The sequence below is a fragment of the Thunnus maccoyii genome, chromosome 2 (genome assembly GCF_910596095.1).
Source record: "Thunnus maccoyii chromosome 2, fThuMac1.1, whole genome shotgun sequence".
In the NCBI taxonomy this organism is placed as follows: domain Eukaryota; kingdom Metazoa; phylum Chordata; class Actinopteri; order Scombriformes; family Scombridae; genus Thunnus; species Thunnus maccoyii.
Window position 1 is genome coordinate 21,246,963 of NC_056534.1, and position 285,523 is coordinate 21,532,485.

General features: G+C 38.9%; 7 protein-coding genes and 4 long non-coding RNA genes across 25 annotated transcripts in view; 6 read left to right on the plus strand and 5 right to left on the minus strand.

Moving 5' to 3' along the window:
* Positions 1-60,522: 60,522 nt before the first annotated feature.
* LOC121884031 (glutamate receptor 2-like) lies at positions 60,523-161,603 on the plus strand. Of its 3 annotated transcripts, XM_042392553.1 has the most exons (20): positions 60,523-60,984; positions 80,791-80,931; positions 96,266-96,505; positions 97,864-97,985; positions 99,144-99,218; positions 99,988-100,041; positions 105,155-105,313; positions 105,858-106,025; positions 106,577-106,681; positions 106,772-106,879; positions 108,110-108,173; positions 109,481-109,623; positions 117,826-118,041; positions 120,275-120,429; positions 123,444-123,642; positions 126,474-126,721; positions 138,647-138,761; positions 145,544-145,678; positions 152,569-152,744; positions 157,814-157,892. In XM_042392553.1, the coding sequence occupies exons 1-19, from the start codon at positions 60,915-60,917 to the stop codon at positions 152,737-152,739; spliced, it is 2,688 nt and encodes an 895-aa protein (XP_042248487.1). In that variant the 5' UTR covers positions 60,523-60,914; the 3' UTR covers positions 152,740-152,744; positions 157,814-157,892. The 3 variants fall into 3 exon arrangements, with proteins under 3 accessions (XP_042248487.1, XP_042248494.1, XP_042248504.1); XM_042392560.1 differs by lacking the exon at positions 152,569-152,744 and having other exon boundaries at positions 157,814-161,603; XM_042392570.1 differs by lacking the exons at positions 138,647-138,761; positions 152,569-152,744 and adding an exon at positions 139,631-139,745 and having other exon boundaries at positions 60,872-60,984; positions 157,814-161,603.
* LOC121884213 lies at positions 145,492-147,159 on the minus strand. The gene is made up of 2 exons (XR_006092315.1): positions 147,090-147,159; positions 145,492-145,658 (listed from the first exon to the last, which is right to left on the minus strand). It is a non-coding gene; the product is annotated as an uncharacterized LOC121884213 (long non-coding RNA).
* Positions 161,604-168,721: 7,118 nt separating the features above from the next.
* LOC121884082 (zinc finger protein 239-like) lies at positions 168,722-180,715 on the minus strand. Of its 3 annotated transcripts, XM_042392659.1 has the most exons (4): positions 180,630-180,715; positions 176,802-176,936; positions 173,312-173,397; positions 168,722-169,880 (listed from the first exon to the last, which is right to left on the minus strand). In XM_042392659.1, the coding sequence occupies exons 3-4, from the start codon at positions 173,327-173,329 to the stop codon at positions 168,783-168,785; spliced, it is 1,116 nt and encodes a 371-aa protein (XP_042248593.1). In that variant the 5' UTR covers positions 173,330-173,397; positions 176,802-176,936; positions 180,630-180,715; the 3' UTR covers positions 168,722-168,782. The 3 variants fall into 3 exon arrangements, 2 of the variants coding, with proteins under 2 accessions (XP_042248593.1, XP_042248601.1); XM_042392667.1 differs by lacking the exons at positions 176,802-176,936; positions 180,630-180,715 and adding an exon at positions 173,571-173,942; XR_006092294.1 differs by lacking the exons at positions 168,722-169,880; positions 173,312-173,397 and adding an exon at positions 174,391-174,428.
* A 17,351-nt stretch (positions 180,716-198,066) lies between these two features.
* On the plus strand, positions 198,067-202,371 carry LOC121884162 (ladderlectin-like). 4 transcript variants are annotated; one of them, XM_042392835.1, is made up of 8 exons: positions 198,067-198,262; positions 198,375-198,450; positions 198,677-198,721; positions 199,516-199,581; positions 200,433-200,524; positions 200,919-201,044; positions 201,181-201,280; positions 202,143-202,371. In XM_042392835.1, exons 2-8 carry the CDS (start codon positions 198,402-198,404, stop codon positions 202,211-202,213), a joined length of 549 nt encoding a protein of 182 aa, XP_042248769.1. In that variant the 5' UTR covers positions 198,067-198,262; positions 198,375-198,401; the 3' UTR covers positions 202,214-202,371. The 4 variants fall into 4 exon arrangements, with proteins under 4 accessions (XP_042248769.1, XP_042248786.1, XP_042248795.1 ...); XM_042392852.1 differs by lacking the exons at positions 198,067-198,262; positions 198,375-198,450; positions 198,677-198,721 and adding an exon at positions 198,908-198,993; XM_042392861.1 differs by lacking the exons at positions 198,067-198,262; positions 198,375-198,450; positions 198,677-198,721 and adding an exon at positions 199,302-199,340.
* Positions 202,372-207,712: 5,341 nt separating this feature from the next.
* LOC121884126 (gastrula zinc finger protein XlCGF7.1-like) lies at positions 207,713-213,979 on the plus strand. Of its 3 annotated transcripts, none has more exons than XM_042392750.1 (4): positions 207,713-207,985; positions 208,450-208,633; positions 210,604-210,688; positions 211,577-213,979. In XM_042392750.1, exons 3-4 carry the CDS (start codon positions 210,671-210,673, stop codon positions 212,456-212,458), a joined length of 900 nt encoding a protein of 299 aa, XP_042248684.1. In that variant the 5' UTR covers positions 207,713-207,985; positions 208,450-208,633; positions 210,604-210,670; the 3' UTR covers positions 212,459-213,979. The 3 variants fall into 3 exon arrangements, with proteins under 3 accessions (XP_042248684.1, XP_042248693.1, XP_042248704.1); XM_042392759.1 differs by having other exon boundaries at positions 208,450-208,503; XM_042392770.1 differs by lacking the exon at positions 208,450-208,633.
* A 2,150-nt stretch (positions 213,980-216,129) lies between these two features.
* LOC121884197 lies at positions 216,130-218,865 on the minus strand. The gene is made up of 2 exons (XR_006092312.1): positions 218,558-218,865; positions 216,130-216,678 (listed from the first exon to the last, which is right to left on the minus strand). It is a non-coding gene; the product is annotated as an uncharacterized LOC121884197 (long non-coding RNA).
* A 2,974-nt stretch (positions 218,866-221,839) lies between these two features.
* Positions 221,840-235,633, plus strand: LOC121910902 (glutathione S-transferase theta-3-like). The gene is made up of 5 exons (XM_042432290.1): positions 221,840-222,047; positions 227,864-227,951; positions 230,654-230,804; positions 232,258-232,434; positions 234,979-235,633. Exons 1-5 carry the CDS (start codon positions 221,942-221,944, stop codon positions 235,174-235,176), a joined length of 720 nt encoding a protein of 239 aa, XP_042288224.1. The 5' UTR covers positions 221,840-221,941; the 3' UTR covers positions 235,177-235,633.
* LOC121910945 lies at positions 235,251-243,048 on the minus strand. 2 transcript variants are annotated; one of them, XR_006099767.1, is made up of 2 exons: positions 242,935-243,048; positions 235,251-237,253 (listed from the first exon to the last, which is right to left on the minus strand). It is a non-coding gene; the product is annotated as an uncharacterized LOC121910945 (long non-coding RNA). The 2 variants fall into 2 exon arrangements; XR_006099766.1 differs by lacking the exon at positions 242,935-243,048 and adding an exon at positions 237,816-238,055.
* On the plus strand, positions 241,342-247,819 carry LOC121910913 (ladderlectin-like). 4 transcript variants are annotated; one of them, XM_042432310.1, is made up of 12 exons: positions 241,342-241,729; positions 241,842-241,917; positions 242,144-242,188; positions 243,042-243,107; positions 243,210-243,254; positions 244,108-244,173; positions 244,276-244,320; positions 244,982-245,047; positions 245,879-245,970; positions 246,365-246,490; positions 246,627-246,726; positions 247,589-247,819. In XM_042432310.1, the coding sequence occupies exons 2-12, from the start codon at positions 241,869-241,871 to the stop codon at positions 247,657-247,659; spliced, it is 771 nt and encodes a 256-aa protein (XP_042288244.1). In that variant the 5' UTR covers positions 241,342-241,729; positions 241,842-241,868; the 3' UTR covers positions 247,660-247,819. The 4 variants fall into 4 exon arrangements, with proteins under 4 accessions (XP_042288244.1, XP_042288235.1, XP_042288259.1 ...); XM_042432301.1 differs by having other exon boundaries at positions 241,342-241,917; XM_042432317.1 differs by lacking the exons at positions 241,342-241,729; positions 241,842-241,917; positions 242,144-242,188 and adding an exon at positions 242,369-242,418.
* A 4,165-nt stretch (positions 247,820-251,984) lies between these two features.
* LOC121910935 lies at positions 251,985-254,502 on the plus strand. 2 transcript variants are annotated; one of them, XR_006099764.1, is made up of 3 exons: positions 251,985-252,333; positions 252,473-252,817; positions 253,061-254,502. It is a non-coding gene; the product is annotated as an uncharacterized LOC121910935 (long non-coding RNA). The 2 variants fall into 2 exon arrangements; XR_006099762.1 differs by having other exon boundaries at positions 251,985-252,303.
* Positions 254,503-279,792: 25,290 nt separating this feature from the next.
* The window catches only part of hand2 (heart and neural crest derivatives expressed 2), a 9,342-nt gene continuing 3,611 nt past the window's right edge, over positions 279,793-285,523 (minus strand). The window contains exon 2 of the mRNA XM_042390805.1: positions 279,793-281,335. Coding sequence (XP_042246739.1) covers positions 281,198-281,335 — 138 coding nt within the window. The 3' untranslated portion in view covers positions 279,793-281,197. The remainder of the gene's footprint in view (positions 281,336-285,523) is intronic.

A 285,523-nucleotide genomic window follows, 5' to 3' on the forward strand; every position in this document is an offset into this window, starting at 1 on the left:
TCCTGTCTTACCAGTTCAAATAACTGGCACAAATTCTTCATAGGTTACACCTGAGCACGATCAATCTTAATAGCTGATCTGATAGCTGTAATGCTAAACCTAGCTGTAATGTTGAGTAATTTACTCAAGGTCTCTTTTTGTTCCATATAAACCTAGAAATATGCTTGACCCATTTCTAAACTGTTTAAGAGAGACCTCTACTGGGAGTGCAGTAAATAGATAATTTAGGAAGAATGTTCGTTTTGAGTGACCTACTATGCTGCCGAGATCAAGAGGGAGCAAGTCCCACCAGCCCATATCATTACATACTTTTTTGTTAATCTGATGATAATTAATATACAAGGAGGGCATATTTTTTGGGTATGTAAACTCTAAAGTACTTAAAGGTTCACACATTTTCAAGTCTGTCTTAAACAGACTTAAAACAGTCAGGTGGGGTAAGGTAAGGTAAGTTTTTCCTGCTGTAATCATTCCTCCTGTCCTATTCTTCCATTAGAATATCCCTTCATAATGCACTTACAATGTCAGTGATGCGGGACAAAATCCACAGTGCACCTTCAATGTATTTAAAGCCTGTGTAAAGCAATAATAAATGTGTTTTGAGTTTTTCACACCACAGAAAAATGTGTAATTAACCAAAAAGCCAAATTTGAATGATTAAAAAAGTCACCAAGTATATAAAATTAGGTTTCAAAATTGTGGAAAAATAAGTACTGTATGTCTTCTGGAGGCACTGAAAGCATGGCCCAACTGAATAGTCTGAGTTAACAGCACTCGTACCAAACTCCTGTATAAAAGTACACAATTTGAAATAAGCCTTGTTTGTAGGTGTAAGGCAAGCAACATGGATGATAATTAAAAAATAAAGTAACATTAAAAGCCATTGTTTAATTCGGCACATATTTTGTAGGTAAATGTGGACTTGTTTCAGTAAAATTGTAACTTAAATGACTAGTTAAAGGACCAGTGTGTAGGATTAAGTGGCATCTAGAGGTGAGGTTGCAGATTACAAACAACTGAATATCCCTCCCCCTCCCTTTCCAAATATGTAGAACAACCTATAGTGGCCGCGAAACTTGCAAAAATCGTTCAAGGCCCTCTCTAGAGCCAGTGTTTGTTCGTCTGTTCTGGGCTACTGTAAAAACATGTGGCGGTGCAACATGGTGGGCTCCATGGAAGAGGACCCATTCCCTATGTAAATATAAAGGGCTCATTCTAAGGTAAGCACAACAATTCTCATTTTCAGGTGATTATACACTAATTAAAACATACTTATGAATATTATCTTCCGTTTCTGCCAAGTCCGTTCCACGAGATGCCACTAAATTCTACACACTGGACCTTTAACAAGCGAACAACCATCAATCATTGGTATTTTAAAATGTTTTTTTTTTTTCCAGTTCAGTGTACTTAGTGACTGTTCGTTATTTATCAGAGGTAGGGGGTGACTCAGGTGTGACTTCAGTTTTTCTTTTTATTTTAACCCCTCCTGAAGCTACAAATATTTTTCCTTGAACCTCCCTGAGTGACTGGGGGAAAATGTGTGACCCTCCCTCCACCATAAATAACCATATTTTATTATATTCACTTCAGTGTTAGGTCGTATTGGTGAAAATGAAACTTATGTTTAATAGCGACCTGTGACTCTTAAACCTTGGCCCTGTGACCCCCCTTCCCTCATAAGGAAAAAAAACCCAAACTGCCAGCCCAACTTACTGTGACTTACTGTACCTCTCATCGGGAGCAAGTTGAGCTTACCCGCGACAATAGTTGACAGTGACACTGTAAGGGAGTTTATGTCTAACACTGGACACTTATGAAGAAAGTTAGTGGTTAATGCTGAGGAGCAGGGGCGTCGCTAGGCCTATTTTAGGGGGGCTTTAGCCCCCCATAAATTTTCTTTAGCGCCCCCAAAATAGATGGACATTATTAGTTTAAATCATCAATCGGTTTTTCTTATTCATTTTTCATTAAAATCGACCGAATAATGCCATCGCGTCTCCAAATTCACAATGTACCTAAAGCACCGGGCGCTAGGACCTTGTAGAGGCTGCTGCTGCTCTAATCCAGTGTTTCTATTGGCTGTGCTGCCTACTCTGCAATTCCCGTACCATCTTTGGTAGAGACTGCAACAGTAGTCGGAAACCACTGAAGTTGTGACAAGATGTTGATTAAAACTTAAGCAAGATAAACATAATATACAGAGTGAAATATTAAGTAGTTACAGAGTGAAGATACCAAGCTCCAATATGAATTTGTGGCAAATGATGGTCAATGTAGCAAGCTATCAAGTTGTTACTTGTTTGTTACTTAGTTAACGTTAGCTAATTTTAAGTATAAGTGAAGAAAAGACAAGAGGATAGGCTATATAACACTAGCATTATACAGTGGAAACCGCTTATATAATCACACTTACAGTGATCAGCCACTTATATGGATCAAAAAGCTCAGGACAGGATCATTCCTATACAAATGCTGTTTAAATAATTTGCTTATAGTAATCAAATAGTCTGCTTACAGCTCTCCTCATCCACTCTCTAGCTCACTTGGCCACTGCATCTCTCTTTCTCTCTCTTTCTCTCATCTTAAAACGAGTCAGGAAGGCATCAGCAGCAAAACAAGCGTTTGAAACAGCTGTACTGTATTTTGAAACAGCTACAGTAAATAGCGAAACCGGCCATTTTTACTTTATATTCATGTAATAAATATACAAATTTCAATTAGATGATAATCTGCATGAAAAAAAAAAAAAATCAGTTATAATAATCATCAGCTTATAATGATTAATTTGACCCAGACGGACGTGATCACAATAAGCAGTTTCCACTGTACTAACTAGTTGACGAGCCATCCAGCCAAAGTGTGAACAAGCAAAAGAGATAGAAATAATGTTATTGACAGCTCTTTATGTACTGTGCTTTTATATGCCTCTTAAGTATTTCGAAACGATCATATTAGTAGGCATAGATTATTGTTTATAATCAGTTAATGTCCGTGAAAAGGTCACATTGTGTTGATCATAACACAATTTTATATCCCTCAATACCTCAACCTGTAGATGGATATATGAAATCTCTTCATCCTCCGCCGAAGGCCAGTCAGGTGAGAAGAATTTGCCAGTTCAAACAAATACAAATTTAAACTGGTTGATCACTTATTAAGCCTTGAGTTCTTGTAAATCTGAGTTTCATAAAATAACGTGTTACTAAAGACAGGCAAGGAGAGGGAGAGGAGGAAGATGGAGGAAACTGACAGGGCTGAAGGAACAGGTCTAATGGAGGTTAGTGATCAAGAAGAAAGCGAGTGGGAGTTGTTTAAGCTTTCAGTTAATATTAATACCGAATTTTATGACATAGGCCTATTACTCATACTAGGCATAAACTAAATGATTTTATGACATTTTTAGTTTTAGAGGTTCACAAGTCATATTATATCTGTGCTTAATACAAACTATATGAAGTTGTGATGATTTTACTATTGCTACTGAATTCATGACAGACATTTTGGGGCCATTTAAAAAAAAATATCCTCTCCCCAGACCCCCTTGGTAAAATCCATAAATCGATTTATCCACTGTATTTTACAAAATAAGGTGTTGCAGATGTACTATTAAAAAGGTGAACCGAGAACAACTTCATCATTTTTATGGTCTGTAGGATAAGAAGGATGACAAACATGCTTCAATACAGCAGTGTGAAGGTGTAAGTTTCTTGAAATAACATGAAATATGCTTTTAAGATGAAGTGAAATTACAAACACATTTGAAACACAATTGACAAGAACATACTAACAATCGATCTTTGATTGTGGGCAGCATTTTCAAAGTGTGTAACATTTCCAACTGGTGAAGCAAAACTAAACTGCAACATTTTTTGTTTTCATACAAAGAAGCGTGAGATTACAGTTTACAAACTAAAGATGTATGTTTTTACATTTATTTAATAGTAAGTACCTCCATCACACCAAATAAAATCTACATTTTTTAGTTAAAATAAGTCAAATGAAAACACAAAAAACATGAAAGTTTAGGATAATACTGCACTGTTCAGTTCAATTCAATTCAATTCAAGTTTATTGTCATTATATAGTGTATAATTCTTCTGACTTCTGTGCAGTTATTATGCTTTTATTGTTTTTATATTGATATTATGTGTTGTTACTTACTTTTATTCTACTTTATTTTTCTCTTGTTTTTATTTGCATTGTAAAGCACCTTGTAACTCTGGTTTTGAAAGGTGCTTTATCAATAAAGTTTACTTACTTAGTTACTTAGAGAACACATACAATGAAAAGCGTCCAGTGGCTTCTAGGAGACATTGCAAGAGGAGGATAAAAAGGATTAAAAAAAAGGCACTTGGGGTTTGTGTTTGTGAAACAGGTCCTCGACCTGCGAGTTGTATGCCTGTTTGGCTTTAGTAATATCCCTTTACAGTAGGTTGTGGTGTCCAGATTCGTAAAAATCAGGGTGCAGCAGTTGTATGTTCTTTTGGGTGCGTAGTTGGAGTTTTATCTCATCCATTTTGTTAACCAGAGATCTTACATTGACCAGGAAGATGCTTGGGAGAGGAGCTTAGTTCAGTAATAGATGTGATACATACGTACAAAGTTTATATAAAGAAGTTGTGCAACTATCTAAAAAAAAGTAAATAAAAGAACCCACCCCCACCAAAAGCATGTCAAAGGGATTACCTTTCGTGCAGTTTTCAGGTCACACTTGCCTTAAGATCTCTGCTGGTACACCCTCAGCACAGGCTCTCCACACTCCTATGTGTAACTGCAGTACAATTCAAGAGACTTTTTCTTAATCATATAGTGTGAGCGTCAGTGCACAAGTACATAGTTGCAACTGCAGTATAAGTGTCTACTGTGGTGTGAATGAGTCTCTGTGTGTATGTGTGTGTGTACGAGAAGTGGAGGACATCTGGTTGTAGCTTGAAGCTTCACAGAGCAAATCAACCACGCATACTCCTCATGTTCTCTCTGCTCTCATGCTGTTTCCTCCTCTGCCTTAAATCTTCTCTCCCTCTCTCTTACTTTATCTCAACATCTCCCCTTTTTCCTTCTTCTAAAACAATGTCCACTGTTTAATTATTTCCTTTCTTCATAAAAACAACTGGCAGGAGCCTTAACATGAGTCATAACAAGGTCTTGACACAATGACACATATTACCAAGTTGATTATTTTACAGTAAATGCAGTGGATCTGCTGCCACATTAATGAGTCACTGCTACTCTACAGATGCCCTGTTTATTTTAAATGTATTAGTTTTTAGATGTTTTTTAGATGCTTTTGATTGGATATATTTTTCACTTGAAATGTATTATTTTACTTTGCTGAAGATCATAGTAGTTTCCCCCTACTATGGGCATAGATTTAGATATGGACAGTAAGGACATTTCCCTACCAATGTGAAGGTGTTGCTGGATTGTTCCTACCAGTATTTTTACAGATCTCAAATGATCTCTCAGTTTTAACTCCACGTAATGTTAACAGTAAGATCTATGTTATTATGATAAAGAGTGAAAGAGCAGGATATGGGGGATACCCGACCTGATGATCTAGCAACTCTCAACTTCAAGCTGTTTGACGCTGTTTTCTGACAATTGTAGCAGCAGCCCGACAGCAGCAGTGAAGTCAGTGATGAATGAATGGTGGTCAATCTGAAGTGATCACTAGGCTATTTAGAGTTTCAATGTTTCAGATATCACAGAATTGACAACGACAAAACTAACATCAGTCAGTTGATATTATATTTTAATTTCAGGTGTGACGTGTTTGCTAATTTGTGATTGTTGCTCAGATATGTTGTTTAATTAAACAACTATTACTGTTGGTGATACCACCTCCCAAAGTGAAGTAAGACATCTGATCCTTTTTAAAGAAGAACCTAAGAGTCAGAAACAGCTGAGCTTAGCTAATAAGAGTGATCCGTAATCAATCTAAACATTCATCTTTGAAATTAATTAGTGGGAAAAATATTTATTCTAATACCATCTCTCTCCTTTTAGTGGATCATGACATGGACATTATTTAAAATAAATAAAATAATAATACTAGTAGAAGCTTTTGAGATGATTCAAAGGTAGGTTTGAGCATTGCTGTGGCTCTGTCATGAAACTCTTCATTTGTGTTGCCCAAACCAACAACTGAAAGAAGCACAGAGCTACAGAATGCCAGATGAGATTTGAAAACCTTATAACAGATAGTTGGTTAAAACAGAGTAACACATTACCTACAGGCTTTTATACATTTGTGTTTGTAACTTTTATTGTGACACTCTATGAAATGTAAATTTTAAATAGTAACTTTGGTCTCAGATTTATAGTTAAGTAGGTAAGTAAAATAAAATGTAAAAATTAGAGAAAAGTTCATGATAAAAGTTTGGTTTCAGGCAAGTCAGCAAATACGTATTCAATAAAGTAAACATTTGGCAGCCACTTTATGTGTGTGCACACGTGTGTGCATATGAAAGAGAAAAGAGGGATGGATACCAAGTGCACATACACAATGTCGGAGCTGGAAGGAGCATGGCTGGTTATTAGCAATAATTAATAATTATCAAAGATAATTATACATTATTAAAGTTAATAAAATTATTAATGTGAATTAAATAATAACAGGACACCTTCCGCAAACAGGAACCAATAACCAGACAGTGAGGTAGTCTCATAAAAGAGTTCACTTAGAATGCTAATAATCTGATGGATATCAACATTCACAGGTGAACAAAGCAGGTTTGAGTTTGAGCTCTGACTCTCTCAATCAGCCTCTTATCACAGTAAGTAAACACAATAATCACAGAAGACTTCTCTTTAAATGTATAACAGAATTTATTATCCTCAGCAAGAATTAAAAAAGTAACAAACACTTAAGTCACCAAATCACTGTACTACAACTGCAACTACCTAAGCAAAGAGACATAGAACAACTGTACACGGTTAAACGGACATGCAGGTGTGTGTATGTGTGTGTGTATGTGTGTGGGTGGGTGACAAGATGGCGGACATCTTCTGGGATGATGACATCACGCGAGAGTCAACATGGCGGACATGACTATAGCAGGAAGTGGCAAGACAATGGCAATGGCGCCAGCCGGAAGTCGCCACCTATTATACAAGATAGAGTTCCTCTGTGGTACCAAAAAACCCAGCACCCCATTTTGCAGCAATTTATACACCTTAGACGATGAACCCGACCCAGAAGTACGGACATTTCTCAACAACCTGGAATAACCTAAACTATCTAAAAAGAAACTGACCCTCTGGATGCACCGCTATGATCAAATGAACTCTCTAAAGCCCTCATCCAAATGGCAAAAACCAAATCACCTGGATCCGACGGCTTCCCTGCTCAATTCTATAAGCACCTCTGGAACATATCATTCCCTCTCTTTTATAGACTGACTTTAGAAAAAAAAAGCAAATCCCAAATCCTTCCCAACATGAATACAGTTGGCATATCAGTTCTACTGAAACCTCATAAAGACCCATCTTTACCATCCTGTTACTGTCCTCTTTAACTTAGGAATGCTGACTTGAAAATCGTCAATGCTGGCCACCACATTAGAGACAGTCACTCCTATCTTAATTCATCTGGATCAAACAGGTTTTATTAAGATAGACATGCTTCAAATTATATTTGCAGACATTTTAACATAATTCACTTTACACAACAAACTAAAAAAATCATTACATCACTGGATGCAGAGAAAGCATTCAATAAAGTTAATTGGACCTTCTTACAACATATTACACAAATTTGGTTTTGGAAACTCATTCATCCACTGGATAAGAGTACTTTACACTTCACCTAAAGCCACTGTCACCACAAATGGCTTCACAGACTTTAACACTTCCAGGGAACCAGACAAGGATACCCACTTTCTCTCCTCCTCACCATTTGCTATTTGAATTGAGCCACTCACTGCAGCAATTAGACAAAATGATCAAATCTAAGGAATTCAGACCTCAAACTCACAATATAAAATTCAACATCTTACTCTACCTACAGGATTCTGTCATCTCACTCAAATTCTGAAATAGTGTTTACACAGTCCAACGTGAGCATTTACACTTTCTATTACTTACAGCTGTTGTCAGACTGGCTTCATTCCACAGTTTCTGTTGTAGATTCTAGGAACACTTGTTTTCTGTTTGAACATTGTATCCTCATATGAGACACTGAGACAGCTGTTACTCTAGACATGGAGCGACCAACAAACTACGAGCAATGTCCTTGGCAGCCATCTTGGTAGGCGGACGTGACTCCCAGGCTAGCCAACTCTTTAGCGTCTTTTAAACCACTTCTTAAGACTCGCTTTTATCGGATAGCCTTTTCTTAAATATTAACTACTTTTTCTTATTTTGCTATGCCCTCATTGTTTTACTGTTTAATACTGTGTTGTTGAGCACTCTGTTTAGAAAAGTGGTATAATGATTCATTGAAAAAATGATGATGACTTAGTATTACTAGAGGGAAGTTGACGCTTTTTGAATGGGAATCAGTTGGAGCCAACATCCAGTAGCAGTCAGTGGCATTGCATTTGTAAGTACTCCCACATCAGATGCAGCCTCAAACTGTGGTAGTTGCTGCTTAGTCTGAACGCAGCCTAACTCTGGAAGCCTAAACTTAACTTCAGGCAAACTTAGGAACATATTTTTGCACAGAACGAGAACTTTGGCTTTTGCCCCCATCGTTTACACTGAAAGTACATTAGGAAATTATCTTTTAATGGACAGTATGAACAGGAGGAATGATTACAGCAAGATAAACTACACAATGTGCATATGGGCCTCTGACTATTAAGACAGGCTTGAAATATTGTGAACCTATCCTTTTGATGGATACAAAAGAATACATTCTGACTTGTTCCTGTGTGGCAATCTTTGTGCTAAAAAGAAAATGTTTGTCACCACTTACCTGTGTAGTTTGTGGTATTACCTTGAAAGTTAGGCCTTATTCTTGGGTCATAACTGACCATTAGACGGTTCAAGATGTTAGAAGTGGAGTTAGCAGGAACCTGGGCCAAATCCTCTGGGGACAGCTGGCTGTTAAATAGGATATTAATAAAAATTGATGAACATAATTAACATCCAAATCTAAAACACTGTAAATATAGCTAAGTTTTTTTGAATACATGTGAGATTACTGCAAAATGCAAACAAGGAAAGGTAATAAGAACATCAAGTGGGTCAAGTGCATTTCATTAAGCACCTAATGACATAACAAATCACTTACTGTACTTTTTTTTTTTTTTTTTTTTTTTTTACTGAGCTTTAAAGACTGTAGGGACAAAAACTCTGTGGCTTTCAAAAAAAGGGTTACCTCAGGACATCATCAAGACTATAGTTTAAAAATAATGTAAGTATACGTTTTAATTTCTGAGTGGTCAAAATAGAGATTTATGCCTTTGATAAGTAAAGGGAATATTTTAGTTTGCTTTCAATTATCAATATGAACTTGGATAGGTACAGAAATGCAGTATTTTAACCAGTTTTGATGTTGCTACTGCTGTGTGCACAAAAGTACTCTGCTTTGATACTTAAAGGAAAATTCCAGTTTATTTTAACTGGATGTCTTTCCCATAATGTGGCCATTGTTGCTCTGTGTGTCATACTAATATTGCTCTCTCCAACTCTGTTACAAAGATTCAGGGAATTCACAAAAACACATTTATCACATAATACTATACGATTGTGCGACAAGGTGGCTGCCTCCCTTTTTCCCAGTTTGTCTTCACTCTGAGTTTTAATTGTTTTTATTGTGAGCTTTAATTTTTATCTATTTTTTTTAAGCTTTGTGTGAACTTTATTTTTATTTAATGAGGCAGTCTCATTGAGACTCTTAAGATCTCTTTTCCAAGAGACACCTGAGAACAAGAAACATTCATAAGACAAGAACACAATTAGCAGACAGAAACAACACAACTACACAATAAAAGAAACCAAAGGAATAAATAAAAGCAGATACAAGAATTATAAAAAAAAAACATCAGACAATAAAGCTTTAAAATCTCAAAGAAGAATGTAAGACTAAGTTTAAGAGCATTTTGCAGTTCATTCCATTTAAAAGGTGCATAGTACATGAAACTAGTGCTGCCAACATTAGTGCGAACATGATGGATATCTGAGGTTAAGTAGTTACTGGATGGTGTACTGCAGTTACTAGATTTAAATGAGAGAGGAGATGTGAGGTAGTTTTGAAGCTTCAACAGTAGAGCTTGATAGATGAATAACATGAGATGGTTATTTCTTCTTGATTGTAAGGAAGTCCAACCAATCTTGTGATACAGAGACCGAATGATGTGATAATGTGATAACGATGTGAACAACTATGATACACAGGGTTTAATTGCTGAAGTGTAGATGGGGCAGTATGACAATACAGACGGTACTTACGGTTGGAAGAAGACAGACAACCTTTAACTCTATACAAGAAGCTTAGTTTGATTTTTAATTTCTGAGTCAAATGTTGAATATGAATCTTGAATTATAGTCTGCTGTCAAGCCAAATTCCTAAGTATTTGTATGACTCAGCAAGAGTAATATGGGTGCAATTTAATGTTTTAATGGTAGAATAGTCAGAGTCACTTTTGGTGGAGAATACCATGTACTTGGTCTTTTCTGCATTTAAAACTAGTCTGTGATTAAGGATTTATATTTGGAAAGTGTCAAAAGCAGACTGAAGACAAGTCAAGGCCTGGGCTGGGTGGGGGGGAGCTTGGGGCATAGAAAATTGTATCATCTGAAAAAAAAAAGGACATTGAAGTGTTGATTAGGAAGAATAATGTTATTTATGTATAATGTAAACAGCAGTGGACCAAGGATAGACCCCTGTGGCAACCCATTTCTGATGGTAAGAGGGCTCGATTGAGAAACATCAGCAACATCAGTCTGGGTTCTCTCTGTAAGGTAAGAGTGAAACCAATTAAGTGTGGCTTCATCTAAACTATAAGTTTAGATGAAGCCACAGTCCTACTTCATAGTTTATGAAGTAGGATTTTATGGTCAACGGTATCAAATGCTTTTGACAGGTCAATGAAGAGAACAGCACAAAATTGTTTTTTATCCAGGGAGGAGACAGTGCTATCAATGACTGAAACTGCAGCTGTAATTGTGCTGTGACCCGGGTGAAAACCAGACTGTTGTGGCTGTAGTAAGTTTAGTCAATCAATAAAGGTGTGTGATCAATAACGTCAAGGGCAAAAACTCCACAGGCAGGGTATTTGTGCACATGCGGTCTTAATGAACAAAGTGGACCTAAGTTTTGTGCACTTTTTAGCCACTATACAATGGAAATTCTGAAAATTCCCCACCTTAATGACCTAGTTGCTTGAATTATTTATGCTCATCAACTTTGGATAGCATTGCTCCCCTTAAAAACAGAGATAAAGCAAATTGTAAGTTGCAACCTTGATTAACTGAAAGTATTCATAGCTGTAAAAGAGTGCAGGAATGCTGAACGGAGGTGGAAGAAAAGCAGTCTTCAGTTCCACTATGTGGCAATGAAAAAGCTTCTACTTCATTACAACATAATGCTAAGTTTATCAATCAACAGGTTAATCCAGACCCTCCAAACGTTCCTGCTGAATGTGATGCTGACTGTGAGAAATTTTGAAATTACTTTACAGAGAAAGTGGAGTCTATCAGGGTCAATATCACCAGTATTAATTTTGACAGCAAATTTAGTTTTAGTTTTAGTCATAGTCTTCTGACTAAAATTCCATTTAGTTTTAGTCATATTTTAGTCATCTAAATAGTTTTAGTCAACTCAATCTACAGTACATTGAGTTGACTAAAATCAACTCAATAGCTAAAGTGTAATGCATTATGTAAGGGTTTCTCTAAAATTTCCAAACTCATTATATACCCCTGGTGGAAACATCTATTAACCTGTTATTATAGAATGGTATTAAGGTGGGACATGCAATACAGACTGAAATTTAACTGTTGTGATATGATACATGTCTTTATTATGTTTTATTTATTTATCTTAAAATCAAATACATATAAAACCAAGTCTCATAAAAGAAACAAGAATATGGCCTTGCTTTTTCACAAAAGACAACAAACCAAATGACCAATAATTAGATATGGACTGTTTATAACAACTTACATATGACATTCTTCATTCTCTCAAGCAGAAGTGCAACTTTCAAATATAAAGAAGAGAAACTATATTGGCTGTAAAGCCATTGCACATAGTACTTGGATATAGAAAATTCAACAGTTCTCTGTTAATAATGAAAACAAGTATCAAGTAACTCAAGACAAATGAAATAGATTTGGGTTGTGCTCTTTTCTACAGCCTGCACAGGCAATGGAAGTGAATGTAACAATTCTACTTCTCAGACTGATGAAATGAAATATTGTAAAGGCAGCAATGCCATTAGCCCAGCTGGAATTTTTTTTGTTCCAAATACGTTCTGAGAATGTTACATGCAATGTTCTAATAATGTCATCAACGGAAAGTTTTTTTTGTTCCCAGAATATTCTAGGATAACGTTCTCTATAAATGTTTGGTGATAACCTTCTTAAAATGTTTAGTGATAATAATGTTAGAACATTATACCCTAACATTCCTAAAAATGTTTTCAGTGGCAAGTTGTTTTTTTTTTAATGTACCCAGAATGTTATTATTTTAGAGTAGGATAATATGCTTTAAAAACATTATTCAAAACATTATTCAAATGTTTTGTGGTAACATTTCATTAACATGTTTTAACATTAATCAACATTATAATAATAACATTATGACACAACATTCCTGCAACTCTTCCACTCAAAATTCCTGGGTAACTGGACCACTGTGGTCACTAGGATGACTTTGATCATTTACTTCACTATTGGAATTGACTAAAACATGGTAACGTTTGATAATACATCAGTATTCAAAAGTCTTAACAGAATTACTTTTTTCATTCATTCATTCATTTATTTGTTTTGTGAGTGTGTGTGTGTGTGTGTGTGTGTGTGTGTGTGTGTGTGAAAACATACTAAACCTGTGTCCGCTTAAAAAAAGTCATGACTAGGTTTCAAATCTAATAACAAAAATTATACACTTAAATGTCGTACAGTCAACTTCTGCACCATAAACTAAACATATATTATTGGGGTATGAGATAAACAGATAAAAAGATGTTAAAAAAAAAAAAAAAAGTACTCTGATCTGATGGTGTGTGTGTGTCATGGTGTATTTGTGTAGGTGAGAGGTGATTGTGTTCCATGTTGTTTATTTGTTGATTTAGTCAGAGTCCGTAGACTGACAACAGTGAGGGGCCTCTGCTCCCCTCAGGTGCTGCTGCATTTTTGTTACTCTGAAGCATTGATGGACTTTCATTGTCCGCAGTCACGAGTGGTCCACCTGCATTGTGACAAAAACAATTACAATCAGAATAATTTCTAATGTATCAGAAGTCTTTTTTTTTTTAAACTGCAAACAGCAGCTAGTACAAGTCACTGTTGGTCAGTTCTTCTGTCTGTCTATCAGTCTCAAATCTGAAACGTGCAATAACGATTTGTACCACTATGCATAAATTGTGGACACTGTTGCTTTTCATGTATGCTGCAACCTCACACAAACCTACAGTAGCAATTGTGATTGTTAAAACAACAGGATAGCGTCTAGACTAAGGCAGTAAATAATTCCTCACAAATTCTTCATTATAATATTATACAAATGATTTATTTATTTTTTACAACTAAAAAAAGCAAGACAGCTTTGAGGGCATTTTTTCTGACAAAGGAATGGTTTCTTTGGTTTTAACAAATGAAAAACTTAATTTGAAAACATACATTATCATCCCCAGAGTGGACAAAATGCAAGTTACACTTTGTTGTGATTGTCCACCAAAAAGGCATCTACCAAAGAGTATACACATACAAGATAAAACGTCGGTGTTGTGGTTGTCCGTCACAATGACGTCTACCAAAGAGTATACACATACAAGATAATACGTTGGCATCGTGGTTGCCCACCAGAACTGTCACAAATTGACTTTTATTCAGTTAGCCACATTTTCATGATATACTTTTTAGATCTTGGTCGTTTTTAACTGTATCTTTTAACTGGATGAGGCATTTTAGTCATCAGACATCGGGATCTTAAGTTATCAGAGAAACAAGCTGAGCAAACGCTAGCAGCAGCTCAGCTAACAGCAGCTCAGCTAACAGCAGCTCGGCTAACAGCCCCTCCCGGACGCCCTCTTTCCACCAAACAGCGTCGGAGAAACACCAATTTTTTAAGGGAAACTGCTTTATTTACAGTTTTTAGTCCCCATGTACATTTGTTTTGGAGAGGAGTAGACATCTGCAGATAATTCAGCTCCCAGTAAAAAATGTTTAACGTCTGTATCTAAAATTTTCAGAGAAGTAAGCTGAGCAAATGTTAGCAGCAGCTCAGCTAAGAGCCCCTCCTTATGTCTTGTGTCTTCTGAACAGCGCCAGGGAAATACTGATTTTTTACATGAAACTGCTTTATTCAGTGTTTTTACCAGTTTTAATCCCCATGTACGTTTTTTTTGGAGAGGAGGAGACCTCTGCGGATAATTCAGATCGTGATAAAGACCTGCTGAATGCCTGTATCTTAAGTTGTCAGAGAAACAAGCTGAGCCAGTGTTAACAGCAGTTCGGCTCGCAGCTTCTACTGGACGTCCTGTGTTTTGTTATTGTTTTGATTGAGAGACCATAAGTGGCAGAAATTACATATTGTGCGTTTAAGCAGTAAAACTCATTATGATGTTCCAGGCGTTTGGTTGAGGAATTTTTCTCTAACTGGACCCCTTTGAGAAAAGAAAAGACAACAGTACTGATCAGTAGTGTTGTATTTAAAGGCATGCAGTGCATGGTTATCTAATTTCGGTTCCCGTTTGCAAAACTAAAGTTGACAGTGACAGAGTCTAATTCGGATGAATGAGAATATTGTCTTACAGAAATAAATGTCTTGAATACAAAATACGATTGATCACACTTTGCAAACACTACCTCTAGCTTGCTCCCTACTGGGTTTGAGCTGAGTATGACATAAATGTAATATTATGTTTCACTTGTACACTGTATTAAACAGTTCTCAACTTGACATCAGATTAATCACGACATACAATACTAACAACAAGAATGATTTACTGACGTTTGCATTGTTTTGAACAGGCATCAATAGTCATGTACTTTTTCATTCCCTAGTTCTTCCTAGCATACTGAGATCTCCATCGAAACCACAGCCAACAAAACCATAGCTGTGAGAGAGTCTCTCCGGTAAACCAAGGCTGAATAAGGAGCCGACGCCTTGACTCGTAAACAAACCGGATCGGACAGTGCAGGCTCACTGGTACCTTTTACGAACGGGGCCATAAACAACATGCACCACCTGCCTGACTGACTGACTGTCTGTGTTCCATTCAAACAGACAGAAATCCAGTTTAACTCCCGTGCTCAGTACAATGTGCTAGCTAGGCTAACACTGACAAACTTACATTGGTGCTAGCATTAGCTTCTTCAGTTTAACATTACCTTGAAGCTAATTAGTTCAACTAAACTTAAGTCAAAGAGGCGTTTCTGTACTATCCTAATAAATTATAATTACTTAATACGTACCCAGTTCAACGTGTATCTGTGTCTCCGTCGCTCTTGGTTTTGATCTAAATGTAGGTTAGAGTCTTGTTGTCTGCCTTTTTTCACAACCCCGGCCCTTCTCCTCCTCCACACCCAATCACCTCCAACTATTTTGACTTTTGAATTTCAATCACCAGTTTTTACTGGTGATTGTCACTCCACACGGTTTACAAAGGGTCTTGTTTTCCTTGACATCAAATGTGAAATTTATCCATATTTCTGTTCTTCTCTTTCTCCCAAACATTGATATTTCTGTGCAGTTTATGACACAGGCAGCAAGTGTGCATGCTAGTTGACTTCCCACTAGGTAGATTAGTACTATCAGTAATCTCCCACTCCCTACCACGCAAAGACATTAGTTGATTCATCATGCCAATAAAGCTTACTTGAATTTGATTTTAATTAGTTCTGATTGGATCACCCCTCCCTAACATTCCATCTCGTTTTTATTCACTCACGAAACTGTCCATAGATTAAGTCATAATTTTTGTCATCATAAATTAGTTTTTATTCACTTATTGTCTCGTTTTCATCAGTGAAAAAATATCATTGACGAATCATTTTCGTCATAGGTTACATCAACAAAATTAACACTGGTTGACATCATATACCATATCTGTCCAGGACAACTCAGTCACCCACAAAGGCCCTCTGTGGGTGCCATTCTCAATAAACGCTGGCTGTCATTTATTTACCTTAGAGTGACAAACAAACTGAATATTACTTTCAAAATTTAGAGTTTACTACAGATTGTGCAATGTATACCACATCTATACAGTACTGTCACATCAGCTTTTCCTTCCAACATGGTGTGTGTTCTGAGAAGGGGCCTGTACCACAAAGCTGTGTTAGCAGCTATCTTTGAGCTTAACTCAAAGATAGATAGCTAACATTTTCCAGTATCACAAAGCTGGCTCACTTTTAACGGGAATAAATCACCATCTGGAGCAGGTTAACTTCAGAGGCTTAGATCACAACCTGTCAACACCCCAACCACATGATTTTTCACATGTGGATACAGTCTTTTTCTTCTTCTAGACTAATTATACAGTATTTTGTGTTGTACCTCTTCCTTTGTCCACTAGGCATGGCTTCAGATGAAGATACATGGTGGTCATATATATACAACAGAATACATTTTTCATTTACTTGTGTTAACTGGTTCTGATGAAATGTATCGCAAGAACCTAACGTAAGTGTGAATGAGGGCACTGCTTAGGAGCCTAGGCCATGGTCCAATGATGTCCTGTTCGGACTGCTATTGCTACTTAACTGCTATTTAACCATTCACAAGTCCTGCCTTGTGAGAGTGAAAGTGAGAAAATGTGGCGAAAAATTTGGTCATCAATCCAAAACACATGAGACACGTCCACTGATGGCCAAATTGGAGCTTTGGCGATCAAAGACAACCTGCGGCAAAATTTTTTTGGTGTTAGAAATTTAGGACCAAATCTTCAACGTGACTGCCACTACAACCCACATCTAAGAAGTTAAGAGGAAAAAACAGTGTGACATTCAATAAGCTTACACGATTGCTGTTGTTGCACAGTCTAAAGGCACCTTTACTCCCACCCTCACCCAGTAGAAAGGAAGGTGTGCATGCATCATGTCTGGCATCAGATTAACGCTTCATAGTGTCTTGTTGTCTACAGACTGTAGTCATCACAGCAGACAGGAGGATGTCCAGTTCAAGACAGCTTTATCTAGTGTTAAATCTGGCTCCAATGGGAACCTTTCTCTGATGGTATGGTTAATCATAAATAAGTATTTTTATGTCTTTATTAGGTAGTCAAGAGTAAATGAATGAGTAAATAATAATTATATCAATTTTAATTTGAATTTTCTCTTGTTTGGCCAGCAAGAAGGGCTACTTCCTATTATGATACTCTCATAGGAATGATCTTGATGGACAAATAATTCCATATGTGATTTATTTACAATATTTATTCATACTTCCCCTCTTGAAACCATTATCCATGCAAGGAGCAACAAGCAATGAAAAGCCCAATGCTGGATTTTTCAAGCCAAAACAAATATTGATATTTGAGAGTTTGAAAAGTCTGATAAATGGATTTTTTGCTAAAACTGTGCGTCACCAATGACAAAATCATCTTAATGTGTCACTTTATTTTTCATTTACCAGTACTGTATTGTTTCTGTCTCTATGATGCTTTTGTATTTAGACACGGAAGCTTCAATGAGAGCAATGGTCTCCATTTCAGGAAGGTACTGATCATACACACATTCACCCCTGGAAGCTGCCCAGTACAGCAGTCTGATCTGCTGGTCAATGAGCAGCTCCATTGGAGCAGTTGGGGGCTCAGGGCCTTGCCCATGACCACCTCAGTGGTGGACATGAGGGAGGGGCAAGTGCTGCTTGCTCACTTTCTCCACTCAGATTCATCCTGGAGATCCAGGAATCATGTGTCCAACATCTTTTGTAACTTTCTGACAAGTGTGCACACCTCATGCAGCGATTGGCCAGGTTTGAGGAGGTAAGAATGTAGGCGGAGTTTGAACTACTCTCTAAAGCTCTTGTTTCATTCTATACACAACTACTTATGTACCTTTTCCAATGTACAAATGAGGGCAACACCATGAATGCCTTATAGGAAAGACTGTTCAAAAGTGTGCACCTTTATCCCAAAATTTGAACCATTGCTGTGTCTCTCTGCTGTCTCTATAACAGGCTATTGAGGTGAAAGCCTGCTGTGTGGCTGTTCAGAACAGCTATAACAGAATTTTCTCAGCTGTTTTCTCTAATTAGATTTCACTAATCTTAGTCTGACTCTACTAAATCTGATCCTTTTAGTTTTATACAGTCAGATAAAGAACCTACACATTCCGCAGCACACACATTGGACCTTGTTCTTTCTTTTGGTATCTGTCTGGATTCTGTTGCAGCGATAGCTAACTATGTGGCTGCACCACTAACTGTGAAAAAAATCATAGTGCACAAAAGGACCAAAGATGTTGTCAAACACCAGTCAGAAGTACAGAAACAAGACTTTACTGATCTGTTGAACATACTCAGCTACTTGAATGCTGAGATGCTAATCAATGGCCTTCTACCACCAGTCAGAGAAGGAGTTGAGAGATTCAGCAGATTGTTGGCACTGAACACATAGCTTTCAACTACATGTGCCCTTGATTCAGTGCACCTTATTGACAATTTCATCTTTTTTTGTGTCTGCAGACACCTTTTTAAGGCAGATGGAGCCTTAACAAGTCAGGTGTAAAATTATTCACCTCTACCCTATTTTACTCGCTGCGTCACCTTTCTGTTCCCTCTGCCAAGAATGAGACGAATCAAAACAAGAAGATATACCACATACCAGAAACCTTGAAAGAAGCCACCTAGGCCCCTCCTGACAAGAGCTTACAACATGAGTGGTATCAGAGCTAAGAGGCAGATTCTCCATTCCACATACCAACCACCACCTGTAAGGATTCCCCCTAGTCTCTCCTCCTGGAGTTTACTGACCTTATCTCTTATCTCTTCCCCCTTGTTTAACCTTCCTCTACAAGCAGATGTCTTATGGAAATATTGCTTCTTTTGAATGAGTTGCTCTTCAGCTGAATTCAGTGGCGTAGGCAGAAACTATATTTTGGGGGCCAATTCTAAAGTTGAGTGGGCCATCTTTTCCCAGAAACATAGACCTATGAAAACTGAAGTAGAAAAAAGGAAAAACATAGAACAACTGAAAAAACAGTGACAACATTCTGCAATACAAAGGTAATAACAGCAAAAACCTCCCTACAAGACATCGTCAACCCTGAGAGCCTCAGTCTATAAAGGAATCACAGTGCACAGAATAGACAAAAACCTGTTTTTTAGAACTGTCAGAGCATGGGCTCTACAGCAAACAGTACTGCTAATTAACCATTTTATTGCACAAAGTTGCAACTCAACTTTAACACTGAAAGCAGAGATAGTGTAAAAATACTGCATGACATAGTATACATTGGACAGAAACCGAACATGTAACATATCCCTTGTGTATTCATTATAGCCTACAGCCACTGTTGCTCAGTACCATGTTGAGCGCACAAATAACACAGCAAATGTAACAGCAGCTGTTTACATGAATCAGCAGCAAAAGGAAATCATAGAAACATCCAGCCCAGCACTGTTTGAATTATGAAAGAACAACACACTTTCTATTCAGGCACACACTTTCTATTAAATCAACAAGTAACTTGTGTTTGAAAAAATAAGCAACTCATAAACTAAACTATGAATCCTATTAACAGTAAACAGCTAATACACACCGTACCATTACTTAATGTGAAGGCTTTAGTGAAAACAGGCCTACCTTTGTTGTTTTCATGGCCTACAAAACAAGGCACAAATGCAAACATTGAATTCAGAGATTATCTCATCATGGTCCAAAGAGTCACAGAGTGCCTTTTCAGGTTGTTGAGATAGGTTGTTGTCATGGATGCTTTGAGGTCCATTTTAATCCGACCTGCAGTGGAGAACAGTGTCTCAACACTACAAGAAGTCATAGAATTCAATACTATAATTTCCCGTCTGACTAATCACCAAGCTCAGGGACATGAGGTTGAGCTCATCACTCTACTCCTGGGTCCTGGAGACCACAAGTGGTGAAGGTTGGAACCTGCACCTTCAGCACCCAAACCCTCAACACCGGTGCCCCCCAAGGTTGCATCCTGAATCCTCTGCTCTACTCCCTTTACACCTGTGATTGCATTGCCACACACAGCTCCAACATCATTGTGAAATTCGTGGATGACATGGTGGTGGTAGGCCTGATCTCTAACAACAACGAGACAGCCTATCTGGATGAGGTGGAGGTGCTGTCATCATGGCGTAAGGACAACAACTTGGACCTGAATGTCTCCAAGCTCAAGGAGACGGTGGACATCTATACATCTAGGCTTGGCATTTATAATTTAGAACTGTGAAATGCAAGGCACTCCTTACCTGACATCATTGCCAAAAAAAAAAAAAAATGTGCGTGTCTTATTTGCCCCTATTGACAGGCTGACAACCCCCCCTGTGTCAGTAGCCCCTGAAGTCTATTATTATTATTATTATTATTATTATTATTATTATTATTATTATTATTAGTAGTAGTAGTAGTAGTAGTAGTGGTAGTGGTAGTAGTAGTAGTAGTAGTAGTAGTTGTTGCTGTATTAAATAAATAACAGGAACTGTATCTATTATACTGCTGACTGTATACCTAATGACCATTGCCCTGTTTGATTGATCAGTTGTGGCAGCTCTTCACCATTTTTTCTCTAATTATTATAATAACTTACAATAGACTTTAAACTGAAAGTGCAGAGTGTTATAGATAGAGAAGATGCTACACAGACATTATGTATTTACAGGAATAATTGACATTCATATTATAAGGCAGCAGAATACATCATGATAGAATAAAGAAATAAAAAGCAAAGCAATCAAAAAGCAAGAAAATATGGGCAGGACAGTGTCTGAAATCATATTTGAATGATGTGGCGTAGTAGCGTAATGAATGATGACAAATTCTGAGGATAATGTTGATAGTAATGGAAGTGTACTGAGAGAGGATATATTTTGAGAATATAGCATATTTACTCACGAAGGACAGACGACTTGCTTGCCTTTCTTTCCCTTCTTTGTGGATTTTCCTTCCTTGGCTGTGGTCAAATGCCAACAACTCAGCAGCAACAGCAGCACAATCACTGGCCTCAATCCAGCAGCCATGGTGCCTAAAACAGAGTGAAATGCTAGCCTTATCACATGTTACTTGTAACAGAAAGTTTAACCCTTAAAAAGGGTTAACCACTTAAAGAGGTCATATTATGCTCCTTTCCCAGTTTAATATTTTAATTGGCATGGTCTATGTACAAACATTTGCATGTTTTTATGGTTAAAAAAGCATGTAGTTACATCTGTACAGGTCATGGATGCAGCCCCTCTGTCACTCAGCCTGAAACAAGCTGTTTTGTGTCTGCTCAATGCCCCTGTCTTCCGATTGGCTGACTGATTTCTGTGTGACGCACGCCTTGGCCAACCACAGGTAACAGATTGTAGCACACAGAGAGCAGAGGAGAGGAGAGAAACTAGTGGGACCATAAATGACAGCAAAACGCAGTAGAGACTCTCACACTGAGCTAAAATGAAACAAATGCACATAAATTAGGTAAATTACATAAATAAACATATTTTGTTTCTTTCCAAGACAATGGTAGGGAAGACACTGTGAATATAGTTGTGACATCACAAAGTTACGGAAGTCCAAACAGCTTGTTTAAAGGAACATTTTCTGAATGGTGTGGACTTCTCCATGGACTGAACATTTTGGGGCACAGTACTGCAAGTGACCACTGGGAAAAATTGGCTGCAACCCTATCCAGCTGTTATTATACATCCATGGTGTGAAGTCAAACTCTTGGCTCTCGGCAGGGATTTCCCGTTTCCAGCTGTGATGTCACTGAGGGTATAAACACCAGAGTTGCTTTTTGAACAGCACTTTCCAGCTGCTCGACATCTAATGTAAGGAAGTAACTCCCATATGTACAACTGTAACTAGGCCACACAATCTCAACCTGGCTGGACAAGTAGAGATTTTCTACTGGACTGAAACACATCCTACTTGCTTCCTTAAGTGACACAAGAGGCTTAAGTTTGGGCAGAGATAGGCTATTAAAGTGTGTTATTTTCAATTTTATTGCTGTTGTTTTGTTGTGAACTTAATGGAATGAGAGTCCGCTTGCTGCTGAGGATACTGTGAAGTGTTGGTGTTGTTTCACGCTAAACTGATTTGTGTTTGTCCAACTGCTTGGACTGCTTTGTGTTAGCTCACCATCGTGTGTGAGACTGTGGGTTGCATTTTATTTGTTGAAATCAGACTGCGCCCGGTGAATAAGGATGTTCACTCTCTGTGAAAATAAAAGCAAGCGCCACTTCTCTTCATGATCGCCGAGATCTTTCATTCTTTAGTACTTCCACCTCCTTTCTCCTACTAACCATGCACATACATGCTCCTACATGCACACACACACTCGTGGTGAGCAGATAAATCAATAACTGAGCTCAGCATATAGACACGTGAGACAAGTGTTAAACCAGCAGGTGCCATTAGCCATTGTCTTTGTTATATTCTCGCGGTCAGTTCCTCTGACCCGAACTTTCACATGACATACCCCCCCCCATGTGGGTCACATCCGCCATCTTGCTCCTCCTCTTCATCTCTTACACACACACACACACACACACACATCTGGATGTGCCATATGCTTGCTTGTTGTTCATTGTTGCTTGCTGTTTGTAGTTACTTGTGCTTATACTTGTTTGTTTGATAGTTTGTATTTGGATGTTTTTTGACCTGAAATGATATTGATTGTTAATTGATATCACTAATGTTAATAAACTCTGTTATACCTTAAAGAAAAGTTGTTTTGATATAATTTACATACATATTGTGGTAAAGGCAGGTTGTGAGGGTCAGTGCTTTGACTCAACCCTTCATTGTTAACCTTATAAATAAAAATGTCTCTCAGATGTTGACATTTTTAAAGTGAACACCCCTTTTTGTTTTCACTGTTTTGGTTAATAACATTATTAATTTACATTAATTTTTGTATTGATTTTTAATAAAGACATTAATATTTCTAATAACCAAAACTGCTCTTACTAAGTCCCAACACAGTACTATGTAATACTTTCATACTCTCTGGAGACCAAAAGAGTTTTAATATTAAATAAGTAAACAGATATGATGAACATTACCATGAAATCATTACATACCTCAATAAATGTTTAAACCTCAGATCATTATTGTATTGTAGTCATCTCTACATTATTCCAGCAGTTATTTATCTCAAAATGTCATTTGTGTCAAATGTTTTTATTTCACAAGTCAACAACATTTTTTTCCTGTGTTTCCATGCCATTTTTCATTTTGTAATTCTACTTTTAAGGATGAAATCGTTGTCAATCAAGACAAACTGGGCAGATCTCTGACAGTTCTGTGATTACTGTCTGCTCAGCCACACACACAGGCTCTGCCCTGTTTGTTTTGACAGATTGACAGATATTATCTGTCTGTATTCATAAGATTATTTAATTTCATAATGTCTTTCATTTATCATTTAACTCTTTGGATCTTCATATTAGTCAAGCGGTAGTCTTGATGACTACTTATACTTCTACTTGAGCACAGTGTTTGGCTGTTCTACCCACCTCTGAAGAGGATATATGAACAGTTATGGCATGTGTACAATTCTTCCACCGTTGGCTTCTCTTATCATACGCATGATTTAAATAGCACTGGAGAGCTTATGTAACTTCATAATTACACCAATCCAGTCAGTGAGAACTAACTGACAGGCTTAACAATTGGATGCTTTTAGTTGAACTAGTGTTACTGGCTGACAAAGTCCAATATAGCATTATACCAATAGTCATCAAGCAGTGTTCTTAAACCTTTATAGCCATGCTTGCAGCACAGATCGAGGGATGGTCATACTTGGTCCCTTGGTTCGAAACTTTGGTTCAGAGTGAAAAATCTCAACAACTTTTGGATGAATTGCTGTTAAATGTTGTATGGATGTTCATATTACCAATATTAATTTCAATATGTATAATACTTCATTATTTATGAGAGGCAGGGGATGGTGGTGAAAAACGGGGGAGGCATGTCAAATAATTTTTTGAACACTGGGGAGGGACTTAAATGGTAAATGGACTGTACTTGTATAGCGCTTTTCTAGTCTTCCGGCCACTCAAAGCGCTTTTTACACTACAAATCACACTCACCCATTCACACACATTCATACGCTGAATGGGTACGGGGGCTACCATGCAAGGTCCCAACCTGCCCATCAGAGGAAGCTAACCATTCCCACACATTCATACACTGATGGCACAGCCATCAGGAGCAATTTGGGGTTAAGTGTCTTGCCCAAGGACACATCGGCATGTGGACTGGAGGAGCCGGGAATCGAACCGCCGATCATCCAATTAGTGGACGACCCGCTCTACCTCCTGAGCCACAGCCACTTATGTTTGTTTTAATTTGTAAGGAGGATTTGCATTTTGCTTAAGAATTTAGCTGTGTGTTTTAGTGATAACTCTCACTCTCTCCGTGATGTTTGCTCATTACATTGGCTAGATTAAGTTAGCGTCTTATTTTTGTTTCAGAGCTGGAACTGTCACAGGTAACTTTTGCAGTGCTATAGGAGAGGACACAGTGAATTGGGCTGGTAGTTTGCTTTTCTCTCTAACGAGGGAAGGGGGGTTCAGAAGGCTAAGGTTTAATAGTCACGGTTCGCTATTAAAAGTTATGGTTGGAGGAGGTCAGCCTTTGCTTTTTATTTTCTCCAATAATACCTACCTTTGATGTGAATATAGTAAAATATGGTTATTTACGGTGGAGAGAGGGCCATACATTTTCCTCCAATCACTCAGGGAGGTTCAAGGAAAAATATCTGTAGCTCCAAGGAGGGTCAAGATAAAGAACAAGAACAAAGTCACATCCCAGCCACCCCCCTCCCTCTGATAGATAATGAACAGTCCCTTACGAGCAAATACTTGAAAAAAATTCCCAATTCCCATCAAACACTTTGTGTTTAATGGTATTTGCATAAAATTTTCATAAAATAACATTTTCATGAGTATTGGACATTGCATGTAGGAGTTAATTATCACTTCCTCTGTCCACTGTGGCACTAGAGAACATCCACTAATTATACATCTTTTTGCAGTATATGATGTATACACCACACCATGTAAATTTAATGTAAATCTAATGATGTTTGTCACATAAGGCTGACTTCATGTTGTCAGTAGGTAGTGCTATGACTATGACTTAATACTGACATGTAGCTGTGTTCACGTCTGGACTCTTATCAAGCATGAGAAATTTAGGAGCAGATTGGACAGTGTAAAGTGGCATTACAACAACTTCATGTTTCATGTTTTGGGTAAAATTGACTGGCATGCCATTTCACAGATATTTTTTTCAAAAACACAAATGCTTCACAATTAAGCATTGCAAAGATCTTTAGATGTCACCTACAAATTTGAAGTCACTCGGGTTAATTCTCTAGGAGGGGTTTGTAAATGGCTTTGATTTTCGGAAAAAAATGCACAGTAAATTCAAAATGGCTGACTTCCTGTTGGACTTAGGGTATGGCTCTAAGAAGCTAGAGATGTTGCATCTGCCTACCAAATTTTGTACATCTATGTGAAATTTAGAGGTGGGGGCTTTGAAATTTTCTAGGGGGTGAACTTGAGCCATTTTTCCACACCCAAGAGCAAGCCTCATGTCAGATATCTAGTTTCGCCACTTCTGATGCATGTGCAAAGCTTTGTGAGTTTTCAAGCATACCTAGCGCCTCAAAAATGCTAAAAGTGCCACGCCTAAGCCCAATTATGATATCAAATTGAAATACTTCCTAGTTTGAACTGTGTTCATAAAATAAAAATTGACGCATAAAATCCAAAATGGCAGACGTCCTGTTTGGAGAAAACTTTTCAAAAATATGTATCATGTCCAGAATGATGAGAGCAATGATCCCACTGAATTTCATGAACATCCAAGTAACTTTATCCCAACATAGACAGACCTGATGGAAGAGGAGGAGGGTGCTTTTTTATGTGAAAGACAACATCAAATGTGAATGTGTGGTTTACAATGTGGGTAACACGTTAGAATATGTTGGAATAAAAATAATGTTATGTTACAAATGTCTTTTTACATCATAGGTGTCTATAGGCCCCCTTCTGCAGATGACATTTCTATGATCAACTCACCGAAGTCTTGAAAGAGTGCAATCTCAACAAAGAATTATTACTTATGGGTGATTTTAATGTGAACTGAGAGGATAAATCTAAGAGGAAAAAACTAAAAATGATAACAGAGAAATTCCAACTAGAACAACTAGTAAAAGCCCCAACTAGGACTAGGAAAATGCTCCAGTACACAAACTGATCTGATATTTACTAACAAACCAGAAAGAGTAACTAAAAGTTATAATTTAATCACTGGTTTATCAGATCATAACCTAACCCTATGTGTGAGAAAACTGACTAAAAATAGAATAAGGACCACAGCAACTAAGACAATGATCCTTCAATGCATATCCAAAGCTAAGCAAGGAGAATTTGTCAGTGAAATTAACAGCTTGAACTGGGATGATATACTGTCCTCTGATGATCAGGACTATGGCTGTGATACTATTACTCACAGAATCAACTCTGTGAGGAAAGATTTAATGTGAGGATACTGATAAAATCAAAAAATAAAAACAATTTACCGTGATTTAATGAAAACTTGTGGAAACTAATGAAATCTAGAGATGCAAGCACTAAGGAAGGCAATTAAAACTAGAAGAGACACTGACATGCTGATTTATAAAGGTTTAAAAAACACAGCTATCCAAGACCTAAGAGAAGCTAAATCTCGTTTTTATCTCAGTATATTGACTGAGGCAAAAGGAAACAGTAAATTGATCTGGAAAAACATTGATAAGCTCACAAGGAGGAACCCAAAATGTAAAAAAGTACAGGGAAAGTTAATTGAAGATCATCTTACTGTTGCTTCTGTCTTTAATAATTTTTTCTTGAGTCTGTATATGAGTTAGGAAAAAAAATTACAAAAAGGAAACTGTATATTGTTCCTATACATGTTACAGGCCAGGTTTTTGAGCTGGTAGAGGCTAATGAGTTACAAGTAAACAAAATCATCAGCTCCTTAAAAAGCTCCAAAAGTAGAGATGCTTTTCAATTTGACACCATGTTTGTTAAATCACACAACGATATTTTAACTCCCCCCATTGCTCATTTAATTAACTTGTCTTTTCAACACAGCTTCTTTCCTGATGACTGGAAATGTGCCATTGTCACACCTATTTTTAAATCTGGAGACCACCTTCAAGCCATTAACTACAGACCAATAAGTATACTGCTGGTACTCTCAAAGGTTGCTGAGAAAGTTGTCATTGAACAACTGATAGCATTTCCTAATACAAGCAATTTTGGTCTACATTGTATGCAATTTGGCATAAGAGCAAATCATTCCACCGAGACTGCAACCTTGCACTTAATAGAGAAAATTGAATCAAGACTTAATAAATTAGGAGTAGTTGGTGCTGTATTTTTAGATCTGCATAAAGCATTCAACATAGTCAATCATAATGTTTTAATATCGAAACTCTCTAAATTTAACTTCTCATCTAGAGCACTGGCATGGATGTCTTCATATTTATCCAATAGGTTACAATGTGTTAAAGTTTGTGAAGCACTGTCCAATAACATGAAGTGCACAATGGGTGTTCCAAAAGGGTCAGTGTTAGGTCCCCTATTATTTAGCCCATATATTAATGATCTCTCTCAACAGTGTCATGATGTAGAACTGCAAATGTATGCAGATGACACTGTTGTGTACACACATGCAAAAACAACAGAATACAACTTAGCAAATTTTAGACATATTAGAAACTGCCTCTCTTAGGATGCAGCCAAGATATTTATGCATGCTATGATTCTTCCCCATATGTCTTATTGCATCACATGTTGGGGGCAGACTGGAGAAACAGCCATAAGACCTCTTGAGTCTTAATACACACAAACTCTAAAAACTGGACAAAAAGCCAATGCATTTCCATCACTGTAGGGTACTGGAGAAATACAATTTACTGAGCTTGAGAATTTTAGATTACTCTCAAATTTGTGCCTAGTTTATAAAATGTCAAATGGTTTGGCCCCTCAACTACGTGACTTTGTGTACACTCGCTCAGTAAGTTCTCTTATGCCTGGGACACACTGGATGCGTGAGCAGCGTGTGTGTGTGTGTGTCGCTGAACTGCTGCGTCTCTCACGCTTGCAGCGTCCACACTGGAAGCGTGTCTGCTGCGGCACTTCTGCCACCGGCAGCCCTATCTTTCTCCATCTTTCCTTTCTGCTGAGAACTGCGCGCGTCACGCAGAGAAAATAGGCGAGACCTCGAATCTCTAGATGAAGCGACACAGCAGCCTTGCGTGAGACGCGGGCAGCTTTCTCTGTGAAAGCAACAACTCAGTGGAATGCCCTAATTGATGATATGAAGTGCTGCAGTTCCATCAGTACGTTCAAAACCAAATTAAAAAATCTACTAAAAACTACTCAGCTCTGTAACCACTGACTCTAAATTTCTTCTCATGGTCTTCTCATGAATGCAAGTAATCTTGCTTTTAATTTGACAAGCTTACATTAGTCATTTCTAGTTGATATTGTGAGTGTATGTGATATGCTAATGTGTGTAGCTTTGTATTTTGTATTATGTCCCCTGTGTGTCTTTTGCTTTGTACTGTTTGTTATTGTGCTGTTATGTTTTAATTGTGACCTGCCTAAGGGACTGCAGATGAAAATTAAATAAACTATAAACCATAAACTAACTCTGGTACAGGGCATCAAATGTTAACATTTATGTTTAACACTGTACATGGTCCCAATAAATACATAAATAAATAAATAATTCTGCACTGTAATTCTGTTAATGTATTTTGGCGTGAATGTGCAACATTTTGCAAGAGTAAATTGGAAAGCCTACAAGTAAAAAACAAGAAAATTAGTTTAGCCAACTTTATAAAGTATAAATTACATCATACTTGGCATGAAATTTGAGTGGCATCCACTGCGCTAGTAAATTTACTTGTCGTAAAGCTTCTTTTTGTGTGTATTGTGTCAAATCTAGTTTGAATAATTTGTCAACATGAAAAAAATTCACATGAAAAAATTAAATGAAAATACAAATTTCACAATGTTCAAAAAAATTTAATTATTTATTTTACTTCATTTATATATATATATATATATATATATATATATATTTCTGTTGAGTTTTCAATTATCAGGTTTCCCATACAATGCCATAAAAACTAATGGACCAGAGTAATAAACTACACATTGATACTGAATGTTCAGCAGATATATAATGTTGCAGTGAAACCCTGATCCTCTGTATTCAATGTTGGCATTCCAAATATAAGTTGCAAATAGTACAGCCAATAAATATTTACATGGAGGTTATTTGGAAGCATTACCAAGAAGATGAAGATTGAGTTCCCCTATTCATCACCATCATCACTACCTATATCACACTTTGATTATGTTAATAAGAGTTTAACTGTAGATACTGTTGGTCAATACCACTATAAAACATCCAAGCAGGTTGACTATGGGGCCTATGGCATTCTGGGTAGGCATATTTCCCTCATGTGCAGTATTTGCCATTGGAAGACTGTTTCCAGATGAAGGAGGAAGTTACAAAGGATTTGAATGGCCTCAGTTTGGTAACAGTCAATAAAAGACAATTATTGTATAAAAAGTTTTATGCAGTTAAAATCAGATATATTAATATCAAACAAGTGCTATATTAATGTCTGTAAATGTGTGTGGTGATCTGCTGGCAGGATGTGGAGAGGGGCTGCGGTCCAGTGGGATATAGGGCAGCACTGCTCTCTTGTAGAGGATTTGGTGACGTGGAATAGCCCTCCCTCAGAGACTCCATCAGGGCTGATGCATATGCTGGGGGAGATACAGGGCCCTATTTTGCGCCCGGCGCAAAGTGGCGCCAAGCACAACGCAAGTGTCTTTGCTAGTTCAAGACCGATGCAGTTGTCATTTACCCTTCCAGCGCCCATGTTGTTCAAATAGCAAATACACTTGTGCCCGTCTGAGCGCCCATGGGCATGTTGGTCTTAAAGTGAGGTGTGGTCAGGCACATTGTTGCAATTTAGCAACTGACCAACAAAAACCTGGTCTGAAGTCAATGGTGCATTGTTTCACTGTTATTTGAAGGGTGCATTATCGAGACAGTAATATGCACCTACACTGTTACAGTTACTGTTACACACACACGGACCTGCAGCAGTGCACAGACATTCACACGAATAAAAGGATTATAATTTGAAAGATTATCATTGTGTACATTAACATATTTTAAAAAATACATGTCAATGGTTAATCATAATATTTACCAGAATTAATGATGAATGAAATTGTCTAATTATTTGACCAAATCATGGCAATACACGTAAATATTTAAGACGGACAACAACGGATCAGACACAGATCGACTTTCCTGCTACATCAATACATGAGGACATGAGGAACACATGAGGAAATAAATGAGGTGAAAACAATGATTAAACTAAAGAATGAAATAAATCTGGACAGCTCCTAGCTGCTGCCAGCAGCAGGATCAGCACCTTGGAGAGCTGGTTAAATCCTGACAACTGTGTTGATGATTCTTTACATGATTAAAATTAATGATTTAATTTTTTAACAATATTTAACAAATATTCTTCAACATTTTTGAGATCACAGTGATCAGGTTTCCATACTTTCAGCAATTAAAGCCCTGCTGATTTTACCTGTCACTCCATGACTGAACAAAACGATTTTAAAGAAACCAAAGCTGTAATAAAAAAAAAAAACCTTTTCAAAAAACAAACGAAAATAAATTTGCAACAAATTAATGAACATGATCTTAAACTGGTGGTCTGGGGCCACGGGAGGATCCAAGAGCAGCAGGGGCCAGTGTGCTCATTATGGATCCTGCGCTTTCACTTTGCGCACAAGCAGATGTGTTTTCTCTACAGAGAAGCGTTCCTTCTTACTACTTGGCAAATGCGCCATTATAATAGCAATCCGTCAAGGTGCAAGTGCACTTGGATTTTAAAGGGAATGGGAGATGACACTCTGATTGGTTTATTGCATGTTATGCCCAAAACACACCCATGATTAATTAGGAAACTATGGACAAGCCCTTTGAACCATGTGCCTGGCGCTGCAGCCATTTTTTCCGCTGTTAAACCAGCAAAAGTGGATTTGGACACACCCTAACTGCACTTGCACCATGCGCTTCAGAATGTGCGTTTAGATTGTTAAAATAGGACTCAAAATGTTAATATCACATTCAGTGATATAATATTTGATACATACACTGACTTAAATAATAAATCATGTTTAGAAATTGACTGAAATCGGTAACCATATGGATTTTTTTAATTATTATTTTCTAGTGTGGTCTTTCAATTTAAGAGCATAATTTATTGATTTCAGATTTTGTAATGCTTTCCCTCCAAGCCTTTGCGCTTAAATAGCCCTTGCTTGCACTTAGATTTGCCCTGCTTCTGCTCAAACTTCAAACTGCTTCAGCCCTTCTCCTCGCACTCAGGCTGCTTCTGTGCGCTCTTCAAATGTCTGCTCTCAGATTTCTGCTCTGCTCTCAGATTTTTTGTGCAACAACCCTGTCAAAATTCGTCAACCAATAGAATTCCAAGTGTAGTGATGACCAAAGAAATGATCCCTGCCCCACTCAGTAAGGAGTTTCAGACAGACATGTTTCTGTGCAGCAATGGCTGGTTCTACTAATAACACTCATGCCCACATGTTGCACAGACCTAAGAGATATATTTCAAAAGCAGACATTTACCAGTACAACTCATAACAAGTCATATCTAAAAGAAAGAATAAAGTTTAAAACCAATACATTAATACAAAAATACATACAACGTACGATAAAAAACTCATAGTCTCTTACTTGCTTTACTTTTATATATGTTCCATCCTGCTGCTCCACACTGCCCTGGGCTTTCCCACAACAAGCATGACAAATAATGTAAAAGGACATCAGCTGACTTTGGCAGACAATTAACTTGTTAGGGCACTGAATAAAAAGAAATCCTAATTAGTGTTCTGATGATGAAAAAAGTTGATGATACACATAGTCCACAATTTTTTCAAGTCTAATTTGATGTCAGGGAGAGATCCCTGCAATAGTTTTTGTGACAGTGTCTCATCAGATGACTCAATAATCCTTTCCTCCTCTGGGCTCCATCAGAGATCTCCACGTCCATGAAAATAGGAGGACTTATCATCGTCGTGTGTAGGACTGGGCAGTGGAGTTCCCCAAATTAATACAAAGGATTCCGGTGGGGCTGGGTCACCAAGAGTCTCCAAAAATGTGTATAAACTATAAATGTATGTGTAATGTGTATACACTAGATACCTCCATAGAATGTAACAAATCATGTGACTGTACATGCTCAAAAACTTACTGTGTTTTTTTCAAAAAAATGTCATCTAGTACCCATCAAAAAGTACCCACTGGATCAGTCTGTAGGATTAATAAAAGCAGTGTCATCAAGCTGGCAAGGAATCTAAGCTTGATAAGCTTCCTTATCTTGAATGATGATCCTTATCAGCTGGTTTGATCACAGTGTTTACAATTACTCATCAGTTCTTTAAGGGCAAGAATAAATGCCCAACAGTTTTCACCACATCATACACCTGGAGTCACTGGTATCAAATGAATTTTGAAATTCATTATTAGAAATAATGAATCACCAACGTGAAGTGAAGTGTGGGCTGTTTAACTAACAGGCCCACACTCTCGCTCCCTCACACACACACACACACACACACACACACACACACACACACTGCAACTGTGACAAAACAATTTCCTTAAACCAAGATTAAACATTGCAGCCTGAGTCATGCTTTCAGGGTGCGTTGACATCCACTTCACATGCCAATGCAAGTTTTCATAATAAAGTGCATATACAATATTAGTTTGTTTATGCTCACAGGTTTATGGGATGTTGCCTAAAGCATTGGTAAGAGAAAGAAAATGGGCGAGTAATAGTAGGGGAAGGCTGAGAGTAGATAAGGAGACATTTACTCCTCACTAGGACAAAGGAGTACTTCCTTGTCCTCTCTGTGTCTAATGAGAAATCAGAATCTCAGAACATTAGCATGCTACATGCAGAACTTCTGCAAACTGTATTGAATTGGTATTAATCCCAAAATAATAAAATGTTAGCAGATCAGGCTATTCAAGCTTGTACTTGTACTTCTAAGTCTTGGCTATCAGTGATAATAATGACAGCATTTATTCTGTAACATCCTCATATTACATGAATTATTTACATAGACACATATGCACTTTGGTGGGCCGACTACAAACTGCCAGTCAGCATGCTTACCTACCAAGAAATTACTAAGTACTAAATTACTAAGTATTTGTAGGCTATCTATAGTATTTGAAGGCTATTGAATGTATTCAGCCTCTCTGGCTGATAAAGGTTGCCATCGACCACACATCTATTCTGTGTAAAACTTCAAAGTACAATATCAGAATAATTAAAAATTAAAATCAATCAATCAATTAAACAGAGTATGAGGAGTTTCTACAAAACAATATGTTGTTGATTTAACATTGGCTCTGTAAATGGGAAAAAAACACACAATGCTATTCCAGCCAGTCAGCAACAGTTCATGCTCATAGACAGGACAGGGGGAAGTCATCAGAGCAGCTGTCTATGTGAGGACATGAAAATAGCCCTATAAATACAAATACTGTGGATCACATGGAGCTGACATGCAAACTATTTTGGTTCAGTAAATTTCTGCTGTCAGTCAGCCTGACCAAGGCAGTTACTCTAGCCTCTGTCCTCTCAGTTCTCCAGGAGCTGCAGCTGACAGACGGCTGCTTCTGTGGACAGAGACGCTGAATGCAGGTCGAGTGAGAAGTGGGGAGGCAGCAGAGAGGCAGAGAGTGTGGATGGACTGTTGTGCTCACATGAGAAGAATTTTTTTCCCACTTGCGATAAAGTGTGAGAAGAACAGAAGTGACTCTACAGCTGATGCATCACTTTGGATTTGACCATGTGTCTCTTTTGGTCATTGCCTTCGCAATGTGCGTTCATGAATTGGGGGGGTGGAACTTCTGAAGAACAAGAAGGGAGGGGTGTATTTGTTTGGGTATCTGTTCAAATATCAACAACCTTTCTCCAGAATGACTGACTCTACCTTTAAGACATGAACATTATTTATAAGCTAAATTAACCACAGCTTGTCCAGCTGATTTGTTTGTGACTGTCAGGCATTATTTTATTATAAAAATCCTTATAGTAGCAGCCTAAGCAGCACAGAGACACACAGCTAGGTGAGCTGCAACTAGCTGCTGTAAGGTTTGAAAAGTTACAGAGCAGCACATTACCTACAGGCTTCTATACATTTTTTATTGTAACATTTTTTGAGACAGTCTGAATAACATGATATGTTATTTTTAAAATATTAATTTTGGTCTCAGATTTACAGTTACATAGTCTATCAATACAATAAAATGTAAAACTCAGAGAAAAAGTCATGACACAAGTCCAAGTTTCAGGCAAGTCAGCAAATGCATATTCAATAAAGTTAAGATTTTGCAGTCAGGCTCTTTGTGTGTATGTGTGTGCACAAGTGCCTTAGAAAGAGAAAAGAGTGATAGAGAGCAAGTACACATATGCAATTATTTTGGCTGTCTGACAAAAAATGTCCCTGCCAAAGTTAAAACCAAACCTACGCCCTTGCTTGTAAGGTTATGGTTGCTTAAGTTGAAACTTAAGCGGCCTGTATTGTGAAGCAATCGCCAGTTGAAGATTCTGTGCAGGCTTGGCTCATCTCGAGTGAGACTGTTGCCTTTTATGTGCATAGAGTTGTGAATCAAAGTTCAAGGTTCAAGAGGTTTTATTGTCACGTACACAGTAGCACAGCAGATGGCAACATTGAAGGCAGTGAAATTTGGCTTCTTCTTTGTGCTCTAGTTCCAATTAGAGTATATAATAAAATGAGAGAGAAGAGAAAGATAAGAGAGAGATGAATTAAAATATATACATTATATATATATATACACACATACATATACAGCCCTAAAGTGACCAAACTATTGGTCTGTGCCTGAAATCTCTCCCTCGTTCACTCATTCACTACTCTATATATACACTCAATAGCCTAGATGACTCAATAGTGTGCAGTAAATTTAGGTTTTAGAGCTGTACATGTCATCATCATTTTGTGTCATGGCTGCCAGCTGTCTAGCTGCACAAAGGTAATTTTTGTATTCATAAAATGCATTACAGGATTATTTGCAAAAATAGTGTCCATGGACACTACACTACAATTTTTTGTACCATTGTTGAATTTTTGAGGGTGCTATATGATTGATAAATTGACACAGCCTAAAGCACAACAGTAAAAATGTATCTGCCAACAGTTTAATAACCATTTTATAAACTATGAACTCCTAAAACTACAATGAACTGATTAATACATACCATTTAAAAACATAAAGATGTATTCATCCTTGTTTATTGATGTATTTATTTCTGTCTGTAAATTTTGGACATTTTAACATCAGAAGCATTACTGCAAAGAGCAATCAGCTAACTCATCTTGTGTCTGACTCAAATCTGGACTCTCTCTGGCTGACTGAAACATGGTTGAAACAAACAACTCCTGTGAGTGTGTTCATGGTGCCCAGATACCAATGTTTCAGAAGAGACAGACATGATGGAAGAGGAGGAGGGTTGCTTTTTTAGGTGAGAGACAACATCAAATGTGAACATGTGGTTTACAATACGGGTAACACGTTAGAATATGTTGGGATAAAAATAATGTTATCCCAACAAATGTCTTTCAACATCATAGGTGTCTATAGGCCCCCTCCTGCAGATGACACTTTCTATGATCAACTCACAGAAGTCTTGAAAGAGTGCAATCTCAACAAAGAATTATTACTTATGGGTGATTTTAATGTGAACTGGGAGGATAAAAATGAAACTAAAAATTATAACAGAGAAATTCCAACTAGAACAACTAGTAAAAGGCAAGGACTGCAAAATGCTCCAGTACACAATTTAATCTGATATTTACTAACAAACCAGAAAGAATAACTAAAAGGTGTAATTTAATCACTGGCTTATCAGATCATAACCTAACCTTATGTGCGAGAAAACTGACTAAAAATAGATTTAGGACCACAGCAACTAAGACAATGATCCTTCAATGCATACCCAGAGCTAAGCAAGAAGAATTTGTCAGTGAAATTAATAGCTTGAACTGGGATGATGTACTGTCCTCTGATGATCTGGACTATGGCTATCATACTTTTACTCACAGAATCAACTCTGTGAGGGAAAGATTTAATGTGAGGATACTGATAAAATCAAAAAATAAAAACAATTTACCGTGATTTAATGAAAACTTGTGGAAACTAATGAAATCTAGAGATGCTGCACTAAGGAAGACAAATGAAACTAGAAGAGACACTGACATGCTGATTTATAAAGGTTCCAAGAGCTAAGAGAGGCTAAATCTAATTTTTATCTCAATATTTTGACTGAGGCAAAAAGCAACAGTAAATTGATCTGGAAAAAACATTGATAATCTCACAAGGAGGGACCCAAAATTCTTAGGAGATTTTAAATTCAAAGTACGGGGAAAGTTAATTGAAGATCATCTTACTGTTGCTTCTGTCTTTAATATTTTTTTTCTTGAGTCTGTATATGAATAAGGGAAAAAAAATATGAAAAGGAAACTGGATATTGTTCTTATAGATGCTACAGGCCAGGTTTTCAAGCTGGTAGACACTGAGTTACAAGTAAAAAAAATCATCGGCTCCAAAAGTAGAGATGCTTTCCAATTTGACACCATGTTTGTTAAATCACACAAAGATATTTTAACTCCCCCTATTGCTCATTTAATTAACTTGTCTTTTAAACACAGCTCCTTTCCTGATGACTGGAAATGTGCCATTCTCATGCCTATTTTTAAATCTGGAGACCGCCTTGAAGCCAGTAACTACAGACAATAAATATACTGCCAGTACTCTCAAAGGTTGCTGAGAAAGTTGTCATTAAACAACTGACATTTCTTAATACAAGCAATTTTGGTCTACATTGTATGCAATTTGGCTTCGGAGCAAATCATTCCACCGAAACTGCTACCTTGCACTTAATAGAGCAAATTAAATCAAGACTTGATAAAGGAGGAGTAGTTGGTGCTGTATTTTTGGATCTGCGTAAAGCATTCGACACAGTCAATCATGATGTTTTAATATCAAAACTCTTTTAATTTAACTTCTCATCTAGAGCACTGGCATGGATGTCTTCATATTTATCTAATAGGATACAATGTGTTAAAGTTGGTGACACATTGTCCAGTAACAAGAAGTGCACAATGGGTGTTCCACGAGGGTCAGTGTTAAGTCCCCTATTATTTAGCCTATATATTATGATCTCCCTCAACAGTGTCATGATGTAGAACTACAAGTGTATGCAGATGATACCGTTGTGTACACACATGCAAAAACAGCTGAGTTAGCTGCTGGTAAGCTAACAATTGCATTGGAAAGATCATGTCTGAGTCTAAATGTAAACAAGACAAAAGGTATGTTTTTCTCTAAAACCATGGTACAAGCTCCTAACACTGATTTTTTCATCAAAGGTGAAAAGATTGACATAGTTACTGATTCTAAATATCTTGGTGTGACACTGGATCCAAATTTGAACTTTAAGAAACATGTTAAAAAAACGGTTAAAACCATAAAGTACAACTTAGCAAATTTTAGACATTTTAGTCTCTGTTTGGACACAGCCAAGATATTTATGCATGCTATGATTCTTTCCCTTATGTCTTATTGCATTACATGTTGGGGGCAGCCTGGAGAAACAGCCATAAAACCTCTTGAGTCCTTACACAAACAAACTCTAAAAACACTGGACAAAAAGCCAATGCATTTCCATCACTGTAGGGTACTGGAGAAATACAATTTACTGAGCTTTGAGAATTTTAGATTATTCTCAAATTTGTGCCTAGTTTATAAAATTTTAATGGTTTGGCCCCTCCTCCACTATGTGACTTTGTGTACACTCGCTCAGTAAGTTCTATTAGATCCTCCAGAATATCCTCTATACAAGATTGTACCATACCATTTTGTCGCACTGCATTTGGGCAGTCAGCTTTCTCTGTGAAAGCAACAACTCAGTGGAATGCCCTACCTGATTATATGAAGAATTGCAGTTCAATCAATACATTCAAGGCCAAATTAAAAATCTAATAAAGACCAATAAGCTTTGTGACCACTGAGTCTAAACTTCATCTATGGTCTTCTCATTAGCATGGATAGTCTTGCTTTTAATTTGACAAGTTTACATTATTAATTTCTAATTGACATTGTGGGTGTATGTGATGTGCTGTTTTGCGTAGCTTTGTATTTTGTATTTTGTATGGTGTGTTCTGTGTGTTTTTTGCTTTTTACTGCTTGTTGTTGTGCTGTTGTATGTTTTGATTGTGGGGGACTGCAGATGTAAATTAGCTTTGAGTTAACTTTTATGTTAAAAAGTGTACACTGTCCCAGGAGTGTATGAGAAGAAAACATTGGACCAAAAGAGCTGAAACTTGCAGAGGGGAAGTCAAGAGGAAGGTCTTGTGCAAAAGAATTGATATTTTTTTCCCCTGAACACTGAGTCAGTGCTCAGCCTGCCTGGCCAAAGACTGTGAGTGGGGCTTCTGCCCTCTGTGCACCCGGCAGAGAAACAAGCTCAATCAGGGCGCAAAATGTCACGGGGGTGCAGAAAGATAAACATGAAACACCACTTCATTGATGTCAAACAGTAACTTAACATTACACATCTTGCTTTAGTTCATTTAACCTACCTAGGTGTTTAAGTTAAATATCAGCCGAAATGAAAAGTCTCTCCTCAGGAGTCATGCAATCTGCACCTGCCAAATGAATAAAATGTAATCGCAGATTAATCTAATTGCTAATTAGCCAGCATGTTAAGCAACTTGAATCCCCACATTCACATTATTTTATATAGAGCTCTGTATATACTTCTTTTGTTTCTGCTGGCCAGCATTTCATTTCCCACTTAAAGACAATTAAAAAGACAGACAATTAATTAAAAGGGTTTTTTTTTTTGGAGTTCTAGTAAAGAAAAGCTCATTGCTTTTTGGCTGAAGACCATTTCAGTTCTGCTCTTTCATGTACTGCTATTATAAAAATAATAAGTCAATTCATTTTGACAGGTTGTATTTCCTCCTTTTAATTTTATTTTTTATATACTGTATATATACAAGGGAGATATTGATTTAGTTCTGAAACTGTTTTGTCTTTTACCAATAACTATCCCAGTTAAGAATATATTCCTTTTAATTTTTTTTCTTTAATCAATCATTTCTAGAAATCCAACTTCATCTGCACCCTCCTCATTTGACACTCTCGTAAATGCATTTAATAATAGGTTAGATACAACCTTTGATGCTGTTGCTCCAGTAAAAATGAGTAAAACTATTAAAAACAGGAGCATGCCATGGAATAATCATGAGACCATTAAATTAAAGAGGAACTGTTGGACTGCAGAGCGAAAATTGTGCAAAACTAAATTATATGCATATAAAGAGATTGTCTCTGAAAAAAATCTAAAAATCTGCAGCTGGAAGTGTTGATATCTTTAAACGTAAACTTAAATCCTTTTTGGCTTGGCCCTTATTTATGTTATTTAAGTTGTTATATTCATGTTTTTATATGTTTTATTCCCTCTAATTAATTTAATTTGTCATGAACTGTTTTATCTTGTTCTTATTCTATTTTATTTTAATCTATTTCATTGGTTTTATTCTATTTTACGTTTGTTCTGTCATTTTATCAGCTCATCAGTCATCTGTAAAGCACTTTGAGTTGCATTAACCTGTACTAAAGGTGCTTGAACACTTGAAGTGTTATGAGGAAAGGTATGTTCCAGTCAAGCAATTCATAAAGTAACTGTATATACAGTACGTAGTAAACTGCTACCAGACCCTGAATACATTTTAACAAGTTTTTACAGATATATGGTCTCAGTGATCATGCTATAATAAACTGAAATATTGGTTACATTGTGTCACAGCCTCTAGGGAATAAGATCAAGAGTGTGTCCTTTGTTATGAGTGGAACAGGTAGCATGCTGTTTAAACTCAAATAATTGTAACAGACTGATGAACTGATATCAACATAAGTATTAAAGTCGCCATATATGATAATATTATCAAAGTCAGCTGTGATTTGGGGTAGAAAAAAAACCTGTCTGAGTTTAGGAGGGCGATAAATGATAAGCAGGGGAGTGGCAGGAGATGCTTACTTAACAAACAAAATTGGATATCCAAAACTCACCAAAAGAAAGTTCTTTACAGCATAACATGTAGGTTTCAGTTAAAATGTCCACAGTCCACAGTGAGCAGTCTGTGAGCAATAATGAGGTCATTTAGAATAAAAGTCCTTTTAATGTTGTATATAATATTTAGTAGCACCAATTTTACAGTGGAAGAAGGGGTTCTATTATCGGATTAAGAGAATGCCTAAAATGTACATGATAGCGGGCTGAGGAGACTTAAATGTTAGCATGTTAGCTTAGTCCGTTGTTAATTCCTAATTCCAAGGCAGTGTAGTCGTTAAGTGTAGTGTCAGTTAAATGTTCATGAATAGCAGATATGACCCAGCCTGATGGGTTGAAGATAAAAAGAAATTCTCTCCATTTTAGAAAAGTGAAAAATTCGGGGACATTCTCTGCTCCTGCAGTAAACTTTTAGCCAGATGTGAAGTTAACCTACACGGCTGAACTTGGCATTAGCAAAGTGGAGGTAGGAAATGGACCTAAGATTATAAGATACTTACCATGATCCAACAGAATGTCCATGAGGCAGGTAAAGTTGTCTTTCATTTTACCTCATTGTTGTTTGTGCACTCATGCATAACAACAGCACAAGCAGAGGGGCGTTGTTTCAGTAGCTGTGTAACAGAGGCTTCTATAGCCTTAACACCAGGACCAGGATAGTAAAAGGTTAAAGGTTGAAAAGTTAACTGCTAAATCATGCCCCATAGATGATCCAACCACAAAGATGGCAGATGTGCTGGGAGGGCTGCTCAACTAAACATGTCAGCTGGGACTTCTATGGGGCATATACACTCACCAGCCACTTTTTTAGGAACTCTGCCATAATTCTACTTTTATGAAGCTTATACATTTTCAATTTTTGTTGACATTGTCAAAGAGGTGATAATTCTACTTTATGTTTATTATTGAGGTCGTAGTGGGTGGTGGTGGTGTTCCTAATATTTTGCTGCCCTCACATATGTTAATGGAATAGACAAAATATTAGGAACACCATTCAATATAATGCACCCCAGTGCACAGCAAATACTCCTTCAGATATGCCTGTCGGATGGTTGAATAGCTTCAGAAACCCCCTCCTCCCACATCTTTCCGACAGCGGATTGTGGAGAGAGGGTGTTGTGCATGGCCATTTCTGTAATTTCCTGACACCCACATGCCAACATTTACAACCACATTCACACGGAAGTGAGAAGGAAGGAGGTTTGAACTTTTCTTGCTAGCTCTCCTTTTTTAGTCATGAGACAAATATTTATGTCACTTTATGTTAAAAGTCGAGTGCAACACTATGACTGCCTTCCAGAAGAGACTGTCCGAAAAATATGCACCATTATCCCTGTATTTAAACAATATCACATCTCCCCCTTTCCCCTCCCCTCTCTATGGTGTTCAGCTTTTACTCCACTCTTGAGTGAAGCCGTTCAGAACATATAAACATATTTGATTTCCGACATTGTAGGACAACAGAGAATCAGTTTACTACCCATAGTAGTAATGGGCAGACAATGCATTCCCATCAGCGGAAATCTCCTAAGGGGCAGCTTCCAAGAGCTGGCCAATGAGGACAGAGTGGGCTCCTGAGGAGGGGGACCTTAGATTAGCTAAAATGGCTTGTTTCAGACAGGGGCTGAACCGAAGGGCTACATAAAGGGTCAGTATGAGTTAAATAAGTTTTTTATACTCTAAATCATGCAAAGATATTCCAGTAGAGCCCTGCAATATAAATATAGACGTTTGTAAAAAACCCTTTGTTTTCAAAAAAATTAATGTAAAGTTTGCCCAACCTCCACCTCCCATAATTTTTGTACAGCCACTGGCTTTTTGTACAGCCTTGAGAAGGTTAATTAAAATCATGCAGAGGCATAGTGAGAGAAACATAGTTGGACTGGGAGAGGAAAGATGGCAGAGGGAAGTATAGAGTGTGTGGGTTTGGGGGCTGGAGGTGGGGCGACCGAGGGGACTGCGGCGTTAGACTACACTGATAAAATGCGATGACACAGCTCGCTGAAGCTGTTATGGTGACACACACATACAGACAGACAATGTTCTCTATCCCATAGCCAGGAAAACTATAACAACTCACATAATGTAATATATTCCACACACATACATACAAAACAGACTCCGCCAAACACATACACACACACACAAGGACAGGACACACAAACAGCACCAAAACCCTAGGCTTATAACATTGTCCTCCAGTCTGAGGCAAAATAATCTACTATGCTCTCTCTCCTGCTCTGTCTCTTACATGCACACATACACTGTGCCCAACGACCGCAACTGAAGAAAACAGTAAGAAAGACAATGCATATGTGTTTGATTCTTACCTCTGGCTGGATCATCAGTTCTGCTGCATTACAGGGATTCAGTGGTTAGTCACTGAGATGCTGTTCTGGCTAGAGCCTGACTGTATGTCCTCTACCTCTCTCTCTCTCTCTCTCTCTCTCTCTCTCTCTCTCTCTCTCTGTCTCTCTGTCTCTCTCTCTCTCTCTCTCTCTCTCTCTCTCTCTGTCTCTCGCTCTCTGCTGTGCTGTGCTGTCCTGTGTGTGTGTTCCTTTATCTGCACTGCTCTTGCATCCTATTCCAAGTTCCCCTCTGCCTGCCTGCCTACAGGGCAATATAATAATGTCAGAGCAAGAGGGGGAAGTAGTACAGTACATTTCTTCATTAATAAGCTGCTTTTTACACATGACTTTGTCCAGAGGTGCACAAAACACAAAGAATAAAACAAGAAACTTATAATTTTGCCCCCAGTTACAGAGACTAAATAAGGAGAGAGAATTAACATACATTTAAAAAGAGAAATACACAATATAAAAATATACAATACACCATAAAAATATAGATACAACAATAAAAAGATATAAGAATTTGCAGTATGTATGTAGAAAGAACAACATTAATCTGTGCAAGAACTAAGGTGTTTCCATCATCCTCATCAGTTACTGTTTATTAATGAGTAACAATTTAGGATAATGATGCCCTCTTGTTACTATCTAGTGGCTGCTGCATGCTTGTCTGCACACTGTGCAGTGCAGCCATTCACAATGTAGTTTGTGCAACATTTTATCATTGTTTGGCTAGTCTAAGGAAAAATAAGTCAAGATGCTGAGGATACTTCCCCCTTTTTCTTTTAGTCATCATAAACACCGTTACTGTAAATATCCTACAATATCCTCATCAGCTGTGTATGACTACGGGGAGCAGGGAATTCAAGGATGTCTTGGAGTCACTTTCCCTTGGCCAAACTCACACTATGACAGGCTAATCAGTAGGCCACTCTGCCAGTCATATCAAACAAAGCCCTTGTTTACATAACATGGTCTTCCCAGCAGGATATTCCATCAAGGCAGATAAAAGAAAAAAGTCTGGCTTATTTTGATAAGTTGATAAGATATTTTAATTGAGAATTCCATTCCATCACTGTGGCTTACAGCTACCCTGCTCAGTAACCAAGGTAACTTATACCACAGAACTAGGCTGCTCCATAGCAGGCTAACTGTCAAGCTTAATTTAGCTTAATTTAAGAACGTCAGGTGGAAACTGAATCCCAAAAGACTGTTCCGTTAAGTGTCTTTCCACACCTGCATCATTATGTCATGTCATGTCATGTCCGTTTTTGGAAACATAGGATGGAAGAACTGTGAGCGACCCTTAAAAAAGTACCTATTTCAGTTAATCCCCATATTATTCATGTTCACTTTTGTCTTGCAGTGAACCCTTTTGTTTAAAAGCTTAACAGTTATGATTTAAAGGGGATGTATTATGTTTTTCCTTATTTTCAGACATATATATATAATGTCACAATGTTGGATATTCATGTTAAAAGTGGCGAACGTGTCAGCTAACGAGGTAAATGTATGTAGCAGTAATCCCTGTGAGCAAAAAGCACCGGCTTCAGACTGCTCTGAACGCTAAATTTCCAGCGTTTTTTTCTATTTTCAGCCCAAGCTGACGTCAGTTCGTGACGGATTTCTTTATATGGACATCTGCTACATGCACAGTGCGAGTTCACTGAACTGCTCCAGGAGTAGTTATGTCAAGCCACAACTCCATTGCACAGGAGTAGTAGTTTACCTGTTAGAGGTGTGCTGGTTGTCATTATTTCCACCGGTTTTTAGCGCCGCTAACGAAGAAAAATGTTTTTACTTCCTTCTTCACAATAAAAATCTCCTGTTAGTTAGTCATTTAAAAGCTTTTAATTTGAAGCAGTAAAGCAGGAAATGTTTGGTTTGCATTGATGATAATTTACACAAATCTGATACGTAAAGCTGGCCAATCAGAACAGAGTGGGCTGATCAGGAGGGGGGCCTTAAAGAGACAGGAGCTAAAACGGAGTGTAAGAGAAACTGTATATTGAGGGGCTGGATTAAGGGACGGTAAGATAAATAAGGAGTTTTTTGAACTGTGACTCATACCAAGCTATTCTAGTGGAGTCCAGAAATAAAAATTTAGAGCTGAAATGAACATAAAACGTCCTCTTTAAGAAATAAAAGTGTGCCAATGTTGCTCTGAAGTTATTTATTTATTCATTCATTCACTCATTTTGTTCAAGCTGTGAAGACAAAAAGGAAATTAAATAAAGTCCAACCATGACCCTCTGTATTTAAAGGTATACTTATATCCTTCTGCAGTTTCTTCATCTCCAACTGCAACTTCTTAATTTTTAACTTTCGATGATGCTTCTAAATTGAATGGACATCCTTTGAAAAAGAAAATGTGTCAAAGAGTAGCTGATTATGTAGTTGGTAAGTTGGTTCTCATAAGTTAGCCTACACCATAAATTCTAAACATACATCTGATATAATCTAGCCTACTGATAATATAGCCACAGTCAGTGATCTGAATGTTCATTTATTAACAAATGAAGATAATACAATAAGTAGGGGCAAGCTCTGCTTTTCACTCTCCCCACCCAGATTTATCCTGTGAGGCTGATTTAACCAATAAGCTCACTATGCATTTAATCTGTGGGCAGTTTTTAGCCAAACTATCTCCCTCACCTTCTTAAATAAGGCAGTATCGCCCTTTTTGATGTTGACTCCTTTCTTTGTATAGTTTCATCAGCAGGGTTTGTTCCGCTGCTGAGAAGAACACCCCTGTAATTTTCCCTTCTTTCTGCAACATAGTATTGTCTTTTCGACAATCGACTGTTCTGGGCTGCTTATGTACTTCATATGTACAAGATTATTCAAGCCTCGTCATAGTTAACATTGACTAGAGATGGCTGAATTGCGTTAGTGGAACGGCTTGAGTGTTAAGTGAAAGTGGACGTTAATTCAATCAGGGCTTTTTCAAGTAAGAGCAGCTATCATTAGCATTGATGGAATACCCCCCTGGTCTTGCTTTAGGTGACAATACCATTAAGGTAGGTAATGGAATTCTGCAATCCTTTGAAAGATGCATTCTTCATGCCAAAAGGCATAACCTTAAAACAGTACAGACAAAACCGTACACTTCACTTGCACAATCAGTCAGTGAAACTTGGAAATAGCCCTTCAGGAGATCAACTTTGGACACAAACTTTGTCTGGCCAACCTGATCAATACAATCTTATAACCAAGGTACAGGGAAAGCATATTTCTTCATGGCATTCCTAAAATTGTTATCTTCCTAAAGTCCACGCACAACCTAACAGCTTTCTCTTCATGAAGCACATCCTGTCCCTGAGACTGAGTCAGGTGTGTCAACCTCTCCTCTAGGACATCAAGTCTATTTTTAAATATACCTGATGACTTTATTGAGAAATATGAGTTACTGATTGACCATCACGATGGGTTTCGGAGCAAGCAATCGACATCTTTAGTGGTGATGGAATTTGTAGAAAATATAGCAGTAGATAAGAAACAACACACTATAGGTGTATTTATTGATTTACGTAATGCGTTTGAACAATTGATCATTCCTTACTTCTGCAGAAACTGGAACGCTATAGTATAAGAGGTGTCAACATCGGTTAAGAAGTTATTTAAATAATAAGTTTCAATATGTAAAAATGAATAATACTGAATCACAGTTTAGAAGAGTGACCTCTGGTATTCAACAGGGTTTGGTATTGGGACCTAAGTTATTTATACTTTATTTGAATGATATTTGTACAGTATCTAATAAGTTGAAATTTGTTATGTTTGCTGATTATACAAATTTATTTTGTTCAGAATTCAGAATTATTGAAAACAGTAGAAAGGGAATTGATAGTGTTAAAAAAAAGTGGCTTGATATCAATAAGTTATCACTCAGTGAAAATAAAACAAAATTTATGGTGTTCGACGGTGTCAGGGTTAATTGTGAAATAAAATTGAATTTTAATGGAGTTTAAATTGATGGAGTATATGAAACAAAATTCTTGGGACTGATTATAGATCATAAACTCTGATGGAAGCCACATATAGAATATAGCAAATGGAAATCATCTAAATCTATTGCTATTCTTCACAAAACAGGGGATCTGTTGAATAAGAAATGTCTGCATATATTGCATTGTTCACTTTTAATGCCATATATGTTATACTGTGTTGAGGTCTGGGGAAATGTATATAAATCAAATATAGACCCTATAATTAAACTCGAGAAAAGAGCTGTTAGAATAATAAATAAAGCTTGTTACTGCGAATCTACTAATCCATTATTCATAGGGTCCTGCACATTAAAATTTTTAGATATTGTGTATTTAAAAACATTGGAATTACTTTTTCGAGTTAGGAATAAAAGCCTTCCTATTTGTATTCAACAATTTTTAAAATCAAGAGAAGGAAATTACAGTTTAAGAGGGTTGTGTATATTTGAAACATGTTAAGTGAGAATCAATGTAAAATACAGATGTGTTTTAGTTTTGGGAGTCTAACTATGGAATGGTCTTGGTGAAGAGTTGAAATTGTGTAACTCTCTGTTGAGTTTCAAAAAAGCCTTAAAATGTAAAATAAAGGATTAAAATGTAAAATGATTAAACTGTAAAAGACTTAGGATTACAAATTAGATTAAATTTTCTTTCTTTTTTTTCTTTCTTTGGTACTGCTGATATTCTGGGTTATTTTATGGATTGTATAAAATAGGCAAAAATAGGCCTTGGGCTTCAGCCTATTCCTTTTTTGGTCATTGATTGTGTGAATTTCTATTGTGTGAAATGGATTGGTATAAAGATGTATGGTGATGTTTTTGTCAGTTGCATACCCACACAAATTGTTGTTTTGTTCTTTATTATGTATGACCGAAATAAACTATTCATTCATTCATTCATTCAGTGTCATTAGCCTTGCCCTGTTTGTTGTCTGCCACTACCTTGTTGTCTTCATTGTTAACCAATCCTTGTATTCCTTTTCTTTTCCAGTGCCTGCCCCACTCCAGCTGTATCTTGATCTGTGATTAGTTTCTTGTGTATTTACACCGTCTGTTCTTTGAGTTCTTTGTCAGTTCATGGTCAGTGTATCCCAGTGTTTGCAGATGCTATTTTTTGCTCCTCGTGTTTCAAGTCAGCTAGGGGCCTATTTCAGAAAGCAGGTTCAGCAAACTCTGAGTCTAACCCTGAACTCTGAGTTGATGAACCCTGAGATGGGAAAGATGGGAGTTTTCAGTTTCACAACAGCTGATCAGAGTCAGTTCAGTTAAGCGCGTACGTCATGTATAAAAAAAGCCATCATCAATGGAGCTCTGATACTGCAAGTCATTATGGCCGCGTAAATAAAAGGCATAGCCTCCATTTTAATCGAGTGGACATAGAGGTATGAATGCATGTGTGTGTGGACATTGCACATTTATCTTTAAAAAAAGAGCCTATGTCAGAGCGGGAAAAGTGTCAATAAGTTAACACAATAAAGTTTTATTCAGTGTTGTCCATTAATCCATCATTTACCAGACTTACATTTCCCTAATGATGATAAAGTGGAATCTGACTATGCATCAGGCTGCAGCTACATTACATTTTACATATATTTGTTCAGCTTTAATCTGACGGACAAAACACAGGAGGCAGCAACTGAAGATGAAAAATATAGTTAGAGTTTTAAAACATATATAGATCAGAGACATAGAGACATGATTGTAAGCTCTCAGTCTGATCCAGTAATAATGTGTTTGGTGAATTGCACTTGAAAAGGCGTTGAGGTTAAAATACAGAATACTGAACTGAAATAGTAACTGAAATGCTGTTAAAACATGATTATGCTCCCTATTTAAAAATCTCACTTTCAAACTACATTCTGCAGCTGCACCACAATCCTGCTCACTAAGCATGTTAACATGTAATCTCCAATATTATAGGAATAATGTTCCATCAGTGCAACCAATCACATCATGACTGATAGAGATAATTATTCATTGAGCCCATGTGTCTAAAGTTTCATACCGATTGCTCAAATTTAAACTGAGATTACACATTATTTGCAATAAAGATTTCAGTGTAGGAGCTGCTCTAACTAACTGACAGCTATCTTGTGCACAGAATCACAGTGTTATAACAAAAGGACATGCAGAGGTTTTATTCTGAGCTGAAGCTGAATTCACACTGTGTAATATCTGAATGAAAATCGCTGTTCAAAGAAATGACTGATGCATGTAGCAAGTTACCGCATGACTGAAGCAGTAACTTTAGAAAGTCATTGAGTAACTAAACAAATACCCAACCAGGATTTAGATTCTGACAGTAGTAAACCTCCACTAATGAATGCTAATGAATGTTACTGCGGTAACTGACCTCAAGTTTAACTTGACTCTCTTTCTGAATCTGAAAACCCAGAGTTTCCCTCATCTCAGGGTGAACAAACTGAGTTTTCACTAAACCTGCTTTCTGAAACAGGCCCCAGTTTTGTCTGTCTTCGTCTGCCAGTCACCAGAGTCTAGTAAATAAATAATTATTTTCTGTAGTTCCTGTCGCCTGCTTGTTGTTTCTGCATTTGAGTCTTCTTGCCTGCATAACCATGACAGTACAAACTGACCAAGATATGGACCCAGCAGAGCAACTCCTTTTTTCAGAGAAGGTTTCTGAGTTTGATCAGACTGTGGCAAAACTAATTGCCTCTCACTCACATCAGCGTAATCCGCTCCTGGACAGTGTATACTGCAGCAGCAGTAATTTCAAAGAGAGGCTGTGAGTGAGTAATTTTGTTCCCCACCTGGATGTCGTCTGTTAGAAGCCCAATCGTTTCCCACAGACCAGCTCAGTTGACTCTCCTGTAGTCTCCAAGTCTGCACCCTGCCTGTCAATTAGGCTTGGTTTCCTGAGTCTGTAGCCCACCTGTCCTGAGCCGGCTCCAGTCCCAAACTCATTCCGGGAACCCACAGCCAGTCCCGTCAGCTCCTGTCAGCCCACAGTGCCTGTTCAGCAACCATTAGTACCAGCTCCACCAATGCTGGTTCAGGTTCCTGTCCTCACTTTGTTGGTGAGGTTACTGGCAGTTGTTCCTGTTCCCCAGTTTCAGTCAGCAGTCCCCGTTCCATGGTCTCCAGTCCTGAAGTCACTGCACCAACCAGCAACTCCTGCTCAGCCAGTGAAACCTCAGCCTGCAGTTCCTGTTCGGACAGCAACCTCCCGTTCTCCTGTGTTGCAGCAGCCTCTGCTCCCCAGCACCACAGAGTCTTGCCCAGGGATAGAAAGACTCAGCCCTTGGTTTCAAGTTTCCAGCCCAAGCACCAGGCCCAGCAGCCTAGCTACCAGCCTTCTAAATGTGTGCAACAGCAGTCCTAGCCTCCTGTCCCTGCTGACCTGCAGCAAACTCCTGTCCCTGCTGACCTGCAGCAATCTCCTGACCTTGCTGACCTACAGCAACCTTCTGCCCCTGCTGGGCTACAGCAATCTCCTGTTCCTACTGCTCTGCACTCCAGCGGTCTGCCTGTCCTGCACCCTGCCCTTACCTGCAGCCGAATCTTCTGGTGCTGGCTGCCTTTCCTGGCCTCTGTCTTTGTTGCTGACTTCCACAGCGTCCCAGCTTTTGTCACTGACCACCAGAGTGGCCCAGCCTTCATCACCAACCTCCAAAGTGGTCCAGCCTTTGTCACTGCATGTCTGGTCGTCCTCCTGTTCACCCTCCCGAGTGACACTTTTCCAGCCTTCCAGTCGACGTCCTGAATAACTTTGCCCATCTGTCCTGCCCCATGGTCGCCCTCTGGAGTGGTTCTGCACATGTGGTTGTCCTCCTGCTCGTCCTCAATATTTATATCCTTAATATTTCTATGACTTGTGCCACAGTGTTAACTGGGAGTGTGTGAAAGGGAAGCAGCTGTGAGGGCAGGGAGAGCGTAAGCATTGATCAGAACTGGTTGTCTGATGTGTTGTCCGACCTTGTCAGAAATCAAATTCAAGTTCAAGTTCTTTATTGTTATATGTCATTACCCAAGTATAAGTAGTAATTAGTAGTAGTAACTTTGCTTCTTCCCCATAGTTTTTTTTTGTGCTTTCTCATCTCGCAGGAAACCCTGGGTTCTGGGCCGAGCCTTCACGGTCCTTCACAGTCCTGTTGGCATCCTTCCCTGGCTGCTGCTGTATCTCCCCCGACTCCTTTCCCTCTTTCTTTCTGTCTCTCAACTCAACCGGTCAAAGCAGATGGCCGGCCACCAAGAGCCGGGTTCTGCTTGAGGTTTCTACCCATTAAAGGGGAGTCTTTCCTTCGCAGTCGCCAAGTGCTTGCTCACTGGGGGAATTGTTGGGTCTCTGTAAATTAAAGAGTATGGTCTTGACCTGCTCTGTGTGAAAAGTGCCTTGAGATGACTTTTGTTGTGATTCGGCGCTATATAAATAAAAATTGATTGATTGATTGATTGATAGTAGTAAAAATCTCGAAAATGCAGTAAGGAAAAAAATAAATGTTTTACACAGTAAAGCAATAGTAACAGATAAGAGTATTAACAACAAGAGTATATAACATGAGTGTATGTATGTAAAGTGCAGTGTGCATGTGTCCTGCCTATAATATATGACTAAATAATAAAATATGAATAATAATACATTTAATTTGTACCGTACTTTTCATTAGTAGTGAATTTCAAAGTGCTACAGCATTAAAAACATACAACACAACATAAAGAGTTAAGATGAAAAAGCCTTCCTGAATAGACAGGTTTTTGGGTGTTTTTTTTTTAATTTTTTAAATTCTAGGGTCTGTGCTGCCTTCAGATGGTTAGGAAGGCTGTTCCACAAGCATGGTGCACCAGAGCAGAAGGCTTGATCCCCCATGGAACAGAGCTTGGTACTGGGGGCGTGGAGGAACAAGCTGTGGGCAGATCTGAGGGTACACTTGGAGGTTTATGGTGTGATCAGTTCTGTAGGTAGGAAGGCGCATGTCCACTGATGGATTTGTATGTGAGTAGCAGGACTTCGTAGTCAACCCTGAAGGAGACAGGGAGCCAGTGCAATAAAAACAGAATTGGTGTGATGTGTTCATCAAGATCCTGGCAGTACTGTTCTGAATGTACTGGAGCCTGTGGATGCTCCTGCCAGGGATCCCTATGAAGAGTGCATTGCAGTAGTCCAGTGTTGAGGAGACGAAGGCATGGACAAGTTTCTCTGCATGTGGAGTTTAGAGATGTTTTTGAGATGGTAGAAAGATGTTTTGCATAGATGTCTTATATGGTCATCACCTGCCAAGGCAGCACTTTACGTTGAATAATCCAAAATCTGTAAATTCCTGTAGAGAAGATAGGCAGCACTTTTTATTGTTTAATCCAAAAACAAAAAAACAGAAAAACATGACAAACTCGGGCAAAATGCAGGAAGGTCAAATAAATCACAAAAGCAAGAAGTTGAAGTTCACAGTCAATTTAACACAGAGAAGTGGCAGCCAGTATGCGCCAGCATTCCCTAGTAATGCAGAGTAACCTCTCTCCCACAACACACAGGCACCAAAACAAACCTTGTAATTTTGGTTGTATGTAAAGTGTGTGTAAAGGTGTCCTACCTGTAATATATGACTGTATGTATAGTGCAGTGTGGATGTGTCCTACCTATGATATATAAATAAATATCTATATGTGCATAGTTTAAGTGCATGTACAAATATAGTACGTGCTTATGTATGTGTGTGTGACATCACGCAAGCTGCAGGCTGTTGTTCATAACCTTGGTGGCCTGGTGGAAAAAGCTGTCCCAGAGCCTGCTGGTCCAGGCCTTGAGGCTGTGATACTGCTTGCCAGATGGTAGCAGCTGAAACAGTCCATGGTTGGGATGGCTGGGATCTTTAATAATCCTACAGGCCTTCCTGACACATCACCTGTTATATATTGTATATCCTGAATGGAGGGAAGCTCACATCCACTGATGTGCTGGGCTGACCGCACAACCCTCTGCAGTGCTTTGTGGTGGAGTGTGGTGCAGTTACCATACCAGGCAGTGATACATCCAGTGAGGATGCTTTTGGTGGTGCCTCTGTAGAAAGTTAATAGAATCTTGGACCCCATGCCAAACTTCTTCAGCTGCCTCAAGTGAAAGAGCCATTGCTGTGCCTTTTTTACTACATGGCTGGTGTGCTCATCCCAGGTGAGGTCCTCGGTGATGTGGACAACGAGGAACTTGAAGCTGCTGACTGTCTTCACCACAGATCCATTTATGTTGATGTAGTCCGGCTGCCTTCTCTTCTTACTGTGGTACACGATCAGCTCCTCAACATTAAGACAGAGGTTGTTCTGGCACCACTGCATCAGGTTGTTGATCTGTCCCCTGTAGGCTGTCTCATTATCGTCGGTGATCAGGCCAATCACTGCTGTGTCATCAGCGAACTTATTTAAACTAGGCTGGGGCTGTGTGTAGCCATCCAGGATCCAGATGCACAGGCTTGGATTGAGACCCAAGTCCCTAGATTGGAGTCGAGTCTGAAGGGAATTATGTTGTTGAATGCTGAACTGTAATCTAAGAACAACATTCTTACACAGGTGTTTCTGTTCTCCAGGTGAGTGAGGGTGGTGTGGAGTGTCGTGGCTATGGCACCATCAGCAGATCTGTCTTGCTGGAAAGCAAATTGGTGAGGTTCCAGTGCGGGTGGAATCATACTGCAGATGAGGTCTTTAAGATGCTTCTCAAAGCACTTACTAATTATGGAGGTGAGGGCAAGAAGACGCCAGTCATTTAAGCATGTTATCTTGCTATTTTTTGGTACTGGAACAATGGTGGATGTCTGGAAGTTGGAGGGGACTACACACAGGGAGAGGGAGAAATTGAAAATGTCAGGGAACACACTTGCCAGCTGCACCGCACACACTCTGATCACATGGCTTGGAATATTCCATCTGGTCCAGCTGCTTTGCACGTCTTAACTGACTGGATTGTCCTCTGCACATCGGCAATTGCAAGATCTGGAGTGCTAGTCGTGTCGCTAGTGGCTCCCTTCAGGTGGTTGGTGTTAATGATCTCGAAACGTGTATAAAAAGTACTCAGCTCGACTGGGAGGGAGGAAGTGATGTTAGCTGTGCAACTGGGTTTCCCCTTTAAAGTCTGCCGCACACTGCGTGAGTCATTAGCACTTGGCTGTGTTTTGATCTTATCACTGTATTCCCGTTTGGCTGCCATTATCACTCTCCTGAGATCAGCTTGCATGGTACTGTTAATCCATTATTTCTGGTTAGGGTAAACCTGGACTGTGACTGTGGGGACAGCCTGTGATAAAAAAGTGAAGCTTTTGTGTGCCTACACCTTTGTTGTGATTTATTTTTACTGTATAAAATGCTAAAATCTCTTTTAGTTTGCTGTTAGCATGGCGCTAGCATTAGCACATTAGCCCACTACTGTCAACATGTTAGCTAGTTAGCGCTAGCTTGACCTATTCATTTGCACTGATTACATGGACTGATTTGATTATTAAGATTATGCAATTTAAGTGAATATTTATTTTATTGAAGCAGAGGAGCAGAGTTGCTTGTTGACCAGTGCACTTCTGGTATGAACAGCCAGGCTCCTGCTGACGTGAGAATTGACGCTTCACAGCGCTTTCGCTTCTGGTCTGAACCTGGTGTAACTGCATCACTCAGTCACACAGCATTCAGCCGACCAATGGTGTAACTTCATCATTCAGTCAGTTGGTCAGGGAGTCAGGAAGTAAGGGACCAACATGACACGTGTCATCAAGAGTAGCAGCAGCAGGGAGGATGAGGGGAGCCAGGCTGCAGGATCAGGACAGAGATCTCAGGATATTGTTGAGGAGGAACAGGGCCAGGTTATCACAACCCTCCCGGAGGATTGGCAGTGTGGCAACTGGAAAGTCTAGCAAGTTTGGCATGTTGGTGGCCTTTTTAATCTATAGATTTCTTGTAAACTTTTTAGATACTGGTCCTAGCATATGTGTGAAGCCATTACAAAGCAATTCCGTACAGTCTCCCCTTCACAATAAAATAGCCTATACACATTTTGGCTATGGAAAGAAAGCTCTCCTCCGGATTTTCCTGTATCCCCATTGGTACCCGACCAAGTGAAAAATCAAGGCTGGTGGCAAACTTCAAACAAACCAAACCAATCATCTAATTATCCATCTGCCTGCTATTATCAGGGGATACTCATCAGTTCCCCAGGCCAGTGACTTCTCGTCACCAAGGAGGCTAGCGGAGATGGGATTGAACACACTTCCATGCAGGCTCATCAACTGGGAGGAAGGGTGCTTGCTGTGCAAATACTTTCAACTATAAAAGGGCAAGGTGGGAAGAATGTGAGGAAAGATCTCAGTTGGAGGTGGGAAGGGTTTGTAGACAGGGAGGGGTAGATACATGGTATAACTCAATATGAGGTGGTAAGGTCAGTGGCATCTCAATCAATCCCAATGCAAAAAGCAGCAAGTGGAAAGCCATTAGTCCCTTGGTGGAATGATGCCTATAATTCTGTGGTCTGTGCTCAAAATAAGGCATGCAAAAAGCTAAGGTTAACTCCAATTGAACAATATGCTATTGAATACAAAAGAGTACGAGCAAAAGCTAGAAGGGTTATAAGAGGCAAAGAGGAATAGCTGGCAGAGCTTTTGCAGTAAATTAGGGCTGCAGACTAGGGTTAGTCAGGTCTGGGGCTTGATTCATCGCATGGCAGGAGCATTTAAACAGGCAAATATCCCAGTCCTCCAACACCATGAAAATATGGCTGTGTGAAGCAAAGATAAAGCAAATATGCTTGGAAAGTAATTTCAGCAAATACATAGTGAGAGTCAGAGAGTGTAGGGGCAGAAAAATAGGAAAAGGAGAGCAGAGATAATCAATAGAGAGTAAGATAAGCTGCAATATAGTCATGACAATTCAGATGCCATTAATGTATGTTTTACAATACAGTTAAATATGACAGTTAAATTATTATTATTATTATTATTATTATTATTATTATTATTATTATTATTATTATTATTAGCATCAGCATTATCAGTAGAATTTAGTGTTGAAAAAGGCACACCACAGGGCAGTGTCCTGTTTCGTTTAATATGACGATGATGAATGTTCAGCAAGGTTGAGGTAGACTATGGACTGTCCCTATTTGCTGATGATGGGGCCCTATGGAAAAGGGGTAGGAATCTGCCTTTTAACTTCACTCAAATGCAAAAAGCACTGGACAGTGTAATTGTGTGGGTAAATGAATGGGGATTTAAAATATCTGCCAACAAAACTAAATATGTAATATTTGGTTACAAAAGGAAGAAACCAGATCATATTTTGTCACTGTATGGCACTAGTTTTGAGAGAGTTGGGACATCTAAATTCTTAGGTGAATAGTTTGATGAAAAAAGGACCTGGCATACTCGTTGATATTAATAAGTGTGAGAAACTCATAAATGTTTTATGTTGCTTGGCAGGCTCTCACTGGGGGTTGGGAAGACTAACTATGTTCATGATTTACAGGGCTATGATATGCTTGATACTTGACTATGTTTGTTTAGCTTATGGATCTGCAGCGCCATCTGTTATAGCTAGACTGAATGTTTTGCGAGCTAAGGCTCTAGAAGTATGTAGTGGAGCATTCAGTACTTCCCCAGCAGTCAAAATACACTAAACTTCGGTAACTTTCCATTAGCTGCTGTTCGTTTCTTGCTGAGAAGATGCCAGCTCCAAAGGATATCTTTAACACCAGGAACTGTTGCACAAACTGATGTCCATTTATACTATTATATCACAGCAATCTCTTGTCAAACATCTGTTTAGCTCTCTGTAGTTTGAGGATTTTATAGCCTTGCTGATAAAAATGTAATTTATAGACATACATTTTTACTATATACATTCAATTGAAAATTTCACACATTTGAATATAATGTTACTGTTTTTTCATATCTCTTCTGTGGTAAATAATACTATATATTTTTTAATAAATGATTCATAACTTCTGGTTGCATGGAATGCAAGTGGCATGAGAAAAATAAATGAGGCAAGTAATTAACTAAAAGTTCATAACAGATATGATAATATGTGAGTAATTCTTGTGTAAGAATATAAATTTTAACTGAATACTTTGAAAGTAATCTGATAAATCTATATTTTTGTATAGGAATCGTGTTGTGGGGACTGAAACTACATAGTTATGAAAGAGGCCAGAGGTGGTATGGATCCAGCCCTCAGATACAGCCCATATTTGAGGGAAATAGAATGATTTTCATCTGATCTGAGGCCAGCCTAGATCCAGTATGGAACTGATTCAGATTTAGCCTAAGTCTGCTTTATAAACTTACAGAAGCTCTAGGCAAGATCTGGACCAGATGACTTTTGCTATCTGGGTATACATTGATGGTCAGCTCTTCCACAATATCAAGAAAACCGCATGGCTCTAAGACACTATGGAGATGATCATAAGTGATGAACAATAATCATAAGTGATCTGTAAACTAAGTTTTCTAATTTACACACACACTCACCACCACACACAAACAAACGTACACTGTAATCCTCAGATCTCATTTTTTAAAACATCTAATTACACAATAAACTAAAACAAGTCTTCTGCACTCACCCCTCCCACTTTGCACTGCTAACATTAGATACTTGGGTAGATAAATACATGTCCCTCAAGCTATCTGAATTGTTTCATCTTAACTACAGTTCATTGTTAAAAGCAGTAGAAGATGACCGCTGGTGCCGGATGAATTTACTTCTTTCCCTCATAGGATGAATCACAATTGTCAAAATGAAAATACTCCCCTGTATTAACTCTTACTTCTCAATGCTGCCTGTCACACCAACAGATAAATGTTTCAAATTTATTAACTCTTTAATCATAAATTTCTATTGGAAAAATAAAAAAAAAACAAAAATTAAATTATCCACTCTAAACTCTCTCACCTTCCAAGTTGCAGCATAGCCTATTATTTTATGCAGACACGTTTATTCCTTTATTTCATGGCACTGCTTAAAGCCACTTATAATATAAATCTGTCACAGAGCTTACTGTCCCTAATTCATCAGTAGTAGGAGATTATTATAAACCTTATTAACAAATGACTAATTATCTCCATATATATTTGTAAATCCATGCACAGAGACAGTTTTTGGTAAATAACCATTATTGAATAAAATATGACAGAAAACATCAAACAGGTGATAGCGGTGAGTTTACATATTTTGCCTGTTTCATGACATCTTGCCCTGAATCCTTTCATATAAAAGCAATGTCAAAGTTGCTCATTTTGACTGTATCAAATACTTTGAAACAGTGAACCATTTTCATCACAATTGCTTCATATGATTTACTGCTTCAGAAAGCTTTGTTTCTCCCGTCACTACTCTCAACACCTAGCCCAACCTTATTATATACCCTCCCAGTGAGTAATTAGAGTAGACTTAACCATTAGGAAGGGGAGTTTACAATGCACATACACATACTGTATATACAGTAAATTATTTGGCCTAACTGGTATTTACATGATACGATTCGCCTCATAAATCCATAAACAATTCCACTATTCAATATCTGCATGTGGCTTCCAGAAACACATTTTACACACAAGATCCATAATCCCCTCCTCTGTTACTCACACATGGTACAACCAGGAAATAAAAATACCCTTGAGTTTCACAGAACAACCTTTTGCTACAGGAAACAAGTAAGTAACTCAGGTAAGATAATTTACATTGCAAATGTGTTAGCAGTGCTTAGCATACCATCAAACAATAGATAGCCAGCATGCCTGTTTGTGGTACTGGTTCAACTGCTGATTTATGTTACATGCTTTGTTTAGGACCAGCTTCCCTGTCTGCCAAGAACTGCAGACCAACGAATCCTCCTATGTTGTGAAAGGCCAAACATTAATACACACATAGCATGACATTCAACAATATGAGATGGAGGAGTATTTCCATCACAATCCATATTATAAAAATACCTTAATTTCACAACTCTGGTGGGAAGTTATTAAGCTTTTCAGTTCCAACACAGTATAAACACACTCTTATTTGGCACATCCCCGATTTTAAACTTAATGGCATGTTACTTCACTATCACACATGGGCACAACTGCTCCACAATAATCAGTTCATACCTTTCAAAGACCTCATATAGAAGTATGGAGTTGGGAGACACCAGTTTCAGGAAACTCAAATCCATTATCAAAACCAAAATTAACATAACCTATAACCCACTTGAACCCTAATTGACATACTTCAATTTACAGATCTAAATAAACTAATGAGAAACTATACAAACCCTCAATATTGATCCAACTATTTCTCCCTCCACCGATTTCTGGGTAGGAATAAATAAAAAATATCTTTGCTATGATGACCAATACAAACCTACAGCTAATCCAATACAAACCATTTATAGAAAACACACATTACTCAATATATATATACAAAATGGGACTAGCAAACACAGACACTTGTTCACTGTACACAGTGGACATAACAGATAATTATTTTCATGCACTCTGGGTCTGCCAACCAGTTCACACCCTTCAGTAATCAACTTACTAAACAAGAACAAGAACAGCTCACTCATCTCTGTCACCAAGAAAACAATTCTCCTGTACTGGAAATCAAACGCCTCAATTAATATTTATCACTGGACCACCTTATAGAATACATATCCATGGAAAAAAAATGCTACTTCCAATGATGATGATGATGATGATGATGATAATAAGAAAGCTTCAAAGGTTCAGCGGTTCAATTTATTCATCCATAAGAACATGGATATTACAGTGCTCCTGTCCTAATCAACACTGATTACAAAAATTCAGGAAATAAATACTCACAAAGTAAACAAGTAGAATTTAAGAATAACAAGAATCCAAGAACTCTGTAGTACAATAGTTATTGGTAATAATGCTATTCTGGTAATAATGCTATCTTGGCTACGAGGCACATTTTAGCAAGGCAGAAATTAATTACTTAATTGAGCCAAGGCTGAATGAAAGATGGCAGGGACCAGGGCAATGATTTTATGGAATTTAAAGAGTAGGTGAACTGAGATGTACAGAAAGAAGCAGGAGAAAGGAAACAGTATATCAAGGCACAGTACTAAATCCAAAAATGAAAGTAAACACAAACAAAGAAGGCCTCAAACAATATAACAAACAAGTGGGCGGGGGATGATGTATGCCCACTATTCATAAGTTTAGATCCACCTTTGGAAAGACTACAGGGGAGGGAAAAGTGAAGGGACATTCTATACAAGTGAACTGAGCCTGTGCTTGCCGGATAACAAACAAGAATAATAAATATTATAAAAAGTTATCATTTAGACCCTATGGTTCCTCTCAATTTTTTAAAATTTTTTTTTTAGCATTTTAACCAAATGCTCTCCCCTCTTCATAACCATAAACCTAAGAGAGGCAGCTGATCCATGGTTCTTTTCTTTGTAATGTCTGCTTACAGCATAACCCATGTCTCAAGTCATTATAGCGTGTTCAGTCAGACAAGAATAGTAGAATTACACTTAGATAGACTTAAGAATACAAAATAATGAATAAAAAATAAATCATTAAAATTAATTCAGCTTTACAATGTACATGTATTTAACTGGTGCTTATATTTTTTGTCAGATAAAATTAATCGTTAGATATTTTAAAATGAAATTTTATGTGCTTTCCTTACAGTATGCATGTGTTCCGCTTGAGTTTATTTTAACGTGCTGCAGGCCTGCTTATCAGTTTCCTACAGCCTTCTCTTGGTCTCATAAACGCTGTTTCACGTTCGGTTGTCGGCTGCCCTCGGTTCTCTCTCGTGTCTCATCGGTATTCCTAACCTATTCTCGGCGCGCGCCCCCAGTCCAGCAGCAGCAGCAGCGGCAGCACGCGCACCTCAGGAGACAGGACAGGGCATCTGCAGAGCTCGAGCGAACCTGGAATGACGCCATGAGCTCACACCGTGTGTGATGGAGGTGATGTTTTGGTAGGAACCGCTATCTCAGGCTGCTGTGGCGTCGCGTGAGGAACCTGAACACCACCATGAAGCTGCTGTTTGTAGTGACATTGTTCTTGCGCGAGGCGTTGTGCGGATCTCCGAGCGTCCAGATCGGTAGGAATTTAATTTCTGTCATTGTAACTATCATTCTTATCTTCACCTCTCTCGTTCATCTGGCCGTCTTAATTATTCTCCCTTGTTGGCTTTTCTCGTGCTCCCATTCATCGCTCCCCGTGTCCTCATCCTCCTGATGTGGGCCTGTCTTATCTCTGTCCTCCTTATTCCGCTCTTCATAAGGAGAGGCCTTCTGACTACACAGCGGCTGCTGCAGTGTTCCAGTTATGTCAACATTTTCATTTATATTTGTGTGTGAGCTTATAGGCGCGTACATCTGAGTAGCAGTGCAGTGTGGCGTGTGTGTGTGTGTGTGTGTGTGTGTGTGTGTGTGTGCGCGCGCGAGCACATGCGTGTTTGTCTTGAAGGTGTTAACATGGCACACAGCTCAAGGCAGATAAATCCAACACCATTCAAATCCAGCAGTTCAGACATCTTTCCTGAGCCACATTCCTTGTATGACCATACATGCAAGCACAACTACCCCTGAGAGGATGTGCTGGATTTCAAGCTACAGATCACTGTGTTCAAATACATGAAAACGCTATAGTTAGATATACATTAACTAAATATGTTAGAATTATAGTATTGAATTTATTTGGTTATCAAAACAATTTAATCTTACTGATGTGGTGTTTTTTTATGATTTCACATTATCACATTAAGCCTTTCTCTTATTGTCAACAGTTTCATATTAAGAGGCCCAAACCAACAACCAACTGCTGGGAATTGGCTACTCATTATAGAACACAAAGTATATCAATCCACCACTGAAAATAGTCCCCACAAAAATGCACTACAGACTACTACTACTGTTTTAGTAATGTTTGCTGAAAAGCAGTGGCCAACTCATGGGTAGACAGGACTACTGGACACATGGCTAGGGGCCAAAGGAGTCATTCGTCCCTGAAGTCAGAGCTCCAGTGACTGATTTTGTGTTGGAAAGTCATAGGACTCAGTCAAACATATTGGTCATGTTTTTATTCTCCTGATGCTGATCTGAGTTCTTTAATAATGAGTTATCTGCCTTTACCAAGTATAATGTAAGAATTGTAGGCCTGCAGGGGCCCCATTTATAAAATTAAACTGTATATTTGTGCACCTTTTTTTCCCCATTATGAACCAATGGGCTCTGGGCTGAATGCCACAGACAGGGCTGATAAATATTAAGTTGACTAACACATTGTGGATTTTGGTCTCTTTGTGTGGTTTCTGACTTGAGAAAAATATAGACTAACAACAGTCTTATCCTTTTACACCTCTGAAAACCTAAAATTAAACTGTTGGGGTGGTCCCATAAACTAAGCAAATTATTTTATTCATTTTTTTCTTTTATCATATGTCAGAGAGAGCCAACAGTCTGCAGGGTTTCATCCCAACCAAAGCCTCCACCGACTGATTGGCATTCCTAGTAAAGGGGAAGAACTCAGAAGTAACATCACAGTTGGAATGGAAACGTGAAGACTTTTGGCTCTGACACATGGTTGGTTTGACTTCCCCAAACCCACAGCATTGTTGTTCATTCAAATCCTTGCCACTTGGGCAGTGGAGATCGCTGATGCACCCCGTTTACTACTGACAGTCAACATACTTTTCTTTTAAACCATGACATTGACTGTTCTAAAACCTAGATAGTTTTTTTTTGCCTACACCTAACCAAACTTTAACCATGGTGGTAGCGGATAATTAAAACTGTCATAAAAATGTCACATGTAATATTTTTAGAAGACAATGTCAAACAACATATTTTGTCATAAGTTTAGAGGATCTTTTAATTGTGTGGTGTTGTATAGCTGTTTGGATCTAGGGGCTGATGGCTTACCCTTTGTTGGAAGTACACAGAAACCCCTGATGGTCAATATTGTTTCACACACTGGAATCCATATTTCAGGCATCTTACAGGTCTATAGAACCATGTCCACAGCACTCTGTTAAAGAAATGAACATTTTGGAAAATACACTTAACTGCTTCCTTTCTGGGAGTGATATGAGAAGACCGATGTCAGTCACATGTCTGTGTGTTTAATCATGGTTTGGAGTTTATTTTAATACAATACTCACATGCCATATGTACACTGAGAGAATTATGGGTTGCTGTAATCATTCCTCTAAAATGGCTGTGAAGTGATTCCTTCATAGAACGATTACACTGCGAGAAACTGTTATGTATAAAAATGCATTCTTAAATTAAGCCAAAGCTAATATGTAGCTCCAGCAGTCTCAATTAAGCAAATCAAGTCGATGTCTTCATCCTGGTAATTGCGTGTAGGTAAATCGCAACTAACAAGACATATCCTGTTATGTCACACCTCTGTTCATCTCCCTCCACTTGCTCCCAGTGGCGGCTCGCATCAAGTTCAAAGCTTTGATGCTTGCCTTAAAGGCAACAAATGGAATTGCACCTACCTACACTGAGTCACTCATCAGGCTGTTTGTCCCCTCCCGACCACTCCGGTCTGCAAATGAACGATGTCTGGTAATATCTTTGCTGCCTGATATGAAATCACCATCCAGACTGTTCTTGTTTGTGGTTCCAAGATGGTGGAATGAGCTACACAGCTACATACAGTCTGCTGACTCCCTTGGTGCATTGAAGAAATGCCTCAAAACTCAGCTCTTCCATGAACTCCTCAACACTTGAGCCCCCTAACCTTTTAGCACTTTAATTGTCGCTCTTCTTTCATGTTATTTATGGTATTTCTTATGCACTTGTCTACTTCCAGTTGTTTCTTACTTCAATAATTATATATTGAAAATAAACCTGTCTAGCGCTCTTTCTCATTGCACTTGTACCTGGTCAGCTCCTTCAGAATTTCTACCACAGCTCTTTCAAAATAACTGTCCTCTGCTTGATTGTCAAGAAGTGTCTGCCAAATGACAAAATGCAAATGCAAATATCCCAGTAACTTTGGAAGTTACCCTCTAGATTTGCCTCACCCAGACTGCTGAAGCTGTGGCTGAACTTCAGATGCATTTTTACAAAGAAGAGGACTAACAATGATCTTTCATTTCCCTATTGTTTTGATCTGATTTTTAGGTACAATGATGTTGGAACCCTGTTCTATTTTGTACATGCTACACCTTCTAACAGGCTTCACTTTTGGTTTACCCCATTGAGGTTTCACCTCGGCACCCTGAGACAGAGCTTTGCACTCACCACCCAATCAGAAGGTAGCAAACACACTCTATTGACCTTAAAAAGCCCACCCATTTTCTGGCCTGTTCCATTTTAAATTTTGTCTCTTAACTTCCTGTTGCTGGCCATAGCAAAAACAAGTAAAAAGTTGCTGTCCTGATCGGCACAGCCTGATATACATTTCTCAAAGTTGGGAACACACATCCACATATTTGAGAAGGTCATATGGCCTGACATGACCACATCCACCAAAGATATTGGATTAAAAAGACAATCTTCGCCACAAATTTATGTTTAAAGTTACCTAGCTTACAGCTAGCTGAGCTAGCTTACTTTGTGTTCTAGCTTGTGAGCATTGTGTGTCTTTTTCACAAAGTAAGTCTATGGGAAAAAGTCTTTTTGGGCCCAATAGCATCATGTAGCATTGTAATAACAAGGTTTGGCCACTTTGTCAAATTGGCTTCAGAGCCCATCGCTCTTCCTGGGGACTTGGCTCTGATGCTAAGGTATCCGTACAATCATGCAGATTATTTAGTTATTACCATTATCCGCGTTCTTCACAATCACCTAGCCAGATTGTTTTTTAACTTTATTGGTCTGTTATCTAAAATATCAATATAAATTAAATCATCTTTCCACCCAACTATGTAATATTTTATTGATGATCTAAGTTATAATTAGTTTGTTACATAATAAAAAGCCCATGCCACAGAAAAGTGCACTGTGCGTAATAATGCAACTAACCTAATAAGTTAGCACTGTGCACTTGTTTTGGGAAGAAATATGTACTAACACGTTTTGAACGGCCACACTCACACACCTTTTGTTATATCATATTGTTACAAACATGTATTAAAACAAAAATACCAACACATTCTGACTAGTCACCATGACTATTTTAACAGTAAGATGGGCAGCTGATCCCAGTGTTGTGTAGGAGAAATTACCTAATTAGTGGTACTTTTCAAAATAGTAATTGATGATTCTCAGACTGCTGTAGAATAAAGTCTCTTTCAGCTCTGTCAATCTCTCAAGCTGTATGTTATTTTATAAAATAGGTAAGATATTTGCTTAAATGTAGGCACAAGGTGACCACAAGCATCAGATGTCAATGTACGCAAAGCAACATATCTCCACTTCCGGTGCAAACAGGAATTTAACAGGTAAAATTAGAGTCATAGCGCTTCCTTGTTGTAATTTTAAGGTCAATAAAGCCCCAGCGCATCCATTGTTTGTCTCCCTTTTTCACTCAGCTACCTTGAATACAGAATATCCTCTTAAAAGTAGCCCATTTATCGTTACTTATTCAGCCTGCTCGCCCCCTCCACTCTCCCCAGCACTTGGGAAGTGCGGACGGTGGCTAACTAGTGGCGGTACCAGTATGACGACCAAGATGACTGGTGCATCTGTGAGAAGGTTCCCACGTTCCCACTGCCTCTTCCACAAAATATTGTACACTTCTGTTCACTGCTAGGCTACTGCTGCTCTGGACGCATCGTGACTTGCTAGTGCTTGCTATCCGGCTTACCACTAACTAGCAACACTGCTTCCCTGGCCCTCCCTTGGCTGGCTGGCTTGATCTTGGTCAAGGTAGTCACTTTGGTTGATATTTACTGCTTGCAACGTCGCATCTGAAGCAGAGGCCTCATATCGCCCTATATGGGTGGCTTCTCCTCTACTCATCTAATCACAGCCCTATGGCTGAGTTTTTTTTTACCAAGATTGGTTATACCAGCCCCCATAACTCGGGCAGCCCCGCTCTGCCTTGCTCACCAATCACCCTGCATAAAACTGGCGTTTCACATGGATATGAAGCAGCCCTTTCCCTGGTTTGACAAGATGCTGAGAAGGGGGTACGTTCTTCTATTCTAGGAAGGAAATGAGTAAAGGAGCCGTGACTGCACTTCCTCATATGGAGGCGCATAGGGGTTTTTTGTTCCTTAGATTTTTCTGGCTCATATTCATTCTGGGACATACATGGCTGACAGTGGAAAGTGGATCTGCCAAAGCATTTGAACTGCTTTGTCAGGAAACAGGTTTTTGCATTCTGTAACATCTGCTGATGCCCCCACCATACAACTGGATGACTGCCACAGATGTGACAGAAGCATATTTTCATGTCTACTGCTTCATCAAAGGAAAGAATGTTTTCCAAGTGTGTAGAAACTGTGCCTTAACCCTCTGAGAGACAGGAGCATGATGACAGGCTGCCCCATCTCTTCATGAAGCAAAAGCCCACATGTCTCTGGTGGTTTGATGTCAAGTGTCTGGATGCTTTCCAGCCAAGCCAGTGAATTTCTTTTTCTTTCTCATCTTGTTCTCTGCCTGATTCATGCTTTAGGCTGCATTCAGACCGAAAACAGCCCTGTGTTAAAACATTGCAAGGGGCTGCGTTGGTGGGGGCATGTTGTTTAGGTACTGGCGAGACAATGTGCTTGTCATCATCATAGTGGTGGCACCAGAGCGCCCAGGCGCCAGTTAGTCCCCAGACCTGATTCAGATGATGGCAGACAGTGCCTCATGGCTTGGGAGAAGTTGAGTATCTTGTGCCTCCAAGTCACCATAGTTTTCACAGTCCAAAATGCATGGGCCTCCTTGACGTGTGTTCACGGACTGCTGTGGGGGCAGTGCCCTCAACCCGTGTTCATGCCTGCTGCAGGATATACATTCGTTTCTGCAGGGTCTGTAATTTATTTAATTATAAATTACATTTATATTTAGTTTAGTCAGAAAAAGATTAAGAAGCATGTGCTCAATTGTTAAAAATAAATAAATAATATGTGAGGTGAAAGCGGCTTTCTTTCTGAAGGGCATGGTGAGGTCTGGTTGGTGACACTTCATGTCCGTGACATATTCTACAGATATAGACATTGAAACCGTAGTGAAAGGTTGTTGCTGGTATGATGTTAATATGACTACAACAGATCATCTTCTCTATCTATTTTTGCCAAGAATGGCGCGCGTCACGCCGAAAAAATAGCCGAGACCCCCAATCTCTAGTGAGGTGCGCGTCTCACGCGGGCTGTGTGGCTGTTCTAATCTGTTAACATGGGAAATGAAAAGCAAGAGGTTCCATGATGCACATGCGCTGCTCACGCAGGCTGTGTGTCTCAGGTGTTAGTCCTTTCCTCTGCCAAAAAATCAGGGGATCTGTGCCTTGTATGTGCACCCCTCATGCATGTTTACAAGGATAGGGGTGCAGTGGAACTGCAATTTAACTCGAAATCATTCATTCATTTTTTTCCACAATAACAGCAATCATAACAATAACAATAACAATAACAGCAGCAATAGCCAGGGAAGGACACCAACAGGACCACGAAGGACCACAAAGGCTTGTCCTGCATCCCAGGGTTTTCTGTGAGATGAGAAAGCACAAAAAACTCTGGGGAAGAAGCCAAGTTAGTAACATTCATTGATGGTACATGAATGCATAAAGATGGAGAGGAGGAGGAGGAGAGAGGAGCTCGCTGCATCATGGGAAGTCCCCCGGTAGTCTAGATCTATAGCAGCATAACTAAGGGCAGATCCAAGGCGAGCCTGGCTGGCCCTAACTATAAGCTTTATCAAAAATGTAAGTTTTAAGCCTACTCTTAAACGTAGAGAGGGTGTCTGCTCCCCAAACCGAATTTGGATGGTGGTTCCACAGGAGAGGAGTCTGATAGCTGAAGGCTCTGCCTCCCATTCTACTTTTGAAGACTGTAGGAACCACCAGTAAGCCTGCATTCTGGGAGCGCAGTGTTCTAGTGGGGTAATAAGGTACTATGAGCTCTTTAAGATATGATGGTGCCTGACCATTAAGGGCTTTGTAAGTTAGGAGAAGGATTTTAAATTCTATTCTAGATTTTACTGGAAGCCAATGTAGCAAAGCTAAAATGGGAGAAATATGATCTCTCTTTCTAGTTTTTGTTAGTACATGTGCAGCTGCATTCTGGACCAGCTGGAGAGTCTTTAGAGACTTGTTAGGGCAACCTGATCGTAAGGAATTGCATTAATCCAGCCTAGAAGTAACAAATGTGTGAACTAGTTTTTCTGCATCTTTTTGGGACAGGATGTGCCTGATTTTTGCAATATTACGTAAGTGAAAAAAGGCAGTCCTTGACATTTGATTTATGTGGGAGTTAAAGGACATATCCTGGTCAAAGATAACTCCCATATTCCTTAGCTGGAGGCCAGGGTAATGCCATCTAGAGTGGCTATATCATTAAATATTGTGTTTCTAAGGTGTTTAGAGCCAAGCACTATCACTTCAGTTTTATCTGAGTTTAGTAGTAGAAAATTGCAGGTCATCCAGGTCTTAATGTCCTTAAGGCATGCTTAGAGTTTGTTTAACTGATTGGTTTCATCAGGCTTCATTGATAAATATAATTGGGTATCAACTGCATAACAATGAAAATTTATGGAGTGTTTCCTAATAATATCACCTAACGGAAGCATATATAAGGTGAATAGTAGTGGTCCAAGTACAGAACCTTGTGGAAGTCTGTGTCTAACTTTTGCCCTCATGGAGGATTCATCATTAATGTGTACAAACTGAAATCGGTCTGATTTAAACCAGCTTAATGCAGTTCCTTTAATGCCAATTAAATGTTCCAGTCTCTGTTATAGGATGTGATGGTCAATTGTGTCGATTGCGGCACTAAGATCTAACAAGACGCTCTAAATCCTGACTGAAAATCCTCAAATAAACTATTTTTATGTAGGAAGTCACATAACTGATTAGAGACTGCTTTCTCAAGGATCTAGAGAGATAGAGATAAATGGAAGATTAGATATAGGTCTATAGTTGGCTAAAATGCCTGAATCAAGAGAAGGCTTCTTAAGAAGAGGTTTAATTACAGCTACTTTAAAGGATTGTGGTACGTAGCCTGTTACTAAAGACAGATTGATCATATGTAGTAAAGAAATGCTAACTAAGGGTAAAACTTCCTTAAGCAGCCTAGTTGGAATGGGGTCTGAGAGACAGAGTGATGGTTTAGCTGAACAAATCATTGAAGTTAGTTCAGGAAAGTCAACTGGAGAAAAACAGTCTAAATATATGTCAGGTTTTACAGCTGTTTCTCAGGTTCCTGTGTTTGGGGATAGATCTGTGCCTGTTTAGGGAAGGAGGTAGTGAATTTTGTGTCTAATAGTTAGAATGTTATCATTAAAGAAGCTCATAAAGTCGTTACTACTGAGAACTATAGAAGTGTCAGCACATAGCCGTAGCTCTGCTGTTTATTGTGTTTTATGTTACCGTCATCAGCCCTGTATATTCCACTTCTAGTATGTGCTTTTGGTGGCTACGTGAACCGTATTTCCGTATATAGGCTCTACTTGGGTGGCCAACCCAGGTAGATTAAGACCTGCTCAGGTAGATAAAATACAAATTCCAATTTTTTTTCAATCAAGACGCCAATTGTCATTTCACCATGCACACAGGCCAGCACACAAATGCTGCCAAGAATAAATATCACAACACTGCTAACTGTAGCCTCAGTTTGTGCCTCTCACAGAGCTGCTGGTACAGTTAGTAAGTCTGATAAGAGACAACAGAGAGGCGACATTGTGCTAATAACCCAAAGGGCTGACGAGTGACAACAGAAGGCTAAACATTAATATGATAAACAGCAGGGCTCCGGCTATGTCCTGACACTCTTCCACAGACAAAGACACACCGGAGAGCCTCTCGTAGAGCCACTAACTAAGCCACAACCAAGATACCACACAGGAACTTTTACAGTGCGCCATGAATGTGCTTCTACTGACTGTCAAAGCTCTAGCGGACTCTCTGTTTCCAGCAGGGACAAGGAGAGTATGACAGCAGGAGCTGCTCATGGCTGGTTATTTTACTTGCATTTCTACTTTGTCACCTGCAATTTGCTGTCCATCTGACTGTCACCAATCTGTTCAGCGCCTCCATAAGGAGGCAGGGGTAGTGGTGCTCTGGTGGTGGTGAGTCAAAGTAGCTGAATCTGTTCTGAGTGATCCTATATTTTAAAAATATGTATCAATACTTGCAATATTGATTTTTTTTGTCCCACCCCTAATACAGACAGGTGTTAGAAATGTATTTTTCCAAAGCAAGAAAAATTTAATGTTCCAGTAAGCGACACCAACTGTGCAAATAGGCACATGACAAAAGGCTAAGGAGAACAACTCTGGACCAAAAGCAGAGTTAAAGTGTTTTGATCTCTTGAATATATTTTGAAAATGTGAAATGTATTTTATTATTTGAATAGTTATTTATTTTTTAATAGATTATTTTTAATAATTTATGTTGGCGTATAGTTATTTTAACATGTTCATCAAAAAGCAGAGTTAAAGTCTGTTTTGTTCTTTAATATACTTTGAAAATCTAATTTATTTTAATATCTAGTTACTTATTTCTTAATAGTTATTTATGTTGGCATATAGTTGTTTATTTTGAGTAGCTGTTTGTTTGCAATAAACCATTATTTTCCCACTCATTATTCATAAACCTTTGTTTTGACTAGTTTATTACTGAACTTGCCATCACACACCGTGCCACCTACCACAAAGTAAATTCTCAACCTGTGGGAAACACTGGTGTAAAAAAAAATTTCCATTATAATATAATAGATTTGTTCTGCATTTTGGTAAATATGCATATTCACTTCTGGTGATTCTCTGACTTCTTCTAATGTCATCATATGGTCAAATTTTTAATTGTCTTATATTTATGATTCATGACCAAATACCTGCAAAATTAATTACATTCCATTCAGCCTCAGCAGCTTGTGTGTTGTGCTGATTAGCATGTTAGCAGGTTAATAAGTTCAACTAAGATGGTGAATATAAACATACCTGCAAAACATCGGAATGTTAGCATGAGGCTGTATTCAGACCAAATCAGGCATTGCAGCAAAAACGCCAGTCCTCCCACTCATTTGAATGGGGGTAGTGTGTTTAGACTGCAGGGGCTTTGGCCACAACAGTGCTCCACTGGCCTGAGGCGAGAAAGTTGATCCAGAGTCAACTTTTGGAGAATTGCTGTTGGCTTCCCAACTCATTTTAAAAAAGACGAGAAAAAGAGAGAGAGAGAACTGAGACCACCAGCAAGTGAGTTAGGGAGAGTTGCTGTGGTCAAGCGAGCTAGAGAGTGAATGCAGAGAGGGAGTGCTGGTAGTGAGAAAGCTAGTGAATCAGATCAATACAACATTATAATAAAACACAACTTTCCAATTGTTTCACAGCGGTTATGTTCTAGAGCACAAATAAACACGCCCATACCTCCGCTCAACCCTGTGGTGGTGCGCCGCAACATCTGATTTGGTTTGATACATCCTTATCATTGTGAGCATTTTTGCATGCCTACATAAGCATTTAGCTCAAAGCATCACTGTACATATATAGCCTCACAGAGTTGCTAACATGGCTGTAGACTCTTAGTGTTGTTTTTATTGTTAATTGTATATGTTTGGACTGTTGGTTGAACAAAATAATTGAATTTGTTATCTTGAGTTCTGGGGAAAAGATGGGCATTTTTCACTATTTTCTGATATTTTATAGACAAGACAGTTAACTTATTAAATTAAAATTTGGCAGTATTATCTGTTAAGTGTTTTAATATTTTTTTTAAATAAAGGAGCTGAATATATTAAATTTATTTTGACTTTCTATCCACAGAAGCTTTAGAGAGCAGAGGTCCTGCTTCCCTCCAGGGCTTATTTGTGTTGCACTAGCCTCTGCTCCATAATTTATTTTTCCATAGAGTTTCTTCAATCTGCCATTCTGAATAGCTGAAAAATGATACTTGTGTAATTTGTTCATATTCTAAGCTACATGGTATCTACTATTTATTAGAACTTGCTAATACATTTTTTGGCATTCGACAACTGCAAGTGCCATCAAATTTCATAGGATTAATAGTACAGTAGTAGATTTCAATTAATCTAGAATATTTACAGAAACCCTGAATATCATGGTTCAGCATTTCAGAAAAACTGATAAAAGAAATGCAAAAATACATTTTGGAAAAGAGGCTAGCCCTGAAGTGGGGCAGAACTTTTGATCTCCATGGCAACAAGGCAACCCTTCACTAAGTACATGTGCCAGGCCTGGGCCGGCAATATACTTTTGGCTGGTTAGCAACAGTGGAGTCCGTGACTGAGTAGTTGACTTGACTCCCACATCATTATTGCACAACTGTTGGAGGTAGGGGTGCAACTGATCACAAAACTCACGGTTTGGATCATATCACGGATTTGAGTCATGGAGCAGAGCATTTTTCAGATCAGCAAAAAAAAAAAAAAAAGGGGGGGAGACTTTGCTCTCCATATATTCTGTAAAACACTTACAGCAAAGAACTTTTGCCCATGGTCTTAAATTAAAACAACATTCAAGATGTCCAATGTTTAAAAAAATCTTAAGATATATAACATATTTAAGCTCAATTGTTAAATTAAATTGCAATATGAGGCATGATACCTTTCTCCTTTAAACATGGTAGTGAATGAAACTTCATCAAAACTTGATGATAACTTACAAATATGAACACACGTCTTATCCTGCAGCTTAGCTTGTGGAATGAGCCACCAAACAAACATTCACAAAACATGTTTTGGGCAACATTATTCGGCATGTCATGCCAAGAGCGTACATGAAAACTAAAAAGCTTCGCAATTTAGCATGGCAAACATTAGATGTCACCTACCAAATTTGAAGTCGCTCAGGTGAAATCTCTCGGAGGAGTTTCTTAAAATAACACCTGTCAATGGCTTCACTCAAGTTTTAACCATTTTTTTACATGTTTCTTAAAGTTCAAATTTGGATCCAGTGTCACACCAAGATATTTAAAATCAGTGACTATGTTAAGCCTTTCACCTTTGATGAGAATATCAGCCTTGGGAGGTTGTACCATGGTACCCTTACCAACATACCCTTTGTCTTGTTTACATTTAGACTCAGACATGATTGAGCAAGCCAATGCGTGATCCTTTCCAATGCAATTGTTAGCTTATCAGCAGCTAACTCAGCTGTTTCTGCATGTGTATACACAACAGTGTCATCTGCATACATTTGCAGTTCTACATAATGACACTGTTGAGGGAGATCATTAATATATAGGCTAAATAAAAGTCGACCTAACACTGACCTTTGTGGAACACCCATTGTGCACTTCATGTTACTGGATAGTGCATCACAAACTTTAACACATTGTATCCTATTAGACAAATATGAAGACATCCATGTCAGTGCTCTAGATGAGAAGTTAAATTAAGAGAGTTTCGATATTAAAACATCATGATTGACTGTGTCAAATGCTTTACAGAGATCTAAAAATACAGCACCAACTACTCCTCCTTTATAAAGTTTTAATTTGCTCTATTAAGTGCAACTTTGCAGTTTTGGTGGGATGATTTGCTCTAAAGCCAAATTGCATACAATATAGACCAAAAATGCCTGTGTTAAAAAATGTTGTCAGTAGTTTAATGACAAATTTTTCAGTAACCTTTGAGAGTACTGGCAGTATACTTATTGGTCTGTGGTTACTGGCTTCAAGGCGGTCTCCAGATTTTAAAATAGGCGTGGCAATGGAACATTTCCTGTCATGAGGAAAGGAGCTGTGTTTAAAAGACAAGTTAATTAAATGAGCAATGGGGGGAGTTGAAATATCTTTGTGTGATTTAACAAACATGGTGTGAAATTGGAAAGCATCTCTACTTTTGGAGCTTTTTAAGGAGCTGATGATTTTGTTTACTTGTAACTCATTAGTCTCTACGTTCTCCGGCCCTAATAAACTTAACATAAACAATAGGTTCCTCGCACTTTCAGCACCAGGGGCTGCTGAATCCTGGCACTTTCTTGCTCAGGCCCTGATACGTTCTGATAAGTTCTCTTTCAAACATTCCAAGATATGAATGGAGTAATGTTCTTGCAACTGCATTTATAACCTTTTTTTTTCAGCCATATACTAAGTTTTGACCTAGTCTTGTTATTTTATTTATCAGCATACAGAGTCAGCCAAACTAAAAATTTAGAATGTTCCAGTGTGTGGGCCAGAATTGGATCACAGCCTTTCTCTTTTGATTCATACACTACACATAGCACAACACACTGTTAAAAACCATAAAGAATATACAACATACACTAGTGCAAATGGGCAAGTAGCAACAGATAGGTTATATAAATAAAACAATCTTATAAAATGACAAGTGTTCCCTGATGCACTCATTCTGTGTTCAATGCGTGTATGGCATGGGGAATAAAAGACTTCTTGTATATGTTCTGGCTGGTTCTTGGGACCCTGAATCGATGACCAGACAGGAGCAGCTCAAACTCTGAGTGTAGTGGGTGTGAGGTATCTGCAGTTATATGTTTAGCCTTTCTGTGTACAGCACTGTCAAATTTGTTTCAAAGTTGTTTTTGTGACTTGCAAATCACCTTACCTGCAATGTTAACAATTTTGGAGAGCTTGTTTTTGTTCTTTTGTTTTTTGTTCAGGCTCCTGTGTGCCATTTCAAGTATGTGTTGGCTAACGCCAATGCTCCTCAGTTCCCTGATTAAAAACAATCGCTGATTGGCTCTCTTAAAAATGCTCTCTGAGTTCTCATTAAAAGTTAGGGTCTGATCAATGATTGTGCCCAAGTATGTAGAAGTAAGTCATCTACAGGACGGTTGGCCACATTCATTTCCAGTTAACTTGCCTGTCACCAGTCCTGCAGTATAGTGGCCTGGCTGAAATCAGCCTCCTCATGTACAGCATTGTCTTTCAGGAGAAGACGAACAAGGTCCATATTATCAGCATATTTCAACACCTTGACATTACTTCTGTGAACAGTCATTTCATTGGTATAAATGGAAAACAGCAGTGGTGACAGCACACAGCTTTGTGGTGCCCCAGTGTTTAAAACAGGCTTGTCTGAGTACACCCCGTATCATCAGAACTCTCTGTGGACAGTTAGAAAGCTTCTAATCCAGTGAATGAGACCACCATTCACGTTCATCTTAAAAAGTCGTTCTGAGAGAGTGTCAATTTGCATAGTGTTAAAAACAGACCTAAAATCAATGAGAAGAACACGAGCAAATGATTTTGATTGTTGAAGGGGTCTAGCTATTTGGTCCACTATAGAGAGAGTCACGTCCTCTGTCCCCCTGTGTGATCTGTCAGCAAATTGTAGGGGGTCAAGTCGACAGAGGACTTAAGATGGATGCTGACTACTTTCTCCATACACTTAGCTAAAAGTGGAGTGAGTGTGAATGGTCTGAAATCTTTAAAAGATGTTGCTGCAGTAGTACTGCAGCCTGTTCTTGGGTCTGTTACATCACACCTTCCATAATAGATGTTAAGGTCATTAACAAATTCACCACAATCTGCCATATTCACATTTTGCTTTTTCCTGTCCCTGCCCATCATTATATTGAGCCCCTCCCATGCTTGCTTTGCATTACCTGTACAGAATCTTTCCTCAGAATCTGTGTCCTCACAGAAATTAATATAGCATGTCATCAGTTTGCATGGATCAGAGCACGAGTTAAAGAATATATGCCAATCCAGGGTTTCAAAACAGTCCTTAAGCTCTCCTCTCTGTCATCCGACTTTCCGAGGGGAAGCCGGCTCTCTGCCTTACATATTGCTGCAGAGTTGGAAGGTGAGGTGACAGGTCGCATGTGTTAAAATCCCCCAAAGTGAACACTGATTGATCTGCCGATTGGGAGAGCACAGCATTGAAGCTTTCTGTCATGGTTTCTGCTGATTCCGTATTATTCGGCCCTGGACCGTAGACAAAAATTACGGTGATTTGTCCAACTCCTGTGGAAGGTAGAACAGTCTGAGGGATACAGACAGTAGCTCATAGTGTCTGGTGCCCACCCCCACAAGTATTGTCAATTAAGATAGTCCTCCACCAAAAGATTTGTGAGATGACATTCAATTTTGGAGAGCCTGTTTTTGCTCTTTACATTTAAGTTGCCATACCAAGCTGTTATGTTAAATGATAAAATGCTTTCAACCAGGCTCTATAGTGGTCTGCCCTTATGACTGTATAGCCCTCAATGTCAATATTTGTGCTTTCCTCATGGACCCATGTCTCAGTAAAACAGATCATGTTACTCCTTTAAAAATCCTCATCAAGCCTGAGTCACGCTGTGATCTCGTCCAGTTTATTACTCAGTGATCTGACAGTGACGGACAGTGTGATAACAGGATTGCAGTTGTCTGCTTCCCCACCCTCTCAATCTGTTTTGGTATATATGCCAGATTTGGGCTGAGGACCCAGGTGTATATTGGACCAGAAGAAACCAAAGTATGTGGCCCACGTATATGCCAGATTATTTTTGCTATCTGGGTTTCTGGCCAAGAGTAAAATGTTCAGATTGATACCATTCTTTGTTAAATCAGAAGCTACCATCAGCAGTCAATTAGATTAGCATAATGTAGAGACTGTAAATATAGGGAAACAGCTGGCCTGGCTCTTTGCAAACATAACTATACCCACCACCAGCACCTCTAAAGCTCACTGATCAACACTTCATATCTCGTCTGTTTAAAAGTGTAAAAACACAACATTGTGGTCGTTTGTGGGTTATGTGACTTGGCTGGGCAGTAACTTCCTGAAGTCTCCGCTGGCAGCCTGGTGACATCACAGTGACAACAAGAACCCTGGCGGATTTTGTTACGCTTGGACAAAGCTCAGACTGTTTCCAGTCTTTGTGATAAACTAAGTTAACCAAGTGCTAGCAACAGACATGAGAGTGGTATCTATCTTCTCATCCAACTCTTGTCACAAAAGCAAACAGGCAAATTTTCCTAAATGCTGACTACTAAGGTTGAAATAGAAATACAATATCTTGAATTATGTACTTTTAGTTATTGTAATGAAGTAATGGATAGACAAATTGTACCAACTAAATACTGTAATAATGTTTTGGGATATTGGTGTTGTAAAATTACATATTCATAATTATATATATATATATATATTAAATATTCATAATTAGGGGAAGGCTTTTTTATAAAGTGAAATATGAGGTTCAGCCTGCCTCTCCACAGTCCCTAATTCTATAAAAGGATTGACAACAGGCCACGAGATGAGTAGGAGCCAGTGTGATATCCTGACTAAGTCAATGGCCAATTACTAATACTGGCCTTGTTTCTGATGACAGAAGCTCAGCGAACTTGTTAAGACTTGTCAGTCACAGTAATAATTCTGCCTCACTGCAAGCAGCCATACTTGCCTGATACAGCCTCAGTATCCCTGCTTGGGGCCAAAGATCGTGTGTGTGGAAAAATGACCTCATTCTGCCAGCTCCACCACAAGTGGTACAGCTGAGCTGACGTTTAATTTTTTAAAGTGACATTGTTTAAAAGAAAATCCATTTAGCATTCCCTGCACGTTTGATATGTTTGAAAAAAAAGACAAGTAAATATGGTCCACCTGTGAACACATGCTCTCATTTGCACAAAATTCCTAAAAAATATATATCTCAGTCAGTGGTTCTTAAATTAAATAAATATAAAATCAATGTACAGTATAATACATATATATAATAATGGTATAATAGATGACATAAATAAACAAACATTTCTCATCTCCTAGTTTCACTGGCTGATCCAACATGACTGACTGACCTCTGCTACACAGTCTCAAGATGCTGTTACTGGGACGCAGTGGGACTGTGGATGCAGTCAGGCAGGCAGTTTCTTTGGGAAGCTGTTGCAGAGCCAACCCTGGAGGCCAGCTATAGTATGCTCCAACCTGACAGCTTTTAGTTTTTGAAAATATCTCAACAACTATTGGATGGATTGCCATGACATTTGGTATACATATTCATACCCAGCTCAGGATTAATTGTAATGACTTTGGTGATCCTTTAAGTTTTCATCAGGTCAAACTTTAACTTTTGTCCAATATTTCGATTTATGACCAAGTACCTGCTGATAGTGAATCTAGAGCACTGCTGGAACCAAAATGGTATCCAGCCAATTGGACCGCTGCATAGTTGTTGTTTTTTTTGCTCCACTGCATGCATTGTGATACTTTATTTTTCTTTCATTGTTTTATCTTTTTTATTTTCCTGTGTGTTGTATCGCCATCTCTGCCAGATATCTCTCAAATATGGTGTTCATGTTACAGAGTAATCCACCAGGAATGTACACTTGCATGTATGTGATTGGCCAACGCAGTGCCCTGTTGGATGCATTGCAGCAAAAGTTGAGTCTGATTGCCAGACGACTGCTGAGTTTTTTTTGCTGGGCTGTGTGTGGTGGCACCCCTGCTGCGTAAACACAAGGTCCCCATTCAAATTAATGTAAAGGCTACGTTTTTTTATGCAGAGCTGATGTCAGTCTGAAAAAATTGCTGGATTTTACGGGACACTCAGCAGCCACACATTTCTCTGTTCTCTATTTCTCTGTTTAGCGTCTTCAGGTTAGGCTAACCCATTGTTGCTAATTTGGAGCTAACCCCCTTCATTTTTCCCAGCACCTGGGGAAATAACAGACGTGACTTTTCTTGGTCTTGAAGCTGCAGTATTTATTAACTGTTACACTGTAGTCTGTACTGTACATTTACTGCCAGACTGACAACTTACTGCTAACATTTCTTCTGCTCCACTCACATTCACCGTCACTTTTCTGCCGCTCGCTCTTTCCCACCTGCTATGCAAACATATTATGTACTGCCCTATTCCTTAATGGAGTTATGTTACCAATAGTTTCCCAGGCAACGACACAGAGGTTGACCCATGTATTGGAACAGTGCTGCACAGAGGCTCCCAAATACTATTGATTTCCGAATTAATGGATATTTGGCTTTATTTTAGGCATTAAAATTTTTTTAGGAGAAACACTGATTCAGTAAATGTTCAGTACGTTAAGTAAACATTGAGCACAGTTAAACCTAGCAGTCTCCATTAGGTTGGGTGAGTTCAAAGTTGTGAAAACAACGTGGGTGTTTTGATTATGCCGTTTTCACAGGTAATTTATTACTCTGTTCGTCCCACTGCAGGAAATAATGGATTAATCCTGGAAGGCTATTGATGTAACACTTATGAAAGTAACACAGTGATTATTCGACCAATGAGAATTTGGTCAGATGAGAGCATATCGACCAACTAATCTACCAGGAGACTACAGCCTTACAAAAAACACAGATCATTTAGGCTACAAAATGAACACCATACAAAGATAACAACTGGAAATATAAAACTGGCCACTCAGAATATATTTTATTCTTGTCAATGGATATCAAAATAGCCTTTGTCTTTCTCAGGCTCAGCGCCAGGATGAAGTGACTGAGGATTCTGTTAAAAATTCTGAGGCGATAATTTTTTTCATAAAATAAAATTCACTGATTTAATGCAATTGCCTCAGAAGGCTGAATAACAACAGCATAAGGCCACTGTTTCAAAATCAAAGAATACATTTATTAATCAGAGCAATCACAAAAATCACCCAAAATCAGCAGTGTAGAAACAGCTGTTTGCAGCTACCAGCTCTCTCAAATAAAACTACAGTCATGTGTGCTATTATTATTCATGTACAAAAGAAAGAAAAATACATTTGTCTCCAAACTTATTTGGACTGCGGCTTAGAGCTTTAATAAATGCACTACTATTTGAAAACAGGTTTCCAGGTGGACTGGCTGACAGGACACTAAGAGTTACAAGTTACACTATTTAACTTAAAACAATTATTAGATGTGTACACAAAGCGGTCTTTATGGACCCATAATAGCTTTTAAGATGTAACAGGAACATTACCAAACAAAATACATGACAAGGGAGCCTTTAATTAAGACAGGACAAACACACACACACCACAAACATGTGCAGTGAGCTAAACTACATGAAAGATAGCTTTGACCTTCAGGAAGGCCTAGGGGGACGTTTTTTTGGTCCCACCCACTATAAATCAAAATGTGATTGGTTAATTCACCTTCGTCACTTTCTAAACAAACACGTCTATGGGGGCTTCTGTCCCGATTATGAAGTCCTAATCAGTGAGTGACCCAGCTAACCTTTTCTCTGCCTTGAGCCAACAAAAAAATCTCATTGGATAACTCTGTTTTCATGGTTTAAGGACAGTAACACTTTCATTTCTGAAGCAAACTCGATGGAAAATGAGGCTAAAATTAGAATGAGAGGAGAATAATTATTAAATGAAAGAAATATGTTTGGCCTTCTCTGAAGGCCTAGAGGGCCCTAATAGTTCCTCTCCGGCTTCAAGAGGTATAGCTTACATTTCTGTTTACCACAATGACATTCCTGACTATCACCACATGGTGCCAAAGTAAAGAATTTCTAAGCTTTATTTCCAATACTACACACAATGGCCGCAAGATAATCTGCAGATGAGGTTACTGTATTAGCTACAAACCTATGCTGCCTGATTGTTGAATGACATTAGCGAGCAGGTGCTCAAGCTCAACCTTGAGGCTGGCATGATTTTATTGCGCTAAAACAGTGACTGTCCTTACTGCAGTGATAAAAGTCTCAGTAGCAAAAACCTCAAAGCCTCTGAGACTTTACATTATTTGATTATGGTATATAGTGTAGCAGTATTTACAACTGTCTTATTGAAAAACAAAACATTTTGATTTTCAGGTTGTTTGTGAAAACTGTACTCGTGTTTACTGTGTAACCTGCAATTCTTCTGTTTCTCCTCCTATTTTCCTGTTTTCTTCTCTATCTGACCACGGGCCTGTCTGTCTGTCTGCCTGTCTCAGGTGGTTTATTCCCCAGGGGTGCAGATCAGGAGTACAGTGCATTCAGAGTTGGCATGGTTCAGTTTGGGATGGCAGATTTCAGACTGACTCCACACATAGATAACCTGGAGGTGGCCAACAGCTTTGCTGTCACCAACTGCTGTAAGTATTTGTCTTCTCTTATACTGAACACAGTTGGATAAACTACAGGTGTTATTGTTGCAGCTGTTGTAGTTATACATAATTTGTGCATACTTTTGTTTTTGACACTGAAGACATTTTATTACTATTAGTAGTTTGAGGCTGTTGCAAGTATCAATACTTCAGAGTTAAATGGTAAGTCAGGTGTTATTCTACACTTAACTATAGTAAACAAAGCTCATGAAAAGATGCAAAGCAGGAATGCGCTAGTCTGTCTCTTGATACTTTTGGACCCTAAGAAATATATAGTTTCATTTTAAAATGAGGCTCAATAATTACCTAAAACAGCTGGCAAATTTTACTTAGACAGGACATTTTCCCCAAATATTTATTGGGGATCATTTTCAGCAGTGAATTAATACACATTTGGTGCTGTCGGATATTTGGTATATCCAACAGCAGGATGGTGTGTGTGTGGGACACAGACACCAGCAGTTTCTCTGTGATCTGTCTTTAAGGTCCATGGTAAGTTGTTCATTCCCTGAGTGCCAAGCCATACAGCACCAGTAGGTTGTTGAGGCCACTGTATGGTAATTACAGGTGTGGTCAATATTCCACATTGTTTCTAAATAATACTGTTATCACAAAACACATGTCGAAACTAAGAATAGCAGAGTATAAAGGCCATAATATAGTCCACAAGAGATTTGTCGCATGGATCCTCACAGCTACGCAGACATGGAAATCAATTCTGAGCAGGAGCAGTTAATGTTTTTTACAACAATCAAAGAAATATGTAGAAAATGTATAAATGTTGGCCCACACGGAATCTGTGCCTGCGGAATTCTGATGATGCCTCCACAGATTTTAAACGAATAGAGATGTTGCTTGTAAAACTCAGAAAGTTAACACATCTTCACCCCCTTGAGCATGGGTGGGACAGTGGTGTGTTTGTCTTCAGTTAGCATTTAAGACCCTGTGAAATGAAAAATACATTTTCCCAGTTTTAATCCCATGTCCCTGTGTTAATTGATAGATAGATAGATAGATAGATAGATTTATTTGACAAAATTTAAAACATACATGACAGGCTGATCACAAAGACAGAGTCCACATAAGATGTTTAAAATTATTGAGGATTAAAATCCACAACAAGGCCCTGGGGCTTATTTGCATTATGGTCCTCTATTGCAGTACGAGATGGCAGCTTGAATAAGAAAGTGTCAAGCAAGATTGACATTAGACTTAAAAAACCCTAACAGACAATAAAACATCAAGCATTTGTATATCTTCAAATTATTTAACAACCATTTCTTAAGATCTAATTTAAAACTCCTCTCAACTGGGTTTAGCTTGAGCAAGATAGGCAGCTTGTTCCACTGACATGAAGCTGTATATAAAATGTATTTTCCCAAAACATGTTTTAAATCTCACAGGAATAATATTTGTTAGACTGCCTCTAGTGTTGTGGTTGTTCTAGATTAAAATTGTTGGAAAGGTAGGGAGGTGCAGATTTGTAGACAATCTTGTGGGAAATACCCACCTTCATTTGCAACACCCTTTTATCCACAGGGAGAATATTTAATTTTTTGAAATGACCTGCATTGAGATGTGTGCAGAGGGACAGCTTTAAAACAACTCTTATTAACTTATTTTGTGCAGTCTGTAATTTGAAAAAAAAACTCACAGAAAAAGAGAGGAGCTGCTGTACCAAAAGGTGGCAGCATAATCAAAGTGGCAAAACACCAATGTTCCAGCTAGAGTTATTAAGGTTGGCATATCCAACAATTTGGCTTTGCTAGCCAGAAATTTTGTTCTAATGCTAATTTTGTTCAGAGCTTTTAAAGCCATGTCTTCCCCTGATAAAAAAAATATCCATAATACATCTTAGGTAATTTACTGAAGATTTTGAAGAGACTGATGTCTGACCAATCTTTAAAGTTTATTATCTGAGAGCCACCTCACAACCTTTTGAATCTCTGTGCTCAACGTATCTTCCACCACTACTTTTTCTTTGTTTGATACTAGTAATGCAGCATCATCAGCGTATAAAAATATAAATTAAGGTCAATGATATATAATAAAAACAATAACAACTCTAAAACACTGCAGGACACCACAAGTAATGAGTTTTGACTGGATAATGGCCCATTGACATCAACCCTTTGATATCTAGAAGTAAGATAGGATTTAACCCACCTAATAGCCATTTCATTAAAGCCTAGAGCTTTTAATTTGTACATTAAATGCAATGATCTACCGTGTTGAATGCCTGTTACAGGTCTAACATAACCATTCCGCAGAGTTTACCTGAGTCAGCCTCCTTTCTTATTTTGTCTGTCAGAAACAACAGGCGGGATTCGGTAGAGTGAGATTTTCTAAATCCTGACTGAGGCTGAATAAAATATAATTATTTTGTATCTACTTTTTTTTATTTTTTCCATTATTATTGACACACACATAAACAGAAACTGGTCTATAGTTCCCCTCATCTATCTTACTACTCTTTTTATAGAGGGGGAGAACTTGAGCAGTCTTGAGCTCTGTTGGAACCTTACCCTGTTCTATTGACATATTTGTTATATGGGTAACAGATGGAGCAATAATATCTGCAGTGTCTCTAAGAAACCTGGCTTGAATATTATCCAGACCTGCAGCTTTACTAGTATTGAGTTCCTGAAGTCTCTTTGGGACCTTACCGTCACTCACTTTACTAAAAGAAAAGGATCCTGTCTGAATGCCAAATTGCGAGTAGTGCCTCTAGTGTACCTGCTCCTCATTGAATACATCTGAGTGATCAGGGGTCCGTTTCACAAAGCAGGTTTAGTGAAAACTCAGAGTCTGTTAACCCTGAAATGAGGGAAACTCTGAGTTTTCCGTTTCAAAAAGGGAGGTAACTCAAACCAGAGAAAGAGGGATAACTCTAGCCTGTTTCAGAGAGAGAGGTAACTTAAGCTCTTGGTCAGTTACCGTAGTAACAGACTCTATGAACCTAACCTGGTCGGGACCAGGTTTTTCTCACTGAACCTCAAGTTTCTCTCAGTCTCCGCCCTCTTTCAGAGCCACACACTCCATTTGATTTCCTCATTCATTCAGTCAGCAGGCGAGTTTTGGCGTAGCCTAGTTCTGCCGTCTATCATTTAAAAAAATCATTAAAAAAATCAGAGTCAGTATATTAGAAGTCCATTAGGCACAGTAGGTGGCGACTTTTTCACTAACATGGCATGTCCTTTTGATAACGATCCCGTGGATGAAGGTGCAACATTACTGCGCAGAGAATTAAATATTCATTGAGAGATGGTTATCAGACCGCGCATAGATGTTCTAGCATTTCCAGACAATTATCTTTTTGAGACCGTTTCACGTCACAGTCCATCATCTACATACAAAACCTAATCCGTCCTTACATTTGCAACATTACCAATCGTAGTCATGCTCTCACATCCCAGCAGATATTGTGTGTTGCGCTGCGTTTCTTTGCAAACGGAAGTTTTTTGTACAGTGTCGAAGCCAGCCACTGGCCTTCCTAAATTCTGGCTTAGGGCCAGCTCCTCTGCCTCCGTTAGAGGTGGCGGTGCTGGACCACCACCCGTTTTACGGACATCTGCCTTCTTTCTGTTGGCTGAGTAGAAGTCTGTGTTAGTTTAAATAGGATTAATTATTTAACAGAACATGATGTAGATGAGAAGACATTTATGTGTGTGAAACCAGCATTATGTTGGGGATAAAACAACTGCACAGTCAAACAGCCACTTAATATTTACTTTACAATGTAAAAGATGATCAAAGTGAGGTACCCCCATGAGATTATGCCGAGGTCTCACCTGTTTGAACAATGTTTTTATATTTCATCCTAAACTGCGGCCAAGTGCGCTTCTCCCTCGCGGGATTGGACCTAAATGAAATAAATTAATAGGCGACCAATCAAGCAGTTTTCCTCTGTAATATTATTGTGATTGCAAAGGACTACATTTAAACTTACGCACCCGAGCAGCGATGTTCTCCCACGCCGTCTCCCTCTCTTTTGCAGCTGCAGCGGTGTTGCACTTCTTTTTGAAAACATGTTCAAACTCGCCGTATTATCGCATTAAGATTTCTAGTTCTAGTGGGGTGAAAAACGCTGCCCTCCTCTTCCCCGTTGCCATGGCGACTCGTTGAATCGGGGCTCCATTGATGCTGACTTTTTATAGTTGTGGTGCACGCGCTTAACTCCAGGTGAAACTACTCCGAGTTGAATAAACTGACTCAAATCAGCTGTTCTGGAACCAGAAACTCAGAGTTTCCTATCTCAGAGTAGATCAACTCAGAGTTCAGGACTAGACTCAGAGTTTGTTGAACCTGCTTTGTGAAACGGACCCCAGGGAGCGTTGGTACAAGATTTTTAGCTACTGTAGTAAAATAGGTATTTAAATACGCCAATGTTATATGCCAAATATATGTCATAAAATCAGTGTTTTTTTTACATCAAAATCCCCGTCTTTTCTCTTCCTGTAAAACAGTCTCAAATGTTTGATGACTCATCCTGCACTCATGGGTTTTTACAAAAGTTCATCCAATCAAATGTGACTTTGGGCAAGTAGCATAATTCATTCATCTCTCTTTTGTCCTCCTCCTGATCTAACAACAGGTGAGGTAGATGTATGTGGAGCAAGCAGTCTTCTGTAGCTCCATTTCTTTCTGCAGCTCCATATCTCAATTTAATTCAACGGTCATTATTAGCATGAAAGTTTTAAAAACTATGTTGCCAAAGCATCAAAGTATAATTTTTCAAATATTTGGACAGTATAAAATAACAGTAATATGAACATTATCACAACATTAAGATTGATATATATTAATTTTATATATATATAGTAAATCTTATGCATGTTGTTGTTTTGTATTTATTTATCGGGACAGTGTACAGTTTTTAAAAGCAAGATTATTTGTGAAGATCATGAGATCAAATCCAGACTCAGTGACCACAGAACTGAGCAGCCTTCAACAGATTCTTCAACATGGTTGTGACTGCACTGATTGAACTGCAGCTCTTCATATCATCAGGCAGGACATTCCACTGAGTTGTGGCTTTCACAGAGAAAGCTGACTGTCCAAATGCAGTGCGACAAAATGGTATGATACAATCATGTATGGAGGATATTCTGGAGGATCTAATAGAACTTAATGAGCGAGTGTACACAAAGTCACATAGTGGAGGAGGGGCAAAACCATTTAAAATTTTATAAACTAGGCACAAATTTGAGAATAATCTAAAATTCTCAAAGCTCAGTACATTGTATCTCTCCAGTACCCTACAGTGATGGAACTGCATTGGCTTTTTGTTTTTAGAGTTTGTATAAGGACTCAAGAGGTTTTATGGCTGTTTGTCCAGCCTGACCCCAACATGTGATGCAATAAGACATATGGGAAAGAATCATAGCATGCATAAATATCTTGGCTGCGTCCAAAGAGAGACAGTTTTCAATATATCACACCAAGATATTTAAAATCAGTAACTATATCACTCTTTTCACCTTTTCATGAGAATATCAGTGTTATGAGGTTGTACCATGGTTTTAGAGAGAAACATACCTTTTGTCTTGTTTACATTTAGACTCAGACATGATTGATGAAGCCAATGTGTGATCCTTTCCAATGCAATTGTTAGCTTAGCAGCAGCTAACTCGGCTGTTTTTGCATGTGTGTACACAACTATGTCATCTGCATACATTTGTAGCTCTACATCATGACACTGTTTAGGGAGACCATTAATATATAGGCTAAATAATAGGGGACCTAACACTGACCCTTGTGGAACACCCATTGTTCACTTTTTGTTATTGGACAGTGTGTCACCAATTTTAACACATTGTATCCTATTAGATAAATATGAAGACATCCATGCCAGTGCTCTAGATGAGAAGTTAAATTAAGAGAGTTTCGATATTAAAACATCATGATTGATTGTGTCGAATGCTTTACGCAGATCCAAAAATACAGCACCAACTATTCTTCGTTTGTCAAGTCTTGATTTAATTTGCTCAATTAAGTGCAAGGTAGCAGTTTCGGTGGAATGATTTGCCCTAAAGCCATATTGCATACAATGTAGACCAAAATTGCTTATATTAAGAAATGTTGTCAGTTGTTTAATGACAACTTTCTCTTTCTCTTTTTTTTTTTTTTTTTTTTGCCTTCCTTAGTGCAGCATCTCTAGATTTCATTAGTTTCCATATTTGTGTATGTGTGTATGTGTGTGTGTTTGTGTGTGCTTATGAAGGGTATATGTTTAGGGAAGGATGAAGGGGTACAGTAGCTATATTGAAATTAATCCCCAGATAAAAGTTGTTATGGATCATATGTAGGAACAGAGTAATCCACTTAATAACCATCTCCCCAGTGACATTTCAACAGATCATATCACACTGTAATGGAGTATTAAAAAATACTACTACTAATAAATAGTAATGGTAATAATAATAGTAATATCTTAATGTCTTTATTAGTTATGAATCTTGTAATATCCTTTCATAAACATAAAAGATACATTTTAATTGGGGCAGTGTAGAGTCATGTTATGTTCAGAAGTCAGTGGTAGTAGAACACTGAGGAGAAGCAAAAAGAATGAGGACTCCATGCATGCAGTTTACTCTGCCTTCATCACAGCATGATGTAATAATGGCCTGGGGCTCAATGCTCTGCTATTAAAGTGCAGTGTATTGTGATAGCAATGAATGCATGGAGTCCTCTCATTCGACACGCTTGTTTTGCACCTATTAGAAAGATATAAAATGTGCAGATACTGTAACTACCTCATTTACTTCACAAAGACAAAATACCTACCTTAGATATTAAGAAACTGTTTGGAAGAACAGTTATACTCAGAAATTCCTTTATGTTAAAGTCTCAAATTTTTGGTAAAACATGGTATACAACAGTTGCATTATAATAATAAAATGAGCTACAGTTTAAATAAGGAAGAGACTAGAATAAGATTCTACAGGCATGTTTGCAGCCCTTTGAGGCTGAACATCAGCAGAGCGATGCATTGAGCTAAACAATGACTACCATTTACGCTTCTATTCCATGTATGCCACAGGGGCCAGACTGGGACCAGTTCAATTAACTCTGAAACTACAGAGCCACTACAGCTAACAACACCATGCTAACATGCTCACAATAAAAATTAGGGCTGGGAATCTTTGGGAATCTCACGATTCGATTCAATTCTTTGGTGTCTGATTCGATTCAGAATCGATTCTCAATTGAATTAATAGAAAAGAGGGGAGGGGCCTATTTTCAGTCTCTTGCTTCAGTATACGGTGTGCCGAACCATTTTTAGGTGTCCTTAGTCCACTGAAATACAATATGAAACATAACTAGCAGATAAGAAAAATGGTCCGCAGCCTTTTATTTTAAAAAGTTTACTGCGTTAATTAATGAATTTATCTGAAAGCATCCTTCTTGTATGAGAATAACAAAATGAGGTGGAGGCAGAGTGCTCCACTGTGTTATTAACGTCATGTCTCCAGCAGTGGAGAGCAGCCTCTCTGCTGCATCGTTAGCTCTGGGGAAAGACATCACTGTCCAACACGCTGAGCAGCTGTAGGGTTTTTGAGGTGAAACAGACTGAGCACTAGTGTTGGGCAAGTTACTGAAAAATAGTAATTAGTTACAGTTAATAGTGACTTCTCTCAAAAAGTAATAGAATTACTTTACCAATAACTGTAAATAAAAAGTGTAACTCGTCCTACAATCTCAGAGTTCAATCCACTCAGTAAGGGCTCCCTCCGTTTTTTTTCCCCACAACCCAAAATCAGTTCAGTTTAATCCAGTTTCACAAACATAAAGGAAAGACAACTCAAAAGTGTGCTCTGGGTTTTACAGCCGATCCACAACTCAAACCAGGAATAGCAGGGCCAGTTCAGTAACAGGTATTATTTACAATGTATAACATTATAACTCCAGAGACAAGGCTTATGTTTTACCACAAGTTGGCTACAATGATGTGGACTTTACAACGCAGCTCTGAAACACGGTATGGTCAGATGTTGTTGTGTTTGTGTTGTGTGTGTGTCTGTCTGCTGTCTTCTGCAGCTGTCCACTACATTCAAGTACGTAAGACAAAAGTAACGAGTTACGAGCCCATTTAAATTTCAGTAAGTGTTATTGCGTTATTTAATTTGGAGAAATAATTAGTTACATTACTAATTACCACCAAAAGTAGTTACTTTGTAACGTGTTATTCCCAACACTGCTGAGAACAGAGTTATTTTCTTCACCTCAGAGTTGTTTAAGTTGTTTAATGCTGCAGTGTGTGTTTGTCAACTGGTCTCTTTTGTTACTGCTGGAGTTTGCTGCTCCACTAAACGTAAGTCAAAGTCGTCTTGCATAGGTCAATTTTTACTCATTAAATCAAAAAATGCTTTCAACCACTGGCTTTTGTGAAGATGAATTCTATTGTATGCGTGCTGTAGACTGTCAAGGTGCTGCACTGGCCTCACTTGCCTTTTTGTTCGTTAACGTCACATTATTAACTAACATTTAGAAAATGGCTTTGTGAATCAATGCAGAATCGTCCATGTCCGCATTGGGAAGTTTTCCCCCACCCTTTAATAAAAATGTACATATAATGCAGGTATAATGTTTACCATGTTCACCAATTTAGCGTGTTAGCAAGTACAAAGTACAAAGTGTCATTAGCTTTACAGGTATTTGGTCATAAACCAAAGTAGCGGACAAATTAAAATTCTGAGCCAATGAAAGGCGTCATCATCTTGGGACCTTGAATATCTGTCCTGAATCTTATGGTATGTAACTATAGTTACCACAGTGGTTTAACACATTACAAGAGGAAAATGGAAGTCTGAGAGAAACCATGATGGATCTTCAGTACAGATTAATTGTCACTGGTATACCTGAAGTCTTGGCTGAAAATGAGAGCATTTTCCCCAAAAAGTCAACTGATAAAAAGTCTGGGCCGGAGCTAGGCAGTGAACCTTTCGGTGTCTCAGAAAAGTTTCCAGAGACGACAATAGAAAGGCTTAAACTGCTTCTACCAATTTATCACAGAGAAAAAAGAAGAGGCAAAAAAAGAAGTCTGACTGACAATGGGCTGTATGTGAATGATGAACATATTTGTTCCAATAAAGACTTGAAGCTTGAATAAGTGTAGGTTCTCAGTTAGGCAATATCAATTCACTTTGAATAATAAGTTTATTTAATGTAGCACAGAAATAAAATTTACAAAGTGCTTCACAGGAATAAAAGTTGAAATTAAGACCATAGAGACATACAAACAATAAGAACACATGCCACAAGTTAAATTTAACATAAAAACAAAACACAGGCAACAGGGTACCCCAAAAAGAAACAAACAAATGACCAATCACTTCACATCACACACAACTCAAGGTGACACAAAGGCCAATTTAAAAAGATAGGTCTTCAAATGTTTTTTTTTAAAAGCAGCTCTGGAGAATGCAAACCGTATGTGTAAAGGATGAGAGTTCCATAGTGTTGGAGCCACAATTGCAAAAGCACGATCACTGTTCTGATCAGGACCTACTGGACAGCCAGTAGGTCCTGATCAGAAGACCCACTGGCGATATAGGGATGGAGAAGATCACTGATGTACTCAGGTGCCTGTCCATGCAGGGCTCTATAAGTGATAACAAGAGCCTTCAAATGAATCCTAAAACGGATGGGAAGCCAATGTAAAGAACTTAAAATAGGTGTAATGAGAGTCATCCTGCTGGACCTGGTTAACAGCCTTGTAGCAGCATTCTAGACCATTTGTAGACAGTTCAGAGATGACTCGCTGAGACAAGTGAAAATGAAATTACAATAGTCCAGCCATGATATGAAACATGAATAATCATTTCGAGCTCTGGTTGTGAGACGACAGACTTGAGTTTTGTGATATTTTTTAGATGGAAAAAACATGTACAAGTCAATGATTTAATGTGCTGATTGAAATGCATAGCCTGGTCAAATATAACACCAAGATTTCTTAAGTTAGACCGAACAGTAGAGGAAAGGGACCAAATCCACTTAGCAACCTTGGGAGCTATACTGTCAGAAGCAATGATAAGAATCTCTGTCTAGTCAGTATTAAGCTGTAAGAAGTTGTCTGACATCCAGTCCTTAATGGTAGTCAGACAGTTGTGCAACACATATAGTTTGTCAGGTTATCAGGCTTAAAAGAGACATAGAGCTGAAATTGTCAGCGTAACAGTGATAGGAAATATCACCAAATTTGCTGATGACCTGAGCTAAAGGAAGCATATATAAAGCAAACAGAATAGGACCCAAAACAGAACCTTGAGGCACACCACAGGAAAGAGGGGTAGGAGGAGAACCAGTCCAAGGCGCTCCCTCTGTGATCCACAGAAAGTTGCACTAAGATTCAGCAGCACTAAAATGGAGCACTCACCCACATTGGAAGACATCATTATGTCATTTGAAACTCTGAGAGGAGCAGTTTCAGTGGAAAGCTTCTGACGGAAAACTGATTGGAATTTATCTAAAATGCTGTGTGCAGTCAAGACAGCAGTGAGCTGTTTGGCGACAACTTTGTCTAAAATTTTAGAAATAAAATGCAGCTTGGATATAGGCTTGTAATTATCGGGAATGTGTGGATCAAGGTTTGTTTTTTTCAGGAGGGGCTGAACAACTGCATGTTTGAAGTAAGCTGGGACACAACCAGATTGCAGGGAGCTGTTTATAATAGAGACCAGACATGTACCAATACACTCAAGTACATTTTTCAGGACGGAAGTGGGTAAAATGTCAACAGGACAGGAGGGTCTCATACTACCCACCAGATCAGTGACGTCTTGCATGGAAATTGGAGAAAAACAGTCCAGAATTGACGGCCGAACAGCATAAGTAGAGAGGGGAATAAATTAGGGGATAATGCTAGCTCTGACATCTCTAATCTTATCAACAAAGAAGGAGAGAAAATTGCTGCAGTCCTTATTTGACCAAACAGACACATCCGGAGGTGCAGGAGTGACAATGTTGTTAATGATGTCAAACAGGACTTTGGGGTTGCGTGTACTGGTGGAGATGAGATTGGAAAAATAAGAAGCCCTGGGTGAACCTGAGTACATGAATAGCTAACCAGCCAGGGTACTTAGCCTGCTACTTAGCTTATATACAACAAATGCACGTATATAATACTCAAAGGCATATATTCTCAAAATTTCACAGAGAGAAAATGCTGAACTGCACACTAGCTCCAGTTATACAGCAACTAAAATGGAGACTGGTGTAACGGACTTTATGTAACTTAACAATGACCACCAGAGGGAGCTCAACACCATGAAATTATACCTGGAATTGGACAAATGATATGAATTACCAGCACACTCTTTCTTTCTTTTAATCAATTCAGTTTATTCTTTTCACACAAAATTTAAGCTGCGACTTGTAATATCATAATAAATATTCCTGGATTGAAGAAGAAGGCAGAAGAAACAATAATGATAATACCTGCCCCCTTTTCAAAATAATCTGGATAGTCTACCAGGACTTTTAACACTCATCTAAGACACATGTGGATGCTCATATTTGACCCAAGACTTAACATGAATATTACTCATTTAGTTCATATTATCCAATTACTCTCTCTCTATACATTTTCTTAAAGTGAATAATAGTTGGAGAACATTTGAAATGATTCTTAAGAGAATTCCACATTCCATTTTGACTGTACACTGAAATACACATCTGCTTCAATGTACTACGTGCATACATGGTTCTAAAATAATATTTCCTTCTGTGATCCTCATCAGCTGATCCCAACACAAACAACCTTTGCAAATTTCCAGGCAACAATCTCAAAGTTTTTGGCTCTGTACATAACTGAGTATTTAATCCCATTGAATCTTTCAGTTTTATCATAGACAGTCTGTTAGTATGCTCCCTTGAATCCACCTTATTTATAATTCTTGTTGCTCTTTTCTGTGGTGTATAGAATGGTTTTATATTAGTTCCATATGTGTTACCCTATATTTCTATACACTAACTGAAATATGGTAAAATAAAATAAAAAAAATACAACATTTGAAGTGTTTTGTAGTCCAACATGTACTTTACTTTGTTTAGAACTGACATACTCATGTACACTTTTGTCTTTATATAAGCTATGTGAGGTTTCCAAGAGAGTTTGCGATTGAGTCAGATCAAATTACGGGCTTATGTTCTGAGCAGAGGATATAAATATATACATGAATGTAGTTTATAATAGGCCTACATTTTAATGCAATATTATACCCAAAGAGATAAAACTGAACTTTTATTTCTAGAGTATAGAACAAGGTCAGTAAAATAGGACAACTAAATATAGCAGCAGACACAGAGACACAAAGGACTTCTCTGTGTCCATGCATTAAGTAGAAAGAGGCAAATGTCCCAACATTACAGCAAACGTTTGCCCCCTTTTATTATACAGTAATAAGATAAATATTTAAGTTGCAAAATAGCCCTCTTTCTCACCTTTTCTCACCTGAGAAATTGGTGAGAATCAGGCAAGCCTTTGTAAAATGTAAAAAATGTTGGTTGTGGAGAAAGGTTGAAAAAGTGATGTAGTCCATGATGGTGGTAGGGGGAGAGGAAGGGGGATGACAGTGTGAAAGGGAAGCAGCTGTAGGGACAGGGAGGCTGTAAGGTCTGTGTAGCTAGGGGAGGAGGAGGGGACAGCTGAGGAAGTTGTGCTGAGCCTGTTAAAAAACATATTCATCTCAGTCAGTGTATTTACATACATTTCTTAAGTAACCTTGCTTTCTCCAGTAAGCTGAACCTTAAACATTATGTAAATGAGAAACCTACTTACAGCACTCAGTTAGGAGTTTAGAGAAACCTGGTTCCCCACCTAGATCAACGATTGATTCAATTATTAATGGAAATTAATTGATAATTGATCAATAATCAACATTCCTAGTGTATACAAAGCCTCCTAGGGTTCATATGGTAGAAAAAATATTGAATTGGAAATCTGTGCTAAACCATGCAAACAGATTGATAACTTAGACATCTTAACACTATTCAACCTCTCATTACATTTAATAGAAGGCTTATAGTTCCCATGAACACAAACTCACTGAGCGCTCCTCCAAATATTTTTCTTTTTTACAATGTGAAAAAGAAGCTCCATGCAGTGGCTTTATGCTGTAAGTGTTAAATGTGTTGGAGGCTTCTTCTGTTTTGGGTCTTAATAGTGTGTTGGTGTGATTGTCATGTCTTTTCAGTCGTGTCATGTTTCTCCAGACAAACATTAACTTGTCTGTGCTTGTCACTGATCTGTATCCAGTCCAGGACTCCAGTTAGTGTTCATATGTGTTGTTTTAAATTATTATTTTACCTTGTTTCAACCTGGCGCATTTCTCACAAATGTGACTATCGTGACTCTATAGGCCATGCTAACTTTGCACTTGCCACCTCTTTTATAGAGACTCAGGGAAACGAGGGCTCACACATAACATTGGGCCTTGGTTACAGGTTTGGCTATCAGCAATAATTAATGATTATCAAAGAGGATTACTGATTATTAAAATCAATAGAAATTATTAATAAGAACTAATAATTACAGGGAACGACCCTGGGGTCAGGGAAAAGATAGCCAATCGATTGATTCAGTCTCATAAAATTTACTAAGCTATCAGTTTGGAACTCTGATTTATAATTTACTTAACTATAACCAAAATTACCATATCAATAGGTAGTTAAGGTTGAAGGATTTTGGAGTTCTTTGCAGAGCAGAGGTTGGCAAAATTCACTCTTGTGCAACATTAAACAGATATATATATATATATATATATATATATATATATATATATATCTAAAAGCATTAAAAGCATTTATTTAAAAAGATAACAAAAGTAAAAACACACAATATGTAATCTAGCTAGTGCGACTATATACAGGTGTGTGTGTGTGTGTGGTGTGTGTCTGTGTGTGTGTGTATGTGTGTGTGTGTGTGTGTGTGTGTGTGTGTGTGTGTGTAGGAAAACAGGTGCAAAAAATAAAGGCAGAACTCAGACCATGTGCTGGCTGAGACAAAGGAAAACTACAAAGATGACGAAATCAAAGATGGTGAAATCAAAGATGGTGAAATCAAAGATGGCGCTGGAACCACATATTCCATTGTGCTGTGAACAAGGGAGGACAAAAGCAAAAGGGAGTGTGTCTTCTTTGTTCTGCCTCCGTGTGTTGAACACGTGTTAGGTCAGAACAAAAAGTGTGTAAATGTATGTCTATGTTAAAGTCAATTTGTGTAGGATATGATGCCAAGTTAGTAAAGAAGATAGTTAGCTGCATGCAAGGCTTAGTCACTGGATTTAACATGTGTGAAGCATGCTAACATCAATTTAGTGGTGTGACTATACAGTAACCTGACTATAAACAGAAATCACAACAATAGAGCTCAATGAATAACCTTAAATCAAATCAATACATGTATATCGATATTGATTAAATTAAGCGGTTCTGTGCTTTAGCCATGTGCTGGACTATACTGTGCCCAGTATGTTACCAAGTCCATGGAGAAAGAGATACTTTGTTTTGCTGCTTTGATGAGTCCAGCGGGTGAACCAGGCTGGGGAAGAGCTGTGGCTCTGAGGCTGAATGGTAATGGCTTTGCTGGGCTGTCGGTGATCCAACTGTGCAGGGCCAGAGGGCCCAGGTCACTCCTTTGTTCAGTCCTTACAGAGATAGCGGCAAACTAACTCTGCTTCGTGGCTCCTGTGCTTGTAAAATCAGCCAGCAGACCTGTGTAGTAGCCGCTGGCACTAGATAATTTGGTTACTGAGTCTTAGGCAGGCTCTCACATCTTCTGCCACAAAGAGAGAGCTAAGCAGCTGAACTGCTCCCTTAGCAGCAGTGAGGAGAAAGAGGAAGTGGAGAGGGGGAGCTCTGGTTTTGTTAGCCTGGGTCCATGGGTGGAGTTCACATTTGGGTGCGAACAACCAAGGACTCTGGGAAATTGAGTTTCTTAAGGACTCCCTTTGTTTCTTGTTGAAACATGTGGGTGGCCTGTGAGACCCAGCAACAACGTGTTTTCAGGCAAGCTGCATGAGCCTCCTGAAAATGATGTTAACATGAATTTGACATGAATCATTTCAAACGTTTATCTCTGTGTCAGACTGAGTGTAAACACAGAAACCAGCTGCCTTTAATGGCCATTATGGCCATAATGTAATGTTATTACAAAGAGCTAAAATTTTAGAAGGTAAAAATTTTCATAAAGTGATGAACACAAGGACACCCTTCCTTTTTCACTTGTTTAAATCTAGCTTAACAGCATGAGTTTTGTTCTCTCTGCCAGATGTAATTTATCAATGTTTTATTAAAATATTTCTCTCTGTCCCTCTCCCAGTTTGTTCTCAGTTCTCTCGAGGTGTCTACGCCATTTTTGGTTTTTACGACAAGAAGTCAGTAAACACCATCACATCCTTCTGTGAGACGCTTCATGTCTCTTTCATCACACCTTCATTCCCAGCAGAGGGAATGAATCAGTTTGTTCTCCAGATGAGGCCGGACATCAAAGGACCACTAGTTTCATTAGTGGAGTACTACAAATGGGAAAAGTTTGCCTATCTATACGACAGTGATAGAGGTAATGAGGCCATTAATGAATGGACTGTTAAATAGAAATTTGAGTGTTTTTATTGGATTTTCAGAAGATTTCTGCATCAATGTGATGAAGCACCTTGATTTGTTTCTGGTTTAAAATGTACTATATCCCAATATGTATTGTTAGTGTAATAATGAAATTACATACAGTATACTGTAGGTAATTATTTTATAATTGCAATATGATCTGTAAATTACATATAGTATACTGTATGTAATTATTTTAGAAAAGCAATGTCATCTGTAAATTACATACAGTATACTGTATGTAAGAAGTCAGTAAACACAAATTACATACAGTATACTATACACTCACTGGCCACTTTATTACCTTACCTGTGCAATCTAATGCAATCTAATACAACAGCTCTGTCATAAACTCTACATTTACGAGGCCTATACATTTTCAGTTTTTGTTGACATTCTCAGAAAGGTCATAATTCTACTTTATGTTTATTATTGAGGTCATAGTGAGTGGTGGTGGTGTACTGGGGTGCATTATATTGAATGGTGTTCCTAATATTTTGTCCACTCCATTAACATAAATGAGGAATATTGGGAACACCATTCAATATAATGCACCCCAGTACACCACCACCACTCACTATGACCTCAATAATAAACATGAAGTAGAATTATCACCTTTCTGACAATGTCAACAAAAACTGAAAATGTATAAGCTTTGTAAATGTAGAATTTATGGCAGAGCTGTTGTATTGGATTGCATTAGATTGAGACCTAATGAAGTGACTGGTGAGTGTATATAATCATTTTATAATTGTGATGTCATCTGTAAATAACATATAGTGTACTGTATGTAATTATTTTATAATTGCAATGTCATCTGTAAATTCAATACAGTATACTGTGTGTAAGAAGTCAGTAAACACAATTATATACAGTATACTATATGTAATTTACCATGTTTTTAAATCAGGTGATGGAGATTTTCCTTTTGGCATCTTCTTTTGAATTAGTTATAGTCAAATGCATTACTTTTATTCCCAGTGTAGTCACATTCTTATCATATGATTATTATTGTTTTGTCTACTTTTAGTGAGTGAAAACTAAAGACAATTTGGTTTAAGTCAGCAGAGCTTAATAAAATTTAATTTTTTTATGGCTGAGGCCCAAGCATTTAAGTTCTGTTGGGCCATTCATACATGGAAAATGGTATAGGTCACATGTGAGTTGTTGGTCCAACTGGCTGTCATGTTTGAATGGTCCTATTTTACATCCACAATATGCCATCTAATTATTTTTTTAACCTCTGTAGACTACAGTTGAACTTAAGTATTATGATTCACTGATTGTGTCTTATGTCTGTGTTTTTGTGTGTAGGTCTTTCTACTCTTCAGGTCATTCTGGACACTGCAGCAGAGAAAAAATGGGTTGTCACAGCAATAAATGTAGGAAACCTGAAAGATGAGAGGAAGGATGAAGCCTACCGCTCCCTGTTTCAGGTATAGATGCTGTATTCATACATGCAATCCACCCTCAGTCACACACACACACACACACGCACACACGCACGCACGCACGCACACACGCGCGCACACACACACACACACACACACACACACACACACACACACACACATACACACATTTATGTTCCCCTCTGGAGAATGAGTTTCAATCATCACTGAGTTTGTTGTTGTACTCATCTATTAAACACTTTATGCATTGAAGTCCTCTACAGTTGCACTAGGTTCAACTTCCTTGCTCATTTATTCTCAGTGCATAATATAACCAGTCCCCACAAACTCTCTTGTAGACAGTAGTTTTCAAACATTTTGGGCTGAATAAGCACTCAGCAGTCACAGCTGTGACCAGAATTGTGAAAAAACAGTAGAAAGGTGAGGCACACATCACTGAAGGTAGAAGTTCCTCATTGCACCTCTTAATCATGCAACAGTGTGGGTGTGTTCGATTTAGGTCACTTAAGCTCCATTGGGAACATTACAGGGGGAGGTGGGGAATGAAATATTCTCTATGCTCCTTGGTAAATTAACTCATGGTTCTGGACAGTATTTTAATCATGGGGAAATCACAGGATCTGGTCTGTAACAGACATGGACATTCAGCAGGACAAAGCTAAAGGAGAAAGCCAAAAGCCTCCCCAGGGGGGCGCCAGAAAGTCGAAGTTGAGGCAAAGATACTGCTTGAGGTGAAGAAGAGTCATAAATCTTACTCCTCTGAGTCATAGCTCAGTCAAATCTGAACACACAGACATGAAACCCATATTGATATCATTCAGTGTGACTTACACCTCCAGAGGATATTCAGGTTATTTATGTTCCATACAAATATAACGTGATGATGGTAAATACATACGCAAGCACGCCCTCAACTCCAGTCATGTAGTAGCCAGTGAATGAAGAAAGCCTATAGGCAACACCATGAAATTAGAATGAAAGTAAGGATCCTGATCCTGTGGATCAACAGGAGACCAATAAATCCTGGCATTCTGAAATAGTCATTGACTTTAAATCCAGATGTTTGCTGGAAATGGTAGCTGTCAAAAATGCCCCACTGTGCTCTGTTAAAACAGTGTTGTTCTGTTAAATTTGTTGATTGATAAATGTTAAATGTTATCCATTACTCATCTGTGATTTTAGGACCTGGAAATTCGTAAGGAGAGACGCATCATCCTAGACTGTGAACAAGACAAAGTCAAAGACATCATGGAACAGGTTGATACCAGTCTTACTACTACTACTACTGCTAATATAGGAATATCATCTTTAATATTGAGTGGACTCTGTTTTCACAAGACCAACAGAGGGGTGAATCTTCTCTGGTGAAACCATCTTCCTAGTAGCAATACATCCTAGCCTTAATTTTCCAATTTAAATTTCATATCTTTCATATTTACATATACAGATAATTCAGGCGTGTTCATTTAATGGGTCTAAATCAGGAACACCAGTATTTGAAACATGTAGCTTGTGATTAAGTACTATCAAACTCCTTTCTGGTGTTTCTCCTTCTCTGTTGGGCTTCGGCAGACCTGCGAGCACCAGTTCCAGGCCTGGTATCTGTTCTTCGCAAGGCTCTCTCTGAACATTTCAAACCAATCACAGTGTCCTTAGGAATCATGAACATGGCAGCCTTCATGACAGGGCTACCTGTGCTATGTTGAATCAAATAGTTCATTGATTCATTATCTTTGTGAATAGATTATTTAAATCCATCTATTCCTTAATCCATCTATTCATCCACTGGCAGCTGTTTTCAGGTCAGGGTTGCTGACCCATCAATTTATCTTCTATAAGTACAAGCTTAAAACTGGACAGTTTTTTTAAGTCGTGAAAAATGAACATTTTGGAGATGCGTGGTATTCATCAGAGAGCCACAATAGGGTGGCAAATGTTAAAAAAACACAATAATACATGATTTTCATGACTTTTTATAATTGTCCCTTGTTTATTATTAACACAGGTTTTACTCTTTTCTGACCAGGTGATCACTATAGGCAGGCACGTGAAGGGATACCACTACATCATTGCTAATTTGGTGAGTCACTGTCTGTCTGCTTCAACCTGACCGAACACTTTGGCTAGTGGGCTCAGTTCCAGTCTGACCAAATTCTGCTTCTGTGTGGCTGATAAATGAAAGTGATGGTTAAAGGGCCAGATATTGTTAAAAAAACATTTTGCTAGGTCAGGTGTCAAATAACAGGTTTACAGTCAACAACCCCAGGGGGCCAGCCTCCTAGTCTGAGTAATGGGCCCAAACAAAAGTACAAGACAAACAATGACATATATAATGTAATGTAATGTATTAAGAGGCTATGTTTATGTCTCAGGACTTAACTGGAAGAGCAGTGAATTTGTGCCTTCTAGGGGTTTGCCACCATGGCTGTTGGGTTTCTGTGTGCCAACTGTTTTCTGTAACCAGTGCTGTTGTAAAACTGGGTCAAATGGGCCAGTGCCCTTCGAACCATGAGCTACAGTGCACGCCAACTCATTGATAATCAACTGAGAACCAAAATAACCAAGAAAAAAACCCATGTGTTGTGTTTACTGTCACAGAAGACAAATTAATCTCATGTTCATGTTCAGTGACGATTAGAGAAAAGTCAAAAAACTGAAAACAGATTTGTGTATCAGAAATTTGCTTTTTCTTCTTTCCTCTCCCATTAATCATCTCACAACCCCTCAGATTTATCCAGTGACCCTTTTGAGGGGCCTGGATGAGGGAGTCCAAGTCCCTCAGGAGGTTCTGGTTGAGCTAATAGAGCTGCCATCACTTGTGTTTTGATAAGTGACTGTTGCTCTGGTGTGGGATTTTTCAATTCACCAAGCAAAGCTGTCAGTTTAGTACCCATGGCAGCCTATTTGGCCAATTCATCTGCAAAATTGTTACCTTTTGCCACCAGAGTGACAGATGTGTTATCGCAACTCCATGAGTTATGGGTGTGCCATCAGCTCTCTGAAAACCGCTTTCTCTCCATATGTTACCAAAAATATGACAGACACCATTTGCGTAGGTGGAGTCTGTATAGATGTTAACATTCTTCCCTTCTGCTAGTTTGCAGGCTGCTGTTAAAGCCTTGATCTCTGCTAGCTGTGCTGAACAGGGTTGATCAAGCCCTTTTATCTTAGCTTGAGAAACTGCATTGTCATTCAATTTGGTAATGCCATAGCCAGCATGGCTTCCTGTCTCATCCCTAAAACATGAGCCATCAACAAAAAGTGTTAGCTGTGCCTCAATTTGCTCATTGTACATATCTTTTCTGGCTTTTAGAAATGAGTCTGTACAAAGTTAATGGATGTCCCATAGTTCGATCTGCGTAAAGCATTTGACACAGTCAATCAGGATGTTTTATTATCGAAACTCTCTAAATTTAGCTTCTCATATAGAGCACTGTTGTTGGGTTTGAAAGGAGTGCATTTGGTTATTAGTTATAACTCATAATTATCAGAGATAATTATGGATTATGTCTGGATGGATTTTAAATTATGGATGGTGGATAACAAGCGAGCAGGGCGGCGCTATCTCCCACGCTATCTGGCCATCAGATGTATGGAAAACGTGCGTGATTAGGTGGATGTGTAGGCGTGTGTGTGTGTGTGTGTGTGTGTGTGTGTGTGTGTGTGTTAGTAAAAGAGAGGGGAAAGAGAAGGGGGAAGACCGACTCTCGGTCCCGCAACCGTGAGAGGAGAGCAGTGGTTGCTTTTTCTACAGAGATCGCGCGTACGGATGGTGGTCATTACGCACGTTGTCTGGTTGTGAACTGACAAAACAACTTACTTCTCACTCGCAGTGGTACAAACACAGAAATCTAAATGGGATAACACAAACAGTATAGTGTGGTGAACACAGGCTAAACAGGCAGCAACTTAAAAATACTCCTCGGATTACAGCAGCAAACGGGACTTGGCGGTCCGTTAAAACACACAACAACAGTACAAGCACTAAGCTTATAAACACACAAATCTAATATTATCTCTGCCCAGACGACTTCTCTCTCGTGTCGTTCTCCGGAGCAAGCCGGTGTGTGTGTTTGTGTGTGTGTGTGTGTGTGTGTGTGTGTGTGTGTGTGTGAGTCCATCAGTGAAATCCAGCAGCAGGTCCTCCGGTGCATGGTACTGGTGGCGCCATCCGTGGTTTCTCAAGGTTGACGGCGCTGATTTCTCGGCGAGCAGCAGAGAAACACAGGATGGTCGACTCAGTCGGTAGACAGTGGGGCGTAGAAGTTATCCGCGTCTCCGTGAAGCAAATCTTTTCTTCCTTCTGCAGGTAACACTGAGAGTGCTGGGTTGCAACAACAACTCTCGCGGATCCCGTAATAGTTTTGTCCAGCGAGGGGAGAAGCTCCAAAAGAAAAGGGGGATAAGCACACGTGTACGATTCCTCTTTGATGGTAATCCAGCTGACCGAAAAAGCGAACCTTCTCCTGATCACAGATACGCTAAAAGAGGACACTATAACAAATAGAACTGGCTGTAAAGTTTTCCAGGTTGGGTGAGAGAGACTAAGAACAAAGCTTTCGAATGACTTATAATTAAATTTATGTCTAAGGTTGATAATTAGGCTTGAGTTGAAAATGGCTGCAACTCAACCTCCTCGGCCAGTGTCTCGAGGAATGTGAGTATTAATATGACTGGGGGGAGTGGATTCATTTAGGCTGACATATTCTTCATGACACAGTCAGGTTTCAGTAGACGAAATAAATCAATATGATAATCTGAGATTAAATCGTTTACTAATACGGCTCTACATGATAGTGATCTAATGTTTAAGAGTCCACATTTAATTCTCCTATTTTGTTTTACTATTGCAGTTGTGGTTTTAATTTTTATCAGATTTTTATAAATTAATCCTCCTCTGTTTACTTTAGATTTAATTGATTTAAGTGGTCGGGGGACAGACACAGTTTCTATGTGGTTTAGAGTAGGTAACTGCTCTAATGGAAGCGCAGAGAAGCGTGTAGGACTGCAGCTCTGCCTCCTGGTCTCAACTCTGGGTTGTCATGGTTTTGGTCTACTAATAAACTCAGCCATATTTCTAGACATGAGAGCAGCTCCATCCAAAGTGGGATGTATGGTGTCTCTCCTAATCAGACTAGATCTTCCCCAGAAAGTCTGCCAATTATCTATGAAGCCCACATCGTTTGCTGGACACCACCTCGACAGCCAGCGGTTGAATTGTGACATGCGGCTATACATGTCATCACTGGTCAGATTAGGCAGGGGCCCAGAGAAAACTACGGAGTCCGACATTGTCTTGGCATATGTACACAGCGACTCAACATTAATTTTAGTGACCTCCAATTGGTGTAATTGAGAGTCATTCATGTCCACATGAATAACAGTCGTCCCATATTTGCATTTATCCTTAGCCAGCAGTTTTAAATTTGTTACAACACAATCTAACGTAAACAACCCTATCTAACACTGTCTAAGCTTCTTCTATTTTGAACCTATTCAAACTCTTTCAAAGCACTATTTAAATATTGTCCAAACTGTTTCAAAACATCACACCATAGCAGCTAGCACATATTAAAGCATCAGTTAGCACATAGCAAAGCATCACACCATAGCACATCCCAAAACATTTACCCAAACATTCCCCAAAACATGCATGCATTACATTAAACTCTTTTCTGCCATTTTTGTTAATCACAGTATTTTATAACATCATTAGCTTCTTTAAAGTAGAGACATTTGTTACCTGTTGCCCGTTCAGATGCAATCTGAAGCCAGAAACAACAATGTTAGCAGATGTGGTAATAGGTTCTGCTTATCTTTATTGGTGGCCACTGTTGCCCTGGTCAACAGATTTTCTGTCCAGGCCGCAGGCTCCCTGTGCCTCTCCTGGCTCGCTCACCAATTTTATGTGGTGGAAAAACTCTTCAGATGGGCCAATAAATTTTCAGGTCTCCCACAACATATTTGTTCCAAGAATCAAGCTGTTCCAAATTCAAAGAAATACAACGAAACTGGCAGCGTTCAATGTAATAAGATTTACTGTGTATCAAGTGCAATACAAATAAACTGAGGCTTGGTCCATGGATCAATTACCTGAAAGACCACAAACATCGTCTTAGATACTCTTCATATCTCCTCCTACGGTGGAGCCTGTCTTATTTGATTTTCTAGAACTCCTCCTTGTTTTACCAAATACTGGAATTTTACACCAGTGTTTCCTAGACTCCCTTGTAAACCCCTCCCCTGGTGATGTCACTTCCAATAAAGCTCCTCCCTGAATGACGTCATTAGTGACTTTGACATTTTGGCCATAATTCAAATATGATTCAGTTTGGAAACAGTGGTGTGTCAAACTTCCCTAAAATTAGAAATAAAAATAAGGCCTGTGGCCTTTAATCAAATATCATAAACAATTAATCAAATATCATGAGCGCTAACCTTTCCTTGACTTTCCTTTAAATAATTACCCATCCTATATACTGTCCCTGCGATGATATGCCACTACTCCCCGCTTACGTCTTCAACTACACTCTCCTCCTGCTCACTCTGTTCCTTGGCTGCCCTGTCACATGCCTGCTTCTCTGCCTGGCAGTGGCCATGGCCAGCCACCTCTTCTCTTCCACCTGTTGCTGCATAATGGTGGGTACTGCTATTGCTGTAGATGTGAAAGCCACTGCTGCAGCCCCTGCAGCAAACCTTTTTGTGATTTTTGCACATTTGGCGGCATTGGCATCTAGATTTTTCAGTTATTTGGCCCACACTTCCTCTGCACCCCCCTTCTTTCATTTTTGCTCATCCATCTTGGCAATTGACAAAGATGCCCTCTTTCATGCACAGATGTTTGGCTCTGAGACAGCATCTGACACAAGAAATGGAGGACTGAGGAGGAGAGGCGGGGCCGGCCCAGTAAGAGATGTGATTGGGCCAGCCTAGTGTCATTGTAGAAAAAGAACCAGTGGGCCACTGTCCCTGCTTTATTTGCCTGTCGTTAGCAATCAAAAAATGAATATTAGAAATTTAAATTATATCGTCCCCAAGGTGCATGGGCCCACTGGGAAAATGCCTGGTATGCCAGATTACCAGTTCAGCACTGCCTCCATCAGATTAGTAGAAATATGACAAACATGCACTAAAAGGTAGTCAGTGTTAAGAAAAAGTCATCAATTTAAATGAACGTTGTCTCTGTGTTCCAGGGTTTTGTTGATGGCGACCTCTCTAAAATCCAGTATGGAGGAGCAAATGTATCTGGGTTTCAGCTAGTAGACTTTGATGATCCCGTGGTGGCAAAGTTTGACCAACGATGGGAGGCTTTGGAAGAAAAGGAGTATCCTGGAGCTGATACACGGATCAGGGTAAGATTTAGACATTCATTAGTTCACACTTAGGTTAGTATGAATTGTTCCAGAAATTTACAGTATGCTGTGTGAGGAGGAGCTGGAACCTGCCTGGTCCAAGGACCAGAGAAGGATTACCAAGCTAATTATAACAATAATAATGCTAATAATAATAATAAGAAGAATAAGAATAGTTTAATAAACAAACCTAATACTACAATTCCTAAAATTATATCGTGAAGCACTGTGATGTCTGCTGTAAAATTATAATTGCTTTACACATGATTTGAACAACTTTTTATTAGGAAACTTCATGATCTTGACTAGAATTTCTGTTGGACTTTTAAATGGTGACTCAGCATATGTAATGATGAGCAGCCAGAGAGAGAAAAAGTTTAACAGGTCACAGCACCCACAGTGGATGATGGCTTAAATAACTGAATCAAAGGTTCTAATACATCCTATAAGAACTACTCAGCAGGCAGCACAAGGATGATGTTACAATATCTCTTTCTCTGTTCAGCCATAACATGCAGGGTCTTTGTGTGTTTGCATGTTTCAGTACACCTCAGCCCTTACGTATGATGCCGTCCATGTGATGACTGAGGCCTTCCGCTTCCTCCACAAGCAGAGGATAGACATGAGTCGTCGTGGCAACAGTGGGGACTGTCTGGCCAATCCAGCAGTGCCCTGGGCACAAGGGGTGGAGATTGAACGTGCCCTTAAACAGGTAACTGTGAGGAGAGATAGACTGACCCAGTTTTATGAAAGCTGGTAACTGTACAGCCTTTGGTGATGGTGGTAGGGTGTAAAAAACATGAAAACAGAGTGCGACTGAGTCGAACTGTTGAACTGAAAGTCAAAAGCTTTAACTGCACTGCTGGTTCTTATGGTTGATTTAAGTTCATTATGAATGCGCAACACTTGTCGTAATAGACCATTTTCAATTTTCATTTGATGATTTAATGAGCCATTATTTATTGTTTTTCATTTTTCATAACAAATGACAAAAATGTTATCCTAATTTTAACCCTGACCTGAAAAGTGAGCTACTTTTAGAACTGCAGATTTTGTGTACCATTACATCTCTGGTGGCCGCTAAGGAGTCCAGTGAGGAAGAGTTGTTGTTTCAAACAGTCAGTAGTATTTAGAGAAAAAGAGGTTGAAGTGAGCAACTGCAACAGCCACATGTTTTCTAGAGATACCTATGAGATAAATAAAAAATACAGTTTTTATTGATTTTTCCTTTGTGTGTGTGTGTGTGTGTGTTTGTGTGTGTAGGTACGTGTAGATGGTTTAACAGGGAATATTCAGTTTGACCAGTACGGGAAGAGAGTCAACTACTCAGTGACAGTCATGGAGCTGAAGAACAACGGACCTGTGAAGGTAACTGAAGAATCAATTTGACATCATCATGATAGCATGTAGCCATGTGTAAGATATATAATCTATCTGTGTGTGCATGTATTTTTTTAGATTGGCTATTGGAATGAGGTGGATAAGATGGTGGTGACAAAGTCAGACCTTTACCCTAACGACACCATGGGAATGGAGAACAAGACAGTCATCGTTACAACTATACTGGTAATAAACACCATGACACTAATGGGCCAGATGTAGTGAAAGAATGGCAATGTACAAGTGTACGCTACGGTTGTCTGTGAGTTTGCATCTGCAATCTGCGTGTATTTAGCATCAGATTTACTAAGACTGCACTGGGTACAGTCCTCCAGTGAGGGAGAGCTCATTCTGCCAGTGAAGGAAAGCTCATTGGCACAGTTCAGCAGCAGGATTTCTAGGATATTACCACAATCTTACTACAAAATGTATACTTTGGCCACAGTTCAACTCCACTGGAAATAAATTCAAAATAAGACTCTTTAGCATATATCTTAATATTAATGCATTGGAAGGCAATAAACATGTTCATGGGAAACAAAAAGGGGATGATGTGACAGAGTAACACAAAATACACATAAGCCATCAGTGAAGAGGGAGAGACAGAGCAGCAGGTCCAGCAGTTCAGAGTGGAGCAGGTGGAGGCAGAGGTGTTAATTCTGGGGTAAATGCAGCCAAAAACTCACTTACATGTCTTAACTAAAGAAAGAAAATATAATTGCAGACTATAGCGATTTTAGAATACATTCATGATCAATTTCAAATTGAAGTTTGATGAAAACAAACCAAAACTTCCCATGCTCATTACAATAATCAGATATTGTGTTCATTAAGAAAAGCACCGGGCTTTAGTTATAAGGCAATATGTAAATGCACATTAGATATAGCCTTGTCTTGGCTCTTGTAAATTCCGTCTGTGCTCTGTTTACACCTGCTTTTCAGAGGCAGAAGATCTTCCCCACAAACTGCATGATGTTAGCAGAATACATAATCAACCTCTGTTAACATGTTTTCTCCTATTATTTGTAGGGGATTAATTCAAATTTTATGTTATGTAAATCTATGGTCATGTATAGTAATAAACCTTTTCATGAGGGATTGTCAAAGTCACAAAGATTCTTTCATGAAGAATGTGGTGCAAAAATGATGCAAAGTGATGATATTAATAAATGTAACGGCTGTGTTTTCTGTACCTTTAAAACCGAAATGACAAAATTGAGGGTGAGGTAATATTAGTGTCATGTTGGTTTCATAGAAGACACATCATAATATGTTTGCATCACTGTAAAGCATAAAGCTTCTATTATCGAATTGGTTCAGACGAGTCCAGGTGATACCAGTTGGCCAGGAATGCCATATAGTTAGCAATAACTGATAAAGCAATAGAGATTAATCTGTGTGTGTGTGTGTGTGTAGGAAGCCCCCTACGTGATGCTCAAAAAGAATGCTGAGCTGTTTCAAGACAATGACCGCTATGAAGGTAGGTGTATATGTATATGTATGTATGTATGTATGTATGTGTGTGTGTATATATATATATATGTAAATGTGTATACTTTTTTTTTTAATATTTTATTTTTTATTTTCAGATTTATTGTCAGCAATTATACAGAACACAGAACATCAAAGAAACCCTAATTCCTTTCCTGTATAAACCCAGTTAGAAAAAAAAGTCATGGAGTGAAAAACAAAGAGGCCCTCTGGCTTGCCAGAAGTGATCACATCCCTAAGGTGATGTGCCTATATACTCTAGGAAAGGCTGCCAAATTTTCAGAAAGGTATTGTATCCATATGTAATCTTTTCAAGAGGGATACAGCTGTTCATTTCCAAAGACCATCTATCAATGTTATATATATATATATATATATATATATATATATATGTAGACGGGTGACAAATTAAAGGGAAACTGGTCCAGGTCTGAATGCTTGACCCCTACAGTGAGGGTGGCTCACTGTATGGCTCTGTAATGCTGTGGGGGGTATTTTGCTGACATGGTTTGGGTTCACTTGTCCCCTTAGAGGGAAGAGTTACTGCACATCAATACAAAGTTGTTCTGTGATCACCTTTATCCTATGATGAAACATTTCTATCCTGATGGGAGTGGTCTCTTCCAGGATGACAATGCCCCAATTTACAGGGCACGAGGAATCACTGAATGGTTTGATGAGTATGAAAATGATGTGAATCATATGCTATGGCCTTTGCAGTCACCAAATCTCAATCCAATTTAACAGCTATGGGAGATTTTGGACTGACGTGTTAGACGCTCTCCACCACCATTATCAAAACACCAAATGAGGGAATGTCTTTTTGAAGAATGGTGTTCCTCAGCCTTAGCACTGGTTCTACAAGTCTCTGGAACTCTTCTGGAGGGACATACAATATACAGAATTTGCTGGCAATATACTTGTTAAAAATTGATGTCACCATCATATCCATAAGTTGTTGGGTGTGGAAATACTTGACACAAAAGATGTCACGATCAAGTTTTTTTGGCCTCCAATGCCGACGTTAGGATCGGCTCAGGAAATCACTACATTGCACACATTCCAGAATGAAGATGATTGTCCCCTGTATAACAGAGTGGGCTTTTTGCTTTGTTGTCCTTTGCTGATTATCTGTCTGTGCAACATTCAAAGTAATCTACCCTGCAGTCTGCAGGACAGTAACTGGACATTCTGGGCAGTTTGTCGAACAATGCTGACGTGTCTCTTTGTGCATGTGGTTTGTTTGTTTGTTTGTTTGTTTGTTTGTTTTTCGGGGGGGGGGTTGACTGATGCAAGGATACTGTGTTGACCTGGCTGCGGAGATTGCAAAGCACTGTGGTATACGCTACCAGCTAAGGATAGTGGGAGATGGCAAATATGGAGCAAGAGATGCAGAAACCAAGATCTGGAATGGGATGGTTGGAGAGCTGGTGTATGGGGTAAGATAAAAATGTATTTTTATTAAACAACTTAACAAGATATACTATACAAGATAGCAAGATAAACCGCAACATGTTACATGTTCTTAATTACAAGTAAAAATAAAACAATGAGTAAAACAAGAAGACAGAAGACAAAGAAGACATCTCTTTGGGGCCACACCAAAAAATGAATCAATGCAGGTTGTTCACACCAAATGCGAAGCAAATTTTCGCCTTGCATTACTCGCGCAAGTTTGACCACGGGATCATTTGTGTTCATTCGCCCCAAACAGCCAGCAAGCACCATTAGGCACCAGCTAGTGCCCACCCAGACAATGGGAGCCAGCATGATGATGTTACTGATGTTATATGGTAAATGGTAAATGGACTGTACTTGTATAGTGCCTTTCTAGTCGTTCCACCACTCAAAGCGCTTTTTACACTACGAGTTACATTCACCCATTCACACACACATTCATACACTGAATGGGTACAGGGGCTACCATGCACGGTGAAAAGTGCCTTGAGATGACTTTTGTTGTGATTTGGCGCTATATAAATAAAAATTGATTGATTGATTGATTGCACCTGCCCATCAGAAGAATCTAATCATTCACACACTGAACAGCTGTCAGGACAAATTTGTGGTTCAGTATCTTGCCCAAGGACACTTCGACATGCGGACTGGAGGAGTCGGGAATCAAACTGCCAATCTTCCGATTAGTGGACGACCAGCTCTGCCTCCTGAGATTAGAATAGAATCCGGTGTGACTGGTGTGGTGTTCCGTTGTGTGTTTATTCCTCCAGAAATCAGCAGCAGCACCAACGTGCTCCCCGGCTCTTTCCTCCAGAGCTGGCCAGCTCTCAACAGCTGTCTGTTGGCAAGCTGCAGCTGAATCCCCTGCTCCAGCTCCCCAATACATGCAAACTTTTCATTCAAGTTGAATATTTTCAACTCATGCAAATTTTGCCTATACACCTCATTCACGCTGCCCGGAGCGAATAGATGCAAATTTGCGTCTATTCACACTTTGCATTGACTTGTATGTATTCCCCCCGTGCAAAAAATTTGCTTTGCGTTCTGTGTGAACACCATAATGATGTTTTACATATTTTTGATGAAGGGTCAAAGATAGATTTCCAAAAATGGTGTTGTTTTCGATACATTCAGAACATATGTAACAGAATAGCTGGTTCCTGTTTGCATCGGTCATATGTGGGATCAATCACATTTGCTACTTTTATCCCCTTTACAGCTTTCTCCGTCATGATGTGATATTGCATGTCATACTTCTTTTATTTTTATTCATGACATTACTTTTAAAAAAAATCAGTGTAAATCAGTTAGATTTTACTATTTTTTAACACTTTATTTATAGAGATTTTTTTCCATTTATCGCACAAAAATAAGGAATAACAGAAAGAAACAAAGAACAAAACCAAAAACAACATCTGAAACAGACACATCACAAAAAAAAAAAAACATAGTGTATTTAAACATTGATAGGACAGACCAACTGTAGAGGTATGAGTTCATAGTTCCAGGCCAGGTAAACTATTCACGTAGTTTATTAAGGGTCCCAGGGTTTGTAAAATCTCTTAATCGAGTCGTTGAGAGTGCATCTGATTTTTTTAAGCTTGATGTTCTGCATCAAATCTTTGATCCATTGGTCGTGTGATGGAGGGTTATATCCTTCCATTTAAATAGAATTGAGTGTCTAGCTAATAGAGAAGAAAAGGCATTGACTTTCTGTAAGTGAGCAGGGAGATTGGAATCATGTTGAACTGAGAATATACAAAAAAAAGATTTTACTATTTTTAAATGCAGAAATGACTGCTGACATTTTAGGAACAAAATGGTTGCTTATTGAATCTTCATATTGTCACGTACATGTGATCCTGGTAATGATCCACAAATATATTTGGATTTTCAAAATAACACACATTAATATAAAATTTAACCCGAACAATCTCTATCAACATGTTGCACAAAATTTAACCAGTAGATCTGGTGTAGGTAATTGTGCCTTGACAATCTGCAACATTATTCCAATACAGACTGCAGATGAGACAGATACAGTACCTGCTGCCTCAGATGGCTTTAAAGAGAGTCACTAGAGTAAAGAAAAGGCTGTCAGTATAGGATGCTAGCTGTTGTGGATGACATATGCTGGTAAGACAGGGATTTATGCCATTACAAGAATAAAAACTGTCTGAAAAGTTTAAAGACAAGCAAAATGAGATCTCAAGATGACACTGCAGATGGCTGCCTTGGTGTGTCTATAGAACAGATTTTTACTTATATGGAATAGATTTTTACTCATTCTTTATTGTAAAATTTTATTTAAAATTTATATCACCTGTCTTTTGTGACAGGTGTATTTTTCTTACTCTGTACAGGTACTTGTTTTTTCTCTCTCTTTTTTGATTGTCATGCACAAAGGCAGATTCCTTGTAGTAAAAGACTTCCGAGTTGAAATCAAATGAAGTTGAAATCTTCAGCAAATGCATTTCTCAGTCGTGGTTAGTGTGGCTAGGGACTGGGCTCAGGTCATCAGCGGTACTGTGTGCCCAGGAGGCATTGGATCTAGCACATTATCTCACTGCCATTGCTGTAAACAAATTCACTAACCAAGACCACTCCTTCTAGAATATGGATGTAATGGTTTATTGGGAGTGTGATGGAAGGCAGGGTGAAAAGGAGGAAGGATAGTTAGAGGGATGGTTGGAGAGGGAAGGATGGATGGGGGAAGGGAGAGGGTCGGGGGGTGTGAGGATGCGGGGGTGAGGGTCGAGGTCGTGGGATGCGGGATGAGGGGGTAGGGGTCGAAGGGATGAGGGGCGAGGGATGGGGAGAAAGAAGAGCAGGCGGGAAAGAGGGGAAGGAGGGAGTGGATAGGAGAGTGATAGATGAAAGGAGGAGATGCGTCGACGTCGGGGAGGTAAGTGGGAACAGGGGTTGAGACTCAGGGTGGGGGTGCTGTCTCGATGATCTGGCATCTGTACGAGGCCCCCCTGTTCCTGTGTTTGAACAGAGAAGAAAGTTAGCGGAGGGGTCGGGTGGGAGGGACTTGCAAGCTGAGACAGAGGGGAGAGGAGCGGATATGGTGTGTTTAAATACCCTGTGGTGCGGAAATGGGTTGCGTACAAGGCGTGGTCTTTGGTTCCCGAACTTTGTTTATAAGTCTATAAACTTCATTTCACTAACCAAGACCACTCCTTCTAGAATATGGATGTAATGGTTTATTGGGAGTGTGATGGAAGGCAGGGTGAAAAGGAGGAAGGATAGTTAGAGGGATGGTTGGAGAGGGAAGGATGGATGGGGGAAGGGAGAGGGTCGGGGGGTGTGAGGATGCGGGGGTGAGGGTCGAGGTCGTGGGATGCGGGATGAGGGGGTAGGGGTCGAAGGGATGAGGGGCGAGGGATGGGGAGAAAGAAGAGCAGGCGGGAAAGAGGGGAAGGAGGGAGTGGATAGGAGAGTGATAGATGAAAGGAGGAGATGCGTCGACGTCGGGGAGGTAAGTGGGAACAGGGGTTGAGACTCAGGGTGGGGGTGCTGTCTCGATGATCTGGCATCTGTACGAGGCCCCCAAAGAGACTTCAACCAGAGAAGCGAGAACGGGATTTCTTAACGTTATCCGGGTCGTGATGGATGTAGGTATGAGAGTGGGACGAGGCTGGGCATGGTGCTCCGGGAATCCGGGAAATTGATTCCGCTGAGGTAGGTCTGTATGGTGGAAGACTTGATCTTGAGTTGAGTGTGGGATAATGTGATGAAGCAGGAGAGGGTAAGAATGTCCGGTGAAGGGAATGGGAGTCCGTGGGAGACGTGAAAGGTTTTAAAGGAATTCCAGCCGGTGAAGTATGGAGATAGTGTTCAAGGGGTGACGCTGTTGGTGATGTTGTCCCGTGAATTGGTGACCAGTTGTTCCAGTTGCGGGTTCAGTTGTAGATTGTGGCTGAAAACGGTGGGACTGGAGTTGGAAGAGGGTTGGAGGCTGGAGCTAGTTGTCTGAATTTCTGAAACATGAAACGGGAGAGTGAATCGGCGATTGCGTTTTTGTGGCCTGGAATGTGGAGTGCACGGATGATGAACTGGTGCTGGGCTGAAACCAATGTGAGCTTGCGCACGAACTGCATGATGTCCAGATTGTGTGACCGGCCTTTGTTGAGGATGTCGACGACGGCGCTGTTGTCAGAGTGGATGGCGATGGTCTTTTTGGACCATTCATGCCCCCAAAGAATGGCAGCGATGACAATCGGGTACATTTCCGAAATGGTGGAGGAAGGGGCCAGGGAAGAGAAGTCGGGTGGCCATTCGGCGGAGAACCATCTGCCGCCGTAGTAACCACCGAAGCCGACTGAAGGGGCGGCGTCGGTGTATAGCTGGATGTCATTGGCGTCTGTAACGTGGACGTCGTAAAAGAAGGAGATGCCGTTCCAGGAAGAGAGGAACTGGTGCCACATTTTTAGTTCCATCTTGCACGCGCTGTCCAGTTGGACGTGGTCGTGGATGGATGGGACGGCGGTGGCTATGGAGAGAAGGTGTGACAAGAAAGATCGGCCCTGAGGGATGATGCGGGTGGCGTAGTTGAAATGGCCCAGCAGAGAGAGTAATTGACGTTTGGTGCATGTGTTGGCCATGAGAAAGTTTTGAATGAGTAGAGAAATGCGGTGGAGTTTCTCAGTAGGCAGAGATGCTTGGAGTGTAATGGGGTTGAGGGTGATGCCGAGGAATTCCAAGGATGTGCTTGGGCCTTCTGTTTTCTCTGGAGACAGGGGAACGCCGAGATCAGTGAATGCGGAAATCATTGTGGTGAGACCGTATGACGGGGGCGACGACGGTGGCGTGACCGTGAGGAAGTCGTCAAGTAGGTGGATGACGTATGGGAGTTTATAATTGTTGGAAAGAATCCAGCAGAGGGCTTCGGACAATGAGTCGAAAATTTTTGGGCTGCTCTTGCAGCCGAAGGTTAGACGCACGGCAAAATAGTATGCGCCCTTCCAGGAGACCCCGAAGAGGTGCCAGTAGTCGGGGTGGATGGGGAGGACTTTGAAAGCGCTTGTGATGTCCGCCTTGGACAACCATGCTCCCTGGCCCGCGAGTCGGATGAGGGAAATGGCGTGGTCTATGGTGGCGTATTGCATGGAAAAGTCCAGGCTGGGAATCAGGCTGTTAATGCTTGGAACAGTGGAACCGTGGGGGGACGAGAGGTCGATGATGAGCCTCTTTTTCCCAGAGTACTTCCTGGTTGCCACTCCGATTGGGCTGACTCTGAAAGACGGGAAAGGGGGGCTGGAGAAAGGGCCAATCATGAAGGCGTCATCAACTTCTTTTTGCAGTAGTCTGTCAACTGTGGTGGGTTCAGACAGGGCTGATTGCAAGTTGTTGCATATGTGAGAGGACTCAGGCATGGCCTGCAGACCCGGATGGAAACCGTAAGTGAAGCCCTGAATGAGGAAGTTGACGAACTGGGTGTCTGGATGGTTTTGTAGGGCGGTGGCTAGGGCGTTGATGTTAACGGGGGTATTGAGATGCTTACACAGCTGTTGCTTTGTCGGGTTGTGTGGGCATGTGGCTCTGGCGTGGGCTCCCCCGCAGAATGAACAAGTGTGGAGGAATTTGCAGCTGGAGGAGCGGCAACTGAGGTCGTTGAAGTTATTGCAGATCATCCGTCCTCCCTGGTAGAGGACAGGTCTCCCTCTCCTGTCCGTGCCTTTGGGGAGGGGGCCGAGGATGGACGGGTGATCTAAGGCAGGTTTGGGGGTGATGGATGGTGGGGGAGCCACTGATGGCAAGTAGTGTGGCGTGGCTGGGCTTTGCTTGTCTGTTACCGAGGCGCGGGGCAGGGGGGCGGAGAGGGTGCATGCTGCGGCGGGATGGGAAGGGGCGCCGCACGTTTCGCAGTGTAGAGAAGCGCAAACTGCGAAAACTTGGCAGTATAGCTCGTGGTCCAATGTTCCCCAGTACGTGCCCTGGTTGAACTGTTGGAGGCGACCGGCGGCTTGGGAGGCGAAGAGGATATGGTAGGTATAGAAACCGTTGCCGCCGAAACGCAAGGCCAGGTCGAGAATTAATGACAAGTAATCATCGAGCTCGGACCTGCGGTCGGGGAAGGCTGAACAAATTATGTCTCTATACAATGAGAATGCGAAAGCGAACTCGGCGACTGTGAGGTCCTTGGAGCGAGCAGGAAGTGGCTGTTTAAGTTCCAAGGGGCCGAATGAGGTGAGCAGTTCCCTGGGGATGTGGGGAGTAATTGATGTAGGGTGAATGAGTTGAGCGAGATCAATGTAATTACCGGTTAGGATCTGCTGCCTGAGGGTGGGAGACACGGGGGAGGGCCGGGCGGATGCTAGGGGGCGCACTGGTGGCTGGGCGGTGGCCAGGGTGTAGCTGCTGGATGGAGGTGTGGGAGCCAGGAAAAGGCCGAGGCTGGCCGTGTGTAAGGCTGTAGGATAAGGAGGTGCAGGTGCTGTAGTACGGGTAATGCTAGAGTGCGGGTCGTGGGGAGCCGGGGGGTAGGGGAGGAGACGGGGAGGGTGAAAAGAAGGAAGAGGAGGAACAGGTTGGGTGTAACTCGTGGAGCTGCTGGGGCCCGCTGTTGTTTGTGCTGTCTGAGCGGCTGCCGTGGTTGGTGCGGGTGGAGGAGCAGCTGGGATGGCCGGGAGGGAAGGAGCAGCAGAGATAGGAGCCGAAGAGGAGGAAGGGATGCTGGGTTGATGGAATGTATATGCGTGGGATGTAAGTGCAGCTGAAGAGAAAGTGGGAGGAGGAAATGGCTGTGGAGCAGAGAGCGCCTGCATAGGGTTAGAAGCGGACTGTACTAGGGAGGCTGAGGTTGCTGAGGAGGAAGGTGTGCGTGTGGCGGAGCGACGTGCCGTGACGTCATGGACGTCGTCGCGCGCGCGACGTCGGGAACCCGGAAGATCGTGGGAAGATGGACGGGAGAGAGTGCTGTCCTTCAGGGAGTTTGTGTATAATTGAAACAGTCTTGCCTTGTTGTCGGTGCGGTGGAAAGGAATGTTATTTTGGCTGAGGAAATGCTTTAAGCGAGCGACGGTCCACTCGGACATGTTTGGGGCCGAGGAGCGGTCCGTACACCGGAGGCGAGGAGAGCGCTGCGCGCGGTGGCTGCTCCTCTTGGGCGGGCTCCGGGATCTCGAGCGAGGCTGGAGTGAGCGTCGGGAATAAGTAGCTTCCTTCGGACGCCGAGTACGGGACCTTCCCCTGGAGCCGCTGGGGATCGAGGGCTCGACGATACCGTCGTCGACGGAGGATGAGGGCCGAGAGGCCGGGATGAGGGAAACCGAGGAGCGCAGGCGAGGCTGCCGGAAAGATCGGACGCCGGGGGACTCCGGGACTTCGAACGAGTCCTTGTCCGAAGCGTTGAGAAGCAGTTCGAGGTCCATGATGTGAGTAAGAAGTTTTAAGTTTATGCTGGTGTGTCACAGGGTGCTTGCAAGCTGAGACAGAGGGGAGAGGAGCGGATATGGTGTGTTTAAATACCCTGTGGTGCGGAAATGGGTTGCGTACAAGGCGTGGTCTTTGGTTCCCGAACTTTGTTTATAAGTCTATAAACTTCATGAAGCAATAAACTTGCCGAAAGGTTTTCATCCAGAATTGTTTTTATAAGCCAATAAACAATGCTATTGAAACTGTAAGAATAATTTCAGCAGGAGCCTTACAAAAGATATCTTACTGGGATTGCTAGCAACCCTTGTAATAATGTTTAATAAAAAAGACCATTTTGCCACTGTTAAAAGTAACACTGAGGGATGTGGGTTTTGGTGGTCTAAGTTCCCCCACTGGCTGATGCCAAGTCCAAGAGATATTCCATTCAATCTGCATCCTGACATCAATAATCAGATTTAGAACAGGTTTGGATGTTTGAATATAACCTTCTTCATAATACCTTAAGTGTATTATCTTCAAATAACAAGTCTTGTAATAACGTGGTGTCAATGAGCTCCCTGGAATGCCTTGAGGCAAATTGTGATTGTGATTTTAAGACACTCATGCTGTTTCCATTGTTTATTAACACAGTTAATCAGCAGAGTCAATTTTCTTTAGGAAATTTAGCCTTTTCTAGTTTTTGTTGTTTAGTTTTTCATAGTTAAATTTGTCTAGTAGTGTGTTTTCTTTTTCCTCATCCAAAGAACAGACTGTAGTCCAGGATTAGACCACACAATCTTTCTCTGTCTTTGTGTCTCCAACAGAAAGCAGATATAGCAGTTGCTCCCCTGACGATCACTCTTGTTCGTGAAGAGGTAATAGATTTCTCCAAACCCTTCATGTCTTTGGGAATCTCCATCATGATCAAAAAGCCACAGAAATCCAAGCCAGGAGTTTTCTCCTTTCTGGACCCGCTGGCCTATGAAATCTGGATGTGCATCGTCTTTGCCTATATAGGTGTCAGTGTTGTACTCTTTCTGGTAAGTGGGTCTATTTAGAGATGTGTGTTTGCATGTGTGTTGAGTCTGCTTTGTGTGAACTATAACAAAGTAGGTTAACCCTCTGGTTTTGTTCCCACCAGATTTCTCAAGTATTACTGTATATTGTCACCATGGTTGTCATAGGTTCCTAATGACAAACAAATATTCACTAAAGGAAGCATGGATTTTGGGGCAACATAAGAAAACATTTAGTAATGGACAGTTATGAAGGAGTGCTTGAACACCATTGCTGAGACATAAAGAAGAAAAATCAAGCAAATCCCAATGTTAGCTTCAACAGCAACCAGAAAATCAGAAATATTAGCAGATGATTTACTGACGATTTACCCTTTAACATTTTTATCAACTCTGTTCTCTCATCTGCACTGCAGTAGCTGAGCAGTCGGAGGACACTGTTCAGAGAGATTTTAGTGAGTAAAATCAAACTGATGGCAAGTATTGGTATCAACTAAAATAAAGACCGTCAAATGTTGATCCTTTCATTACTGTGGCCTGCTCTACTCTTACTCAATTAGTTACTGGCAACAAAGTAGCACAGTACAAAAAATATCAGCTAGGACAGACATCACCAAATGGCGGACCTCGGTCCGGACCTGGATCAAGTGACGGTTCTATCCGTATGGTCGCAGCTTTAGACAGTGGGCACTGCTAATCCAGTTATCAGTTACCAGGTAATATGGTAATAGCTTTATTCAATTGAGCCAATCAAATCGTTTGTTTACCCTGTGTGGCCAGTTCGCTAGCAAGGGCAAGAGAGAAGTAAAAGTGATGACAGCATGGCTTGCTCCAACATAAGGAAAGTTGATGCAGAAAACCAAACTTTTAAAGATAAATGGATGGCCCAATTTATGTTCATTCTTCTGGCAGCCAGTTCTAAACCAGTGTGTCGCATATGTTCTGAAAATGCAGCATTAATCAAAAGCGGCAATGTGAAGCGCCACTACAAGACAAAGCACAAATCTTTTGAATAAACTTATCCGCTGAAGTCCTAGCTGAGGGCATGCAAAATAACCAAACAACCAAAATAAGGTGTGTCAAAGTCAGAAGGCTAACGTTGGTGCTTCTAACTTTCCGTTTGCTAACAATCACCAGCCTCACCAGAAACTATTCATGCTTTTGTTACATACTTTTTGGTATCACAACAGTTACGCTCCCTTCATCTGCCAGTAGATTGGTGATGGAATCATCCATCTGAAACTTTGTCAGAGCTGTTTTTTGTTTTGTCGAGATATCTGATTTGGGCAGCTACATCTGCTTTGCTCTTGCTTTTAGCCATTGTAGCAGCATGGCCCTAGGGATGGCAGTGATGGTCAGTCGGTCCTCCACTTTGGACCTGACAGAAATTTCTCAACATCTACTGGATGGATTGCCATGAAAATGTGTACGGACATTCATGATTCCTAGAGGATGAATCCTATTGACTTAAGTGATCCTCTAACGTCTAACCTTTAGTAACACCAGTGTGACATAATTGGATTATATCTTGACAACTATTAGATGGATCATGGTACAGACATTCATATCCCCCTCAGGATGAATTGAAATTACTTTGGTGATTCCGCAACCTTTCATCTGTGCCAACATCATAATTTTAATTTGTCCAATACTTTGGTTTATGACTAAATATTTGCAAAACTAATCACATTCCCATCAGCCCTAGCTCTACTTTGTACTTTGAAAAATAAGATGGTGAACATGGTAAACATTTTACCTGCTTAGCAACAGTATGTTCATTGTGTGTTCATTGGTCATTGTGAGCATGTTGGCATGCTGACATTAGCATTTAACTCAAAGCTGCTGTGCTGAAGTACAGCCTCCAAGAAAAGCTAGAATGGCTGTAGACTCTTAACAATGTTTATACAGACTGTATAGCAAGAACAGCACGTTAGCAGAGCAGCAGCAGCCTCAGTCCTCACTGTGTCTACACAGGACACGTTCAGACACCGTATTGAGTATAGGTAACCCGCATGTGTGTTCAATCACACAAATAAAATGGAAGAAAATAGAATACTTGAAATGTAAAAAATACACATTGGGTCACAATAATGCATGTGTAGTGCAGGTAAAACACAAGCTGTTATGTCATCAGAGTGCAATGTCAGTCAGTCAGTCAGATGTGCATGAGATGGACGACTGAAAAAGGGGTGTGTTTTCATACAGGTACACTGCAACAGGGAAATCAGACCAATAAGTAATATGTATTATTTTGTAGGTATCCAGATTCAGCCCTTATGAGTGGACACTGGAGGAGCCAGAGGATGGAGCATTGCCGCTGACAACAGAATCAACCAATGAGTTTGGGATCTTCAACTCCCTTTGGTTCTCTTTGGGTGCTTTCATGCGGCAGGGTTGTGACATCTCACCAAGGTTGGTGTAGCTGTTAAAGCATGACTCTTTACCCCAGGTTCCCGTAGTATGAATTAATTCATTTCTGATCTTTTCTGTTAGACATGATTTTGCTTCAAAGTTGCTGTTGACACTGTTAGAGGTGTTGAATGAACTCCAAAGTCTTTTCACTGGCAACACCTTGTTCCAGTGCAGGAACTGCGATTACCTTAGAACTTAAAAAGTAATTGATGGTTAGGGTACAAAGCACATGACCTGACACCAGGACTAGGATCCACATCCTATGTCATGTTCAGTATTGACTTTTTAAATGTTTAAACAATATCAGAACATTTCCCCAACATCAACCAAATGTTTTAGTTCCCCAAACATATATGGGGAAAACATATATATGTTTTTACCATGACCAGGATGTTTCAGTGACTTAAACCAAGTTCCTTTAAGTACCTAAACAAAATCTAAGAAACAAATGGATATTCAAGGAAATAAACAAACATTCACATGAAGAAAGTAAAAAAAACCTCATTCAAAGTCACACTGACATTTGTAATAACACAAATGACTAAAAATCCTGCCCTAGAACATAACCTTACACAGCAAGTAAAACTAGTAAGTCTTGCGGTTAACTCCATCCCATAAGTAAAGGGTCAGCAATCATAGGCTATTTTTTTTCAGCACTGTTTGTTATCATAATTCCGATGAGTAAAGTTAGGGCTAATGGAGTCAAAACATATCATAGAACATATCTGCTGTGTAACACTGTGAAACGAGAAATATAATTGATAGCCTATCCACACACAATAAACACATAAACCTGCTTATTTTTTGGTTTAAGGTATCTGCTGTTATTGACAAAAATCTGATGTATAATACATTTACCTGTGTTATACATCTTGTAAGTTTATAAGAGGTTACAAGGTCATATTTATTTACAGAATGTTGAATTTACATGAGCCTTGTGTTTACATTGTTATCTACTGTAGATTTATAAAGGAAAAACTTCAGTATTTGTTAGGGGGTCAATATTTCTTGTTGAAGAGACAGATTTGGCCAACAGGCTGCTATTTATCTACAACTGCTGTAATATTTCATTTTTTTGTGGTTTTAACAAACACCATTTCCCAGAGTTTTTAAGTCTGTTGGTCCTGCATCTAGGCAGAATATATCTGCGACCAGATGGAAGCAACTTGTACTCACTGAACAGGGAGTGACTTTGGTCAGCCAGGACTGGGCCTTCTTTGTGGCTCTGACTCTGTAGAATAGGAAGAGTTCCTCAAGATTTTGCCAGTGATTTTACTTCACATTCTTACAATGCCTTCCAACCTATTCCCGTTTTTCAGTGTAAATGACCCAAACTAGCAGATAAAAGAAAAGGTTAAAACAAACTGAATGAGAGAAGAATAAAACATTTCCATAAAAGAGGTGTCAACATCAAAACTTCTGAGCTTTCAATAAAAGTACATACACCGGTGGGCCTTTCCACAGACAGCATCAATGTTTGAGTCAAATGTTAATTTTTGTCAATTACTGTCCCCAGATACTTGTATTGTCAGACAACTTCAACAGCCTGGTCATGAATAAAAGCAGGAGGAATAGGTGGGGGCTTCTTTCTGAAGTCGATTATAATTTCTTTTGTTTGAGACACGTTTATATCCAAGAAAGAGTGCTTACACCAATCACTAAAATCATCTACCACTGGACAATGGTCAATGTCATTGTCACTAAGCAGGGACACAATGACAGAGTCATCTGCAAGCTTAATGATGTGTCTTCCCACATAATGACACTGACACTCATTAGTGTATAAAACAAATAAAAGTGTTGAGAGGACACACCCTTGAGGGGAGCCAATAGAGGATAAAAGGACATTGGATAAGATGCCATTGACTGTCACTTTCTGAGATCTATAAGTTAAAAAGTCAACCAGCCAACATATTAAGCCAGGGTCAATGTTGTGGATGCTGGTAAGTCGATCTGCTAAAATGTGAGGTTGGATACAGTTAAAAGCTGAAGAGAAGTCAATAAAAAGCAGCCATACAAAGTTCTTTGCACCATCCAGATGACCCAGGACCTTGTTAAGTAGGGTGTCTGTGGTATCCTCAACACCCCTACCTACCCTGTAAGCGAATTGGAGTGGGTACAGTTTTACCAGAGTTGTACCCAAAATCTCATCTTTTATAATTTTCTCAAAGTTTTTCATAACCAGAAAAGTAAGTGCCACAGGCGGAAAGTCATTGAGGGACTTTGGTGCTTCAGTCTTGGGCACAGGTACAATTACAAAATCCTTCCAGAGGTGAGGAACCCTATAAAGTTGAAGTGACTTCATGGGGATAGAGGAAAATATGTTAGGAAATGACTCTGCACAGTTCTTAAGAATGCAATCACCAATATTATCTGAGCCAGGACTTTTCCTCTCTTTCACTCCCCTGAAGAGTTTAAAAACCATGTCCCCATCAACATATATCTCCTTTTGTTCTGTGCAAACATTTCTGTACATAGACAGTTCCTTACTAAAATCATGAATATTAAAACGATTATAAACGATGTTCAGATCATTAACAAGTTCAGGGTTGGACTTGCCAGCAAAGGAAATGGGACTCTTCATAGACTGCATGCCCATGCAGTCTAAGAAGTAGAAAGAGAGCCTGGGGGAATATGACGGATAAGAATTATTTATAATGACATGTAATAAATACTGCTGTGCTGGTAAACCTTATGTGAGCTGTAGCTGTTTTTTACATTTTCTACCTAATTAAATGTTTATTTTTAAATGATAAAGATTTCACTTTTAATAGCAATTGCTGTAGTAGATGCTCATGTATCTTAGAATGTGTAAAGTAAACCCCAGGAACACCTTTTCATTTTTCAGATAAAAGAAATAATCCTCAAAAGCTAGTGGAGTCTGCACAGAAACAGCCCTTCTGCTGAACTCTGTATATCCCCCTACCTTGCCCATACATTTCTCATCTGACTGCTCAACTAATGAGACTGTAATAACAGCATACCTTGGACTGCTTATGTGTATGTGTTTGCAGGTCTCTGTCAGGTCGCATAGTGGGAGGTGTGTGGTGGTTTTTCACTCTGATCATCATCTCATCGTACACTGCCAACCTGGCTGCCTTCCTGACGGTGGAGAGGATGGTTTCTCCCATTGAGAGTGCTGAAGACCTGGCTAAACAGACAGAGATAGCATATGGAACCTTGGACTCTGGATCCACCAAGGAGTTCTTCAGGGTAAAGACTTCACACAAGAGACTGCAGGTTACCACTAATGCAACCTACAGTCTCAACAGGACACATATAAAAGTGATACAAATTATAGGACAAGCCAACGTGCAATGTGTTAGTAGGGTGTTGTTCCAGCACAAGCCTCCAGAATAGTTTAAGTGCTCCTTTCATAAATTCTCTGACTGTGTGGAACTCCACTGGACAGATGAACAGCATTGTTCCAAAAGATATTCCTAATTTGGTGTGTAAATGATCGTGGTCGAGAGCACTGTCTAATTCAGGTATTTTGCTCTAAAATCTGCCATATAAAAAATCTCTGGGATGTAACTTGCCACTTAACGCTTTAATAGTAAATGAGTAAAATAAAAAAAATATTTTTTGTATTTCATGATACTTGGCACCACTGTTGCGGGTTGAGAGAGACCTATGATCATTCTGTAATATTGTTTGGTTTTGCTCACATGTACAGAATCATTCTATCCACTGCTGACACTTTCTATGAAGCCCATATGTATAATGCATAAACCTACTTTTAAACTTACTTACTTGCATTTTATATTGACTTATAAGGTCATCATAATGCCTCATAATTGTTTGGCACTCACTGACATTTTTCTTTGCAAGGTTCATGGTGTATTTATAATTCTCATAGTTGTAATACATTATAATCATTTTATAATAAATTATAATCACTGTTTTGATGCATTATAATGTAATTATAAGTAACTATGTGGTCATTGGGTGCTCTAAGTGAAGTAATGAAATTCCTGAGGTATAGGCAGATATAATACATTACAAGATCCATGGCCATTGTTTGTTTTAAGTAAAGTGAATCAGGACAGTAAATGTAGCAGAGTATGGTTTCCACGCCGTGACTTGAACCCCAGTCTCTCAGACCACAGATGACTGCACCAACCACTCAACCAACAGCTCATCTTACTAGCCAATGGCCTGTGCATGTAATCATCCGAGGTCGTGACTCTCTAGAGCAGTGCTTCTTATTTTTTTTCACGTCAAGGACCCTTAAACTGACACAAATTAGACCACAGACCCCCATTTGATAAGATTTTATTCCAGGGTCCCCCATCTGAAAAGATTTTTGCTATTGGATGTCGTGGAAATCTGAAGACGCTAAACGCACATATAAAATAATACACAAAGCACTGCTCGATTGAAGATTAAAATATATTATTACTGTACAATAAGGAGACAGAACACACATGATTTGCATCAGTTCATCTGTCTCACTATAAAAAGCCAAACTGACCTTTTTATAGTCTTTAGAGACAAAGAAATCATCATTGATTGGTCAAATCATACAAATGTATGGATTACAGCCAATGGCAAACAGCCACGAGATATACATTTACATGCACATGTATGTCATACAAGAGTCATATTTCCCCAAGACTCAAGAAACCAAGGGCCCCAAGCCAGATATGGCCCTTTTCCCCGTAGCATGTCTTGCTTATACTAAGACCCAAAATGTTGCTTTATTTGGACCTTATTTGGTCCTCTGGCTTAGGTCTTATTTGGACCTAAGCCAGAAGCAAAGAAAGGTAAGCCCCATCAGGAATAGCAAGGTAACATTCCGTCCCCACTCCCCACCTCCCACCTCTGTGCTTCAGCAGAGGCATGAGGCAATGAGTGCTAATTCAGAAATATTACAATAAATGGAAGTGAATGAGGAGCCTGACACCGTGTGAGAGAGCTTGTAGGCTGAAGCACGGGGATGTGCTTCCCGAAGGAGGGGATAATGTCATGGTGCAGGCCCGTGCCCTCTAGAGAGTAACGAACACAGATGATTTGATGTGCTGGCCCTTAACTAGCAGAATGAGCTGTTGGTTGAGTGGTTTGCGCAGTTGTCCGTGGTCTGAGAGACCACAGAGACCCGAGGGGTCCGAGAGCATCGTGGGATCCCTCCTTCACTACATTTACTGTCCTGTATATATTTACTGTCCCGTTTCACTTTACTTAAAAACAATGACCACTTATAGTGACTTATAGCCAGCTTGAAATGTATAATATCTGCCTATCCCTCAGGAATTTCATTACTTCACTTAAAGCACCCAATGACCACTTAGAGTAACTTATAATCACATCATAGTGTATTTTAAGAGTGATTATAATTCATTATAAAATGATTATAATGTATTATAATTATAATACACTATGATCTTTGCAAAAAAATGTAAATGCAACTATTAAATATTATGATACTATCTTACAAATCATTATAAAATGCTTTATAATATGTTGATTATTGTTATAAAGCATTATGAATATTTATGAGTGATCATAATTTTATTATAATTATAATTATAATTATTATAATAATATAATTATACAGTGCTAAAAGCAGATTATACTGCATTATGAGTATGTTTATAAGGCAATATAGACATGGGCTTCATAGAAAGTGTAACCTATCCACAATCTCTAGTGGCGAAATATAAAAGTGCTTTGTGCTTAATGTATTATACAATGCAACAGAAGAGTACATAATAGCTACATATACATGTACATGATGAGGAGAGTCATGATGGGCATTCCTGTGGTTTGACCCTGATCCACTGATCAGCAGTTGGTGGCTGTAGCATCCAAGAAATGGAAAAAGAAGACTGATGGAAATAATATTCCAAAACTCATCTGTGCAAATGTTTTATGAGGAAAGAGATGCACTCACCACATTTATTATGCCTCAGTGGTGCACATTTGTTACAGTATATCTTGTAGTACCCTGTGCTTAAGGTATTACATTGTACTTAAAGGTACCCACATTGTACAAACTAAGTTTAGTATCTAATCTGAGTGTCTTTCTGTCTCTCTTTTTTCAGCGCTCTAAAATTGCCTTGTTTGACAAAATGTGGCAGTACATGAAATCAGCAGAACCTTCTGTCTTCGTCAAGAAAACATCAGAGGGTGTCCTGCGTGTCAGGAAGTCCAAAGGGAAGTATGCCTACCTGCTGGAGTCTACCATGAACGAGTACATTGAGCAGAGGAAACCCTGCGACACCATGAAAGTGGGAGGAAACCTGGACTCCAAAGGCTACGGCATTGCCACGCCTAAAGGATCCCCATTAAGGTGGGTGGATCAGTATAACAATGCTAGCCAACCTGCACTGCCATGTACCATTCACACTACTAACCTGCTGCCTAGCATACTGTCCCCTCTCCCCATTCACAAAGTACATTTCTCAATACTCAAAACTTTTAAAGAACAATTTTTAATTGTCAATGTACAGTGATATGTCGATTCAGAATTTCCCTGAAGCCTAAACCATAATGACCAGAACATACTGACTGATTACCTGATCTAGTAGTTAGTAGGATGTACAAGCTGGTGGTAATTAGCCAGTGTGTGAGCTGTGGCTGTGTTCATATTCAGCCCTGCTCATGAAAAAATAAACCACAGTGGGGAGTGATGTAGTCTGGTCCCAAGCCTTAGTGCTGACTGGGTGGTGCAGTATGCGAGTGTGATGAATGGGGCATGGCGGCTTACTCGTTGTTATAATAATCCACCTACCCTGATGACATCATCTCAGTGGTTTGTATTTTTACCATGGTTACCACCTCTGGCCAATGGCTAGTGGTGGTTGCCGTGACATTGGGGGAGGGCTGTTTGAGATTTCAGGTCTTAAAGAAATAATTTATCACAAAAAATTTTAATGATATGTTGTATTTGATGTAGAGTTAGAATTATGTAGTCTCTTTTTGTGTCATTTCTGTAAAAAGAGATATCATGATACAGCAATGAATGTGAAATAATCCCAGCCATTCTTTGCTTTATCCATTTTAATTAGTACTGATTTCATATTCTTTCGTGAGAGGAGAATTTGGTTGCAGGTTTACTCAACCATTATTAAACATACTGTCAACATTATTTAGTGATTTCAGAAAACCCCCAAATCTTAATGGGGCTCTTTAAGACCTGGTTCAAGGAGTTGTTGATGTCTATGAGTTTGTGACCTGAACATTTTCTAGTGTGTGTGTGTGTGTGTGTGTGTGTGTGTGCGTGCGTGTGTGTGTTTGTGTGTATGTATTTGTTTTCCATTAGAAATATCCTGTATCTCCTAAAAAAAAACTATCTTTGGTTGCTGCTGTCTCTCAGCATTCAAAGTAGCAAGTCTTTAAGAGGTCTGGTTACAGGGGAAAAGGAGGGTTTATGTAAAATTCCTTGGAATTACATTGTTTATACAGGTCCCACATATTTCTAGAATTTCTAAGGAAGTGGCTTTTGTAACTGTAGTTTCTTATGCAGGGGCCTTGAAAGGACTCAAGCGCGTGTTGCCACAGAGGAAAGAAATTTATGATGAGTAAAAAGATGAAGATGATTTTACTGGAGATGGTTTCACAATAGAAAGATGTTTTCCAGGCTTCCCCTGGAAAGCATCACTGCTAATATTGAGCAATTCTTGCAAGAACATTTCTCTGGAAATCAACTGCTTCTTATAAAACATAACTAATTAAATTCTAAGAACTGTCCCACAATATTTTCTATATTTTCAGTATAATAAGTAACAAATTACAAGTGGGTTTTTTTGATGTTGTTGTTTTTTGCCCGGTAAAAAATATGCAGGGAAATGATGAGAAAATTAAAGACCTGTTAAATATTAAAATGAATGACACATGAAGACATTTTTTCATGTGCATCGCACATTCCCATTTGCTTAAAGGGTCAAGAAAAAAAAACGCATTTTCTTTCTTACTTCCCTCAAATGGTACAGTGTATCTCTCCATGCAAATTAGTTTTGGTTTTATTCTTCCAGATTTGAGATATATCTGTGAGATTTCTGCCTCCTCTCATCTAATCTGAATGCTCTTGATAAATATAAAACCTATAATATAAAAAAGTGAATTTTACACAAACCCTTCAGATATTTTCACAGTTAAAAACAAAACGTCCTGTCCCGACCCCATACTGTGCAGTCTGTAAGTGGAAGAACAATGATACATCTTTTGGCTCTGCACTGCAGAACATTGCATGTAAAGTCAACATTTAACTATGAAGTTAACGTATTTACAGTTATATTTAGCTTTAAATTGTATGCAGTCAATAGCAGCCTGAATTTTAAGACATACTGTATAAACATCAGCAGAGTTACTACTACTAGTACTTACAGACACCATACTTCATTTTTTATACCTTATATTGAATAATGATCCAGATACATTATGTGTGTATGTATGTTTGGGCATGTGTGTGTCTGTGCGTGTCGTTGAGCTGCATGCTAGTCACTGAGTTTGTTTCTCACTGTTGTGTCTTTTCAGCACACTACAGATGGCTGTCTGGTTCTGTCTGTGCTGCCTTCCCTCTCTCACTCTTTCTAATGTCTCTCTGTGTTGCTGTCTCTGTCGTTTTGCTCCTAAAAGTGACCTTTCTTCTAATGAATGTTTCTAATGCTTATTGTAGTTATCTGTATTTGACAAAATTCACAGTTAAAGCTGCATTAAGCGATTTTTTGAACACCAGAGGTCAGTAGTAATTCAGGAATGAGTCTAGCTAATCAAGGTTTTATAGCTGATCTCTGATCTCAACCTGAACATCCCAAAGAAGTCATTCTTTACCATGGCTGGACTAACCAGGGGGCCTGGGACAATAAGTAGCTGCTGGGTTGCTATTGACCCCTGTTCCTCCCCCTTTGATTGCATTGTGTACAATATTCTTCTGCTAGAATACTACATGCATCCAGATTTGCTGTGTGGCCATTTGATTACACCAAAACTTATTTTGGAACATGCACCATGTAAGCACAATATCAATTAAAATGAAGGTCTTTAAGCTAGAATTTAATATGAAACCAATCTTCAAGACAAGGCATCAAGATCAGATGATTAGCAGCACCCACTTTTAATCATGTCAGCTGATATTCAGTGTTTCAGGAGTGCATATTCTACAACAAGTTACAGTCAGTAACATTGCCACACAGTGAACTAGGAAGCTTTGGAATCCTGTAGAAGTTGGCTGTTTTACCCTGTTGATAATCTGATCTTCCAATCAATCAATTTCAGAATTTCAGTCCTGGGCCCTGTTCCTCATATATGACTTAGTTTTAATTTATTGTAGTTTATTTGGCACAAATCTGCATTTCTTCCTTCTACAAAGCTGGCTTGAAGACTATCAGGAGCTGTTGCTACAGGTTCTTGAGCCCAAACTTGTAAAAGTGCAGCTTATTGACAGTTAGGCGGATCATCACCAAGACATATCAAGTTGAATCTCAAACATTTTCTTTTTCAAATTCAAATGAAACCTTTCATCATTGGTATCTATAAGAAATGAATGATGTAGATACAGTATGTAGAATATTGTGATGTCATCAAAATTTTTCAGTGTCACAATTTAATTTTCATGGTAAAGAGTAAAATATCTATGAATATAGGATTAGGATACTATGAGCTAAAGAAGTATGTCAACTCTGACTTTTGATGCCCTTTTCCAAAGAGTGTGATTTTTAGGGCAGTTCATTAGCACTTTAAACTTTATCTAAAACCTGAACAATACACATACAAGGCAAAATTTAACTTTGCTTAAATTCATTAATAATTCTATTCACTCTGAGGTCAATTCTCTCCAGTTTTCCTGTTGCCATAAGATTGGTGCATTTAATCAACAACACACCTGGCTACATGGAAGAGTAACAACAAAGGCATATCACCTTGTTTTTTATGTTTCAAGTCTGTTAAAACAACACTTATATTGGTACTTTGGACAGTGAAAGGACCAAAGGATTTATTGGCATATAGCGGTGACGTTGCAGATTGCAGCCAATTGAATAGCCCCTCCCCTTCCCCGTCCAAGCATGTACGGTGGCCGTGAAACTCACAAAAAATGTGAAAGGCCCTCTCTAGAGCCAGTGTTTGATTTTTGCTGTTCTGGGCTACTGTAGAAACATGGCAGTGCAACATGGCAGGCTCCCTGGAAGAGAACCTGCTCCTTATGTAGATATAAAGGGCTCATTCTAAGGTAACAAAAACACAACAATTTTTATTTTCTTAGGATTATACGCTAATTAAAACATACTCATGTATATTATATTCCATTTCTGCCGTGTCTGTTCTCCTAGATGCCACTAAATTCTACACACTGCACCTTTAACTGTAAAATATAAACACACGTTCTTAACCAGAGGCATGGTGGCAGTTTTTTCAAGCTTTCAGTTTTACATTAAAACCATCATTCAAAAACTGAAGTTGTTTGCAAATTCAGAATCTGACTTTATTTACCAAGTACATTTATACAAGGAATATGTTTTAGTGCAGGTGTCAGAACAGCAAAATGATGACATGTGATAGCAATAAAATAGAAAATTAAGATTAGATACTTGAAGGACAGACTTTCTCTGGAAAAATTAAATAACTGCTGTTTCAATGACCACTATAAAATCGGCCCAGAATCAATAGATAGTATAATAAAGTGACTGTAGATGTAATTTACTAACTCAAAAAAGTTGATTTAATGTTAAGTTATTCTTTATGATCCTGTTGTGTGGTGGTTTCTAGGAATTTGTGGGACTCCACTCTGTTTACAACAGTTCCATGTATCTCCAGAGGGGGTGGAGGGGTGGGTTTTTTTTTTGTTGTCTGAATTCATTGATCATTTCCATAGTTTTCTGTGTCTTCCTCTTCAGCTTCACATCTACCTGTATTGGTTTAAAAAATGTGGAGTTCCAGGCCACAGAACTGTTCGAAATAATCAATCATAACTGACATGTTTAATGTGCACATAAGCACAGAGGTATTTGTAATGTTTTGCAACAGTCTGGTGCTGGTTGCACAAAATTTAACCAGTGAATATGTTGTGGATAAGTGTGCAGACAGAACAGACACCTAAAGCCTTCAGATGGCTGAAGCGAGTCACCACAGTAAGAAAAGGCTGTCAGTGTAGAATGCTAGCTGTTGTAAATGCTAGACAAAGACTTAGTTTTAATAATAAATAGACAACTAGACAAATAATAAATGCATACCACATAGCAACAAGAGAGGATATATATTTGTTAAGAATTGCTCATTAATATTTATTCAGTCTTCCAAGGATTTAAGAAAAAAAACTGAGTGGAGAGTGGAAAGATGAGCAGAATATGAATAAAGGGGTTTGCGTGACTTCAGAGAGGTTTATATGGGTGTGCCTTCACCAAATAAAGTGGCAAAATAATAGAACATGTGAGTGTGCCAAGGTTTCAACCTGCTCTTAGCAGGTGAGCAGTGGATGGTGCTCATCCTTGGCATGATGAGTTAGGGAAGAACCTCAGTGTGAGCAAGGAAAATAACAGTTCCCCAATGCGACCCTATGCATCACACTCTGCACCAACATAAAAACAGGGCCTTTCATTTAAGAGATTAACTATTGTGCAGCTGCTGTAAAAAAGTACTCTGTACCATAATGATACCATAGTGACATGTCAGCCAAACATATGAATGATCAACACTCATCCGATTATGAACACTTACCATGGTTTCAATTATCTTCTCATGTTGCCTTTATTTCAGAATAAGAGTATGCAGTTATCACGATAATTAAGTACATTAGAAAAACTAAGTTAGCTGGATGAGACATAACTTAGCTACCTAACATCATGCTACGCTGGATTAGTTAAACCATGTTTGAAGAACAGGGCCCGAGTTTGAGCCATCAACTCCTGCGAAAAAAATATTTGGATCTCTTTTGCTCTCTAATTGCTTAGCCATTGGTTGACTTTGGCTTTCCCAGAATTTTTTTGTTTTTTTTTCCCCGAGACAGGCATCATCCAATCAACTCATTTGAATTTGTGAGTGAAGAGTGGCTTCTATTGGGTCTGGTTGTTATGGGTCAATGAGAACCATTGGAGTGAACTTGTTAACCAAAGCAGTGAGTTTAGAGAAACTGAATTCTATAGAGCTGCAGATTTGGGTGTTGACTCTCAGTGAGACTGGTGGCACTAGTAACCCTTTCAGATGACTTGACACAATTTTAACACCAAAAATATCGCTTAATGGAGCTTTAAGTCTAACCCTTTGATAGTTCTATTTTACGACTGTTGTACTATAACATGCTAGAACCAGAGACACATTTTTTAATTTCTTCATCTTATAGTCAGGAGAACTCCTAATTTGTGAAGTGAATACCACTTGAATTATTCACTGAATTCCTGCAAACATTATCTTCCAGTTTCTCCATGTCTCTGCTCCTAGCATGATCTTACTGTTGTCATTTAATGTGTTTTCCTTGTTGCTACTATTGAAGTGAAAGTCGATGATTGATGTTATAATGTCCATGGCGGGTTCAGTTCAGAAAACCCAGAAAATTCAAGTTCTCAAAACCCTTTGGCATGTGAAAATCATTATATTCAAATTATGAAACAAAAATATAGCCATGATTACTCAATCAATGACAAATAATTTGCTGGTATATACAGTATTTTCAACGACTCAAATCTGAGGTGAACTGAGCCCAGGCGTGGTTAATGGCCACATTTTCACAAAACATAATATACAGGGTGCTTTAGATGTCTTAAAAACATTAGCCTCCATTCATCACTACATGATACATGAAACCTAATACATTGGATTCATTACTGACAAGCTAGCTTGATTTACTGGGGCACAAAATACCAAACATCGTTAGCAACAATTTCACCACCCATTACATCATTATTATTATTTTAAAAGCTCTTCCTGCTGGATTGTCTCCTCTCCTTTTCAAGAGTTAATCAATTAATGTAGGTTCTTTTGTGTCATCTAGCAATTAAAGACGGCATTAGCAGAGGTCACTAATAAGAAATCTAATTAGCAGACTAAATGTGTAGTTATCTAGCATTGAGCTTTGGTTCTATGACAAACAAATTTGGTGATATTAGATAAAAATGTTGTGCAGGGTCCAGATGGCATTCGATTGAGGTTTAGTTGTATTAAAGGATTTGGCTGGCCATTTTCTGTATTTTTCTTATTGTCAACAAATCTCATATGCAGAGCCTGTAGATCTCCATTGTTGTCCAAAATTTACTAAAAACATGTCAGTGAGCCACTCTGCTGCACTGGGTGACATGTTCCTTCCTTCCTGAAGACAGTGGTTACTGTAACTTGTTTAAAAACATCTTCAAAGAGTAAAAACAGCGATAAGATAGTAACCCTCAGGAGTGAGGTTTCTAGTAAGACAGATGCCATGGCACATGCATGGAATCATGGTTCTGTTTACAGAGCTTCATTAGCTTGTTGTGCTGCATATCACAACCTCTTGACTTTGTTCTACATTATAAATTTCTCAAAGAATGGTACAAAGTCAAGAAGTTGTATTATGTAGTACAACAAGCTAGTTAACATCTGTAAATGGAACCATGGTTTCTGTGCATGTGCAGTGGTGGGTTACTATCTTAACGCTATTTTTACTCTTTGGAGCCGGTTCTAAACAAGCTACACTTTCTTCAGGAACGAAGAAACATGTCACTCAATGCAATGGTGTTTCTCAAGCACAGAGGAATACGATATATCAGACTTTGGATACACACAAAATACTTGTAAGTAGGATGAGTTCAGTGTTGGTTTGGCTGTGCATATGAGATGAAAAATATTGAAAATCACTAGAAGTGAGGAAAAAAAGCTAGCCAAATTCTTTAAATAATAATAACATATCAGGTACATGTGTTCAATTGAGATTTAAGGTGAGTGCAGGGAAACTTTCCTCCTTCAGCAGGTCAATGTGAGAACAAACTCTGGACATACATACATCATTCTGCACACTAAAGGTCACATTCAAATGAAGTAACAATCAGCAAGACACATTTTTGTGTGGAGGGGGACTTTATTCTTGGTAACTAGGTTTCTTTGATAACAGAATGGGGTGTTTCACTGTAGGAATTGCGTTGGCCTGACCAACTATGTAATTTACATCATGTTTGTTAGTAAGAGACTGGTTGAACTGAGCCAAGTCATTCTAAAGCAGTTTCTTTCTGTATGGTAGGAGGGAAGTGATAGTAAAACACCTCTCTCTGTTATCAAAGAACAAAGGTTTACGTTAAATTACCCAAAGTTGTTTTCTAACTATATTGGTGTCTCACTATGGGAGATAGACCACTCTAGGATTGCATAAGCTCTTCCAAAGCCATATAGCATGTTGACCAGGGTAGGGATTGTTATGCAGACCCTGACGTGTGGGCCTCCAGCAATGCAAGTGCCAAAGATGGCTCCGAGACATCTAGCCTGTAAAACCATGGCATAACCCAGCTCGTACTGACCCTCCCCTTAATGAGGCCCAAGAAGTGGCTATGTTCCTGGTGGGTCCTGAACCCTGAGGGGACTGTGAGCACTTACACATATAGACTAGAGCAGGGGTGTTCAAAGTCTGACAAGTCTGACTTTTCTATGATTTCTAAGTGGATTTGTGGACATGTATTCATTCAATGTCTAAGCATGTGCAACCACCTCCTGGTCTAGTCAAGTGGCACAAAATAGATTAGGTACAAGTTAAGTTTAATTAAAACATATTAGAATTTTAAGCATACAACTCCTATGTAGTTTTCTTAAAACATACCAATACTGTGACAATGTAGAACCCAAACTGAATAAATTTAATAAGACTGGCAAAGCTACATAAGCCAGAATGCTCCACCACACAGCTAATGATTAACCATCGCTATCATGATCTCAAAACGAAAGAGAAAGAGAAAGAGAAAGAGAAAGAGAAAGAGAAAGAGAAAGAGAAAGAGAAAGAGAAAGAAAATGACACATTGTTGAGATTGATGGTTAAATTTGATCACTTCTTGGCTATTAAACTATGAAAGATTGAAAATGCTTATATGAAAACAAATCAAACAAAGATATTGTGAAATACAACACACATTCTAATATGTATTTCTTTATGTATTCATTTACTATGTCATAATTAAATGAAAAATACAGTATGTTTGAAGGGCAATTAATAAGCTTTTGGTAATTAAAAAAAAGAATTTAGTTGTTTTTCATTGTGACATTTCCATGCCACTTGTTTTTTTGTTTTTTTTTAATGTGGCATGGAAAATTCATGTCACAATGAAGAACAATTCATTCAGAATAAAAAGCTAACATGTGTTTTTCATTTATTATGACACAGTAAATGTAAACATAAAAAGGAAATTTATACAAAAAGGACATACATATAATAAGGTGTGATGTATTTGACTTTTAATCTTCCACATTAAACATATGCCATGTAGTTTTCATAGATACAGATGGATACTCAACAATCAATTAATTTATAAAGTCATTTGTAGACAATTAGATTAGGATTCCCCCCAACCAACTGTTAGAATATTCTGACTTTTTTTCAAAACATATTAAATAACTCATTGTAATTTAGATGGCTTTACAAACAATACTAAATACATTTAAAATGGGTCTGTATAAGCAAATTCAGTCAAAATGGATTTTTCACTCATGTGAAAAAGTGAAGCAGAGGTGCCATGATATCATAAGCATGTGGCAAGATTGGCCTCATTTTTTGAAAAAATTATGGTTTCGTTAACAACAAATCTTTTGAATTAATTCAATTACTTATTCAAAAAACATAGATGGACCTTTCATCATAGTGGTGTTTAGTAATTCTCACTTGTAGTTCCTGCACAGTCATTAACTAAAACATTTCCAAATGATATAGTAAACAAGCTTTAGCTAATCGTCATTTAACAGGTCTGTTCACCCATATTATCAAAGAAACATTTTTCTCACTTACTTCTAGTGATATTCAGCCATGCAGATGCTTTAGTATTTAATTTTCTTCATTTTGAGATATGTGTCTCTGGGATGTTTACTTCAAATTCAGTTCGTAGGTGAATGAAATTTAAATTGTGCTGCTCACTGAATTTGAAAATTACGCCAGAAACATTTTTTTTACTGTGTCACTATTACTCTGAATAACCCAGAGAAACTTTTCATGAAAACTACTGTACATCTGTTTTCTGTTGGTTATCCAAAGTAAGAGGGGTGCTGTTTCTGGAAACATATGACAGTGAGTTCCATTCACCTCTACTGTACTGAAGTTGCAACAGAAATATCTCTAGCCATTCCTTAGATTGATTTGGGTGTCAGTGGAACTTAAAAAAAAAAAGATTTGCTTTCAATCCATCTGCCTCACCAAAGTGTACATGAACCTGTCACTTTGCTCTTAGAGAACAGTTTGAGTTACTCCTGATGTCATTAACCATCATTCAAAGTGACTGTTACACAAATGTGGAAATACCCATTAAAATGAATGGCCTAATGCCAGCCCATAGCCAAAATCACCCTGCGAGGGATTTACTGAGCTCAAAGTTGTGGATTTCATGTAGATATGGTCCCTGAACAACAGCAGTGAAGTTTTATTTAGAGGAGGATGATTACTGTCGTCAGCGATGTAGGCAAATAGTTAGGCTACTATAGGTACTGGTGAGTTGTTTATATGTCTTTGTTGGGCTTTGATAGCATGTCATGGAATCTGAATCTAAAATTGGATCAACTTATGGAATCTAAATCCTTTATTGAATCTAATCAGAGTCAGTTCAGCATTAGTAAGGAAGTTAAGAAATAACCAAAATTCTGCACTGGAGTTTTGTGTGGGAGCCTAATTAATGCTCACAACAACTGAAAAATATAGTTCTACCTTCTAACATATACCGTCTTATTTACAAGCTACTTGATCCAAACACCAGAAATCCTGATTCAGAAATATAAATTTGATCAGCGTAAATTGTTAATATTATATGACTGTGAGTCTAAATGAGAGATGTTACAGAGTGGTACTCGTTTTACCTTACAAGTGGCCTTTAGCCAAGTACAGACAGTCAGTCCTGTGTCAAAGTCTGTTTCATCATCAATTTGTGTTTTCTTACCCAACACAGCGTTAACACTAAACCCAATCTGTCATCATCTGAGATGCTTGACCTCAACCCAGTGTTAACCCTAACTTAATATTAACTTATAGGAAAACTGTGTTTATTACAACTTGGAATTTTATTTTGTAACATTGGTCATCAGTTCCAACAGTAATACCCACACTGCAACTCAGTGACATCACTAAAAAAAAAGGTCCACAACAGTGGTCAGATGATCAGACCGGTTGTAAACAAACCCCTATATACTCAAAAACTAAGGGGAATGGTAAAACTACTACCCAAACTATCAGTTGTAAAAATCCATTACAGTTTACAGAGCCACTCTGAGTTCAATACTCAGAGTGGCTGAGTTCAGTACATGGTGAAGGTGTACGTGCTTATGGTTTTCCTGACCAGTGAGTGATTATCAGCAACATTTCAGATGTACCAACTTTCACTTTGACCTCCAAATAAAGTGGTGGCTAATCTGAGTCAGCTTGTTTCACCCATGATCATCTTTCCACTTCACTTGTGTTTGTTACTTTATTTAGCGATGTCTCTGCCTTGTGAGATCTCACTTTGTTGAGTCCAGTGTTATTGCAACTGATAGAGCCAGTGCCATTGAAGACACTATTTGAAGGGAAAACAGACTGATACAAAAATGGCTAGCCAAAAGCACATCAATCAAACAACAGCCATGTCTTATTTTGGCATTTTGGGGAGTAATTGACTTGTAATTGTCAATCATGTTATAAAATATAATCTGCCACTGGTGAGGTTTAATGTTTCAACTGGCAAAAACAACAGTCAGTGGCAGTTAATGAGAAGCTGCGACCTGGATGGTTTGTATAGTATTCTTTGCAAATTAAAAATGGAGGAGTGATAGAAGATTCAATAAGAAATTTGTAATTTATAAACCTGCTATCAGAATCCAATCTTATCTGTATGGTTCCACAAAGACATATCAGGTGATTCTGGCTTAGACATATTACCCAACATTCTCCAACAACATTCTTATGTCCATGATTATTCAGCAGGTTGAGCTTAGTGTTTAAGCTAATTCTATCTAATACTGATAAGTTTGCTGCTAAGAAAAGAGAAGCATTCCAGCTGTGTGTATTCTGTTCATGCTAATGATTAAGAGTTCATGCATACCAGCAGGAGGACTGACTTTGACAACAACTGAACTGCTAACAGCCACTGTGTTCATGTAGAAATGCGGTGAACCTGGCGGTGTTAAAGTTGAACGAGCAGGGGCTGCTGGACAAACTGAAAAACAAGTGGTGGTATGACAAGGGAGAATGCGGCAGCGGAGGAGGGGAGAGCAAGGTTAATACACTCACACACACATACATACACACACATGCACACACTAAAACATGAAGGTAACATTGGGTTATCAGGTGTAAAAAAAAAAGAGAAAGAAAGAAGCAGCATAGTTAAAATGCCACATGTGAACACAAAAATAAGCAACATAAGCAATGTCAAGCTGCTGCCTTTCACATAAATATACAAACAAACAAATACTCCTAGATGTTACATATAGATACTAAATTTAGCAGTTGCTGATCAGCTTTTCACCAACAGGTGGCATTGTAGTCTGTGCTGCTTCTTCCTGCGATGTGTTGCACCCTGTTTGGTTGAGGTCAGGGTTAGGGCAGGCTTCCGGGGCAAGGATAGGGTCAGGTGACCTCACACCAGATAGCAGCAACAATGCAGGAGAAGGGCTGTTGATAAAGAGTTTGTGCAACCTGGCCAAACTCTATTTATCTATAGCTCTGGCCTGGACGAATACTGCTTTTGAAAAAGCATAAAGGCTTTTCACTGCAGCACCTCTCATTCTCTGTCTCAGGGGCCAAATAGAGGGGCCTGACAACAAAGGACATTTTAAACAGCCTTGTCTAGTTAATCACGGTGATAACAGACTAACTAGATAACTGGATAATTGGAGAGGATCAAATATTTGCACTAAAACTGGTAATCACACATTTTTGCATGCTCTTTAAGTTCAAAGTAATGTGGCAAAAGCTTTTAATGCTGTATCATTCATGACTGATGACATTCCTTTAAATAACAAACTTATTATTAAAATTAGTGGGCCCTGTCTTGGTTGCTAGACCAGAGTGTGAGAACCGCTGCCCCACTAATAACATAAGATAACATTGATAATGATGTTATTTATGTTATTCCCATTGAAGAGTGCCAGTAAACCTTGCCGTATTGAAACTGAATGAGCAAGGGACCCTAGACAAGATGAAAAACAAGTGGTGGTACGATAAAGGAGAGTGTGGCTTCAAGGACTCCACCAATAAGGTTAGTTGTATATGTCTGTGGATCAATCAAACACTGTCTCTTCACACAATTAACATGCACAGTAAGCATGGTTCTATATGTATCAGGAATAGAAATACGTGAAATATATGTGTAAATCTGAAAAAACAAACATTTCCACTGAATGGTTAGCACAGGGCTGCAGTCGAATAGTCTTTTTTGGTTCCTAACTGAGTGAAATGACCCGGAAGTATTTAAGTGGCATCCATGATAAGAGCTAGTTGAATTCTTTAAATACTAAGGAAAGCTGCGTCAATGCTTCCTTTCTAATTTCCTTTAGCATAGGGTACACTTGACCATCTTTTACGAAAGGAAAGGAGATAATTCTGTCCCACAATTCCTTGCGGCAGCAAGCGATGCACCATTCACAAACTCAAACGTACCCTCTGTCCAAAGCTGTGTTCAGCTTGTTTGATAACACGATAGACAATTATACAAAGCATTATACATTTATGTGTGAATTAGAAAACAGAAATTTACTGCTTTTCCTGTTTTCGTCTTCAAATTGGCAGTTGGAATAGAAAATTAAACCGAAACCAGAAAACAACTTGTTTTTCGCTTTTATTGTTATATCTATATTATCCGTCCCCACGGCATCTCTACAAAAACACTGTCATTAACTATGCTCGCTATGGCATAGATAGATGATAGATAGATAGATAGATAGATAGATAGATAGATAGATAGATAGATAGATAATGAATGAATGAAGTTACGCTTCCGTGCCTCGTGGGTAAATGAGCAAAGCATCTGTCTTAATGGGGAAACGCACTTATCTTTTCAGCTGCAGGGTGGGGGGATGATCGCTGCAGGTGTTTGATAATCCTTCCACTGTAGCTCAACCAGGACACACTGTCAATAAACATGAATTAATATTAGATCCTAACGGGTCCTGTTGGCGTGTCTGGAGAGTGTACGCAGTGGACGGATCATAACAAAATGAGGGAATTTGGCACTAAAACGACTGTAATGTTGCTTGACTTTATTAAATACTTGCAGGGATCACCCATGTGAAGAGAGACACTGTGCGCATTTACACACCAGGCACAGCAGCGTAACTGCATTATTTAAATAACCAGACATGCCGTTTCTTCACATGAAAAATGGCAACAAAATAATGCTTTGTATATTTGTTTATCATGTTATCAAACGAGTGGAACAGAGCTTTCGACAGAGGGGAAATGGACCCACAGCCTCTATCAACCATAACAACCTTAAAGCACAATCAAGTCAACATTTCAAGGTGTTTGAGTTTGTATGTGGTGGTTGTTAAGCTGTTATATGCATTATAGGCCAATAACAGATCATAATTGGCATATTAACCATAACACAGAAGTCTTTCAAGAGAAAGGTATATGAGACATTTTTAGTTAGATGATGTTTTAATTCATCATGTTTGAAACTTAAGAATGATGATGTGTAAAGTAGTAACATGTTCTGCCTATCTTTCATACATATAACTTTTATTTTCATACAATAAATGGGATTCAGCAGGGCATTCTCAATGTGATAATGTCATCTCAGTTTTGTGACTGGTAGCCTATATTCCTTTTTTAAATCCAATTCTGACCTTGGTAAGGCAGTGATATTTTTCACTGTGTTGTACACGTTTATATAGCCTGCATGAAACAACACGGTAAGAACAACCGGGGCAAAGTATGTAAAATACACTTTTTGTAGTCTGTCGTCAGAACACTGTAGTTTCACCACAGCAGACCCATGTTAATAATATCCACCATTGCATAATTACGTAGCCCAGTGTAAGTGCAGTCAGATTCTCACCACAGTTGTCTTTTCCCAGGTCCTTATGAATTCTCCTTCACATCTTTCCTTGACCTTGTGATGTTTTCCATCGAGGTCAAGGAAAAGTGGTTAGGAGGTACTTTTTGACTGCAGCCCAGGTGTTTGTAATTTTAAGGACAACCCCAGTAAGGTAGAACCCTGGACGTTCAAACGTTAGTAATTAAAATGCTGATAAGTCGTGTCTTGAAAACAAAGAATATAACGTCTTAAGATAAAAAGTCATTAAATCCACTGTGTATTAGCAATTAGACTCAATGAAATGTTTGTTGCTGTCTGTTGAATATGTAGTAGGTTATTCTGTCTGTTTTAACTTTTAAGTAAGATTTTGTGTGTCTGTCTGAAACACTATTTAGACAGGATGAGTTTTCAGGGTAATGTCTGTAAAGAAATTGGAAATGGACATTTGGTTACAATGATCACACATTAATAGACAGAGAGATATGAAGAAGTAATGAGTTGTCAATGAGGCAACTGAGTCAAGACAACCTGGTTTTGCAAGCAATGGTGACATTTCAGAAAAATTTGTTCATTTCAATGGAATCGGCACCATCGGGGGATTCACTCCCAGCAGCAAAGTAACTCTGGAGCTTTCACATGCAATTCAAATTTGTGGAACTTTGACTCAACAGATTGTGCCAATGACCAAATGCAAATGGTATGACAGCGCTGGGTAGCTCACCAGCAAGAGTAGCTTGCCAACTAGCCCCATAAATATATAAAAGTAGCTATGTCACCAAGCATCCAGCACAACCTATTTTACAAAGATTTGCAAATTAATTTAAATGTTCCACTCAACTGGTTTGAGAAGACATGTAAGACTGACTCTCTGCTAATAACCAGTAACAGAAGAGAAATGACTGAACTGCATGAGCAGGAAAATTTGAATAGATTGATTAAACATACCTGATTTAGTGATGCTGGATTTAGAATCCTACTATGTAAAGAAGTGAGAAAGATATTTTTATGAGTATTGTAAGACCTTGGAATGCTCAGTTAGCATAATATGATGCATAGATGCATACCTGCAATGGCATATGGTGAAGGGTGTCAGCAGGAAGTTGACAGCTGTATGGTCTGCTGCTGCCTTTTGGACTCCTAAGCCAGAAAGACTGCATACAAAGAGCTCAGTGGCACCTTAAAGATTTCAGCAGGTGTTAAATCAATTGAGGTTCTCAGTCAGACAAACCTTGGCTAGTATGTAAAAAAACTTATATAAAATGTATGTAGCCAACATAATCTAAGCTCAAAGGTCCATTTACCTGCTTTCACGTCATTCAGTTGCATCTCATGCTCTTCCTCTTCAAATGGAAATGGCTTGTGTTATCACGTAACTTAAGTGCTGAACATCAACTTCATTTCCACTCAGGTCACATGATAACAATAAAGCCAGCCCCATTCACTGATGAAGTCTGTGAGATGCCGTCGACGGGCCTGAAAGTTTGTAAATTGACTTCTGAGACCTTTGAGCTTAATTATAAGGATAAGAGACAAATTATGTCATTCTTAGAATTTTGACACACTTTAGAACACAGTTCTTCTCTGAGTAGCTTTTTGCATATTGGCCCTCATTCATTCATGAATGTCTAGATGGCGTAAGGGAAAGCCTCTAATAAGCAAGTGGTGTGAGCACAGAAGTAAAAAACCATAGACACTGTATTGGTGTCCTGAATGAGAAGCTTTTACTGTAAGTTTGGATCCTACTTCCAATGTTAATTACATTCATTGTGTCAAGTGTGGGCTGGAGGCTAACCCAGCATGGTTGAAGGTAAAAGCCCTGGCCGTACTGTTACTATTGGCAATAAGTTTATGTTTACCTAGGTTGCAGGCTATGTGCTCCTGATCACAGTGATATAGCACATGATAAGACAGCTAGATACATGATTGATTCATTTGAATGGAAAAGTGGTCTCTGACTTTTGGACCCTAGAACATGTCACAATAACATAATAGACAACAGCTATAAACAAACACAAATAAACATGCTACAAAGTGTGTCAGAACCTCCAATCACTTGGGGCTGTCCACGGTAACAAGGAATGGGACACAAATACTTGAGAGGTTTTCCAAGAAAATGATTCTCTCATGAACCTTAATTTTTTCAGCTATATGATTGAAATGATTGAACTATTTCCCCATCCACCTTTGAAAATATGGGGGTGAGGAAAATTTCCAGTGTGTTAAAATTTGTCTTTTGGTTGTGATCAACCTGAGCATCAAAGATTGTTATATGGCTGCAGTGTAGATTCAAAACAGAAGAAAACTGCAATTCAAGTTCAACCTTAAAGGGGACATATTATGCTTTTTGTAATTTTCTGTTATTTATATACTGATGTTGGATGTCTACGTTAAACATGGTCAAAGTTCCAAAACTTGAGGTTTAAGTATGTAGAAATGCTTTCTGCACGGGCTTCAACCTGCTCTGAACATTTTTTTTACCTTTCCAATGAGCTGTGCATGCCCATAAATGGCTGTCCATTTTATAGCCTTGGTCGCTAAGGTTTTTCCATGTGTTGTTTGCATTGTCCACTCTTATATTTCAGATCGGATTCGGGTTTGAACATGTATGGATGCATTCGAGAAGTTGACATTTTGAGTAAAAAACGAGAAATAGTTCAATCCTACTACTATAGTTTGTTGCTTTTTTTTTAACTTAACCCCTAGAGCTGGAGGAAGTCCCCTGAAGGGTGGCTTCAAAGAGTTGGCCAATCAGATTAGAGTGGGCTGTTCAGGAGGGGGGCCTTAGAGAGACAGGAGCTGAAACGGTCTGTTTCATGCAGAGGCTGAACTGAGCTGGTGCATAAAGGTCCAGTATAAGATAAATAAGGAGTTTTTAACTGTAAATCATGCAAAGATATTCCAGTAGAGCCACAAGATTAAAAGTGTCTTAACGTCTTTGCCGTACAACTTAGAATTCCAGGCAAAAATGTCGACTAGTTAGAATTGTGCTCCTGTGTAATAAGGGATTATTACTGACATTTCAGCTGAGCTCTCCTGCTTTTTGTTTCTCATATTTTTGCTTAAAATAATCCAGCTCCTGTTGGCTTGTTTACAAACTCTCTGACTGTTGGACTACTCGTGTTAGTTGCCCATGTTTATCTTGGACCTATTTTTAGTGATGTAACCTTATTCCAAGATCTCAGCTTTTATTTTGTTGAGTATGAGATAATACCTGATAGAAACGATGGCCAGAGCTATGAACATAAAACCGATGTGGAAGATGCTTGTAGAGGAAACTTGACAGTCTCATTAGGTGGTATTAAGGAATTTATTATCTTTTCCACGGTGATCATTAACTGCAAAAACATACATGCAATACATACAAACAAAAAGGGTATACACATGTTTGTTTTCCAATAATGACTTACACAAAGAAAAATTGATAAAGGGCAAGAATGTTTTGAATTGGTTTAAATGTGTGCAGCTCAGGTTCAGTCCAATTGCCTGTGACTCTGTGTTGTCCAAATGTTGCATCTGGTCATTAAGATCAGATGCAACATTTGTGTGTATATATCCCTTTAAGGCCAGGTGCTACATTTGCGTGCTTTTCTGTTAGAACCGGATGCGATGTGAGCATGTTTTAGACGTGAGCATCGTTTTCAAGACAGATGAAATACACTGATGAAATACATCATGCTTCACTGAAATACACGTGGAGAAGACAAAATGCATCATGAGATATTTTTTTTGTTTTGTTTCCGTGTTGACAATTTTGTCAAGTTTTTCATGAAACCCTCATTTCTTAGGAGGTTGTTTTTAAACAATGCCTTAAGTTCTAGAATTTTTTTAGAGGGTGCCTTAGGTCATAATGGGTTAAGGAGACAATGAAACATTCACAGGTGGTGTGTCAGTCATTAAAATTCACTGTTAACATAAACACCCCACTAACAATTTTCTCTGGGTGGCTGCCTTCTTTTTTTTGTGTGTGTGTGTGTGTGTGTGTGTGTGTGTGTGTGTGTGTGTGTGTGTGTGTGTACTAGGAGAAGACCAGTGCTCTTTCTCTCAGTAACGTAGCAGGAGTCTTCTACATCCTGGTTGGAGGTCTGGGTCTGGCCATGATGGTAGCGCTGGTAGAGTTCTGCTACAAGAGCCATGCTGAAGCCAAAAAAATGAAGGTACGTTATCTTTTCAAACACTAATTTAAATTCACTTTCGATCTTAACTATAATTAGTGTTGCAGTAATATTATTAGTACTACATCTGCTACATATAGGGTTCTCATTAAAAATAACTATCTTAATAATAAATCTTAATCTGAGTTTGTGTGACGCTTAATGTTGCAAGACAAACTGACAAATATCTTCCTGTTAGAAAAGCATATATAGTATAAGAAAATGCAGGCCAGTGTTTTTCATGATAATAACCATATGGGTAAGGTAATAAATAAACTTATTTGATTTTATAGGTACAGCTTTGTGGATATTAGTATTATAAATATTCCAAAAAGATCACATTTTTGAGGGGCTAAAGGTGCTTGAAAACTCACAAAAGCTTTGCACATGCGTCAGACGTGGTGAAAAATTATATATTTTATGGGTCGTGGGCATGGGTGTGGCAAAATGGCTCCATAGCGCCCCTACAAAATTTCAAAGTCAGAGCCCCCACCATTAAATTTGATGTAGTTGAACAAAATTTGGTAGGCACATGTATCATGTCCAGACTTACAAAGAAGCTGCTTGGAGCCATACCCTCAGTCCAACAGGAAGTCAGCCATTTTGAATTTACTGTGGAAATTTTTCCATTTGCAGGTGTTGTACTTTAACAAACTCCTCCTAGAGAATTAACCAGAGGGTCTTCAAATTTGGTTGGTGTCATCTAAAGACCTTTATCAAAATCTTGAGTCTTCATGGAACGCCCTTGACCAGTCAATTAGCATATTTCGCCATGAAACCATATTATGGACAGAGGAAGTTATATTTAACTCCGTGCAATATCCGATATTCATGAAAATTCATATGCATGTCAAGCCACATCCAATAAATTTATTGCTTTATTAATGAGCCACTTATGTAGCACTGCCTAGTGGCAACAGGAAGCAAGCCTTGTGCTAAAAAGTTCCTTTGATTTACATGAAATTTAAAGTGTGTGGTCTACATTTGATATGCAGCAACATAATGTACATTTACTGTGTGTTTCTAGTAAAGTGGACACAGGAAGTGATAGTTATCTCCTACATGCAATGTCCAATATTCATGAAAATGTATATCCCTGTCAGTTGCCCTCTGGTAAATGAAATGCTGCTTTGTGTTGCTCCGCAATAACAGCACTTTGACTGCAGTGCGCCCTGACATGCACAAAGGTGCGAGGGCCCGATCATTGCTGCTTGCAGCTTCAATTTGAGGTTATAGTTTAAGGTGCTGTTTAATTTTGCATTACTTAATACTAAGAAGTGTTTCTTATCTGAGTCTACCCTATTTAAATCACAAGGGTATACAAAATTTTAGAAACACCTCTCAGCAAAACAATACAATTCAACAGCAGCACAAACTACAGCCTCCAAAAATGACCATAAAGTTGAATCAATACCTCTCTAAAGGCCTGGAGCGTCAAATGAGGACCCAGCGACGAAAATTGTTTTCTCTGCAGCCGAAAAAGAGAGAAATAGCGCAAGCCAGCTGAGCACGGGCGAGCAAGCGAGAGAGAGAGACAGCGCAGCGGTGGTCGAGGAAGGAGAGCGAGCGGTAGTGAGAACAAAACCTCTGAATGAGAGAAGTAAAACGTTATATTCTGATAATTTCACGGCAGTCACGATTTAACGCACAAATAAATAACCATCAAACAGTCAACAAATGATTCACTGTGGACACAGACGCTCTTAGTTTCAGTTTCATTTTCCTCCTCTGCATTTCTCCTTTTCATTCATTCATTACATCCAACTAGTGGTTAATACAAGGACAAAATGACAAATTTGTGTTGGTTCAAAATGGCTGAAAATCTATCTAGGCGCAAATGGGCATGGTTTATATGGTTACATTTGTCTGAACCCACAGAATCCAGGAAAAAAAGAATTTTGTGTATGAGACTTGTGGTTCACAAGTTATAGGCCTAAAACATGAAGTTTGTTGTTATAGCGCCACCATCTGGCCAATTGGTAAAAAAATTTTGTCTGAGTAGTGGGTGAGATTTCCAACCAATCTGCCAAGTCTGGGAACTGTCACTGTTACGGTTTCTTAGACCCAGATACTTTAAGGGTGAGAAGAAAAATAAAAATAAAAATAATTATATAATAAATAATTCTAACAGATACAATAGGGTTCCAGCAGCTTCGCTGCTTGGACCCCTAATAATCCTAACAGATACAGTAGGGTTTTGTGACCAAACTCTTCATAATGAAGGAACACCCAGTAGAGCGGTGTGGCTCATTGACTTATTTTTAATAGTTTTTGGACAACAATGGCTTTGGTTTAAGCTTTGGATATGCATAAGCATGTGGACTTAACCAAGCAACCCCCATTTGTATTACTTAAATGGACTGTACTTGTATAGCACCTTTCTAGTCTTCCGACCACTCAAAGCGCTTTTACACTACAAATCACATTCACCCATTCACACACATTCATACGCTGAATGGGTACAGGGGCTACCATGCAAGGTCCCAACCTGCCCATCAGAGGAAACTAACCATTCACACACACATCGGCATGTGGACTGGGGGAGCCGGGAATCGAACCGCCAATCTTCCGATTAGTGGACGACCCGCTCTACCTCCTGAGCCACAGCCGTATATATGTAGAGAGATGTTAACATTGGAAAATAAAAGCTGCAAAGCTGTCCATTATCTTATTAGTTTGAGCAGATGAAGGGCAGATCTATTTTTTTTTACCTGTTTTTCCTGTTCTACAACAAAGCGTTCCTCACAGTCATTCATTCTTCCATCAGTGTAGATGAGTAGATTTTCTTAGCAGATGTAGAGGTGTGTTTTAAAAACACCAAATTACTTCTTACTACATGAGCTGTGTTGTCTTTATCTGTATCATACACTTGTGCCTAGCCTGGATTCCACATTCTGGTTCTGTATATCCAAATAAAAGTTTTCATCTTCTATGCTCGCTTCAGTCGGTATGGTCAGCTTTATTGTACTCAGTCTGTGTGATAAATGGTGGATATACAGGTTGTTTTAGAGGAGCAGACCGAGTGTCAGAGCTGTGGCTCTGTGCTCTGATTTAAAATAACTCTCTGATCAGAGTCACTGTCAACTCATTGCAGACCGTATTGGATAAAACACGTCCAGCTGGTTTTAGCCTGTTGTTTGATTTGTGGTGGATGTACATGTTTCAGCTGTTTCACAGTCAGCATGCAGCTCTGCATTTCCTTCTTTTGACTGCAGACTCTGATGCTACTGGCTGTTTGCAAAGTATGTGTCTCTGCTGCACTTGGTTTTTACATTGAACAAAATGTTGAATTGCCACTCTTTTAGCATTTACCTTTTATCTATCTGGTGTTTCTAATGCTCCTTATGCTCCTTCATACATCACCTTACTGCTTGTTCTTCATGAAATTAGGAACAACACTATTACTCTGGTTAGGACCAGATGGCATGTTGAGCCCCTTTCAGACATGCAGCCCTTTATGTTAAGCTGATGGCAATTTAACATGCTGGTCTCATGACTGAATAAGCACCCTGGTCACTTTTATGTAAAAGTCACAACGGCAATCATACTAGGTAGGACCCACAGCACAAGTCTGAGTTGAATATTCTCAGATTAATGTAAAGGCTGAGGAGCACAAGATAAAACTTTATCTTTATCATACACTTGTGCCTAGCCTGGATTTCACATTTGCAAAGAGAGAAATGCACATCAACATCACTGTAATAAATTCAATATCTCAATCATCATATCTTATGCACAAAATTTGTTTAATGAACTATGAAACACTGAAAGAACCCATTTTAAGGCACTGAGGAGATCTATCTTCTCATATCAGATCAGTCAATAAAACTATTTTTCCCTCTATGTTTTCAGTTTCATTCATGCAAACTGCTGACTAGATTAATACCCACATACTCAAAGCCTGTGAACAACCCAAAAAAAGTCTCCTTCCTTGCTGTCATAACATTTTAACTCTCTCTCTGCTTCCTCTCGTGCACCAGCTTCCAAATATCACTCAAGCATTCTCTCTTTCCATTAATGTCTTGTAATGCCTGAATGAAGCCATGACACAGAACATGTAAAAGTCACCTGTCTGAATGACAAAAAGTAACCACTTTAACAGATGAAGCCAGGAATGTTTGATATTCCATGTCTAAAAAGGGCTGAACAATCACCCCAGCACCCTGTAATCCTGCAGTTCCCACAAGACACCCTGAGGGACAGTCAGACCTCTTCTCCAAATCTGCAAACCACATGTATTCTGCATGGGCCCATGACCCATCTACTGTCTTTGCAATAGTAAAGAGTGGTTCCACTCTTTCATGACCAGTATGGAACCCCAACACTCTTCCTGTGTTCAAGATTAGACAATCAGCCTGAGTTTACTTGCCAGCATCATGGTGCAGGCCTTATGCAGTGTGATACCCTTATAAGTGGAGCTCATGCTATATTCATGTTTTTAAAGTGGGAACCATCACCCCTGTCTGCCCATCTGAAGGTATCATCGCACACCAACATGCAACAGTTGACAGCTCTGCTTCATCCTACACCAGACTTTCATAAGCTTATGGCCACACATCTGATCATACAAAGTTCATCACCGATCATTGGTTTAATGTGCTCTGGTGCCAGGTACACATATCAACTGCCCAAGGATTTTGTGTACCCAGGTGATCCTGGAAGATGTGTTGTTTGAGCAATACCCAGCTGCTGGTCCAGACTAAAAACAATTCAAACACTTAAATGGATAGGTATCTTTGGAATACATCAACCTTACCCAGAATATGCTAGAGCATGCCTGCAGGGGGAGCTCTCTGGTTCATAGCTCACACTCAGGATAACCCACCTGGGGCCTCTCCCATGTGGGCCAAGGTCTGGTGTGCTGACACTCTGGTGGCAGGCAAACAATTCTGACCCCAGGCTGCAAAAATTGACTCCTGGCATCTTGGAATCAAGCAAGAAGTAATTTGAAACTCTTTTCTATTTATTATACTTAGTCTTAATGCAAGGGGTTAACAGGAGAGATTTTGATTTATAGTTGAGCATTGAATTTCACCTGTTGATGTCATTACTGCAATGGATTGAAGTGTACATTATCAGGCCATATCATGCTTTAATTATATTCCCCATAGTAACAGTGTTTACATTCTTGTATTTACTTTGTGATACATAGCAACAGTGAGCTACACATATACTGCATACATACCCATTTAGAGGTAACTTGTAACATTATTTTGCCATGTCTCATTATTGAATATAAGACTATTGCCACAGAAGGTCTGCAGTGTAAAGGCTTTGCTAGATGTGTGTTACTGAAAAGAAGACTACTGTGAGTCTTTCTTCAACTTCCTTAACCCACAAGAACCCGGACCCATTTCTCCTTAAAGGAAAACTATGGGGAATATAAAACAGACCAAATGGACCACAAGGAACACATTTCTGAATTTTTTTTTTAAATTCTACCTTCAGTGTCAAAGATCTGTAATGTAACATATATGTCATAACGATATTTCCCTAACTTCTTTTATATCAATTTGTTCAAGAAATGTGGTCAGAACAGGTTAAATGTAATACAGGACATCTTATTAAAGCATCAGAATTGTTAAATGAGTTGAAACCTACCTTTAGTAACAAATTTTAGAAGTGATGTCATGGGTACACAGATTCACACATTGTCACATGACTGCACCATGTTCAATAGATGTCACTTAGGGACTTCATGAGTCAAAATCAAGGAGAAAGCTGTATAAGGAATTTTCCAGAACATTGAAAGGGTTGGTGACACCTGTGTCACCATGGGTTCTTATGGGTTAATGTTACCTATGCTCTAAACAATCTCCACCAGCATTGGAAACTTGAAGGAACGAATACAAGCTCGTTCCTATTCACAGTTCTTGCAGTCCCCACACGGTATCTCCATAGCCTATGACATAACCTCAGAGCCTCTGCACATAGCCATCAAGCTATGGCAGAGGTATACACCCTTAATTCAATGCAGGTATAAATTCCTAATAATTCTGGAAGGGAAACCAGAGGTTGATATTGTGACAATAGGGCTGCAACTTTTTATAGATTATTTTCTTGATTAATCATTTGGTCTATAAATCATTGGGGAACACAGAAAAATGCCCTCCAAATGCCAGTGAAAAAAATTCTAGTGCTCAAGGTGATGTCATTCGTTCTTTCCTTTGGTGTTAGTGTTGTGATCTTAGAATTATAAGGTTCTATCTGCATTCTCAGTGGTTTTGAGATATTGAGGTTCAAAGTTTTGACATCCTTCTGACTGTCATATAGTTCAGTTCTCTTTTGTTTGTCAAAATCCTATCACATTTCCAAATAGAACCCTCTAACTCTGAGAACTCACTTTTTGTTCGGAAAAAGGTTTCATCTTTTGAGGTTTCACATGAAGCACTTACTTTGTTGCAACAAAGGAGACAGATTAGTCTTAACTTGTTTTAATACACATAATCAATGTATGTACTGCTGAAGGAAGTTAAGTTCTGATTTAAGATATTTGGGCAGAGATAACAATTTAGCTGCATGTTTTAAATTTAGACATAACAAGGCAACATTTGGTTTTCAGTGACAGATTAGAACTGATAATACAGTTCATAAACAAACAAAATTGAAGACAATTAGAACATTCAAAAATGTTTTTTCTTTTTTTAAGGTCTTTTTTTATATTTTCAACATGACATTTGGGCCTTGGAGTACACACACATACTGTTGCTATTTACTGTAAACAAGTAAATTTTACTACGTTTTGATTTAATGCGTAGACGTACCTTGAAAGGCCACAGCTCCCCTGTAATGCAAACCTATGTCTTATGCAATTATCTACTATTGGTGCGTCATCATTGTTCCACAAGCACAATCAGTATATTAATAACAATGACTTTATTTGTGTTATGAAGGTGGCAGCCAACACCTTGTCGTCCCCCCAGCACACAGGAAACTACACACACACTCTGTCCTCTCCTCAACATGCCCCCAACTTCAACCTGCTGTCCCCCAGCCACCAGCCAAACTACGCCACCTATAAAGAGGGCTACAACGTTTACGGCATTGAGAGCGTCAAGATCTAACACGGGTAGGAGAGTGATGATTGATGGCTAAAACCTTCCGCACTTCACAGTCATAGACAATGTTTAGACCATGGATTTGCTCGAACAAACAAAGCTGCATGAAACTGCATCCATATTATGGTGATGCATAGCAGCTTCAATGGCAAACTGCACTTTCAATGGCCCTAATTGATTTGATTTAATCTGAAAAATTCACTGTTGGACAACATTACTTTTTTAAACTTCATGCTTCCAATTTTACTTTTTTTGATTACTGTTAATTACTGAAATTAACCATTTCCAGCACAGATGTTTCACATTAAAGTCCTCCAGTACCTAAAGGGCATAATTCTTCTCTTTTCTGGTGAGCTTTTAATATGAAACATTTGTAGGTGCTGGAGGTAATGTCAAAGTGATTGAAGATCACATCTCTTAACAAGAGAAAGTGAAAGCAGCAGAGTGGTGAGTGTGACATGTCTCTGTCATACTTGCAACACCATTAATTAGAGCTGTATAGAGTGACATATACATTCTGCTGAATTCACAGTGTTAGCCATTATAGTACGGGTCTTTTTTGTCCAGCTTTAATCAGCTGACTTTTATGTATAGACAGAAATACAAGTAGGATGCAAATCAATAGTATGACTTGACAATAGTATGACTTGTTATGAAATGACAAACCACAAGTGAACATGTCACATCATAGTTTTCAACAGTATAATTTCATTAATATCCATGTACATGTAATTGTTTGCTAATCAAAAAACAACAACAAAGAAAACAAACAAACAAACAAACAAAAAAAACCCAATGAGATAAAAGTTGCCATTGATGTTGGCTGGCATTGCTAAATGGTATCATTTACTGTATATTTAGTGCATGATGTGAATGCAGCTATTGTTCTTGATAAACAATAGTATCATTGAGAAGTAATAAAGTTTAGCTTAACACTGCATACAAGGTTCTGGTCAAAACTGTCTATGGCTGTGATTTTTACTTTTCTTTGTTATCTCATTTCCCAACAGCTTGATCACCTCCTCTAACCCTTTTTTCTCTCCTCACCTTGTCCTTTCCTCTTTACTTGTCCTACCTTCTCTGTACTCCACTGTCTTCCACTCCTTCCTTCTTGCCTCTCCTTTCCTCCTTCTTATAAACTTCCACTTTCCCCATTTGAGCTTTTTCCTTCCCTGATCCTCAATGTTTTCCTTGTTTCTCCTATTCCTCTCTTTCTTTATTTCTTTCTAGCCAATCATCCTCTTTAATGGACTGCCTCATTGACCAATCATTACCATCTGTCTTAATGTCAGCTTTTCATTACGCTGCCCCATGAATTCATTTAAGAGATGGGATGATTCGGACTGGTAGCATCATCAAGCACATACATTTGCTCTACAAAGGTGTCCATACCCTGTTAAAATACCACTGTTCCCTTTCAGTTTATTTTGTATAACACATACCATATGGAATAGCATGCCCCCATGTGGCCTAATGACACCTCTATTTACGCCAAAAAGACAAATAGCCGGTGGGGACATTTGTGAGGCCCAATCTACATATTTATACTTCTGTCACCACAGGATTTGCTCAGTTCTTGTACTCTTCTCCTAACTAAGAACACCAGACTCTACAGAGTTAAGTAGCCACACCTAGTTGGAAATGGACCAGCACAAAGTCCCATCTGCCTGTGGACTGGGGGTTGGCTGAGCCCAGGTCTCAGCTCCAGCACTGAACCCTGTAATGGTGGGTCACATTTGTGGCCTTTTGCTCTGTCCTTGGATCACAGAGTCCACTGACAGCCAAGTCAAGATCAGATAACCATAGACTACATCCCCTACCACAGTCTCCTAAGACTCCTAAGAATTCCCCTTCTTGCACACTAATGCACTGCACTGTTGTCCCAGGTTGTAGACCTTGGTTTGAATTTTTACGGTTTTTCAGGTGACCAAACCGGTTGTTTCCAGGGCTTATAAATTGTGCTTTTTTGTGCTCAGAACATTGCAGGTAAAATAAACCAAATCAATAAATATATATCAGAAGTAAGGAGCCTTTCCCCCAATGGTGCTATAGATCATTCGGGTTGTGGTCAGTTCCTGGAGTGGTGCACATAGAGAGAACAGTTGCAATTGGTTAATGGTTACAGTTTCGGGTATGACATCCGTTCATTGTTAATGTCCACAATCAACACGGTTGTTGGGGACGAGGCTGAACAGGACAGTCATACAGGTGGTTCTCCCTTCAGAGGCAAACAAAGGTTGTTACAACCACAATTTCATCATTCCATTTTAGACCTGCAAGTGTCTGAGAACTCACAAGTTCAGAATGCTCACACTGAGGAGTTATTGAGTGCAGTAGGTCTGGGTTTGTGATTGGTTTGCAACAATCAATATCGGAGATGATTATTTTCAGACAGCACTACATCTGAGCTACAGGCAATCTCTAAAGTTTGGATTGGTGGACCATAATCCAAATAACCTAGTATTCTATTCTAAAACTATATGCTACCTGTACTGGGGGTTCACGGTAACCCCTAGCATATAGGCTATACTCTGTTTTTGAGAACCTGGCTCACTCTGCCAGGACACTCCCAGAACTATAGTCGTTTGGAAAGGTGTCATCTGATGCCTCCCTTCAGGTGTGGTGGGCTCTGTGCAACAGTGACATTTTTGGACATACAATACAGCAGTGGTGTCATACATAAACAGACCATGGAGGGGGGGGGGGCACTCGCATACTTCCCCTGTCTCATTCTCTATTGCTGTGGTCCAGTCTTCCTTTTCTGTTACTAAAGGTCCTTTGTGGTTTCTTTCATATAAGACTGCACTGCTCTTTGCTTTGTCTTCCACAATGTGAGTGGATGATCTCCATGTTTTGTGCATCCCTCTTGCATCCAGTTAGCTTTAAATACTTTGAAGGTTACATTACACCTGAATGCACCTTATGTACCTAAGGTTACTGTAATTGTACAGTGTATCATTGCTTTTAAGCACATGGGTGTTTACCCTCTTCCTTTTGCATCTGAGGAGCAGAGGAGGTTGCTCACCTTATGAGTACTACATGCCTACAAAGACTGCACTCAAAGTTTGCATTTATGTGTCCAATTATTCATCTGTTTTGCCAATCTGGGTAAAGCCTATGCAGTGACTTTCCCTGGCTAGCAAAGGTCGTCCATAACCCACTCGACAGGGTGGCATGAGAGCGTCATGGAAGTTGGTAAAAGGGGTATTGAGTGATATTTGTGCAGTAGCCAGTTGTTCTCAATTCCAATGGCTCTATTTTGGCTCTTGAATGAAACAGCCCCCCAAGTGGCGGTTCCATGTTTCTACAATTCACTGTATTGCAGATTTGTCTCCAGAGAGATGGCTTCTCTGTTGGGCGAGTATATACAGTATGTTCCGGATTATATGGGCTGTACCAAGTGACTATAACAAGACTATAACATCTATTTCCTGAGAGGAAGAAGAGGAATGAGGTACAATACCATACTACCTTGCAGCACAACTGGGCTCGCTGAATATGAAGAAGTCTGATAGTGTTGAATGGAACTTGAGATGATGGAATTAAAGTCTGAGAGTACTGACTGAAAATCCAAGAATATGGAATAAAACATTCACTCAAACCTAATGATGGCATCACACTGTGTTTCAGACATTTAATGTAAGTCTGAGCCACACAGGTCATTGCACAGTGTATCGGAATTAATAAGTCAATGGGAAATCTGGTGGCAACAATCCAGTAAGGAAATAATGAACACTTTGGTTGGTGCTTGTATATTCCAGAGCAATACTAAAATAAACCAAAGTATAATAAAGTGAGCATTATAGTGCACAGACTTCTGAAGGGGGCAGTGCTTCAATGAAAGCATTTTTTAGGCTTATAAAGATGTAATGGTTTATTAAAATTAAAAAGACAAATATATCTGATTGACAAGAGCTGTGACACTGTTTACATAGTAAACAGTGTCAGTTGGTAAAGGTGAGGACTGCCCATGCACCTCAAGGTGTAATTATCAGTCTTCACAGTTTGAGCACCTGGTGTGGAAGTTAGTATGCACACAGACTATCTCAGTGGGCTTTTCAGTGTCAACCTGTCCCTTTATTTCCTGATGAAATATACCAAAATAATAAAGAAAAAGGAGATGATCGTTTATATGATGTTAAAGAGGAACTCCAGATGCCAGGTTTTGACATGGTACAAAAGTGTGTGGGGAAAAAAGAATCTCTAGTTCTACTGCATGGATTCTTTGTCCATTGTGAGTCTGACAATGTTATAGGAGTGTAATGCTAAATCTGTGGAGGACTTTCGTTAACTTTCATTCAATATGCTCAAGTATCATTGGATTCATTCCATACATTCTCAAAGGTCATCAAAATGAATTACATTCCTATTCTACATTACAATCTTGCACCACATGACTCATTTATCATCACGTGATTGATAATTATGTAAAGGAATTGTTCGCATCTGTGTGTTAAGTACAGAGATGCAGTCAGGATATGGTTAGCATAGCTCAGCATAAAGACTGGTAACAGGGGGAAACTGCTTGCCTACCAACACCTCTAAAGCTCATTAATAAATATGTCGTATCCTATTTGTTTAATCTTAGAACAGACAAACTTGTTGATGTCGTGACTTGGCATGTTGGGATGTATGTTCAGAGCATGTAGCCAGTTTGACTGGTTTAGTGAGTAGAAACATATGAAACACTAGACCACCTCCTGAAATCACTATCCCACATCTACGACCTATGATGGAAACTGTATCATTTATTTATTTACTGTTTGCCACATATTGTTTTGAATCTCTTGTTTGCTTACACTCTTCACCTGTTTGTAGGGACTGTATGTGGCAAACTGTGTTGTAACCAGAGAAGCTGCGCAGTAGTGCTGGGTGGATGTATACACTGTAAACTCTCAACTATACACTCAAGAAATAGTCACAGCTTGTACTGTAACTCTACACTACAAATTGTAGATTTTACACTTCTGCCTTCAGTCTTTATGCTAAGCTAGGCTAACCACACTGTGAATGCAGCTCTATACTTAACAGACAGACATTAAATTGATATCTTTCTCTAACATATTTTTCCTTTACACAGATGAAATTCACAGATGCTATGCGCTCCAAAGCTCGTCTGTCCATCACAGGATCGACTAGTGAGAATGGTCGTGTCCCAGTGGCTTACCTCCGTCCAGGATTACCCATGAGCCTCAGCATGACTGATCTCTCCTGACCATGCCCAAGCCAGTGCCTTACAGCCAATCAACACACATCCTCCCTTCCCCTCTGAAAGTGAATGGAAATACTTGTTATCTTCTTCGTAGACCAATCACCACTCACCGTGGGTCATCTGCCCTGATTCTCAATCTGGAGTTTAGCCAATCATATCTCTCTGAGGACTCCTGATCTCACTTTCTAACATCTAACCTGGAGAGACTGGAAAGCTGTTGTCCTTCTACCACTTGGCTGTCAAGCTTCAGCAAAGACCTGCCCACCTACGAAGCGAATCATGTGGCCAACAGCAAGAAAGATGGCTGGTCACTCACAAATTCATGAAAAACAATCAAGCACAGTTGACAGTTTTCTAAACTAAACACACATTGTTTCATAGATTTTTGCCATGAAGACTCCTCTTGTATAGAAAATAAGGACAATAGTGATGCTGGCAATAATAACATTAATCAGGGATGTGATCAGGAATTGTGGGTAGAATCTTGGTTAAAATGAGTGCAAGTGCTTTGAACAAAAACTGATGTCCTGAAAAATCACATCCATGAAATAATAGTAATTGTGTTAACAGATAATGATGTTATTGTTGCTAATTGCTTCCCTTATTTCTGCCTGAAAATCCCTAATTAGTAGAGACTTTTACCAGACCCAAGAGATGCATGGACTGGCACACACACACACACACACACACACACACACACACACACACACACACACACACACACACACACACAAACAAACACGTACATACATACATACATACCATGATACACAGGGATGGGCAAAAACAAGTCATAATGTACATTGATACAAAATAATTATACTTGAGAATATGAGAGAATGAATGGGGTGAAAGCAGCACATTAACTGTATCAATTTTCACTGGGATTTATTAATTTTTCAATAACAAAAACTTAAGCCAACAGCATAATTTGAAAAACTCGTAGGTGTTTAAATAAAATGTGCTACACCACCCATTGATAGATTTAATGATCAAACAAAAGCCTTTATATGCACAATTATTCAGACACATGCCTATATATACTGCTTCATTTGATAAGGTCAGTTAGTATTTGGATCTTGGTGGTCTCATGCTTACAAGTTATGCAGTATCCTTATTAAGTTTTGTAGGGTTTTAACTGAAGTATTATTGGAAATGACTTACTAGTTTGTATTTTGCACTTCTTTATGAGTAATAGCTTAAGATTCAAAGTTGTTGTGTTGGCTGTGTGAAACACACAACTCCTCTACCATATAATTGTCAGATAGCATGTAGGAAAAGGGTGTGATGACCATTATAAATTATCAGTTAAATCAGTCAGTTAAACTACTTTTGCTTTTAGTGTTAACAAAAGCTACAGTTAATGCATTGTTTATAGGATATTAACCAGGGTAGGCTCACCCACAGCAGAAAAACGCTGGAGTTAGTCCCCATGAGTGAACACAAGGGCCAGCTGGGGATTAAATCTTGGTAACTGCACAAGTGATTCTGAGTGGTTGATAAATGAAGTTTCACTTGTAGGTGAAAAGAAGGAGCTGGTGACTTAGTGTGTGTAGGTAGAAGCAAGCTGTAGTACAAGCTGTCTAGGTCAACAGAGGGAGTCAACATTCACAGGCACGTTGTCTAAATTGGAGCTTGAATCAAACTTGCAAGTAGAAATGAACTTTGGCAATATCATCATGCTAACCTGGTAAGGGTTATATGAAATTTCAAATGACATTGCATTTGTCGTAAGTTGAGTTCTGCTACCTCATCTGAACATGATGGGTCCCACCAGTGTATCTGGCTTGTCATGGGTTGAAAGGAGACACATGATGCCCGGCGGGAAGAGGTCAAGACAGATCTTTAAGACATAGTACAAGCCGGTTGTGTGTCTCTGGGTTTTGTCATGACATGTAGTACATCAGTTGCTGTATTGGCAGCACTCACAGCCCAGTCACTGTAGTTATGCACATAAGTCAAAGGAAAATAGTGCAGTATTAATTAAAATAGAAGCTATCAGACGTGCATGAGTTGGACAACTGAAAAATGTGCCTGAAACGTGTCTGTTGTAGTCAGTATTTTCAACCAGTGACTATTAGCCTAGATATAAATTATTGTTCTCTCATTCAGAAAATGCAGGTTATGTGAAGATATTTTCACTTGCACAATGATGAAAAGGGAGAGGACAGAAATTGTGGATAAGTGGCAAACAATGAATGCAATGTTTTTTGTCCCAAAAAACAAACACAATATGGCCACTATCATTATATATCGAACATGGATTTGCAAATATCAGTACTTTTGTATTCCAAGGACATGACATGTTACAGATCTCCATTTATTTTTTAGGCAAGTGACTGAGTGTGTTTGACTTACAACCAGTAGTGTGTTTGATAAAGAATGTTGCTGGATGCTACTGCACTACCTAAACACATATTGATATTGAACGAACATCATCTGGGTTATTTCCTCAGACTGGACAAAGCTCCCCCAGAGCCACAGAAGACATTATACAACTGTTTTCACAAGCTAAGGAGGACTAAATTGGTGGGGTGCCCCTTTCAAATACATATGAGGAGTACTCATATGTCAGCCCATCCCTGTCTATAGGTCAACATACCAATACAACACAACAACATATAGACAAATATACCATATCAGCACAAACTGACATATTCATACATTATCACATGATACACACGTCTACACTAACATTTGCACGCACACATGCACATAACCTTGTCACATGAGTTCTGAAGCCAACTGGATTATGTGCCAAACAGACTTAGAACCAATCAGAGCTCTCCATGCTCAGCAAATGGCAGCTGCTGATACTGAAACCTGAGCCAATAGGAGCTCTCATTGCTGTGAGGTGGACAAACAACTGTGAACAAAAACCTTCCTTTTAATTAATATACTGCACTTATCATGGCAATGAAGATGAGGAGGACGACGAGAGTGCGAAGAGAACGTTTGCATGTCACTTTGAGTTTTTTCTTTCAGATGAACTGGACAGCCTGAAGCGTTGTGCCTGGCTGCATTTTAGTGTTTAATAGTAATAAGAATAATATTAACAATATTAATTGCAGTATTAATGTGGTTCTTGTTATGTATAGTGTATGCTTTTAAGAACTCAAGTCTGCTATTTTCTTTCACCAGGAAGCTGTTATTTGTGCTGCTAGTTAGAGGCTAGCTGGTTAGCTGAAAAAGCTTCTTCCACAACATGAGAAATGGCCAAGACGTGATAAATGCCAGGTAAAGTGGAGCTGAAAATGTCAAGGTTTCCACTTCCATTTCTTCTCATGGACTCCATATCATTTTTGCAATGACCACATGTGATAATTATTGTGAGAATTTCCTGGTGTTATCAAAAAGTGTCAATGGCTTATCACAGAATGGCTCTCAAACATGTCAACCATGGAGAGAAATGTGAAAATGGCAGTTAAGGAATGACTCACTTTTGACTTTGCCTCTGGTTTAACTTCATTTTCTATTAAACTCATCAATTTTGACCAAAATCTTGTAAATTGCTTTTCAACAGAGCAAATTAAGTCTTGAATATAAATGGAAATGCCAAACATCTACCACAACAGATGTGACCTGACCAGTTTCAGTATATATAAAACATGGTTGCCACAAAACACTGTTGTTGAAAAAACACAACACATGCAGAGAAAGCGACATGACATAGACTGGTGTGTCCTCTGATGAAAAACAATATTTGGAATAAATTTTGTAGAACAACCTATGTTTGTGTTTTCAAGACAATGGCCATTAGTGAATTATGACTTGTCTGTCAGGAGTAATTGCTCAACAAAGCTTGTGACTTTGACATGGGAGACCGCTGTTCATTTAGCATTTCCCACTGGCAGTGTTGGCTTATTTTAACCATGACCACAATCATTCCCCAACCTTAGTTTAGTTATTTAGTTAGTTATAGTTTATTAGTTTGCAGAGGGCAGTGTGTAGAATGAAGAGCAGTACATAACAATGTGTTTACACAGAAAGTGTTTCAGAGTTGTGGGAAATCAGAGGTGCACAAATTAATTCTTCCTCCATTCTGCTCTACTGTAAAATTGCCCCTGTCATTACATGTAACACCTCCAGTCAGCAGTGATGGAAGAAGGAAGCGGTACTCAGGTCTTTTACTTTAATTTAGCTTTAGTAAAAGTAACAACACCACAGCGTAAAAGTAAAAGTACGACACAGGTCGTAAAAGTACGAGCAAGTATTAGCATTAAAATATACTTAAAGTATAAAAAGTACTGTGCTGCTGAAGGGCCCCTTTCAGAATAGTATGTATCATGTTATTGGGTTGTACTGTAATTATAGATGCATTAATGTGTAAGCATTACTTCAATGTTGCAACTGGTAAAGGTGGGGCTAATTCTAAAGTCTTTATATACTGCTTGGTAGTTTAATCTACAATAATAATAATAATAATAATAATAATAATAATGATAATAACTTACTTATTGATTATATTCTGTATTAATAATTTGAATAAAAGTAACTAATAACTCTTGTTCAAATAAATGTAGTGAAGAAAAAATGACAATATTAGTAGTATCAAATGGAAATATTCAAATAAAGTTCAAGTACCTCAAAATTGTACTTGAGTACAGTGCTTGAATAAATGTACTTATTTACTTTCCATCACTGCCAGTCAATGCCAGAATCAGTGTATAGTTCTGTTTTGTTGAACTAGTGGATGGGCTTGTGGCACAACTGACTTTTTTAAATATCTATGAGAAAGAGTTTTTGAAATGCTTTGACCTGCATTTTTTACAACAGTGTTTACTAGTTTGCAGTCCTCGTCTTTACTGTATTTGCATCTCTTTGGACATAACAGCCACCTGTAGATCAGTAGAATAGTGTAAACCCTGCAAATTTTTTTGATCACTATTAGCGCTGTGGGCAATTTTTTTACAAGTGGGTCTCTGTTTTGTTTGCTCTAGTGGACAAGGGTTTCTGCCAATGGTTTCAAGATTCCTGACTGGCTACCTTTTAAGTTCACTTTTTTAAATTAACCGAAAGCTTTACCTTAAAGAGTAACTACACACCTTTTTTTGCACTACACACATAACTATGTTGGCATATAATGACATGATTTTTACAGCAATACACATAACACATATATATATATATATATATATATATATATATATATATATATATATATATATACACACATGTATGTCTCCGTCATCAACGCCTGGCTCGTCCCGCTGTGGTCTGTCTGCTTCCTCGTCCCAGCTGCACCTTTTCTCCGGTGTATCCACGCTGCTTCAACGAGTAGTCTCCGTCCTCAGGTTCCCACGACCAACTGCAACCGATTTTCTGTGGAGCGAACCCTCTCACATCCGTCGCTCCCTGTGTCTCCAAGTTTCTCCTCTCTGCCCTTCCTTCTCCACCTGCGTTCACCTCTCACACCAAAAATCAAGGAGCTCAGTCCAGTCCGCCAATCCTGAGTGAAGGGGGGTGTGTTATCCAATCACTCACCGGTGTTCTCACTTAGTCCATCACTTGATCAGAGTTCAATGCACTCAGTCCAAGTCAAAACACAATATCAGAAAATATAAAACCATATAAAAAAGCATGCAGGGCAACTCACTAAAACCAGATGCATATAATCAAAATAAGACATGCAAAATATAAGATCAAGTAGTACTACAATTATGTCTCACTTTGACAGTTACATCAAATAAAACAACATAACAGCTCAGATAACTACACAATGTTAAGACAATGATTAGATATCAGCATCCATAACAACCACCAACAATAGAAAGCCTGGAAAAATCTTCATAATAACTGACAAACTAAACACAACATACATTTACTGAACAAAGACTTTTATGTGTGCTTTGACTTTTGACTTGGCCTTTCAGCCTGTGCCAGGTTGCCAGCACACCTAAAATTTCTTCAGAAATTTTGTTTCTCTAATTGTTTTTTTTGTTGTTGTTTTTAATTTTACTTATATTTATTTTGCACACTATGTCTTGTTGATATTCAGGTTTTATTGGTGCCATGTCCCAACCCTATGTTGTACAAAACCAATAGAAACTTAAATGCCAGTTAAAAAAAAATCTGATTGTTGTGAACTATTGCACTGTTTACACAAAAAAGTAAACTAAAAGTAAAAAAGTAAAAGGGCTCAAGAGCATTTTATTCATTCAATAATTTAACTAATTCATTAATTCAAACAGATCTAAAACAAGTAGTGATGTATAAGTAATTAAATCAATAATCAAGATTCATTGTCATTGTTTTATTTTTAATTGTTTAATTGAAGCAAAAGTTTGTTAAATGTGCCAATTAATTATGATGAATATGGCATATAGATATATAGATAATAACCATATGACTATCAAGATGGATTGCCAAAGGGTTTCATATTCAATATGAATATATGTGCATATTTACATATTTATTCAGAATACTAGACCATTTTACTTCATGTCCAAATAATTATATTATTTACAGATGTATTCAGTCATTTACACACTCACACTTTTCAAAAAAGATTGTTTTTAGCATTTTTGCCTTTATTTGAAAGTCAAGGAAACAGGTAGAAAGGAGTATGACATGCAACACAGCTGGAACTGAACTGCAGACGTGGTTAGGCAACTGGGCAGTCCCTACACATTCAAACTTTTATTTCAGACTTTATTCATCCATTTAATTAAAAAAAAATACATCAGCATTTGCTTATTTTACAGCATGTTCTTATATTTATTTATTGAGCGCTTCAATTTGACTTCACAGTCCAATACGACATACTAATACTATACATTATAATATACACTGTACATGCTCCCACTTAGTCACATCATTCACAGGCATGACATCCAATTCCACTTTTATACAGATAACACACACATGTACAGTACCAGTCACAAGTTTGGACACACCCTCCCATTCACTTGAATGAGAAAATGTGTCCCAACTTTGGACTGGTACTGTATATACCGGTGAAGTCTGACAATCCATGAAGTCCAAAACATTTCCACCTTAAAAACCTGTATAGCAGATATAAAAGATTGGACATCTGCAAACCTTTAACTAAATTCAGACAAAACAGAAATTCTCATCATTGGCCCCAACATCTATATCCACAAATCCAGTGATCACTTGGTCCACTAACGGTAAATCAACTATCTTCAGCCTTCTGTCAGAAACCTCAGTGTGATGTTCGACTCCAGCCTCAACTGTGAAATAACTATCAGCAAAGTATTCAAGTCTTGCTTCTACCATCTCAGGAACAATGCCAGAAGTTCAGATACTGAATCCATCATACACGCTTTCATTTCCTCGCAATTAGATTACTGGAATAGTCTCTTCATGGCATAAATCAGAAATCAATTCACAGACTCCAAATTGTTCAAAATGCAGCAGCCAAACTTCTAAGGCAGACCATATTACTGCTCTTTTAATGTCCTTACACCGGCTATCAGTTGGTCTTAGAATTGATTTTAAGATCCTACTCGTTACATTTAAAGCACTTGACACACCAGTTTCAGGTCCTCAGGCAGGAAGCTCTTCGATATGTGAATAATGCATGTAAATGACCACTTTGTACAAACAGGAAATGATACAAGACAGACAGGTGTCATCAAGCTGGGACTCTAAAGAGCTACTTCCAATTTCAAATTTGAAACGCAAAATGTGTTTGCTAAGATTTCAAACTTGGGTAGTTTTTTTAAGAAATGTTCCATCCATACGTTGTTTCAGGTGTAAAGGAACAAGATGAAAATCATTCATTAACATTTATAACTGCTAACTATAATAGACTTATTATTTTCATTAAGGACTTAAGTATAACTTCAGACCTGATGACTTAGAACATGTGAAAAACTAACCCTTTTTGGAATGGTAAGCCTGACTTGGCTCTAACTATACTGATGGTCTACTTGGTTGTTTTTTCAGGAACAAATACTAAAAGCCTATCCAGTGTGAATGCAGTCTCAGCATTTTGCAACTTGTTCAAGAAACTCTTTGAAAAGTGCATTATTATTGTTGGTGTGGTAATACTACATCGGCACTATTACGGTTGTTTTACTTTATCCCACTGAAACATTCAATGTGCTATTTTGCCTTCTTGTCTTCTAGCTTCAGCCAAAAGAAGATTTAGTAATAAGTTCTTAGGTGTTGTAAACAGTAAATAGTTGCTTGATAGTCACAGTCACTGATAAGTCATCAGTCCTGCAGTTATAAATGATTATGAATAATTAATAAAGTGTTAAATGTTTCACACACATTACTTTATCGTAAATTAAAGGTGATACTTTATCTTGTGTGCACAAGTTATAGGATCTTGTGCACACAAGATAAAGTATCACCTTTTGGTACTTTAGGGGTTCCGTAATATACAGTCAGTTATAGTAGTATTTTGTTTTCTGAATATACAATACCAATATCCTATCACATTTTCAAATGAGGTTTTCTAAATCAGATACATTTCAGACAGAACCTTCTGGGTTTTTTTGCTTGGAATTACAATGTTTTGTCTGCTAAAACTTTACACAAAGCAATGATTTTATTACTTTGTTTAATGACTGAAGACATTTGGTCACAGACAATTTAGCTACAAGTTTTAAATCTAGACACAAAACTATCAAATTTTCACGGACAGTTCTGAAATTAAAATACAGTTCATGAAGTTTTACTAACAATACAACTCAAAAAAAAAACCCAAAACAGTTTCCTCTCCTTGTTCTTTTTTGTGTTTGCTGCTGTCCTTCCCTCTGCTGTTTTCTTTTCTGTCTCAAATTTACTTTTTACAAGATTGGGTCATCATTGTCAGTGTCTGACAGTAAATAATCAATTTTGAGGTTTAAAATGAAAGACTGAGCAACATTTAATGATCTTTCCAGCTTCTTTAACCTCAGTCACAGAGCAGTGTGACGTTATAACCTTTTCTTTTTTCAAGTTGTAGGTCCACTAATGTGTAAAGGTCAAAATAAACGTATACAAAGTCTTTATGACTTGTCAAAGAATATTGTCGCATGAACTGAATTTTAAGAAAAAACGTGTAATTCTAAGGTCAGTAAATGTATTTTGACAACACCAAGCAACACAAAGACATTTCTGAACGTTAATATATTGGGTGGCAGCTACTGATGACAGGCATCTCAGAACTGGGCAGACAAGTCTCCATGACTACATATGAGTAGGGTGAAGTGGTATCACATCTTTTTAGAATCTGGATGAACTAATCCTACCGCTGATTCCACAGAAATTCTGCATTTTACTCGGATACACTGAGAGAACAGGAAGGATTACGAGATACAAGTTGGTTTCTGATTGTTATTGTTGAGACAGCACACATTTTACAATCAATCGAATACATAAAGAAGACCAAAACGATTGAGAATTCATTAATAACACCACTAAATATACACACTCTCTATGTTTTCATCTAAAATAAAAATTGAATAAACACAAAAGCAAAGCCATCTTTCTCCAGCTTGAATCTCTACCTTGTCACAGTGGACAAATGTCCATGCCTCAATGATGAGTGATGCTCCAATGAGTGTGAGAATGAGAATAAAAGATAAAGAAAGGTCACTGTGCTCAGTCCTGGACTCCCAGCCAGGTGCTCACAGATGAGTCCTGAATCTAGAATCATGAGTGACTTTGTGGTCTGAGCAAGATACTTTGCAAACAAATATTAGCATGAGCTGTTTGATTAACATTAGCAAGCTAGGAGCTAGCATACTATAGCAGTTAATGATTAAAAATCATCTTTTCTCAAAAATCAAACAGGCCTGAATATCACCACTGATCTCCTGATTCAATTCCATTTCATTCCATTTCACTTCTTGATGCAGTTACATCAGATAGATACTAATACTACATAAAGCTCTTCTCAATTTATCAAAGGAATTACATTTCCTCTACATTCAACAAGTGAGCACCACTGTATGTTTCCCTGAACACTACAGGCTGCACCATAGACTGAAATTATTCACATCACAGTTGCAGGACTGTCATGACTCAAGGTGGCCAATATAGCCTCCTTTCAAATCAACATTACTTTTTTTCTTGCTTTTTGTGCAGGTTGCAATAACTTGATTTCCACAAAGCAGATTTTACACATCATGCAGCCCTAACTGAACCACTTAGAACAAGTAACCACCACAAACACAACAACATTTAGAGCTGATGTACAATTGTTTACTGAGAAATGGTGCAAATGCAAAGATCAATCTCTGGATTTTAAGAGTCGATATTGGATCATTCAAATAAAAATTAATTAAGCAGATTTTTTTTTTATCTAGCCCTAATTAAACAGGATAAAATGACTCAACACACTTGGTCTTTTGTAATAGTGTCATTCACAAATGTCTTTTATAAAGTCATCATTTTGAAGGTTTCTTTAATGTCTGACACTCTGTGCCACCTCACTATCTTTCCAGCTCCTATAATCTCAGTTAGAGAGTAGAGAAGATACAAACAGGATTTTTCCATTAGCCCGGTCGGTCTGCTTTGGCCTAACCATACAAAACCAACCTGTGATGAAATGTGTTTCCACTAAAGCCTCACGGCAGGGGATAGCTGTGCCAAGCCATGCTGCTGCAGTCGTGCTTACTAGCAGGGCTAACTGCGGCCAACTTGCCACGAAAGCCCCCGTCTGGTGCTGTATTCTATATTTTCTCAGAGTCAAACAATCCCATGGAAAGATCAAAGCCAACGATGAACTGATCTACTAACAAGTATTGTGTGTGTACCCAGAGTCTGAGATATCTTATTCCTCTGAGCTCCACTATTGACCAAAAGCTATTAAAAACATGTCAGTGAGCCACACCGCTGCACTGGGTGACATGTTTGCTATGAACATACACACTGTAGTTTATTTTGTTGTTGGTTCTGTTGGTGAGCAGCTCTCTTGTGCTTCTTCGCTGAACACAGTCGAACTCTCTTCAACTGTTTCAACGCAGCGGTGTTTCTTCAAGGACTGCGATCGAGTAAACAGTTTCTTACAATGTGAACACCAATATGGTTTCTCTCCGGTGTGGACACGCAGGTGTCGGCTGTAACTGTGCGCATGATTGAAACATTTCCCACACTCGTCACACTTGTATGGTTGCTCTCCAGTGTGGATACGGAGATGGCGGATGTAGTTACTTAATCGACCAAAGCCTTTACCACATTCTTTACACTGGTACGGTTTCTCTCCGGTGTGAGTGCGAATGTGTTGTTTGTAGGTTTTAGAGATAGAGAAACAGTTCCCACAGATCTCACAGCGGTATGGCTTTTCTCCGGTGTGGATACGCAGATGTGATTTGTAATTCCCCAACTGAGAGAAACTCCTCCCACACTGATCACAGCAGTAGGGTTTCTCTCCTGTGTGCACACGCAAGTGTATACGGTAACCACTCAAATCACTGAAACTCTTATCACATTGGTCACACTCGTATGGTTTCTCTCCAGTGTGGTTACGCAGATGCAGACTGAAATGCCCTGACTGAGTGAAACTCTTTCCACAGAAGTCACACTGGTACGGCTTCTCACCACTGTGGCTAAGCTGGTGTCGCTTGTATGAACTTAGAAAACTAAAACTCTTTGGGCACAAGTCACAGCAGTATGGTTTTTCTTTAGTGTGCACACGCATGTGTATCTTGTAAATACTGAAATAAATAAAAGTCTTTGGACATTGTTCACACTGGTATGGTCCAGTGTGCTCACGCTGGTGTTTTCTGTATGAAGTCTGGTCACTAAATTCCTTCCCACATTGGTCGCAGCAGTATGGTATTTCTTCAGTGTGGGTATGTAGGTGTAGCTTGTATTCATGTAATTGGCTGAAGCTGATGTCACATTGTTCACAGTGGTACAATTTCTCTTCGGTGTGAGTGATTTCATGTCGTCTTAGACTACAAATCCGACTGAAAGATATCCCACACTGTTGACACTGATGAGGTCTACTCCTGTCTGTGTCTGACTGTTTCACCTGAGGAGAAAAGACAGAAATAAAGGTCAGAGTAGAGGACTCATAAAATGCTGCTAACCAGTAATCAGTCCCTCCAGGAGTTTCTTTTTTTGTGATTATTGCAGCCAAAAATGCTTGATTTTGCTGTAGCTTTTCTAAAAAAATTGATACAATTTGCAATGTTTTATATGTTCTTACTGCAGTTAATTATTAGTTATTTTAAAAACTACTACCAAAGAAGAGTCATATGTAATGACATGATAAATGATAATGATAAAAAGCAAACTGAATATCACAGAAACATTTATATTTCAGTGCTAATTTTGTAATTTATTTCTGAACATGAACATGGGCTAAAAATTATATAAAAAAGAAAATACTGTACTTGAGTTCCATTGACAAGCCTTTATTGAATAAACTTTCACCTCAACATTAGTACCATATAAAATCAGTCAATAATGCCATTAAAATAAACTAGGACAGTGCCCATTCAAAACGTGCCTGTTCGGAATGGCCGATTGCTTATTATTTCTCGAGAACTGCATATGTATGTATCAATGACAAATGTATCAATTAAAACAATAATAAATTAATCAATTAAATGGTTTAAATCCAGATAGAAACTTCACCAGTGAGACTAAACTGAAGTTGAACCGTAGAAGTAGTTCACAGCCCTCCATTGGTTGATTCTGCTGCCAGTCAAATGTGTCTGTGCTCCTATTAGCTAGTTTTACTGCCTCTGCTTTTTTCTCCTGTGTATGCTCATTCTTCTCTCTCAGGCAGTTTAACTGAGCAGGGTGTGTGTCTTTGTCCCGCTCAGCAAGGCCCCACCCTGATGTGATGTGACTGTGTTAATATCAAACAGCCCCCGCTGCAGTCAGACATGGAGCTGAGCGGCTCGCTGTTCGCTTGTTTCTAAAAAAAAAAACGCTCATCACAACTTCACACTCAACACAGCATTTCCTTGGGTCCCCAGCAATACATCCGCCAGGTATGAAGTAGATTGGGTGAATGGTTTTCGAGATATGTGAAGGACAAACATACATACAGACAGAGACTCCTTGCTTTATATAGAGAGATCAATTAATGTAAAAATATAGTTTAATTTCCAAAGTGCCCATTTTTATGTTTGAGGTAGATTATGTCCATCTTTGCTGTCTGAACAACATCAACTTGTATTCTTCTGACTAACTGAATGCAAACCTCATTTGGGAAGACATGGGAATTGTTTTGCTCTGTCTATGGCATCATTTTTGTTGGCAGGTGAGAGCCCTTCCTGACTGCATGCTGCAATGACATAATGACATGAAATGCAACAATTGATCTAAATCACAAGCGGTCTGAGGATTTGGCCATTTCATGTGGAAAAGTTGCAGTAATTTAACATAACTGCAAGCTCTTGCAAATAATGCAGAGATTTCTTGAATTTGTGTTAATTATTGCGATCGCAAAATCACAATATCCTGGAGGGACTGAGTAATTCTTAGATTACTCATTACTTATTGACTACTTTATGTACCTCAACTGCAGAGAGAACCAGGCCTTTATTTTCAATTTCCCTTGTTTAAATTCATTCATTAAATGAAATGCTTCCAAATGATTAACATATATATTGTTATGAAACCTTAGTATGATAGGTTGTGTTTCTTTCCAATTCTATGATGGATGCTAATATATCTTTGATATTAAAGGAGGGTAACCCCCACAAAAAATGTTAATCATACAAATACATTAGCTTCTAATTTGGAAGCGTAGATGCCCAAACACGTGTATTTTTAAAAGGGAAGAAGATTTTCTTACTACATTACAGGACTTAATATCATTATGCACTCAAAGCTTTGACTTCTCTAATGATCTCCATTAACCCTGAAAAAGCATTTGACCAGCCACCTCTGAAAATTGCTGTCAAGGACAACTTTATTAAATTTGATGTAACTTGCACAGCGACGGTCATTACTAAGGGTGAGCAATCTCCAAAGTTTAGTTTAGGGTGTAGTACTTGACAGGGCAAATTGATCAGATCAAATGTTGATATATGAATCAAAGTTTAACTGAGAGATCCCCTCTAGTCATGTTTTAAGATGTGTAAAAATACTCTGCTTGGAATAATAAATAATGAATCACAATTGGAACCAAACTAGGTGTAACGTCAAAAATCTGGAACATAGGTACATGCCTTAAAGGTTCAATGTGTAAGAATTGGCCCACTGATCCAAAAAATAGGGGGTTGCATATCAAACACATCACCCCACCATCATTATAACTCACCAAATATATTAGAAAGCTTACTGTTTACAGTGAATATGTGCTATGACATATGAAAATGCTACTGAGACATAAAAGAAAATGATAAATTACAAAAGAGCTGCACAGATCAGAAAGCAGTTGCACCCAGGGTTTACATGTAGTTGGCCAGCAGATGAAAATATCAACATCCAAAATGTCCAGTGGGAAAATGTTGATTGCTAAATAAATAAATGAATTCATTAATAGCATATATAGCAAATAGCCTAATATTGTGTGATATCGTGTACTATAGTATGTTGCAGAGACAACTTAAATCATGCAAAGGTTTGGTTTTTGCCTCCGCTGTTAAGACATTAAAAGATTAACTGAGTTTTTGGTCATGTGACTAAGCGTGGCACGAGTCAAAACTGGTGCTCTCTCCAGCAACAGCCCTGCTCTTTGGCTCAACAGCAAAGTCTTACTGTTTTCTCTCAGGTAATGAACATTACATCATCGGCACAGTGAAAGAAACGGATCAACCGAGAGCTTCACAGTTAAATAACATGTAATTGATCAGTAGAAGGTTTAACTTTTCCCCTGGCCACATATTGGGAATCTACGTGGTTACTTTCTCACCTGAAAAAATCCTAAAACTCAATAAAGTGACATATTAACAGTTCTAGAGCAAAATTCAGCCTGGCTTTGCCATTACTACAGCAGCACCACTTGTTCCTCTCATGTTGGACTGAGGACAAACTGGACGCTACAGTGACCCACTATTGCCCCTGAGGTACAAAGTGGTAGTACGAGACAGTATGGGCTGGACAGGGCCGGGGCTAGCTGGTTACCATGCTAACTTCAGTAGGTATCTCTGCAACACAATACATATAGGTCTTTGACATAGCATCATGACTGTTATTTCTTCACATTCTGTTAATAATCTTATTTTCAAAAATACTTTCTGAATATAACTTACATCATAATATAGTTAAATACTCACACACTCTCCTCTTGGAAGTTGCCAAAAATTATTTTCTCCGGCAGTAACTGTGTCATAAAATGGTCTTAAAATGACAATAATATCATTTATTGCAATTATTTCTGGGACAATATATTAGCCAACAAAAGTATTATTGTGACAGGCCTATGTGTGGCAGCGCTGTTGGAGGTGGCGACTGTGGTAGCTCTTAAAAAAAAGCACTGGATAATGTTAATAATGATCTCACCTCTTCTGAAGAACTCATTTCACGTCTTATTGGTGAATAAGTTAACGTCCTCCAAATGTTTTTCTTCTCGTCAGCACGTTTCAGCTCTGAAATGATCAAATACAGACAGACTTGTCAGAACAGGAACAGATTTTCAAGAATCAAGTTACAGGAAATGTAACTTTAGCCCACTTAAAGATTCATTCACATTTTCAGACAGAGCAGCTTTGGCCCTAGCATCTGCTGATTTTGTGTATGTGGTGTATTTTTATTTACTCACCAATATTCCTGTTATTGAGTGCTTTGCATTTCACTTCATGAAAGATTTAACTTGTTCAACTTTGAACCTGAGCTGAGCTGACCTTTGTGAGCGCAGCCAATGGCTATAGACTATCCCTGACTGTACTGCAATTGAGGATAAAGGAGAAATGAATAATGCATTTACTGAACTACATATTAATACATTTTATAAAGACCAAACTCAAAAAATGTTTGTTTGAGAAGAACATCAGCCTCCAGATGTGACTACTACTTTGCTAAAAAAACACTATAAATGAAGACCTATAAACACTAGGGATATACAGAGAGCCCAGTATTTGTATTGACATCAATATTTGTTGAGGCAGCAAAATTATTTGTACTTGTATTTGAATAAAAGTGGAAAGAGGCTTAAAATCCTGTTTTTGTTTTTGTTACATTTTTAATTTTAGAAAATTAAAGTATTAAAGTAAGTGTTCATGAATAAACTACCTTGCGAAAGAGGTCCCCACACCGAGTCTTGAACTGGAGTCTCCCAGATCATAGATGACTGCCCTGACTACTGAGCTAAAATTTTATTCATCGCCTCATTGCAGACAGACCTCTACCTATTTATACACCCATAACACAGACAGTACAGCATGTAACATGTAGGGAGGAACTTCAAAGGCAATTCTTGCTTTGTACTTTTCATTCATTGCCTATTTTTTACAACCTAACTTTGTGGAAAGGAGAAAGGGAACAACAGGTTATGGAGAGTTCCTTGGGAGCACTTTGTGTGTGTCAGTAGCTCAGAGGAACACCCCCAACTCCGGGATTGATGTCCAAATTAGGAGATGTGTGTCATGTAGCAGGTGGATGTGACTCCCCTCATTGAGACCTGCTGATTGAAATAACAGCAGAGCAGAGGAGAGGGACAGAGATTGCGATGTAACTGACCTGAAAACAAATAATTTAAAAAATATTTGTATGAAACAAATATTCATATAAAACAAAAAAAAACAAACATTGTTTGTGCTTTGCCAAATAATGCATTTGTATTCGGGCACACACCTAATAAACACTTTTAAAGTTCTTTGTTAGTTCACCGGGTAATTAGTCTGGAGGAATACACATGAAAAATTTGCAAATAGAATTCTCAGTATCCATCCAGATTCTGGTGCATATCGTCTCATGATCATGATCTATTTATTTAGTAGCTAATGATGATAGCTGCAGTCAGTAAATATGGGCTGTTACTACGTGAAATAGTCCACCTGGTCTTTTCCTCTGAAGGTGTATACATTTCTGGGGCATTCTGATGACCTATGGGTTACGGTGGGGACAATGAACTAGCCAGGGACCGTTACTACATATTGCTCACTGTCTCTTTCCACTCATTTCTTGTCATCTCTCTACAATCAGCTGTCCAATAAAAGCATTAAATGCCTATAAAAATAATAAAAATAATTATTTAAAAATCATATACATATTTTTTGATGTTCAGTTGAGTTGGTCAGCTTTTCAGGAGAAGTGACCGGCTTCTGCTAGAAAACCCTGCCTTTATTTATTCTTTCTCACATTAAATGTGTGTATACAGTGGTTACTAAGTAAGTAAGTAGTTCAGTTAGGGCTGCATGATGTGTAAAAAATCTACCTTGTGGAAATCTGGCACAAAAGAGCTTATTTTAAGTTAAAAAGTTACATAAACGATAGGAGGCTATATTAGCCACCTTCAGTCAAGATAGTCCCATAAACTGTGACAAGAATTGTTTCAGTCTGAAGATCCGCCGCAGTTTCTGGGACTGCTGTGACTCAGGATGGTTCACTGACCAGATCTAGAGACAGTCCATGCAGAGCTTTATGGGATAGCTTTTTTTTCTTTTAAATATGCATAATAATGAAGCCCTTGCAGGTGGTGCAGGTCTTTTATCATTCTTGCTCAACTGTTTTGCACATGTAGGCTTAAAAAAATATAGATGTGTCATGTTTTTTATATGCACCCCAGAAAAAAATCTGTGGTCCATTTATAACCACGAAATGTGTTGACAGTCCATGTTCAAGGACTGTTCAAGGACAAAAGTGTTGCTCACTTGTTGAATGTAGAAGAAATATAAGTTCCCAGGATGAATTCAGAAGGGTTTTATGCAATATTTGTATTTATCTGATGTAACTGACTCAAGATTTGAATCAAAATGAATTGATTCCAGACTATCGGAGGCCATATTCAGCCCTACCACAAAGCAAGCTGCTCTCTTTGTCTTCACTGAGCCCAATATTGGTGACCCTGATAATTGCTGTTATGAGGCTGGTTATCAACTGACTCTGCTCACTCTGGTTTACTTATCCAGTTATACACGTATTCATGTGAATGAGGCTGAGCTGTTTACTAAAGCAACATCATCAGAACCATGAGTGGAGTAATTCATATGATATAAGATGATTCTCGCTGGGAAATTCATTTACAATGACAGCAGAAAGTGATATTTTGTATTACATATAATAACAAGCTGTAGATACACTAGAAATAATTTCCAATTATTCAAGGTAAGGCTAAGGCTATAAATAAATGTATTATTATTATTATTATATTCGTGTATAATGGAAAATATTTAACAGTGTGTGGATTATTTTTCTAATAAAAAGACAATAGTTGGTTACTTTTTATTTCTAATAATTATCACACAGTTGCCTCATGTTATTCTGCCCTGCAGTGATGGAATCAGAGTGCAAAAAGCATCAACACTGTCAGCAATCCCTCTGGTAATGAAAGAAACTTTGTGCAGTAAAAATCCAGCTATAATCACCATTCTGTATGTATGGTGGTAAACTATCCCTCTGACTGTTAGAAGCTCTGTTGACTGACACATAGAAAGTCTGGAACAGTAAAGTGATTCTACTGACCTGTAAAAATATCTGTTGCTCTTTATTACTTGCCACTTAATTGTAACCTCTGGACCTCACCTGAACACAACTCGGCTCATCATATTAATGACTGATTTTTCTGTATTTAACTCTGCATCAACTTGAGAAAAAAATAAAATGAGAACTTCTCCTTGCTGAAAGTGCGTCTAGGAAGCATCACATGGCAGTCTGGGCTGGAGGATTCTTAGCCCTGGTTTCATTTTGAGCAGGACTGTACTGATAAATACTTCACGTTTACAATCAAAAAGAATCCTCCTCCCCACCCCAAAGTACATACAGAGATACAAATACTGCTTGATTTCCCAGAGTGCATAAGGAATATAGTGAAGTTGCCATGAAAGAGTCATACCTCCTTATTCAGATCTTGCCAGTGTTCTTGTTGGTGGTCTTTTTAATGGTGCGGTTGTTAAAACTGTCTGGTGAAGATAATGAGAAAAAGGAGCCAAACTGGACTGAGGAAGAGAACTTTTGTTGTCAGATGAATCTGCCAAAAGAAAACAGATCATTGTTTAAGTATCTGAAGCAAGCAAAGAGTCGATAAGTGACAGACAAGATAAAGAGTCTACATGGTTTTCTCTGTCTGCCTCCATACACTCTTTAGTCATTCTGTTCATCAATGAGAAAACTCCACCATCTCTTTAGTGGAGATAAGTCACTGTGGAAGCTTCCTTAAGAGCTTTCTCTTATTATGGAAAATACACTGGAATGAATTCCTGAGAACCTTACACTGAACTAAAACTTATTTATTAAGGATTCAAAGATTTGCCGAGGACATGATTGAAGTTCAATTTTTTTCAGCTCATGTTTTGGTAAGGAAATACTAGCTGCGCTCCATTTGGCCGTGCCAAATGTATATTTGTTATGTAGCGGCGAGGGCTGAGAAATCCTCTTAAATAGATTGCAGGCGGTTGATATCATAGGATTAACCAGATGTCAATCTCAACAATGCTATTCTACCAGCTCTGTGAGTTGGCCACACTTATCCTTTCACATTACACAACTTCATGCAAGAACCACTTGTACGAATAAACCTCACAAAAAAGTATGATTTTTAGGACAAGAATATGAAAATGTTCTTGCATGAGGCCCATTGTCTCTGCTTTTGTACACAAAAGGAAAACATTAAAGCTCAGTGACTGAATTGCTGTCTGCTATTCTCTCAGATCCCACGCGTTATTTTGTTGGCTTGCCACACAAACTGTCGATTCAGGTCAGCACAAGCAGCATGTGCTGTTTTGTGTGCTGAATTTAATGGAGCGGAAAACACTACCATCTGGCCAGCGCTTTGTATTTTTTACTTTATATCTTTCCACCAGAGTTGGTGTGTTGTTACTATTTGATTCTTTTTAATTATGCAAGGTGCAAAAGGCAGCCAGTATTGCTTGTAAAACTACATGATATTATTCTATAGTATTATCTTGTTTGGCTATATTATATAATACCACAATTCACTCTAGCTTGCCAATACCTAGTACGATGACCAAGTTCATGCAAATGATTTTAAAAGTATTCTGGTTTTATTATTGTAAAGCATCTACTAATTTTAATGTCTCAATCAGAACTGGGACTCCTGGTTTCCTGTCTCTCCTGTTGCCTCAATATCTCAGTGGCATACTTTAAAGCATCATTGGTGATATGTTATAACATTCAGCAGTCCAGTGGTTCAATTCCAGCAGGGGTAGCCTAGTTTTTTTTTTTTAACTGCGTTTCCACCGCAGCAACTTTCCCCAGGGATTAAGAACCTTTTGAGGAACTCAGTTCGTCTACTTGCATTTCCATCGGAGGCACCAGGGTCTAAGTTAAGGGAGATTGTTTTACCCCCCAAAAAGTCCCTGCTGCAGGGGTAGTGCTTTCCAAAAGTACAGGAACTTTGGCGGCGGGGTTTGCAGGGATGACTGTTGCTGATTGGTCAAACACAGACAGCTTGGCTGCTTCAACTTGTGTGCTGCTTCATTCATAAAACAAGGAAGTGTTCTAGTATTGATTTAGGACCAGTTTAGGACATGGGAAGGACAGTTCTCTTTGTTTGTTAACATTAAAAGTAAAGTTAGACTTTGCTGTCGGCTTCCCCATTTGTTTTAAAAAAGATGAGAGAAAAAGAGAGAGACAGCACGAGCAAGCTAGAGAGTGAATAAAGAGAGCGAGCAGCGGTAGTGAGAACAAAGCAGTGAATGACAGTAATAAAACGTTAGTTTCTAATTATTTTGCAGCATTTACGTTCTTAAGCACAAACAAATAACCATCAAACTCTCAGCTGATGATTCACTGAGGAGACAAGTGCTCTTAGCTTCATTTTCCTCCTCTGCATTTCTCCTCTTCATTCATTCATTCATTAAATCCAACTCATGTAGCAGTAAATACAAAGAACAAGACAAATCTGTGTTTGTTTGTTTTTTTCTCATGTGTGAATGGTGTGTTTCAATCACGGTTGTAATTTTTTAAATTTCTCATGGATCTAATTCGCATGATCTACCTGGCTCCTCAGATATAGTGGAAAGGCAAACAGGACTGTGCAAAAGTTCCATGTTTAGTTCCAGAGATTAGTTCCTCTGGGTCCAAAGTACATGGAACATTTGGTCGAAATGGGGCTTTAGTTTTGTAATGAGAACTTCTAATGTTTCCATGTATTTTTGTTGAGACTAACATTAATGTTCCAGTAAGCCATTTCAATGTTTCAAGAGACACCAAGAAGAGAATGTGATAGAGAAACAAAGGAATCAGAGCGTTTATTTCCTTGCTAGTTGACAATGTGTCCTCACAAGCCACACCTATGACACATCTGTCTCATGCACGCGAGTATCACTTGTTAACCTATTTCATCATCTATTTCTATTGTTAATCTATGTTTCGAGTAAGGGGGCAGGTAATAGGCTATAAGATTTTCTTCTCCCTGCTCCTTTTCGGTCATGAAATGTGTACAAGGAAATTGAACTGTATTTAGTTTATGAATCGCATCTTGTTCTGGAATTGTGCATTAGCAGAAAAAATGAATCAATGAAATGAAATAAAATGCCAGTTAAACTGGAGCATCAGTCGGGTTTTGGAGTACACCCATTACAACAGCACTAAGGAACATTTATTCAAAAGCTTCATGTAACTACTGTTGTGTTTACTGTCAGTGGGATTTCTCATCTTGCAGAAGCAGTCTGTCTGTGAAGTGTTGCTAATAGTGAAAAGCTGATGGATTATCAGGCCAGAGCATCCAGACAGATATCTGAACTGATGCCCAGAGGTTTTCAACAGGATAGTAAAATGCAGTCCAACAGTTTTTACTTTCAGTCCAAACTCTCTCAGTAAATGCACATGTATGTGTGACACATCCCATCCAGAAGACTGAGCCAGTAACAGAGCATATTACTTGTTGCAATTCAAATAGAGAAACTTTTTATTTTTAATTTTTATAAATGAAATATTTCATTTGTTTTTTCAGTGTGATCATTTGAATTTATTTTGGACAGCTATGAAACACTTTATAAATAGAAAAATGGGTAGCTATTTATATTTGATGATGTTATATTTTGTGTTCAGTGGGTTGGATAGTAATATTAACTATTTAATTCAGCTTCTGATCATTCTTGGTAAATTCCACATCCACAGATCGAAATGGTCTGGCTCCAAACTCCAAGAGTATGACACCTCAATCGAAAATGTGAAGAACAAAAAAGGTTCGAAGACTCTCAATGTTTTAAAGGAAGTAAATTTTATTTGAACTCCAAAATCACTCACAATGAATGGACTTTTGACTCCTCTGGCTTGTAAAAAGTTGTTTTTTTTTACTGTTTTAGTATGATAACTGTTATCATACCTATTTGTTGTAAAAGAGTAAAGTTTTGAAAAAAATAAAACAGAGCGTATTACATCTATTTACCTTTAACTCGCGCTCCCTAATTAACACAACAACTATATTGATCATGTGTTTAATATTTGTCGAAGATAACAAAATGCTAACAGGTTTAACCCGAAGTAACGTTATACACAGGTATCATAACACACAACAAGCAGAACATGTACCACAGAGCTAACAGTTAATTTAACATAGTAGCGGCCTAGCATAAGGTTAGCATCGAGGTGGTGGAAAAAAGCCGCAACATTTACATAGACTGCTTCCAGCTTTAAACACAGTGTTATCAATAAGCATTTACGCAGACAAACCAAGACAACAAAGCGGAACAGATACCTTTATCTCTCCACAGTCTCTCTTCTGCTATGATGTTTTCAGGAAAGAATCACGACATCTTGGAAATTGACGGCACAATGACGTAGTTGCGCGAAGCATTGTGGGATGGTTTCGAAACAAAAAAAGAGAAAAGGAAAAGAAATAAGGACTTTACATAAAATTGAAAAGATGAATGGAATTACTAATGCTATAAACAGGCTGGCATCAAATATTTGATCATTACACTGAGATGGAGATTCACAAAACAATTAAACACCAGACATTATTTAAAAAATATACATGTTTATTTGTATCAAGGCACCATGAGTTGGTCATATCAAAAAGCAGCATACCCATACAGCATACATCACTGTGAGCCAATACAGAAGTTACACAAGATAAAATATTTTAGAAAATATTCTAATTGTGTATGATTCAATGTCTTAAATGAAGATAGAAATATATATTTTATACTGTATAATATAAATATTTTATTTTGGCGGCTTTTTAACATTTTCCACATACTGTGTATTAGACATATTTAAAAATATTTTTATCTGATATATTTACATGTAGTCATTGCTAATATGTGAACGTATTATTGATTTATGATGCTTTTTGCATTTATGTAGACATTTAAATATGTTTTATATGTGTGTGTGTGTGTGTGTGTGTGTGTGTGTGTGTGTTTATACCTACTTTATGTAACAGTCAAAAGTTTGGGCACACTTTCTGGTGTGCCCAAACTTTTGACTGTTACTGTACATGTATAAAATTCTTATTTCACTCCCTGTACCACTCCCCGGAATTAATTCTTCATATATGTTATATGTCTATGGCTGGACTCCCTGTGGTCTATACCTGAGCCAGACCCATATACATTTTGGTAAAATACATTAGAGCGCTAATGTTTACCAGATTTAAAATCATGTTAGGCTAAAGAGCCACTAAAAAAGACTTTTAAAACTGTTATTTGACGATTTCACACTCACCTTAGACAAATAAAGCAACTGAATTATCTGATCTCATCATGCTCTAGCTCACATGCTATACCACAGTTGTCCTGTAGATATTGCTCTGCACTCATGTTGTAGAGGTCTTAATTCTGGTGGTTAAAGGCGTGAGGGAGTGATGAAAACACCAGAGCAAGCTACTCATTCAACAGTGTGACCTCTTTTCATTGTTCTCAGGTTAGTAAACTGGTAAAAGCTGATAAATGTGCACTGATAGGGTGCAAAATGTAATTCAAGAACAATGGGCCTCATCCACCAACTGTTCTTAAGAAGAAAGTTCTTCTTAAAACTCACTTACACAAAGATTCTGACATTCTGACAAATACTCAAAAGTAGCTATATCATTAAATAATGTGTTTCTAAGGTGTTTAGGACCAAGTACAATAAGAGTTATCAGAGTTTAGTAGCAGAAAATTGCAGGTCATCCAGGTCTTTATGTCCTTAAGGCATGCTTAAAGTTTGTTTAACTAATTGGTTTCATGAGAAAATCTAAATTCAGGTTAATTGATTTGCTTCAAACTGTTTGTTGGACATGTATTAAGTAAATGTTACAATGATTCACAGTAACATTGTCCAGATTTCTGCAAGTCTCAACAAAATCTAGTGTTGCAAATAACCACAAAACGTTGAACCATTTTAAGCTTTGAAGTTAGTATAAATGAATAAATGAATGTGCTTTAATGATGATGACTTTTTTAGATGCTCCATGAACCAGCTTGGGTTACGTGTAATCTGTTTGAATTTACAGTAAATCTATTTCTATATCAAATGCATCAAGGTCGATGTGTTTTCTTTCTTCTTTGAATCTGAGCAGTGTGGTGAGGACCTGAAAACATCTGGCACAGCTGAAGGTTTTCTCCCACAGGGTGACGTCATGGTGGCGAAGTCCTTATTTTTTACAGTCTGTATTTCTGCCTCCACCTCTCTGCTAATGCAGCTGCAATGAGGAAAAAGAAATCCTCCTATCTGTCTTTTCTCTACACATTTGTCATCTGTGCAATTGTTAGTCAGCCGTTTTGGATAGAATGAAACCTTGCTAGTTCCGCTATCCTCAATGGAAATAGGATTTCCACCACTCGATTCGCTTCTTAATGACTGATTTGGACCTCGCAGATGAATGTTTAATAGAGTTAACAGCTTGTCTGGGGTTGCTGGGTGATTTTCCTGTTGTTTTGCCCAACCATTGCCTTAGCACTCACCACAGTATCCTTAAAATTATGCTTTTTAATTTTCGTCATTTCTAAATGATTCAAGGTTAAGCTTTGCTGTGGACTGATTAATCCCTATAGTTACATTCACAGTGAAGCATTAGACACAACATGCAGACACACATGCAGACTGGCTTGCAGCGACATGCACATGCATATCGGTTAATCCTATTGCAGCATCCAAAACTCTCCGCTCTCTTCTAGTCTGATTTATTTTTTACATCAGTGGTGTCAATTTGAGAATATCCATTTATTCATTCCTAATAAATGAATCCATGTACATGATTTATCATGGCCTCTAAAGCTATAAGCATTCAGAACCTCCTTTCCTTGTGGACATAGACTCTCACTGCAGATTTCAATTACACTAAAATAAGCCCACCACCTACTCAGAACATGTTCCTGAGGGTGTAATTCCACTGATGTGAATTTTGTCAATTTTATCTGTGTCAGATTGCAACCTGAAGTTAGATTGTTAAATTAAATTGCAATATGAGGCTTGATACTTTCCTCTTTTAAACATGGCAGTGAATGAAACAACAGCCTGTTTCCACATCATCAAAACTTGATAATAACTTACAAACATGAACACACGTCTTGTCCTGCAGCTTAGTTTGTTGAACAAGCCACCAAACAAACATTCACCAGCGAAAAGTGCACCGCTAACATCAGTTAGCAGCTAGATAGCTAATTAGCTGCTCAGCTGCAGCACATTAAACAGCATGTAAATATACCTGCAGATGTCACTTCAGACCCGATAGATGCTGGTTTGGTCGTTGCTCTTCAAAATCCCTGTTAGTGACAAGCTGTCTGTCCATGACTTGTAGATACAGCAGTTTGTTTACTTTGTCTTAAACATTAAATTTTGCAATTAATCCGCAGTTCACATGCCAAACCATGGAGGGCGATCCATACAGATCACGGATCAACTGTGATCTGTTACACCACTATTTATAACCAGTATGTACGCACAAAATGGGGCCTGAAAGAGGCATACGCTACTTCCCACACAAAAGTTGTGATCTATAAAACTAAACTTGATGGGAGAATGTGCACACCTGTAAGTATACTCTGACCAATGTGTGCAAACATTTTGGTGACAGGGGAAATTGGCGATGCAGATGGTGAGTTGGTGAATTGAAACCTGATTGTATGATGATTCCTCTCACACCTTTAATTTCACTGTAATTCCACTTTACCATAAGCATTAAAACCAGCAGTGTTATTTATGCTTGCACCAGTGAGCCATAACTATTCCATGAGCACCTTTCAATTTTAAAAGATATAATCCATCTCAAATCAAAGTCCACTCAACATTTCATCAATGCTGGATTTTGGAGTAAATATAAACAAATACAGTGTTTGTTGTGTTGCGGATATTGAATTTGTGGGATAAAAACTACTTAAAACTGGTAAAGCAGGAACTGGCCCACTACAGGGCGTCTGGTAAGAACTTAACTGGAGATGTCTGACTTTATGATTCGCAGGAATGTGTACTGAAGTTGTAAATGGATGTTTTGGGTTACACACATAACTTCAAGAAGTCCAAAAACGGGCAAATAAAACAGTAAAAGTCTGTTCACAGCTGTTGGGATATGAGGCTGATTTCCACGTCTGATTTTTTCTTTTCTGTTGTATATTCAAATTGGTGCTTTCATTATTTCATTTGTGTAGCGAACATACTGTTTTTTGCGATATTGAACATAGATCAACATCTAGGCTATACACTTTTTATTACACTATTTAATTTTCTCTGTTCCCCCCATTTGATATTGCCTTAAATATTGTTTTAGAAGCTTAACAATTGTTGTGTAACCTAAGTGACTCCCTACCGTGCATTTACTCTGTACGTTTGTCTGCAGTTGTGCATTTAATGGTATAGAATGGCAAGGTAGAGTGATAAAATAAGTTGAGGACGAATATGTCATGGCTTTTGTCTCATAACGATGAAAGGCTGTTTCTCTTAGTGTAGCATCTAGACGAAAAATGAAACCTTTGACTAATGGTCTGAAGATATTTAATTTGCTGTCTTGCACTTCAATGCCAACGTAAGAGATAAACAGAAAAGTACAGATGGAATGCAAAAAAATTTTTTAAAGCATTACATGAATTAGTAACTCGTTAGCACCAGAAAGTTAGAAAGTTACTATCCTCAAATATCACGTGCACAGCTTTGTTGGTAAACTGTGGCAAAAAGTAGGCTTCTTTTACAGAAACAGAGCCAATGTGTAAGAAGAGGGTGATCAAAGCAGTTTTTATGCCAGTTCTGGATTATGGTGATGTAATCTACAGGGATGCCTCTGCCTCCACACTTTAATCCCTGGGTTCTTAGAGATTTTATACAGGTGATAGTTATCATACTCATCATTTTATCCTCTATAACCTATCCTATATAAGGTTGGCTGGTCTTCTCTGTCTGAAAGATGCACCAAGCATTGGTATCTATTTATCTACAAGGCTCTTCTTGGGGAACTACCACCCTACATTACATCATTACTGAGCTGGAACCTTGGTCCTTCTCATACACTAATGATTGGCTTATGTTCCAGGTTCCACATGTATATTCTGAAATGGGAAAGTTAGCCTTTAGTTCTTGTGCCCCAAGCACCTGAAATAAACTTCAGCACACGCTGAGGATTTTATTCACTTTTATCTACTGGGCAGTTTAAAACCTACTGTAGTTCAACTTGTAATTGCTTAAACTGATTCAATAGTCTGTCTTTCACCAACTATTTATGTATTGTGTGTGTATGTTTTACTATCTTATTGTTATTTATTGTGCTACTAGTTACATTGTAGCGTGTAAGGGATCGAGCTGGCAGACAAAGGAGACTCAGGAGGTTTCAAAAGAGGGTTTCTATTTTACCCAAAAAATGCAACTTAAACTAATGACTGTACAAAAGTTAACCAAATGTGGCTGCTACAAATAGAAACTAATGTACTGCCAAACTGTAAAATAAAATGAGTATGATGTATGAAACAAAATCCAGTGTGTTGTCATTTATTTGTATGTAATGTGCAATGTAATTAAATTAGCTAACTAAGGAAAAAATGACCTACAAATGTAAAAGAGACCAAAGTGTGAGTGCCAACTGGGATACAAACTTCAAAGCAGCTGTGTGGCTGCAAGTGCGGCCATCACACACCCCTCCCCTTCAAAGTCCTCACTGGGACAGCGAGAGAGATAGTCTGCAGTGGAGTTGTCTTTGCCCGGGATGTGATGAACTGTGAATCGGAACGGCTGCATGGCAAGGTACCATTGGGTGATTCGTCCATTGGTGTCTTTCATTCTCTCCAGCCACTGTAGCGCCCTGTGGTCAGTTTCCAAGGTGAACTCCCTCCCCAGTAGGTAATACTTGAAGGAGTCCAGGGCCCACTTGACCGCAAAGGCCTCCTTCTCTATGGTCGAATAGCGGACCTCCCTGGGGAGAAGCTTCTGACTGATGTAGGCCACAGGGTGTTGGTCCCCTGCTGGTCCCTGCAAAAGCACAGCTCCAATCCCCCTCTCAGATGCATTAGTTTTTAAGACAAAAGGTTGATCAAAATCTGGGCTGTGAAGAACTGGGTTCTTACTCAGAGATTGCTGAATGTCTTTGAAAGCTGCAGCTGCCTCTGCTGTCCACTGCACCTGATTGGGGCATTGTGATCCAGTTCTGTCAGTCAGTGGAGCCGCCCTGGCTGAGAGGTTGGGTATGAACTTATGGTAGAAGCCAGCCGTCCCAAGGAATGATCTGAGCTGCTTCCTGGTTTGTGGGAGAGGACATGATTCAATGGCATGGACTTTATGAACTTGTGGTTTTATTAACCCACCTCCAATGGTGAAACCCAGGTACTCAGTTTCCCTTCTGGCGAGGACACACTTGGCTGGGTTGACTGTCAAGCCTGCAGAATGCAGACATCCCAGGACTTCCTTCAGGTGTTCCAAGTGCTCCTCCCAGGTGGCGCTGTAGATGACAATATCATCAAGATATGCACATGCAAAATCAGAAATCCCATAGAATACCTGGTCCATCAACCTCTGAAATTTGCAGGGGCCCCGTGCAGCCCAAATGGCAAGACTGTAAACTCAAAGAGCCCCCAGGGAGTCTGGAATGCAGTCAGCTCCCGAGACTGCTAGGTCAGAGGCACTTGCCAGTAGCCCTTACAAAGGTCGATGGTGGTCAGGTATTTTGCTTTTCCCAGGCGCTCCAGGAGATCATCAATCCATGGAGTGGGATATGAGTCAAACTTTGAGATAGAATTCAGATATCTGAAATCAATACAAAATCGTATTGTTCCATCTTTTTTTGGGACCAACACCACTGGGTTACACCACTCTTTTTTGATGCTTGAATTATTCCCAGGGTCAGCATGAGGTCCACTTCCTTCTTCAGTGACATAAGGAGGCGCTCTGGTATCCTGTAACTCATACGCCTCACAGTTGCATCAGGTTTCAACACAATGTCATGTTCTACCAGATTTGTGCATCCTGGGTATTCTTGAAATATGTCTGGATTAATTAAAGGCTTCACCTGAGATTGCTGAGGTTCAGAGAGATGGCTCAAATCCATGTCAGTGGATATTGGTGAGGGCAGGTATTGGTCGTCCACCTCCTCTTCCTCCTTCACAGCCCGGATCAGCAACACCTCTGCTCCTTTCTCAGCCCTTGGCACCCACTCCTTGAGGAGGTTCACATGCAGCACATGACTGGACTGCTGATGGCCTGGGGTGGACACCTGATAAGTGGCGGGTCCCAGCTTCCTCTGGACTTCAAAAGGCCCCTGCCACTTTGCCAGCAGCTTGCTGTCGCTAATTGGAAGCATGACTAAGACCTTTTGACCAGGGTCAAAGCTTCGCTGTCTGGCTGACTGGTCATACCACGTCTTCTGGTGCTGCTGGGCCTCCACCATGTGTGTCTGGGCCAATTCACTCATCCGCTGCAGTTTCTCTCTCATCTGAATGACATAAGAAATTACATTAACAGGCTCCTCCTTCCCCTGATCCACCTCCCAGGTCTCCCTTAACAAGGTCAAAGGTCCCCTCACCTCACGACCATAGAGGAGTTCAAAGGGGGAGAAACCAGTGGAGGCCTGGGGTACCTCCCTATAGGCAAAGTGTAGGTAAGGAAGCCACTGATCCCAGTCAGATCCAGTCTCATTGACAAACTTATGGAGCATCTGTTTGAGGATTTGGTTGAAACGCTCTGTCAGCCCATCTTTCTGTGGATGATAAGGGGTGGTGCGCACCCTGTTTATGCCCAGCAGCTGGTAGACCTGTTTCAAGAGAGTAGACATAAAGTTAGTGCCCTGGTCAGTTAAAATTCACGAGGGAAACCCATGCTGGAGAAGGACTGAACCAAGGAAAAAGCCACAGTTTTTGCTTTAATGGACTTTAGTGGGAAAACTTCTGGATATTTGGTGCCATAGTCTGTGTTGACCAACATGAAGCGGTTTCCTGTTTTACTTTTTTCCCACAGGGCCAACAATGTCCATCCCGAGGCATTCAAAGGGAATGCTGATGATTAGGAAAGGTTGGAGAGGGGCTCTAGTGGGGCCTTTAATTGATGTCTTTTGGCACTGAGGGCAACTCCTGCAGAACTGGGCCACCTCTGAGTGCAAGCCTGGCCAGTGGAAATGGCGCTTAATGCGAGCAGTGGTCTTGTGTTTCCCTAGGTGGCCAGCCCAGGGAATAGTGTGGCCCAAGGTAAGTACTATGTCTCGGGCTGCTTGCGGGACCACTAGCTGCCTGGCCATGCTGATGGTAAAGAACACCATTTTGCAGGAAGTACTCCTCCCTCCTACCATCAGGCTCCGTCCCTGGCTCCCTCTTTTCAGCTCTCTGTAACAAGTTGGACAAAGTTGGATCATTATGCTGCATTTCGATTATGTTAGTGGGTACCTGAAACCCTAGGGGCATGTCTGGAGTGGCCTCAGCTGATGGTTGTATAGCAGTGCGTTGGAATTTCTCTTGCCTTCTCTGGCTACGGGGCTTCCGAGACTTCCCGGGTTGTGTCTCCAGCTCGACACCATAGAATGGCAAGGCACTGAGGGCTAGAGAATCCACATCTACATGCTTAGCTTGTGCTCTGGTGAGGGCAACATTACAACTTTGGGTTGGGTTTAACAGATCAAAAAGTACTGGCAGATCATCACCCAAAATCACTGGGAAAGGCAAGTTGTCCACAACAACAACATTTAACAGATAGGCCTGTCCTTGCACTTCCATGTAAATGTCAGCCGTGGGGTAAGGCTTCTCATCACCATGCACACAGCAAATAGGGATGGCCTCAAGAGTGCAGATAATGTTAGCTGGTACATATTGTCTGTGCACAAGGGTCTGAGTACTGCCAGTATCAATAAGGGCTCTGAAGTTTTTCCCATTAATCTTGACGTTTGTCATTTTCCGGGACTGGTTACTCCTAGGTGTAATGTCGATATTTTGGCGTGGAACATAACACATTTGAGTGAGCTTAGATGGATTCTTTGGACACATCGGTTTGGTATGGCCTTCCTGTCCACACAGGTAACATGTGGGTATTTTATTTGGAGATCTTAAAAGGTACATGCTGATTCTCCCTTGCAGGAGGCTTACCCACACCTGGCATTGACCTCTGGTGGTATTTAGGGGGTGTAGGCCTGCGGGTGTCCTTTGGGGCATGCCGGGCACTATTAGTCCATGGCTGGCTCTTTTTCCGGGTAGCGACAAACACATCAGCCAGAGTGGCAGCCTCAGCAGCTTATTTTGGACCACGCTCCTTTACCCAAACCTGAAGCTCAGGAGACAACATTCTCAAGTATTGTTCCATAATAATAGTTTCACCAATTTGCTGAACCGTTTTACCTTGCGGTTGAATCCATTTTCCATACAGCTCCTTCAGCCTCACATTCAGCTCCTTGGGGCTCTCCTCACGTCCAACATCTAGGGAACAAAACCTTTGTATGTCTCAGGGTTAATGTCATATTTTTCCAGAATAGCAGTTTTTACCTTGTCATATTCAAGAGAATCATCAACATCCATATGAACATAGGCTCCCCTGGCCTTACCAGTCAGCAATGGAATGAGCCGAAAAACCCAGTCAGATTTTGGCCACTGGCATGCTGCTGCAATTCTCTCAAATGTAATGAGAAAATGTTCAACATCGTCATTTTCTGTTAGTTTCTCTAGTCTTGGCTCATGGGAGACTCTGGACTGGCCTGATGAGATAATGGCAGGGTGTATCCGTGCTGATGGAGTTATGGCTCGGGCCTGAGAGTGACAATCATCTGGCTCAGGAGTCTCCAGAGGATCTGGAATTGTTGAAGTGAGCTCTGGTACTGGAGAAGTTCGTACCTGCACCTCCTGCTGCAACAGCTGGAACTGATGTTGTAGAGCTTTAAAGCTCCTCCTTCAGTCTCACTTCATGGGCCTCCTGCTGCCCCATGAAGGCCTGAATAATACCAGTCAAGTCTCTTAATGTCGGCTCTCTAACATCTCCACCCTCAGTGCCTGATGCTCCCTGTAAAGCTGCACCCTCCATCTCCGTGTCACTGTTCACCTGGTCTTCTGATCCTACATATGTCTCTCCAATCCCTGACCGATTCCCCCTTCTGGACTTTGCTCCACGCTGCATGCCTCACAAGATTAAGAGAGGAAAAAAAAAAAAGAGAGAGAAAAAAAACACACCTGTCTCCTAAACCGGCTGATCCCACCACATGTAAGGGACCGAGCTGGCAGACAAAGGAGGCTAAGGTGGTTTCAAAAAAGATGGTTTTTATTTTACCCAAAAAATGCACAAAAAAAAGGTACAAATGACAAAATTTGTAAATAAAGTTCAGGGCCCATAAAAGAGGTCAAATAAACAGAACTCAACTAAAGTGAACTTAACCCTACTAACAGACCTTCCAAAATGAAGGCAAAGGGGAACATATATACTGGCTGATCAGACCATAACACAACAGGGGTAACTGACAAATGACAATCACTACCAACTAAGCAATAAACAACAGAATTCCCCCCCAAAACAGGTTAACTCAACTAAATCAACTAAACCAAAAATACACAACTAAACATTCAATAAAGAGAAACAAACAATATGACTAAACTTGAAATAAACAGTTCCTCCCTATGAGGTGGCAGGACTTGGTATGACCCAATTGGCCACTTCCTGTATTTAACCATTCCATGTCCTGGTGCACATCCTTTGCCCAGGCCTGGCCAAATGTCCTCCAGGAGCAGCACCCCAACACTGGTAACTCAAAAAAATGAAAATTAGAACAACTTAAACTAATGACTGTACAAAAGTTAACCAAATGTGGCTGCTACAAATAGAAACTAATGTACTGCCAAACTGTAAAATAAAATGAGTATGATGTATGAAACAAAATCCAGTGTGTTGTCATTTATTTGTATGTAATGTGCAATGTAATTAAATTAGCTAACTGAGAAAAAAATGACCTACAAATGTAAAAGAGACCAAAGTGTGAGTGCCAGCTGGGATACGAACTTCAAAGCAGCTGTGTGGCTGCAAGTGCGGCCATCACAAGCGTCACGTGTGTGTCACGCAGTTTTAAAGCGACATATGTAGTTCAAACATACTTAGTAGGTGTACATTCATAAGGGAATTTCTGATATAAGCCACTGTCATGCCGCCACCGGTAGACGTTCCTTCCATGTACTTGCCTTAATGTTGTTTCTTGTCTGCAGTCCCAATCAATCAAAACCATTTAAAACTCCACATGGTCTTGCGGCTATGGAAGGGTAGTCTGCTCCTTCTTCTTTCCCCGGTAATCCTTAAATTGGCAGTATCCAACTGCCATATATGGACATCCCACCTTCATGGTTGAAACAGATCATCGACCACTTATATCGATCATCAAGAAGAACTTGATTGAGATGTTGCCAAGGATCCAGCACCTAATGATGAAACTACAAAGGTTTGACTTTGATCTCATTTGTACACCTGGTAAACACATAGTACTAGCAGATACACTATCAAGAGCACCCCTCATTGACTGTGTGAGTTCCACAGGGGAAGATGTCATCCTGCCAGTACCAGATTGTGTGTCAAAACGAATAGCATCAGAGACAGCTAAAGATGCTGAGTCAGTGATACAACATATCAATGATGGCAGGTCCAAAAGTTCATGTTCAAGATACTACCACATCAGACAATAGCTGAGGGTCATAGATGGAATGATACTAAGAAAAAAGAGAACTGTCATTCCTCGGTCCTCAGAAAAATACCAACCTGCCAAGGGTTCCTACTAATTCACTTTTAACAAGTTTTTCTCAGCAGCCGAATGGAGACTTCACCTGCAATGACAATATCCTTCCCTCTTCTTCCCTGCTTTATATTCACTTTCTGTCTCTTTAACACACAGAAATCCAGCAGAATGTCTTAGTAATTTATACATATATACATTCTCAGATAATGATAATGTTTTAAATTGACCTTCTTTTCCAAGGTTTGCTTGTGACATACAGGTTATCTGCTTGCTTGTGAGCAGGGCCTGGGAAACAGTCCTGCCCGCATAATTGCCCACCTAAAGGAGAACCACAGCGAGGAGTGGTTGCAGCGGGTGGCTTGCTACACATCAGAGTGTATCGTTTTCTTCTCTAACCCTGGCCTGCTCCCACCATGCTTCCAAGAGCCCCCAGAACCTCTGGCAGTGCCCAGCGAGTGGCTCCTCAGTGTGTACAGCCAAAATATCCTTAAAGACTGAAGGATATTAAAGCTATTATCACCTCCATGTATGGCTCCATTCTTAAAATAGATTCCACTAAAACACAGGCAGTATCTAAATAAGCACTGTGGGTCCTTGGGTTGGAGCGGCGCCGCCAATGAGAGAAGAGAGTGTCTGGATTTGACACCAAGGTGCGAGCTGAGCAAAGCATGTTCGGAGATGGAGTCCGTTTAAGACTGCCTTTGTCTCATGCACATGAAGTATGAGGCCCAACAGCACTGATGACTTGGACTCAGACTTGGACTTGAGTATTGACTGCATTTGGACTCGGAAGTTGGAGACTCAGACTCGGACTTGTTAATTGATAAAGAAGTTAAAGGTTTTTTGTTCATTTGTTTTTGTAATTTTGTAATTTGGCATAAGATATTAGCTATATTAATTAGAGATACACTGATCGATAATCCACTGATCTAAAACAACTGGTTTTCAGCTGATCGGCCATCGGTGACTGGCAGATCTGTCTCATATATTCAATTTTCTGCTGGTCAAGTTTTCCACACACAACTGCACTATGGATCAGCTGCAGCACAAACAGTGTAGCCACACACACAACAAGTATGTTGCGCACACAATGCACAGGCAGTGTAGCCACACACACACACACACACACACATCGTTGGTGTGGAAGTGCTTTAGCGTGAGTGAAGAAGACACAAAGCTTGCAATTTGTAATACTTTTAAGTCCAAAAATGAAAAAAAAATCTTATTTCATTCTTAAAAGAAAGAAAATAAGTAAGAATCTGTAGGTCAGACTTTTACAAAATTAGAAATCAGAATCGGCCAAGAATATAACAGTGCATCATTAATATTAATATGAAATGACAGTTGTGTCATTTTTGTTAAATGTAGACCTTTTTTATTTGTATGTCAGCTCTTTGACTGTGCCAGAGTGGAGCACTGGAGCCCATCTTGGGACTTGACTCAGACTCAACCTTGATGACACGGACTCAGACTCATGTAATGGGGACTTGACTCTGACTCTTCTTTGGTGATTGTTAGTATGATTTTTATCTGACCCTATATGCTTTACTGATTTTGGGTGTTGGACATGTGACATAAACATTCCATAGTCTGCATGTCACCTTAGGTAATATGGTATAGCCCTTCTGGGGGGCCTTATAGATATAAACAATGGGTCCATGGTCAAGCTTGGAGCCGTTCCAGATGTGGTATGTTATGACACATAATATGTTGTGAGGTAGCTGTCAATCACTTGATGGATGGCTCCCAACTGAATTAGTGCCCATGGAGAACCTATGTTGTTCATGTGATAAGATACAGATGTGTAACCCTACATAAGCTATGCACCGACAGTGGTACGTTGCCCAGACCATCTTTGTACATGGAATGGACCCGATGGCCATCGTCTAATAAACATCTTCAAAATAAGAACTTCGCCAGCTCTTCCTTTGAACGATATCATCACACATCCTTCCTTTCAGTGATTTGGACTTGGACTCAAACACACTATTGCTATAATTATTATTCATATCTCATATCATTAGTAATATCTCTGTTATTATTATTGTTGTTATTATGCTCCTTTGTGTCTCTCTCCCTCCCTCCTTCTTTCTCTCTCAACCCAAACGGTCAAGGCAGATGGCCGCCCACCTAGAGCCTGGTTCTGCTTGAGGTTTCTTCCTGTTAAAGAGGAGCTTTTCATTGCCGCTGTCGCCAAGTTCTGCTTATGGGGGAATTGTTTAGTCTCTGTAAATTAGAGTTCGGTCTTGACCTGCTCTATGTGAAAAGTGCCCTTTTGTTATGATTTGGCCCTATATAAATAAAATTGAATTGAATTGAATTGAATTGAACACTGGGGATTCAAGACTCGACTCAGACTCGAGATTTAGTGACTCAACTACAACACTGGTGAAGATAAGATATTTAAGCAAGTTGTTGTTATTTGAGTAAAAGTGAAACTACCTCAGTGTAAAACTGCAGTAAAAGCAGTCTTCCATTCAAGACTTTAGCATCCAGGGTGATTTCAGACTGTAAATGTAAGTTGAATGTAGTAAATTTGAGGAGCAAAAGTTGGGCAAGGCAACACTTATAAATCATAACTTTTGTTTTAATGTAAAATGTAAAATTCATTACCTGACCTTCTGTAAGTACATTTTCAAAAAAATAGTCGCAAATAGGTCCCAAAATGGAAAAAATAAAAAATAAGTCCCAAAATGAAAAGAAAACCTACTTAAACAATTTTCCCTTGAATCAAATTTTCAAACCTTGACAACAGATAATTCACTCACAAATTATTTATTATTTACATAATTATAACACTGGAGAAAGCATCTTTCCTTTTTTCTAGGCTTTTAGCAAACCTAAACTCATCAAAATTAAGCAACCATTCCAACTTTTGATTGTCTGTAACCCAGAACATTTCAGGGTTTTTTTGAGTCATTTAATGGAAAATGAAACCATCATCTTAAACCATCATAGTATCTATAACAAAGAGGAACATGGGACTGATTTCCTACTTCTCCTTAATCACACATCTCATAACCTGAAATAATAATGGACCAAATTTTTTTTCAAACTTGTATTTGACATGTGAGCTTTCAAGATCTTGTGCAGAGATAGTGATGAATGATGTTGGCTTTACTTTTTCCGTCATTATAAACACACTTGTAAATAGAGATAAGTATGCAGGGTCAGTCACTATAAAATCAAATGATAAAATGTTTACTGGAGGCCATGCACTCTTTTTTATGACTTTTCTTTCTTCCACAGTAATGATTTGTTATATCCTCCTCATTCAGTCAGAAAGGTCAGCACTCTGCTCTGCTTTTCCCAACACACCACATCCTGTAACTGGTAAACATTAATTAATTTGAATCTGAACCAGGAAACAACATATTGTACTTTGAATTCCACTATCTCTCTCTCCCATAACTGTAGTTAATACTTACAGTTTTATAATAAAAACAAGCATTACACTCATGACCGATCACAGCTTCCTGAAGGTGAGAGCTTGATATTTAAAAGATAGGTTTTGAATGAAGCATCAGTTTAAGTCTGTTGTGCTTACAGGCAAACATATATGGGAAAAATGAAACGCAAGACTTTCCAAACCATTTGGGGGTTCTGGTAAATTCAGCTTCAGGGCTGCTGCTAACCATTTGGAGGCCCTAAGCATGGTCATGGGGGCCCTGAGTCGAGTCTGAGTCGAGTCCCAAGATGGGCTCCAGTGCTCCAATCTGGCACGGTCAAAGAGCTGACATACAAATAAAAAAAGTTTACATTAAACAAAAATGACACAGCTGTGATTTCATATTAATATTAATGATGCACTGATTGAAATTTTATTGGATTTTTGGGCTGGGGCTTTCTGTGTGCTGTGTGCATGACTGCATGTTGTGTGTGGCAACAATGTCTGTGCCACAGCTGCTGCTGTGTGCGTGATGTGAACCATAATGTGGCTATGTGAAAATTTGACCGGAAAAAAATCGGATATATATTACTTCTTTATCAGTTAACAAGTTTGAGTCCGAATGCAGTCAATGCTCAAGTCCGAGTCATCAGTACGCAACTCCGAGTTGAGTCATGAGTCCTGAAAATCAGGACTCCAGTCGTACTCAAGTCCAAATGCTGGATTCGAGTCCAGGACTCTTTTTATATATTAGGTATAGCTAATAGCTTGCTTATCAAGCAAACATTTCCCATTTACATTTGCAACATTAAGTCTATTAGTAATAGAGCACATACAGAACATTGGTGCATGTGAACACAGAACACTGTCATAATATAACCTTTTACGCTGATAACTTGTTAGCAAACAGTGGCATATTTCCACATCCAGCAGTTGCAGAGCAACATTATTATAACATTATACATTCATTTGGAGTCGTGTTTCTGTCCACCTGGTGAATCTAAGTCCAATATTCACTCTCTTTTTGCTCTGTTTTTGCTCTCTACCAACTCCTGAGAGAAAAATCTGGCTTTTTAGCTACTAAATGCTCCACTATGTTCACCAGCTAGTCTACAGCTAACTGTGTCTGTTTGCCGTTTGGTGCTGAGCAGGAAGTGTACAGTGGCTGTTTTCTCTGAAAACAGCAGGTGCTGCAGCTGAAAATGATGCTATGAGAGCACTGAGAGTGAACCAGAATAGTAAAATTGCAGAAGGACAGATAAACAATGAGCTGAAGCTATGAGTTATATATACTTGCTATTTTCTCACTTTGGAGTTTATGAATCTGTAATTTCAGTTACTTATCTACTCATTTGATAAAGTTAGATTGCAGCACACCTCCAAAGTCATATATATATTTTCATTATCCTTGTGTTAGGGCACTGGTTGACTACGATGTCAATATCGATAATTAACGAATATACACTTTATTCTGATGTATTTACATATTTGTTCCCTACTACTCATGATTTTACTACTACTCATGTATTTATTCATTATTACCCTTTCTTACTAATCCTACAGTACCTCCTACCTTGAGTGGGAACCAATCATGCCTTTGGACTACTGCTGCTGTGGTTGTTTACTTTGGGGTTTATAAATTCATAATTTCATATTTCATTTACTCATCTGATAGAGTCAGGGTGCAGGGCATCTCTAATGTAACATATTTTTATTATGCTCATGCAAAAGCACTGATTGACAATGATCATTATTGTTATTTTTAATATTGTTGTTATTCTAAATTGCAATTTCTAAATAAGTCTCAACTGCAATATGCATTTTGTGCTGTCTTCTGTGTATTTATAAAAAAAACAATAGGAAGGAAATTTACACATAGATATCAAGTCAAGCTCACAAATTGCTTATTTATTTATTTATCTTTTATTTTTTTGCCTTATTATATCAGTGCAATATGTTTCAGATGGAATATTTTGAAGAGGATGTTGATCTCTAAGCGAGGTTTTGTACACTCAGATTCCTTTAGTTTTTCAACCCAGTTTTAAAAAACCCAGTTTTTCAATAACCCTACGTGAGCTGTATGAACTGTGTTGGGTCTCTCTCCATAAAGCTGCTTAATTTTGTTTCAAGTAAGAATAAGATATATTCAATGAATTTTCTTGGTAGGGGAGGCTGGTGCTGTCTCAGGTACAGCCAATTTATGAGTTTCCTATTCACACATCTCCCTCTCCTGTCAGCCCAATCGCACCCCCCCGGCTGTGGTGCCCCATTCCACCACCCCCAGAGGCAAAAAGAGGAAGGAGGGAAGAAGAGTGTTACAAGGGGCAGGGAAAGGGAAGAGAGAGAAAATTTCCTTGCACTTCTGACAAATGTGCAGTTTCGTTCGTTCACGCCTTTAGCCCCTCAATAATGCAATTCATTGCAGATAAAAAGAAGAGGAAGAAGAGGAAGAAGAAGAAGAAGAAGAAGAAGAAGAAGAATTCCTTCAGATACAATAGGGCCTAGGTGCTTGGGCCCTAATGAATTGATCCTATTAACAAGTGTTGCCTGTGTGTCCTTGACACACACACATGCATAACCCAGTTTCAGTATTTTTTAATCATTAACCTAATCTGCATCCAGTCGCACAACAAGGAAGTGGTTTCTGAAAACAGATCAGAATTCAGGGTCAGATCTTCAAGTGCAATCCACAATCATCTTCCCACACACACAGTTAGTCATAAATAAACACCAGCACGTGCTGCCACACACACCCACACACACAAAAACGTGACTCACTGTGCTTCAGTGTGTATATAAAGAGTGGAGCAGCCTTCTTTAATCACTGATAACTGAAGAACAACACCTGACATTTACCTGACAGGTAAGACACCTGCTGCATTGACATTTTCTGTCTATCCAAGCTTTTCATTCAGCGGAGCTTATGTTTCTGCTCTCTATCAGTATATTTATTGCCAGTTATTTTCTCCACACAGAACAATCTTCTGATCTCCATCATCACCATGAAGACTGTCCTGGTCATCTCCATTCTCCTCTGTGCTGCATTTGCAGGTCAGACACTTTAGACTTAACATACACCATCATCCATGTGGTCATGAGTCAGTCAGCAGTCCAATAACATTGTACTGTATGGTTACCCTGTGCACCCTGTATGTACATTTATGTAACATTATAGGCTCTTGGTTAATATTGAAGGTTTGGGTTAATAGACATAGAGATGGTCAGAATGTAAGATCTGCATATATCTGACATCAACATTAATATGATTCATCCACAGAAGCAGCAGTGGTGGCCCCAAAGGAAGAGATGGCTACTGCACCAGGTTCTCTTCAAATCTAATTCAACTTTTTTCTACATAGTTTTCTGTGTTTTTCTTATTTGTTATGTAACCAAATAAATGACCAAAATAGCTCAGTCAACTAGGATCCAAACCTAGAAAGAACCCAAATTTAACCGTAATTTTTTTTTTTTCCTGCTTGTTATCTACGTGGGATGTCTGTTAGATATGACACTGAAAGAGTCTGGGGAAAGTAAACAACAGAACAGAGCAACAGGTTTTTTTGACAGAAAAGTTCATTTAATTGACAATGGAAGGTCAGTCAGTTCTCTTGTTTAGAGCTGGTTTGACTATTCAAGTTGTACACTGATATATAATATTTAAAAACAAATTCTCCCAATGCAAGTTAGTCAGGGTTGTGTTGAGTTTGGACCCAGGGCCAAATGCTATGTGGGAAACCTGAAAGTGTAGATTTATCATCTTAGTTCAAATTCATGCAAGTTTTTAGCCATGCTAGTGGACTAGCAAAGCTACAAAACATTTCTATTAGCTGAAGCTGTACTTGATGTTTAGTGCTAATTAGCAAATATTAGCATATTAACATGCATTACTAAAATGGTGAACCAGTAAACATTAGCTAACATCAGAATGTTAGCATGATGATGTTAGTATTTGGCTTACAGCACACTGTGCAAAAGTACACCCTCATAGCACTACTAGATTCTTATCTTACTCTAACTCACTTTTTGTGTATGACTCAGACTCTGGTGGTAATGTAGGTATTGACTGTGTTGATTTGTTTGTAATATGATGTTACCTGGATATCCTTGACTCAACAGAGATGGAGGAGAAGATGATACAAGAAGATGTTGTGGCAGAAGATTCTGTCCCTGCTCCCATTAACGGTAATCAGAATGGACATATAACTATATATTGTACAACACTGAAATTCATATTTGAGTTATCAGTTCAACTTTGTCAAGTATAGACTTCCTAACTGTTCCGCATTTCATTGTGCTATAGACAAATTTTGATTAGGTTAAATATATTTTTATAGACAAATTTGCACACGATATACCACATATCGAAGAGAAAACACACAATTTAGAAGACTTATGTACTGACGTGTTTGTCAATGCAATCTATAGGCCTATTATATATGGAAAGTCTACATATAATATCTTATAGTACATGTCAATTTTTATTGTTGTTTCTTCAAGAATGTCGGAGTCCTTTTTACAAAAGTTTGATATATTTTACAGTAACTGCAAATATACTATTACTTTTCATTATATTGAGTGTGTCCCAAATCCACTAAAACTCTCTGTTTGTGTATTACATGTGTTTGAGGAGGGAGCAGCACCTGAATGTAATATTCACTTCACAGTTTTAATGTTTTCCTTTATGTTTATTTATGTGTGAGGCTGTCGTGGCAACAACAATGACACCACTGAAAGAGAAATTAAGTCATACAGCTTTCTCCAAACATTACTAATGTCATATAATGCTAGGATGTATAAATGAGCATACCGGTAATATCTACATGTGTTAGGGGCATTAACTAAAACCCATCTAGTGTTTACATCACTGCTACTATTCTACAAGATATGCAATATACATTTCAACACTTTAGGAAGAACTTTTTTTGCGGTTGTGTTCAAAGATGCTGTAGAATCTGTGATTAGCAATGAGCTTTTATCAGAGTAGCTCAGTCTGTTGAAGTAAAGTTCATATTCTCTATCCTCTGTCCCTGTAGCTCGCTTTAGCTTCTGCCCAGACGGCTGGTTCAGCTATGGCTCTCGCTGCTTCAAATTGGTCAACACTCCCATGAACTGGTACAATGCTGAGGTACTGCCACTGTAATACATCTATATTATTATTGAGAAGTCACCCTCATTGAGCTTGTACACACTGTGAACTAGATGAATGGAATTATAGCTTTTCCTCTCATTTGATAGACTTATTCATTCAGTTTAGCTATTTCAGAGCTTACCATCGATGCCACTGATGAATGTAACATATTCTAAAACTCAGAAATGTCTACTCTGCGCTAGCCTACGGCTAAAGGATAGTCACGGTATTTGTCGGTTAATCAGTCAGTGTGTTATCATCAGTCCATGAAAAGCTGAGCTTTACGAGTAAATCTTCACATTGAAACTGAAGAAAAATCGATTTGGAGGAAGTAAATGACTACTGTGTTGTGTATCCACAAAGATCCTGGTCTTCTTCCTCTGTCCAACAGGAGCACTGCAATAACTTGGATGCCCAACTCGCCTCAGCCACCAACCCCAGAGAGTACAGATTCCTCCAGCAGATGACAAATACAGCCGGTCAGAGCATCGCATGGCTGGGAGGCTTCTACTTGCAGGTCTGAATTTATGAATAAATACCACCTTAGTCAGTCCAGATCTAGCCCAGGACCTGGTCCGAAGGGAATCTAGACTTCAGAGCAAATGAAGATAGTAAGATAATACTTATCCAAACTTGTGCTCTTTGTCTCTCAGGGCACGTGGTTGTGGATTGACGGTGAACGTTTGTATTACACTAACTGGTACTCCCAGGCCTCCCCAAGCAGCTGCCCCTGCATGTACTTGCGCAGCACCAGTAAGTCCACCTGTTTGTTGCTGACTGGCTAAATGAGCTAAAGTTTTAGCGGTTTACTTTTACAACCCTGACTCAGCTGTTTTCTAATGTTTTCTCACAAGGAATATAACTTGTGGAAAAAACAGCTGTGTTTGGACTGGAGCAGGATTATAATCTTAGCTAATGTGTTGGTCAAGATAAAATTTGTTATCAGTTTAAGTGCTGGCTGGCTTTTCTGAGGAGGCCAACACCAAACATTGTAAAATTCTACGTGATATTCGAATATAATATGAAATCTTCTGCGCTATTAATCAATAGCAGCTGTCCACGCTGTGCTGTGATGGATTCACTCACACATAATGGTGTAAAATTTATTAACTAAAAAAATTTAATTTTACAGCGTTCCTCAGCCTTGGCGTTGATTTAACACGTCTCTGAAACCTAACGCGACAGTCCAAAATCTCCCATAGGTGTTTAATTGAGTTGAGATCTGGTGACTGTGAAGGCTATAGCATATGATTCACATCATTTTCATACCCATCAAACCATTCATTGACCCCTTGTGTCCTGTGAACTGGGGCATTGTCATCCTAGAAGAGACCACACCCATCAGGATAGATGACAACATTGTATTGATTTGCTTTGACCCTTCCCTCTAAGGGAACAAGTGGACCCAAACCATGCCAGCAAAATGCCCCTCAAAGCATAACAGAGCCACCAGATCCCCTCACTGTAGGGGTCAAGCATTCAGATCTGTACTGGTTTTTCCTTTAATTTGTCACTTGTCTGTATGTTTTTGGTTCAAGTGTTTCAGATGCAATGACATCATCTGATGCATCAATTAAAAGTTTTTGTATTTTTCTCCTCTTTTATCAAATTTCAGATGGTTGGGGTAACAGCCGCTGTTCCTCTTCTTATCGCTTCATTTGTTCCAAGAGTCCATTTGACTGTTGACACAACATCGTAAACATCTGGAGTCCTGTGCTGGACCAGCTGCCATTTTTTCTGTTTAAAGCCAAACCTTTAAGTTTGTTGTATGTGTCTTAATGAATTACTGTTTTCCATTGTTTATTCTTGAAGTAACTTTTGTATAAAAGCATTTATGTTTGTGATGGTAGGCTTTGTTTCTATAATAAAGTTGTAAAAGAATGAAACAATGTGTGATCTTTCTTTAAGAGCTTATTGAAAAGTGGCCATTCAAAATGCTAGCAGTCATTCAACTCAGACTTACAGAGGCAAGTAACCAAAAGTAAGTACATCTCAGAACAAGTACTTTCATCTGTGGTTTTGATGTTAAAAACTGTACAATAAATCACAGTAAATATAACTTTTCTTTGAGCAGCTACAGCCTGCTCAATAAAGATTGTACAAGGGGTAGGAGAGTATGACATTTTTCAACCTTCCCCAACAAGGTAAATAAGACACAATTTTTTTGACATGGGTCATTTTCTTTCTCCTCTCAAAAATTGGAGTTACTTACTGGAGTTAGGGGGAATGCACAGGTCAGATGACCCATTGAGGGGTTGACCTCCCTTCTTTTTGTTAACTTTGGCTGGCCAGACATTATTTTATTTCACTTTTACTAAGTTAGTATTAAGTTGGGGTCACATTTATTCTTAAATTAAAGAAAAAAAATGCACGGTGCTGTTATTGGTTTACACACACAATCATGTTTGAAAAATCAGCCTGAAAAAACAAAGAAGAACTGGTTTTATTATTTTTAGCTCAGTCATTCAACAGATGAAGACAGTTAAATTGAAAGTATCTGGAACAATAAAATGTTTCTACTGACCTTTAAAATTATATATCGCTTCTTTTTACTTGTCAGTTTATTGTAATTCAGGGCTTTTGTCCATGTCGGGATCCTCTGTTCTCCTGATCTCTAACCTCTCGTCATTTCAGAACTGTTTTCCCCCCACTGCCCACCAAGTGCTACCACCTGATCATCTGCCAGCACATCTGTTTCTCATTCCCCTAATCAGTCTTCTAGTCTACATACACCTGCCCACTCCACCACAGTCCTCTGCCTCTCTTACCTTTGTGTCAAGCATTCCAGACAGTTTATCTACCTGCCTACTTTTCTAGTTTCTTGACCTCAGCCCATTTATATTTGCCTATTTCGTGCAGACCTTTAGAGGTCATTGTAGTGTGCAACTTGACTAAGTACAGGGTGCTTCCCTGGGTCAGTTGTCTAGAGGCTACTTTGTGGTCATGTCCTGAATGTGTCACATAAAACAATGTTTCCTGGGCTGCACAGATTTAGGTGTATTAGGCGGGTATACTGGTATTGTATTCCCTGAAATGAGAAATGCAGGAATTTCCTGTGTTTCGGTATGATGGAGACATGGAAATACGCATCGTTCAGGTTGATAGAGTGAATCAGTTGCCCTGGTGAACACATTCCAGCACCCTCTTGATCATTAGCATGTGAAAGGGTCTGTCCATTATTGATTTGTTGAACAGGGATAAATTAAGAATGGGTCTCATCCCCCATGTCTTTTTCAGAACCAGGAAATAGCGGGATGCAATCTCTAGGGTTCCTCTGGGAACTGCAGTGTGTAGCCTCTGCTGATCAGCCTGGTCATCCAAGTTGTCGATTGAACATACATTTCACTACTCTGAGCAATGCTCTGAGAGTGGGTGTACATGCATTTGTTGTGCTGTGGTTGCTAAGGAAATGAGCCAGGTCAGAGCCCTTGCCACTGTTTTATGAGTCAGAGGGCTCTCCGGTGCAACCCATGGGGGGCTTGTGTCAAAAGGGCTGAGTGGAAGCCCCTGGAGGTTGATAACATACAACCCCCCCAACCTGTCACAGTCTCCTGCTCTGCTTCCTTGGAGGCGGTGAATCCCTCCACCTTGGTGACGGGGACATAGGTGGAGACAGGTGCTTCCAGGCTTCTCGGCTCTGCCGCCACCCCCTCCTGATATTTCCTGATGGCAGGAAAACAGGGCCACAACAAGGATCTTGTCTGGTTGTCTGGACCAGTGGAAAATCCCTGCTCATCTTGTCCAGGGAAGCAATTTCCTGCCCTGGCGGTACCGGGAGATCTCTGTAGGTGGCTGCCTTTTTGACGATCTCCAGGAGCTCCCGGAGGAGGCTACCTATCGCCGGCAGGGAGGTTGAAGCATGGAAAGGGACCCCAGGGTCCCCTAGGTGTGAGCTGCTGCCGAGTTCTGGCTCCTCCACTGGAAGGAGGGAGGCTAGGAGTGACCCGCATGATTTATGAATGGAGGGGGCGGAGTTGTCTGAGTCCGGCTTGTCAACCGCATCAAGGATTTCCAGAGCTACAATGACCAGTTACAAGTCCCATACCAGCCACACATTCTCTGCCTCAGCAGCAAAAGCGTCTGCTCTTAGCTGCTTCTTGGCTTTAGGGAGGAGAGCATAGTACAAACACAACAACTGTGGAGTGAGAGCTAGTGAGAGCGTGCTTTAGTCCCAAGCATGCTTCACAGCAGCCGGTGCAGGTTGAAGCTCATGATGTAACCAGCCTGGCAGACCAGACACTCTCAGATACCGCTCAGTTTTCTTCGAAGACATACTTCCTGCTCACTGAAGGAGCCTTAGAAATGGGACAGCCTTAGTCGTACCACTGTGATGCATTCGGGTTCAAATGCAGCCTTTGAAGGATGTGGCCCCTTAATTGATGCTACCTTCAAATGGAACTTGTGGTTGTGACATGCAAAGTCGTGTACACAATATGCTTGGCGTTCAAGTGGTTAAGTTGTGAGAACACCACTGCTAGGCAGCATGGACATCCATCTGTGCTCACTGAGAATCAGATTGTAAGGGGTGGGCTTTTGAGCATGATTTGTGACATCACAACTAGTTTTGAGGCTAACTGTGGTCAGTATGCAATTTACATAAGTGTGATGTGGATTATTATTCCAAGCTGAGTATTCATTTTTTTAAATATCTTACAACATGTCTGGATGGGATCTTTAAGTCCTGTGTGCTCTATTCTGAGACGGGTAATGACAGTTTTTTCCCTTCAGTTCCTGCCGCTTCCTTCCAGTACAAAGACAAAGAACATATAACAAAGAAGGCTCTAAAAGTATATGATACCAAATTGATTGAGTGATTGATGTAGTTTATGGTAGTGGAGAAGCAAAATCTCTGATTAGAACAGCCATAATTAACGCCTGACAAGGCTTAAGTTGGCATCTGATTCACAGCTTCTGATTGGAATTTCCAAATCCACCTTAAAAGTGGCACCTGTAGATGATGTTGTTCATTTTCAAGCTAATTCATGAACTGGAAAACGCTACAAAAAGGGGGAAAATTAAATGAGAATGAATCGCAGACCACTATACTTAGACCTGTCATTTCTGGACTAGATTAACACAGTTTCAGATTTGAGAAACCTTTTTTTGTATTTGTGAAAATGAAAAAAGGGTGATTTCACTGCTTTTTCCATCTAGACTACATTAGACCAGGTTCAGATCAGAAACTACTATACAAAGACCATAATCAGGAGCAGTGAGTGTGAAAACCCATTCACGTCAGCCTCTGACAGTGGTGATAACTCCCACTTGGTGAAAAAGAATTACAGACATGTTAGCAGTCTTTTGGCTGCAAATGCACCTCCACTGGCAGTTACATCCAAATAAAACCCAATATAACACTAATTCAATGGATTCACCTCATTTTGTAGCAGCTGTACACTGGTCTGATCTAGTTTCACTTGGTAACAAAAGACAGCAAATATTTATCACAACAAAAGCAGCTATTTTAGGCTGTTAATCTGGTGTGACTACAAGGTTAGCATTAGGGCTAACATCCTTGGAATAATGCATGAACACTCCATAGTCGAAATAAGAAGTTTTTTTCTTGTTCTAGCCTATCCATTCTGCAGACATTGCCTGAATGCAGCATAAGTAACAGGACGTGAGATTGGCTGCAAGGTGCAAATGTGCAAAAGTTCAGTCACTGGGGTAAGGTGTGTGGGGTGGGCGTGGTGGGTGAGGTTGAGGTTGAGGTTGAGGTTTAGAGGTTGAGAGGTTGAGAGGTTGAGATGATAGGTAGCCTAGGACGCTGAGGACCAGTACTTTGATCCAGCAGCTACTTTTTTTTTTACGTAGTAGTCACAGTACTTGTCTGCACAGCTACAGTCTGCAATCACTCAGTAAGTTTTAGACGTAATTGGTTCGTGTAAGGTTTTTAAGTTTGATTGTCCATAAGAAATGAACACCAATTATAAATAAATAAATAATAATAATAAATGAACAACAATTTCTCTGTCCTTACACTGTGTAAATCAACAGGGTAACACTTTTATGATCATTCTTGCTGGAAAGAGGAAAAATCAAAGTAATCGCTTTTCAGTGCAAACAAAGTGAAATTTAAAAGGTTTGTAAAGAGGTCAAAATTTCTGCAATCTCACCGACATTGAACATAGTCGGGTCATTAGGAAACTATTTTTAATTTATGTATTTCCATTTCAGAATGAAATGTTGTAATCTGAAACCCATATTGTTTATGTGTAATCAAACAAGAATAGGTCAAAACCTAGTGTATGGCTGGACTGTGTATGGTCAGTGTGTGAAATTGTGGCCAGTTTGTTACAGGGATAGTCAGTGGTAGTGTCTATAATGTGAATTCCTGAATATTAAATGTTCATCTGCAATTTTCTGTTGTGGACCCAGTAATATTTGCTGGTAAAGTGTACTGAAGTAGCATCAAGAGTAAAAAAAAGGTTATGAATGCAGTTGCAAGAACAATACTTTCCACTCATATCTTAGGATGTTTGATTTGAAAGAAAACTGATTTTACTTCTAATTCTAACTATTCTAATTATCTATCTGTTAACTCCCCCTGCTCTTTTATCTTTTTCACCCAGCGTTTTTCACTATATTGATTGTTTTTTCAGTGATTGTTATTTGGGGTGTTTTAACTCCCTCATGCACCTTTTTTCTGCCTTTTTCTCAGATAAGGAGGCTGCGGTGGAAATTGTATAGTATAGTGGTTTTTGATTTTCCATTTTCACAAATACAATAAAGATTTCACAAGTCTTAAACTGTGTTTTAAAGAATCTTTAGCCTCTCTTAGATAATTAGTCCAGATTTGACAGGTCTAAGTATAGTTGATTTTGATCTGGACCTAGTCTGATGTGGTCTGGATGGAAAAAAGCAGTTAAATCACCCTTTTTTCTTTTTCACAAATAGAATAAACTTTTCACAAATCTGAAACTGTGTTTTATTGAGTCTCTGGAGTCTCTATGTTAATCCAGTCCATAAATGATGGGTCTAAGTATAGTGGTTTCTGATCTGGACCTGGTCTAATGTGATCTAGATGCGAAAAAAGGAGTGAAATCACACTTTTTTGCATTTTTACAAGTAGAATAGAGGTTTCAAGAGTCTGATTCTGTGTTTTAATCAATCTTTAGCCTCTCTTAAGGCTTTTGCCACTTTTAAGGTGGACCGGGAAATTCCAATCGGAGGCTGTGAATCGGATAACAACTGCAGCCTCGTTAAGGCTTGGCAGAAGAAATGGGATTCAGATATTAATACAAAAGTCGTTGTTTGCCAACCGCCATAAAACTCAAAAAGAAGAAGCAGAATACAGATGTCAGTGAATGGTTTCGTGTCATGACTCTACACACTCCGATACAGTAGGTGGCGGTATGCAAGTTGTACGTTGGTTCGCGATCCGGCAATAAATATAAAGAAGATGGTGGCGACAAGAGCAGCGGCACCAATAGATGAAGAGAGACTGTGGAGAAAATGGTAGCTTATTTGTTTTCTTGCTTTGTTTGTGTTTACTCTACTGTTTAGTGGAAGTACTTCGTATTTATCTGAAGTTGGAAGTAGTGTGTAAATGTAGCACTTTTCTTCCAGCTCCTGGCGGCTAACTTGTGTTAGCATGTTAGCTCGGATGTGTTTTGCTTGGGTGCTAAGTTCGCCCCGACAGTGCTATAGATATAAACACGTAGATGCAGCATCTGATATCAAGACAAATGTCAAACAATACACCAGAGGGGTATTCCATCAAGCTGGATAAAGGAAATGCCTGGCTTAACATTATTTCGATAAGCCGCGCTAATTTAAGTGAAAGTTTAATTCCATCACTGTGGTTTATATTATTCCCTGCTCGGTAACCAAGGCAACTTAGACCGCAGGAATTGTGTACATCTCAAGTCTCTTAATTGTATCCACGTTTCCCTTAATTGCTTCTTTTCCTTGTGTCTTAGTCCTTCCCACCAATGATACATGGAGAGACGCAAGGAAACCGTGCGAGGAGAGAGGCATGTTTGGAGAGAAATGAGACGTCCTTTTCTCTGAAGCGTCATGTGTTTCTGTTGACAGTGGCAGCTGATCACAGCTGGATCATCTATCAGTCGGCAGTGACTTCTGACGGAGTGGCACAGTGCACATGTACGCACACTTCTGTCTGCGCACGCGCACTGTGCTGACACTAATAAAGGCTCACAGTTATCACTGCTAGCAGCTGTTTCCTCTCTGCAGACTGTTACCTGTTTAACAAACACCTAAATAATTACCTGCATTCTGTATTTATACTGCGCACTGTGTCCTGCTCAGACACACATGAACCATTTCTACTGGCAGAATGCGTTTACATTACTTATTCATTATTTATTGATATCCTGATTGTGAATTCATTATTTCATAACCCAGATCATAGTCAAGTGTCTTTTGAACACTGGCAATTATCTATCGGGCTAAATGTTGCAGGGAAAATTGAAATTATGTAATTCATATCGAACCCCCCGCTCAGGAATTTTGAGCCTCACATGTGACTGAATGGAAATGATGACAAATTATGTAAAATATAAATGTCTTTAAACTGTGTTTCTTTCTGACAGACAGAATCTCCCTGATTTTAATTTTATCTATAATAACAGTTAATCAGTGAAATAACAGATCATGAGGAGAAAAATCTTTCTAATAAGTGAAGAAAGTTGTTTATGTTTTTTTTGTTGATCAGACAGACAAATAACACAGATTTTTAACTAGACGGTGAATCAGAAAACAAATTAAATATAAAACTCGGGAGTGATACACTTATGTTGAATCTGTTATTTGTTTTCACTTCGGTATAAAACTGCAGTTATGTTGCGATGTATCAGATCAGTCAAATCAGCTGCAGCGTCCAGTCAATAACTGATATCCAATAAGGCGGTGTGTTGGCTGGTAAAACACTTCTGCGAAGGCTGCTCTCATGTATTCTTGCTCATAGCTACTCAGAGAGCCCTCCTCGCTCCTTGCTCTGCAGAAATAAGAGCTTTGAGACGGCCTTCATGATGGCGGACCGGAATGACTAATGGTTCAAATGAGGATCAAGGAGTTAGGAAAGATCAAATAAGAGACTTGAGATGTACCCCTAGCCTGCTCTGTTGCAGACTAACTGTCAAGCTTAATTTAGCTGTGTGGAAATCAAAGATAATACATTTATCGTCAGAGGCAAACTCAGTCATATTTAAGGAGTTAAGCGGCATGTCTAGAGTCAAAACTAAATCAAGAGTGTGTCCATGATTATGAGTAGGTCCAGAGACGTGCTGCACAGGGTTAAAAGAATTGCAGATGCTTAAAAAGTCTAGGGCAAATGCTGTGTTTGCTGCGTTTAATATTTTGTCTGGCCAATTGTTGTTGAAAACTTTGAAAGATATCTACTTGATTTGACTCATTTGGATGCTGAAGCTTCATATTAGCTTCAGATAAACTTTTAAATACATTTTTGCACAGAAGGAGGACTGTGGATTTTATCCCCCATCCCTTATATTGTAAGTGCATTATGAAGGGATCTTCTAATGTTCAGTATGAACAGGAAGAATGATTACAGCAAGAAAAACATGTTTCAGTGTTCATTTGGGCTCCTGACTTTTTTAAGACAGACTTGAAAAATTGTGAACCCGTCCTTTAAGTGGGTATCTTTTCAATTTACATGCATTGACAGCTAACACAAGATGACTGACAGACTCATCACTCTGTTGATCATTTTGAACTCAAAAAACTCCCCCAGAAAACACAATTCTCACTAATGTTTTAAAATTCGAAGTGGTACAAAGGTTTTCTCTCTCTAACAAATCATCTTGTGATGAAGTGTACAGACACTGATTTGTGATGCATGTTTACCATGTGACAGCCTCACTCACAAAATAATATTGATAGTTAATAAAATCTAAGAAAGAGAAGCCCAGATTCTGAGTACAGTGGGTGCAGGGAGGTTCTTTTGACTGGATATTTTATGTTTTATGGTGGAGATTATAGTGATGGCACATTCTGGTTCAAACCCTGCCACAGTCACATGTAGCTGCTGTATTGTTGCTGTTCCAGTGTCGTGATGTTCCTGCTCTGACCAGTCTGTCTGTATTTGATCATTGCAGAGCTGCAGCCGGCTGACAGGAAGAAAAGCATTTGGAGGTTGTTAACTTTCACCAATAAGAAGGTGAAATGAGTTCTTCAGAAGAGGTGAGATCAAGAATCAATCAATCAAACTTTATTTGTATGGCACCTTTCATACAGGTTATTGCAATTCAAAGTGCTTCACAGAAGACCTGACAAGCTGATAATAAGACAATTTGACACTAATGTACATGAGAAATAAAAGTAATATAATAAAAATCAAAATAGATTAAAGAAATAATAGACTAAAATAAAAACTAGATAAAATAGATATAAATAAAGAGGTAGGCTTTAAGTTTTAAGTTCTAATTTAGCAAGCAAATGCCTAATATGGTGATATGTTAAATACAATGTTCTCAGTCATAACCCCTGACTTTTGGTTTATTTTTCCATACAAACAATTAATACGTGACCCACTAAGGGTGGGAGATCTTGTGCACAAGAGTATTAAAAAATAAATTGTTTATTATTACAGAGATTAATGTGACAGTTAATTGTCAAAGCACCAGTTTCATTCACTAATTATTTCAAATGACTTCTACTTTGCTGTTTTTTCAATCTCAACTAAGTAATGTCAATGAAACTGAAAGCTTGATGTTTCATATTAAAAGCCTACCTGGAAAGAGAGGGGTTATATAAGTAGGCAACTCAAAAGCCTTTAATTTGAAGCACTTGTACAGTAAATGTTTAGTTTCATTGACAGGAGCTTAACATTGACTGAAAAAAATTACAAAGTGGATAAATTGTGAATAAAATGACAGGGTAACAGGGTAAATTAGAAATAAACGCTTGTTTTTGAACGTCTGTCTAATGAATGTTCTCTGCTGTTGAGATTAATTTATTCAATAGGTGATGGTGCTACATGTGGGAGTACCATAGTATTGCTAGCTAATAGGTAGCAGCATTTTTATCAAGACCATTCTTTAATTTCTCTCTGTATTTTTTTCTCCTCAGGTGAAACAGTCAGACACAGACAGGAGCAGACTTCATCAGTGTCAACAGTGTTGGAAATCTTTCAGTCGGATTTGTAGTCTAAGACGACATGAAATCACTCACACCGAAGAGAAATTGTACCACTGTGAACAATGTGACATCAGCTTCAGCCAATTACATGAATACAAGCTACACCTGCATACCCACACTGAAGAAATACCATACTGCTGCGACCAATGTGGGAAGCATTTCAGCAACAAGACTTCATACAGAAAACACCTGTTTAAACATAATGGAACATACCAGTGTGACCAATGTGAAAAGAGTTTCAGTCAGTGGGGTAATTTCACAGTACACTTACGTGTCCACAGCGGAGAGAAACCACACTACTGTGACCAATGTGGAAAAAGTTTCCGTTGTTTAAGTACTTACAAGAATCATGTGCGTACCCACACTGGAGAGAAACCATACTGTTGTGACTACTGTGGGAAGAGATTCACTCAGTTTAGCACTTACGATCAACACTTGCGTATCCACACCGGAGAAAAACCATACCAGTGTGAACTGTGTGGGAAGAGTTTCAGTCGATCAAGCAATTACAACCAACACCAGCGTGTCCACACCGGAGAGAGATCAAACAGGTGTGATCAATGTGGGAAAAGTTTCAATAGGTTAGGGACTTACATTCGTCATCTTCGTGTCCACACCGGAGAAAAACCATACTGGTGTGACCAATGTGGTAAAAGTTTCAGTCAGTCTGGAAGTTACAACCAGCACTTGCGTATCCACACTGGAGAGAAACCATACTGGTGTCCAAAGTGTAAGAAATTCTTTGCTTGGTCTTTGTCCTTGAAGAAACACAGATGTGTAGAGACAGACGAAGAGAGCTCAGAATGTGTGTAGTAGGATGGAAAAAGTTCTTTTTGCCATCTCAGAGTGAGATTTTAAGTTTATAGACAGTACCAGTCAAAACTTTTAACTGCTGCTGTACATTAGGGCTGCAACAAACAATTATTTGAATTATTGATGAATGTGTCAGTTATTTTCTCGATTAATTAGTTGTTTTACCTATTGTGTCATAAAATGGTGAAAAATGTCGAGATGACATCTTTAAAGGTCTTCTTTTGTCCCGACCAACAGTCCACAACCCAAAGCAGGCATGGATTAAGAATGAAGAGGCCCCTAGACACACATGCGCAATCCAACTTTTCAATTTTAGGTTTTTAGTGTAGGCTGCTATTTGTTGGAAAAAGCTGTAGCTTATACAGGATTTAAACTGACAGGTTACAGCCTATGGTCACAACCTGAAGAACAATCAACACCTGTAGACATCTTCTGTCATACAGGATTTACACCACATGATTGCTACAATATTTTCCTGGGCTAGCAGCAACAATATCAACACATTAGCCTACAGTGTGTAGCACATACTGCCCCACTTCCACCAATACAGTTCTATGATTCAGAACACAAGCCATGCAGAGCAACAGGAAACAGCAAAGTACAATAATACAGCAACAACAAACACCATTTCGACACATAGCCATGCAAGCAACAAAACACAGCCAGCCATTGATCTTGATAAAATGTTAAAAGATGCAGTTATGGGTTAGTAAAGTGGTAAACACTTAACACTCAACCCATGAGTTTAAGGACATGACTACAGAAAAACCTACCAAGTTGTTAATAAAAATACTTTGCCATAAAATAGTCTACCTATGTCTATGGATTTACTCAGCTTTTAAAGCTTAAACAGGATATAAACAGACAGGCAGACGTTATTATGTAAGTAGTCTGATTAATAAATGTATCCTTTGATTTTGAAACAGAAGCCTTAGGGATGAACGCTGGGTGCTGGGATAAACTTGAAGCGCTTCATCCTGGCCCTGCCATCGCTTTTCTGCCTGAGAAAGATGCTATATGGACACAAACCATGCTGTTAAATCAATGAATTTTATTTTATGAAAAAAAAATTGACCCTGCGCAATTTTAAACAGCCCCCTCAGTCACTTTATCCTGGTTCCTGGCCTGATTGGTTGAAATAGTTACCTAAAAGTATGGTTGAAATAGTAAAAAGTAATAGATAAATTGTTAGGCTGCTAAACTGGTAACCTACCCGCCACCGGGTCTGTGCCATCTGCATTGGTGTCGGGCTCAAGTGGAGATGAGGGTGGAGCAGTTGAACAGGTGGCTTCGCTGTTGCACGACTGTGGTTCTCTGCCTTAGCTTCATGCTGATGCTCAGCTGAACTAGCAGCTGCTGCCATGTTACTGTCCTTCTCCTCCTTGCTGTTAGCATCGTTCTGATATCCTTTTCCTTTTTTGTCATTCTCTTTGCTGCTCCACTGCTCCAACATTTGTTGGACCAATCATAAAACCAATCATAATATTTTACTTATTTGCAAATAAACTAACTCTGCATTTATTGATTTGTATTTCAACACAAACACACTCAATTAATTTATTTGATATTCAAAAATCCAGGTATCGGCCCAATTGGCCTGGTGGATAATCCTTGCCTGACCCAAAGATATTCAGTTTACTGTCATAGAGGACTAATGAAACCAGAAAATAATCACATTTGAATGCTGCAATCAGAGAATTTGGACATTTTATTCTTAAAAAATTACTCAAAACAGTTAATTGATTATCCAAATAGTTGGTAATTAATTTTAAAGTTGGCAACTATCAATTAATTGACTAATTGTATTTTGAATATACATATATATATTATATTAAAGCCACATTTACAATAAAGTGCAATCTATTGTAGAGAAAACACTGTCCATGTTTTAAACGGTGGTAATACTGTATGTCAGTACAGTGTCGTCATTTTAAGAAAGTGTAATATTACAAGAAAAGGTTATATGTAAATAAAGTCGTAGTTCAAGCAAAAAATCCTTCTAGACATTTTTGTTTCTTGACAGACCATATGTGGTGTACAGTTGGTATTTTGACTTGCAGAAGACTTGTATCACAGGCTCCGCAGGTGCTGGTTTGCCAAGACAGGTTAGTGCCTTTTGAGTTAACACTAGCATGGCTGTAGACTCTAATTGGGGATTCAAATGGAAACAGCCCTGCATTAAAACAACGGGGGACTGTGGTGGTGGGGGTTGTTTAAGGTACCAGTGAGGCAATGAAACATGATTCAGGAAGTCCAGTTGGAGTAACAGATGAATGTATTCCAAAACACTACACAATGGTTTGTGATGCTCAAGAGATGGGATTTTACAACTGTGGAAAGTTATCACTGAGGCAACTAATTAATCTCTCGTCACTAGGTAAACAGTAGCAATGCATCGTCACATCACAAAGTAATCCACCAACAATGTGAGCTTGCATCTACAGTATGTTATGGCACCTTGCTAGATGACGTCACATTGTAGCTAAAGCTAACTAAGCACTAACACGGACTAAGCAATCAACAATCTAATAGGAAGACACCTGGGAAGGTGCATGGCAAGAAATATGTTGATTAGGCTCAAACAGGCACATTTGCCACATACTCATCAATAGAGAATAAAATTAAGTTATTATTTGGTGCCAACAACTGATGCAAACTTGGGAGAAATCTTCATTTACAATACATTTCCAAAAATATTTAAAGTGAATAGGAAATCAGTTTGTACAGGGACCCCCAACAGCCTTTTGGAGAAGGTCCCGCACCCCAGTCCACCTCAATGCCCTGTACCATGCCAGAGAAAATGTAAAGAATGACATTTTCACACAGCTCAAATACAAAGCCTTCTCCTCCAAGCACTCAGACTGCCCCAGTGGAGTGATGTTAAAGGACAGAAGACCTCCTGGCTAATCCTGCCACTCCCTGAGAGCAGCACAGACAGGAAGATGATGTACACACAGTCATTGTCCCATTGATCAGATAGAGTACGATTCTCAGCAAATGCTCTCAAGGACCTCAGCAGAGCTTCACAGACCTTCCTCACCAACCTGTGCAGCAGCCTAGATGATCGGACCCCAGCCATATATCTCTGGCTGGTGTTTTCATGAGGTGTCCCAGTTTGGGGGCGTTAAGACTGACATTAGCTCTGTGTGAAAAAACGCAGCCCTCTTATTCAGTTGAATGGGGTTAGTGTGTTGATGCAGCATGCATACCATGGCAGAGGGCTTGGCAAAACACCACAGCAGTCATTAAACAAAAAAGTTAAACCAGGCTTAACAGTTGTTGAGCGCATATTCATGGTGGATTACTTTGTAACGTGAACACTGCATTCTGTTTGCAATTATTTTGAAATTATCATGGCAGATAAAACAGTTACCAGAGTTGTAAAATACTGTCTGAGTGTCACAAACTGCTGTGTGGTGTTTTGGAGTCTGATAACCCTTAAAAACATTCATCTGTGGCTCCAACTGACTTCCTGGATTTGTATTTCATGTCTCACTGGTACCCATCAATGCAGCCCCTTTCATTGTTTTAATGCAGGGCTGTGTTCGGTCTAAACGCTGCCTTAGACACAGCCAGCTGTCTACAAGCTGGACTCCAGACTGAGAGAGGACAGACAGTCCATTTTTATAATGCTGTTAAACATGACAGAGAGAGTGAGAGATACAGGCAGACAGATTTTAGACAGACTGTATTTTGGGGATTTAAGGAGCCACAATAAGAACAGCCTCACAAATAAAAAACATAATGAAAACACCCTTGAGTAATCAGACAATAACAATAAGAGGCATGTTTTAAAAAATGTCCTTTAGATAAGACATCTCTCATTTAAACAGGGCTGAAAATAAGATTGTCATCCACCACAGAGCACCATTGTTGAATAACTTGGATTGATCTTTACAGTGAAAGAATTCACAGCAATGGCCCCATGTATGATCCTCCACTGAAGATCCCCTGTTCTTTTGTTTAGTGGAGGTTTGTAGAGGAACCTCCATGCTGGTTCCTCCACAGCCAGCTTTTCCTCCACACTGTGTTAGCCCTGCTGTTCAGCTGAAGTTTATGCAGCTCTTTAACGCAGTAGGTATACACAATTTTCCCCTTGAGTGTGTACATATGGAATCAGTTGTTCAAGTCTTTAAAAACATTTTAAAATGTAGTCCAGGGAAGGATCCCCCTAATCAGGCCTCTCCACACTGCTGCAGTATTCAGGCATTGTCATAATCCTTTCAGAGAGAGAGAGAGACAGATAACTTGGCATTGTAAATATCATTACATAGAAAAACAGTTCTACATTTGGAAGAAGTACAACGAACAAACGAAAAACCTGAGAACTTCAAACTTCCATCAGAGTACAATTAGTTGGTCACGTGATGATGGCTGACTGAGATGTGTTTTCCTTAATCAATACAGAAGCTATCCTATCTTGAGAGAGCAATCAAACATAAGAGGGTTTCAATGCTGACTTTGCTCAACTGTGCTTTTTCTCTCTCATGTAATTTTTGCAGTGTGATGAAGTCACCTTTATGTATGGCTCGCTATTCTAACATGTTAATAATAACAAATGAGAGGCCCTTTTATTACCGATAATTTTGTAGCTGCAGAAGCTGTGTGTTGATCTAGGTGGCCAGAATAATAATATGCTTGTTATGTTGTGAGGGGGGAATGGGATATGGAAGTGTTTTTTGTTTTTTTCCCGAAGCGATTGCTCCTTTTAGCAGCATGTGCTCCTACAGCACTATTCATTGGGTAGCTCTTTGTTTAAATTTAAATTTTAGTTTTCCATAGCCTTTTATGCTCTATTGCTATTTTCATATTTGCATTGTTTTTTGGGCATGAAGATGTTTTTTCCAGCACAGTTCATCTGCCAAATTATAGTGAACTGCACTTTCTTTTTCTAATGGGTTGTTTTTCTTTTTGAAATGGATAATTTTAAGTTGTACTCTACATCATAAGTAACACAAAAATCATCACACTGAATGTCTAAGGTATTATTCACATGGTGAAGAGATGTAAAATACTTTCCATGCTTAAAAAAGATAAGGTGCAAGTAGCACTGTTACAAGAAAGACTCACCTCACTGATCTTGAACACTTAAAATTAAAAAAAGACTGGGTTGGCAAGATTTATTAATCCTCATTCATCTCAAAAATGCTTATGCCCCATATACTTTTGAAAGCTTATTTTACTCCAAGTTATTGGCTGTTATCTCTTCAATTTGCCCACCTTATGTAGTACTTGCAGGGGAGAGTCATCAATCCACAAGAAAAAAACTTTACATTGTCCTCTCTTCCTCATCACTTTCTCCCACGAATTGCTCATATTTTTGTCTCAAGATTAATTCAAATTTTCACTCTAGCCCTTGCATGCACGAATTATGACAACCTCAGTCAGGATTTTTTTTCCCAAGTGTTTTTATTCTCCTTTAGGCATGAATTTGCATGCTGTCCATGTGAGTTTTGCACTCAGGTGGACAGCATGCGTTTGAGTTTTCGACTTAAGAAATATGTATTTAACTAACCAATGAATACAATGATATATTATGTGAGAACTATAAAATAATTTATATTTTTTAATGCTGTCAAACTAATGTTTTAACATATGTTAACATATTCTAATACTGTTCAATGCAATGCAAAAACATTGAACCTTGCTCCTGACTCCTCAGCCTCTCCCCTCTCTCTTACTGCATTTATTAGTACATGAGCTACAGATAACTTCAAATGCTGAAGATCCTTCTTTTCTAATCCAGACATTCTGCTGACGTGCCAGGCATTCCCTCAGCATCCTCAGCCCCCTCAGCATCCTCAGCATCCTTAGCTCCCCCAGGATCCTCAGCCCCCTCAAAACTGCAAGTTACATTCTAATAACATAAATCAATTGATTTACAGCCAAAAAAGTTACTGCAGATGACGTATTTTTGAGAACAACAAAGTTGCAGTCATAGTATAAATTGTAGTTGAAATATAGCCAGCCATGCATGATGTTCAGCTTAGTGGAAAGATGATTAATCGTCATTTTCTCCCAACATAAAATCAATACTTGGAAATTTTAACAATTGTATTACCCCTTAGTTGTTACTTGATGTTACAAAATTATATTTACCTTCAAGGGTCTCCTACCACAGAAGGATTGGCAAGATATTCCTGAGCTGCTGAGTGTTTCCGGCCGTCTATCAGCCATCTTGGTTTTGGAAATTTGTGTTGCACTTACAAAGGCTGGCCAGTGGATGGCAGTGTATGGAATATTGCACTAGCGTCCATTTTGGTGGCTGATGTGTAACTATACCATGAAAACCCATGCATATATAGGAAAATGGCTTTTGAATAGCTGTCCACTGTAGTGACCACTATGCATGAAAGGACTGTTAATATCTCACTTCATTAAGATTAAATATTTTTTATCGTGAGAGAGTAACCATGTAGATTCCAAATATGTGGTCAGTTTATCCAAATAACACCTGTTTGTTAATCTGCTGCTATGTTTTCAGAGATGTGAGGAGCCGCTGGTTGGATGAACGCAGCTGGTCATCTCAGCTGCTAACAGCTCATGATCTGATGAACTGATCTGTATGTGTAAATGTATTATCTAACTAGTGATGTAAAGAAAAGATTTTATAGAGACAAAATAATTATGCTTGATTAATAAACTTGATACTGGTTCACTGTGTGTGTGTGGGGCAAGCATTAAGCTGTGAGTGCCAGTATACCCTTGGTGCCGACATGGATTTTCTTGCCCTGACCTGCTGCTATTCTGGCTAAAAATCATAGCTAAAAATACCGAAAATGAATGCTTCTGGTTCACCTTTTGATAATAAAGATAAAAAAATTAAAATTAAAAAAGTGCCCTAATTTTGCATTTTGTAGTAGGCCTAATGGAAACTGTATTTTTCGTGTTTGACTCACTATAAGAAAATCCATAATGAGGAGACAACACAAAATTCTATTTTCAGGAAAAAATTAAAGGAAAACGGCTCTATCTCTGTTTTGAAAATGTTGGTTTTTTTAATTATCCTAAAATGCTATTTTTGTCTATATGCTAAAATTCTACTGAAATGCTCCCAAAGTAAACAAACAATGTCATGAAATTCAATTTGCATCTTGGATTTACATGCAGTTGGTTTCCACTGAAAGATGACAACAAGTCTAGTGGTCTGATGTCTGCATCATCTTTTACACTGATCATTTCATACTTGTCATTCTGCTCCACCACATATGAATACAGGTGATCATCAAAGTGTTTCACAGTTAAAATTTTAAGAAAAATGACTACCTCTTTCTTTTCACAATTGGGAAGCAGGTGTACTCCACCCGTGTCTCCAAGGAAATGCTCTCCTCTTACGTTTACAGTCACAGTTTAAAGCAAGTACCCAATCAGTTCTACGTCTGACCAGCACACAGAGTGAACCACATGAATTGTACTGCAAGTGCCAATATCATACCCAAGTGATTTCAAATTTTCAATGAACAGATAACTTTTTTCCAAAGATCCAACCATGACTGGAAAGGCATTTGGGATAGTTATTTTTTGTCAGTGGACCATTAAATTTCCAACTGAACATACTTTGAATTTGATTCTTATAAACTAAAGTCATAGAAATATTTATGAAATTACACACAACATGAACATGCCTTTTTGGGCTTACACAGAAATTTCACACACCATAACTTAAAAGTGGGCCAAACTCTATCATCATGTGCCAATAGTGAGTCATAAAATAATGCTTTATGAGCAGCCAGTCTGGATAAAGACTCTTGAACAAATTATGGTGATCTATAACAAACTGCTTTAAAAAGACAGAAAGTCCACTGTTGTATGTTCTATGAGAGAGAGTGGCTGCAGAGATGGGCTCCTGAATATGTCTATACAATACATCTCAAACTTGGACCTAAAAAGGAGGACATTTTGCAAAATAACCTTCAAAACAATCTTCAGAAAAGAAGAGGTAACATCATTAATCAGCAAGAACAGAAGAGGAAATATGCAATTGCTTCATATTGATTCAGTGCTTCAAAAAGCTTTGTTTTCCCCATCACTACTGTGGATCCTGCATTAACAAGTATTTTGTTTGTTACTACAACATAGGAATGGGTGATACCAAAATTTTATCAATAATGAAACTTTCTTAAATGGGTATGTGATTTCTTAAAATAATAGTTTTAGGAGAAAAAAAAAGATCATTACACCTGAAGGCAAATCACATGACACAAACCAGCCATCGATAACAAAATCATTACAAAAGCAAATATGAGTACAGTTAAATAAAAATGTTTGTGCTCATGAGTGTAGAAAAATAGATATTATTATTAAATACAAATAGTCCAGTATTTTACAGAAAAACTGATTAAATAATAATGGAATAAATAAATAATTATATTTGAATAAATTAAATTAAGATATTAACAACATAAAATGTGCACATTTGCACTTTCTTAAAGATTTCTTAATCCTCTTAAACAGGCAACTTCCACTCTACATATTCAACTATTTAGGCTTCCTGAGAGCAATGTTCAGAAAAAAATCACCCTATTAATTTTTTTGCATTCTGACATTTCTTCAGGAATGAAATTGGACTTGGAACTAGCGATTGAGATCATAAACTCATTAGGAAAGTGTTTAATGGGATCATAAATCAAATGAGAAGCAGGGTCATTTTCTCATAGACTCCAATACAATCAGACTTCTTTTTGCAGCCAGTGGAGTTGCCCCCTGCTGGCCATTAGAAAGAATGCAGGTTTAAGGCACTTCCGCATTGGCTTCACTTTTCAAACTGGGAACTATCCGCTTGGAAAATATTAACTATAAATAGCCTACGTGTGCTCTAGTGTTTATATAGTGCGGGAGGGGTCATGCTTGTCACCCCTGAGCATCATCGAGCCACCATTTCAGGCCAAATAATTCTGAACACAGAAATAGTGAAAAACAGTTTAATGCTCTAACTGCACAATTCAGTACTACATAGTTCACAGTCTTTTCACATGTTTTCAGCAATTATTTTCTTACATGTATAGTGTGTTTAAAAAGAAATCTCTTTGCCTTTAATAGTATCATATCAGATTATTGCACAGTGCCGGAAGCAGCAGAGAGTACAGAGATGAAGCAAGAGCATTCACTCCTTATCTACTTTCACTGAAATCCCTCTGTAACTGTTCTTCAATTTATCTCGACTGAATGCTCAAATTACTTTAATAGCAGCTATACATCTACGAACTGTTACTATTTGGTACAGTGAAGAATATCCATGTATCCAGTATCACGTTTCAACTTTATAGAAATCCAGATGAAAAATCCCCTATGAGAAAATACAGACCAGCTGAGGTACGTTGGACAGACGGGGCTTGTCTCCCACAGTTGACCTATCGTGAACCGGACATGAACTATCTTAAAATAAAGTGTCTTTGGCGTCTCGAGCAAAACAAGCAAACAGCTTACTTTTTAAAAAGCGCCATCAAGAAGTCACTGAGTAGAAAGCCGTGTTGCAGAGCAAGAATGGAGCTGTACTTGGATCTTTTCTCTCAGCCCTGCCGCTCAGTTTATATGTTCGCCAAGAAGAACAACATTCCGTTTGAGTTCAAACAGCTATCTCTGCTGGACGGTGAGTTCACGTTCACACACAGAGACACACTTAGAATCCGTTTCCAATTCACAGACAGTAGTTTGCAGCCATGACACTGTAAATTCAGAGCTGGATAAAACATGTAGAATTTGATGTTGACTTCCATCTGCTATTCATATTCACGTAACATGTATGATAGAGTAAAGACGGGCTATGTAAAGTCCAGCTGAAACCAGAAAGTTCGGGGTAACATGAGCCACTTTTTACATTTGATGATTTTACTACAAAATGAAAATGTATTTGTTTCAAATAATAGTTACTATATATACCTCAGGTTGTTGTGTACCCATGGAAATTAAAACAAGTTATCTAATTATTATGGTCTTAGAACAATGCCATCAAAAAAAGTTAGTCCTATGGCACAACTATGGCTAAAGAGTGTTACCATTAAATACTGATATAAAAATTACACAAAATCAAACAAATTTGAGATAATTTTGAACTTTATTAATGCCATCAATTTAACAAAGGCAAAAACTCATACTTTTCAGTGAAATGATATGTTTGTGTTGTTCAACATGTTACCTAAACACTTTCAGTAAAGATTAAACTGTGATCTTTGAGTGTTACTACTAGCTACAGAAAGAATGTGTGTGTAAATGTGCTTTTGTTTAAACAGATAGGTGACAAATTAAAGGAAAACCTGGTCCAGGTTTGAATGCTGGACCCCCACAGTGAGGGGATCTGAGGGCTCTGTTATGCTGTGGGAGGCATTTTGCTGGCATGGTTTGGGTCCACTTGTCCCCTTAGAGGGAAGGGTCACTGCTTATCAATACAAAGTAGTTGTGAGTGATCACCTTTATCCTATGATGAAATATTTCTATCCTGATGGGAGTTGTTTCTCCCAGAATGACTGTTGTGAAAATTTAAGATGAATCCACAGAGAGCAAGTTGTCTTTCAGAGTTTTATTGCAATATCCAGAATACATATTTGCAAGTCCAGATCTCCCAGTTTGTTAGGCTGAAGAGATATTGAATGAAGTTCAGTGTTGGTATTTGCATATACAGCCACATGCATCACCATCATCCCATATTCATCACCCTAACAGTTATTTTTAATTAATTCACCGTATCTCTAGGGAGTTTCTTTCGGTCTCTGCTGAGAATTAAAAGTTGAAGGCCAAATCCTTATCTGCCTTTCCTCCCTGGACATTCCCTCTAAAGTTACAGTGACCGAGTCCCACGCCTCACCTTTGGACCTAGGAACATTTTCATATGGGAAGCGGAGATTATAAAGTCTTACAATGAGCTTTTGACTATAAGGCAGTGTGACATAATCTTAAGACAATAACATAAGTATATGTTTCCATTTCAATGACAATGCCCCAGTTCACAGGGCACGAGGGGTCACTGAATGGTTTGATGAGTATGAAAATTATGTGAATCATATGCTATGACTTTCACAGTCACCAGATCTCAACCTATGTGAACACCGATGGGAGATTTTGAGCTGACGTGTTAGACAGCGCTCTCCACCACCATCTTCAAAACACCAAATGAGGGAATATCTTTTGGATGAATGGTGTTCATCCCTCCAGAAGAGTTGAGAGACTCTAGAATCAATGCCAAGGAGCATGGAAGCTGTTCTGGTGGCCCAAGGACAGGTTCACAATTTCTCAAGTCTGTCTTAAAATAACAGTCAGGTGTCCATATGAACAGTGAAAGAGGTTTTCCTCACTGTAATCATTCCTCGTGGTCATAATGGCTATTAAGAGATCCCTTTCAAATGTGCTTTCAATGTAAGTGATGGAGTCCACAGTGTGTCCACACAGCCATTTTGTGCAAAATACATTTAAAAGTTGATGTGAAGCTTATATTAGGCTTCAGCAGTCTGAGTTAGTCATATCAAGTGGATATCTGCCACTTTTACAGTCTTTTTAGCATCGAATTCCCTCTTTGTGTTTCCTCGGACAGTGTTTCCCTGTTGAGCTGTGGTGGAACTTTGGCAGTAAAAAGACTAATGTTGAAAGATATCTACTTGATTTGACTCATTTGGACGCTGAAGCTTCATATTAGCTTCAGATAAACTTTTATATACATTTTTGCACAGGAGGACTGTGGATTTTGTCCTCCATCACTTACATTGTAAGTGCATTATGAAGGGATCTTCTAATGGTCAATATGAACAGGAGGAATGATTACAGCAAGAAAAACATGTTTCACTGTTCATTTGGGCTCCTGACTGTTGTTTGAAGACTTGACTTGAAAAATTTTGAACCTGTCCTTTTAATACTTCCTCAGTCAAAAGAAACATTCAACAAAAGAAAGTTTTGTCTTTAGTTGAACTGCTCACATCTCATGCCCACAGTTACCTTTGATGATGGGTCATAATGAAAGCTCACTTAAATTTAAGGGCAGGAACTGCTGCCTTAACTTACCTTGAGAAATATTTAAGAAAAACATGTTTTTCTACAAAAGTCTTTTTTTTGCAACAAAAGAACATTATGCAAAAGCAGCTGTAGAAGAACCCTGCCTAAATGAAAAGAAAATCTAAATTTGGCAACATTTTAGTTTAGGATAAATAAACAAGTTTATGAAGTCAACTTTTGCTACTTTACAGTTTTGATACTTGTTACAAACGTATTTCAGCTGTTTCCCAGAAAGGTGTTAAGGTTGGATATGCAGCCCTATCACACAGGAGTTTCTCTTGTATTGAAGCTATATGAAGAACAGCATGTAGGGTCTAATGAGCAATAATATGAGCTATTCACCTTATATAGCCCTTCCCATTTTTTCTCTTCCAGTTCGAACATATGATTTCTGTTTTAAACACTGGCAGAAAGAGGAAGTGTAAACAGTGATAAACAACAAAGATAATTTGCAATATATGGTGACAAAATGTGTTTACATCTATAAGCAGTTAGTTTGCAGTAAATTAGCTGACATGGATAACATGGTTAACACATGGGAGCATACTTTTTTCTATGCTGCAATGGTCTGATGGTGTCAATATTGGGTATTAATGAGAAAGAAATTCACTGGTATATATTGTATTGTGTGTATATATACAGATTCCCACCAGACCTAGACAAAGCTTTACAGAACTCTCCCTTTCACATGATATCCATATGACTTTGTCCTGCTGATACCCGCGAGACCCTGCCGTCTAACATATAACCATACATGGTACACAATGCAAGGTACAGATTTTTCTATCAAGCTGTCACTTTCTTAATGATAGTAGCCTAATCAGTTGCACAGGTTTGGGGTACATTTCTCCAGCCATACAGAAATAGGCTAATAGGAGATGTCACAGAAAGTAGCTTTAAGTATAATCATATCACTAGGATCCAAAGTTTATTATTAGGATATTCAGATGTCCACCTTTTTTAAACTGAAAGTGTTAGAATTGCTGTATATTGATTCAACCACTCCATTGCTGCTTGAAATACATATCTTTATATAGTTGTCTCTGTCTCAGGACCAGAATGCTGTGTCTCAGGGAGTGCACCCCTGGAGAGTTGAAAGGAATTAACAAGTAATTTAACTATTTCATCTGCGTTCATGTGTGAATGCTGACATCATCAGTTTAAAGAAAAATCAACACATACCAGTGTCCTAGTTTTGGTGTTGGTAGTGGCAAAATAACTATGGAAAAGGTGAAAAAATGGCACCCTAGAGAAAGATGTAATACCCATATCAATATTCAAGCCTATTGCTTTTGACCACCACCTTAAGGTTGGTATGAGCATTACATCTTTCTCTATGGTGCTGTTTTTGAGTGTGCAGTATTTTCTCCTTTTTCTTTAGTTATTTTACCACTACTAGCACCAAACTAGGACACTGGTGTGTATTGATTTTCCTTTCAATTGATAACTCGAGCATTCACACATGAATGAAGATCACATTAATAGGGCTGTAGTCTGCTGGTCGACTGGTCGATTAGTTGGTCTATATGCTCTCATCCGACTAAATTCTGATTGGTCGAATAATCTCCGTGTTATTTTCATAAGGAGAAAAGTGCTATATCAATAGCTTTCTGCGGCGGGAGGGACAGACTAACAAATTACCTGTGAAAACGGGTGTATTCAAAACACCCCGTTGTTTTCACAACTTTGAACTTGCCCAACCTAATGGAGACTGCTCGGTCTAACTGTACTCAACGTTTACTGAACTTTAGCTGAATCTGTGTTCCTCCCCGATGACACAGCGAGAACCCCTGCCAGCCCCCCCAAAATATTTTTTAATATTTAATAGCGTTTGAGAGTCTCTGTGTAGCGCTGTTCCGGTATGTGAGTCAACCTCTGTCTGGCGTATCTCCGTTAAGGAGTATGTTTGCGTAGCGAGTGGGAAAGAGCGAGGGGCAGAGAAGTGACGGTGGATGCCAGCGGGGCAGAGGAAAAGGTTAGTAGTAAGTTGTCAATCTGGCAGTAGATGTACAGTACAGACTACAGTGTGTCGGTTAATAAATGCTAAAAAGTCACGTCTGTTGTTTCCCCAAATGCTGGAAAAGTAAAGGGAGTTAGCTCCAAAGTTAGCAACAATGGGTTAGCATAACCTGAAGACACAAAACAGAGAAATACAGAACTGAGAAATGTGTGGCTGCCGAGTTTACTGTGCACTCTGTCCCGTTAATTGTCTGATTTTTATCAGTTTATATTTATAAGGTGTTCAGCCACTGAATAAAAGGCAGTGAGCGACAAGCCAGTATGGAGCAGAGCTTCGGTCCTAAGCAGAGTCTTGTGGAGAGGTTTGGTACACTGTGTTCCCTGGTCAGCAGTGGTAAGCAAAGGCATCGGGGGGAGACTTGAGCTGTAGCTATGGTCGCCAAGTGTGTAGTCCTCCCACTGGGTCCCAAAGTCTCTCTGGAAGTTTGGCACATTTGGTTGATCCATGGCCTCATGCTCCATGCTGGGTATTGCACTGTTACCTAGTGAAATAGTAAATTGCATTTCTTTAACAATATGTAGCCTGTAAACAAATATAATAATTTCCCCACTGTAGACTACTGTAAATGAGACATTTTCATTAACTATCCACATTAAATTATCCACAATAATGGCAAATGATCTGATCTGTACTTTGCCAGATTACGTGGTCATTATTAGCCTATATTTAGCCATACGGACAGCCATAGATATGCAATGTGTCTCAGAAGTACGTATACATTAGAAGGTATATGTTAATTCCTGGTGTTAAACATTTCATAAGTATAATCTGTAGTATTAGGTAGTGAATGTTTAAACTGAATGAGGAATTAATTTGGTAACAAACTTTACATGATACAGCCTTTGTTTTTTGACATTATTGTTGTTATTGTTACAAATTGTACACATACTTTTTAACAAACCAGTACAAATGCGAAGCTGATAATTGATAATTTTACGTACCTGACTGCCTGACGTGGTTTCTTCAACAGAGCTTCATAGCCAAGCCACTTCTCCAGGGAGGGATGCTCTTTTGTTGGCTTTTTATCCACAAAGTAGAAGGAACACACAAAAGGGTTTGGTTGGGTTTTTCAGGTTCACACCATTCAACCAGAGTCTTAGAGCTTCATCTTCCTTCTGAGGTGGGTGCAGGTCATATGGGCCCCACTGGTATTACACTGAGACTGAAGTTGAGGTCAATGTTCAAAACATTCCTGTTGTAAAGATTCCCGTTGTTTCTTCCAATTAGTATGGCACCCTCTTACTGGCACCTTCTTATAATACTTGTCATTTTTCAATCAATAACGTTATTGTTGTTGTCAGCTAGCTATAATTGATAACTAGCTAACACAATCGGAAGTGCTCCACTGACACCTGGATTACCATGGTAAATAGTAAAATTTTATTGTTTGTGTGTGTTGGTTTCAGGTGAGCAGTATGGGGAAGAGTTTGGAAAGATCAGCTTGATAAGAAAAGTCCCTGCTCTTCGAGATGGAGACTTCTGCCTGGCTGAAAGGTGATTATTGAAATACAAATGCTCTTCCACATAAATCATGAGGGCACTTTTCACATGGAGCAGGTCTAGACCATAAAACCCCCCCTTTAACGGGAAGAAACCTCAAGCAGAACCCGGCTCTAGGTGGGCGGCCATTTGCTTTGACCGGTTGGGTTGAGAGAGAGAGAAGAGGGTGGGGGCGTGGGGACACAGAAGCAGAGCAGCAACAACAACAACAATAGATACATGACTAGAAGCAACAAATAGCAACAACAGCAGGAACAGCTGGTGAAGGACAGAGGAAGGACGTCAACACGTCAGCATGGTTTATGGGGTTTCCTGCGGATGAGAAAGCACAAAGAACTCTGGGGAAGAAGTCAAGTTAGTAACATGCATTAATGGTAAAAGAATACATACGGATGGAGAAGAGGAGAGAGGAGCTCAGTGCACCATTGGAAGTCCTCTGGCAGTCTAGGCCTATAGCAGCATAACTAAGGGCTGGTTCAAGGTGAGCTTGGTCGGCCCTAACTATAAGCTTTATCAAAACGGAAAGTTTTAAGCCTACTCTTACGGACCGAATCTGGAAGATGGTTTCACAAGAGAGGAGCCTGATAGCTGAAGGCTCTGCCTCCCATTCTACTTTTGGCAACTGTAGGAACCACTAGTAAACCTGCATTCTGGGAGCTAGTGCTCTAGTGGGGTAATAGGGTACTATGAGCTCTTTAAGATATAATGGTGCCTGACCGTTAAGGGCTTTGTATGTGAGGAGAAGGATTTTAAATTCAATTCTGGATTTTACTGGAAGCCAATGCAGCGAAGCTAAGATGGGGGAAATTTTCTCTTTTTCTAGTTTTAGTCGGTACATGTGCAGCTGCATTCTGGCCCAGCTCGAGAGTCTTTAGAGACTTGTTAGGGCAGCCTGATAATAATGAGTTGCAATAATCCAGCCTAGAAGTAACAAATGCGTGGACTATATTTTCTGCATCTTGTTGAGGCAGGATGTGCCTGATTTTTGCAATATTACGTAAGTGAAAAAAGGCAGTCCTTGAAATTTGTTTTATGTGGGACTTAAAGGACATACCCTGATCAAAAAGAACTCCCTGATTCCTTACAGTGGTGCTAGAGGCCAGGGTAGTGCCATCGAGATTAGCTAAATCATTAGATAAGGTGTTCTAAGGTGTTTAGGGCCAAGCATAATAACTTCAGTTTTGTCTGAGTTTAGTAGCAGAACATTGCAGGTCATGCAGGTCTTAATGTCCTTAAGGCATGCTTGGAGTCTATTTAACTGGTTTCATCTGGCTTCATTGATAAATATATTTGGGTATCATCTGCATAGCAATGAAACTTTATAGAGTGTTTCCGAATAAAATATACCTAAAGGAAGCATATACAAGGTGAATAGTATTGGTCCAAGAACAAAATCTTGTGGAACTCTGTGTCTAACTTTTGCTTTCATGGAGGATTCATCATTAACATGAACAAACTGAAATTGATCTGATAAATAGGACTTAATACAGCTTAATGCAGGTCCTTTAATGCCAATTAAATGTTCTAGTCTCTGTAATAGGATTTGATGATCAATTGTGTCAAATGCAACAGATCTAACAAGAGAAGTACAGAAGATCTAACAAGACAAGTACAGAGACAAGTCATTTGTCTGATGTAGTCAGAAGGTCATTTGTGATCTTCACCAGTTTGTCTCTATGCTATGATGCACTCTAAACCCTTACTGAAAATCTTCGAATAAACTATCGTTATCTAGAAAGTCACACAACTGATTGGCGACTGCTCTCTCAAGGGTCTTAGAGAGAAAGGGAAGGTTAGATATGGGTCTATAGTTGGCTAAGATGCCTGAATCGAGAGTAGGCTTCTTAAGAAGAGGTTTAATTACAGCTACTAAAGGACTGTGGTGCATAGCCTGTTTCTAAAGACAGATTGATCATATTTAGTAAGGAAGTGCTAATTAAGGGTAAGACATCCTTAAGCAGCCTAGTTGGAATGGGGTCTAAGAGACAGGTTGAAGGTTTGGATGAAGAAATAGTTGAAGTTAGTTCAGGAAAGTCAATTGGAGAAAAACAGTCCAAATGTATGTCAGGTTCTTGAGTTTGTGGATACATCGGTGCCTGTTGAGGGCAGAGACTGTTGAATTTTGTCTCTAATAGTTAGAATGTTATCATTAAAAAGCTCATGAAGTCACTACCATGGATTAATAGAGTTATGACTCTTTGTCAGCTTGGCCAAAGTGCTGAAAAGAAACCTAGAGCTATTTTTATTCTCCTCAATTAATGATGAGCAATAGGTGGCTCTGGCATTACAGAGGGCCTTCCTATATGTTTTAAGACTATCTTAAATGTTAAAAGAGATTCTTCTAGTTTGGTGGAACATCAAATCCTTTCAAATTTTTGTGATATTTGCTTTAATTTGCGGGTTTATGAGTTAAACCATGGAGCTAACCTCTTGTTTTATCATTTTCCTTTTCAAGGGGGCGATGGAGTCAAGTGTTATTTGCAATGAGCCTGCAGCACTATCAACAAGATTATCAATTTGGGAGGGACTAAAATTAGCATAGGAGTCCTCTGAAGTATTGAGACATGGCACTGAATTCAGCAATGATGGAATTGCTTCATTAAATTTAGCTACAGCACTATCAGATAGGCATCTAGTGAAGACATTTTTGTCTAATGGCGTGTTTGTGATGTGATGTGTGATGTTTGTCTCTGCAGCATTGCCATCCTGCTGTATCTGGCAGAGAAGTTTAAGACTCCAGACTTCTGGTACCCAGACGACCTCCAGCAGCGTGCTCGCATCAATGAGTACCTGTCATGGCAGCATATGGCCATCCGTATGCATGGATCCAAGATGTTCTGGCTTCGGGTATGTTCACTAACGTCTGTAATCATCTCCTGCATGATAACGTTTTGACTTTTCTCCAAACTAAAGGACTAAGGGGTGAAGTGAGCAAAAAGGAAAATACCAGTCCAGTGTTGTAAGTTAGAGACAGTGATCCAGGCTTCCTGCTTCTTTCTATTGTTCCTGCTGGTGTGTGCAGTTAGAAAGGTCAGGGCTTGTTTTGCACCTTTTACTGCTACTGAGCCCAATACAGTGAGAGAGATAACACATCAGTGTGAACATCAAGCTTGAAACTGGTTTTGAAGAAGTTGCATCCTGTTTCATTTTCATTTCATATCAGTGCTGCATCCATTGCACTCTGATTTCTGTAGATCAACCAAACATAAAGGAAGGAGATTATTCCCGCAGATGCACATCAACATAAGAGATTTACATGAAACATAGAGAACCCTGGTTATTCACATAAAATATAGCCTAACATTACTCAGGATTCTGACCATCTGTTTCTATACAGAGTCACATCACTTAGACAGAACACAAAGAGTCAATACAGTCCATTCTTTGCATTACAAGTGTTAGTCAAACTGTCAAACTCATTTTACATAATTTAAACAAGTGGTTTGCCACCTTTTTGGCTTGTTGCCTGTTAAAATTCAATAATGAATGTATATTAAAGGTTTTCCTCGCTGTAATAATTTCTCCTGCAATACTGGCTATTAAAGGATCCCCTTCAAATTTGCTTTCAATGTAAGTGGTGAAGGCCTGTGTCCACACAGTCATTTTGTGCATTTAAAAGTTTATCTGAAGCTTTTATGAGGCTATGAGTTACTCATACCAAGTGGATATCTGCCACATTTAGTGTCTTTTTAGCATCAAATTCCCTCTTTGTGTTTCCTTGGACAGTGTTTCCCTGTTGAGCTGCGGTGGAAGTATAGTAACAAAAAGAGGGACTTTGGCACTAAAAAGACTGTAACGTTGAAAGATATCTACTTGATTTGACTCATTTGGACGTTGAAGCTTCATATTAGCTTCAGATAAACTAGATAACAGATAAATGCATTTTTGCACAGAAGGAGGACTGTGGATTTTGTCCCCCATCACTTACATCATAAATGCATTATGAAGGGATCTTCTAATGGTCAGTATGAACAGGGGGAATGATTACAGCAAGAAAAACATGTTTCACTGTTCATTTGGGTACTTGACGGCTGTTTTAAGACAGACTTGAAATTGTGAACCCATCCTTTAATGCCTATATTTATTGGCAACTGATTTAACATGTAATTATGTATTTTACAGCAAAACTACTTTGTCTTGTTCGGCAATAGGTAGAGGGGAGAAAGAGGGAGAGGAAACTTCTTTTGAGTTGGAAAACAACAACTGCAATACAGTCAACATCATGTTGACTGTGTTGATCATGTGTAATTTCATCTGCTCTCCCCGAGGATGAAACATTGTTTTTATGTTTGGGCTGTAGCTTTTGATTCCCAAGGTTCTGGGTGTGGATGTCCCCCAGGACAAGCTGGATGCAGCATTGGAGGATCTGAACAGCTCTCTGAAACTCATCGAAGAGAAGTTCATCCAGGATAGGCCCTTCATTGCAGGAGAGCATGTCTCATTGGCCGACCTGGTTGCCATTGTGGAGGTTATGCAGGTGAGTGTAGTAAAATGGTCCACATTGATAAACCAGTGTGCGTGCACGTTAGCCCAGTGCAAGAGATATCATGAAAATGTCATCATGTTTCAGACTGAATGTGTTTTTCCCACTTTCTATTTGTTTCACTAGATTTAAAACTAGTTTGGGACAGGTTGTCTTGTTGTGTCTGAGTTTCTATACTAGTGGCAATCTGAGATTCTGTACTGACACCAAAAGAATATGGCTTCCAATATTGTACTTTGAGGAATATAAACATAATTTTCATAAACAAAAGGAGCTAACTTTCTCAAAGGGGCAATAGAAAGATACGAGCAGCCGTAAAATAAAATTTGTTTTACTGTCAAGTTTGAAACTAAAGCTGCATTCATTGCTGTTTGGCCACTTGGAGGCAGTAGAAGAACGCTGATGAGAGCAGTGAGACTGGTTGTTTATATCAAAATAATGGTTAGTGTAGCTTTAAAGATATACTATTCAGGATTTTCCTAAAAAACAGTGTGAGCATGGCATTAGTTCAGGCAAGCCACAAAGTCAAGCTCAACTCACAAACTCAACTACATCAGCTAGCATCTGATCTCAAGCCAGCCTACGTTAGCTGATGGCTCAGCTGATACCTTCTATGCATTCAATTTGCAAATCTCATACAGGTTGCCTTATTCATAGCTGCATCAGCCTGCCTACCCTTGCTGCTTCATCCACATGTCGCTTGCAACCCATTTCCACCCCAGTTCCTCCTTACTTGCTATTTCTCACTTAAACAATGTCATTCTGTTGTCATTGTTGCCTGCTGTTCTGTACTTGGGGTCTTTGCTGGTGCGCTGGTGCCTTGGGCTTTCTATATAAGCACATGGAAGGGTAGGGAGGTCCCAGAACAGAGCCATACTGCAAAATATAACTACTGCAAATGGCAATAAAAATTTTCTTTTTGACTAAAGTGGTCTTGACTGAAATGCTGTAGTTCTTGTGTAAAAAATGAATATCTGACTGTGATAAATTTTGACTGGGTCTTTTGAAGTAATCCTGCCAGCAAGCAGGTTAGGTTCACAGAGTAAGTTGCCGTGGCAACTGACCCAGAGTTTAAGTTTTAGTGTAGAGTGTAGAGTGTAAATTTTCTGGAACAGAAAACCTACAGTTTCCCTCATCTCAGGGTGAACAAGCTTTGAGAGTTTTCACCAAACCTGCTTTCTGGAGTACACTCCAGAAATGTTGTTGTGTTTTGTACCTCAGGGTCACTGTATGTTTGAGTGTGGTTAAAGTTACATTACAAAAAAAGAATAATAAAGTACCTTGCTAACACTGTTATATAGTTCTCAGGGCCCTGTTCTTCAAAGGAGGCGTAACTAATCCAGGCTAAAATAATCCTGTTAATTCTCATCCAGGTAATTTGGTTCTTTGAATGCAGTTTGAGGATTGATATGTTAATCCTGGATGAAGTCATCATAAATAACAAAGACGAAATGAGTAGAGAGTTGAAACCATGATCAGCATTCATATGATTGGCTGAGTGCTGGTCGTGTGATTGCTGTTACATGAGGTAGATGTGTTGGGAATCCCCCCCAGCATGCACTGGGGCAATAGCTTCATGGATCTAAGTCTTATTTTATGTGTTCCTGCATTGTTATACATTGTATCCCACATTGTGTCCACACTTTGATCACTGTTAAACAATCAGATATTACCAGTGAATGTGGTCAGACTGCCAGTGATGACAAATATAAGTCTGCTGTGAAAGAGAAAACTTATTAATAACTTCCTTAACAGTCAGCATCAATTGCATAAACATGTTTCAGTAAAGTGAGTACTGCAGTTAATCACTGAATAAATTTCAGTGTTTCAAATATCAAATTAAATGTCATATGTTCTGGCTCCACTGGTCCTCTAACAGACATACATACATCATATTTTGAATGATGTCTTTCTGTCTAAACTGTCATTTAGTTGTACATTTTATCATGTATAAGTATAGCTAAATCTTCATTCTAAAAATTAACACCAACAGATCATAATGATTTGTCAATAACCTGCATGTTCTCATCAAAAATCATAATTATATCAACATAATTTCATTATAAATCTAAGAAAGTGAGATATTTGTATCAAAAAATGAGTTCATGTTTTGAGTTCACCCTAAAACATCTTGGTCATGATCCAGTTAACTATCAATAAGCTGCACTCTAGCAGGTTTGGATTTAAGAACTTCAACATCATCAACATTCTAATCTGTATAACCTGATTATCCATCTATGGAGAACAGAGCCCAGTTCTTAAAGTCCACATGGACATGACAACATTTCAATCACTGTGGGTTTTCTTCAGGTCTAAAGTTACATTATCGACACTTTCATGGCCTTGTGTAATGAACAGATACCAGTGGCTGCTTGGAAGGTACAAAAACAGACTCAGAAATCAAAAACACTAGTATTGTATTCTAGTGTTCATAGGAGAAAATATGGACAGTCACAGTGGATGGGCGAAGAGGTCTACATATACAGGCTTTCTCTGTGTGTGTTTGTGTGTGTGTGTGTGTGTGTGTGTCACTGACAGCCTGTGGGCTCCGGCCTGGACGTGTTTGAGGGGAGGCCCAGGCTAAGCGCATGGCGGGACAGAGTCCAGGAAGCCATTGGAAAGGAGCTGTTTGACGATGCCCACCAGGCCATCCTGGGCGCTCAGGAGAGTGTGAAACAGATGAGCACCAGCAAGATTCACCTTTTCAAACCCAAGATCCAGAAGTTATTCATGTGAAGAGGAGAACTGCTTCTGTCCTTGTCATGTCTGACAAAACAGATAACTCAAAAAGCATGATGTTTCTCTGTTACTGGATAGTATACGGTATGCATTCCAAGCTTCTATTATGAACCCCCACTGTTTTAATGTAAAGAATAAGCACTAGGACATTGCACATTAATGACAGCATGTGATGTGTGGCACTGAGCCATTGAGGCAGTCAGACACAGTTCTGTTGTGTAACGCAGAGGAATGTGGAATGTGAAATGTGAGATAAGTGCTCCTCTGGGAGCTGCAGCATTTCTATGTCAACAAACAGTCCTGGAGAAATGTCCTTAATGCTACACTAAGGCCACAGTATATGAAGTTCCATGTGATGAGACATTGTAACACTCTCACAAGCCTTAATAAATAGCTTAATAAACTCTGATTATTCAGTTGAGAACAACAGAAGTTGTTCACACTGTGAAAATGATCTGTTTTATTGTTTGGTTCTTCCAGTGGTGATGTATGTGATGTAGAATCGTTGGCAGTTTTCAGTACTTGTTCAAACTGAATTCAGACAGCAGCACCCATGAAAATTGCAGCCAACAGTATAATTAGCAGATGAACAACATTTCTGTACAGGATCATTGGGATCAATAGTTGGACTTATTTCTTTTACTCATTTTTACAACATTGAGAAACTGTAGAATAACAACAGTAGGAAAGTTTAGCTTTTTGTAGTGGTGGAAAGTAACTAAGTACATAAACTCGGTTTAAATGCAATTTGAACATGAAATTATTATTATTATTATTATTATTATTATTACAATTAACAATGTAATTCTTTGAATGTAGAAAAGCATATGTGTTACTGTATGAGACCTATTTTCTCCCTCAATGTGTAAAGAGTTCATTAAGCAGCCAATGACTTTCCAGGAGATGGAAAAACAAGACAATTGAAGATCTTGTATCATTTGCTCAGCAGCCTGCATTCAAGTGTGTTCAGGTAGGTTATGGTTAATGTAATGATTCCATGTAGGCTATTTATAAATTCAGAGGTTTTTTTTGTTTTTGTTTGTTTGTTTAGTAATTCATAACTTATCACATGAAACATGATTCAGAAATATGTTTTTTTTCTCTTTTGCCTGTATACTGGATTAAAGAAAAGATACTTTTAGTTTTACCTGGGCTAAGAAAGATTTTCTAATTTTGCAAAATCCATTTATTTGCAGTGACCTAATGGTTAGTGAGGCATTCAATTTCAACTGCAATATTTATAGTTGGGATGTCAAATGTACTTAAAAGTTTATCAACTTGTTATTCCTACTGAGGGAGCATATAAGGAGGTCAAAAGATGAGGCTCAAATGGACATTGTTGCAGCTAAACAGCTCCATTGTCCTCTTGTTGATAGTCAATCTGGGGCAATAGGAATCTATTAATTTGATGTAACACAAAATATATTTCAATTTCCCTGCTTTCTGCTGAAAATCAATTGGAGGAATGAATTTGACCTTGTAATAAATTTTTGGGACCGTTGAAATGATTTCTATTCATATTTCAACACTTTAACATCTCATTACCAAGATATCACTGAATTTAAGAAAATATATTTCCATTTCCTTGCTTTCTGACATCCCAAAACTTCTCATTGTGGTCCACAACACCTTGCAGGACTACTGAGTGGAAGCATTTGCAATTGTAGAAGTCCACTGTGTTGTGAGGTGGTTCCAGGATGCAAATATGAGTGCCAGCCACAGCTCCGTCATGGAATCCTCTGACTATTTCTTCGACTTCTGCAGCTGAAGGTCTGTGAAGGTATTGTGGCTTTAGGGTGTCATTGATGGCAGCAACAACTTGTTGGGCGAACGCACAATCACTCGATAATACCACACCAATTAGGTGAGAGATTGGTGGCCAGCTTCCACAAGCATATTACCACACACAACCCCACTGCCTAGCGGTGTCTTGTATCCCGTCGAGTCAGCCTTGAATGAAAACTGTCACAGAGATGACAGAAGGTGGTTCTTCTCATTCTGAAGTTAAGCAGCCAATCTCTCTGTGTCCAGCTGCCACATACATGCTGCCACCAAGCATGACGCCCAGATGTTCCTGCAAAAAATTAGAAAAAAAAACAAAAACAAAAATAAATGCAAATACCATAATTTTCACAAACTCCTATTAAATAATTAAAAAACAAGGATTTAAATAAAACGCATGCAAGAAGGCTGTTTAAAATAAGCATTTATTTTCTTTATTTATTTAATCTACAATGAATTGATTGTTGAATAACTATTAGCCTATATGTTGACATGCCGTAGACATGCACTTGTTCTATTTCAGACATTGTAGTAATGTCATTAGTGTCACAAGATGGCAGTGGCCATATGAGAACTGTGAAAGTCACTGAATTTTCCATAACACGTTCCTGAAAATGTTTCACAATAAAAGTTTAATAGGACATGAATGGATTCTGTCGACTGAAACACCAGAGGGCTTTTATGTTGAAAGATGTAAAACAGGAAGTGTTGAAATTGCAAGAGTAGCCTTGCCTGTTACAATGTTGAACTGGAAGCATCTTCCCTACACTACTGCACAGAAAAATGTATCGCAATAAAGACACCATAATAAATCGCTTGTGACAGCTCATCTCGTGAAATAGACAACCACTCACCCTATCTGTCTCTTCTGAAACAGAGAGCTGCCAAGGCTCGCAAGGTTGCTTGTAGTCTTTGCTTCCTTACCTATCGGCGACGATACAATTTTTGCATTACGAGGATGTTCATTTGGCGAATTCGAACTGGTCTTGAGTATTGTGCTTGATGGTGCTGCTGGTTGTAATTAGGGGTGCAACGGATCAGAAAACTCACGGTTGGGATCATATCACGGTTTTGAGTCACAAATCGGATCATTTCAGATCAGCCAAAAAAACAAACAAACAAAAAAAAAACAGATATAAGAGATTTAACTACAACTTATAACTATAACTTCGATTCTCAATTGTTAAATTAAAGTGCAACATGAGGCATGATATCTTCATCTAAACATGGTAGTGAATAAAACAATAGCCTGTGTCCACATCATCAAAATTTAATGATGTCGACTGTTCGCGCATACACAGTGCATAGACAGTGTAGCCACACACACACGTCGTTGGTATGGAAGTTCTTTGGCATGAGTGAAGAAGACACAAAGCTCGCAATTTGTAATACCTTTAAGTCCAAAAAAAAAAAAAAAAACTTATTTCATTCTTATAAAGAAAGAAAATAAGATTGTCAAAAATCAGAATCTGTCAGTCAGACTTTTACAACATTGGAAATCAGAATAGGCCAAGAATATAACAGTGCATCATTATTATTAATATGAAATGGTGACAGCTCTGTCATTTTTGTTTAATGTAGACCTTTTTTATTTGTATGTCAGCTCTTTGACTGTGCCAGAGTGGAGCACTGGAGCCCATCTAGAAACTTGTTGTTATTATGCTTCTTTGTGTCTCTCTCCCTCCCTCTTTCTTTCTCTTCAACCCAACCGGTCAAGGCAGATGGCCGCCCTCCTAGAGCCTGGTTCTGCTTGAGGTTTCTTCCTGTTAAAGAGGAGCTTTTCATTGCCGCTGTTGCTAAGTTCTGCTCATGGGGGAATTGTTGAGTTTCTGTAAATTAGAGTTCAGTCTTGACCTGCTCTATGTGAAAAGTGCCCTGAGATAACTTTTGTTATGATTTGGCGCTGTATAAATAAAATTGAATTGAATTGAATTGAATTGAACACTGGGGATTCAAGACTCGACTCAGACTCGAGATTTAGTGACTCGACTACAACACTGGTGAAGATAAAATATTTAAGCAACTTGTTGTTGTTACTTGAGTAAAAGTGAAACTGCCTCAGTGTAAAACTGCAGTAAAAGCAGTCTTCCATTCAAGACTTTAGAATCCAGGGTGATTGTTTCAGACTGTAAATGAAAGTTGAATGTAGTAAATTTGAGGAGCAAAAGTTGGGCAAGGCAACACTTATAAATCACAACTTTTGTTGTATTGTAAAATGTAAAATTCATTACCTGACTTGTTACATGTACATTTTCAAAAAAAATACTGTCGCAAATAAGTCCCAAAATGAAAAGAGAACCTACTTAAAGAATTTTCCCTTGAATCAAATTTTTAAACCTTGACAACAGATAATTCACTCACAAATCATTTATTATCTACATAATTATAACACTGGAGAAAGCATCTTTCCTTTTTTCTAGGCTTTTAGCAAACTTGAACACATCAAAATTAAGTAACCATTCCATTTCTTCATTGTCTGTAACCCATAATATTTCAGGGTTTTTTTTGAGTCATTTAATGGAAAATGAAACCATCATAGTATCTATAACAAAGAGGAACATGGGACTGATTTCCTTCTTCTCCTAAATCACACATCTCATAACCTGAAATAATAATGGACCAAATTTTTTCAAACTTGTATTTGACATGTGAGCTTTCAAGATCTTGTGCAGAGATAGTGATGAATGATGTTGGCTTTACTTTTTCCGTCATTATAAACACACTTGTAAATAGAGATAAGTATGCAGGGTCAGTCACTATAAAATCAAATGATGAAATGTTTACTGGAGGCCATGCACTCTTTTTTATGACTCTTCTTTCTTACACACCTAATGATTTGTTATATCCTCCTCATTCAGTAAGAAAGGTCAGCACTCTGCTCTGCTTTTCCCAACACACCACACCCTGTAACTGGTAAACATTAATTAATTTGAATCTGAACCAGGAAACAACATATTGTACTTTGAATTCCACTATCTCTCTCTCCCATTACTGTAGTCAATATTTACAGTTTTATAATAATAATAAAAACAAGCATTACACTCATGACCGATCACAGCTTCATGAAGGTGAGAGCTTGATACTCAAAAGATAGATTTTGAATGAAGCATCAACTTAAGTCTGTTGTGCTTACAGGCAAACATATCTAGGAAAAATGAAATGCAAGACTTTCCAAACCATTTGGGTGTGGAAAACCTTGAGTGTGCTCAAGGTAGAAAGCTATTGTTGCCCTATTTTCTCACTTTGGAGTTTATGAATCTGTAATTTCAGTTACTTCTCTATTTATTTGATAAAGTTAGATTGCAGCACACCTCCAAAGTCATATATATATTTTCATTATCCTTGTGTAAAGGCACTGGTCGACTACGATGTCAATATCGATGATTAACAAATATACACTTTATCTTGATGTATTTACATATTTGTTCCCTAATTGATCTACTCATTCATTTATTCATTATTACCCTTTCTTACTAATCCTACAATACCTCCTACCTTGAGTGGGAACCAATCATGCCTTTGGACTACTGCTGCTCTGGTTGTTTACTCTGGGGTTTATAAATTTATTATTTCATATTTCATTTACTCATCTGATAGAGTCAGGGTGCAGGGCATCTCTAATGTAACATATTTTTATTACGCTCATGCAAAAGCATTGATTGACAATGATGGTCAACAATGATATTTGATGAGTATGCACTTTATTTTATTTTTATAGTTCTGTTTACTTATTTAATATCTTTTTTCTTTTTTTAAGTATTACTATTGTTATTATTATTAATATAATTATTATTATTAATATAGATACTGTGCCTTCCATCTTGATTTTGTAATAGTTTGTGCTCTAGTTTTTCACTTTGGAGTTTATGCATCTGAAATTCTATTTTCTTATTGCTAATTATTTGATAGCTAAGATGCAGTGCATCTTAGCTATCAAATAATTAGCAATAATTAGCTATGTGAGCTGTATGAACTATGTTGGGTCTCTCTCCATAAAGCTGCTTAATTTTGTTTCAAGTAAGAATAAGATATATTCAATGAATTTTCTTGGTAGGGGAGGCTGGTGCTGTCTCAGGTACAGCCAATTTATGACTTTCCTATTCACACATCTCCCTCTCCTGTCAGCCCAATCGCACCCCCCCGGCCGTGGTGCCCCATTCCACCACCCCCAGAGACAAAGCGGGGAAGGAGGGAAGAAGGGTGATACAAGGGGCAGGGAAAGGGAAGAGAGAGAAAATTCCCTCGCACCTCTGACAAATGTGCAAAGTTTCGTTCGTTTACTCCTTTAGCCCCTCAATAATGCAATTCATTGCGGATAAAAAGAAGAGGAAGAAGAGGAAGAAGAAGAAGAAGAAGAAGAAGAAGAAGAAGAAGAAGAAGAAGAATTCCTTCAGATACAATAGGGCCTAGGTGCTTGGGCCCTAATGAATTGATCCTATTAACAAGTATTGCCTGTGTGTCCTTGACACACACACATGCATAACCCAGTTTCAGTATTTTTTAATCATTAACCTAATCTGCATCCAGTCGCACAACAAGGAAGTGGGTTCTGAAAACAGATCAGTATTCAGGGTCAGATCTTCAAGTGCAATCCACAATCATCTTCCCACACACACAGTTAGTCATAAATAAACACCAGCACGTGCTGCCACACACACCCACACACACAAAAACGTGACTCACTGTGCTTCAGTATGTATATAAAGAGTGGAGCAGCCTTCTTTAATCACTGATAACTGAAGAACAACACCTGACATTTACCTGACAGGTAAGACACCTGCTGCATTGACATTTTCTGTCTATCCAAGCTTTTCACTCAGCGGAGCTTATGTTTCTGCTCTCTATCGGTATATTTATTGCCAGTTATTTTCTCCACACAGAACAATCTTTTGATCTCCATCATCACCATGAAGACTGTCCTGGTCATCTCCATTCTCCTCTGTGCTGCATTTGCAGGTCAGACACTTCAGACTTAACATACACCATCATCCATGTGGTCATGAGTCAGTCAGCAGTCCAATAACATTGTACTGTATGGTTACCCTGTGCACCCTGTATGTACATTTATGTAACATTATAGGCTCTTGGTTAGTATTGAAGGTTTGGGTTAATACACATAGAGATGGTCAGAATGTAAGATCTGCATATATCTGACATCAACATTAATATGATTCATCCACAGAAGCAGCAGTGGTGGCCCCGAAGGAAGAGATGGCTACTGCACCAGGTTCTCTTCAAATCTAATTCAACTTTTTTCTACAGAGTTTTCTATGTTTTTCTTATTTGTTATGTAACCAAATAAATGACCAAAATAGCTCAGTCAACTAGGATCCAAACCTAGAAAGAACCCAAATTTAACCGGTATTGCTGTCTTTCTGCTTGTTATCTAGGCGGGATGTCTGTTTGATATGACATTGAAAGAATCTGGAGAAAGTAAACAACAGAACAGAGCAACAGGTTTTTTTGACAGAAAAGTTAATTTAATTTACATTGGAAACTCAGTCAGTTCTCTTGTTTAGAGTTGTTTTGACTATTCAAGTTGTTCACTGATATATAATACTTAAAAACGAATTCTCCCAATGCAAGTTAGTCAGGGTTGTGTTAAGTTTGGACCCAGGGCCAAATGCTATGTGGGAAATCTGAAAGTGTAGATTTATCATCTTAGTTCAAATTCATGCAAGTTTTTAACCATGCTAGTGGGTTTGCTCTGGGGGGTTCTGTTGGTCCCTTTCTTTGGTTTATGACCAAATATTAGCAAAGCTACAAAACATTTCTATTAGCTTAAGCTGTACTTGATGTTTAGTGCTATTTAGCAAATGTTAGCATACTAACACGCATTACTAAAATGGTGAACCAGTAAACATTAGCTAACATCAGAATGTTAGCATGATAATGTTAGCATCTGGCTTACAGCACACTGTGCAAAAGTACACCCTCATAGCACTACTAGACTCTTATCTCGCTCTAACTTACTTTTTGTGTATGACTCAGACTCTGGTGGTAATGTAGGTATTGACTGTGTATTGACTGTGTTGATTTGTTTGTGATATGATGTTACCCGGACATCCTTGACTCAACAGAGATTGAGGAGAAGATGATGAAAGAAGAAGTTGTGGCAGAAGATTCTGTCCCTGCTCCCATTAACGGTAATCAGAATGGACATATAACTATATATTGTACAACACTGAAATTCATATTCATAAGATCTGCATATATCTGACATCAACATTAATATGATTCATCCACAGAAGCAGCAGTGGTGGCCCCAAAGGAAGAGATGGCTACTGCACCAGGTTCTCTTCAAATCTAATTCAACTTTTTTCTACATAGTTTTCTGTGTTTTTCTTATTTGTTATGTAACCAAATAAATGACCAAAATAGCTCAGTCAACTAGGATCCAAACCTAGAAAGAACCCAAATTTAACCGGTATTGCTGTCTTTCTGCTTGTTATCTAGGCGGGATGTCTGTTTGATATGACATTGAAAGAATCTGGAGAAAGTAAACAACAGAACAGAGCAACAGGTTTTTTTGACAGAAAAGTTAATTTAATTTACATTGGAAACTCAGTCAGTTCTCTTGTTTAGAGTTGTTTTGACTATTCAAGTTGTTCACTGATATATAATACTTAAAAACGAATTCTCCCAATGCAAGTTAGTCAGGGTTGTGTTAAGTTTGGACCCAGGGCCAAATGCTATGTGGGAAATCTGAAAGTGTAGATTTATCATCTTAGTTCAAATTCATGCAAGTTTTTAACCATGCTAGTGGGTTTGCTCTGGGGGGTTCTGTTGGTCCCTTTCTTTGGTTTATGACCAAATATTAGCAAAGCTACAAAACATTTCTATTAGCTTAAGCTGTACTTGATGTTTAGTGCTATTTAGCAAATGTTAGCATACTAACACGCATTACTAAAATGGTGAACCAGTAAACATTAGCTAACATCAGAATGTTAGCATGATAATGTTAGCATCTGGCTTACAGCACACTGTGCAAAAGTACACCCTCATAGCACTACTAGACTCTTATCTCGCTCTAACTTACTTTTTGTGTATGACTCAGACTCTGGTGGTAATGTAGGTATTGACTGTGTATTGACTGTGTTGATTTGTTTGTGATATGATGTTACCCGGACATCCTTGACTCAACAGAGATTGAGGAGAAGATGATGAAAGAAGAAGTTGTGGCAGAAGATTCTGTCCCTGCTCCCATTAACGGTAATCAGAATGGACATATAACTATATATTGTACAACACTGAAATTCATATTCATAAGATCTGCATATATCTGACATCAACATTAATATGATTCATCCACAGAAGCAGCAGTGGTGGCCCCAAAGGAAGAGATGGCTACTGCACCAGGTTCTCTTCAAATCTAATTCAACTTTTTTCTACATAGTTTTCTGTGTTTTTCTTATTTGTTATGTAACCAAATAAATGACCAAAATAGCTCAGTCAACTAGGATCCAAACCTAGAAAGAACCCAAATTTAACCGGTATTTTTTTTTTTTTTTCTGCTTGTTATCTACGTGGGATGTCTGTTAGATATGACATTGAAAGAGTCTGGGGAAAGTAAACAACAGAACAGAGCAACAGGTTTTTTTGACAGAAAAGTTCATTTAATTGACAATGGAAGGTCAGTCAGTTCTCTTGTTTAGAGCTGGTTTGACTATTCAAGTTGTACACTGAAAGCCATGCTAGTGGACTAGCAAAGCTACAAAACATTTCTATTAGCTGAAGCTGTACTTGATGTTTAGTGCTATTTAGCAAATATTAGCATATTAACATGCATTACTAAAATGGTGAACCAGTAAACATTAGCTAACATCAGAATGTTAGCATGATGATGTTAGTATTTGGCTTACAGCACACTGTGCAAAAGTACACCCTCATAGCACTACTAGATTCTTATCTCACTCTAACTCACTTTTTGTGTATGACTCAGACTCTGGTGGTAATGTAGGTATTGACTGTGTTGATTTGTTTGTAATATGATGTTACCTGGATATCCTTGACTCAACAGAGATGGAGGAGAAGATGATACAAGAAGATGTTGTGGCAGAAGATTCTGTCCCTGCTCCCATTAACGGTAATCAGAATGGACATATAACTATATATTGTACAACACTGAAATTCATATTTGAGTTATCAGTTCAACTTTGTCAAGTATAGACTTCCTAACTGTTCCGCATTTCATTGTGCTATAGACAAATTTTGATTAGGTTAAATATATTTTTATAGACAAATTTGCACACGATTTGCCACATATCAAAGAGAAAACACACAATTTAGAAGACTTATGTAACCAACACATACTGTCATGCAATATAGGCCTATTATATATGGATAGTATCTTATAGTACATGTCAATTTTTATTGTTGTTTCTTCAAGAATGTAGAGTAGTTTTTACAAAAGTTTGATATATTTTACAGTAACTGCAAATATACACATATATACACAAATATAAATATCACTTTTCATTATATTGAGTGTGTCCCAAATCAACTAAAACTCTCTGTTTGTGCATTACATGTGTTTGAGGAGGGAGCAGCACCTGAATGTAATATTCACTTATTTGTGTGTGAGGCTGTCATGGCAACAACAATGACACCACTGAAAGAGAAATTAAGTCATACAGCTTTCTCCAAACATTACTAATGTCATATAATGCTAGGATGTATAAATGAGCATACCGGTAATATCTACATGTGTTAGGGGCATTAACTAAAACCCATCTAGTGTTTACATCACTGCTACTATTCTACAAGATATGCAATATACATTTCAACACTTTAGGAAGAACTTTTTTTGCGGTTGTGTTCAAAGATGCTGTAGAATCTGTGATTAGCAATGAGCTTTTATCAGAGTAGCTCAGTCTGTTGAAGAAAAGTTCATATTCTCTATCCTCTGTCCCTGTAGCTCGCTTTAGCTTCTGCCCAGATGGCTGGTTCAGCTATGGCTCTCGCTGCTTCAAATTCGTCAACACTCCCATGAACTGGTACAATGCTGAGGTACTGCCACTGTAATACATCTATATTATTATTGAGAAGTCACCCTCATTGAGCTTGTACACACTGTGAACTAGATGAATGGAATTATAGCTTTTCCTCTCATTTGATAGACTTATTCATTCAGTTTAGCTATTTCAGAGCTTACCATCGATGCCACTGATGAATGTAACATATTCTAAAACTCAGAAATGTCTACTCTGCGCTAGCCTACGGCTAAAGGATAGTCACGGTATTTGTCGGTTAATCAGTCAGTGTGTTATCATCAGTCCATGAAAAGCTGAGCTTTACGAGTAAATCTTCACATTGAAACTGAAGAAAAATCGATTTGGAGGAAGTAAATGACTACTGTGTTGTGTATCCACAAAGATCCTGGTCTTCTTCCTCTGTCCAACAGGAGCACTGCAATAACTTGGATGCCCAACTCGCCTCAGCCACCAACCCCAGAGAGTACAGATTCCTCCAGCAGATGACAAATACAGCCGGTCAGAGCATCGCATGGCTGGGAGGCTTCTACTTGCAGGTCTGAATTTATGAATAAATACCACCTTAGTCAGTCCAGATCTAGCCCAGGACCTGGTCCAAAGGGAATCTAGACTTCAGAGCAAATGAAGATAGTAAGATAATACTAATCCAAACTTGTGCTCTTTGTCTCTCAGGGCACGTGGTTGTGGATTGACGGTGAACGTTTGTATTACACTAACTGGTACTCCCAGGCCTCCCCCAGCAGCTGCCCCTGCATGTACTTGCGCAGCACCAGTAAGTCCACCTGTTTGTTGCTGACTGGCTAAATGAGCTAAAGTTCTAGCGGTTTACTTTTACAACCCTGACTCAGCTGTTTTCTAATGTTTTCTCACAAGGAATATAACTTGTGGAAAAAACAGCTGTGTTTGGATTGGAGCAGGATTATAATCTTAGCTAATGTGTTGGTCAAGATAAAATTTGTTATCAGTTTAAGTGCTGGCTGGCTTTTCTGAGGAGGCCAACACCAAACATTGTACAATTCTACGTGATATTCGAATATAATATGAAATCTTCTGCGCTATTAATCAATAGCAGCTGTCCACGCTGTGCTGTGATGGATTCACTCACACATAATGGTGTAAAATTTATTAACTAAAAAAATTTAATTTTACAGCGTTCCTCAGCCTTGGCGTTGATTTAACACATCTCTGAAACCTAACACGACAGTCCAAAATCTCCCATAGGTGTTTAATTGAGTTGAGATCTGGTGACTGTGAAGGCTATAGCATATGATTCACATCATTTTCATACCCATCAAACCATTCATTGACCCCTTGTGTCCTGTGAACTGGGGCATTGTCATCCTAGAAGAGACCACACCCATCAGGATAGATGACAACATTGTATTGATTTGCTTTGACCCTTCCCTCTAAGGGAACAAGTGGACCCAAACCATGCCAGCAAAATGCCCCTCAAAGCATAACAGAGCCACCAGATCCCCTCACTGTAGGGGTCAAGCATTCAGATCTGTACTGGTTTTTCCTTTAATTTGTCACTTGTCTGTATGTTTTTGGTTCAAGTGTTTCAGATGTGATGACATCATCTGATGCATCAATTAAAAGTTTTTGTATTTTTCTCCTCTTTTATCAAATTTCAGATGGTTGGGGTAACAGCCGCTGTTCCTCTTCTTATCGCTTCATTTGTTCCAAGAGTCCATTTGACTGTTGACACAACATCGTAAACATCTGGAGTCCTGTGCTGGACCAGCTGCCATTTTTTCTGTTTAAAGCCAAACCTTTAAGTTTGTTGTATGTGTCTTAATGAATTACCGTTTTCCATTGTTTATTCTTGAAGTAACTTTTGTATAAAAGCATTTATGTTTGTGATGATAGGCTTTGTTTCTATAATAAAGTTGTAAAAGAATGAAACAATGTGTGATCTTTCTTTAAGAGCTTATTGAAAAGTGGCCATTCAAAATGCTAGCAGTCATTCAACTCAGACTTACAGAGGCAAGTAACCAAAAGTAAGTACATCTCAGAACAAGTACTTTCATCTGTGGTTTTGATGTTAAAAACTGTACAATAAATCACAGTAAATATAACTTTTCTTTGAGCAGCTACAGCCTGCTCAATAAAGATTGTACAAGGGGTAGGAGAGTATGACATTTTTCAACCTTCCCCAACAAGGTAAATAAGACACAATTTTTTTGACATGGGTCATGTTCTTTCTCCTCTCAAAAATTGGAGTTACTTACTGGAGTTAGGGGGAATGCACAGGTCAGATGACCCATTGAGGGGTTGACCTCCCTTCTTTTTGTTAACTTTGGCTGGCCAGACATTATTTTATTTCACTTTTACTAAGTTAGTATTAAGTTGGGGTCACATATATTCTTAAATTAAAGAAAAAAACAAAATTGCTTTTCTACTTCTCCTTGACTCTGCAAATTATGTTATGGACTTTTCTTAAATTGAGCCTTTCTGGGGGTTGTAACAAATGTCAAACTGCACGGTGCTGTTATTGGGTTACACACACAATCATGTTTGAAAAATCAGCCTGAAAAAACAAAGAAGAACTGGTTTTATTATTTTTAGCTCAGTTATTCAACAGATGAGGACAGTTAAATTGAAAGTAAAATAAACAGAAGTTTTGTTTATTTGAAGTTTTTGCTTTATTTACACACTGCAAAGCTCAAGTTAGCTGGCTTCACTGAGCCTAACATTGGCCGTCCAGATAACCAGTATTGTGAAACTGGCTATCAACTAGCTGAGTCAACCTCTGAGTTTTCCTATCCAGCTATGAGCATGTTCATGTGAAAGAGGCAGGGTTTTTAATTACAAGCGACATCAGAACCAATGAAGTGTTTCATATGATATGAGATGCAACAGTGATACAAAGCACCTGTGGAAAACTTCTGCTTTAGGGACAGCAAAAAGTCATATTCAGTGAAGTAAAATGTAAACGATAGCCTGTAATCATACAACAGAATAAGAAGATGTAGTAACACTAGAAATAATTTCCACATGTTAAACGTAGGCTAAGGCTTAAAATATATGTAGAATACATGTATGAATTATTATATATGACTTAACTATAGAGTATTTTTGAAGAAACCATTCTGAATATGTCACGCACATAAAAAAACTTAAAAGTAATGCCAGACTGTTTCTGCTACCAAATCAAATAGTGGAAAAGTAGTTAATGACTGATGAGGTCTATCTGATCAACATTTTGCATTTATAATCATGGGAGCCAATTAACAGTGTGTGGATAGTTTTTCTAATAAAAGACAGTCTTTCGTGCTTATTTCTAGTTTTCATCACATAGTTGCCTCATGTTATTCTGAGCTGCAGTGATGGAATCAGAGTGTAAAATCATCCACACTGTCAACTATCTCTCTGGGGATAAAATAAACTTTGCACATTTAAAATGCAACTAAAATCATCATTATGTATTTGATGTCATAAGCGATCTCACTGTTTGTTAGAAGATCTGTTTAAAACCAGAGTGGAAATAGAAAGCCTGGAACAATAAAATGTTTCTACTGACCTATAAAATTGTATATCGCTTCTTTTTACCTGTCAGTTTATTGTAATTCAGGGCTTTTGTCCATGTCGGGATCCTCTGTTCTCCTGATCTCTAACCTCTTGTCATTTCAGAACTGTTTTCCCCCCACTGCCCACCAAGTGCTACCACCTGATCATCTGCCAGCACATCTGTTTCTCATTCCCCTAATCAGTCTTCTAGTCTACATACACCTGCCCACTCCACCACAGTCCTCTGCCTCTCTTACCTTTGTGTCAAGCGTTCCAGACAGTTTATCTACCTGCCTACTTTTCTAGTTTCTTGACCTCAGCCCGTTTATATTTGCCTATTTTGTGCAGACCTTTAGAGGTCATCGTAGTGTGCAACTTGACTAAGTACAGGGTGCTTCCCTGGGTCAGTTGTCTAGAGGCTACTTTGTGTTCATGTCCTGAATGTGTCACATAAAATATATTTCCTGGGCTGCACAGATTTAGGTGTATTAGGCAGGTATACTGGTATTGTATTCCCTGAAATGAGAAATGCAGGAATTTCCTGTGTTTCGATATGATGGAGACATGGAAATACGCATCGTTCAGGTTGATAGAGTGAATCAGTTGCCCTGGTGAACACATTCCAGCACCCTCTTGATCATTAGCATGTGAAAGGGTCTGTCCATTATTGATTTGTTGAACGGGGATAAATTAAGAATGGGTCTCATCCTCCATGTCTTTTTCAGAACCAGGAAATAGCGGGATGCAATCTCTAGGGTTCCTCTGGGAACTGCAGTGTGTAGCCTCTGCTGATCAGCCTGGTCATCCAGTTGTCGATTGAACATACACTTCGCCACTCTGAGCAATGCTCTGAGAGTGGGTGTACATGCATTCGTTGTGCTGTGGTAGCCGGGGAAATGAGCCAGGTCAGCCCTTGCCACCATTTTATGAGTCTGAGGGCTCTCCGGTGCAACCCATGGGGGGCTTGTGTCAAAAGGGCTGAGTGGAAGCCCCTGGAGGTTGATAGCACACAACCCCCCCAACCCATCACAGTCTCCTGCTCTGCTTTCTTGAAGACTCTTGGGGGGAATTGGACCAGGGGCAGGTCGGTGAATCCCTCCACCTTGGTGACGAGGACATAGGTGGAGACAATTGCTTCCAGACTTCTCGGCTCTGCCGCCGTCCCTTCCTGATATTCCCTGATGGCAGGAAAATGAGGCCACAACAATGATCTCGTCTGGCCATTTGGGCCAGCGGCAAATCCCTTTTCATCTTGTCCACGAAAGCAGCTTCCCGCCCTGGCAGCACTGCGAGATCTCTGTAGGTGGCTGCCTTTTTGATGATCTATGGGAGCTCGCGGAGGAGGCTGCTGATTGCCAGCAGGGAGGTTGAAGCATAGAAAGGGACCCCAGGATCCCCTGGGTGAGCACTCAGTGAGCTGCTGCTGAGTTCTGGGTCTTCTGCTGGAAGGAGGGAAGCTAGGAGCAACAAGCACGATTCATGAATGGAGGGGGCGGAGTCGTCTGACTCTGGCTTGTCAAACGTGTCCAGGATATCCAGAGCTAGTAAGTCCCGTACCAACCACACATCCTCCGCCTCAGCAGCAAAAGCATCTGCTCTTAGCTGCTTCTTGGCTTTAGGGAGGAGAGCATAGTACAGACACAGCAACTGTGGAGTGAGAGCTCGTGAGAGTCAGTGAGAGCCAGTGAGAGCGTGGTTTGGTCCCAGGCATGCTTCACAGCAGCTGTGCAGGTTGAAGCTCATGATGTAACCGGTCTGGCAGACCGGACACTCTCAGGTAGAAACACATTAACTAATGATATAGCTACCCTAGATGGCATTACCCTGGCTTCCAACACCACTGTAAGGAATCTGGGAGTAATTTTTGATCAGGATATGTCCTTTAACCACCTTTTTTAACTTATGTAATATTGCAAAAATCAGGCACATCGTTTCTCAAAAAGATGCAGAAAAAATAGTCTACACAATTGTAATTTCCAGGCTGGATTATTGCAATTCCTTATAATCAGGCTGCCCTAACAAGTCTCTAAAGATTCTCCAGCTGGTCCAGAATGCAGCTGCACATGTGCTGACAAAGACTAGAAAAAGAGATCATATTTCTCCCATCTTAGCTTCGCAGCATTGGCTTCCAGTAAAATCCAGAATTTAATTTAAAATCCTTCTCCTCACCTACAAAGCTCTTAATGGTCAGGCAACATCAGAATACGCTCCCAGAATGCAGGCTTACTTGTGGTTCCTACAGTCTCCAAAAGTAGAATGGGAGGTAGAGCCTTCAGCTATCAGGCTCCTCTCCTGTGGAACCATTTTCCAGATTCAGTCCAGGGGGCAGAAACCCTCTCTACATTTAAGAGTAGGCTTAAAACTTTCCTTTTTGATAAAGCTTATAGTCAGGGCCGACCAAGCTTGCCTTGGACCAGCCCTTAGTGAGGCTGCTATAGGCCTAGACTGCCGGGGGACTACTCATGATGCACTGAGCTCCTCTCTCCTCCTTTCCATCTGTATGTATTCATATACCATTACTGCATGTTACTAACTTGACTTCTTCCCTGGAGTTCTTTGTGCTTTCTCATCCGCAGGAAACCCCAGGGACCTGCCCTTGGCCATGGGGATGTCCTTCTCCAGCCGTTGTTGCTGTTTGTTGTTGCTAGTCATGTATTTATTGTTGTTGTTGTTGTTGTTGCTGTTGTTGTTCTGCTTCTCTGTGTCCCCCCTCCCCCTTTCTTTCTCACACTGCTCACAGTTTTCTTCGAAGACATACTTCCTGCTCTCTAGTGCTTGCAGTAGTTGCTGAAGAAAAGTGGGAGCTGACTGTACAGTCTCAATGCAATTTATACTCAAGGTGAGACCAGGAGTCTGGCCCATCCTGCAGGTGGGTGTGGACTAAATTTTCTCAGTGCTGCATGGGTGCACGAGGGATAAACCCACTAGCGATAGCCTTAGAGGGCGAAGCCTATAAGAAATTGAACAGTGTGTCTTCTCTTCTCCTCACTATTTCTCCTGTTGCATAGGCAAAGCCCCCAAAAAGCAATTGGCCACCAAGGCTGCCTGTAGGAGCACCCTGGCCACCAACCCTGTGAAGAAGCCTCACTGTTACAGGCTCAGTACCATGGCTCTGAGAGAGATCTGTCGCTACCAGAAATCCACCAAACTGCTGGTCTGCAAGCTGCCCTTACAGCACGTGGTCAGAGAAATCGCTCAGGATTTCAAGGCCGACCTGTGCTTCTAGAGCTCCGCTGTCATGACTCTGCAAGAGGCCAGTAAGGCTTTCCTGGTCAGCCTGTTCAAGGACACCAACCATGCCAAGAGGGTCACCATCATGCCCAAATACATCCAGCTTACCCGCCGCATCCTTGGTGAGAGAGCTTAAACTCTGTGCTGCTCCACAAACCACAACGGTTCTTTTAAGAGCTTCCTCTGTGTGCACTGATTATTTTGGAAAGATGAAATGTTAATGAAATTAATTTTTATCTCTCTTGATGGAGACTGTTGTATTAGTGAAGTACATTACATTTCTAGCAGGTCTAATATGTTTTTCATCACAGTTCAGGAGAGTTTCTAGTGTGGGGACCTCAGGATTGCTTCTCTACTTTTTGCAGATGATGTGGTCCTGCTGGCTTCAACACACTGATGGTTTGCAGCTGAATGTGAAGTGGTCGGAATGAGAGTCACCTCCAAGTCTGAGGCCATGGTGCTATGCCAGTGAGGTCAACAGGCAGATCAATGCAGCATCAGCAGTAATGCGGGCATTGTACAGGACCACTTTGGTGAAGAAGGAGCTGAGCCAGAAGACAATGCTCTCAATTTACCAGTCGATCTATGTTCCAACCCTCATCTATGGTCACAAGCTTTGGGTAGTGACTGAAAGAATGAGAATGCAGATACAAACAGCCAAAATGAGTTTCCTCCGGAGGGTGTCTGGGGTCAGCCTTGCAGATAGGTTGAGGAGTTCGGAGATCCAGGAGGAGCTTGGAGTACAGCTGCTGCTCCTTTGCGTTCAAAGGAACCAGTTCAGGTGATTTGGGCACCTGATGCCTCCTGGAAGCCGCCCTCTGGAGGTGTTCCGGGCACGTCCAACTTGTAGGAGGGTGATGTGTAGGTGTCCTTACTCAGTCTGATGCCACTGACCCTTCATGGGTTGCAGAGGACTGCAGCAGAAAATGGATGGATGGATAGATACCAGATTATACCAGATCTTTGTATAGGACAGCAGAATTAATTAGAGGATTCTGATGTTGAGGACTCAAGGCCATCAAAGAATTGATCTTCTTATGTATTGGTGGAACGTCCATGTCAATATCCTCTATAGCTAGCTTTCCATCCAAATGTAGTGCAAATTTGAACCACAATCTGATTTCATGCTGGACACAGCGTGACTAGTTTTCTACACAACAGCAGGGCACAGGAAAGTTTGTTAGCTTGCTGAGGGGTTTGTAGGTGTACAGCTCACTGTGGCTGCTTATGACTGTTCCATTACTCTCTGCAAAATTTAAAACTGATCCGCTGTCAAAAAATAATGAAAAAATGACTGCTGCCTTGTTTTGTAGACGCATTTTTGATGAACAATCTAGCCTTGGTGTCAAATACATTATGTTTCCTGTTATTGCTTAACAATAAAAGTACTAACTAACCCCCATGTTTTGCCAATTGAACACTTAATGTGAAGCAGCAGTAGTTGAAAATGGTCGGTTTGCATTTAGCAATAACTTAACAGTAAACAGTGAGGCTGATATCAGTGAGATCCAGTTATCAACAGAAACACTGTTACCTCGTGTGTGAAGTCAATTTGAATAAACTCAGCAGCTAACAATGAAAGTGACTTAATGTTGAGGTAATTAATGAATGTTAGACAATTATTGACCAATGAACATGTCGATAATGCCTTAAATGGATAAAAAAAAATAACGTCTATCTTGTCACAAACACTGATGTACTATGCATATGTAAATTCCCCAGTTAAAATTGAGGGAAAGACAGAAGTTCAACCTCTTTAATTATATTCTCATTTTTATAAATTTGGTGATCCTGACTTTTTATCTAGCAAAACCCAACAGCTCATCAGCTGTACAATATTCTTGTGAGTTGGTGAGAAAAGACAAATTAAGCTTTATCTATATGAATAAACAAATGTGTTTGAATAACATAAAAACATCATGTAGGACTTCCACAGATGCTTATCACATAAAATGATTAAATACTCTTTATTGTAACTCATTTAAAATGGGTATAAATGAGATCCCAAACAGCATAAATAGCATAACATAGCATTCTTTCCTACATTTTCAATATATTGAAGCATATACAGTATAATGTCGGATACAATGATAGTCTTTCAAAGGGATTAATCCTGGCATGTCGTGCATGATGCTGTAATGACTGGTGTGATGCAGCTCTGACACATGACATCTGCAGATCTGCTATTGACTCCAGAGAAAAACTGTTAAACTGTGGTGTAAAAATGCTGGTTATCAGTCTGCTGCAATACCACATCAGCACCTCTGAGTGTCAGTGTTGCTCCACTATCTCTACATTCCTGTGCCACAGAATTACCGTAGGTTGCAGTTTGGGTTATTATTACATCTGTACATATTTCCAGCCTTCTGTAGACTTGTGTTAATGCAACAGATCTTTTGCATTTTATCTTTATATGATAGAAATGAATACTTATGAGCGAATTAAGTGATAAAATTAAACTGATATTGAACAAATGAAATTATTACACTCTCATACTAGTGTAATTCATTTGAATACATTGTGCAGTTGGTTTTCTTTATGTGTATCCAATAATATCCCATTATAGTTTTCTTCAAATTATTTAACTTCACAAGGCCTCATGAATGAAATTTACAGAGCACACCATAAGAAATGAGCTTGAAAAAGTTTGATATGATTAAAATGTAATAAACATATGAACAAGTAAAATATGTAGGGGCAGATAGGCTGACAAGGTTTCTACCACATAATTTCACTGTAGTAAACACATTAACAAAGCAACATGGGATGGGCAGAATGTCAGCCTCAGTTTTGTCCCTCCTCGGGACAAAGGATGTATGTACTGTATGTGTGTATCTGATGATACAGGATTATTGTTTATACATTTCAGAAACTTTTCTTTCCTCACATTCCTGCTTTTGTACAGTGTTTCCATAATGTTCTCCATTTGTACATGACACTCAACTCAGCAGGCCTTTTACGAATGGCTCATCCTGCTATACAATGTTCTTGTAAAGTTGTTAAAACATCAGTATGATAGCATTGTCATTGTGAGAATGTTGCCATGCTAGCATTTACATTTAGCCTTACACAGCCTCACAGAGCCACCAGCATGGCTGTAGACTACTGGTCTCCTTTCTTTAGAAATCATGGCCAAAAAGGGTTGTTGCATTTCCGTGCCTTTAAAAATAGTCATTGCAAGGCAGACAAAAGATCTTCATCCTGTCATTGTTTTTTTTTTATTAAGTGTGTAAAAGAAGAGAAGAAGTAATTCTTCAGAGGGGAATATTTTGAATACATGTAACCTCCATTGCTGGGTCTGTGTTGTGTGTATATGTGTACTTTTTCTTCTGGATTACAAGCCAAAATGAGACAATATGTTGTGAAGATATGTTCAATAACTACAAGGTACTTAAAGTTGATGGCAGAACTTATTGCAGCTAAACTTTGGCAGCAGTTCTTTAAATTCCATCAGGCATGACTGTCTGTGTGGTGCCTCTATTTTGCATCAGTTTCCACCACTCATAAAGAAGGCAGAGAAAGAAACAGAAAGGTTTCTTCATCAACTGGAGCCTGAACAAAAATGTGACGTATGAAGTACTTAGTTCAATCTTGTCTTTTCTCATTGTTGTTCTCTGCCTGCTCATATAGCCAAAAGCTGAATGCAACTATTCCATATTGTTCATTCAACAGTCAAAGCATTTCCAGGGGGGGATTCTTCCTCAAAGCACTCAAGTTAGCAGGAAAGATGAAGGAACAGGTGGTTTACAGCTGTCTTGAAACAAAGATTCAGATTCCGAGCCAGGAAACTATGTCATAACACCTCCCTACATATGCTCACGTGGCCATTGATGTCATTATTAACACCACAAGCCTGTCTATCATGAAATAAGCACTATAATATTTGTATTTACTCTAAGTGAAATAAAAACAATAACTGTAGCTCATTTTTTCCATTGTAGAGAGCACTTCCAACCAGCTTACTGTGAGAATGGATTGCTCTTGCACAGACTTAAGTTGCTGGTGTCTGAGATGGAGCTTTGGTACAAGTATATCCATAAAATGAAAATGTTACTGGGCGTGATACAGATTCAGTGACCCTCCATCCTAAGCGGGTTGTCTGCTATTTCCCTCTGCTTTCCCCACTGATACCTGACACTGGAGTGGAAGCTGCAGGATAACGGTGTGCTCATCTGTGCCGGAATGTCCTTGACTCATGTAAACACAGTGAATACAGATGATGTTGTGGAGCAGCCAGCCAAGAGGGGAGGAAATGCAGTAGTAGACAAGCAACATGAAAAATGGTTTTGATCATAGACCCTGTGAGTAGCACGGTGGAATATTATAATACCAATTCAGGGAACCCAGATAGCCTACCTGTAAAATCAGCTCCTGTATTGTTTCCCAAATGTGTGTTTCTCACTGTACCCTAAACCCTCTCTGTGGTTGCCATGATCACATAGCAGGTCATGGCGGAAAGTTAAAAAAGTTGAATCCTCATGATATTCGATGGCAGCCACACAGAGCTGTGTACGTTCATGAGAGTGGCAGCCTCTCATTCAGTCTGACTGCCCTTCACCGTCAGGCCCATTTGCACTGGTGTCGGCAACACGTGCACTGGAACCTGAACATATGGAGGAACGTTATGTTCAGCGATGAGTCCAGATTCTGCCTACGGCAGTTGGATCGTAGGGTCAAAGTGTGGAGAAGACGTGGAGAACTCTATGCTGATTGCTGCACCAATAGAGTAACATCTTTTGGTGGAGGCAGTGTAATGGTGTGGGGCAACATCTCCCTCACTGGAAAAACGAGGCTTGTCATCACTGGAGGCAATCTCAATGCAGAGAGATATCGAGATGAGATTCTGCAACCAGTGGCAATCCCATATCTCCACAGTCTGGGACCGAACTCTATCCTCCAAGATGACAATGCTCGCCCCCACAGAGTGGACTACTACCTCCAGAATTTGGGAGTGGAGAGGATGGGATGGCCTGCCAGCAGTCCTGACCTCAATCCCATTGAACACTTGTGGGATCAGCTTGGGCGTGCTGTTCGTGCCAGAGTGACCAACACAACCACTTTGGCTGACTTGCAACAAATGCTGGTTGAAGAATGGGATGCCATCCCACAGCAGTGTGTGATCAGGCTGGTGACCAGCATGAGGAGGAGGTGCCAGGCTGTTGTGGCTGTGTATGATTCTTCCACACGCTACTGAGGCTCCTGTTTGTTAAATGAATAAATTGTTCAATTTCCAATATGTCTTGTTCCTTCAAACTTCAATCATCCAATCCACCAAACACCAAACAATGTCAATGGCAGAATAAGCTGTTTGGCATTGGCAGAGAAGATTTGGCATATTTTTCATGGGCGCAAGCCCCATACTCAGCTCTGCTGCTCATCCCACAAATGCATGTTCCTTACAAATGTGGCACCATTTAAAAGGGAAATAAACAGGCTTTCCAATAGTATAAGATTTATTGCCAAGAAGCATTGTTACAAAACAAACACAAATTTCCTTACTTTTTGTGCTATGTTTATGATGAGCCAGGCAGCATGACATAACAATAAAGCTACACCCAGCTAAACCCAGTGTTCATCAAGCTGGGTCAATGCCACATGGTCGAGCATCATTTGAGGAAAAGACCATGGTGTGTGTTTTTTAAACCCCACAGCACCACTAAGGGTGTTTTTTTTTCCAGGACAGCTTCAGGTTGCGCCTGACACAGATAAGACTAAGTGAGGTTAAACCCATGGGAAGATGTTCTGGGGTAAGCTGAAAGAGGCTTATTTCGGTTAATCAAGACCAGTGGTAGTCTGTGTCCGTTGGGAAAAGGGAAGTTCTGTTATGCTTCAGAGACCTAGGTACTGATTTATAGATTGTGTACACATGGCAAAATACTGGCCTTTTCACTTATTAAATCTCAAATTACCACCACTAAAGTATGCATTTTATGCATTCTCTTTTCACTTTATCTTATTTTTATTAATATTATCAAGTGGGCTCATTATCCATCTTAGGTTACATTAATGTTTTTTACATGTTTTTTATGTTCATTTTCATGTCTTTCTTCATGTGAAGCACTTGATGCATGTAATTGCTTTTGTTGTAAAGCACTTTGAGTGGCATTCCTTGTTTGAAAGGTGCATTACAGCTAAAGCTATTTCATTATTATTATTATTGTTATGCATTATTATTATCATTATCATTATTATTAATTCCGTTTCAATCCGTTATTAAATTTACATGATATTTCCAAAAAGCATCATATTTAAGCATCATTTTTTTTCTGGATATTACATTCGAATAAGTGGGATTTTATATTAAAGGACTAGATATTTACATAGTCACAATATTGTTTACTTTGAAAGGAGCCAGAATGAAGAATTATCCATATTTGAAAACATAAAGGGACAAGATACACATATATGGAACCGGACTAGTCTGATAAAATGTTTCTTTTTCCAAAAACAAGCATTTGGAAAGGGAAGTTCGTCTTATAATTAAGGCCTTATATTTGGGCTCAATACAGTACTTTGTAATATATGTGTATATAACTCAATATTTACTGCAACTTATAGATACTTTTACTTCAGCACCATGGACAGCCAACATTAAGAAGCTCTTAACAGCTGTGTGTGTTCACTTTTGTTTTCAGTATCACACATCCAGCCCCTGAAGGCTTGAAAGTAGATTTAACAAGATTGTATTTTGCTCTGTCACAGCTGTGGTCTGTTTGGATTCACAGCTGTTACAATGGATTCCAGAGTCAACTCATTTCATAGCAAAAGAAAAAATATTAAAACCTCCATAGAAGCTCAAAGCACCCCTGCAGCTTAATACACTTCTCTTCTCTTCTACACTTCTCTTTACTTCTCACAACCATATTTTTTAACCAAAAATATGAATAAAATAAACAAGAAGTTTGTTCTTTCCTTATCCTCTCCCCTCTTTCCATCGCTCCATATTTCTTTCTTTACTTGATACCTACCTTGTCTCTTTCGCCTTCTCATTTCTTTACTTTTTTCTTTCCTTCTTTTTTTCTGTCTGTATTTCTTCTGTCCTTGCTTTACTTTGCCTCTTTCCTCCCTTATTTTGTCTTCTATCTTCTTCATCACTCCCCTCCTTATTTCTTCTCCTTGCTACCTTTTCCTCTCATTTTCCTTATTTCCTTCCTACCTTCCTTTGTAACTTTCCTTCTCCTGTCCTTTTTCTTTGCTTTCTTCATTCCTTTTTTCCCTCCTTTCCTACTTTGTACCTACCTTCCTTCTTTCCCTTTTACTTTGCTTTTCTGTCCTTTTTCCTTCTTACTATCCTTCCTTCTTTTCCCTTTTTTATTTCTATCCTTCCGTTTCTTCCTTCCCACCTACACTCTGTACTTACTTCTGTCTTTACGTCTTTATTTCTTTCATTTTCTCTTTGTTTATTCCATTCCCTCTTACCTTATTTTTGCCCTTATATGGCTGAATACAAAGCTGCTTTGTTCAAAGGTACAGTAAACAGCTAGTGTGTAGCAGAGCAGCTGTAGCACACAGCTATATGCTTACGTTGGTTAGAAAGGACATTTGGTGGTGAACAATCGTTATGATAACATTTTACTCACCAACTTCACTTCCACTTTGGTCCCATTTGTACCACATCAATGACCACATCAATGACAGTTTCAGTAGCAGCTTCAATACAAACATATCCCAACATTGGCCTGCAGCCTGTACCAGCTCAACTCTAATTTATTAGTCCTGGACTTGTTTCTGGTGTCCCCCATGTTAATCCCCATCCACACACTCACTCCCCCACTGTGTGTGCCTCTATCAGTCAGCCCATTAGTTCTCATCATGTCACACACAGCCCTAATGGTGTTAGGCACACACACACACACACACACACACACACACACACACACACACACACACACACACACACACACACACTCACAGCCGGACACAAATAAAAACATAAAACCCAGGGCTCCATTATTGGCTATGTGTGTGTCTGTGTGTAGCTGTGTGTGTGACAGTGTTATGGCTATGCATGCATGTGTGTGTCCACTTTTTTACCAGCTTTTATGTGTGTTCCCAGACTTGCTGATCAAAAACATGCAGCGGTGAACTGGTTGGCCTGGTGGTCTGCCCGGTCCCGGGTGGTCGCAGGATTTACAGCATGCAGTGTGTGTGTGTGTGTGTGTGTGTGTGTGTGTGTGTGTGTGTGTGTGTGTGTGTGTGTGTGTGTGTGTGTGTGAGTGTGTGAGTTCTGGGGGGGTTGTTGTTAGTTACCTGTGTTGTTGGATAATTTGTACCTCTTTGCAACTTTTCTTTTTCAAAGAGGAAACGGCAACAGTCTCATTTGCAGATCAAGTGTGCTCACGGAGCCATGGGTGTTTGCAGTATGATCATGTCTCCTTTCATTTCTGGTGAAAGCATGAAAACGAATGACTCACCACGAGCTGTGTTGTTTCCACACAGTCAGATTAAATCCAGCACTGTTTGCGTCCAGCAAGCTGTACAGTAGATCAGTGCTAGAGAGAGTTTTATTTCATCTGTCTGCCTGAGATCCTCAAACAGGAACCTCTGACGTTCTCAAATCCAGGATAAATACTACAGGTGACTGAAGTTTTGCCATCAGCACCCTCAGGATCTGGAAACAGTCAGTACAGTCAGTCAGTAAATGCTTCTTAAAAATAAATGTACCTTTAAACATTCCTTTTTTGCTATTTTATTTTCACTGTGTCATCTGTTTTTTCATTACATTTTTCACTATCTGCTTTAGTTACACTGATTGATCTCAGTTGTGTGTTGTTAATCTCTCAATTTTGTGGATTGACATTTGTTTTAGAACATAACAATATAAAAAAAATCATTATGTGAGTTGAAAGCCTGAAAAGATCACGTGGGTCGGAGAGAAGGCAGGTCAGATTTTACGCTGTGTCTTAAACAACAGTAAGACTTTCCGATGGTGATGCTTTTCATCTTAACCACCAGAAACTTCTTTCCATTAAGTCAGTGCTGTCTGTAATTTATTTATTTATTATTTTAATTTTGTTTTATTTGACTTTTATGGAATCAAGATGGTCTTTTAAAATTGGAAAGAGAACAAAAAGTAAAGCATTAACACATAATTTCCTGAAAAAATGTACTTTAAAAAGAATTACACCATTTTTATCCCTTACAATTTCCAAGACTTCAGTTTTAAAAAGTGACTAATGTACACGAATTCACTGTTTTGTTGTAGTGAATGTTCTGTACGCTGCCTCGGGACAGAAAGAAGCAGCTAGTTCTGAGAGCACTTGTTGTAATTTGACATTAAGAAAGAGATGATGGGAGCTGCTGAACAGTCCCCTTCGAAATAAAAGGGCTGAACTGTATTTTACGATATTCATCATAAATATTGTAAGTAAATAATAAGTAGTAGTAATAGTAAGTAATAGTAAGTAATTTGCTTATTGATGAATTCTGTTCTCTGCTCTCTGAGGATTGTCAATCACATACTGCAGGAGGCCTCTTGATTTTTAATGCAATCTGTCAAAGAAAAATAAACAGCTGGTTACATTAATATGGCAAAGTATATGTCATGTAATGTTGAAAGTTCTCTATTTTAATAATTATAGTAGTGATTAGATTGTGTACATGTTTTCTCCTCAGACAAACTCCCAGGTTTGACTGTGAGGGAGGCAGAGGTTGGGAGAGGGCCACCCAGGATTAAAAGGTGTGAGACCTGCCAACACGCCAACTAATGACCAATAAATTGGCAGTGTGACTGACCTGCTCACACTGCAGTAAATCAAAAGAGAATAAAAGAGAGACAGAGGAGGAGAGGAGAGAGAATGTGAGACAGTAATGAATCCATGTCACAACTATTTTTCAAAGATGATCAAAATTAATTTGATAATTGTAAGTTCTCCTGTTTTGAAATTAAAGATTAGTTACAAAGAAGTTATCATATATTTTAGTGATATATGTTTTGATTTTAAATTTAAACACATAATATGTCATTTCTGCCGCTAGCGGTCTCTCAATCAAAACAATAACAAAAGACGGAGTGTGATGATGGTGTGAAGTAGCGTGGGATCATGAAAGTTGTTGTCTTCATTGTTAAACAACCAGCTTCTCCGAGGTAGAATTACTTTAGTGTTCATCGTTCAGGATGTTTTTACCAGGAGCTGAATTATCTGCAGAGGTCTCCTCCTCTCCAAAACAAACAGACCCGCTGATTAAAACAGGTAAAAACACCAAATAAAGCAGTTTCACGTTAAAAATCAGTGTTTCTCTGACACTGTTCATTGGACACAGGACGTCCAGTAGGGGCTGCAAGCTGAGCTGCTGTTGACATTTGCTCAGCTTGTTTCTCTGATAACTTAAGATCCAGATGTCTGATGACTAAAATCCTTCATCTGGTTAAAAGATACAGTTAAAAACGACCAAGATCTTAAAAGTTTATCATAAAAAATGTGGCTTAAAACTGAATAAAAGTCAATTTATGACAGTTTCCGGCGGGCAACCGCAATGCCGACGTATTGTCTTATATGCGTATACTCTTTGGTTGTCACTGTGACAGACAACCACAACGCAACCAATGTATTATCTTTTAAGTGTATACTCTTTGGTAGAAGCTTTTGTAGCAGCTGTTACCGGCCTCAAGCCTAGGGGTACCTTATGAAACAACCCTGTTAAATAGCAGTAAAACATCCCTATGTATATTTCTCCTCTCCCGTACACCAAGTCAGTGTGTTTACATGAACTACATCACCTGGTGGCCGCCATTATCAAAATTACGGCGTCATAACGTACAACAAATTCTCTGTGATTTCACCTCTAACTCATGGAATCAAAACTAAATACTTTCCCCTCGCACAAGAAACTGAAAATCTAGTGTACCTAGTTATTTTCAGAATACTGGTGAAGCCAAGAACTATTCTTTCCACATTGCAGCTTAGTCACATTGAGGTAGGCAGTATTAACAATAGATGCTAGCTTGAAAAATACACTTGACACAAAACTATGTCCAAACTCGGTCCTTGAGCACTTATTTAACTCACAAATCTAATCGAATGCTTATCTAACATTTAGGGAGTATGTCGACCCACTTTAAGTTGTTTTACATCACATTTTACATACCTGCGGAGCAGTAAGGAACAAACACCTGACATGACCGACACGGGCTTGAGTGGGATGTTTCTTACTGGACCTGGTATTACAGTGACACCTACTGTCAAAAGATGTAACAACAACAACATTTAACCAAACGTATTATCGGAGGGATTAATGTACAAAGTAGCTTGCTATTTACATGTTTTATTTTTTTTTTTAAATAAGGGGGGTGTCAGTTTTTTAACTACCTCTAATAGAGGCTATTTTTCCGTCCTCTACACAGCCAACCACAACACTGACGCATGCATCTTGTATGCGTATACTCTTTCGTAGAGGGGGTAAGACGCCATTGATTAAAATTACTGATTTCTCTGGGTTTGAAAATTGTTGGAAACATTTGGAATATTGTAAGTACACAACTCAATAAAATATATAACATAGATCTAGTTGTTTTTAGACATTTTAATGCAGGATAGTTACATATTATAGGTTTGATCTTTATTCTGTTTATCAATACAGATTATACATTGTTTGTTTGTGTGTGTGTGTGTGTGTGTGTGTGTGTGTGTGTGTGTGTGCGTGATCAGGAGTCTGACTGACTGATCTACAGTCTAATTATGTATCATTATCAAGTGACACAAAACAATCTAAATTACTGCAACGGCTCCCATTCACATAGATGGAATACACAGAGCAGGCCAGCACACACACACACACACACACACACACACACACACACACACACACGTAGGGTTGTGTGTCTGTGTGTCTGTGGAAAGACAGATTTCCTCTCCACTGCCAAGTCTAAACATTGAATTGGAAGTTGAATTGTTATCCAAGCAGCACCATCAACTATTCACTGACCTCAAGTGCTGCTGTCCATTTAAATCCACTTCCTCAGTCAAAATTATCTCAATAAAGTAACCTCTCCTTACAGAATCAACAAATTGTAAAAATAAGACAAATGATTTTTGAGCTCTAATCAAAGCAGCAACCAGCTGTACGTGTCTTATACTGCATTTCCTTCAATGGCCACTAGAGGCTGGCTTTGAGTAAATCAACTGCATTGAAATAAAAATCCTCCAACTTTGAACTTTGAGGACCATTGTTCAATTAGCATCATATTTATGCCTAGAGAAGAATGTTTTCAGGTGTGTTTGCCTGCCACAGCTGGCGGTTGCAGTTCCAGTCTTTGCTTTGTCCCAGTTTTGGACTGTCTCCACTGATAAAGATGGAGTTGAAATCAAAGCCTCAGACTGTCCTTTCAGAAACTTACTGTATGGGTCACATCTCAGCAGTTACGTCCATCTTTATCTCCAGTCTGTGAGATAAACCTATTGTTGTCATGGGAAAGGTCATATCAGCTTGAGAACACTGCTGCGCAGACTCTGACTCTGTGAGTTTATTTGTTTTCAACATATCTTCTTTTGCATTCTGGGAAGATTTTAACAATGAAACCAAGATATGACAAAGACATTATTTTAACACTTGAAAGTATCTAGTTTCCCTCCATGACTTCCCCCATAAATGATTGTACAATTATACAAGTTCAAGGAGCCATTACAATACAGAACTCTAGGCCTCAGTAATGAGTTTATGCAGTTTATTATTATATTTTATGTATTTCTTCAGATATATCATGTCATGTCAAGATGATGGGAATAAAACTAAAAGTGATTCTGTCACAGAAAGTTGCAGGAGTTTCAACTCCACATTGTTGTTCTGCAACAGAAAAAGGGGTTTCTGCTGATGAGGACTGTGTACTAACTAAGTTATACAAAGGATAATAATGAAGAGATGAATTAGATTAATAATATATTAATGTATATCACTGGTTTTTGAGACTTGTCTTCAGTTTCATTTGAGAGGCTGTGTAACGTCACATCATTTTGTAAACATTCATGATTTGAAAGTGCATATTTTCTCATTCAACAATTTCTTATTATTTATAGAACTTCCTTTCTTTCTTTCAGTAAAGTGTCTGTTCACATGATCAAGGACAAACAGCTGCTTCTTTTTACCTGACTGATCAGTCATGTAAGCCAGACTGGTTTACAAACTAAATGGGAATTATGAGTGCAACCAGGATAATAAAAACAGATATTAATGCAGAGCTATACTTAAAATAAAGAGCAAAATGAATAAAAACAGACGTTTAAACAGCATCCAATAACACCAGAATTGAGCTCTTGCAAAGAAGTTTGATTCTGTGACTTGAGATATTTAGAAAGGTTTATAAATAAAACATATTGAGACAGTGCAGGAGGAGAAGACAAATCCGCACTCTAGTCCACAGTGATGTGTTCTAAAAGTGTCACCTGTTAGAAATCTATATCTGTATACATATTGTTGCCACATGGTGAAACATCTAAAGTGCTTCCAGCATGTTAACAGCATCACTGTAGCCCAAGATGTTCATTTGCGAGGATAAACCTACTATTGCTATTATTAATAATAATAAAAAATCATAATAATTATAGCAGAAACTAGAGGCGCAGCTACAACTGAACCCTTTTCATGTGTGTTCATGTACACCTGCCTGCCTTGTCAAAAAGAAACTCATTCTCTCTCACAGTAGCACCCACCGTCTGGTAAACATCAGATCTGACAACAGGCTGGACACACACACACACAAATGACACCCACACCACATAACATACAACCACCTATTGCTCTATAGATTCATGAAATTATTTTTATTCTGTTAAATATTACAAACACTGATACCGCTCCTTTTTACATCCATGACTTCTAGTATATTACAAATTTCAAACAATGCTAAAATGCACAACAGATTCCTTCATAAACTGACATCAGGCTTCCATTAAAGGTCTGATTTAGGCCGAAGTAAATCTGGAGTCACCTTATATTTCAGCCCAGTCCAAACAAAAGTCATATCAAACTCCATATCAAATTCTTGCTCTTGTCACAAATGTAACTTTTTAATTTCCAGAATCTATTTGACACATTACTCATGATAGCTGTGTCCTTTCGATAAAGATATTCAGAGACCAAGCTGAAATTTAAAGCTACAGATAGATAAAGGAGGCCTGAATCAAAGTGACTCAGGCCTGGATGCAGAAAATGCTTTTCATTCGCTTTGAATCTTACAAAATTATGATTAACAAAACTAGGTCAAAACCTAGTATATGGCTGTGTATGAAACACTAGAGGGCTTTTAATTTGTACATTAGTTACCATCACACATGGACATTACAGCATTTTTAAGATGTTTGTTTTTATGTAAGTTTAAGTTTATTTATTTGTATAGCACTTTTCATACAGTAGTTATAACTGAAGGTACTGTACAGAGAAGAAATACATAAAAAAATACTTAAAAGTCATTGCACCACATTTTGGGTGTGGACTATATGGTGCTGTTGTAAGAAGGGTTGAGTAAAGATTTAGACTTTTTTATATGTTTTATATATTATTTCACTTACTCACAACCCCAAAAATAGTTTTAATACGGTAACTATCGAGTTAATCATTAACACTAAGTGTAAATGACCCCAATACAGTGTGTTTCATGTGTGTAAAGTTTGCATTTGTAAATGCAGTATTTGTTATACTGCTTTTATTTTATTTATCATGAACACAGAAGTGCTTCATTTTGAAAAGACACTAGACACATGTAACATGCACCACCATGCACACCAAAATGCATGGTGGTGCATGTTACATGTGTGAATGAAATGCATTCTGGGATACTTAGCTTTGGCGGCCTTTGGCTGGCTTCGCCACCTTCAGACAACCAGTGGTGTAACTTCATCACTCAGTCACTGAGTGACTCAGTGATGGACAGACGCATGTCTAGGGCTGGCTCTGCTGTTGTGGTCCAGCTAAAACTGAATGATATTAATACTGACCATTCATAACTGGAATTATTAGGAGTATTAAGAGGACATTTACTATAGTGCGTCATTGCTTTACACTGGCTGGTGGCTTCCTTTGAATTTACAGTGACAACAATGACACATGAATACAATTTAGCAGCCGTCTTGGAAGTCTGGGATGTCAGACATTCCTATTAGCACATAAACACATAGTCACTCAGTCAACACATTCCAACTGGAACTGGTCTAATTGTCCATGGGCTCAATAATAAAAGCAATAATGTAATAAATTTTGTACTTAACCAAACAAAGTTTTTTAAAAAGTGACGCCAAGGGACCAAGCTGTCCTGACCAAGCTTCCGTATGTGACAAGTTGGGAGTGAGAACAGGCTGATATTTCATGATTTGATTTGTTGCGTTTTGATGATAAAGCACTTTTCAATGCACTAAGTATGCTTTAGTGTCATTTTTTAATGTGCAGGGTAGTCCAGTAGACTTCAATAGAACTCCCACAATGTCTGAAAATAGACGCCATGAGACTGATGACGTCTATATAAGAAAATTTCGATATTAAGAGGAGGTGGGTTGGGTAGATGGCTAGATAAATAGATGGCAAAAACTGGACTGTGTGGCAGGAGAGCGCTATTCACCTCTTGTTTCCAACTGCAGTATTTAACCACGAGTTGGGACAGTTTTTATCCCTAACCATGATCCATAACCCTAACTTAGGTTAGGGTTAGGGAAAGTTTCTTAAGTTTAGGCTTAACCAGACCGTAACCACAGTGTTGTCACACCATAAAACATAACTATTTTTTAACAGTGACTGCCATGATACTACACATTAAAAAATGACACTAAAGGGGTACCCAGTAGGGATGTGCAGAGGACCCTTTATTTGTATTTGTATCTGTATTTGTTGAGACAGCAAAATTATTTGTATTTGTATTTGTATTCAAATAAAAGTGGAAAGAGGCTTAAAAATTCTGTTTTTGTTTTTATTACGCTTTTAATTTTAGGAAATTACAGTGTTACAACAAGTGTTCATGAATAAACTCATAGGCACCTGAGCAGTGGAGCAAGTGGAGCAAATGTGTCCCCATTATTCAATTAAGGGTAGCAAAGTTATGGTTTTGCTACCCCACTTCTTGTCTTTTTAAAAACATATCATCATACAGTCCCTGCAATCAGGTGATTATATTTAAGCACCCTATATCTATGATCATTTTACTATTTTCAGCAACTGACAAAAACAAGTAATAAAAAATCACACATTTTTGGACCCCCCTTTGAGTTAGTTCAGTCTAACCCATAGCTGATTGATGGAGTAGCCAGACAGATCAATAAAACCTTATTTTCTGATTTTTTTCACAGTGGTTAAGTTCTAGAGCACAAACACACCCACACACCTCTGTTCTTATCGGTGGAGCAACTCTGCCCCCCCACTCCGTGTCCGTGTATTTTACACAGAACATCCAGGGAGATTAAAGTATTCCCGCCTTGAACGGGCTGTGTAAAAGGGGCTAGAGAGAGAGTGAAGCTTTTCCCTACAGTGCGAAAGTGTCTGGATTAACAAACAGCCAAATGTTCAGCGGTGGAAAGTGACTTATTTAGACTTCTACATACTAATTTGTTTAAGTTTCAGTTTTAGTCAGACTTTGGATGGAATTATTGCTCCGTGTAATAATTTTTGCTTTCATCCAGCAGCTCTGCGATGTGCTCTCATTATTACTATTATTCTCTCATTTTCTCCTACAGGGTAAATGAGAGGCACGAGTTTACCCTCAGGGGTGGTTTGGCAGTAAAGTCTAGTCCTCGACTAAAATGGCCCTTTAAGTCTTGAGGAACAAAAATCACCTTCTGAGTTGTGCATTAAAATAGTCCTTGATTTGAGATAATGAGAGTTAAAATGATCTGCTTTTGAAATTACGATTATTCATTCCTGTATAACATTACAACTACATTAGCTAGTGGTGCTATTGAGAATAGCTCCCACGAGAACCTGTGTGTAAAATAAACAGGTGGGATTAGAATTAGATAGTAGTCGTGAGTCCATATTATTTGTGCTTTGTTGCAATTGTTAGACTTTGAAGATGCCTTATGAGTACTGAGAATAGCAACCCTCAGCTTTAACATTGTTTAACCAGGTTTAGTTATCCAAATCATATTGTGATGTGTTGTAAGACTGTTTTAGGCTACATAATGATCTTATAAACATAATTTCAAATATGCAATAGCCATTCTTCTAATAATCATTTCCTGTCCTGATTCACCCAATTATATACTGTTGGACTCTTGGTTTTCATAGCACCCTCAATTTAACTAATCTAGACTAGTGCAGGTGGCTGTTTCTTTACTTAATCCAAGAGGTTAGGTGGTGTAGAAGTTCAGGAAATTTGTTTTAAATACTTAAATAAACATTTTTTTCTTATTTATTTATTTTTTCTTAATTCTTTTTTTATTATGTCTCTTTGCTCCCCCATTTTAAAACATAAATAGGCACCTATAATCAAACTACCTTACGAAGGAGGTCCCCACACCAGGTCTTGAGCTGGAGTCTCCCAGATCATAGACGACTGTGCTGACTACATCACCTCATTGCAGACAGACCTCTATCTATTTATACACCCATAACATAGAGACAGCACACCATGTAACGTAAGGGAAGAACTTCAAAGGCGATTATTGCTTTGCACTGTTCATTTATTGCCTATTTTTTATAACCTAACTTTGTGGAAAGGAGAAGGGAAACAACAGGTTATGGAGAGTCCCTTGGGGGCACTTTGCGTGTGTCAGTAGCTCAGCTTTATTTCTGGGGAACACCCCCAACTCTGGTAGTGATGTCCAAATAAGGAAATGTGCGTCATGTAGCAGGTGGATGTGACTCCCCTCGTTGGGACCTGCTGATAGACGTAACAGCGGAGCAGAGGAAAGAGACTGAGATAGCGATTTGACCAACCTGCATGCTGGTATTTGACATGTTTTTTTTCTTCCTGAAAACAAATAATTTTTTGAAATATTTGTATGAAACAAATATTTGTAAAAAAAAAACCAAACAAACAAAAAAAAAAAAAACACTGTTTGTGCTTTCCCGAATAATGTATTTGTATTCAGGCACACCCCTAGTGCCCAGTGTGTTAAAAAGTGATCCCAAGGGGTCCTGACCAAGCTTTGGTATGTGACAAGTTGGGAGAGAGAACATGTTGGAATTATAGTGCAATAAAATAACAAAGCAAGAATATTATGGGGAAAAGGCAGTAAAATTAAATTTAAAAAATAAAAGTAAAGGTAAAATATGCAGTAGCAAGAAAAGAAATAGGTAAAACTTTTTCATCAGGCACTTTTCAAAGTGCTTTACATGAGCTTAAGAGAGAAATTAAATCCAATTCAATTTTATTTATATAGCACCAAATCATAACAATAGTTATCTCAGGGCAATTTTCACATAGAGCAGGTCAAGACTCTACTCTTTAAAGACCACCAGAGAAAAGAAGACTTTCTCATTCAAGTGAATGGGAAGGTGTGTCCAAACTTTCATTCTTTGCTCAGATGGTAAGAAGCTCCCAGACCTCGCTGTCTCCCCAATTTGCAGACATTCTTGATAGTAGTGTTAACTGGTTGCTGTAGTTTAGCTGCTCACTGTTTCTTCTTCACAGATTGAGCTGAACCAAATGAACCATATTCCACCTGCTTAGCTATGTACTCATTGAAGTGAATTGAAATGGCCATGAAAGGAAAGATAAGAATCAAAAATGGCACCTAAATTACAGACAACTTACTTTTAGAGGACAAGCAAAATAAGGGCAGAAAAACAAGGCAGAAAACGATGCTGGGTAGTTTGTTTGGTTCATTTTTAAGTTACTTCATATTATTTTGAAATGCATATAGAGATGACAAATATTTTACAACTTGTATATGCAGATTTAGAAATGTGTTGAACAACTTTGTAAAAACAAATACAAACCTGCAAAATGTTCAGATTTAAATTTCATATTTTTCATGTGTTATCTGGTCAAATATACAATTTAATGTAAATAAGTAAAAAAGTAAAATCACTTTCACATTTATGAACACATCCAATCTATTTCTACAAATGTACCAACATGTATAAATGAAACATTATTTACATATATGCAATATATATGTATATGTTTTCAAACTTATTTAGTGTATTTTGGTGATCAGTTTAACTGGCCAATGTCAACATCTGGTATTTAATTGGGCTTTTCAGTCAGAGGTTGGTGTCATCTGAACACTTTGCATGGTTTTTTTCACCAGGTTTCATTGTTTCTGTGTTCCCTTATGAACAACAGGAATTTTCTAGAGTTTGGAAACTGTAAGGTGCTCTGAACAATTCTGCAGAATATGTTCAAATGTGGTCAGTATTTTTGTGGAAACAGAAAGTTCATCCTCAGACAGATGAATTAGCCTCATTGGGAGAATGACACAGTTTGGTATGTGTTATGACTCCAACAATGTGATATGTTTGAACAATCTGTTTATCGGGCAGACAGATTTGTCTCATGTGACCAAGATATGAAAAGCTTCAAGACTTAAAATCACTCCTGCTCATATTTGATCAAATATTTTTGCTCTCACTGTGTCCAGTTGACCTGGAATATGTTCATAAATAACTACATGTGGATGTTGTTTGCATTGCTTGTAGGTAGAGCGGCCTGTGGTTCAGTGTTAAAGGTCTTGTCAAGATCTGTTAAATTTAAAAGTTAAACCTGAAAACATCGAGTGCCTCTAGAGTGCCCAGACTCATTCTCATGGCCGACACCACACCAGTGGTCCGTCAATGGCTACAGATTAAAATCTAGTAAAGTAAACCACTCTCAGCTAAGAACAAAATTAAGATTAAAAAAATCAAACATGGACAATGGACTTCATTACTTTGTGTTTGTTGCATTGGCACAGAGCAGAAAAAAGCAGCGTGATCCATGTTGTGTCTCAGGCCATGGACTGAAGACATGCTGTGCTGCTGATTACTCTCCACAGGCCTAATTGAAAGAAGGCTCCATATGGTAAGAAGCTATAAATTCTCCAGATCAATTTTTTTCTCTATTTCCTGTTTTTTTTTTCTCTTTTCTGTTTTTTCTCTGGTCTATAAAAAGTGAACAATGGGCAGGCTGTCTTTGGTTTGGCTGCTAATGAATCCAATACTTCCTCCGTATGGCAAGGGCTGATTAGAAAAAGAAAAAAAAAACGTATTTTGTCATAGTCTCTTTTGATGGAAAGCCCTATCTGTATGTGGCGTGCATACATGCGTGTGTGTGTGTGTGTGTGTGTGTGTGTGTGTGTGTGTGTCTGTGTGTCTGTGTGTCCGTGTGTGTGTGTGTGTGTGTGTGTGTGTGTGTGTGTGTGTGTGTGTGTGTCATAGCAACATAGCAGTTATGGGGTGAATGGAGTGACCTGGGGGTTTGTTTCAAAGGCTGCCAAGGGCCCACCCTCCTCTCTGCTTTCCTCTCCTCTCCAACTCTCTTTTCTTCTCCTCCTCTGCCTCATCTTTTTCCACTCTACCCTCAACATTCTGCTTTTTCACATTACAAACACCATCACAGACTTTTCTAATTGCTGCATATGCTCCAAATTCACAACAATAATGCACTATTGTAGCCACCAAACACTCAGTGGCTTTTTAAGTGTCACAAGTAACATTATCCATTGTCACTAATATGCTTTCTTAAGTCAGTGAAGCATCATCTGTGGCCACTACCGCCCTGTATGTAGCCACAAGTACACTCTCTGTAGCCACTGATGCACTGATGCTGCCACCACTAATGCACAGTTATAGACTACAGTTGGGGGTCAGTAGAGGCTTGGAGGGGAGGTGGACCTTCAAAAAAAAAAAAAAAAAAAAAAAAAAACAACCTCCAGTGCACTCTCTTTGTGGAAATGGTGCCCCCTGGAGAGGAAACACAGCAGCACATAATGTCAGGGAGGTGGAAGAGGAAGGAGGAGGAGGAGGAGAAGGAGGAGTAAGGGAGAAAGGGAGGGGTCTGCATGAAGTAATGGCTGCCAGATGTTTTAGTATTATCGCAGGGAAAATTCTATTCCAGCTGTAGTCATCTATCATGTTCACCAGTCGACTGCACTTAGAGGCCAGCAGATAGACAGACAGGAGACATGAAGAGAGATAAGTGTGTATGTGTGTGTATGTGTGTGTGTGTGTGTGTGTGTGTGAGTGTGTGATGGTGGTGTTATGGGGGGAGGTGTGTTATTATAAACCTAGATATTGGTATGTGCTTGTTGAGTAGTTTACGTAATGTCTCACATAACTTGTTTGTTAGTTTTTTGGATATATACATGTTACAAAATCTTTCAGCAAAATGGATTCTTGTTAAACATTGAAACATTTTGCGCAATATTATACAATAATCAATTAAACCTCCTATGGTGTGCATATGATATCTTATTTTTCTCTTGAAATGGAATGGACAGAACATTCACAATTAGAGACTTTCTATTCTGAAAACTGTGAGTTTTGGGGTACAATGCATTGATCAACTGCAGTCTATACCTCCAGAGTTTCCTGAAGTGGTCCCACAGGTCCTTAAGGGGCTCCCTGTCAGAATGAGTAATAATTCAACTTAATTTTAATTCCCTCAAATGGATCCCAATTAAGGAATAGTAAAGAATGAACATTGTAATCAGCACTATTATCTGTACAGTGTAGAGGCTATACCATGCAGTCTTGAGCAACAACCAGGCCTAATTGGTTCATAATTGCATATGTTTCCAACATGCACTGCTGAACAAATTATTCTAAAGGAAGCTGGTTTGCAAGACTTAACAAATGTATTTGACTCTAGATACAACTCCTCCTTTCGCTCTGAATATGTTTTTTGTTTCTCTGTTTTGATACAGTTGGAGTGATGCTGCTGTATTTGATACATAATCTTTGCATGATCTAGACAGCCAAAGATGACATTTCTTTCATGGGCTTTTGGAGAAGAAAGAGAAGTTGGACAGGGATTTTTGAATGGCTGCCAAGACATAGCCTTGATGCAGAAGCACTCAGGAAAGATTTACCCCAAAAGATGACTTATAGGCTTATAGACTGATAGAGCTGCCACAGACTTCTATCTGAATGCCTCAAATACTCAGATAGTCTAGAGTGATTACACAGCCAACTAGTTACATCCTGTCCTTGTCACTGGTTGGCCAAAAGTGGGCGCTGTGTCATATTTAGAACACAGCATTTTAGGAGAGCTTTTTTTGGTGGTGTTCCATCCTTGTTGTGCTTTCAGCTGTGGTCCAACTGTACTGTTTATCACTCTGTGTACCTGCATGGTATACCACTGAGGATTCTGTACACATTACTTGTTTTTGACTGGCACATCACCACCATCATGGATACAAAAGTTCAGCAGGAGCATGAGGAGTACTGGGATCTTCAGAATCACTGCTGAGCTCAATCTCCAGGACGTGGATTGAGGAAATGTTTTAATTCTTGCATGCCTTGAAGATGGTGCAACACTGAAAGTGAAATTACTCTAAATTATCCTTGTGGCTAACAGCAAGGTGAGAAAGCAGTTACAGCAGAAAGTAGTTGGAATCCCGGTGGGTGTGGTGACCACGGAAAGAGCAGGTTAGGAACTTCCCAATCCTGCTTAGGGACAACAAAGCTCAGAAAAATGGTATAATGGTAACTGGTCCAAAGCAAGGTGAGAGCAGCCACTGAGGACAGAATCGGCACTGGAAATGAAGCAACAAGGCAATTGGACATATTGGGAGCAAGAATGTGATGGGCAATACCATGCTGCATCAAGTTTCTGGTGCTGGTAATCTTGATGGCCTCCCTATCCTTTCATTTGGATAATCCACTGTGTCCCCCTCATCAGAAAATTGCATCCAAGGGACCCAAGACCACTGTGGCGCCCACCAGCTGGAGGCTGAAATCCAAGAAGCATGATCATTACCAGGTAGCCCAAACCCAAGAGCAAGTTTTGGACCTTGGACGCTCATCTCATCATCCAAACCCCTTGTAGTCCAGGGTGGAGAACATTGTGGATTTTATTTGCTGCATAGTTGCCTACACACACTCAGCATCATATTCTCAACACAGAGGCTGCAAAGAAACTCAAGATATTTTGAACCAAAATCGGAAGGAGATTGCTGCAAAAGTCCAAGTTAAGGCCAGGCCAGCCTCAGCTGGGTTGCATGGGTGAAGGTGTCTGATCTTGAAATACCCAACACACCCAATGACCTCAGGTTACTGTACATCACTGATGATGTTCCCCAGAAAGACATGCAAAGAAGCAGGCAAACATAAGTGGACAGCACAGTATTGACAACTGACTCATCAGCTCAGTGAAACTCTTTTAATCCTTACATTTAATGCAAGTAACCCAACAATAACATGAAATATTTTTTGTTTCCATTACAGTTTCACTGCTCTATTGTGGCATAATTATTCCACATTCCTCACATACTACTCAGAGACTATGTGATTTGTTTTACAACATTCTTACATACATTTTGACACAATTTGCAAAAGGCATGTAATTAACAAAGTTATTTGTTCACTATTTTCTTTAGAACAATGTATTTATTTAATAATGTATGTAAACATCATATAGATTAGGCTCAGCTGGTGATGATAATTGTTTGTTTGATATTTAAAATAGTAATACGGTTATTTTTAGCATAACATATCTGTGTATCTAATAGTAATAGTAGAGGTGGTATTTTACAAGGTTTCAGTGGATGTATTTAGTGTGCTTTTTAGTGGCATTGAAACCTTGATGAGAATAACATTGGAGGTAAAAGGAAATTATATTACCACAAAATAATGACAAAATATACAGCCATAAGTAGGTTCTCAGGCAGAGTGGTACTTTGAGGCTAAATGTCAGCAAGCTAACATGCTGAAAAGGTATAATGTTTGACATGTTCATGATCGTAGTGTGTTAGCAAGCCAAACAGAAAGTACAAGTGAGGTTGATTTGGTCATATACCAAAGTATTGGACAAATACATTTTTGGCCTGATGATGGTGCTAGATGAAAAGTCAGAGAATCACAAAAGTTATTACAGTTCATCCTGAGAGGAAGCTGAATGTCTCATCCAAGGTTGATGGCAATCTACCCAAACGCTGTTGAGATATTTTACTAAAAGCCAAAAACATCAACCTCATGGTGGCAATGCAGGAAACGTCAGGGGATCACCAAAGATGGCAGGATTTGTCTTCTGGGGACCATGAATGTCTGCACAAAATGTCATGGTAAACTGTTCAATAGTTGTTGAGTTGGTCGACTGACCAATGATGCTGTTAGCATGGTTAAATATTTTAAAAATTTACTCAGGTGGACTTCCAAGCATCTAGGTGACTTCAAGCATTTAGTGTGTGCGTGTGTGTGTGTGTGTGTGTGTGTGTGTGTGAGAGAGAGAGAGAGAACAGTTTAGTCCTCCATCATATTCATTATCTAAGAGACACAGCCATAGAGAACAGTTCAAACTGTGGGCCTACATTTGTAATACAAAATGAACACTACTAAAGTAAATGTATAGTCATTAGCTTCATCACTCCCTACAGCTGACTCAGAGACAGCAGTGTGTGTGTGTGTGTATGTGTGTGTGTGTGTGTGTGTCCCGGTCATTGTGGGGTCATCTGTGTCTGACGCCAGCTCTCTCACTAATTATCTGCTCTCCTGTCTTCACCCGAGGCCAGACTCAGGCCATTACATCTCACGTTAGTCTTTGTCAGGACGAGAAAAAATCCTCTCAAGCTCTTTTTTTTTTTTTTTTTTTTGTCTCCCACCATCAACATACCGACTGGGGTGCCAGATAAGGCCTTATCAATGGATGACTGATTGACAGCTCCATCTGATATTGTGACAACGTGAAGACTGGGAACCATGTCAGTGACTCTTCTATGTGCATTACTGTTTCAGCTGACATAATTACAGTAGGAGGGATTTCTGGATTTGACTGATACAAGTTTTGGATTATTAATATTCCACAAACCTCCCAAAAATGTTAAGTATTCAGACCAAAGAATTTTAATTTTGACAGGGTGGAGAAACGTTTGAAATCATTAAACCATGGTGCACTAAAATTCATATTTAACTCATAATTTATGCCTAAATCCACTGTTTCCGTTTGCCACTCGCACTGTTAGCTATTATCATGTGACTTTAATGGCTTTCATTGGTGGAGAATCTGCAGCTTATATACTGTGGATGTTTATTCAAAAATACAAACAGAATATGTGTTTTCCACATGAAGTTATGATTTTGAGAATCATGTAATTAAGGTGGAATGATGCCCTCATTTCAAAGTGTTTATGGCCAGTGTTGTAGTATTATTTACCCAAAGTAACCAGTTTTTACAGTTTTACATGGTCTCTTTCACTTATTGATAGGGACAAAATGTAGAGGTATGTAGCATTACTGAAGGACTCCTCAGCAGGAAATGTAGCAGAAAACATAAAGATAAAATTAAATTAGACCAATTATGATTTTCTATGTAGCCCTGACATTTTACATTTTACAATACACCACACAGAGGCACTAAAGCAGCTCAGCACAGAAACATGATTATGCTTTTAACAAGGATTTTTCAGTGCAGTAGCAAAGAAGTCTAAATAGGTTTTAACGTGGACCAGCAAAGTGATATTAGACCGAGGGAGGGGTCATCTCTATGGTGTGACTCTTTTCAGATATTTGGAAAGAAGACAATAGATTCTAATCACTTTTTGAACTTTTAATTGAATTACCAGCTGACTGATTTTAGGAACCGTTCATATCAGCCCCCCTGGTGATTACTCAGGTGGGATGTGAAAATGTTTGTAGGCTTTGATGTTTCCCCCATTGGTGTCACACATTGTGTAAGCGCATGTAGCAAACACAGTAACAAATCCATCAGCTGTCAAAGGTAATAAGTCACACAAATACAACCAACAAACCATCTACTGAGCGTAATACACTGCTGAATTTATGATAAACCATCATAGTTAAATAGATGAAATCTTCCAAGGTAACGTCTGGTCCTTCCCCTTTCTCCCAATATGATGAGTGCGTGTGAATAGACACACAGAGACATATTTATATAAAACACAGTTATTGATACAGATACTGATCTCTTGTAAACATACTGTGACTGAAAAGCTGATGACACTGTTGCATGAATGTACCACAGATGGTGCATGAATGTTAAAATAAAGTAGCAATAAGGCTCAAATCCACCTTTTTTTTATAACCTGCAGTATTTTTTTTGTTCTTATGCCATCATTCCTTTGTTATGATTCTCAGCTCATTAATATTGTATCATTGCTGAGATGTGGGGGTGGCATTCAAACAGTTTTCATAAAAATCTCCAGTTTAACCCAAGCAGCTTATTTCAAAGTGAAAACAATGTCTGTCATAATCACTCGTTGCATTGACAAACTGCATGCAGCACAGCTACGATTAATATAAAAGGTCAAAGATGAACCAGGAAGTATCTGCACAATCTGATGGAAGTTTACAACAAACAGTTCAGGTAATAACTGTAATACTTGACTTTGTTATTTAAGTGCAGTGCATTGCAAAGCTGTGTCTAGCAGGTTCAAAAGTAGAAGAAAAAAAATATAATTATAATTGAACTGTCATTGTATCCTTATATTTTTCCTGTTTGAAAAAAACATGATGTCACTTTTCTAAATTACCCCACACTCAACTGCAAGCCTGAAGTCAGGTTGAAACCCTTTTTTCGAGAAAACAATTATTATTGTATATTAGGCTTTAGAGTAAAAAAAAGAGGTAAAAAATACTCAAATTAATTCTAATTTTACCTGTATATTTTACTGTATAATTCGTATAATTTAAAATAATGTATAATTTTACCAGGATCCTGTCCTATAACTTAAAATACTGTGTATCTGCTGTCCGTGTCCAAAATGTAATGGTAAAACCAGACTCTGTGTATGACATGACTGGAAAGTGACACATTTCAAAATGATTTTTAGCTTGATTATTTCATCAATATTTTTCTCTTTAACTTCCTTAGGAGCTCTAATCACATCTGAACTCAACATTTTAAAGCTGGTGATTTTCTTTGTTTGTTTGCTTTCTCCCCCTAAAGTATAAAGGCTCAATGAAGCTGCGAATACAATTCTCCCCATAACTTCTGAGTCATTCTCAAACCCAAATAAATGACTTTGTGCTGGACATCACTGTACCAACTGTCTGAAAGTAAGAAATCAGTTGCCATGTAACCAGGTGGCGGTTTATTATATTCATTACACTGTTTACATCCCACATTAAGCATTATTTAGACTCTCCCGCCACATTTTTCACAACACAACAGGGACACTTCGTCATCACCGTGACGTCACTACATTTACAACCCAAATTTGCGAGAGAAACATACAGAGAGAGAGAGAGGGAGAGAGAGAGAGAGAGAGAGAGAGAGAGAGAGAGAGAGAGAGAGAGCGTTACAAACACCTTGTAGTTTAATAAAAGATATTCAGTGAATGACCGTTGTCATTCAGCGGAATGGCTGTTTGGTCCTTACGGCCACATTGCACATAAATATATTCCGTTAAATAAAGCAGAGAGCAAGTCGACACCCCGTGTTTGTGTGTGTGTGTGTGTGTGTGTGTGTGTGTGTGTGTGTGTGTGTGTGTGTGTGTGTGTGTGTGTGTGTGTGTGTGATTAAGAGGGGAGAGAGGGAAATGTTTCCGCCTATCCCCAACTCTTTCTGTTCTCCCTCGATCGGAGGAGAGGAAAAGAAAACTGCCAGACTCCGTTCACAATCGACCAGTGGTGTATTGTTACTTTGCTCACTGGCAACACGCATCTGGTAGAACACAACTTGAGAGTATTTTATGAGCCATTCGGATGTACTCTTCAATTCGGCATACATCAAATCCTCAAGCCTCCCCTATCAAGTTCATCAGGAACGGAGAGGAGAGGCAGTGAGAATCACTTTAACCGAGCTAGTCAAAAGACCAATGTAAAAGTGGATCCAGTTGATTCACTAGGGGAGTATGGTATGCCTCTTTTATTTTAACCTCTTCATCCCAGCGGGTCTATTTCTAACACACATATAGTTCAAGCCCACACTCATTTATTTTGAATTATCCAAAAGTTTCCACTGACAGCAAATATGTTGAATTATGAGGAAATCATGACTGACAAAACATCTAGAATATTTCTATTTGATCAAGCCGTAAGAATATGGTTCTTTTCATTTTTAATTAAAATGTATTATTTTAGCTAAGAATACTGAATATGTGATACAGTATTTTCATGATATTTTAGGTAGCCTAAAATTTAAGGAGGAAATCAGGATTCAATGTCAAAAACCTCACAGAGAACAAACTTCAGAAAGCGTCTTTGCCGATGAAGGGGGGTGGGAGTTGTAAATCTGAAGTTATGTTCTATCAGAACTAGGCTAATAACCAATAAGCAAACCAACAGTAAACTGTCACTTTCTTCGTGTCTCACCATAGCAAAGTGGACGGAGCTATACAGCGTCCACCGCTCTGTGGGAAGAAACAGCCTCCAGCTCCAGAGATGATGACAGTTCATCACAGCGCGTCATTATTGTCCCGTCATTCTCCTCGAGGACAGAGCCGGGAGGAAAGAGTGCAATTGGCCTGCAGGAGGGGAGGGAGCCGCTACTGTTTGAGTTCCAGAGCCCAGACATGTTGAGGCCATCCTGTCCGTCCTTTAGTCTTCTTATCGCCCGCTGACGATGAGGATGACGACGAGGATGATGATGATGACGATGATGAAGTTGTTTTAGGGATCTCCACCTGCAGACACATATTTAATGTTATTAGGTCGACTCATAATAATGTTGGCGCAGGTTGTTTTTAACCGTGCTATTTTCTGGTCACAGTAAACCGTTATGTATGTATTACACAATATTTTATCAGATCGAAAATATAAATTGATGACACGCAGCAGCTTTGACACGATGCAAATCGTTTTATTTTTCCGTCTTTATCACCGCTGGATGAAGTTCTCCAATTAAGTATTTGCTGCTCGATAAGATAAGAAAGAAACGTTTGGTATCCCCGATTTATGAATACAGAATTTAGTATTCAAATAATCGGATATTTCATATCGGAATTTTGACCTTCATTCGCTGTGTCTGTCTGTGTTTTATGTATTTGGGACATGTAGTCCCTTTAAGCTCGCGGGACATGCGTTGACTTGAGCAAAATTAATAAGCGTTTAAAACGTAACAAGATGAGCAATTTGTATTTGTAAAAAAGAAGGAAAGAAAGAAAGAAATCCAGTTTTGGTCGCATTTCCAAGAGAGATTTCCAGAGAGAGAGAGAGAGAGAGAGAGAGAGAGAGAGAGAGAGAGAGAGAGAGAGACAGAGAGAGAGTGAGAGAGAGAGAGAGAGAGAGAGAGAGGCAGGCTGTCTGTTTCACAGACATCATTTCCCCTCCAGGGTACACCCAGGTGTGGACCACTTTCAGTAAATGCTCCAGAGCAGACATCAGTGATATTTCAATAAACAACACAAGACTTAATAACAGTACAGTTTCAAACGTCCTTCATTTTCATTTCAAAACAGTTTCTTGTGTTGAATGGTAAACCTTTTAATAAAACTCAAACTAAACCAACAATCAGTTTGATAATAAGCTCAAAGCCGCTTTCGTCTGTCTGTGAGCACACGCGCACAACATAGACCACAAAACAATAAAATAATAATGGATTTGAAGGGTTTTTTTTATTAATAACCTATTTCCTGTAGGTCTAAACAACATAAAAACCCAAAACAAACCCAAAAAAACATTTTACTATTTTCATTATTGCCAGAAAGCTGAATCAACTAAGAACAGCCTAGATATTTATTATGAGATGAATTAATTTCCCTGTTATTTAATCCACGACTGGCAAATCCGCTGATATTTTCAACACTTCTTACTTATTATTGATTTATTTTAATCGTTAATCAATTTGACATACAGTAGAATAGCAATATGGCAGTAATATAGGTTTTTATAATTAATTATCTATGTAGGCTTATTTACCCCTCGTTTCTCACACACACCTGGAAACGTGCGCACCCGGTTCAAAGGATTATTGTCGTAATCCCTCTACTTTACTGACAATGAGTGCACGTCTATAATAATCATCATCATCATAATTATAATAATAGATGGATTCAAATCTAAAGAGCAAAATCTGATGTGTGGGCTGAGCAGTAAAGCTTAAAACAATACCCAGGCTATATAACCAACTGGACCGTAAACCCACTTTTATTTATTTATTCTTATTTATTTATTTTTTGATAGGCCTAACTGTGATTTATAATTTTGGACACACATTATTTTGGTTTATAGTTTTTTGTCTAGACATCGTGCAACATGAATGTCAGTGGGGAAGCATCCAGAGTGAGTTTCATCACTGTAAATGCTACTCCGCTGTTCACCCTGACAGGACGACGGAGTTCCTGACTCATGTCTGCTCTCTAACTTCAAACTCCATAAAAATGTGTAAATTAAGCTGCCTATCCTCCCCCAATCCTGACGCGGGGAGAAAAAGTCTTATCCACCACTTATAAAGAACAAAAGTAGCTCATATTCGAACTTCTGACACTTGATTATTTTAATTTTGCAGAGTGACTTGTACATATCAGGCATAGTATAATTTCTCAAGCCTACAGCATGATTGTAACAGGTTAGATTCGGAACATACTAGTTGCTGCTTAAAATTAACGCATCAACACTGCAATGCTGTGAGAAGATATTTTGTTAAGAGTACTTTACCAGTAACATTTTTAAATTTCATTTCTATTCACTTCAACTAACAGATTTTTATATTTAATCCACCATTGAATAATTTGCTATAATTGAATCTGCTATTTGCTATTTTTTTCTGCCAATGAAAAAACAAACAAAGGAAAAGACACTAGTTTGATAAAAGAGAGCTCAGCGGTTCAAAAGTGTGTGTTCTTCCAGAAAGAGTAGGTGTGCTAATAAACGATCTTTGATTTCAGGGCGAGCCTCTCTGTGGAAAAAAGCAGCAAAAGGGGGGCGTAGCGGGCCGAGTGTAAACCGAAATACACTCTTTCTGTCCGCCTGCGTCAATACACACACATCCAGAAGGTCCAATAAAATGCGAGTGTGCTGTCGCCAGCAGCTTGTCTGTAATCACTGGAGACAAGAGTAAGACACAAGATCATAATATACACAATACAAGATCATCCCCACTACAATAAAGCCTCATCGGCTGAATTGCAACAACTGCATACCAGCGCCTTTTGTTGTTGGCTTAACAACAAAAAACAGCGGAAAAAAAGAGAGGTTTCATATATACGTAGTTAATAAAATAGCGATGTAATAATAATAATATTGATACTACTACTACTACTACTACTACTACTAATAATAATAATAATAATAATGATGATAATGATAATGATAATAATAATAATAATAACAATAATAATAATAATAATAATAATAATAATAATAATAATAATAATAATAATAATAATGCACATTATTATATATTAATATAAATAACAATAAATGAATAGAAGATAAAAATAAAACTAATACAATTTTTAATAGTACAACACACTGAGACTCTTAGGCCTTCACTACTCGATGTTATTATTACAAACACGTCACCTTTATAGATTATAATCCCATTACAAGCAATGCTCATTTTTTCATGTCATATAATGGTTAGACAAAACTCGAACATTTTTATCTAATTTTATCATAGTCATCATTCGTTTTGAACCTTCCATATTTCTGCATTCATCACTTTATGATATTATAAAATGTTAAAGTATCACGTATTCACACTGTGCTGAATACAGTACATAATGCATCGCTTTATTTCAACAAGCTAGGAGCCATTAGATTTTGAATGTACAATTTCACACCTGTGATTTTATATTATCTTGATGGGGGTTCATGTTTTATCATCTACACACACTTTATTAAAAGATTTTTGAAGGTTCTGTCAGCATACATGACACACCAGTTTCCAGTCCCAGTCATTTGTCAAGACAGAGGTTCAGGCTCTAGTCTGCAGACTACATATCACTGATAGTAAAACCACCGCGTCTCTTTCCAGAGGCTGGCTGTTGCCGCGTCCGTCTACTCACAGTAGCACTAGCATGCAAAATTACAGCTCCCTTTATCTTGCACATTTACTCTATATCACTCACTGTGCCAAAATGCCACCAATCTTGAGGCAGTGATAGTATTAAAAGCTGTTTCTTTTATGCATCATGAATACTGTGACCAAATGGGAAAGCTTGCTGTTTAGCCGGTAGCCTGCTGGTATGTAGCAGTTACCAAATGCTTCAATATTTCACATAATTAGGTCACTTGTAAAAAAAAAAAAAATCGTAATTTTACAACTCAAAATGTTTCCCATTCACAAATTCCCATTTGTAACTGATAATAATAATATATATATATATAATACTAAAAGACAATTAATTAGTTTGCCACTGCACTGTGCTAAAATTATTTAGATAATAAATTAAATGAAAAATCATGCATGTACTGATACACATGAATTTACTGTAGTCTAAAATAAGTTAAACAGATCTGTCTAGGGTAGAATCCAACAGTTTTGTCCCTGCCTTTATAAAGTTGATTTTGCACAAACTGGATCATGGGATCAATCCATTGTAGTACAACAAACTAAGCAATCACTGTTGTAATCAGTGACAATAAATGTGTGGACGAAGAAAAAAAATCATCATATTGTAGAACATAAAATTTTTTTAATCTTAACCTTCCATTGCACACATAGTGTTATATAAGCTCCCTGAAATAACTTAATTTAATACCTCAATTCCCTCTTATTTGCAAGCTTAGGGGACCAACAGCTTAAATACACCTCAGGGGTTAACCCCTTAATCGTTAATGTAGGAGCAGACTGAGGAGCATAACCAACATCAAGTGCTTACCTTAGCTGCACCAAGGATCAAATTCACTTTAAGTTACTTCTCCCCATG

What these genes read in the sequence shown, in the direction of transcription:
- LOC121884031 (XM_042392553.1), top strand. Translation starts at nt 60,915, where the DNA reads ATGAAGCTGCTGTTTGTAGTGACATTGTTCTTGCGCGAGGCGTTGTGC. An exon ending in GAGCTGATACACGGATCAGG is followed by an intron (nt 105,314 to 105,857) that starts GTAAGATTTAGA and finishes TGCATGTTTCAG; the next exon opens with TACACCTCAGCCCTTACGTA. An exon ending in GCGGAGGAGGGGAGAGCAAG is followed by an intron (nt 138,762 to 145,543) that starts GTTAATACACTC and finishes TGTGTGTACTAG; the next exon opens with GAGAAGACCAGTGCTCTTTC.
- LOC121884162 (XM_042392835.1), top strand. Translation starts at nt 198,402, where the DNA reads ATGAAGACTGTCCTGGTCATCTCCATTCTCCTCTGTGCTGCATTTGCA. An exon ending in TGGGAGGCTTCTACTTGCAG is followed by an intron (nt 201,045 to 201,180) that starts GTCTGAATTTAT and finishes TTTGTCTCTCAG; the next exon opens with GGCACGTGGTTGTGGATTGA. An exon ending in CATGTACTTGCGCAGCACCA is followed by an intron (nt 201,281 to 202,142) that starts GTAAGTCCACCT and finishes ATCAAATTTCAG; the next exon opens with ATGGTTGGGGTAACAGCCGC.
- LOC121910902 (XM_042432290.1), top strand. Translation starts at nt 221,942, where the DNA reads ATGGAGCTGTACTTGGATCTTTTCTCTCAGCCCTGCCGCTCAGTTTAT. An exon ending in ACAGCTATCTCTGCTGGACG is followed by an intron (nt 222,048 to 227,863) that starts GTGAGTTCACGT and finishes TGTTGGTTTCAG; the next exon opens with GTGAGCAGTATGGGGAAGAG. An exon ending in CCATTGTGGAGGTTATGCAG is followed by an intron (nt 232,435 to 234,978) that starts GTGAGTGTAGTA and finishes TGTCACTGACAG; the next exon opens with CCTGTGGGCTCCGGCCTGGA.
- LOC121910913 (XM_042432301.1), top strand. Translation starts at nt 241,869, where the DNA reads ATGAAGACTGTCCTGGTCATCTCCATTCTCCTCTGTGCTGCATTTGCA. An exon ending in CCTCTGTGCTGCATTTGCAG is followed by an intron (nt 241,918 to 242,143) that starts GTCAGACACTTC and finishes ATTCATCCACAG; the next exon opens with AAGCAGCAGTGGTGGCCCCG. An exon ending in TGTCCCTGCTCCCATTAACG is followed by an intron (nt 245,048 to 245,878) that starts GTAATCAGAATG and finishes CTGTCCCTGTAG; the next exon opens with CTCGCTTTAGCTTCTGCCCA.